The sequence below is a fragment of the Nicotiana sylvestris genome, chromosome 6 (genome assembly GCF_000393655.2).
Source record: "Nicotiana sylvestris chromosome 6, ASM39365v2, whole genome shotgun sequence".
NCBI lineage: Eukaryota > Viridiplantae > Streptophyta > Magnoliopsida > Solanales > Solanaceae > Nicotiana > Nicotiana sylvestris.
Window position 1 is genome coordinate 161,248,055 of NC_091062.1, and position 288,358 is coordinate 161,536,412.

The 288,358-nt window shown below is 39.2% G+C and overlaps 5 protein-coding genes, 1 long non-coding RNA gene and 1 pseudogene across 6 annotated transcripts; 3 read left to right on the forward strand and 4 right to left on the reverse strand.

Moving 5' to 3' along the window:
• The first annotated feature begins 2,806 nt into the window (after positions 1-2,806).
• Positions 2,807-5,106, forward strand: LOC138870066 (uncharacterized). Its single transcript, XR_011400289.1, has 2 exons — positions 2,807-4,391; positions 4,727-5,106. It is a non-coding gene; the product is annotated as an uncharacterized lncRNA (long non-coding RNA).
• A 99,464-nt stretch (positions 5,107-104,570) lies between these two features.
• Positions 104,571-105,659, reverse strand: LOC138871578 (uncharacterized). The gene is made up of 2 exons (XM_070149463.1): positions 105,111-105,659; positions 104,571-104,621 (listed from the first exon to the last, which is right to left on the reverse strand). The coding sequence occupies exons 1-2, from the start codon at positions 105,657-105,659 to the stop codon at positions 104,571-104,573; spliced, it is 600 nt and encodes a 199-aa protein (XP_070005564.1).
• A 38,036-nt stretch (positions 105,660-143,695) lies between these two features.
• LOC138871579 (uncharacterized) lies at positions 143,696-158,586 on the reverse strand. The gene is made up of 3 exons (XM_070149464.1): positions 157,984-158,586; positions 157,165-157,707; positions 143,696-143,776 (listed from the first exon to the last, which is right to left on the reverse strand). Exons 1-3 carry the CDS (start codon positions 158,584-158,586, stop codon positions 143,696-143,698), a joined length of 1,227 nt encoding a protein of 408 aa, XP_070005565.1.
• A 19,712-nt stretch (positions 158,587-178,298) lies between these two features.
• LOC104211085 (phosphatidylserine decarboxylase proenzyme 1, mitochondrial) lies at positions 178,299-198,156 on the forward strand. The gene is made up of 12 exons (XM_070147602.1): positions 178,299-178,609; positions 179,654-179,742; positions 179,887-179,937; positions 180,038-180,103; positions 180,184-180,244; positions 190,081-190,190; positions 190,298-190,551; positions 191,061-191,167; positions 192,190-192,257; positions 193,227-193,304; positions 196,885-197,007; positions 197,659-198,156. The coding sequence occupies exons 1-12, from the start codon at positions 178,435-178,437 to the stop codon at positions 197,818-197,820; spliced, it is 1,344 nt and encodes a 447-aa protein (XP_070003703.1). The 5' UTR covers positions 178,299-178,434; the 3' UTR covers positions 197,821-198,156.
• A 7,237-nt stretch (positions 198,157-205,393) lies between these two features.
• On the forward strand, positions 205,394-209,430 carry LOC104211082 (formyltetrahydrofolate deformylase 1, mitochondrial-like). Its single transcript, XM_009760081.2, has 8 exons — positions 205,394-205,574; positions 205,711-205,823; positions 206,786-206,936; positions 207,037-207,110; positions 207,449-207,608; positions 207,857-207,955; positions 208,055-208,141; positions 209,040-209,430. Exons 1-8 carry the CDS (start codon positions 205,440-205,442, stop codon positions 209,184-209,186), a joined length of 966 nt encoding a protein of 321 aa, XP_009758383.1. The 5' UTR covers positions 205,394-205,439; the 3' UTR covers positions 209,187-209,430.
• Positions 209,431-210,322: 892 nt separating this feature from the next.
• Positions 210,323-211,843, reverse strand: LOC104211081 (probable aquaporin TIP-type RB7-18C). Its single transcript, XM_009760079.2, has 3 exons — positions 211,624-211,843; positions 211,087-211,337; positions 210,323-210,830 (listed from the first exon to the last, which is right to left on the reverse strand). Exons 1-3 carry the CDS (start codon positions 211,748-211,750, stop codon positions 210,456-210,458), a joined length of 753 nt encoding a protein of 250 aa, XP_009758381.1. The 5' UTR covers positions 211,751-211,843; the 3' UTR covers positions 210,323-210,455.
• Positions 211,844-216,964: 5,121 nt separating this feature from the next.
• Positions 216,965-227,207, reverse strand: LOC104211080 (O-fucosyltransferase 29-like; annotated as a pseudogene).
• Positions 227,208-288,358: the final 61,151 nt, after the last annotated feature.

A 288,358-nucleotide genomic window follows, 5' to 3' on the forward strand; every position in this document is an offset into this window, starting at 1 on the left:
ATATGTGGCTAGTGGCTTAGTGGCATAGCGGCAGGGTTGATACGGAGACTTAGGTGAGCTCCATTTATCGAGACGACCCGCAGCCAGCACAGTCCCATTCAGAGTATTTTACTGTGCTTTCATTTCTGTCCAGTTTGTATTTCAGACAGTTACTGTATTTTATTTCATTCCCTAGTAAATGCTCATGTGCTTGTGACACCGGGTTTTGGGATGATTATGAGGTATCTTTTATTAACTTTAACATTCATATTTGATTTGAAACGATTATCTTTTACTGGTAAAATTTAAGGAAAATCATAGTTTTCAAAAATTATTAAAACGAGAATTTAATTAAGTATTTTGGTTGGCTTGTCTGACAGCGGTGTCCGGTGCCATCACGACCCTTAGTGGAATTTGGGTCGTGACACTTTTTGCCCTTAAATAGTTAAATAATTTATTAGAAGACATCGGACAAAATAGTAATATATAAACGTTGCCTAAATAGACGTTGAATTGAACTAAAATCTATATTATATTAAAAGGAGGATAGTGAAACATAAGGTTAAGCTAAGTGGCATGTTGAGAAAATGTCACTTGGCACTTTTAAGACATAAACTAAAAATATTTTAGACAAATCTAATAAAGATTAAGACAAAATTTGTTCAAATTTAATTTACATAATTATTAGATTGTCTTTGACTAGGTATCATTTTAATTTGGTTATAAGATTCTGTACGTTTTGGGTTATTACGTAAGAAAACAATGATTCCGTTTTTGAGTTATCAAAAGAAAATTATCGACCCAAATAATGTTCTCATTAATGCTACATTAAATAATTTAATAAAGCAAGTAAATATTTAATACTCAAAATATTATCTATAAGTTTAAACACTATATAATCTATATTATATTAAAAGGAGGATAGTGAAGTATGAGGTTAAGCCAAGTGGCATGTTGAGAAAATGCCACTTGGCACTTTTAAGACATAAACTAAAAATATTTTAGACAAATCTAATAAAGATTAAGACAAGATTTGATCAAATTTAATTTACATAGTTATTAGATTGTCTTTGACTAGGTATCATTTTAAATTGGTTATAAGATTCTCTACATTTTGGGTTATTACGTAAGGAAACAATGATTCAGTTTTTGAGTTATCAAAAGAAAATTATAGACCCATATAATTTTCTCATTAATGCTACATTAAATAATTTAATAAAGCAAGTAAATATTTAATACTCAAAATATTATCTATAAGTTTAAACACTGTATAATGAATATTAAAAATAAATGAAAATTTTATTTTAATAGAAAAAAAAACTCATATTCATCTATATATAATATATTATAACGGAAATAGCGAACAAATATATGAAGTAAGTAGCAAGCTAATAAAAAATCACATAAATAGTATGACAATATTAACAATGGATAACACAATAACTCTTTTAAATTTTGCCGATATTTATAAAATTAATTGCAAACATAAAAATTTAAAAATAAAATTAAAGCTCAACATTTTCGATTGAAAATAAAGGAGAACGGAAATCTATGCTTGAAATAACTACATATGCAATAAGCTATATGTTTTAGATTTATGTATAATAATAATAATAATAATAATAATAATAATAATAATAATAATAATAATAATAATAATAATAATAATAATAATAATAATAATCTATATATCTTTTGTCTATTTATTTTGTTAAACCAAATCAACTCAAAACTTATCCATGCTTTTGAACTGGAAAAGACAAAAAAAATACCTACGAGCGTATGCACTTTTATTTTTTGTGTATTATTGGGTTAAATCTAGATGAAATAACTATATAAATTTCTATAGTAGGGAAAATAACATAGAAAGAGAGAGGTGGAGATAGTGTGAGAAAATATATAATTTGAGTTCAATAAAATAAAGATAATAAATAAATAATACTTAAATATATTATCAATCCGAGCAATAGAATAGAAAAATAAAAGTAAATAAAAAATTTATTAAAAAAAAACCAAAGTCATCTATAGTATATTATAATGGGAGTAGCGGAGGATATGCACAATGCTTAGTTATAGGTAACTTAATAGCAAATTACAGTATAACAATATTAAGTAATAAACAATGCAAAAACTATAAAAATAAGAAACAAGAAAGAAAAAAAATTTTGTCTAAAAATTTAGAAGGATAAGACTTATTTGAATTTGAGATGAAAAATAAAGTGGTAGTAAGAATTTTGTTATAATAATATAATTTAATGTGCTCAAAGAAGACAAATCACAATGTTGCATGATTAGTATTCTTTAATTTTCACCGTAAAAGATAGGTTATTTTTGTAAGACCCATCTCTAGAGTCCAATGAGTGGGTGGATGTACATATAACACTTGGTTAAATAAAAGTTTTCAGTTTAATCAAATATATATATATATATATATATATATAGTTTAATCAAAAAAAAAATATTGACCGTAAAATATAATACAAGTGTCAAAATCAAGGGGTTGGGTTATTACGGATAGAGCAAAAGAAAACATGTTATCTACTATGAGATTCGAAAAATGGTTTCATGTCATGTTTCTTAATTAATATCAAATAATTATTATAATTTATATATAGAAGGTTTAATTTTAAGGTTATTTGCACATAATCCAAATAACATAAATCATAATTTGACATGGCTTATGTCCGCAAATCGTGCGAATACTAATACTAGTTTAGATTAACATGAAATTATATGGACTTCTAATATCAATCAACTTTGTGTTTCTATACGTAAAAAAATAACTACAAAATTAGCTTCTTTCTCAAAGAGCGCTATGTTCATCATTCCAGAGGCAGAGGGTTAGGAATATTGAGCTTTGGCACTAAATTTCCGCAAAGCAATTGCACTTTATTCGTCAGTCCGCCCAAAATATGCAAAGAGATATCTTGCCATTGGTATATGACAACGAGATCTAATAAGAATGGAGTTGTGATCAAGTGACAGCTGGCATTGTGTTGCCATTGTTAATTATTTTAGCTGTATGCTTAGTCAATTAGTTAGAATAGTCGATTAGACATAACACATGTATATAAGTAGAAGAGAATAGATATTTTATATAAGTTTTCATTTTAACAATATTGGAGATAAGTCTCTTCCAAATTCTCTCTCTCTCAAATACTCACCTACAGTCAGTTAGGGTTAGGGATTTGATCCCAAATCGCTATATGTATCAGAGCATTACGACCACTAGTATGGCTATTTAATTCGATTGAGAGCTGCAAACAATTCATCAATGGCGGAAGTTGATAATGAGCTGCCGGAGAAGTTGAGCCACAACCATCCATTGTTTCCGAACTCAATTGAATATTTTGGAGCTGTACTCATTTCTCTCCAACTGCGAGGATCAAAAAATTACTCCATGTGGAGTCGTGCGATGAGAATTGCCATCCTTGGCCGGAGGATCAAAAAATTACTCCATGTGGAGTCGTGCGATGAGAATTGCCATCCTTGGCCGGAATAAGCTAGGGTTCATCGACGGCACATGCAAAAGAGAGAATTACGGTCAAAACCTCATCGATCTCTAGGAGCGATGCAACGCGATAGTGATATCGTGGATAATTAATTGTGTCTCTCCAGAATTACTCAGTGGAATAGTGTATTCCTCAAGTGCAAGTGCAGTTTGGAGTGACTTAAAGGAGCGATTTGATAAAGTGGATTGTTCAAGAATTTTTCAGATCCACTAGTAAATTGCTACAATTAATCAAGGTACAAGCTCAATTTCAGGTTATTTCTCAAAATTACGACAGCTTTGGGCAGAGTTTGACAGTCTAGCCCCTATTCCGGGATGTGACTGTGCAAAGTCTCATGATTTTGTAGTATTCATGGAACGACTCAAGCTTCTATAATTTCTTATGGGACTTGATGAATCATACGAGCAAGCTCACAATCAAATATTGATGACGGTTCCAGTTCCTACAATAAATAAGGCGTAGTCAATGTTGATGAAAAGAGAAAGGCAGAGGAGTATGTCCAATTCCTCTAGAGTTGTAGATAACATGGAATTGGCATCTCTTACGACCACAAGAGATGGAGGAAACTAAAAGTTTATGAGAAATTTTAATCTTCATTGTGATTATTGCAAAATGAAGGGGCACACCCGAGAAGGTTTCTACAAGTTATTTGGATACCCTGCAGATTTCAAACCTAAGAAGAAATTTGGGAAAACAATGCACACAGTGTGATAGCAGAATACATACACTCACAGGATAGAATAGCTGGTGCACATCAATATTCCATAGGCTTCAGGAGTCCACCAAACTTCTCACCAGAACAATTCAGTCAACTGCTGAAGTTGATAAATAAAGAGAACACACTAGAGAGCTCAGCTAATATGGCCAGCACAAGCTCAACAAATGCAGCAAATGACAGAGGTACATCGACCATGGCATGTAGTATTATTACTACTCTCCTGGCAAATGCTAAAAATAAGAAATGGATAGTAGACACTGGTGCAACTAGTTATATGAGTTCAAATCTAGAACTATTGAGTGAAGCAATGGAATTTGTTGAGAATAGGAAAGTAAATTTGCCTAATGTGGAGGTATCAGATGTTTCACACACTAGGTCATGTGGAATATTTAAAGGAGAAATTATAAAAGAAGTTCTCTATGTGCCAGATTTTAAATATAACTTGCTATCTGTTTCGAAAATCACAAAAGAGCTAAATTGCTTGGTTGCCTTTTATCCTACCTTTTGTTTGTTCCAGGACCTCTTTAATGGGAGGGTGCTGGGGATTGGTAAAAAGGAGGATGGGCTATACCTGCTGTATTCCCAGGTTAATATTGAGGACAAACATCCTGCAATAAGGGGTTTTGCAGTTGGAAAGCATAAGGAAAGCCTCAGAATTTGGCACAAAAGGATGGAGGCATGCATCAGTAGCGGCTATGAAGCAGTTATTCAATTTCTCTCATAATGTTTGTAAAGAAGTCATAGATAGTTGTGAAATCTGTCCTCTTGCTAGACAGACTAGGCTTCCCTTCAGTATTAGTGAAAGCAAAACTGATGATATTTTTGATTTGTTGCATTAAGATGTATGGAGCCCATATAAAATACAAACTTTTGATGGAAATAGATACTTTTTGACCATTGTGGATGATTATTCACGTATGATATGGGTTTATCTGCTGAAGCTAAAAAGTGATGTAATTGTAGTTTTGAGTAACTTTATACAATTGGTCCTAACACAGTTTCATAAAAGTATTAAGGCGGTAAGGACAGACAATGGGACTGAGTTTGTAAATTCTTCATGTCTTTATTTGTTCCAATCTCATGGTATAGTTCACCAAAGAACTTGTGTCTACACACCACAGCAAAATGGTGTGGCAGAAAGAATATACAAATACACTTTAGAGGTGGCCAGAGCTATTAGATTTCAGGGGTTCATACCTCTGAAGTTTTGAGGACATTCTGTACTTGGAGCTGGGTATATGATTAACAGGATGCCTTTTGTTGCAATGCAAGGGAGAACACCACATGAAGTTTTTCACAAATGCAAGCATAAGGTTGATCATATCAGGATCATTTGATGCCTCTATTATGCAAAAATGTTACCAGCAAGGGATAAATTTGAAGTCGGGGCTTTGAAGGAAGTACATATGGGATATTCCTTTGTTACAAAGGGATATATTCTCTACAATTTGAGTGATCACTCATTCTTTATCTCACGGGATGTGGTATTCAGGGAAAATGTATTATACAAGGATTTCCCTTGTTGACTTGGGAAGTGATATTATACAAGTAGTTTCACCAAATGAGGATACAGGTCCTGCACTACCTGATCAAGAAGCAGATCCTATTTCAGGAACAGGCTCAGACTCAACTGAGCTTGACTTGTTAGATGCAGCAGACTCAACTCATCATATTGCATAAACTCTTGATCAGTTTGGAGAAGCAGATGATACTATCTTGGAAGAAGTTATTCTACAACATATGTTGCCCAGCCTGATACTAGTGAGCAATCCCAAGCTAATCCAATTCCATGTAAAAATATTGAAGGTATGAGGAAGTCTACTAGAGAAAAGAGGGATCTTATCTATACGTCTGAGTATATTACTGCAATAGCATCTACTAAGTGTGCCTACCCACTTTCTGACAGCATTTCGTATGCCAACATGTGCTCAATATATCAATATTACTTGAAAGCCTTCTCTTGTGTAGTTGAGCCCAAAACCTACAAAGAGGCTTGCGCTAATCCAAAATAGGTTGTTGCCATGAAGGATGACATAAAGGCAATAGAAGACAATAATACTTGGGGATTAGTTCCCTTGCCATCAGGGAAGACTGCTATCAGATGTAAATGGGCTTATAAAGTGAAGTTCAAAGCAAATGGAGAAGTTGAACGATACAAAGCGAGATTAGTTACAAAAGGGTACAACCAGCAAGAGGGCCTCGACTACCATGAGACATTTTCACCTATAGTAAAAATTGTTACAGTCAGGATTGTTTTGTCTATAGCTGCTGCCTCAAATTGGCATATACACCAGATGGACGTGTATAATGCCTTCATGCAAGCAACGTGCATGACGAAGCATACATGTCTCTTCTAGAAAGCTTTACTAGCCAGGGGAGAATAATGGAAAGGTCTGCAGGCTAGTAAACTCCTTATATGGCCTAAAGCAGGAAAGTTGGCAATGGAACGTGAAATTAACAGAAGTATTGCGGAGGTCAGGCTTCATACAAAGTAATTTGGATCACTCTTTGTTAATCAAGAAATCTGGCAATCATATTATAGTGATCTTGGTGTATGTTGATGCTATGTTGATAGTAGGAAACAATCTCAACTTGATTGAACAAACCAAACAAGATTTGCACATAACTTTTAAGATGAAAGACTTAGGAAATTTAAAATATTTTCTGGGAATAGAGTTCAGCAGATCGGCAAGAGGAATACTGATGAACCAACGAAAGTATTCTCTAGATTTAATCACAGACATAGGACTGACTGGCTCTAAACTAGCATGGACACCTCTTGATAGTAATGTAAAGCTGACAACTGCAGAAGTGAGTGAAGTAGAAGGGTTGACATATGATGAAGTCATGCATGATTAAGGAATTTATTAGAGTTTGATAGGGAGATTATTGTACCTAACACTGACCATGCTAGACATAAGTTTTGTTATAAAGACTTTAAGTCAATTTATGCATCAGCCCAAAAGGTCACATATGAATACAACACTAAGGGTTGTAAGATACATAAAGAGGCAACCTGGGCTTGCAATTCTCATGAGCAACAATAAATCTCGAGATTTAAAAGCATATTGTGATGCAGATTGGGCATCATGCCCCAATATCAGGAAATCAATCACTGGATTTCTAATAAAGCATGGAGATTCTCTTATATCATGAAAGTCTAAGAAGCAAACGACAGTCTCTAGAAGTTCAACAAAAGCAAAATATAGAAGCATGCCATCTACTTTGTTAGAGGTAATATGGATTGTGGGGGTGTTTAAAGAATTGGGTGAGAAACTACACTTACCAGTTGATCTTTTCAGTGACAGTAAGGCAACATTGCAATAACAGCTAATCCGGTGTATTATGAAAGAACAAAGCACATAGAGATTGACTGTCATTTTATAAGAGAGAAGATACAGAGTGGCCTAATCTGAACACATTTTCTGGGTACAAAAGACCAACAAGAAGATATTATGACAAAGGGGTTGGACAGATCACAACATGAATTTTTAGTGTCCAAGCTGGGTGTCCTTGATGTCTTCATACCCACCAGCTTGAGGGGAGTAATAAGAATGGAGTTGTGATCAAGTGATATCTATATCAAGTGGCAGCTGGCATCGTGGTGACATTGTTAATTATTTTAGTTGTATGCATAATCAATTAGTTAGAATAGTTAGTTAGACACAACACATGTATATAAGTAGAAGAGAACATATATTTTGTGTAAGTTTTCATTTTAACAGATATTGGAGACAAGCCTCTTCCCAATTATCTCTCTTTCTTATATACTCACCTACAATTAGTTTGGGTTCGGGATTTGATCCCAAATCGCTGTAAGATCTATTATTTATATTTTGTCGTTCTAGATTTAATCTTCTATGTGACAGTGATAATTGATCTCACTGTAACGACCTGGCCAGTAGTTTTGAGAGTAATAGCCCCGATCACCTATTACTACTTTTCTCGTATCTTTTTCTGCTTATGTGAGTTGCCAAGAGATTTTGGTTGTGGTTTCAGAGTGATTAGGACACTTAGTCCCTAAAATAGAAGGTTAAGTCTTAAGATTTTGATCGTAGATAGAGCTATGTGAAGACGACTCCAGAATGGAGTTTCGTCGATTCTGTTAGCTTCATTGGGTAATTTTGGACTTAAGAGGGTGTCCTAAATGTGAATTGGAGGTCTATAGCTGATTTAGACTTGAAAGGGCAAAAGTCGAATTTTTGGGAAGTTTAGCCGGAAGTGAACTTTTTGATATTGGGGTCGGATACCAATTTCGGAAGTTGGAATAGGTCCGTAATGTCGAATATGACTTGTGTGCAAAGTTTGAGGTCAATCAAACGTGGTTTAATAGGCTTCGACATCGGTTATAGAAGTTTGAAGTTTCAAAGTTCATTAAGTTTGAATTGGAGGGTGATTTATATTTTTATCGTTGTTTGATGTGATTTGAAGGCTCAACTAAGTTTGTATGATATTTTAAAACTTGTTAGTATGTTTGGTTGAGGTCCCAGGGCGGCTCGGATGAGATTCGGATGCTTAACGGATCGAAATTGAACTTGTGTATACTGCTAAAGCTTTTAGGCTTCTGGTGTTTTCGCACCTGCGGTGGGGAGACCGTAGGTGCGGGAGGGGACTCGCAAATGTGACCCTGGTCTAGGAACCTAGTGGTCACAGGTGCGACAAAAGTAGCGCAGAAGCGGAGCCGCTCTTGCGGAGAAGGGATCGCAGGAATGGAAGGAGAGATGAGTGAGGACTTCACAGATGCGGACCACTATCCGCAGGTGCGCACGAGCAGGTGCGGCCACCTCATCGCAGAAGGATACCCAGCCCTCTTAAGTCATTTCCGCACCTGCGATGGAATTTTCGAAGGTGCAGCATCACAGGTGCGATTAAAGACCCGCAGGTGCGAAGAATTGTGGGCAAAAAAAGAGTAGTTTCCAGGGTTTGATCTCATTTTCATTTTGGGACCTTGAGAGCTCGGATTTGGGCGATTATTTGAAGAATTTTAAGATAAAGCTTTTGGGTAGCGATTTTTACCTCCTTTATGGTTATATTCCACTAATCTATAGTTGATTTCTTCAATAATTAAGGAATTGGGTTGAGAAAATAGGGGGAAAAGGTTGGAAAGTTCATCAACCAAGTTTATGAGTTTTGATTGTGTTTTCTATATCGAATTTGAGTAATGTTGGTATGAGTGAACTTGTGAGTGAATGTGTGTTCATATTTTGTGACTTCTACACGATTTCGAGACGTGGGCCCGGGTCGATGTTTTGGGGGCAATTTTCTAATTTCTTGCTTAAGCCTTGATTTCATTAATTAGATTAAGTTTTTATAGTTGTATTTATGGTATGTAATTACTATTGGCTAGATTTGGTTCATTCAGAGTCGGAAAATCATTGAAAAGGCATTGTTACTGATTGATTGAGCTTGTTTCGAGGTAAGTGACTTGCCTAACCTTGCGTGGGGGAACTCCCCTTAGGATTTGATACTGTTGTGATATGTGAGCGCCGTGTACGTGAGGTGACGAGTGCGTATACTGGCTATTTTTTGTAAAATCCAATTTTTACTTTGTAACAACCTGTTTCATCTTAATTGAGTTATACCAGCATGTGTAGTTATCCCGTTTAGCCTAATTTCGCATGTCTACTTGTCTTAAATGCTTATCTGAGCTCTCTGCGGCATGTTTAGTGGATTTATTGTTCTTCCTTGACGTGTACTTAGTCTAAACTGTAGGATTTTCTTGTCGTACTTGTTATTTCTATTGTTTTGAGCTGCGTATTTACTTTGGGCCTACGTGACGGTATCCCGGGAGATCCCCCTGCATATTTACTTTGGGAATACGGGACAGTATCCCGAGAGATCCCCCCTACATATTTACTTTGGGACCACGGGACATTATCCCGGGAGATCCCCCTGTGTATTGTACTGTTATTCTTCTGTGATTTCCTCTTTGTTAAATTTCAGTCTCTTATTATACTGAGATATTTTTATTCTGCCTTATATATATATATACCTGTAGGGCCCTGACCCGACTTCGTCACTACTCGACCGAGGTTAGGCTTGGCACTTACTGAGTACCGTTGTGGTGTACTCATACTATTCTTCTACGCATACTTCGTGTGCAGATCCAGGTACTTCCTACCAGCCCCGCTGTTACTTGGGTACTTGTTGCTACTCCGGAAACTTTAAGGTACATCTACCCGCGTCCGCAGACCTCGGAATCTCCCTCTATCCCTTCTATGTTGTTCCTCATTTACTTCTTCTAGTTACTGATGTATAGAAATAGTTAGACAAATTCTTAGAAGCTTGTGACTTATGATGTTCCGGGTTTTGGAAAAATTCTGTGTAAATTCGAGAGTTGATTATTGTACATGCCGAGCGGCAGTTATATCAGTTATTAAATTATCTGTTGCAGTTAGTTGTTAAATTTATGCTTTCATTTTTATTATTCCGCAAGTGTTAGACTTACCTAATCGTAGAAACTAGGTGTTGTCACGACATCTCACGGAGGGAGGAGTTGGATCGTGACACTTACTCTGTTGGTTGTTATGAAGTTTGCTTATCTTAATTTATACAGTTTGCAGTTTAAAATATAACTTGGATGATATGGTAAATAGACTTTATTACTGCAGGTTCTAATTAGTGTGATGGTTGGTCTGAATATTATAAATGAAGAAACTGATAGAGATTCTGATCATAATTTTCTAACGAGCTATGGGCCTCCATATAAAAGTTGACTATTACAAGGTTTATCAAGGAAAAGCAAGCTCATAATTCACAGTTTCTCCCAATTAATTTATGTCAGAATCCTTGACACATTAGTTTTGAGTGTGATCAATCTTCTTTTATGTTCTATTACCTATCTTCGCCATTGAATTACTGATCCTGCTGTTGCAATATCGATATTGTTACGTAATCGAATTAAGATGCGTTCTAATTAGAATTTATTTAGAGGAGGAGGGAATTTTTTACTAAGAAATAAAAGTCATAATGAAACGTTCATGGTGTGAATATATTAGCTAAACAGTGGCATCTTTAACATCTTCATAAGCTGCATGAAATTATTATTATTTTTCGTAATAAGAGTTAGTCGAGTTTATTGCTATATATCTCTAATATATATTACGTCAGGTTGCCCTTTTATTTTTTCATCTTTCTCTTCTTATTTCTAAAGTTTTATGTGTGAGGCACGTATATAGAGACTAGTACTATATTAAAAGTACGAACACCCTTAGCGAAATATCGTTTGTCTTTTTTACCTTTTTAAAACTGAATTATCGGACAAGATTGTAATTTAATTAATTTTCTAATATTTAGGTATAGTCATTAAATTAATTCCCTACTATTTAGGAATACTTATTTAATTAATTCCTACTCTTTAGAAATAGTCATTTAATTATTTTGCTTACTATTTATAATATTGATTTTTCAATTCCTTTTAGCTCTAGAATTTCAAGTTTCTCTATTTCAACTCAATTCATACTTAGGAGTATTATTTTGTCCTTTTAGGATTTGAAGATTTTTAGTTGAAAACCCTAAATTTTTCCTTTTAGGATTTGGAGGCATTTAGTAGGTTTTTCGTCCACTTTTTCCATTTATATGTAAGAGCTAACTTAGTTTTATGTTAGTTTCGTATCTATATTTATATGTAACTATACTATTGTTAATTTTTCATATTACTTTATGTTGATTCCAACGGGATATAAAGGATTTTTCATAATTGTAATCAAATTATAAATGATGGACTTTGAATTTTGGGTTAGAGCAAAGAAAGAATTACAAGAAAATACACTTGACTTCACACCATATCAAAAATTGCTCATATTTTTATGTTTTATCTGACCTAGCCTATATTGTACATATTTTGAAAGCATTAGCAAATTCAAAATCTGTTTTCTTACAACCATTGTTTTTAAAAGCTATGGAGTTAAATCAATGTTTTCACAACCATTGCGTTCACTCTCTTTTCTTCTCACATCTTCTACATATGCTTCAAGGGGTCGTCCGCCATTACTGCTTCTTCCCTATGTCACTTGGTTGTACTGTAAGAAAATTAAAGATTCAATATTCCACCATTGAAGGCCATTCAAAGCCTTGCTTTCAAAAATAAGATTTTTTTGAGTTTGTTAGTTGTTTGGATTGTGTGTTGTTCCAATTGATTGAAAATATCAAAAGGAGTTCAAAATTTAAATTTGAAGTGATTTGGAGTTAGATTTAAGGAAGATTAGAGTTAAATTTCAGAAAAAATGCAAGGAAGAAGATTGTAAATGGTGAAATTGGAGGGTCCAATTTTTCATCATCGAGGCACCACAGAAGACCATCTCGAAGTATCGAGGCTACAAGGTTATGGTCGAGTCTCCTCCTTCGAGGTTCATCGATATTCGATCTTGGAACAACGTTGACCGCGGCCATGGAAGAAATGGGGAGTTCCCAAAGCACATGGCTAGGACTGATAGAGCCTAGTGGACTACCCTGACCCTTAATCAGAGTGTCATCTAGCTGTCCCATCTCAGCTTCTTTGTCATTTATGTATTTTGTACTATGTTGGGATTCCCCTCTTATATAAAGAGGATCCTTTTCATTTTTTAAGGCTCTGTTTCTCAAACTGCTCCACACGAAATATACAAGAACATTCTCTTTGCTTTCTAACATACTCTCTTGATATTATTGCTTTCATTTATTATCTTCATCATTGTTCATCATTTACTGCTTATCATTGGTCATAAAGAGCCTTCGTTGATTTTATCATACCTGTTAGCCATACTTTGACCCCCCTCGATAACTCCGGAGTCGACCTCGAGGTCCCCCGAATCGACAAGCTCGAGGCCCCGATAACTAGCCTATCGGTTTGATTATCATCCTATGCTTAACTCTTATTTTGTTTCTAAGTCTCATATACATAGCATCAACTGCTTAACAACTAGCATAAAATAGATCACCTATTTTTAGAGTCCCATAATCAAATTTAATTATTATTACCATTTTCACGGTAAACAGTTTGGCGCCCACCGTGGGGCTAAAAATAATAGTGATTATTTTCTTGCTAGTTTTACTACATAACGCAAGTTATCTTTCACGCTTTCTCTTGTCCAAGATCTTTGATTTCAGGTCAAAATGTCTAATTCAGAGAATTGAGGCGAAAACAATAATCTTGAGGACCACGGAGAAAACGGTGTGGATGTTCTAGGTGTTGGAGAGACACCACAGAACCTTGGGAATGCGCCAGAGCCAATCCCCATGGATGTGGTCTCACGTGACGCCCAACGCGTTGACATAAGCTCTCACACTGACAGGAGCGTACGCCAAGGAAGTCCGCAAGAAGCTCAGAAAACCCCGACTAGGGAAGAACGGGAGGTTAGCCTTCATGTTATTTTTGAAATGTTGTAGGCACAACAGCTGGCTATTGCTTAGCTGCAAAGTCACCAGAAAACTCCTAACACGGTAGCACTGGGGGCAGCTCCCCCAGCTGAACAGGTACCAAAGAGATCAAGCAATAACGGGTTGATGACCGATCCCGTCATCGTAAAAATGCTCGAGGACATCACCAAAAGAATCGAATCGGGCGAGAAAATGATAGAGGCCAACTACAAGAAGGTCGAGACCTACAACTCCAGGGTCGACCAAATTCTAGGAGCGCCCCCGGTCCTGAAAGGTGTGGATTCAAAGAAGTTCATACAAAGGCCGTTCCCAGAGGAAGCGGCCTCGAAACCCATTCCAAAGAAGTTCAGAATGCCAGAGCTCCCAAAATACAACGGGACCTCAGACTCAAACGAGCACGTTACCGCTTACACCTATGCAGTAAAGGGAAACGACATAAAGGACGATGAGATTGAGTCCATCTTACTAAAGAAGTTCGGGCAAACACTCCCGAATGGGGCCATGATGTGGTATCACAACCTAGATCCTAACTCCATAGATTCATTAGCCATGCTGGTAGACTCCTTCATAAGGGCACATGCCGGTGCCATCAAAGTAGCAACAAGGAAATCTGATGTATTCAAGATCAAGTAGAGGGAGAGAGAAATGCTACGAGAGTTTGTGTCTCGATTTCAAACGGAACGAATAGAACTACCGCTAGTCTCTGACAATTGGGCAGTGCAGGCCTTCACTCAGGGGCTGAATGAACGAAGCTCAGTGGCTTCGAGGCAGCTGAAATAGAATCTGGTCGAGTATCCCATTATGACCTGGTCGGACATCCACAACCGATACCAGTTGAAGATCAGGGTCGAGGACGACTAGCTAGGAGCCCCCTCGGGCTCAGTATACCCAAGCAGGCTTCTGGCGAAGGAGCCAAAGACAAACAAAGAAAGATATCAGCCATACATCGAAGACAGAAGGAACGCCCCGAGGTGCAACCCACCTCGCAACGATCGAAGGATAGACCGATGATAGAATCCTCGGGGACTCATCTACAGAGCTGTATTTGATAGGAACGTGGGGCCAATAGAGGCACCTCGCTTATCAAAGTACAACTTCAATGTAGATGTATCAGACATCATGTTCGCCATCAGCAAAATCAGATATGCCAGGTGGCCTAGGCCTATGCAATCAGATCCCTCGCGAAGAAATCATAACTTAGTGTGTGAATTTCACAACACACACGGCCACAGGACCGAGGATTGCCACCAACTCCGATATGAGGTAGCCCGACTACTTAACAAAGGTCACCTCCGGAAATTCCTCAGTGACCGAGCCAAAATCAGTTCCGAGAAAGAAAGGCGGCTAAGAAGAATGAAACGAATGAGCCACAACACGTCATCCACATGATCTTGGGAGGCATCGATGCCCCACAAGAGCCCGTGACGAGAAAAACAAAAATATCTATCATCAGGGAAAAGCGAACTCGGGGTTACATACCCGAGGATGCTCTCACATTCAGTGACGAGGACATCGATACCTTGTCTCAGCCTCACAACAATGCACTGGTAATCTCTTTCCTTGTAAATACGTTTCAAATTAAACGTGTACTTGTAGATATAGGTAGCTCGGCCAACATTATCAGGTCGAGGGTGGTAGAGAAGCTCGGACTGCTTGACCAAATCGTGCCCACCACTCGAGTCCTTAATGGATTCAACATGGCAAGTCAAACAACAAAAGGAGAAATCACCCTCCCAGTCAACGTGGTCGGCACAACCCAAAATGCCAAATTCTATGTCATCGATGGAGACATGAGATACAACGCCTTGCTCGGAAGACCGTGGATACACTACATGAGAGCAATACCATCCACCCTCCTTCAAATGATGAAATTCCCGACAAAGGATGGGATAAAAACCGTCTACGGGGAGCAGCACGCAGCAAAGGAGATATTCGCGGTGCATGACGTAGCGCCGGCGCCAATACCTCCACCACCGAAGGAGCCAAAGGATAAGCAAACGATAAAATAGCGATGACAAGCTACATTCTTGGCTACACCCGACTTAGAGAAACGAAAGACCGTACCCAGTCCTCGTAATAAATGATTGAGTCGCACCGAGATCCGAAGCGCCATTTGTACTAAGGTATAACCGTCTCCCTTTTTCAGTTGCATTTTATACTAACCGAAATGCAGGTATCCGGTCGAAACAACCGAAGCTCTTCCCTACCCGAAGTTCTTAGGTTTTCAAAAGCATGCGTTGTACTCTTTTCCTTTGGTCGGGTTTTCATCCCAAAAAGGGTTTTACCGGCAAGGGTTTTTAACGACGCAACATCTATATGCTGCCTAAGGAAGATCCAACAAGTATTCAAGGCTTCTTTTGCAATCAACCTCGAACATTGGGAGGCATCACCCTGGAAGGTCATCCACTCAGAAGAGCCAAGAAATGCCAAATGGGGTCCTAATAGGAAAATGATGTACCGGGCCAAACGGTCGAACGGACCGTTTCCGTATAACCGGGCCCCCGACGGCAAAAACATGTACACTTGTACCAAATAATTGAAGAATATATATCAAAGCATCTCACACTCCAAATGAAGCTCGGAACCTCCGCAAACTCCGTCGAAAATGTCCTGAACACTCAGGGACTGGTGTCAACAATTCAGTACCTGAACGACCTCCGGGTCGTGACTACAAGCTCGCAAACCCTAAATGAGGCAACATGAAAATCACGAAACGTCTCCAAGGCTAAAAGTGCCCCGAATATTCAGGGACTGGCGCCAAAATCTCAAAAAATGCACGACCTCAGTGTCAAAATCTCCGAAATTATAAGCCCTCAATGAGGCAATACAAAGTTTACAAGCAATGGCTTCCGAGCCAAGAAACCCGCGATGACTCAGGGACAGTCTCCAATTGCCATTCATTAAAAACCCCGAGCCCATAAGACCCCCAACGCGCAAACTCGGTCTTGTAAGACCTACATAAGGCATAAACTATATCTGTAAGACCTCAAGCAAGGCATGAACCACACTTGTACCAAGTGACAATATCTATAAGACCTCAAGCAATTCATGGACAATACTTGTACCAAGTATCCAAAACTATAAGACCTCAACGGCATGTAAAACTTGTAAGACCTTACTAAAGGCATAAACTCGATCTCAAAGTTTTGGCTATATATCGAACTTGTAAGACCCCTAAAAAGGCATACCCTCAATATAGATGCCGAAACTACTTCACTCGGGACTCAAAGGCTCCGGCCGAACACAAGTGACTACGGTCACACGGCTGTACCAGCCAAACTAACATGACTCGGGGAAGCTCGACCATCGCTACAAAATCACAGGCCTTCAATTACTTGGAATCTACTTCAAAAAGAACCGGTTAAATAGGCTACCCTCGATATAGGCAAAAGAGATTCGACCATGTCAGCTCCTAAACATCGTCTTCGAGATACTCAGCCTCCGATCCAAACTTCCCGAGGTGCTCGATCATCGCAATATAGCGTACAATCAAAGTTTTTTATCAAGCCGTCGAAGAGTCACGCAAACACTATTTCAAAATCCTTATCGAGGGAAAATTAAAGCCCACATAAATAGTCACATCGACAAAACGCATAAGAGCCATTGTTGCCATCCTAATGAGCCTTAGGGATACACACATGAAAGGTCGCATCGGCCCAAGGCATAAGAGCCATTGTTGCCAGCCCACACAAAAACTTGAGGGTCGAATGAGCTCGAGTCGCAACCCGATTCGAAGACCGAACCCAAAATAGTTAATTAAATATGCTTAAGAGAAAGGCGTAAGAGCCATTGTCGCCAGCCCACACTAAAAAAGGTTGCATCGGCCCAAGGCGTAAGAACCATTGTCGCCAGCCCGCATAAAATGTCATATCGACCAAGCGCATAAGAGCCTACGAGCTAGCCTAATGAGCCCCAGGGCCATATAACGACTCTGAGGATTCCTACCAACTCAAAGACCAGTTCACCTGGCCAAATTCAAGACGGGAAGGGATACAAAAGAAATAAAGCCGCAAAGTTTCCTTTTATACACATATGCATAAAAACAATCTCCATCTACAAACATGCTATGAAAATGCTACAGATGGCAAAATCTATGCCCCCCAGGGGCTACGGCCTGTCGGCCTCATCTTTGCTTCCTTCAACATCAAGCAAAAGTAATCGAGCATCATGATCGTCTGCCCTCGCTCGCACCAACTCTTCCGAGAGGGCGAAATCCTTAGCACAGATCTCCTCGAGGGTCTTTCTTCGAGATTTGTAGCGAGCGTACTCTCCAATCCTCTCTTCACAGTCGAGGATCCTTCTCAGCTCAGCTTGAGCATCAACAACATCCTTTGAATAGATCGCCATCTCCTGGTCAGCCTTAGTTCGGCTCATTGCAGCTTCCGTTCGGGCATCAACGATCTCAGCCCTGACCTTCGAAAGCTCAGACTCGAGCTTCGTAATCATCTCTATCTGAACCAAAGCGTTATCATGATCTAAGCTAAGTTGAACCTCAAAAGTGGTAATTTTAGCCAAAGCATCCTTCCCCTCTAAAGTCTGAGCCTCCGTCCGAGCTTTTAGCTCATAATGCTCAAGCTTGGCCCGACCAACTTCATCTCGAAGGCACTCCAGGGCCTCTGTCTTTTTCTGTAACTGAAATAAATGAAGTGTTAGCCTTAGAAGCTAGAAGGCGAAATGCACGCTCACCCGGGACAAAAAATTACCTGCTCCTTCAAGTGGTTCTCGTGATTCAAGCTCCGTCCCACCTCATACCACATGTGTACCAACTCGACTTCCTTGTCATCGCAAAGGAGACTAAGGGATCTCTCATCATCCAGCGCTTTTTGTAGTCTGGCTTCACAACGAAGCAGACCGAACATAAGCTTGTCGAATGCCTACAAAAGAAAACCCAATAAGGGAAGGCACGAATCTCGAAAGATCTGTACTGAAACTCACCACAAAGTGAAGCCGCTGAGCTTTCTCGAAGGCTGAGCGCACGCCAACCAACCTAGCTTCATCAACTCTAAAAGGGTCGACTCCGGTTAAGGCATGGTCACTCAGTGTATGCGACCCTGGGTTTCTAGTATCTCCCGAAGTACTGTCGACAGAAAAAGAAGGCGACAACAACAGAGAAACCCTCTTTCTGGAACTAGGAACCACGAACGCAGTAGGATCGGGCGATGCTTCCGCTCCAAAGCCCCGGTCCCATTTTGCCTTGCTTTGAGCGACATCGCCCTGTAAAAGCCCCTCGCTTATTGTTGTCGTTCTTTAGCCTAGGAGCTGGCAACCCTTCCCCCTCTCCAGAGGAGCGCGACCTAGCCTCGAAAGGCTCTCTGATGCCTACAACAACATGTTTAATATGCATGAAGGGAAAATGCCTCTCCAAATGAAGGAAAGGAGAGGAAAAAGTAGCACAACACTCACCATGATGTTTTGCTCCCCATCTGCCTCAGGATAGAGCTCGCCACTTGCACTCATCACAGGTCGAGTGGGCTGCCAACCTTCGTACCCAATCCGACAAATCAGGAACATCGGTCGACGCCCACAAAACCATTGAAATAAAAGAAAATAAGGCATGGTTACTAAATCATCTTTTGCCATAGAGAAAACAGAGAAGGCACAAAATGCTCCGCTTACGTGTATAATTCCATTCCTTAGGGAATGGCATGAGATCCACGAGGATAATGTCAGCAGTTTGCACTCGGACGAAGCGGCTCATCCACTCCCGGTCTCCATCTTCCTCATCGTCAACAAAAAAGGGCATAGTCGATCGACATCGCAAGGTTAGCAGACCTCGATGGTGAAAGGGCCAGTACAACCTAACCAGATGACTGAGCGTAAGTTCCAACCCCGACTTCTTCGCAGAAAATTTTGTCATCAACACTATTCGCTAATACAACAGATGGATCTGCGCCAAGGTAACCCGATACTTTAAAAAATCGAGCACAAGCCTATCAAGGGGGCCCAGTGTGAAAGGATATGTGTACACATTAAAAAATCCATCGGCATGATCTGTGATGCCTTCATCCGGGGAAAATGTTTGTAACACTACTTTCTCCCCACCATCCGTAGTCTTTTCTCACTAACTCAAGGTGCTCTTCTCCTATCAAAGAAGTGATCTGCAAGTTATGCTCTCGTTGGTCCTGAATGTCGGAGGCGGAACTCTCCCCTCTCTGCCGAACAGACCCCGATGTAATAGTCATGGCTATGGCAAAATTAGAGAACTAAAGCATGAATCTATGCAAGTGCGTTGGTACTAAAGTAATGAAAGACTTGACGCCGAAAAAGAAGGGTAATTACTTAAAATGGTGGGATCTCCTAAAGAGCAGAAACAACCCTATTTATATATGGGGGAAAATGGCGACGATATGCCTACCTCGAAGTCGATTAGAAACACTGGCCGATATCACCAAATCGCCCCAACAACTTGGCAACCGTATCGTACATTAGGCGGCCCCATGTAATGTTTTGAGAATGGAAATCCCCGTATCATCTCCATTCCCGAGGTGGTACCCGACCTCGAGGACCTCCATCAAAAAAAGGTTAGGCTCCAGGAAGCTAATAACGCCTTTGCCAGTACCGAGGTAGTACCCAACCTTGAGAAACTCCATCAAAAAAAGGTTAGGCTCCAGGAAGCCAATAGCCCCTTTTCCAGTCCCGAGGTGGTACCCGACCTCGAGGACCTCCATCGGAATAAGTTTAGGCTCCAAGAAGCCAATAACACCTTTGCTAGTCCCGTGGCGGTACCCGACCTCGAGGACCCCCATCAAAGAAAAGTTAGTCTCTAAGGAGTTAACGGTATCATTGCCAGTCCCGAGGTGGTACCTGACCTCGAGGACCTCCATCAAAGAAAAGTTAGGCTCTAAGGAGCCAACAGTATCATCAATAGTCCTGAGGTGGTACCCAACCTCGAGGACCTCCATCAAAGAAACGTTAGGCCCTAAGGGGCCACTGGCATCAACATCAGTCCCGAGGTGGTACCCGACCTCGAGGACCTTCATCAAAGGAGAAGTTGGCCCCTAAGGGGCCAACAGAATCATCGTCAGTCCCGAGGTGGTACCAGACCTCGAGGACCTTCATCAAAGGAGAAGTTGGGCTCGAAGGAGCCAACGGTATCATCGCCAATCCCGAGGTGGTACCCGACCTCCGGGACTTTCGTCAAAAAGGAGTTAGGCTCTAAGAAGATAAGCACTTAAACACCACCCGTGTGGGCTTGGCCCTGGGGTATCATCTGAGCTCGGGAAAACACTCTTCCAGGATCTATCTACAACGCCTTAAGGCTATCTACCTAAGTTCAAAGCAAGTTTCCAGGTGGTCCGGATTTGAACGAACCTCCACTCGGAGACTGCCCTTGAAAGTTCAAAGGCAGCCCCTGTCCACGGGCCTCCGAGATAATTTCTCCTCAAAGGCTACCACGGAGCCTAAGTGATAAATCATGGTTTAAAAGCTCGAAGCGTTAAATTCATTCGATTCGAAGTAGGGGGTCCGAAGACCCGAGTTTATCGGCCTGATCCAGGCTCGATCCAAGGAACGACAAAGGAATCTTTGAGAAACCACACTAATCAATCAAAAATCAAGTAAAAACACTCATATCTAGGCTCGATATTGGCACCAACCGGTAGAGTCATACATTCAGAATCTCCATAAACGTAAATAAAAGGGAATACAACAAGTGTTGAAGACAAATTGAGGAAACATCTTCATATTCATAAAAGTTCGATTATAGAAGCCCACAAGGGGTCCTTACATTTGATTACAAAAGCCCACAAAGGGTCCTTACACAGAAACAAAGAAGCAAGAAGGTATACATATAGTAAAAGCCTAAGAGCCTAGCCTACTCTCAAAGGTGCATCCTCGACAGCAACATCTTCGGGCATCATCTCCTCGGGCATACGTTCTCAAAGACAATATCTTCCAAGCACCATCATCTTGGGAGTATTATCTCTATCCCCTAGAATGGCACCTTCAAAAGGGGAGACGACAAAGAGGAAAGTGATGGAGAAGAGCAAAGTGATGCGGGAGAGGCAAAAAAGAAGAAGAAGTGGTTGGGTGAAAAATCTAGCTAGTATGGATTTTGTCAGGCTACTATTGTAAAGCCACTTCTTGGGGCATTGCCCCGGTGCAGGATGTAACAGTTAGTAAATAGTACCACCTCACTCCACGGAAATTAAAGGGAGTGAGTCACTGCACCGGGTAATTGGGGGAGGTGAGCAGCGGTGTATAGTCCGAGCTCCCTCTTGAGTAGTGGTGTAGAGTCCAAATATTTCCATGGGTCAGGGTAAGTCGCCCCCCTGCTTCGTCGTCCTGAGCCAACGATGACAGCAACAATAATAACAACAACAAAACGGCGTAATCTCGTTCGACCAGAGAAAGTCCAGGAGATAGGTCGTGGCATGGCTGATAGAAATGCCGCCATACAATCTTGAGGCCTTGGGACTCAAACATGGTGAACAACAATGGATAAGGACAGTAACAAGAGAAGAACGGATAGATACGGGAGAATACTTGGATAAAAGGATAATCCCCAGGAGGCCCCCACTTATAGAAAGGGGGGCAGCATAACCGACAGCACCATTATCACCCTTGAAAGACGTAACGATAGGCGCATTTAATGCGTCCTTGGGAGCTGAACCGGCAGTGGCGTTATGACTTTGAAAAATGAGAAATCATAACACTTTGGATAATCTTGGAGAAGTGAAACGGCGGGATGTTTCGGTCATCATGGAGGCTTGTATCACCGGTATGATGTCATCGCGGGAAGTCCAAAGTATCGGATGTCAAAATCGTTTCTTTTCTCTCTTCTCTAAGAAACGCGGGGACTATCTGTATACGGTAAAATCGGAGGGTCCAATTTCTCATCATCGAGGCACCTCAGAAGACCATCTCGAAGTCTCGAGGCTACAAGGTTATGGTCGAGTCTCCTCCCTCGAGGTTCATCGATGTTCAATCTAGGGACAACGTTGACCGCGACCATGGAAGAAATAGGGAGTTCCCGAAGCACATGGCTAGGACTGACAGAGCCTAGTGGACTACCCTGACCCTTAATCAGAGTGTCATCTAGCTGTCCCATCTCAGCTTCTTTGTCATTTATGTATTTTGTACTATGTTGGAATTCCCCTCCTATATAAAGGGGATCCTTGTCATTTTGTAAGGCTCTGTTGCTCTAGCTGCTCCACACAAAATATACAAGAACATTCTCTTTGGTTTCTAACATACTCTCTTGATATTATTGCTTTCATTTATTATCTTCATCATTGTTCATCATTTACATCTTATCATTGGCGATAAAGAGCCTTAGTTGAATTTATCATACCTGTTAGCCATACTTCGACCCCCCTCGATAACTCCGGAGTCGGCCTCGAGGCCCCTGAATCGACAAGTTCGAGGCCCCGATAACTAGCCTATCGGTTTGATTATCATCCTATCCTTAACTCTCATTTAGTTTTTAAGTCTCACATACTTAACATCAATTGCTTAACAACTAGCATAAAAATAGATCACATATTTTTAGAGTCCCGTAATCAAATTTAATTATTATTACCATTTTCACGGTAAACAAAAATGAAGTTAGTATTTTGTATAATCTTGTATAATAGTGTATATTAGGGTATAAACACATCTTATACACTATTATACATTTTTATACACCCTTTATACAAGCGTCTGTAGATGAATTTCTTCCACAATTTTCAGTTGTAATTCTTGTTCAAAATTAGTCCAAATCTCCATTAAATGACTTCAAATTTTATATACAACTTCCTTATACTATTTTCTAACAATTCTAGATAATACCCACTTGAAAATTCTCACAAAATCAAATTCGGAATCTAAACCCACATATTTAAACTTGTTAAAAATCTAATTTTCACCATCCAAATGGATTTGGTTTGTTGAACTAATATTTGAGTTACAATTACTGATTCGAAAATTAACTTAAAAGCTTGAGCAATCTTTTTTAAAATTAAATGGTAATTTTGAGAACCTATTGGAGTTAGATATTGAATCTTAGCCTATTATTTTTGGGCTAGTTGGTTGTAAATTGAAATATGGGCTATAAAATTGAAAAGTAGGGATCTTAGTTGTTTTTATGTGAAATTTTCCCTAGAGCAAATATGATGTGCTTTCTCAGGATCTCTGTAATGACCCGGCCGGTCGTTTCATGAGTTACCGCTCTGTTTCCCCTATTTTTGCTTCTTTATATTTTGTTCAATTGTATTTCATCGCATCGTGTTGGTTAGTTTGGGTTCGGAGTGGTTTTTAGAGAAATAAGACACTTAGTCTCTTAAGCTGGCCTTTCAATTAAAAAAATCAACCGGAAATTGGCTTGTGAGTAAACGATCTCGGAATTTGGTCTTTATGATTCAAATATCTTCGGGAGGTGATTTGGGACTTAGGAGCGTGATCGAAATGTGTTTTGGAGGTCCGAAGTAGATTTAGGCTTGAATTGTCGAAACTGGAATTTAGATATTTTCTGGTTGGTAGAGGAGATTTCTATATAGGGGTTTCAATGGAGTTCCGAAAGTTGGAGTAGGTCTGTTGTGTCATTTGTGATGTGTGTGCAAAATTTCATATCATTCGGACAAGGTTTGATAGATTTTTTTGATCGAAAACGGAATTTGGAAGTTTTGGAATTTCTTAGGCTTGAATCCGATGATGATTTAATGTTGTTTTGAGTGTTTTGAAGGTTGGAACAAGTTTGAATGATGCTATAGGATATGTTGACATATTTGGTTGAGGTCTCGAGAGCCTCAGGTGAGTTTCAGGTGGTTAAATGGATCAAATCTTGTGTTGGGAAGTTGCAGATTTTCTGTTGTTGATGTTGCAGAGTTTTGGCCTTCGCGTTCGCGAGAGGGCTATCGTGTTCGCGAAGGGATGAGTAGTGAGGCTGGAAATTTGGCCTTCGCATTTGCGATGTTGGTCCCGCGTTTGCTAAGGGAGAGGCCCAGTATGCATTGCGAACGTGATGTAGGTCCCGCATTTACGTAGAGTAATTGGGGCAGCTGGGGGTCCTGGTTATTTGTGCTTCGCGTTCACGCTTGGTGTGTCGTGTTCACGATGGTCTGAGAAGCTTTGCTTTCGCGTTAAGGAGGTCGCATTTGCGAAGAAGGATGTAACGACCCGGCCAGTTATTTCATGAGTTACCGCTCCATTTTCCCCATTTCTGCTTCTTATTGTCTTGTTCAGCGATATTATGTGTTATCAGGTTGGTTGGCTCGGGTTCGGAAAGGTTTTTGGTTAGGTTTGAGACACTTAGTCTTTTTTTAGTAAGCTTAAGTTGGAAAAGAACCGGATGTTGACTTATATGATAGAGGGCTCAGATGTGAGTTCCTATGGTTTTGATAGCTTCGGGAGGTGATTGGGACTTATAAGCGTGATCGGAATGTGTTTCGGAGGTCCGGAGTAGATTTAGGCTTGAATTAGCAAAATTGGAATTTTGACATTTTTCGGTTGTTAGGTGAGATTTGATATAGGGATCATAATGGAATTCCGGGAGTTGCAGCAGGTCCCTTGTGTCATTTGGGATGTGTGTGCAAAATTTCAGGTCATTCGGACGTGGTTTGATAGACTTTTTGATTGAAAGCGGAATTTGGAAGTTTTTGGAATTCTTAGGCTTGAATCATGTGCAAATTTGGTGTTTTGATGTTGTTTTGAGCATTCTGAAGGTTGGAACAAGTTTGAATGATGTTATGGGATAGGTTGGCATGTTTGGTTGAGATTCCAAGGGCCTCAGGTGAGTTTTGGGTGGTTGAACGGATCATTTTAAGTTGAAAAGATTGTAGAAAAATCTGTTATTAGTGTTGCAGGCTTTTGGCCTTAGCATTCGTGAGTGGGCCCTCGTGTTCGCGAAGGGTTAGGATGAGAGGCATGAGGTTAGGCCTTTATGTTCGCGATGGGGGTTCCGCGTTCGCAAAGGGTTGGGGTCAGTGTACTTCGCGTTCGCGGGGGTGGAGTCGCGTTCGCGATGAGTCGGAAGGCTGAGGCTTCGCGTTCGCGTACAGGGCGTCGCGTTCGCAAAGAAGGAATAAGTGGTCAATGAAGTTTGTGCTTCGCGAACGGGAGGCGTTGACCGCTTTCACGAAGAAGGATTTTGAATAGCTGGGCAGAATGTTTTAAAAGGCCATATCCGCGATTTTTAGTCTAGTTTCACCATTGTTGGGCGATTTCAGAGCTTTTTGAAGAGGATTGAAGAGGGAATCAAGGGGGAACACTTGGAGGTAAGAATTATGGACTTAATACTCAATCCTAATGTGATTTATACCTAATTAATCATGGAATTTGTAGAATTTAAGCCTAAATATTGAAGAAAACTAGGGCTTGTAATTGGAGACCTAAAATTAGGGATTTGAGGGGCCATTTGTGGTTGGATTTTGGTACTTTTGATATGAATGAATTCGGGGAGTGATAAGGAGTTTATTGATGTAATTTTATCGGATTTCGAGACGTGGGCCCGGGGGTTGGGTTTGGCAAATTTCGGGATTTGTGTTGTAATTTGATTATTTTCAAGTGGGCGTTGTTCCTTTAGCATGTTTTGATGATTATATATTGATTTTGGTTAGATTTGGAGCATCCAGAGGCCGATTCGAGAGGCAAGTGCATCGCGGGCTAGAGTTTGGACCGGATAGAGGTAAGTAATGATTGTAAATAATGTTCTAAGGGTATGAAACCCCGAATTTTATATCGTTGTGCTATTGTGAGGTGACGCACACGCTAGATGACGAGCTTAGGGTCGTGCACTGTTGTGGATTGTGACTTAGTCCATCCCGTATGACTGTTTAACTGCGTATTTGATTGAAAACTATTTGCTATCAGCATATTTTGGGCTGAATGTCATATTTGGGCATCATGCCAACTTTTTTGGACCCTTAGGGGATTTTTACTATAATTCCTCACTGTTTTGACTTTATATTTGTACTCAGTCATGCTATATTCTACTATTTTCATAACTCAGCCATGTTTACTTTGTTTTGACATCTTAAATGATATTTTGGGCTGAGAGTCATATTTTACTGTGCCTGAGTGGCTTTTAGAGATTTCTGACTGAGTAGGGCCGAGGGACTGTGTTGTGAGGTTATTGTTGATACCCAATTTTTTCCTAGGTATTTTTGTACCCAAAATACTTCCAAAATAGCATGTATGTGCATATATAAGCACACCCAAGAGTTTTAGTTTTTTAATGATTTTTAAACCGATTTACTACCCATTTTAATACCACAAAATCCAATAGTTATTCTCAAAATTATCATTTTTTGGTGAATAACTTATTTCATTCCCGTATTTACACCAAAATATAATTAAGGTGATTTTTACATATTTTTTACAAATTTATTTGGCATTTTTAAGCTAATTGCATGTAATTGCAATTATAGCCTATTTTACAATTAACAACATTTTATAATTATAAGATCACTTTTAGTATTTTTAAGATTGGCCACACCCACTATCAGATTCAAATGGCCCTCGGTCCAATCTGAGCCATTGATCAAATAAGATTAACGACCCAGATTTAATTCCCTTAATTAAATTCAATTACCCCCCCCCCAAAACCCCTCATATAAAACCCCTCATTTCCACAGACGGTATCTCTCTCTATATTGTCTCTCCCTCTCCATTCTCTCTAAAACCTTATGGTTCTCTCTTCTCCGATGATCTCCACCGTCTTCCCGGCCATCTTCGACCACCTCCCTTCAACCTCAAGGCTCCGATGGACCTCTCATCATCCTGTTCAACACCTCGAAGACCTCCGAGGCTTATGGACCATGGCGATTTGAGACCTAGGGTTCCTGGTTCTTCTATATGCGAGTTCTCCGGTGTGATCTCAAGCGAAATCACACCCTATATGTCACGATCTATGAGGTTACGACAGGTTTTTCCCACTTCTATTAGGTTTCCTTTTTTTTGAAACCCTAAGTCTCTCCTGAATCTCTCAAAAACGGTGTCATTTCATGCTATTCTCATGTTTTCCTCTGTGCTCTGTTTATTCTCGAGTTTATTCTGAAAGATCCTTTGCTTTGAACCATTTGTTTTCACTTTCTTCGAAATTAGGATTTCTGGGATTTCTTTTTATGCATGCTTCGATTGATTTTCTTTATGATTAAAACCTTTTCTTTGTTTATTCTAACCGATTTCTATGCTCTTACTATTTTTTAGTTTGACTCTGCTAAAAACCCTTATTTCTAGAAAATGTTTCTTCATTCGATTATGTGTGTTGGCATGTTTCTTTGCTTCGATTACCTGTGTTAGCCTAATTTCCTTTGTCTTGTCTCTATGTGTTAGCATGTTTCCTCATTTGATTGTGTGTATTAGCCTAATTTTCCTTGCTTTCGTTCTGCCTGCTGGCCTATTTGCTTGATTCTTGATGATGTTTCATAGTCACCATGCTTCGAATATGTCTTGCTGAATCTTAACTTGTTTTCACTATCTCTGAGTGGTTATGTTTGTTCACCCCTTGTTCCTTTCTAGTTAACTTTGCTCGCTACTTTTGTTCATTTACCTCTATTTATATGTTAAAAATGCAGAATCATGACATCACATGATTGATTCTGATTTTCCTTGATTGATAGGTAATTCAAAAACTTTCTTAAAAAAAAAACCTAACATTCTACCCGCCTGTTTGAATTAATTGGTTTTGTTACCTCATTTATTATAGTACTCTATTCTTTTAAGCCTTTCCTTAATTGGAATTTTTCCTGAATTTGGTCTTACTCGACTACGATATGCAATACTGAACCTTGACTCTTTCCTTATTTAATCCTACGCTGATTTTTCCTATTTGCCTTATATGGTGCTGAATCTTTTCGTTTGATTTTGATTCTCTTAATTAATGGGAGTACTTCCTTGATTCTTTGATTAATTGATTCCGAGTTCTTCAATTAACATATTTCCGTGATTTTTACCTTATTTTACCACCTACTTTTGACTATAAATACCCTAAGTCTTTACAAAAAAAAAACACAACAGTCTTCTGACTTACACACACCACTGAATACTTTCAAAATTTGCATTCCCTTTTGCTCTTTTGCTCTAATGTTGTTCTCTGCTCCTTCTTATTATTAGACAGCTAAAAGCCAAGGCTAATATACTACTACTGCTTTGTTTTGCATCCTACTCTTGCTCTTTTACTGGTATGTCTTAACTCAGTTCCCAGCAATCATCCTAATGTGTTTACTTATAGTCTTTATATCTATGCCTATTACCTGCAGAGTTTGACATGTTCATATGCTACTGTTCGCTTTACTTTCCTGCAAATGCTTGATCCCTACTCCCTTGTCCATGAACTAAATTTTGACCCCAAGTAAAGAGTGCGTCAGTATGTTTCATTGCTGATCATGCCCTTTGCCCCCTCTTCCTTTGTTTACTGTTTCTGTTATGAATTCCCTATCATTACCCCATATGTATGCTGAGTTAAAGTTTATGGTCTGGTAGCCTTTAAATGGCTATCCAGGCCTGAACTTGGCTTTCAATAAGTCATAACTCCTCAATTTGAAAATGAAAAATTGGTCAGGGGTGTGCCAGCACTTCAAATTGCTTGGCATGACCACCAGCTTATCATTTCCCCTCCCTTGCACTTGCACTTATTCTTAGACTTTAAGTTCTGCCTCTCTCATATGAGCCTTGCCTTGGGACCTTGAGTTCCCTCTGAAGTTGGACATTTGAGGGCTGGCTTTTCCACACTGCACTTTACTACAATTCTGGAATAATGTTTGGGGTGTAAGCACTGCTTGGAGCTCTTGAAGTTCCTTGGAACTTTGACACGTCCCAAATAAGAGAAGGCTTTGGAAACCTAGATCCTTGGAAGTTGGTTTACTACATATGTCAGACTGGGAGTCTGAATTAGACCCTCTTTGGTTGGAATTCTGATTTCGGATGTATTTTATTTATTTTTTGATTAATTCTGGTCTGTAATAATTTTGTAATAACATTTGGGGTCGGCTAGTAAAAAGGGGGTGGGGAACTATGCATGCAAGGGGTAGACATCATGCCTATAGGGGTTATCATTTCTGAAATTCTTATCCCATCTAGAGATCATGCTTATAGGAATTACTGTCTCTAAAAGTTCTGCATCTTATACAAATCACTGAAACTCTGCATTTTCATATAAATGCCATAGGAACTCTGCATTTTCATACTATGCCTATAGGATTTTCTACACTTTCATATAGATACCATGTCTATAGGATTTTCTGCAATTTTGCATATGCATCTGTCATTAGGTAAACTTGTTATAGGATTTAAACAACTAACCAATTGCATATAGATGACCTGCCTATAAGATTTCTGTATAATAATAATAGTGTTTAAAATCAGTGACACTTAGAAAGCATGCCTATAGGAGCTGTTAACTAACTTGAATCGCCAATTCGTCTAAAATCAGTAGCAATAACGTGTAAGCACCTGCAGAACTTATGTTTTTGTAACTAACAAATCTTTTCTGCAATCAGTTTACTCTCTTTGTTTTTCCTGAAATTGATAGATATCATGCCTATAGGTTCTGTTTAACGCCTAGGCAAGCGTTAGGGTAAAATTTTATAACTGCATCAGTCTTTGATAATTACAACCAGCAGGCAGGCCTAATTCGGACTTCTTATATGAAAATATGTGATAAATCAGCCTGCCTTAACGTTTAAGTTTAATACAGACCAAACCAGTATGTGCAAGACATGCTAAACTCCATGGCTTATCTGATTTAAGGAGGTTTACTTGAGCCTTACTTGCTTATTTGCCCTCCCATTTATTGCATTATGTGTTTTGATCGACGCCTTAGTATTTTTTCCTTTGAAACTCCCTAAAAAGCCCCAACTCCCTCCCCTTTAGGATTAGTAGTCTCAATGCCTCCGAGACTGATAGGATTGTGGGACGGGTACTAGCATGCAATAAGTAACGATACCATTCCGCGCTTTAATACCTTAACGGGGTGGGAAGGGTAGATATGGATATGATGACCAGTGCGCTAATATCACGTGTGACCCCTCTTCTGAGGAGTGATCGCTGGGTATTGCATTGAAGTGATCCATATTTATTATAAACTTAGGACCCCCCTCCCTTTATTTGCTTTCATCTTTTCTTGTAAAATTATTCAAATCTCTTTTTATTTCTGCCCTCTCTATATACTTTCAAAAGTTTTCAACCTAATTGCGATGTTATATGTGAGTCCTTATTTGAGTTTTGATTGTTTACTTGTAAAGTCACAATTGCAACATGGCGGGGAACCACACTAGTGGATCTTGAGGGGTGCCTAACACCTTCCCCTCGAGATAATTTCTAGCCCTTACCCGAACTCTGGTTTTCCAACTCAAACTCTTCTAAAAAAGTGTCCTAATTCACTATAATCATTAGGTGGCGACTCTTCAACTTCTAAACCAATTCTCGAAAGGGAATAGAGTTGTCCTCCTAATGTCGTACACCTGATTTTTGACCCTACGGTTAGAGAGAAAAAGGGGGCGTCAACAGCATGGCGCCTCTGTTGGGGATTTTCTTTAGGCTTTTACCATTGCAAGTTGCTTGTGACTTTACTATCTCATTAATTGCTTTATTTACTGTCTTTTATTCTTTCACTACGAAACTGACTTGGCTCTTCATGTTTTTTCTTTCCTTTAACTGCTTTCCTTTACTGCTTTATTTCAATACTGTTGTAATTACTGCAATTATTGTAATCATTTATCTTATGAATGTGGAAATACATGTCAATTTGTTTCATTCTTGTAAACTACATCTTCAACATCATATTCCACTCGTGCCAAACAAATACTATAGCAACACTTATAATGAGTGGTTGCGCTCTTCCAATATTATCACCCTTTAAATTTGGCGAAGGCGTATTTGCGGTAAAACCAGTCGATCAACGGTGCAGTCGACGGTTCCGTGCCTTTCCCTCTTGAGTTGTCCGCTCAAGGGTACCTGTCTAATACCCCAATAGAAACCTTACTCTGTTTAATTGTGCATGCATCATGGTTAAACCTAGCCGAGTTAGTTATGTTGTCCACATAATGACTCATTAAGATAGCCTTGTCCGAAGTCCACTGGGTTTCCTTGAAACCCAAACGGGCACCTACATGTTCTGTGCATTTATTTGGAGAACTAAATGCTTTTATGCTGATTATTGGTATTAAATAGTCGAGTCCGGTGGGGGGGGGGTGAGGTCTTAACCCTTTTGTTTTGCAGAAAATGAATGACAAAGTTCCTGACTTCGGTATGGTAAACATATCTTCACTCTTGCAGACTTGGTGGAGAAACCTCCCATCGAGCAACCAAATCAACGAATGGAAAGAGAGAGTCACCAAGGCTAGTGAGAAGCTAGAATATCTGGAGTACAACTTGCTGGAATTTGAAGGGAAAGTGAGGAAAAGAGTCATCAACTGTCAAAATGCTGAGGAAGGCGAAGAAGAACGTCTGGCGATAGCATTTTTACTGGAAAATCTACGCGATCTGGAGGACTTGATCAACGAGAACATTCAACCTGAAGAAGGTCCTTCTGGGACCAAGTAGTTAGGAGTCTTTCTTTTCGGTTTTGATGTAATAAGGCCAATGGCCATTAGTGACATTTTTACTTTCCGCTATTTTAGTATCGTTTTGGGATTCGTCTTATTTTTATCAATAAAATGAGGAATTTAGCATTATAAGTTCTCCAAATTAACCTGTCTCTAGGCCTACCTCGGGCACAACGAGGCACCCAAATTAGGACACGATTTATATTCTTGCACAATGTGTTTAAATATTGCAACATTTTCTTCTCATAACCCGCACTAACTTGTTACCTTTTTTTTTGTTTTTCTTTATTTTTATTCCCCTCCCCAAAGGTTAGTTCGTGCATTCTGGCACCATCATCATACAGTACGAGATCCAAGGGCCCTCCTCCTCCTCATCCGAGTCCTATCCGGAACAAGAACAAAGGTAGAATGGGAGATTCAAGGACCAGAAAGGAAATTGAAAGAATTGAGATTCCTCAGGGTACCCCGGTTGATAAGGAAACTGGTGCCCAACTTGAGCAGAAACTGTTGAAGTTCCAAGAAGAACTGGATCAAGTTCGGAACTTGGCAAATTTATCATTCACTCTCACCGCTCCTGATGTCAACTTCTCAAATGCTCAAAATCCCGCACCTCCACAGAACACCCCACAACCACAGATGCAACCCACTCATGCTCAACATTGCAACACATGCCACACTCCACTACCCATTCCTGAACCACTGAACACCACAAACGACCACCCTCACAACACTCCCATCTACGTAGATATCATACCCCACTACACTCAACCAATCTCAAGTGCACCTGAGTCTGATGACAAGGACTCTCTTATCAGAAACTTGGTAGCAGAACTCAAGAAATTGACCAGCCGAGTCCAGGGCATGGAAGGAAACAAAGGCATAGAGGGGCTAAATTATGAGGACCTCTGCATTCAGCCAGATGTTGAACTTCCGGAGGGATACAAACCTCCCAAGTTCGAAATGTTCGATGGCACGGGAGATCCCGGAGTCCATTTGAGGACATATTGTGATAAGCTGGTCGGAGTCGGGAGGAATTAGAAAATCCATATGAAACTCTTCATGAGAAGCCTGAAGGGGGATGTTTTATCCTGGTACATCAGTCAGGACCCCAAGAAATGGACAAGCTGGGTAGGTATGGCATCGGATTTCATGGATAGGTTCCGATTCAATACAGAGAATGCACCGGATGTATTCTACATCCAGAATCTGAAGAAGAAGCCTACCGAGACATTCCACGAGTATGCTACTCGTTGGAGATCAGAGGCTGCTAAGGTCAGGCCGGCCTTAGAAGAGGAACAAATGAATAGATTCTTCGTCCGGTATCAGGACCCACAATATTATGACAGGTTGATGTTGATCGAGGGCCAGAAATTCTCCGATATCATCAAGCTAGGAGAAAGAATTGAGGAAGGCATTAAGAATGGTATGGTTACTAATCTTAAAGCACTGCAGGCCACCAACAAGGCTTTATAGTTTGGTGGCACGTCCAAGAAGAAGGACGTCAATGCCGTGATGGTTGCACAAGGAGGCAAACCACCACTAAAATACCACACTTACCCGTCACCTCCACTTACATATTAGCCTATCCCGAATTACCAAGCACTCGCACCCTCTTACCAAAATCCACCACCCGTTTACCAATCATCTCCACCTCCCACATATCAACCCACTTCGCCTAGATGCTCTCAACCTACACCTGTTTACCAAGCTTATAATGCCCAACCCCCTCACTACCAATCACCTCCCACTCGCCAAAATTTCCCTAGACCTAAACCAAATTTTGACCGTAGACCTCCCAGACAATATACAGCCATCGCTGAGCCAATTGACCAGCTGTATGAGAAACTTAAAGCTGCTGGTTACGTCTCCCCTATCCCTGCCATAACTCTAGAAAATCCTTCCCATTGGGTCAACCCTAATAAGACCTGTGCGTACCACTCCGGCATGAAGGGACATACCATTCATGAGTGCCGCTCGTTGAAGGATAAGATTCAAACTCTGATCGACAATAAGGTTATCGTAGCAAAGGAGCCTACTCCCAATGTCCGCAACAACCCTCTACCTGATAACAAAGGTGGGGACATTCACATGATCGAGATCAAAGATGACTAGGACCCCAAGGGATCGATAAGATTGATTGCTGAGGATGATGAGCCAAAGAAACAGGAAGTCACACTTAACCCGATTGTTGTACAGAACCAGCCCTCCAGGGGCGATGAAGTCAACATGTATACACCTCTCGAATTTGAAGCACCTTCTTTTGCAAAGGTAGCCGGGCCAATTGAGGTTGAGTTTAGGGCTCCAAAGGCACCTGTACTCTTTGAAGTTGCTGTGTTACCACCGAGGGTACCCATTCCTATAGCAATGTCAGACATAACACCGTTCCACTCAAATGCCATACCATGGGCTTACACAGCTGAAGCAAGGAGGAAAGGAAAGACCAAGACGGGAGAAGCAATTGCTGCGCGGGGTATGACCAGAACAAGCATGGTTTACACTGCAGAGCACCTAGCTGAGTCTAGTAAGCAAGCCTCGGGACGGACTACTGAAACTGGTCCCGATGATCTTTGGAGGAAAATACAAGCTAAGGAGTATTCGGTCGTTGAGCAGTTGAACAAAACACCAGCACAGATCTCCATCCTAGCTCTTCTACAGAGCTCTGACGCACACAAAAATGCCTTGATGAAGATATTGAGCGAAGCTTATGTGCCCAGCAACATAACTGGGGGCGAAAAGGCAAATATGGTAGGACAAATACTGGAAAGCCACAAAATCACCTTCCACGAAGATGAACTGCCGCCGGAAGGACTGAGTCACAACATGGACCTACACATCACCGTGCAATGCGAGGATTACTTCGTCACTAGAGTCTTGATCGATGGAGGCTCCAGCCTCAACATCTATCCGTTGGTAACTCTCAGAACATTAGGAAAGAGCCTGCACGAGATCAAAGATAGGGCCATCAATGTCAAAGCTTTTGATGGGTCCCAAAGGTCTACTATCGGAGAGATCAGCCTATGCTTGCAAATGGGGCCAACCTGGTTCGACGTTGACTTTCAAGTGATAGATGTCCCAGCATCCTACAATTTGCTGTTGGGACGACTATGGATCCATGCCGCGGAGCTGTAGCATCAACCCTACATCAGGCAGTGAAGTTCGAATGGAATCACCAAGAGGTGATCATTCATGTCGATGGTAGCAACCCTATATATAGTTTCCAAACCATCCCGATGATTGGAGGCAGAAGGAGAATAGGCGGAGAAACATACCACCACATTGAAAGAGTCAACGTTGTAGACAAAGATAAATGGTGGGATAACAAGATTGAAAGTATCCTGAATTGGTGTGGATACGAACCTGGAAAGGGACTCGGCAAAAACCTCCAGGGAATCGCCAAACCCATCAAGCTGAAAAAACATGGCACTACATTTGGTTTGGGGTATGCGTACACTTAAGAGGAGTTCAATCACTGGTCGTCACCATGGCGCGGTCCCTAATACCCACTTGAGCATCTGATACCTCACCTAGAGCAGACTTTCCAGCCGGTAGATATTATATATGGGTTGGAGGAAGATGAAGCATTGGCAGCCGTGAAGAATTTGTTCCTGGAGGATGATGATATGGACTGCTGTGTTATTTTCGAGGAGGAAGGCCCTTCTATACAAGTTGTGAACCGAGGAGAGCGCCTCAGCAATTGGTCAATCAGAACCACCAGGGCCCGGAAAGCTTCGGGGTAGCAAGGCTAAACAAAAGCACCATGCATCACATTTTACTTTTTACAAGCTGATTTTATTTCCGCATTGTCTTTAATTCTGAAAAGAGCTCTGATACTCAAAACAATTACGAATTTAATCGAAGCATTTCAGTTTATTATATATCTCGCTCTTATTATTTTTCTATCATTCACTTTATTTTATACAGCATTACTATTACTTACCTTGACGATGAACCAACGATTGTGACTTGCAACAAGACGGCGCAACAAACGGATACGGACTCAGAAGAAGATGATATACCAGAGAGGTCGTCAGAGGAGTTGAGAATTTTGAAAATAGGCCTAAGTCTAACTTGGACGAAACTGAGGTTGTTAATCTGGGAGATACAGGGAATGTCAAAGAAACACGCATCAGTATTCACCTGTCACCCTCAGAAAAGAAAGAGTACACAGAGTTCCTGAAGGAATATGAAGACATATTCGCCTGGTCATATGATGATATGACTGGTCTCAGCACCTCCATTGTAGCTCACAAACTGCCAACAGATCCAACATGCCCGCCGATAAAGTAGAAGCTCAGGAAATTCAAACCCGACATGAGTTTGAAAATCAAAGAAGAGGTTACCAAGCAAGTCAAAGCCAAAGTTTTCAGGGTAGTAGAGTATCCGACATGGTTATCCAACATCGTGCCAGTGCCAAAAAAGGATGGGAAAGTTAGAGTTTGTGTTGACTACCAGGATCTCAATTGGGCCAGTCCCAAAGACGACTTCCCCTTGCCTAACATACACATTCTTATCGACAATTGTGCCAAGCATGAGTTACAGTATTTTGTTGATTGTTTCGCTGGGTATCATCAGATATGGATGGATGAGGAAGATGCAGAGAAAACGGCTTTCATCACGCCGTGGGGAATGTACCATTACAAAATAATGCCATTCGGTTTGAAGAACGTTGGTGCCACCTACATGAGAGCCATGACTACCATCTTTCATGACATGATACATAAGGAGATCGAGGAATATGTGGATGACGTCATCATCAAATCCAAGAAAGCCAGTGATCACATGGCAGATCTAAAAAAATTCTTCAACAGACTGAGGAGGTACAATCTGAAACTGAATCCCGCCAAGTGTGTATTTGGGGTTCCTGCTGGAAATTTATTGGGTTTCATCGTGAGTCGTCGAGGAATAGAATTGGATCCATCAAAGGTCAAAGCTATCCAAGAATTGTCGCCGCCAAAGAACAAGAAGGACGTGATGAGTTTCCTGGAAAGACTCAACTATATCAGCCGGTTCATAGCTCAATACACGGTCATTTGTGAACCTATCTTCAAAATGTTGAAGAAGGACGCTGCTACCAAATGGACTGATGATTGTCAGAAAGCTTTTGACAGAATCAAGGTATACCTATCAACGCCGCCGGTCTTGGTTCCGCCTGAGCTAGGAAGACCCCTATTGTTTTACCTTGCGGTATTGGATAAATCATTCGGTTGTGTTCTAGGACAACATGATGAAACATGGAGAAAGGAGCAAGCCATCTACTATCTCAGTAAGAAGTTCACACCGTACGAGGCCCGGTATTCTCTTTTAGAATGCACTTGTTGTGCTCTGACTTGGGTCACGTAGAAGTTAAGACATTACTTCTGTGCTTACACTACTTATCTCATATCCAGAATGGACCCTCTGAAGTATATCTTCCAGAAGCCCATGCCCACTGGCAAGCTCGCCAAGTGGCAGATCCTGCTAAGTGAATTCGACATTGTTTACGTGACCCAGAAAGCAATCAAAGGGCAAGCCTTGGCGGATCATCTCACCGAGAATCCCGTGGACGGAGAATACGAGCCCCTAAAAATGTATTTTCCCGATGAAGAGGTATCTTTCATAGGAGAAGATATTGCACAATCCTATGATAGTTGGAGGTTGTTTTTCGACGGAGCTGCAAATTTCAAAGGAGTTGGCATAGGAGCAGTCTTAGTATCAGAAACCGGCCAGCGCTACCCGGTATCCGCCAAGCTCAGGTTCCCTTGCACCAATAATATGGCCGAATATGAAGCCTGCATCTTGGGGCTCAAAATGGCCATTGACATGAACGTTCAGGAGTTTCTAGTGATCGGGGATTCAGACTTGCTCATACATCAGGTTCGAGGAGAGTGGGAAACCAAGAACTCTAAGATACTTCCCTACTTGCATCATATACAGGAGTTGAGGAAAAGGTTCACAAAGACAGAATTTCAGCACGTCCCTAGAGTCCAAAACGAGTTTGATGATGCATTAGCTACTTTATCGTCCATGATCCAGCATCCAGATACAAATTTCATTGATCCCATCGCAGTAAAGATTCATGATCAGCCAGCTTATTATGCCCACGTTGAGGTAGAAGCGGATGGAAAACCATGGTTCCATGACATCAATGAGTACTTGACAATAGGGGAATATCCAGAACTTGCCAACGCTACTCAGAAGCGCACACTTCATAGGTTATCCAGCAACTTCTTTCATAGCAGAGTAATCCTGTACAGAAGGACTCCCGATTTGGGTTTACTAAGGTGTGTCGAAGCGAAAGAAGCATCCAAGCTATTGGACGAAGTGCATGCAGGGACCTGCGGGCCGCACATGAATGGTTTTGTCTTAGCAAAGAAGATACTCCGAGCAGGGTATTTTTGGATGACTATGGAAACAGACTGTATCCAGTATGTTTGCAAATGCCATCGCTGTCAGATACATGCAGATATGATAAAGGCACCTCCAAACGAGCTTACTGCAACAAGCTCACCATGGCCATTCGCCGCTTGGGGAATGAATGTTATCGGACCTATCGAGCCTACCGCATCAAATGGGCACAGGTTCATCTTAGTGGCAATCGATTATTTTACCAAATGGGTCAAAGCAGCATCATATAAGGCGGTCACTAAGAAGGTTGTGGCGGGTTTTGTCCACGACCGCATTGTTTGTCGGTTCGGGGTTCCGGAATCAATCATCACCGAAAATGGTTCCAATCTCAACAACAACTTGATGAAAGCAATGTGTGAAACTTTCAAGATCAAACACAAGAACTCTACAGCCTACAGGCCTCAGATGAATGGAGCTGTGGAAGCAGCTAACAAGAATATCAAGAAGATACTAAGGAAGATGGTCGAAAGGCACAAACAATGGCATGAGAAGTTATCATTCGCCTTATTGGGATACCTCACTACAGTCCGCACATCAACCGGAGCAACTCCCTACATGCTGGTTTATGGTACAGAGGCGGTCATCCCCGCCGAGGTAGAAATTCCCTCCCTAAGGATCATACAAGAAGTAGAGTTGGATGATGCAGAATGGGTAAAAGGTCGCTACGAGCAGTTAGCCCTTATAGAAGGGAAAAGGATGAATGCAGTTTGCCACGGTCAGTTGTATCAGAACAGAATGTCTAGAGCCTTTAACAAAAGAGTTAAACCAAAGAAGTTTACACCGGGGCAACTGGTGTTGAAGAGAATATTCCCACATCAAGATGAAGCCAAGGGGAAGTTATCTCCCAATTGGCAGGGTCTGTACATGATTCACCGGGTTTTAACTAGAGGAGCCCTTATTCTTGCAGAGATGGATGGAGAAGTCTGGCCGAAGCCAATAAATTCAGATGCAGTGAAACGATATTATGTGTAACCACTTATGATTCCCTTAATGATGTAATTTAAACTACACCTGACCTGATTCCCGTTTAAGAGGGGATACATAGGCAGCCCTATGGGTTCGGTCATAATTTAATAAAAATTCCATTTTCCCCCGCTATTGGAACTGGGCAGAATTTTGAGGAGGACCCTTAAAATTCCGAAGTTAATTTTAGTTCATGCATCGCTAGAAGCGCCAGCCCAGTAAACTGGGGAAGAATTTTGAGGAGGACCCTCAAAATTCCAAAGATGTTTTTAGTCATTCAGCACAGCCGTCAGAAATGTTCGCTCAGCAAACTGGGGCAGAATTTTGAGGAGGACCCTCAAAATTCCAGAGAAAGAGAGGTTGCAATGTCTTGAACCACGTTGCAGTCGTTGGATCATCTAAAGAAAACTATTTTCGATTATATACGTTATATTTACTAAATCATGCATAGCTATTATCTGAATTGTTGTTGTTTAGCGACACTACCCCAATTACACACAATGCCAAGAGCCCGGGGAAGACGAACTAACCTTTCCCATCACAGAACTCACGATTTTCTTTGGATGCAGGCACTTGACTTGCAATATCGTCAGGTATATTTATGTACGCATACTTTCCCAAGAATGCAACTTCTCAGAATCATCACTTGCCCGCAATTGCTATCCGTACACAATCTCCCCAACAGTCATATTGTCGTAATCGGCTATCAGCTAAGAGATCTTACTACTAATCATCCTTTTACATTCTTGCACTGCATAAGGCTACCTTTCTGCCTTTCAAGACTAAGCATTGTCTCCATCTGCATTTATCTGCATTGCATAAGGCTACCTTTCTGTCTTCCGAGGTTAAGCTCTACCTCCATCTGCATTTCCTGCATTGCATAAGGCTACATTTCTGCCTTCCGAGACTAAGCATTGTCTCCATCTGCATTTCCTGCATTGCATAAGGCTACCTTTCTGCCTTCCGAGACTAAGCATTGTCTCCATCTGCATTTCTCTGCATTGCATAAGGCTACCTTTCTGCCTTCCGAGGTTAAGCTCTACCTCCATCTGCATTTCCTGCATTGCATAAGGCTACCTTTCTGCCTTTCGAGACTAAGCTCTGTCTCCATCTGCATTTCCTGCATTGCACAAGGCTACCTTTCTGCCTTTCGAGACTAAGCTCTGTCTCCATCTGCATTTTGCATAAGGCTACTTTTCAGCCTTTCAAGGTTAAGCTCTACCTCCATCATCATCTACATAAGGCTGCCTTTCTGCCTTCCGAGACTAAGTTATGTCTCCATCCTGCATGGCTGAAATATCGCCACTTTATTTTCTTGCATGGCTGAAATATCGCCACTTTATCTTTCTTGCATCGGCTGAAAGATCGCCACCTTATCTTTCTTGCATCGGCTGAAATATCGCCACCTTTTATTTACGTCTTGCATCGGCTAAAAGATCGCCACCTTCTGCATTTTATGGGCTGAAAGATCGCCAAATTGTCCAAGGGCGTCATTGTTCGGAGGCACCATTTTCATAACCCGAGAACGCCATGCCATGGCCTGAGGACCCCATTTTATCTTTTGCATATCATTATTCAAAGGCATCATGGTTTGTAGGCACCATTCTCATATCCCGAGAACATCATCTCATAGCCTGCGAATCCTTTATCATACGCTTCATGGCCCAGGACGTCATGGTTCAAGGACGTCATCCTAACCGTCTGAGGACAGCATTCATGGTCCAATGGGAACTTGCATCACGTTTAAATTTACGCACAATATGCACCCGTATTGCTTACTTGCACATACACCGGCTGGCAAACGGCCGTCTCAGCAGGAGCAATCCCACTCCAGTTCCCGCAGCCTATCAATTTTTCAGAAAACCTTTCTCAATCTAAACATCGCGTTCGTCAGTTTCAAATCTCCATCGGCATATTCCGCCAATGGTTCTGGAACTACATATGGCCTAATTCCTGTAAGACCAGGGATATGTAGACGGCTCAAAAACCAGAGCTCGGTCAAAACTCCTTTCAAATCTCCACTTCCGGTCAAAATTGGCCATCATATCTTTACCCGACAACTCTTTCATCCTCCTCGGGTAAAGAGGGGCAGCTGTTGATACCCAATTTTTCCCTAGGTATTTTTGTACCCGAAATACTTTCAAAATAGCATGTATGTGCATATATAAGCACACCCAAGAGTTTTAGTTTTTTAACAATTTTTAAACCGATTTACTACCCATTTTAATACCACAAAATCCAATAGTTATTCTCAAAATTATCATTTTTTGGTGAATAACTTATTTCATTCCCATATTTACACCAAAATATAATTAAGGTGATTTTTGCATATTTTTTACAAAATTTACTTGGCATTTTTAAGCTAATTGCATGTAATTGCAATTATAGCCTATTTTACAATTAATAACATTTTATAATTATAAGATCACTTTTAGTATTTTTACATTAATATTTATATGTTATTAATTATTTCATTGCCTTTAATTTATTTTTAATCATCTTTTTTCTATCTTATAAAATAATAAAAGGGGAGATTGGCTATTTAACAAATATCCCTTATTATTTCAATTCTAGCCAAATTGGCCACACCCACTATCAGATTCAAATGGCCCAATATCTTGATTAAATTAACCCATCCCAATCCCCAATATAACCCGGTCCAATCTGAGCCATTGATCAAATAAGATCAACGACCCAGATTTAATTCCTTTAATTAAATTCAATTACCCCCTCCCCCCAATAAAACCCCCCATTTCCACAGACGGTCTCTCTCTCTCTATATCGTCTCTCCCTCTCCCTTCTCTCTAGAAAAGTTCTTAGTTTGAAACTTAAAATTTGAAAGGTTTGACCAAGTTTTGACTTGTTAGTATATGATCTCAGATTGGAATTTTTATGATTTTGTAGCTCCATTAGGTGATTTGGGACTTAGGAGCATGATCGGAATGTATTTTGGAGGTCCGCGGAAGGTTTAGGCTTGAATTGGAGAAAATGCAAATTTGGAATTTTCCGGTTAGTAGTGGAAATTTTGATATCGGGGTCGGAATGGAATTCTGGAAATTGGAGTAGGTCCGTTGTGTCATTTTGTTATGTGTTTGCAAAATTTTAGGTCATTCAGATGAGGTTTGATAGAAGTTTTGATCGAAAGCGGAATTTGGAAGTTTTTGGAATTCTTAGGCTTGAATCTGATGTGATTTTGGTGTTTTGATGTTGTTTTGAGCGTTCTGAAGGGTGGAACAAGTTTGAATGAGGTTATGGGATATATTGACATGTTTGGTTGAGGTCCCAAGGGCCTCGGGTGAGTTTTGGGTGGTTAAACGGACCATTTCATGTTGGAGGAAATTGGAGAAAAACTGTTGTTAGTGTTGCAGGTTTTTGACCTTCGCGTTCGCGATGCATGTCCCGTGTTCGCGAAGGGTTAGGGTGTGAGGCTGTGAAGTTGGCCTTCACATTCGCGAAGGTGGTCCCGCGATTAAGAAGGGTTGAGATCAATTGTCATCGCGTTCGCGAGGCTCTTGCCGCGTTCGCATAGAGGGAAGTGAGCGGATGAGGTTCTGGAGGGTTTGTTCTTCGCGTTCGCGGGTGGGGAGCCGCGTACGCGATGAGTTGGGAAGCCAAGTCTTCGCATTCGCATATGGGAAATCGTGATCACGATGAAGAGAAAAATGTCAGCATGAGTTTGTGCTTCGCGAATGCGAGGCGATGACCGCGTTCGCGAAGAAGAGATTTTAAGTGCTGGGCAGAATGTTTTAAAAGGCCATATCCGCGATTTTGGGTCTATGTTTCACCATTATTGGGCGATTTTGGAGCTTTTTGAGGAGGATTGAAGAGGGAATCAAGGGGAAACACTTGGAGGTAAGATTTATGGACTTAATACTCAATACTAATGTGATTTCTACCTAATTAATCATGGAATTTGTGGAATTTAAGCCTAAAAATTGAAAGTGAGGGCTTGGAAATTGGAGACGTAAATCTAGGGATTTGAGGGGGCATTTGTGGTCGAATTTTGATGTATTTGACATGTATGAACTCGTGAGAGTGTAAGGAATTCTATTTTTGTGATTTTTATCGGAATCTGATATGTGGGCCCGGGGTCGGGTTTGGCCAATTTCAGAATTTTTGATGTAAATTGGTTATTTTCGAGTGGGCTTTGTTCCCTTAGCATATTTTGATGGTATGAAACTGATTTTGGTTAGATTTGGAGAAATTGGAGGCCAATTCAAGGGGCAAAGGCATCGCGGGCTAGAGTTTGGACCGGATTGAGGTAGGTAATGATTGTAAATGTTGTCCTGAGGGTATGAAACCTCGAATTTCACATCGTTTGCTACTTTGAGGTGACGCACACGCTAGATGACGAGCGTGGAGACGTGCACCGTTGGGGATTGTGACTTGGTTCGTCCCTTATGACTGTTAAGTCGCGTATTTGATTGAAAAATGTTCGGTATCATTGTGTTTCAAAAGGTATTGCTATGTTTTGGGCGGAATGCCATATTTGGGCCTCGTACCAACTGTTTTGGACCCTTATAGGGCTTTTTAACTACTGTTCCTCACTGTTTAGACTTAATAATTGTACTCAGCCATGCTGTGTTTTATTGATTTCTTAACTCAGTCATATTTACTAAATTTTGATACTATGAATGATATTTTGAGCTGAATGCCCTATTTTACTGATAGTCCAAGTGGCTTGTGAGGTTGATGTCTTAGAGAGGCTGAGGGCCTGATTATGAGGTTGATGACTAAGATAGACCAAGGGTCTGATTGTAAGGTTAATGACTGAGAGAGGCCGATGGCCTGGTTGTGAGAATTATATATTTATGGATCGGGTTGCATGCCGTAGCAATATATATATATATATATATATATATATATATATATATATATATATATATATATGTATATATATATATGGATCAGACTATATATATGGATCGGGCTGCATGCCACAACAATATATAGATTGGGCTGCATGCCACAGCGGTTATGATAAGGTACCTATTGAGCGTGAGTGCTTAGTGTAAGCACTGATTGCTGAGAGTTGAGTCATGAGTGACTAAGTGGCTTGCCTGAGGGGCTATATATATACACATATATGAGTGATGCTTTGTCTTACGGGCCTGTTTATGAAATTATTGTTTTTCACTCCTCCTTAAAGTGAGTTTCTATTGAATATGTTAATTAAACTACTGCTTTCACTCATATTTAGACCGAGCCTCTATTGAAAATGTTGAACAAATGCTTTAAACAACTTTCATTTAAACTAATGTTTTTACGAGGTGTTCGGAATTTAGTCACTGATTTGGCTTTGCTACTTCCTCCGAGATTTTTAAGTTATGAAATGGTTATGAATTTCTGTTTGCCGAGGGGTTGTATACGAACTATGTTTTGCCCGAGGGGCCGACTATGATTTTCATCATTTTCACTATATATATTTCATAAAACCTCTATTGAAGAGGTTAGAAAGATATTTTCTAAAGGAGTTTACTGAAGATAGAAATTTAACTAAACGATTTGAATGGTATCCTGTTTTGGGAACATACTGTAACCACTGTGGTGCTATGATGTGGTTTACGTGATTTCTTACTGCTCAGTCTTTATTTACTTTTATTACTTACTAAGTTGCCGTACTCACATCACTCCCTGCACCTTATGTGCAGATTCAGGTATTTCTAAGCTCGGTGGAAGGTTCATCGGAGTTAGCAAGGTAGTTGCCTGGCGATCACAACCCTGCTTTTCTCCCTCCTTATCATTCCTTAATGTATTCTTGTGATTTTTCCAACCATGTTGGTCTTTATGTTGCTAGATAGTTATAGTAGATGCTCATGACTAGTGACACCCCAATGTTGTTGTATATTTATTCTGCACTGTTCATTTAGACTTACATCATGAGATTATTGATTAATAAAAGGCATAAAATGATTTTTTTGAATAATGGTTGATTCGGGAATTGTGTCGGCTGGCCCAGTTTCATGATAGGCGCCATCATGACCGGGTCAGTTTTTGGGTCATGACAAGTTGGTATTAGAGCCTAGGTTACATAGGTCTCACAAGTCATGAGCAGGTTTAGTAGAGTCTCGCGGATCGGTACGGAGACGTCTGTACTTATCCTTGGGAGGCTGCAGAACCTTTAGGAAAAAATTACATTCTTGAATTCTTGTTGTGTGTCCTTGATTTAGCTTGAAATGTAACTCTTGAAATTCCTTCCATGCGTTCGTATGCGCGCATGAGCGCTCAGTATCAGATGTGCATTGATGGCTTATGATTCCCTGATCAAGGGGCGAGATATGATTTATGTGTATTGATGTTGGGCCAGTTTTGAGGACATGAGGCCGGACCTTGCCGGTAGCTTGAGCCCTGAGCTGTTAATTTTGTGAGCGCGTGTTTCTGGATTTATATGTTCGATAGTGTCCCTATTAAGGGAAGTGGTGACTAGATAGTTACGTGATGGGTGTGATGTGACTGTGAGATCTGTTCGTATGATTTGACTGAGGTGAGAAGGGTCTTCTTGGGGGTAGTAAGAACTGTCTGGTGCTTGATTTTCATTGTGAGTTGATGTATAGCCCGAGTTGTGGGCATGATGAAGGATCTTTTTTCATGTTTTCTAGTTGGTAAATGGAGTAAATTTCATGTCATGATATGAGTTTAGACTTAGGAAGGGTAAGTGACCGGGTAATAGTTATGATTATGGAAGAATATAGAGAGATGCCAGTTTGAGGCTAAGCAAGTGGATTAGCTTCTGCGGAGTGTTCTGAAGTTGCGTGGTCCCTATTATGGTCGTTGTGAGTCCTCTTTTATCAGTGAAATTATATGTGTTGCAGTTTGAGTTTGGATCGCGTAGAAAAATTGTCTTGACCGCTACAAGGGTGAACGCGAGTTTTGCAAATAAATTGAAGTACTAAATGGTATGTGTTGCACGAGCTTATGAAGGACTGAGTTGAATATCACTATGGTATTATGGCAGTAATAGAGTATATGCATTATGAGTTATGGTGTGTTTTGATCTATGGCTTTGAGCCAACTTGGGGGGGGAGTCTGCTATTGATCAGTTGATTGCACAGTTATGTGCTACGATGGTTCCAGTTTGGGGCATACTGGTGAATCAGTTATGGCTTATAGAGGTTGAGATCGAGGATGACCTGAATAAAAGGAAATTTTGGATAGGGGTTATATTATGCTTCATGGGCGAATAAGAATCTATGGAATGACTTGAGTTGTTATTGGTGAAGGATGTAATGTACATGGAGCAGGAATCTATCTGGATGCATTAAGGTGGGGTTACTTTCTGCGGTATTGGGGTGCTAATGGAGCACAGGTCGTCCGGTCCATTTGATCAATCTAAGTGAGGTTTGATCAGAGTGGACGACTCTCGAGAATGGGTCTAATGGGTTCAAGATTTTTATATGTAATAATTGGAGATTTTCAGGTTATATATTTGGCTAGAAACTGAGGTTTGCATTGGAGGTTGTCAAGACTCGTGGTATTTCTATATTATTATGGATTTTACATATCAGTATTAGGAAGGTGAAGGTAATGACTTTAGATTCGTAGAAGGTCTTCTCAGAGCGGGTATCTCGACTGTGGTACTTTTGGGGGTGCTTCAGAGGAATGCAAGGGTTTATGAGTCGTAGGGCGATGTGATTTTTAGCTAAAGTTTGTGGGGCAAGTTTTAGTTAAGGATAGTGGTGTACCAGCAAAGAAACGTATCAATTTGAAGGTAATTCAGAAGGAACTCAAAGAATTAGGACAGCTTGGTAGTAGGTTGGATCGGTAGGGTTACAGATATGATCGGTTCTTGGGTTCTTATGATGCACTGGGTTTCTACAAGTGTTTCGTGGCAATGCTCTTAGGTTTTGATGGCCTGTGTAGCTGGGTTGAGTTAGAAGAATTTATTTCTCGCGGTTTGGTCTTGTGCAAATGGAATTCGGAGCATTCTTGATGATTTCTACCATGGTTGGAGATGTATATTTTCTACTGGCATGAGGAGCATGGGATGTATAATGATTTTCTCCTAGATGGGATCAAATGGAAAAGTTCTTGGGTGGCTAAGTACGTAGTTGCTTGTAGCTCAGAGTGGATTATGAAGTTCTTATATTTATCATAGGATGGTATGGTATATGCGATATGTTGTGTGGGGTTGAGATTTGCATGTGTAAGGTCACGGTTTAGTTTTGAAAGGAAAGTCATAAATTCTTAGGAAGCATGGATAGCTTCAGATGACTAGATAAATGAGATCATTGATTGGTGTGGCTTGATGAGGGTATACATTTCAGAAAGGGCGATGTGTTTGAGTTATGGATGCTTTATTGGTATTGTGACACTATCTTGTTTGATCGACTGCTGATATTCAAGGTTTGCTTAGTGGCATAGAAGAATTTTTAGAAGTACCCCTCGTGGGATGATCGAGTAGTAGGGATGTATTAGATATTTGGGCGGTGGAGTTAGGATCAGATATGGTGATTCGTGTGCTTTATGGATTTGAAGACTGAGAGTTCTCATAAATAGGTTATTTCGCGGTTGTGGACTGTAAAGATGTGGATAAGCTAGTCAGATGATAGTATGTGCTATGATTCAGTCATTGTGAACCTTCAGGGGTTATTTATCTGTTGTGGGTGGCCAGAGTTAATGTGTGGTTCATTGGTAGGCCCAACATGCATGTGTGTTTTGCACCGGGTCGAAATTGTTGACTCCGAACTGTTATTGTTCAGAGATATGCCATTCGATTGTTGTTGAGCTTATCTGTGTTCTGGAGTGATCTATGAGTTACTTTTCTGTGTTACGAGGAGTTGTGATTTGTTGGTTATATCCGCATTTGGTGTGATTCCATTTGAGCTTTATCGTGAAATTTGAGCGAGATGGGTAATTGGGCATTGCATGATTTGTTGCGCATTGGGTATGTTCTCTCGGACTGATATGACATTGCGTCATTTACTTCTCCATGGTTATGGTGATTCACTTTTGGGTGCTAGGCATCAAATTGCGCTTGGTTGATGATTTTTAGCATGGTGATTTGAGGCGTCCCATGCAAACCAGTGTTTGGATAGGGTCTAGCATTGCGGTGAAGTTATGTCGAGGTATGATCTTTCAGTTTAGATTCATGTGTTCTGGTTCTACATCGTGTGATAGGTTCTCAGAATTGTGTTGTGGTGTTACTGGTGAGCCTGCGGTACAACTCTCTCATTTGAGTCATTTTTCATGATTTGAGTACATTTGGATTGTTGCTTATTAGTGTGAAGATTGCACGAGTTGTGGCTTTAGGTGGTATTGATGTGTCATATCACCAGAGTAGTTCTGTTGGATTAGATGAGATTGTTAGGATCTAGAATGAATACAAACGGATTCGATTTCAGCATGTTGGAAGGATAATATTGATGTTCGGCTTAGAAATTTGCTATGGTCCTTGCCAAAGGAGAAGTGGCTTCACGAATGGTTGATCTGAGGAATGGTTATGACTTTCTACGTGTTTCATTTATCATTGGCAGTATACAAAAGTGTTGGAATGGGGATTTATTTGATAAGAGGTTTATTATCAATATTCGGTTGTTCTAAGCAACTGTTGTGATCAGAAGTTATGGCTATGAGAGTTTGAGCTATGTGATATATCATGTAACTGCATCTGAGGCTGCAGGTATGGTTTGTTACATCTTGTCCGGACTTACTCAGAGTACAGATGTGAGGTTCTGATCTTGTGGATGATTTCAGAAGTAGAAATGTGGTTCTAAGGTTTATGGTCTAGGTTGGATTGTGAAATTTCAGTTACATTGTGTTATCGGACCTATATGAGATAGGGTGACATGGGATCACCCCCAGGTATGTCCATGGTAAGGTTACTCAGCGATTGATGGTTTTCGGAACAACTCTGGCCACGCTCGAGGATGATCGTATGTTTAAGTGGGGGAGGATGTAACGACCCGACCGGTCATTTTGAGCTTTTGCACTTCACTCGCCAGTTCTCGGGCATGACTATCCCCGTGTGATGTATTATGACTTATGTAAATCATCAATTTTGGTTTTCAGGGTAATCGGAATGAATTTGGAAAAAAAGTTCTCAGTTTGAAACTTAAAATTTGAAAGGTTTGACCAAGTTTTGACTTGTTAGTATATGATCTCGTATTGGAATTTTTATGATTTGGTTAGCTCCATTAGGTGATTTGGGACTTAGGAGCGTGATCAGAATGTATTTTGGAGGTTCGTGGAAGGTTTAGGCTTGAATTGGCGAAAATGAAAATTTGGCATTTTGCAGTTGGTAGTGAAAATTTTGATATCGGGGTCAAAATGGAATTTCGGAAATTGGAGTAGGTTTCATTGTGTCATTTATGATGTGTATGCAAAATTTTAGATCATTCGGACGAGGTTTGATAGACTTTTTGATCGAAAGCGGAATTTGGAAGTTTTTGGAATTCTTAGGCTTGAATCCGATATGATTTTGGTGTTTTGATGTTTTTGAGCATTTCGAAGGGTGGAATAAGTTTTAATGAGGTTATGGGATATGTTGGCATGTTTGGTTGAGGTCCCAAGGGCCTCGGTTGAGTTTCGGGTGGTTAAACAGACCATTTCATGTTGGAGGAAATTGCAGAAAAACTGTAGTTGGTGTTGCAGGTTTTTGACCTTCGCTTTCTTGATGTATGTCCCGTGTTCGCGAAGGGTTAGGGTGTGAGGCTGTGAAGTTGGCCTTCGCGTTCGATAAATTGGTCCCACGATCACGAAGGGTTGACATCAATGGTCATCGCGTTCGCGAGGCTCTTGTCGCGTTTGCGTAGAGGGAAGTGAGCAGATGGGGTTCTGGAGGGTTTGTTCTTCGCGTTCGCGGGTGGGGAACCGCGTTCACGATGAGTTGGGAAGCCAAGTCTTCACGTTGGCATATGGGAAGTCGCGATCGCGATGAAGGGAAAAATGGTCAGCATGAGTTTGTGCTTCGCGAACGCGAGGCGTTTACTGCGTTCACGAAGAAGAGATTTTAAGTGCTGGGCAGAATGTTTTAAATGGACATATCCGCGATTTTGGGTTTAAGTTTCACCATTGTTGGGCGATTTTGGAGTTTTTTTAGGAGGATTGAAGAGGGAATCAAGGGGAAATACTTGGAGGTAAGATTTATGGACTTAATACTCAATCCTAATGTGATTTCTACCTAATTAATCATGGAATTTGTGGAATTTAAGTCTAAAAATTGGAAGTGAGGGCTTGGAAATTAGAGACCTAAATTTAGGGATTTGAGGGGTCATTTTGGTCGAATTTTGATGTATTTGATATTTATGAACTCGTGAGAGTGTAAGGAATTCTAGTTTTATGATTTTTATCGGTACCCGATATGTGGGCCCGAGGTCGGGTTTGGCCAATTTTGGGATTTTTGATGTAAATTGGTTATTTTCGAGTGGGATTTGTTTCCTTAGCATATTTTGATGGTATGAATCTGATTTTGGTTAGATTTGGAGCAATTGGAGGCCAATTCAAGGAGCAAAGGCATCGCGGGCTAGAGTTTGGACCGGATTGAGGTAAGTAATGATTGTAAATGATGTCCTGAGGGTATGAATCTCTGGATTTCACATCGTTGTGCTATTTTGAGGTGATGCACACGCTAGAAGACGAGCGTGGAGTCGTGTAGCGTTGTGGATTGTGACTAGGTCCGTCTCGTACGACTATTAAGTCGCGTATTTGATTGAAAACTATTCGGTATCATTGTGTTTCGGAAAGTATTGCTATATTTTGGGCGGAATGCCATATTTGGGCCTCGTGCCAACTGTTTTGGACCCTTATGGGGCTTTTTAACTATTGTTCCTCACTGATTTGACTTAATAATTGTACTCAGTCATGCTGTGTTTTATTGATTTTTTAACTTAGCCTTATTTATTAAATTTTGATACTATAAATGATATTTTGAGCTGAACGCCCTATTTTACTGATAGTCTGAGTGGCTTGTAAGGTTGATGGCAGAGAGAGGCCGAAGGCCTAATTGTGATATCGATGACTGAGATAGACCAATGGTCTAATTATGAGGTTAATGACTGAGAGAGGTCGAGGGCCTGGTTGTGAGGATTATATATTTATGGATCGGGTTGCACGTCGCTGTGATATGTTGGATCGGGTTGCACGCCGCAGCGATATAGCGCTTGGGCTATAGGAACCCCTCCAGAGTCTGCACACCCCTAGTGATCGCAATCGACTATATATATTGATCGGCTGCACGCTGCAACGATATATGGATCGGGTTGCACGCCGAAGCGGTTATGATAAGGTACCTATTGAGCATGAGTGCTGAGTGTGAGCGCTGATTGCTGAGAGTTGAGTCATGAGTGACTGAGTGGATTGACCGAGGGGATATATATATATACATATATACGAGGATGCTTTGCCTAAGGGGCCTGTTTATGAACTTACTATTTTTCACTCCTCCTTAAAGTGAGTTTATGTTGAATATGTTGATTAAATTACTGCTTTCACTCATCTTTAGACCGAGCCTCTATTGAATATGTTGAACAAATACTTTAAACAACTTTCATTTAAACTGAAATTTTTACGAGGTGTTCAGAATTTAGTCAATGATTTGGCTTTGTTACTTCCTCCGAGATTTTTAAGTTATGAAATGGTTATGAATTTCTGTTTGTCGAGGGCCTGTATACGAACTATGTTTTGCCCGAGGGGCCGATTATGATTTTCACTATATATATTTCATTAAACCTCTATTGTAAAGGTTAGAAAGATATTTTCCAAAGGATTTTACTGAAGTTGGAAATTTAACAAAATAATTTGAATGGTATCTTGTTTTGGGAACATACTGTAACTATTGTGGTGCTATGACGTGGTTTACATGATTTCTTACTGCTCAATCTTCATTTACTTTTATTACTTACTGAGTTGGCGTACTCACATTACTCCCTGCACTTTGTGTGCAGATTCAGGTATTTCTGAGCTCGGTGGCAGGTTCATCGAAGTTAGCAAGGTAGCTGTCTGGCGATCGCACCCCTACTTTTCTCCCTCCTTTTTCTTCCTTAATGTATTCTTGTGATTTTCCCGGCCATGTTGGTCTTTATGTTGTTAGACAGTTGTAGTAGATACTCATGACTAGTGACACCCTAATGTCGGGCTTGTGTGTTTATTCTACACTTTTCATTTAGACTTACATCATGAGATTATTGATTAATAAATGGTATAAAAATGAATTTTTTGAATAATGGTTGATTCGAGAATTGTGTCGGCTAGCCTAGTTTTACGATATGCGCCATCACGACCGGGTTAGTTTTTGGGTCGTGACAACCCCAATATGGAGAATTCAGCCTTGCAGTAATGTCATCATAATACTTGAGACATATTCAAATAGGAGTCGGGGTAGTTAAAGGTACCGTATGGATGTTACAGGAATAAAAGAGAGTGTCATTGGGAAGACAGTCAAAATATCAGTTTAGAAGCAACCCTACAGGCACGAGGGCATGAAGATAAGCAACTGCGGAAAATTATAAGCAAGGAAGGACATCAAAAGGTCCGTAATAAGCTCACAACTTTACAAGAGTCAAGGTTCTCCCCAAAGTACTACAACGAAAGAGTAGTTGAGGAAATAAGGAAGAAGGTTTAAACCTAAGCATGACGACCTAAAGAGGAAATGGTCATGTAACAACAGTCTCACAACAACATTGTAAGCACTCTAAAGGAAAGTGGCACCTACCGTGGCCAATGAACGGGAAGTAAAATTAAAAAAAATATTCGAGATCATATGAGTTGCACGAAAACTCTGGCATGCGTGGGAACCAAGATAAGCTAAGTATGCACGCAACAAGAGGGCAGAAAGACCATGAAAAGTAATAGTTTATGTTGAAGAAAGCTAAGAAGGAACGAAAACAATTATTCGACCAATGATCCCGAGTTGGTGACGTTATGAACGCACTTAAGAGTTTGGAGTTTTATACCTGCAGCATATACATCCATAGAAGATTCGGGCATACGTTAAAAAGAAAGAATTAAGCCCAGGTCATAGACGAAGGATTGAATTATTAAAGGATTTTATCATAAATATCCCTCAGCGCCTATGAAAGGCTAAAGTAATAACTAATAACAAGAACCACAGATCGGAAAATAGCTTAAGCCTACATAAAGGTTGATCAGAAAGAAGAGGAAACAAAAAAGTTACATCGACTAAGAAAACCAGGAGTGGACCAAGAGAATCATAGACCTCAGGATCACTCTTAAATAGTAGAGGTATAAGAGAGATAGTACAGTAGCCATATTTTATAACGGCTCTATGATGAAGCCAACTGAAGAGTACCGGCCTCATAAAAAGTCAGTATAAAGCTCCCATCGGATTGTGTATGCACTAAAGATGCAAGTATTATAATAGAGCTTTAGGTTGTGTAGGTATATTATACATATGTGGAGGGAAGGTTATGAAAGTGATACAAGACCGTGAGGCAATATTTTAAGGCATGTAAGGAAAAGGTGAACAATATATAAGATACTCAAATACAGAAGGTTATAAATAGTCCATACTGCGGATAAGAGGCTAGAAGCGCGGGGATTCAGTATCCAAGAATGATAGCAGCGTCGTTAGTAGCATACCTTCCAGCCTATGGTTTATAAGTACCAAAAGGTCTAGTTAGAGACGATGTGATATCTCGATGTTCCAGAAAAGCATAAGGAAATCGATCGCAAGCTAAAGTATGATAGAATGACAAGGTTTTAGAAAGGTATGAGTAAGGATGAGAAAAGGGCAAGTGAGAAGGTGACGAAAATAGATAAGTCCTCGGGATTAAGCCCGTGAAAACGAGGGAGATGATGATTTCTCTAAGTTATAGAAAGCTCACTATAGCCTAAATGAACTCAAAGGAGTCTAAGACTAGTAGCATTTAGATGGAATGCTGCCCTGGTAGTAGAATGAGGGTGTGATTGTGGTGGATAAAGGATGATATTTGGGCCTTCGATTGAGTAATGACTTAAAGAGGATTTCATGAATTGTAAAGGACTAAAATACCCATATAAGGTGAGTCACATTGGGATGCTATAAAGTACGGTTATGGAACTATAGTATCACCCCTAGGTGCATCAATCTAATTACTCCAGATGTCCCCGGTGAGACGTGGGCCCTAGCTACAATGTATTACGTAAGAAGTTTCAAGTCTTCAAGTAGTGAATTGTAAATCAACATTGAGGTGAATCAACAATGGACGGATACAAGTTACAAAGTATGTGGCCATCATTCTTAAGATGAACAGTAATGAGGAAGTATTAAAGGACTTAGATTTATACATATTGGATAAGCAACAAGAGTAAGCTAGAATTTGATAGCAGACCTCAACAATGATAAATCGAAGTAAGAGTTATGGTATAGTATGACCTACCTAGATACAGTAAAAATATCACGGGGTTAGATAATCGGTTCTGTGAAACAAGATGTAGCAATTATCGTAATTTCAACAAAATACCTAGAAAAGAACTTTAGTATACCCTACAAATGCCTATATGTTTGCAAAGTGAGGCCTAGAGATTGGCTAGAAGCTAGAGGATAAAGGCGAGAAGAGTTGCATAGGCGCACTTACAAGGTCAAAGTCGTACAGGCTACATGATAGAAGGTAGTAACAGTTACGAGATTGGAAAGATCCCGACCACAAATTGTGGTATGAGAAAGAGGCCTAAAGGGGGGAATGCCCTAGTCTTTGGATTTATTCACAGAACAATTCCTAAATGGCAAGGAGAGTATTAAGGTATTCACAAGAGCTATAAGTTATGAAAATGATAAGAGCATCAGTCAACATTCGAGGACGAATTTTCCAAAAGGGGGAATGATGTTACGCCCCGCAATATTACGTCGATATTACGTCCTGCAGTATTATATTATGATGATGTTACGCCCTGTAATATTAAATTACGACGATGTTGCACACTGTAGTATTGTACATTGAATTTGTCGTAAGGTAATTGACGTCAGTCCAAGGAAAAGATTATTTGGAGATTATAAATGCTACTTCAAACAAGTTATGAGTAAATTTATGAAGGTGAGAGGGGAAGCAAGTTAAGGAAAATAAATTTCCGTCCAAGTTTGGCATGTTGGGATAAAATACGGGTTGAGCGTTAATACCTTATTTTTATGAACTAGTGTCAACAAGGTACCATATGACCATAATAGTATGATATATAAGGGTATATTAAAAATGAGTAGTATTTTAAGTAATTTGGAATAATTCTTAATTACATGGGTAATTGGTTAATTATTGACTAATGGGAAATTAATAAATTATTAATTAATTAAAAAATTGGATAAGTATAAGAAACCTTACCTTTAACGTGGCAACAAGCCAAGTTTTAACCAAATGACCATTAGTCATTTTGGCTAGGTGGCAAGCAATGTAATAATTATAAACTACATCATTCTTAATATATTGAAAACTAAGACTTGTAAAAGTGATGTACAAATACAATTCATTTTCTCACGTCTTGAATAAAAAGACACAATCAGATATGTCTTGTAAGAGTAATGTACAAAAAACGTTAGAATTTTCCTAAAAGCTCTCACCAAAATTCTTAGTAACTGAAAAATTCCAACGAGAATTATTAGCACCTTAGAAACGCAAAATTTTGCAGTACTGAAGGAGTGCGGTGCAATCTTTTCCAAGAATATCATACGGATTTTTTTTTACTCCAGGTATGTTAAGGCTATCCCTTCTTTATTTTTGGCATGATCTATACGATACGAACGAAACGAGCAAATACACAATTTCCATAAATTACTCTATTCATAAAAATACTAGAGATACTTGTGTTCTTGATTCCCCATGTGTCATATTACTCTATCATCTGTTAACGGATTGCAAAAATAGGCAAGTTGGTAAAGTTTATTTCATGATATTAATCAGAGGCATAATTGTCTTATAATGTATCAGGAGATTTTATTAACGTATTTTATATGCATTTCATGCATTTATACATGCACGTTGACCCATGACCAGATGGCGTTATATATATATATATATATATATATATATATATGGGAAATGTTATGGCGTTATATACGCACCACCACCTGATCAGCGGCTATACGTTGATGATTTTGCCCACAGTGGCCGAGATGATACGATGGGATGCCCTCAAAGGCCTGATGATGTTATGAAATATGTACCTACGCGCGACATGATATTCATATGCATATGCATGACACTATAATTATTTCATGAATTAAAGAGCTATCAAGACTTACAGGATGAGTCATTTATTCTATATTTCTTCCATGTCTGTTATGTACTTATTTATGTGCCTTAAATATTCGGTACACCCCTTTTTCCGGGGGACGCTGTGTTTCATGCCCGCAGGTCCCGATAGACAGGTCGAGAGCCCTCTAAGTAGGCTATCAGCTCAGCGGAAGATGTTGGTGCGCTCTATTTGCTTCGGAGTTGCTTGTTTGGTTAGTATGATTTAGACGTGTATTGTTTGATATGGCGGGACTGTATCCCGACCTTTATGAAAATTATGTATTCTTAGAGGCTTATAGACAGATGTCATATACGTAAAAGATTGTATGGCCTTGTCGGCCTATGTTCAGTATACGAGTGATCTTTTTGGTCTTATAGGCCCGTATATCATATGTTAAAGTTTGTATTCCCTCATGCGTTACTCCAGTTCATTTACCTAGGATATTATGACACGAAAGATACGTTATGTTGGTACTCGGTTGAGTAAGATACAGGATGCCCATCGCGGCCCATCGGTTTGGGTCATGAAAACACAAGTGCGCAACATGTCCTCCAATATATGAATAGTGCACTCGGACTGTCTGTCCATGTAAGGGTGAAAAGATGTGCTCAACTCAATCAGAGTACCCAAATCTCGTTGTACGACCCTCCAAAACTTCGATGTAAACTGAGTACCTCTATCTGAAATGATGGAAATTGGGACACCATGCAGGCGAATAATCTCTCGGATATAAATATCAGCTAACCACTCTGAAGAATAGGTAGTATACACAGGAATGAAGTACGCGGACTTGGTCAGCCGATCCCCAATCACCCAAATAGCATCGAACTTCCTCAAAGCCCGTGGGAGTCCAACTACAAAATCCATGGTGATCCGCTCTCACTTCCACTCTAGAATATCTATCTGTTGAAGCAAGTCACCCGGTCTCTGATGCTCATATTCCACCTGCTGACAATTGAGACACCAAGCTACAAACCCCACTATATATTTGTTTATTCTCCTCCACCAATAGTGCTGTCTTAAATCCTGGTACATTTTCGTGCCACCCGGATGGATGGAATACCGCGAGCTATGAGCCTCCTCCAGAATCAACTCCCAAAGCCCATCTACATTGGGCGCACATATCCGACCCTACATCCTCAATACCCCATCATCACCGATAGTCACATCTCTAGCATCATCATGCAAATCCTTGTCCTTGAGGACAAGCAAATGAAGATCATCATACTGGCGTTCTCTGATGCGATCAAACAAGGAAGACCGAGAAACTATACAAGCTAGGATCCGACTGAGCTCCAAAATATCCAACCTCACCAGCCGTTTGGCCAAATCCTGAACATCAACCGCAAGAGGTCTCCGTAACGACCCAAGCCGATGGGCCACGAAGGGCACCTAGTACCTTAATCAACCGAGTACTAACATAACGTATCTTTCATATCATTCTATCATAGGTAAATGAAGCGGAGTAAAGCATGGGAATACAAACTTATACATATGAAGTACGGGCCTATAAGGCCAGCATGATTCTTTATATACTCAAAACATAGGCCGACAAGGCCATCCAAGTAAACGTATACATGACATCTGTCTACAAGCCTCTAGAATACATAATATCATAAAGGTCTGGACAGGGTCCCGACATACCAATAAATATATGTACTAATCATACTAACCAAAGAAGCAACTCCAGAGCAAATAGAGCACACCAAAACCTTCCGCTACATTGATAGCCTACTTGGAGGACTCTCGACCTGTCTATTAGGACCTGCGGGCATGAAACGCAGCATTCCCAGGCAAAAAGGTACGTCAGTACAAATAATGTACCGAGTATGTAAGGAATGAAAATCAGTAACTGGTAGACATGAGAGAAACATGGAGTAAAAGACTCAACATGTATATCTGAATAACTCGGTGAATTATTTAATATTGCAATGTCATGCATATGCGTATAAATGTCAAACCATGTATGGGTATATGCGTTCATAACATTATCAAGCCTTTGAGGGCATCCTAACATATCATCTCGGCCATTGTGGGAAAATCATTAATGTATATCAGCTGATCAGGTGGTGGTACGTATATAACGCCATAACCTTTTCCCATATTCCATATACATATATACGCGTATGTAACGTCGTCTCGTCATGGATAAATGTACATGCATAAATGAATAAAATGCATGAAAATATGTTAAAATCTCAATATTCTTTTAGAATAAACTTTATCAACTGCGTATTATTTTGAGACCCATGAACAGAAGATATAATAATATGTCACATGAGGAATCAAGAACGCAGATACCCCTAGTATTTCTATGAATAGAGTTGTTTATAAAAACTATGTGTTTGCTCGTTTCTTCTATATAACTTGGATCATGCCAAAAAGAAAGAAGGGATAGCTTAACATACCTGGAGTACGAAAAAATCCGTACGATATTCTTGAAAAAGGTTACACCGTACTCCCTTGAAGCCGCAAAATTTTACATTGCTACGGTTCTAACAATTCTCGTTGGAATTGTTTGGTTGCAAGAATTTCGTTGGAAGCTTTTTTTTATTGAGTTTAGCTTCTGTTCTTGACATACTTTAAATTAGGAAGAAATATATATATAATAACCAAACTTGTAGTATAGACTTTACACGTTAAAGTCTAACTTCTGTTCCTGATATTCTTTGAATTAGGAAGAAACATATATGAGAACTACACTTGAAGTATAGACTTTACACGTTAAATTTTATCTTCTGTTCTTGATATTCTTTGAATTAGGAAGAAACATATATGGGAACTAAACTTGAAGTATAGACTTTACGCGTTATTTGTTTGGTTAAAATACTAGTTATTTGTTTAGCTAGTTTTCTTGCTGCCACCTAAGCCAATATAATACTTAGTCATTTGTTTGGTTAGTTTTCTTGCTGCCACATTTTGGTGGGGGAATTTTAGTCTTAATTCATAATTTATTAATTAACTAGGTAATGTTCTGTTACCCGATAATTAATCAATTACTCACATAATTAAGAAATATCTCAAATTACTTAAAATACTACTCATTTTTAATATACTTTATACATCATACTATTACGGTTCGGGGTGTACATAGGTCGGGTTGGTTCGGATTTTACAATTACCAAACCAAACCAATTGTGTCGGGTTATTAAATATAAAAACCAAACCAAATCAATAAAACTCAGGTTTTTCACTCTCGGTTTTTTTCGGTTTTTTTTGGGTTTTCTCGGATTTTCGGGTTTTTTCCCGGTAAAATCTTCGTAGAACAAAACATATAAATTGTGCTCAAAATGTTTCTTTAGTCCTAGTAATATGCAACTATATAAAGTATTTTCCAATAAAATAATACAAAATATGAGATATGTCATGGCATTATCCTAAAATATTCAACAATAAAGATAATAAAATTATGTAATATAAATATTGTTAATTAAAAAGCCATAATAAAAATAAACATAATCTAAAAGTACTAAGTCATGCTAAAATAAGTAGACTAATAAGGGAGTATTAATTACATGATTAAATGCTAAAGAAAAAATAAAAATAGGTTATGCATCTGAATTATTGCAAAACAAAAAATAGATATTAAATACATTCTCGTTCGTAGTATTAAATTGAATGTCTTTTATTAGCATTAGTATTGATTTGATTTTGGTTTGGGCTTTTGTTAGCACTATTTAATTTACTAATGTTAATGGCTATAAAACTTATTGGAACATTCAAAAGTTGTAAGTCCAACCTTGAAATAATACCTCAAAAGATAAAATTATGAAATTTTTTAAGAAATATTTATAAATTACATCACAATAATTATATTTATATATTAAATATATCTAAAATTTCTATATATGTAATGTCGGGTTGGTTTGGTTCGGTTTGACTTTTAAAACCAAACCAAACCAATTATGATCGGGTTTTTTTTCAACACCAAACCATAGTCGGTTTTTTTTTTCTCGGTTTGACTCGGATTATCGGGTTGGTGTGGTTTGTCGGTTTCCTTTGTACACCCCTAATCACGGCCATATGGTATGGTACCTTGTATGGTACTAGTCCATAAATACCGGGTAGTTTAGCTCAGGTCGTATTTTATTCTGAAATGCCAAACTTCGACGAAACTCATTTTTTCGATTTGCTTACCATCTCACCTTCACGAATTTTATTATCCCTTGTTTGAAATAGCGTGATACTTATAATCCCAAAATAAATCCCATTCCTGAACTCACATCGATTAACTTACGATGAAATTTCAGCGTACGAGAATGCGGGACGTAACATTTTATTTTCGATCTTATATCAATTTACTTGTGGCGTACCTCCACGTATGAAAACATAGGGTGTAACATCATCCCCCCCCCCTTTGGAATATTCGTCCTCGAATGTTGACTGATGTACTTATCATTCTCATAACCCATATGCCTTGTGAATACTTTAGTACTCGTCTTGCCATCTAGGCGACTATTCTGTGATTGAATCCCAAAGGTCAGTGCATTCCCCACTTTAAGCCTCTACGGCTTGTAGTCAGAATCCTTCTAATCTCGTAACTGTTGCTACCTTCTATCATGCAGCCTTTACGACTCTAACTTTGTATTTGTGCCTGACTTTTCTCTTCTCTTCCAGGTTTTATCCAATCTCTAGGCTTCACTTTGTGAACATATAAAATTATGTCAAGCTGTCCTTTTGGGCGTCACTAGCTTTACTACATCTAAGTAGGCCATATTATACCAAAATTTTTACTTCGAGTTATCGTTACTGAGGTCTGCTACCGAACTCCAGTTTACTCTCGCTGCTTATCCTATATGCATAAAGCTAAATCCTTTAACACTTCTTCATTACTGTTTATCTTAAGACTTATGGCCCAATCTCATCATGTACTTTGCAACTTTTACCCATCCATTGTTGATTCACCTCAATGTTGATCTACAATCATCCATTGATAACTTGAAATTTCGTACATAATATATTTCCACTAGGGCTTACGTTGCATCATGGAATATTTGAAGTGATTTTTTTGATCCACTTGGGTGATACGCTATTATACTTCCATAACTGTATTTCATTGCATCCCAGTGTGATTTACCTTATGTGGGTATTTTAATCCTGTGCAACTCATGAAATCCCCCTCTTTTTTTGTCTTTTTTCAAATCATTACTCAATCGAAGGCCAAAACGTCATCATTTACTTATCACAATTACACCCTCATTCCATTAACAGGGCAGCATTTCATTTCTTCTAAATGCTATTAGTCATAGACTCCTTTGAGTTTTTTCAGGTTATACTAAACATTCTATAACTTAGATAAACCATTAGCTCTATTGTTTTCATGGACTTAATCCTGAGGACTTATATATTCTCGTCACCTTTTTACTTGCCTTTCCTTATCCTTACTCATCTCTTCTTAAAACTTTGTCGCTCTACCATACTTTAGTTTGCAACCTATACATATCCATTTATACTACTCGCAACCTTCCTCCAACTTGCTTGCACCATAGATTTCCTTATGTTATTCTGGAACTTCAAATGAGACGTCACATCATCTCTAACTCTCCTCTACTCTCTTAACTAAACTTCTCAGTATTTAGAAACCATTGGCTGGAAGACATGCCGCTACCATTCCCGATTATTGAATCCACGTGCTTCTAGCCTTCTATATGAAGTATAGACTATTCACAACCTTCTGCATTTTGAGTATCTCGTACGTTGTTCACCTTTACCTTACTTATTTAAAATCTCGCATCATATCTTCTATCTCTTTCATAACCTCCCTTCCACATAGGTATGATTCATACCACAACTTGAAGCTCTATTATAATACTACAATCCGGTAGGAGCTTCATACTGACTTCTTATGAGGCTGTTACTTTTTTATTTTAAACTGGATTTATTGCAGAGCCATTATAGACTATGGTGTTGTATTATCTATTTTGTACCTCTGATTTTAAGGGAGATCCTGCAATGTTCTCGTTCACGATGTTTCTAGTTTTTTGGGTCCAATAATAAGACTCCTGAATACTTAGTTGATGTAACTCTTTAGTTTCCTCTTCCTTCTGATCAACCTTTATGTAAGCTTAAGTTATCTTCCGATTTGCAGCTCATGGTATTACTTTAGCCTTTCATGGATGCTATGGAATATCCAGGATGCATTGTTCTAACAATTCAATCTTTTGTCTATAACCTGGACTCAATTCTTTATTTTACTTCTATCGGAGTCTTCTACGGCTGTATGATTGTCAACATATGTGCTGCATGGATAATATTCCGAAATCTTAAGTGTGTTCATACCGTAACTAGATCAGGATCATTGATCAAATAATTTCTTTCATTCCATCTCCGCTTTCTTCAAACGCAAGCGATTTCTTTTCCTGGTCTTTTTGCCCCTTGTTGCATGCATACTTAACTTATCTTAGTGCCCACACATATACGAATTCCATACAACTCCTATGATATTGAATATCACTTCTGATTTTACTTCCCGTTCATTAGCCACGGTAGGTGACACTTTTTTTTTGGGGAGTGCATATAACGTTGTGATGAGACTGTTGTCATAAGACCATTTCCTCTTTAGGTCACTGAGATTAGGTTGAAGCCTTATTCCTTACTTCCTCAGCTAGTCTTTCATTGTAGTACTTAGGGAGGATCCTCTGACTCTTGTAAAGCTGTGAGCTTATTACATTGTATACTCGACGGATCTTTTGATATCCTTCCTCGCCTATAATTATCCGTAGTTACTTACCTCCGTGCCCTTGTGCTTGTAGGGTTGCTTCTGAGCTGATATTCTGATTGTCTTCCTAGTAGCATTCTCTTTTATTTTTGTAACACTCATATGGTATATTTAACTACCCCCAACTCCTATTTGAATTTTTGTCAAGCATTACAATGATATTACTGCAAGGCTGAATTCACTATATTGGGTTTCACTATGTTTATCGTGTATGATCTGTTGATTTGTCCGTACCTTCTTATCTAGTCATAACTAGGCTCTTCCTAAATCAACTGCTAACTACTCGTTCATCCATTCTCATACCAATATTCTGCGTTATCTTTCTTGGGGTTATTTCCTTTGCCTTAACTTACGTATCGCACTGGCTCCTTATTTATCAATAACATCTCGAGCATGAACATCGTGTTTGCATAATGCTCTAGAATTGCAGCATAACTATAGGATTTGGATAAGTGCAATCTTATCCTTTTCTCGGTCTTATCGCATTTTTTCTTTATTATTCCATAGTTACTACAACTACTTAATGCCACACTACTACATATTCCCCCCTTTAGGGAAGTGCTAAGATTTAGCGCTATGATGATCTACATATAGATGTTTTACCTCTTCATCATTGGCGTCTTCTCACATTATCGATGGCCCTCACTTGCCTTGTGGTAATCCTTCTGTACCAATGTTAATGAAATTCCTTACTCACGAGGGTGGAACTTAGTGTAATTGGCACACATAGTCCCTTAAGCTTAACTTTGCTCACATTGCTTGCTTTAGGGAAACGTCTTCCTGAATGACCATTTTCCGAATTTCTCAAGAATCTCCTTCTGTTGTCCATTCTATTATTGCCGGAACGAAATCTGAAACTCTCATGATGTTGACTATTATTAATAACTCAGTCCCTAATTCGTGTTTAGTTTATATTGTTCACCAGCCCATACTGATTTCTATTATTCTGGGGTCTAACTTCTCCTTCTGGTAGTTGCATTGGAGTCACAAACTTATTTCTCGAAGTGAGGATATGACTTTATGGCATGTATTCTTTTTTTGCCTCAAGGCATGTCACCTCTCGTCTTTTCCTTTACTTGACTATAGACTATGTAATATTGTCATCTTTTTGACCTACCATTGTCATCCATGTATCACATCTTACTCTTAATGCTTCATTAGCTCTCTTCTTATTTCCTGCTAACATTTCTGTCAATCACTTTATTCTGAAAACTTCAACAAAATATTCTTTTTCTTTTAGCTCTCCTTTGCTCCAGCCATTGGCTCTTCGGGTTGCCTAGCATTATTTTTCTACTAGGGATGGGAGTCATACTAAGATAATATTTATCCTTTCCAGGTTTTCAGTACTTATCTTTGTAGCACTCATATCTAGCTGTACTATTTTAGAGTGCACCATCTAGGTGTTTTACAAAGAGATCCATTACCACGTTTGCACTATCCTTCGGAAATGTGGACTAATTTTACCAATCCATTGGGATACTCTAACCCCAATCGGATCCTAATAACCCGTCCTTCTCTTAAACTATATCTGTTAGCTCTCATAGAGCATAACTGAGATCGGTGTCATCGATTGTACGTACATCTGTCAGTATTGAAGGTAAATCAAAATGCTCATATCTCCCTTCTTGAATGGTAAATAATGATAATAATTATTAACTGGGTACGTTGTACCCTTCTTCACCTAACTTCTTTTACTTGCTAAAACTTGTGTCTACCTTCCGATTTTGTTAATCCTTTTTACCGTAAGAGTGGATAAGTATTCTTGCCTTAAAACTCCTTATCAAGAACCTTACACCTTTTAGTACACGCATGGTCTACTGAAGACCTCACATTTACTTATCATAACCATGATGCAAAATCGAGTTCATCTGACTTCAAGACTTCCACAACTATATCTCTTACCGACCGTCTTTCTGAATGTAGGTATCATCTTATTACGAATAAAATAGTAGTTAGAAATTTGAATTCTTACAACTGAGCTCTACCACACGATCTAGAGTAAGAACAAAAAGTGACAATTCTAAATGCCTTGTAGCCTCCTGCTTATAAGTGTGGTGCACGACACACCCATAAACAAGACTCTACTAGACACGGCTTGTAGACTCCCTAGGACAGAACTACTCTGATACCACTTTTGTCACGACCCAAACTGATGGACAACGATGGGCACCCGATACCTTAATCAACCGAGTACCAACATAACGTATCTTTCATATCATTCTATCATAGGTAAATGAACCGGAGTAAAGCATGAGGGAATATAAACTTATACATATGAAGTACAGGCCTATAAGACTGGCATGATTCTTTATATACTCGAAACATAGGCTGACAAGGCCATACAAGTATACATATACATGACATCTGTCTATAAACCTCTAAGAATACATAATATCATAAATGTTGGGACAGGGTCTCGCCATACCAATAAATACATGTACTAATCATACTGACCAAAGAAGCAACTCCGGAGACAATGGAGCGCACCAACACCTTCCGTTGTGTTGATAGCCTACTTGGAGGACTCTCGACCTGTCTATCAGGACCTGCGAGCATGAAACGCACTGTCCTCGGGCAAAAAGGGATGTCAGTACAAATAATGTACCGAGTATGTAAGGAATGAAAATCAGTAACTAGTAGACATGAGAGAAACATGGAGTAAAAGACTCAACATGTATATCTGAATAAATCTGTGAATCATTTAATATTACAATGTCGTGCATATGCGTATAAATTCATACCATGCATGGGTATATGCGTTCATAACATCATCAAGCCTTTGAGGGCATCTCATCATATCATCTCAGCCACTATGGGCAAATCATCAACATATACCAGCTGATCAGGTGGCGGTGCGTATATAACGCCATAACCTTTTCCCATATCCCATATACATATATATATATATATATATATATATATATATATATATATATATATATATATATATATATATATATATATATATACGTGCATATAACGTCGTCTCGTCATGGGTCAATGTACATGCATAAATTAATAAAATGCATGAAAATATGTTTAAAATCTTAATATTCTTTTCGGATAAACTGTATCAAGTGCGTATTATTTTGAGACCCATGAATAAAAGATATAATAATATGCCACATTGGGAATCAAGAATACAGAGACCCCTAGTATTTCTATGAGTAGAGTCTTTTTATGAAAATTGTGTGTTTGCTTGTTTCTTCTATATAACTTGGATCATGCCAAAAAGAAAGAAGGGATAGCCTTAACATACCTGGAGTACGAAAAAATCCGTACGATATTCTTGGAAAAGGTTGCACAGTACTCCCATTAAACCGCAAAATTTTACGCTGCTACGATTATAACAATTCTCGTTGGAATTGTTTGGTTGCAAGAATTTCATTGGAAGCTTTTTTTTATTAAGTTTAGCTTTTGTTCTTGACATACTTTGAATTAGAAAGAAATATATAATATAATAACCAAACTTGTAGTATAGAGTTTACACGTTAATATCTATCTTATGTTCTTGATATTCTTTGAATTAGGAAGAAACATATATGAGAACTACACTTGAAGTATAGACTTTACACGTTAAAGTCTAGCTTCTGTTCTTGATATTCTTTGAATTGGGAAGAAACATATATGAGAACTAAACTTGAAGTATAGACTTTACACGTTATTTCTTTGGTTAAAATACTAGTTATTTGTTTAGCTAGTTTTCTTGCTGCCACCTAAGCCAATATGATACTTAGTCATTTGTTTGGTTAGTTTTCTTGCTGCCACATTTTGGTGGGGGAATTTTAGTCTTAACTCATGATTTATTAATTAACTAGGTAATGTTTCATTACCCAATAATTAATCAATTACCCGCATAATTAAGAAATATCTCAAATTAATTAAAATACTACTCATTTTTAATATACCTTATACATCATACTATCACGGTCATATGGTATGGTACCTTGTATGGTACTAGTTCATAAATACCAGGTAGTTTAACTCAGGTCGTATTTTATTCCAAAATGCCAAACTTCAACGAAACTCATTTTTTCGATTTGCTTACCCTCTCACCTTCACGAGTTTACTTATGCCTTGTTTGAAATAGCGCGATACTTATAATCCCAAAATAAATCTCATTCCCGAACTCACATCGATTAACTTACGATGAAACTTTAGCGTACGAGAACGCGGGACGTAATATTTTATTTCTGATCTTATATCAATTTATTTATGGCGTACCTCTACGTACAAAAACATGGGGTGTAATAGTCTCTCCCCAACAGGAATAAATGCAAAACTACTCATACTCACTGCCTTCCTACACAAGGCATCGGCCACTATATTGGCCTTCCCCGGATGGTACAAAATAGTAATATCATAGTCCTTTAGCATCTCCAACCATCTCCGCTGCCTCAAATTGAGATCCTTCTGTTTCAACAAATGCTGGAGGCTACAATGATTAGTAAACACCTCACAAGACACACCATAGAGATAATGCCTCCAAATCTTCAACGCGTGAACAATGGCAACCAACTCCAAATCATGAACCTGGTATTTCTTCTCATGGGGCTTCAACTGACGAGAAGCATAAGCAATCACTCTACCCTCCTACATAAACACACACCCGATGCCAATCTGAGAAGCATCAAAATATACCGTATAAGAACCTGAAGCTGATGACAAAACCAACATTAGAGATGTGGTCAAGGCAGTCTTAAGCTTCTGAAAGCTCGCTTCACACTCATCCGACCACTTGAAAGGAGCACCCTTTTGGATCAAATTGGTCAAGGGTGATGCAATAGATGAAAATCCCTGAATGAACCGATAGTAATAACCCATCAACCCAAGAAAGCTAAGAATCTCTATGGCTGAGGACGATTTGGGCGAACTCTGAACTGCCTCTATCTTCTTTAGATCAACCTGAATACCCTCACTGGACACCACATGCCCCAAGAATGCAACTGAATCGAGCCAAAACTCACACTTGGAGAACTTAGCATAAAGCTTCTCCTCCCTCAACCGATGTAATACAACTCTCAAATGCTCAGCGTGCTCCTCCTGGATACGCGAGTACACCAGAATATCATCAATGAAAACAATAATAAATGAGTCGAGATAAGGCCGAAACATGTCGTTCATCAAATGCATAAACGTTGCAGGGGCATTGGTCCACCCAAAAGACATCACAAGGAATTCATAATGACCATATCAGGTCCTGAAAGTTGTCTTAAGAATGTTCGAGTCCCTAATCTTCAACTGGTGATACCCTGACATGAGATCAATCTTGGAGAACACCCTCTCTCCCTGAAGTTGGTCAAATAAAATATCATACGAGGCAAAGGATACTTGTTCTTGATTGTGACTTTGTTCAACTGGCTGTAATCAATGCACATCCTCATCGTGCCATCCTTCTTCTTCACAAATAGAACAGGCACACCCCAAGGTGACACACTAGGCAGATAAACCCCTTATCAAGGAGTTCCTGAAGCTGCTTCTTCAACTCCTTTAACTACGCCGACTCCATACGATACGGTGGAATAGAAATGGGCTGAGTGCCCGACACCAAATCAATACCGAAGTCATATCCCTGTCCGGTACCATGCCCGGTAGGTCTGCAAGAAACACATCCGAAAAATCCCTCACTGCCGAAACTGAATCGATAGTAGGAGTCTCTGCACTGACATCCCTCACAAAGGCCAAATAATAAAGACAACCCTTCCTAACCATTTGTTGGGCCTTCAAAAATGAAATCACCCTACTGGGAACTTAATCCGACAAACCTTGCCACTCAATCTATGGAACCCTAAGCATAGCCAATGTCACCGTATTAGCATGGCATTTCATTATAGCATGACACGGATACAACCAATCTATACCCAATATCACATCAAAATCAACCATACTAAGCAGTAAAAGGTCCACTCGAATCTCCAAACACCCAATAGTCACCACATAAGACCGATATATGCGTTCCATAATAATAATATCGATCACCAGAGTAGATACACGAATGGATGAAATAAGAGACTCGTGGGGTGTATCCAAATATTGAGCAAAATATGATGACACATATGAAAAAGTGGAACTAGGATCAAATAATACAGAGGCATCCCTATGGAAAACTGAAACAATACCTGTGATCACAGCATCTGAAGCAATAGCATCTGGTCTGGCTGGGAGTGCATAGAAATGGGCCTGACCACCACTTGATCGACCTCCCCCTCTAGGGTGACCCCTAGCTGACTGGGCGGGTTGTTAAGTAACCGGTGTTGAAGTCGATGGCTGACTCCTCTGTTGGAGGACCCCCATGACGATGAGAATACTGCCTCTACATATACCCCAACTCTCCACACTCATAACAACCCCTTGGTGCTGGTAACAGGGACTGAAGAGAACCCCTAGCACCGGGATGACTGGTAGAAGAACCTGGCATAGAGGAGCCCTAAAATGATGAAGCATGTGACAAACTCTGGTTGGGAGGGCACTAAGTGATGAATGGCCTTGATGAGAACTGTGAGAACCATGGCCCGATGATGCCCCATGGTGAACTAGGTGAGCTGGCTGAGCATGTCTAAATGGATGGCCTCTGCCGTGCTGGAACTGACCCCCATGAGGAGCAAGAGACTCCAAGAAAGCAAACTAAATCATAGATACGAAAGTTTCCCTACAAAGGGGCTGGCTTCAACAACCCATAAGGGACGGCTTGCCAAGCTACACAAACAATTAATTTGCTTATAGTCGCAAAAGTTTTCCTACAAAGGGGTTGGCTTCAACAACCCATAAGGTACGGCTTAGCTACATAAATAGTTAATTTGCTTATAGTCGTAAAAGTTTTCCTACAAATGGGCTGGCTTCAACAACCCATAAGGGGCGACTTACCAAGCTACAAAACTCATAAAACTTTCGTACTATAACCAACGTTAGCTATTTATAACTCACAAAACATTTGTACTACAATAAGCTTACTTTCTTAGAGTATTCTTACTCTATTTTCATACATGGACCGGCCTTTTCATCCACTCGAAAGAAAGAACAAGAGGGAAATTTAGGAGATATCTAAAAATGGACCGTTCTAGCAAAGCAAAGGTTCCAGCACGGCAAAGGCCAAGCTACACAAACAGTTAATTTTCTTATTGTAGTACGAAAGTTTTGTACTACAATATTGGAGCACCCCCAAAACTACCAGATCCACGAGGCCTCTTGTCCTCCCTCTCTACTCGCTCCTGACGGCGAATCGAATCTATGTCCCGAGCAATGTCAACAACCTCCTCAAAAGAAGCACCAGACACCCTTTCTCTAGTCATAAGAATTCGTAGCTGATATGAGATGCCATCAACGAACCTCCTGATCCTCTCCCTATCTGTGGGAACCAACCAGAAAGCATTACGGGAAAACTCAGAGAACCTCATCTCATACTGGGTCATAGTCATAATATCCTAACGCAACTACTCGAACTTCTTGTGCAGCTTCTCTCTATGAGACTGCGGTACATATTTCTCCAAAAAGAGAGCGGAGAACTGCTGCCAGGTGAGGGCCATTGCACGATAGGCCTATGCCTTTCATAAGCCTCCCTCCAAGTAAAGGTACCTCCAGAGAACTGAAAGGTAGTGAACGAGACCCCACTGGTCTCAAAAATACCCACCGTACGTAGAATCCCCTAACACTTATCTAAGAAACCCTGGGCATCCTCGCCCTCTGTACCACTGAAAGTCGGAGGCTGAAGTCTACCAAACCTCTCCAACCTACGCTACTCATTATCAGGCATGAATGGTACTATATAATCTTGAGCAGGTACAACCGGCTGGGCTGGTGGTGCCTCCGATGTTTGGTGGAGAAGAATGAAGAAAGATATTGTGGGATGTGTAGCTCCGGGTCTCAACTGTCAGCAGGTGAAGTATGAGCATCAGAGACTGGGTGGCTTATTTCAGCATATGGTTATTCCCGAGTGGTGGGAGAGAATCACGATGGACTTTGTGGTTAGACTTCCTCGGACTTTGAAGAAGTTCGATGCTATTTGGGTGATTGTGGATCGGCTGACCAAGTCTGCGCACTTCATTCCTGTGTGTACTACCTATTCTTCAGAGCGGTTGGCAGGGATTTATATCCGGGAGATTGTTCGGTTGAATGGCGTTCCTATTTCCATCATCTCAGATAGAGGTACTCAGTTTACTTCGCAGTTCTGGATAGCCGTGCAGAGAGAGTTGGGTACTCAGGTAGAGTTGAGCACAGCGTTTCATCCTCAAACGGACGGACAGTCCGAGCATACTATTCAAATATTGGAGGACATGTTGCGTGCTTGTGTTATTGACTTTGGAGGTTCATGGGATAAGTTTCTACCACTTGCAGAGTTTTCTTACAACAATAGCTACCAGTCGAGTATTCAGATGGCTCCATATGAGGCTTTGTACGGGAGGCGGTGTAGATCTCCGGTTGGTTGGTTCGAGCCCGGCGAGGCTAAACTATTAGGGACAGATTTGGTTCAGGATGCCTTAGAGAGGATGAAGGTGATTCAGGAGAGGCTTCGTACAGCACAGTCACGTCAGAAGAGTTATGCGGACCGGAAGGTTCGAGATGTGTCCTACATGGTCGGTGAGAAGGTCCTGCTGAAGGTTTCACCCATGAAGGGTGTTATGAGATTTGGGAAGAAAGGCAAGTTGAGTCCTCGATTCATTGGGCCTTTTGAGGTGCTTCGGAAGATTGGGGAGGTGGCTTATGAGCTTGCTTTACCACCCAGCTTGTCGAGTGTGCATTCGGTATTTTATGTTTCTATGCTCCGAAAGTATATTGGGGATCCGTCTCATGTTTTGGACTTCAGCACGGTTCAGTTGGATGACGATTTGACCTTTGATGTAGAGCCAGTAGCTATTTTGGGTCGCCAGGTTCGGAAGTTGAGGTCAAAGGATATAGTTTCAGTGAAGGTGCAGTGGAGAGGTCGGCCCGTGGAGGAGACCACCTGGGATACCGAGCGGGAGATACAGAGAAGATATCCTCATCTTTTTTAGGCTTCAGGTATGTTTCTTGACTCATTCGAGGACGAACGTTTGTTTAAGTTGAGGAGGATGTGACGACCCGGCCAGTCGTCTCATGAGTTACCGCTCCATTTCCCCCATTTCATCTTCTTTATGCTTCGTTATCCGTGTTTTATGGGATCGAGATGATTAGTTCGAGTTCGGAGAGGATTTGGTAAGAAATGAGACACTTAGTCTCTTTTAAGAAGGCTTAAGTTGGAAAAGTCAACTGGATGTTGACTTATGTGTTAGAGGGTTCGGATGTGAGTTCTGATGGTTCGGTTAGCTTCGGGAGGTGATTTGTGACTTAGGAGAGTGATCGGAAGTGGTTTTGGAGGTACAGTGTAGAATTAGGCTTGAATTGGCGAAGTTAGTATTTTGGCGAATTCTGGTTGATAGGTGAGATTTTGATCCGAGGGTCAGAATGGAATTCCGAGAGTTTCTGTAGCTTCGTTATGTCATTTTGGACTTGTCTGCAAAATTTGAGGTCATTCGGACGTGGTTTGGTTGGGTTTTTGATCAAAAATAGAATTTGGAAGTTCTTGAGATTCATAGGCTTGAATTCGAAGTGATTTGATGATTTTGGTGTTAGTCAAGGTGTTTTGATGATTGGAACAAGTTTGAATAATGTTTAGGATGCGTTGGTGCTTTTGGTTGAGGTCTCGGGGGCCTCGGGTGTGTTTCGGGTGAGTTTTGAGCGAGTACGGACACCCCGGAACTTAGAAAAATGGAGGGAGCAGCAGTTTTGGCGCGGATCGCGCTCCTTTTCGCGCTGGCCACGCTGGCATAGTGCTGGCCGCGTCAAAGTGGCCGCGGCCGCGGTCGTGAATACTGTAGGTTGCTGGTCTTACTTCGGAAGCTCATATCATTTGATCCACAAGGAACTTTGAGGTGATTCAAAAATGAACGTTGTTGTCCTTTGTGTCTAGTTTCCAGAAAGGTAAAGATATCGCAATTTGGACATCTGTAGCGAAAGTTATGGCCAAAATACTAAAGTCTGTCCCTACAGAGTAAGACCTGAGCGGCCGCGGTCGTTTTTGCGCGGATCCCGCTGGTTTTGCACGGACCGCGGTCATTTTTGTGCGGTCAGCGGTGTCGGAATCAGAGGGGTACTCTATAAATACGAGGTTTTGGGTTTTATTTGATATTTTGACCTAGAGAGCTCGGATTTTGGCGATTTTTTGAAGGTTTTTCATGAAATTAGTTGGGGTAAGTGATTCTAACTCAGATTTGGTTAGAGTACATGAATCTATCACTGAATTCATCATTTAATTCGTGATTTGAGATGGAATTTGGGAAGAAAATTTTGGAACCTTTCAAAAATGTAAAATGATGATTTGAAGAACCAAATGGTATCAGAATTGGATAATTTTGGTATGGTTAGACTCGTGAGGGTATGAGTATTCTGAAAATATAAATTTTACCCGATTTCGAGACGTGGGCCCGGTGCTCGGGTTTTGCTAATTTCGAGATTTTTGATATTTTCGAATGTTTTCACTTGGGCTTTGTTCCCTTAGCATATTGTGACATATTCGTTCTGATTTTGGATAGATTCGACTCGCATGGAGGCCAATTCAAGGGGCAAAGGCGTCGTGAGCTAGAGAATTATCCAGTTCGAGGTGAGTAATGGTTGTAAATGATGTTCTGAGGGTTTGAAACCCCGGATTGCACATCGTAGTGCTATATTGAGGCAAGATGCGCGCTGGATGATGAGCGTGGGGTTATCACTACTGGGGATTGTGACTTGGTCCATCCTGATTGATGATTTTACCGAATATTTGACTGAAATTCATTTGTTACCATCATGATTTGGGCTGACTGCCATAATTGGGCTTCGTGCCAACTATTTGGACCCTTCGGGGATTTTTATCACTGATTCCTTACTGCTTGACTTATTATTTGAACTCAGTCCTGTTGATATCTACTGTTTTACAAACTCAGCCACTTTTACTCAGATTTGAAACTTAAATGATATTTCTACATCATGTTTTGGGCTGAGAACTACTGTTTTACTAATGCCCAAGGGGCTTATGATGATTTCTGGACTGAGTGAGGCCGAGGGCCATATGTGAGGATATGTTGAGTGATATGAGGCCGAAGGCCTGAGATACTATTTATGTCATGCGGTGGCTTGAGTGATGTGAGGATATGTTGAGTGATAATGCCACGAGGTGTCTTGATATAGGGCTTGGGCCGTAAGGGGCCCCTCTGGAGTCTACACACCCACAGTGAGCGCGGGTACCCATATGATTTGAAACAGTGGTAACAATGACACTGTTTGATGAAAGTTGGTCAGGTAACAATGGCTAACCATTATGCTGAGTGATTGTGAGGTAGCCCGCAGGGCTGATACTGTACTGAGAGTGAGCCCGAGGGGATGATACTATGCTGAGCAATTGATACTGTGCCCGACGGGCGGATTTCTACTTGTTAAATTACCTGTTTTACTTGTTTTAAAAAGGAATATCATTTGATTTCTTCACTAATTTACTGCTTTAAGTGATTTTACTGCTTGATATGGAATTGCTTTGTGCCTTTACGTATTTTCATACTTTCAGCCATTATTTGTAATTATTACTCACTGAGTCGGAGTACTCACATTACTCCCTACACCATGTGTGTAGATTCAGGTATAGTAGAGTCCGCACCTGAGCGCTGATTCCTTTCAGGCTAGGCAGTGATTTGGAGTTACGAGGTAGCTGTTGACGTCTGCAGCCCCTTGACTCTCTTATCCTCTATCATTTATGTTTTCTTCAAACTGTTGTATCGGATTCCGTACTTTGTAGACCTATAGTAGATTCTGTAGTAGCCATGACTTGTGACACCCCAGTTTGGTCTATGTCGGGATGGTTCCTGCTGTTATTATCATTAAATTCCGCAATTTATGAGCATTATATTATATGTTATTACTATTTATGATGATTAACTGTTTAAAGGAGGTGTTCCATTTTGGTCTGGCTGGCCTTGTCTTCACGAGAGGCGCCATCACGACCGGGTTCGGGGATCGCGTCGTGACAAGTTGGTATCAGAGTCTAGGTTACTTAAGTCTCACGAGTCATGAGCAGGTTTAGTAGAGTCTCGCGGATCGGTACGGAGACGTCTGTATTTATCCTCGAGAGGCTGCAGAACCTTTAGAAAAAATTTCATATTCTTGAAACTCTTGTCGTGCGAACTTGTTGGTCCGAGTACTAAACTTTTGATATTCCATTCTCTCACAGATGGTGAGGACGCGAGCTACCGGATGAGGTGGACGACCACCAGTGCCACCCACTGAGGCCACTAGAGGCCGTGGACGCGATCGTGGACGTGGCAGGGGCAGATCTGCGAGGACAGCACCTGTTGATGCATCGGCTGCCCCGGCTCCGGATCAGGCTCCCGCTATGGATGCTCCAACAGTACTAGTTCAGGCACCAGCTATGCCTATCGTGGTTCTGGGTCTTCAGGAGACCTTGGCACAGATCTTATCAGTTTTCACTTGCCTGGCTCAGGCAGTTTCAGCCACTACAGCAGTAGCTACTTCACAGGCCGGGAGAGGCAATCAGACCCCGCTACTCGCACACCTGAGCAGGTAGTGCAAGGACTATAGACACCGGGGGCACCTCCAGCTCAGCCGGTTGCACCAACTCAGGAGTTTATTGTGCCAGTTATGCCGGATGATGAGCAGCGTCGTCTTGAGAGGTTTGGTAGACTCTAGCCTCCGTCATTCAGTGGTGCCGAGGGTGAGGATGCCTAGGGTTTTCTGGATAAATGTCAGCAGATGCTCCGTACAGCAGGGATTCTTGAGACTAGTGGTGTGGCATTTACCACCTTTCAGTTTACTGGGGCTGCCTTCACATGGTGGGAGGCGTATGAGAGGCGTAGGCCGGTTGGAGCAGCGCCCCTTACTTGGCAGCAGTTCTCCACTCTCTTCTTGGAGAAGTATATGCCGCAGTCCCGTAGAGAGGAGCTGCGTAGACAGTTTGAGTGGTTGCAACAGGGGGATATGACTGTGTCACAGTATGAGTCGAGGTTTTCTGAGTTGGCTCATCATACCACTTGGATGGTTCCGACAGATCATGAGAGGATCAGGAGATTTGTTGATGGCCTTAACTATCACTTCCTTATTCTTATGACCTGAGAGAGGGTGTTGGGTGCTACGTTCGAGGAGGTGGTCGATATCGCTCGCGAGATTGAGACGATTCGCCGTCAGGATCGAGAGAAGAGGGAGGCCTTTGAGGGGCCAGTTTCAGCATGGTAGAGGTCATTCTTTCAGGCATGCTTAGCCAGTCTGCCTAGAGTATCGCGGGGAATCTTCGGGTCATGGTCATAATGGATCTCAGCGGGGCCAGTCATCATTCAGTGCCCTTCCAGCCCAGAATTCATCTCGTGCCTCGTCAGCTCAGGGTTCTTCTGTGCTGAGTGTATCAGCTGGTCACTCCGGTGTGAGGGGTTCCCTTCAGTCCCCTTCTCCAGCACCTGGGAGTTGTTATGAGTGTGGAGAGTTTGGACATGTGTGGAGGCAGTGTCCTCGTCGCATGGCTAGTTCATCTCAGCAGAGGGGTCAGCCCTCAACTACTACTCCAGTTACCTCACCACCTGCCTAGCCAGCTAGGGGTGGAGGTCATGCAGCTAGGGGTCGCCCTAGAGGGGGAGGTCGATCAGGGGGCGGTCAAGCCCGTTTCTATGCACTTCCTGGTAGGCCAGATGCTATTGCTTCAGATGTTGTCATTACAGGTATTGTTTCAGTCTGCCACAGAGATGCCTCTGTATTATTTGATCCCAGTTCCACCTTTTCTTATGTGTCATCATACTTTGCTCGTTATTTGGGTACGCCCCGTAAGTTTCTTGCTTTACCTGTTCATGTATCTACCCTAGTGGGCGATACTATTGTGGTAGACTGTGTGTACCGGTCATGTGTGGTGACTATTGGGGGTCTGGAGACCCGAGTGGATCTATTGCTATTGAGCATGGTGGTTTTGATGTCATTTTGGGCATGGATTGGCTATATCCGTGTCGTGCTATTCTAGACTGTCATGTTAAGACAGTTACTTTGGCTATGCCGGGTGTGCCGTGGATCGAGTGGCGTAGTGTGACTGATTATATCCCTAGTAGAGTGATCTCATTCTTGAAGGCCCAGCGTATGGTTGGGAAGGGTTGCCTTTCATATCTAGCATTTGTGAGGGATGTTGGAGCTGAGACTCCTAGTATTGATTTTGTCCCAGTTGTGAGGGATTTTCCCGATATTTTTCCTGCAGACCTGTCGGGCATGCCACCGGACAGGGATATTGATTTTGGTATTGACCTGGTGTCGGGCACCCATCCCATTTCTGTTCCGCCATATCGTATCGCAGCAGTAGAGTTGAAGGAATTGAAAGAACAGCTTCAGGAACTCCTAGATAAGGGGTTCATTCGGCCTAGTATGTCCCCTTGGGATGCACCGGTTTTGTTTGTGAAGAAGAAGGATGGCACGATGAGAATGTGCATTGATTATAGGCAATTGAACAAAGTAACAATTAAGAACAAGTATCATTTACCTCACATTGATGATTTATTTGATCAGCTTCACGGAGTGAGGGTGTTCTCCAAGATTGATCTCCATTCGGGTTATCACCAGTTGAAGATCAGGGATTCAGATATTCTTAAGACTGCTTTCAGGACCAGATATGGTCATTATGAGTTTCTTGTTATGTCCTTCGGGCTAACCAATGCCCCAGCAGCATTCATGCATTTGATGAACAGTGTATTTCGGCCTTATCTGGATTCGTTCGTTATTGTATTCATTGATGATATCCTGGTGTACTCGTGTAGTCAGGAGGAGCACGCGGAGCATTTGAGAGTTGTGTTACAGAGACTGAGGGAGGAGAAGCTTTATGCAAAATTCTCCAAGTGTGAGTTTTAATTCAGTTCAGTGGCTTTCTTGGGGCACGTGGTGTCCAGCGAGGGTATACAGGTTGATCCGAAGAAGATAGAGGCGGTTTAGAGTTGCCCAGACCATCCTCAGCCACAGAGATTCGTAGCTTTCTTGGGTTAGCAGGCTATTATCGCCGGTTTGTTCAGGGATTTTCCTCCATTGCATCGCCCTTGACCAAGTTGACTCAGAAGGGTGCTCCATTCGTATGGTCGGACGAGTGTGATGAGAGCTTTCAGAAGCTCAAGACAGCCTTGACCACAGCTCTAGTGCTGGTTTTTCCATCAATTTCAGGTTCATATACTGTGTATTGTGATGCTTTAAGAGTTGGGATTGGTTGTGTGTTGATGCAGGAGGGTAGAGTTATTTCTTATGCTTCTCGGCAGTTAAAGCCCCATGAGAAGAACTACCCCGTTCATGATTTGGAGTTGGCTGTCATAGTTCATGCATTGAAGATTTGGAGGCATTACTTGGATGGCGTATCTTGTGAGGTGTTCACTAATCATCGCAGTCTTCAGCATTTGTTCAAGCAAAAGGATCTTAATTTGAGGCAGCGGAGATGGTTGGAGTTGCTTAAGGATTATGATATCACTATATTGTACCATCCAGGAAAGACCAATGTGGTGGTCGATGCTTTGAGCCGAAAGGCAGTGAGTATGGGGAGTTTGGCAATAATTCTAGTTGGGGAGAGACCTCTTGCGGTTGATGTTCAGGCCCTGGCCAATCGGTTCGTGAGGCTAGATATTTCGGAGCCTAGTCGGGTGTTGGCTTGTGTGGTTTATTGGTCTTCTTTGTATGATTGCATCAGAGAGCGCCAGTATGATGATCCACATTTGCTTGTCCTGGGGGACAAAGTTCAGCATGATGATGCTAGAGACGTGACCGTCGGTGATGATGGTGTGTTGAGGATGCAGGGCCGGATCTGTGTGCCCAATGTGGATGGGCTTAGAGAGCTGATTCTGGAGGAGGCCCATAGCTCGCGGTGTTCCATTCATCCGGGTGCCGCGAAGATGTATCAGGATTTGAGGCAGCACTATTGGTGGAGAAGAATGAAGAAAGATATTGTGGGATGTGTAGCTCGGTGTCTCAACTGTCAGCAGGTGAAGTATGAGCATCAGAGACCGCGTGGCTTATTTCAGCAGATGGTTATTCCCGAGTGGAAGTGGGAGAGAATCACGATGGACTTTGTGGTTGGACTTCCTCGGACTTTGAAGAAGTTCGATACTATTTGGGTGATTGTGGATCGGCTGACCAAGTCTGCGCACTTCATTCTTGTGTGTACTACCTATTCTTCAGAGCGGTTGGCAGGGATTTATATCCGGGAGATTGTTCGGTTGCATGGCGGTCCTGTTTCCATCATCTCAGATAGAGGTACTCAATTTACTTCGCAGTTCTGGATAGCCGTGCAGAGAGAGTTGGGTACTCAGGTAGAGTTGAGCATAGTATTTCATCCTCAAACGGACGGACAGTCCGAGCGTACTATTCAAATATTGGAGGACATGTTGCATGCTTGTGTTATTGACTTTGGAGGTTCATGGGATAAGTTTCTACCACTTGCAGAGTTTGCTTACAACAACAGCTACCAGTCGTGTATTCAGATGGCTCCATATGAGGCTTTGTACGGGAGGCGGTGTAGATCTCTAGTTGGTTGGTTCGAGCCCGGCGAGGCTAGACTATTGGGGATAGATTTGGTTCAGGATGCCTTAGAGAGGGTGAAGGTGATTCAGGAGAGGCTCCGTACAGCGCAGTCATGCCAGAAGAGTTATGCGGACTGGAAGGTTCGAGATGTGTCCTACATGGTCGGTGAGAAGGTCTTAATGAAGGTTTCGCCCATGAAGGGTGTTATGAGATTTGGGAAGAAAGGCAAGTTGAGTCCTCGGTTCATTGGGCCTTTTGAGGTGCTTCGGAGGATTGGGGAAGTGGCTTATGAGCTTGCTTTACCACCCAGCCTGTCAAGTGTGCATCCGGTATTTCATGTTTCTATGCTCCGGAAGTATATTAGGGATCCGTCTCATGTTTTGGACTTCAGCACGGTTCAGTTGGATGACGATTTGACCTTTGATGTGGAGCCAGTAGCTATTTTGGGTCGCCACGTTCGGAAGTTGAGGTCAAAGGATATAGTTTCAGTGAAGGTGCAGTGGAGAGGTCGGCCCGAGGAGGAGGCCACCTATGAGACCGAGCGGGAGATATAGAGCAGATATCCTCATCTGTTTGAGGCTTCAGGTATGTTTCTTGACTCGTTCGAGGACGAACGTTTGTTTAAGTTGGGGAGGATGTGACGACCCGGCCAGTCGTCTCATGAGTTACCGCTCCATTTCCCCCATTTCATCTTCTTTATGCTTTGTTATCCATGTTTTATGGTATCGAGATGATTAGTTCGAGTTCGGAGAGGATTTGGTAAGAAATGAGATACTTAGTCTCTTTTAAGAAGGCTTAAGTTGGAAAAGTCAATCGGATGTTGACTTATGTCTTAGAGGGTTCGGATGTGAGTTCCGATGGTTCGGTTAGCTTCGGGAGGTGATTTGTGACTTAGGAGAGTGATCGGAAGTGGTTTTGGAGGTACAGTGTAGAATTAGGCTTGAATTGGCGAAGTTAGTATTTTGGCGAATTCTGGTTGATAGGTGAGATTTTGATCCGAGGGTCGGAATGGAATTCCGAGAGTTTCTGTAGCTTTGCCATGTCATTTTGGACTTGTCTGCAAAATTTGAGGTCATTCGGACGTGGTTTGGTTGGGTTTTTGATCAAAAATAAAATTTGGAAGTTCTTGAGATTCATAGGCTTGAATTCGAGGTGATTTGATGATTTTGGTGTTAGTCGAGGTGTTTTGATGATTGGAACGAGGTTGAATAATGTTTAGGATGCGTTGGTGCTTTTGGTTGAGGTCCCGGGGGCCTCGGGTATGTTTCGGGTGAGTTTTGAGCGAGTACGGACACCTAGGAACTTAGAAAAATGGAGGGAGCAGCAGTTTTGGCGCGGACCACGCTCCTTTTCGCGCTGGGCGGGCTGGCCTAGTGCTAGCCGCGTCAAAATGGCCGCGGTCGTGAAGACTGCAGGTTGCTGGTATTACTTCGGAAGCTCATGTCATTTGATCCACAAGTAATTTTGAGGTGATTCAAAAACGAACATTGTATTCCTTCGTGTCTAGTTTCCAGAAAGGTAAAGATATCGCAATTTGGACATCTGTAGCGAAAGTTATGGACAAAATACTAAAGCCTGTCCCTGCAGAGCAAGACCTGCGCGGCCGCGGTTTTTTTTGCGCGGACCCTGCTGGTTTTGCGCGTACCGCAGTCATTTTTGTGCGGTCAGCAGTGTCGGAATCCGAGGGGTACTCTATAAATACGAGAGTTTGGATTTTATTTGATATTTTGACCTAGAGAGCTCGGATTTTGGCGATTTTTCAAAGGTTTTTCAAGAAATTGGTCGGGGTAAGTGATTCTAACTCAGATTTGGTTAGAGTACATGAATCTATCGCTGAATTCATCATTTAATTCATGATTTGAGATGGAATTTGGGAAGAAAATTGTGGAACCTTTCAAAAATGTAAAATGATGATTTGAAGGACCAAATGGTATCGGAATTGGATAATTTTGGTATGGTTAGACTCGTGAGGGTATGAGGATTTTGAAAATGTAATTTTACCCCATTTCGAGATGTGGGTCCGGGGCTCGGGTTTTGCTAATTTCGAGATTTTTGATATTTTTCGAATGTTTTCGCTTGGGCTTTGTTCCCTTAGCGTATTGTGACGTATTCGTTCTGATTTTGGATAGATTCGACGCGCGTGGAGGCCAATTCAAGGGGCAAAGGCGTCGTGAGCTAGAGAATTAGCCAGTTCGAGGTGAGTAATGGTTGTAAATGATGTTCTGAGAGTTTGAAACCCCGGATTGCACATCGTAGTGCTATATTGAGGCAAGATACGCGCTAGATGATGAGCGTGGGGTTTTCACTACTGGGGATTGTGACTTGGTCCATCCTGATTGATGATTTTACCGAATATTTGACTGAAATTCATTTGTTACCATCATGATTTGGGCTGATTGCCATAATTGGGCTGATTGCCAACTATTTGGACCTTTCGGGGATTTTTATCACTGTTTCCTTACTGCTTGACTTATTATTTGAACTCAGTCCTGTTGATATCTACTGTTTTACAAACTCAGCCACTTTTACTCAGATTTGAAACTTAAATGATATTTCTACATCATGTTTTGGGCTGAGAACTACTGTTTTACTAATGCCCAAGGGGCTTATGATGATTTCTGGACTGAGTGAGGCCGAGGGCCATATGTGAGGATATGTTGAGTGATATGAGGCTGAGGGCCTGAGATACTATTTATGCCATGCGGTGGCTTGAGTGATGTGAGGATATGCTGAGTGATGATGCCACGAGGTGGCTTGATATAGCGCTTGGGCCGTAAGGGGCCCCTCCGGAGTCTGCACACCCACAGTGAGCGCGGGTACCCATGTGATTTGAAACAGTGGTAACAATGACACTGTTTGATGAAAGTTGGTCAGGTAACAATGGCTGACCATTATGCTGAGTGATTGTGAGGTAGCCCGCGGGGCTGATACTGTACTGAGAGTGAGCCCGAGTGTCTGATACTATGCTGAGCGATTGATACTGTGCTCGAGGGGCGGATTTCTACTTGTTAAATTACCTGTTTTACTTGTTTTAAAAAGGAATATCATTTGATTTCTTCATTGATTTACTGTTTTAAGTGATTTTACTGCTTGATATGGAATTGCTTTGTGCCTTTACGTATTTTCATACTTTCAGCCATTATTTGTAATTATTACTCACTGAGTCGGAGTACTCACATTACTCCCTACACCATGTGTGCAGATTCAGATATAGTAGAGTCCGCACCTGAGCGCTGATTCCTTCCAGGCTGGGCAGTGATTTGGAGTTACGAGGTAGCTGTTGACGTTCGCAGCCCCTTGACTCTCTTATCCTCTATCATTTATGTTTTCTTCAAACTGTTGTAACGGATTCCGTACTTTGTAGACCTATAGTAGATTCTGTAGTAGCTCATGACTTGTGACACCCCGGTTTGGGCTGTGTCGGGATGGTTCCTGCTGTTATTATCGTTAAATTCCGCAATTTATGAGCATTATATTATATGTTATTACTGTTTATGATGATTAACTGTTTAAATGAGGTGTTCCATTTTGGTCTGGCTGGCCTTGTCTTCACGAGAGGCGCCATCACGACCTGGTTCAGGGATCGGGTCGTGACAAGTTGGTATCAGAGCCTAGGTTACTTAGGTCTCACGAGTCATGAGCAGGTTTAGTAGAGTCTCGCGGATCGGTACGGAGACGTCTGTATTTATCCTCGAGAGGCTGCAGAACCTTTTGGAAAAATTTCATATTCTTGAAACTCTTGTCATGCGAACTTGTTGGTCTGAGTACTAAACTTTTGATATTTCATTCTCTCACAGATAGTGAGGACGCGAGCTACCGGACGAGGTGGACGACCACCAGTGCCACCCACTGAGGACACCAGAGGCCGTGGACGCGGTCGTGGACGTGGCAGGGGCAGAGCAGCGAGGGCAGCACCTGTTGATGCATCGGCTGCCCCGGATCCGGATTAGGCTCCCGCTATGGATGCTCCAGCAGCACCAGTTCAGGCACCAGCTATGCCTATCGTGGTTCTGGGTCTTCAGGAGGCCTTGGCACAGATCTTATCAGTTTGCACTGGCCTGGCTCAAGCAGTTTCAGCCACTACAGCAGTAGCTACTTCACAGGCCGGGGGAGGAAATCAGACCCGGCTGCTCGCACACTTGAGCAGGTAGTGCAAGGACTATAGACACCGGGGGCACCTCCAGCTCATCCGGTTGCACCAGCTCAGGAGTTTATTGTGCCAGTTATGCCGAATGATGAGCAGCGTCATCTTGAGAGGTTTGGTAGACTCCAGCCTCCGTCATTCAGTGGTGCCGAGGGCGAGGATGCCCAGGGTTTTCTTTATAAGTGTCAGCGGATGCTCCGTACAGCAGGGATTCTTGAGACTAGTGGTGCGGCATTTACCACCTTTCAGTTTACTGGGGCTGCCTTCACATGGTGGGAGGCGTATGAGAGGCGTAGGCCAGTTGGAGCAGCACCCCTTACTTGGCAGTAGTTCTCCACTCTCTTCTTGGAGAAGTATGTGTCGCAGTCCCGTAGAGAGGAGCTGTGTAGACAGTTTGAGTGGTTACGATAGGGGGATATGACTGTGTCATAGTATGAGTCGAGGTTTTCTGAGTTGGCTCATCATGCCACTTGGATGGTTCCGACAGATCGTGAGAGGATCAGGAGATTTGTTGATGGCCTTAACTATCACCTTCGTATTCTTATGACCCGATAGAGGGTGTTGGGTGCTACGTTCGAGGAGGTGGTCGATATCGCTCGCGAGATTGAGACGGTTCGCCGTTAGGATCGAGAGGAGAGGGAGGCCAAGAAGCCTCGAGGATCTAGCAGTTATAGTGGTGCTTCTTCGAGGGGCCAGTTTCAGCATGGTAGAGGCCGTTCTTTCAGGCATGCTCAGCCAGTCCGCCCAGAGTATCGCGGGGCATCTTCGGGTCATGGTCATCATGGATCTCAGTGGGTCCAGTCATCACTTAGTGCCCTTCCAGCCCAGAGTTCATCTCGTGCCCCGTCAGCTTAGGGTTCTTCTATGTTTAGTGCATCAGCTAGTCACCCCGGTGTGAGGGGTTCCCTTCAGTCCCCTTCTCCAGCACCTGGGAGTTGTTATGAGTGTGGAAAGTTTGGACATGTGTGGAGGTAGTGTCCTCATCGTATGGTTAGTTTATCTCAGCAGAGGGGTCAGCCCTCGACTACTACTCCTGTTACCTCACCACCCGCCCAGCCAGCTAGGGGTGGAGGTCATGAAGCTAGGGGTCGCCCTAGAGGGTGAGGTCGATCAGGGGGCGGTCAGGCCCGTTTCAATGCACTTCCTGGCAGGCCAGATGCTATTGCTTCAGATGCTGTCATTACAGGTATTGTTTCAGTCTGCCACATAGATGCCTCTGTATTATTTGATCCCGGTTCCACCTTTTCTTATGTGTCATCATACTTTGCTCGTTATTTGGGTACGCCCCATGAGTTTCCTACTGAAGGTTTCGCCCATGAAGGGTGTTATGAGATTTGGGAAGAAAGGCAAGTTGAGTCCTCATTTAATGGGACTTTTGAGGTGCTTCGGAGGATTGGGGAGGTGGATTATGAGCTTGCTTTACCACCCAGCTTGTCGAGTGTGCATCCGGTATTTCATGTTTCTATGCTCCGGAAGTATATTGGGGATCTGTCTCATGTTTTGGACTTCAGCACGGTTCAGTTGGATGACGATTTGACCTTTGATGTGGAGCCAGTAGCTATTTTGGGTCGCCACGTTCGGAAGTTGAGGTCAAAGGATATAGCTTCAGTGAAGGTGCAGTGGAGAGGTCGGCCCGTGAAGGAGGCCACCTGGGAGACTGAGCGGGAGATACAGAGCAGATATCCTCATCTGTTTGAGGCTTCAGGTATGTTTCTTGACTCGTTCGAGGACGAAAGTTTGTTTAAGTTGGGGAGGATGTGACGACCCGGCCAGTCGTCTCATGAGTTACCGCTCCATTTCCCCTATTTCAGCTTCTTTACGCTTCGTTATCCATGTTTTATGGGATCGAGATGATTAGTTCGAGTTCGGAGAGGATTTGGTAAGAAATGAAATACTTAGTCTCTTTTAAGAAGGCTTAAGTTGGAAAAGTCAACCGGATGTTGACTTATGTGTTAGAGGGTTCGGATGTGAGTTCCGATGGTTCGGTTAGCTATGGGAGGTGATTTGTGACTTAGGAGAGTGATCGGAAGTAGTTTTGGAGGTACAGTGTAGAATTAGGCTTAAATTGGTGAAGTTAGTATTTTGGCGAATTCCGGTTGATAGGTGATATTTTGATCCGAGGATCGGAATGGAACTCCGAGAGTTTCTGTAACTTCGTTATGTTATTTTGGACTTGTCTGCAAAATTTGAGGTCATTCGGATGTGGTTTGGTTGGGTTTTTTATCAAAAATGGAATTTGGAAGTTCTTGAGATTCATAGGCTTGAATTCAAGGTGATTTGATGATTTTGATTTTAGTCGAGGTGTTTTGATGATTGGAACGAGGTTGAATAATGTTTAGGATGCGTTGGAGCTTTTGGTTGAGGTCCCGGGGGCCTCGGGTGTATTTCGGGTGAGTTTTGAGCGAGTACGGACACCCCGGAACTTAGAAAAATGGAGGGAGCAGCAGTTTTGGCGCGGACCGCGCTCCTTTTCGCGCTGGGCGCGCTGACCTAGTGCTGGTCGCGTCAAAGTGGTCGCGGTCGCGGTCGTGAAGACGGCACATTGCTGGTCCTACTGCTGAAGCTCAAATCTTTTGATCCACAAGGAATTTTGAGGTGATTCAAAAACGAAAGTTGTAGCCCTTCATGTCTAGTGTCCAGAAGGTAAAGATAGCGCAATTTGGACATTTGTAACGAAAGTTATGGCCAAAATACTAAAGTCTGTCCCTGCAAAGCAAGACCTACGCGGCCGCGGTCGTTTTTGCGCGGACCCCGCTGGTTTTGCGTGGACCGCGGTCATTTTTGTGCGGTCAGCGGTGTCGGAATCCGAGGGGTACTCTATAAATACGAGGTTTTGGGTTTTATTTGATATTTTGACCTAGAGAGCTCGGATTTTGGCGATTTTCGAAGGTTTTTCAAGAAATTGGTCGGGGTAAGTGATTCTAACTCAGATTTGGTTAGAGTACATGAATCTATCACTGAATTCATCATTTAATTCGTGATTTGAGATGGAATTTGGGAAGAAAATTGTGGAACCTTTCAAAAATGTAAAATGATGATTTGAAGGATCAAATGGTATCGGAATTGGATAATTTTGGTATGGTTAGACTCGTGAGGGTATGAGGATTCTGAAAATATAAATTTTACCCGATTCCGAGACGTGGGCCCAGGGCTCGGGTTTTGCTAATTTCGAGATTTTTGATATTTTTCGAATGTTTTCGCTTGGGCTTTGTTCCCTTAGCATATTGTGACATATTCGTTCTGATTTTGGATAGATTCGACGCGCGTGGAGGCCAATTCAAGGGGCAAAGGCGTCGTGAGCTAGAGAATTAGCCAGTTCGAGGTGAGTAATGGTTGTAAATGATGTTATGAGGGTTTGAAACCCCAGATTGCACATCGTAGTGCTATATTGAGGCAAGATACGCGCTAGATGATGAGCGTGGGGTTTTCACTAATGGGGATTGTGACTTGGTCCATCCCGATTGATGATTTTACCGAATATTTGACTGAAATTCATTTGTTACCATCATGATTTGGGTTGATTGCCATAATTGGGCTTCGTGCCAACTATTTGGACCCTTTGGGGATTTTTATCACTGATTCCTTACTGCTTGACTTATTATTTGAACTCACTCCTGTTGATATCTACTGTTTTACAAACTCAGCCACTTTTACTCAGATTTGAAACTTAAATGATATTTCTACATCATGTTTTGGGCTGAGAACTACTATTTTACTAATGCTCAAGGGGCTTATGATGATTTCTGGACTGAGTGAGGCCGAGGGCCATATGTGAGGATATGCTGAGTGATATGAGGCTGAGGGCCTGAGATACTATTTATGTCATGCGGTGGCTTGAGTGATGTGAGGATATGTTGAGTGATGATGCCACGAGGTGGCTTGATATAGCGCTTGGGCCGTAACGGGCCCCTCCGGAGTCTGCACACCCACAGTGAGCGCGGGTACCCATGTGATTTGAAACAGTGGTAACAATGATACTGTTTGATGAAAGTTGGTCAGGTAATAATGGCTGACCATTATGCTGAGTGATTGTGAGGTAGCCTGCGGGGCTTATACTGTACTGAGAGTGAGCCCGAGGGACTGATATTATGCTGAGCGATTAATACTATGCCCGAGGGGCGGATTTTTACTTGTTAATTACCTGTTAAATTACCTGTTTTACTTGTTTTAAAAAGGAATATCATTTGATTTCTTCACTAATTTACTGCTTTAAGTGATTTTACTGCTTGATATGGAATTGCTTTGTGCCTTTACGTGTTTTCATACTTTCAGCCATTATTTGTAATTATTACTCACTGAGTCGGAGTACTCACATTACTCTCTGCACCATGTGTGCAGATTCAGGTATAGCAGAGTCCGCACCTGAGCGCTGATTCCTTCCAGGCTAGACAGTGATTTGGAGTTACGAGGTAGTTGTTGACGTCCGCAACCCCTTGACTCTCTTATCCTCTATCATTTATGTTTTCTTCAAACTGTTGTATCGGATTCCGTACTTTGTAGACCTATAGTAGATTTTGTAGTAGCTCATGACTTGTGACACCCCGGTTTGGGCTATGTCGGGATGGTTCCTGCTGTTATTATCGTTAAATTCCACAATTTATGAGCATTATATTATATGTTATTACTGTTTATGATGATTAACTGTTTAAAGGAGGTGTTCCGTTTTGGTCTGGCTGGCCTTGTCTTCACGAGAGGCGCCATCACGACCGGGTTCGGGGATCGGGTCGTGACATTACCTATTACCGCTTTAAATTATATGTTTTAAATAATTGTGGAATTTATTTGAAACAAGTCATGATGTCATGTACTTATTGTTTTATACACATCGCAAATTACGCCACGTGAAATGCACCCGTGATTTATAACACGTTTATTATTATTATTATTATTTAAAGATAATGGTCAAGGCACACGAGGATGCACTTGATTTTGGGATTAAGTATTACAGTTATGCCACGGAAATTGTACCCATAACTGTGATAATTTATTTAATAAGTGCACCTTAAGCAACTACGAATATTCATAAGTTATTCTTTCTAAAGTTTGAAATTGCTTGTAAGGTCATGAATTATGGAGTAGTTGTGAAATAATGTAGTAAATTAGTTATGGAGAGGTGGGCTAGTAGAATTCGTTTGCCCAAATCAAATATCCTCAAACCCAGCGCTCTCAATGCATATGAGCACAAATCATTTGCTTAAACACATCGTTGCCTTCCTCTCTCATCACTACTTTTAACTTTGACAAGAAAAAATCAACGAAACCTGATTAATAATATCTATTAATTCAATTTAATCAGACAAACAAATTATAGCAGTAAAAAATCCGCCTAGACAAGATTAACATGATTAGAGTAATTAAAGAAATAATAGAACTTAGCAGCTTTGAAAAATTGGCCTGCCAAATACTAATTCAACATCTCTTAAAACAAACCCAAGTAAAACACAACCAAACAATAGAGAAAATATCATGCCCCCTCACCATAAACTTATTCAAAAATAACAGTGAAAAAGAATGGGCCAAAGCTTTCACTAACAACAACCAAGTTATTACCCCAATAATACATTTTCGTATGAACGCAATATTAAGGCAAATATTCACAAAAACAGAGTTGATAAGATGTTAAAACATTCTACAAAAATAGAGCAATAAAGTACTAGTTCGACATTTATCGAAACAGAATGAAAACAAATACTAAAAAATAGTTTAATATCCAAAAGACAAGAAAGAAGTTGACCTTTTGTATTTAATAATTTTTTCCTTGAATTTGATTGCACTTCCAATTTGAACAAAGCAAAGGTTGCTATGGACCGGATCTCAACCTCAACCACTCGACGTCAACTCAAACGATGGAACCCAATCTCTATTGTGTTGCTTTGATAATATAACGACCCGACCGGTCATTTTGAGAATTAACGTTTTGTTCGGTGGCTTAAGGTCTTGAGTAACTTCGCATTATGTGTTATGACTTGTGTGTATGGTCGAATTCGATTTTTGGATGATTCGAGATCAATTTGGAAGAAGGATTTTTACTTTAGAAGCTTAAGTGAAAGAGTTGACCGCAGTTTTGACTTTTATGTAGACGACTCCGGAATGATATTTTGATGATTTGAATAGCTTGGTGGGGTGATTTTGGACTTAGGCGTATGTCCAGATTTGGATTTGGAGATTTGTAGGTTAAGTTGATGTAAATTGGCAAAAATTAGAAAGTTGATTTGGAAGGTTGAGAGATTTGACTGGGAGTTGACTTTATTGATATCGGGTTCAGATTTTTATTCCAGGGGTTGGTATAGCTCTATTTTGTCATTTTGAACTTGCATGCAAAATTTAATGTCATTCCAGGTTGGTTTGATATATTTTGACGAGAGTTGTAGAAGTTGAAAGTTCATTTAGTTCAATTCGAGGTGCGATTGTTTTTTAGGACTCGAGCAGGTCCGCGTTATGTTATTTAACTTGTTGGTATGTTTAGACGGGGTCCCAGGACCTCGGGTGTGTTTCGGATGGGCTACGAGCCATTTCTTCATGCTTTAGAGTTGCTGGTTCTGTCATCTGATTTTTCTTCATCGTGTTTGCGTCAATGGCATCGCGTTCGCGTAGTGTAATTTGGAGGCAGACAGTATTGTTCTTCGCATTCGCGAATAAGAGCTCGCGATCGTGTAGCTTGGAAGACTTTTGCCTTCGCGTTCGCATGCAGTGGTCCGCTATCGCGAAGAGGTAAGGCGGGAAGGCACCAGGCATTGTTCTCCTTGCATTTGCGAGTACACAGACGCGTTCGCATAGAGTCTGAAGACCTTGGTCACCGCGTTCGTGAAGCAAGTTTTGGGCTGCTGAAGGTTTTACTCTTCGCGACCGCAATGTCAGTTCCGCGATATTGATGTATAATTCACTAGGCAGAAATATAAGAATTCTAATTCGAGGATTTGGCCATTTTTACCATAATTTGAATTGTAGATTTCAGATTTGGGCGATTTGTAAGGGTTCGTGGTAGTTTGGGGTAATTAATCTTTTACCTTGAGTTGATTTTATTTTATGATTTTATCTTTATTTTTATAGTTTAATTAGTGAATTGAATGGAAGAAAATGAAAAAAATTGTAAAAATCTTTCAAAAGGATTTGAAGGGCAATTTCATATCGGAATTTGATAATTTTGATAAGGTTGGACTAGTTATCGAATGGGTGTTTCGATTTTGTAAATTTTTGTTAGGATCCGAGGTGCGGGCCCGAGGTTGACTTTTTAGTTTTTATTAAAGATCGAAGCTTTATTATCCGGAGTTGTTTCCTATGAGTTTTATTTATGATTTGAAGTTATTTTGCTAGATTTGAGCCATGTAGAGGTTGTTTCACTCGAGAAGGTCATTTTAGAGTATCAATCTAACTTCTTTGAGGTAAGTATCTTGCCTAACTTTATGTGGGGGAATTATCCCTTAGGATTTGAGTCATTTGTGCTAATTGTATTATGTGAAGGTCGTGTACGAGGTGATGAGTACGTACTCGGGCTTAATTGTGAAAATTTGACCATTTAGGGCTCTTAGGTTCTTATGTTCATTAGATATGAAGTTATTTTGTTATGTTAAAACCTCCAATTACAAAATTCATCCTTACGTGTCTTATTTGAAATTAATTGATTCATGTTCTATCCTTGTTGCCAATTAAACTCTTATGTGCCTTAATTGAAGTTGTTGTCTCTTTTATTTCCATGCTATCTTTTCCGAAATTTGCTTATCCTTAATTGAAGTTATTATTAACTTTTCCGTAATTGTGTATCCTCATTTGAAGTTATTATTATCTTTTCCATAATTGCTATCCTTAATTGAATTTGTTATTATCTATTCCGTAATTTCTCGACCTTAAATGAAGTTTTTATTATCGCTTTTCATTGTTGACTTATCCTTATTCAGAATCATTGATTCATGTTCTCTCTCTTATCGTCGAGTTGTACTTTTGTGGAATCATTGTTACACATGATCTCTCACTAGTTGAGCTATTCTTGTTGAGACCGTTATCCCCTGTTGTGTCTTTCTTTGTGATCTCGTTCTTCCGTTTCCTTGTGTTCTGAAGTTCCCGAGTTGATTTACTTGCCATATTGTCGTGTTATTGTTGTTGTTGCTGTTGTACTCAATGTTTTTGAGCCGAGGGCTATGCGTAGTTTTGGTATTGAAATTGTTTTGATAAAATATTGTGGCATATGGGCACATATTGTGAAAGTAATTATATTGTGTTGTGTTTTTGGTACACGTGATATTGTTGAGTGGATTGTCGGGGTGTTTGCACAAAGGGTCTGCCATGCTATTGTTATTAGTGATATTTGTACATGCGGCGTGACAAGGTGGGCTATATATATGGGTTTGTGCATGTGAAGAGATAAGGTGGGAATATTATTATGTGTGTGCGGCAAGGCAAGGCGGGTATTTACTTTACTATTGCGCACGTGGCGAGACAATGTGGGCTATGTCGAGGAATAATTTTTGATGATTTGTGATGGCCTAGGCGCATTGTTATTATTGATATTTGTGTAGTGGAGTGCCTACTTTGTGTGAGTTTTACCTTGTACGTTTTGTGGTGATCATTTCTTATGTGTCATTCATTGTCTTTTACTTGTTGGCTTGAACTGTGATAGAACACTTGCACAAGCATACATGTAATTAATTACCATATCGATTTAAGAAAATGAATCCTGATTCTATTGGTCATTTACATGTACTCTCGTCTACTTGCCTTCTGTGTTAGAGTTGTTCTATTGGCACGTGAGTTGTCCATGCGGTCATGAGTCATTCTTATTGTGGGCACGTGAGTAGTCCATAGGCATAGTAGATATTGTCACCCTCTTGGCACGTGAGTCGTCCGTGCAGTTATAATTTGTAATGTGGGCAGAAGATGCTATGTGATTAGGGTTCACGAATTGGGATTCGTGATTTCTGATTTTGAGGTTTGGTACCTCGTAGAAATTCTTGGATAAACCTGATGTGAAAGAGGTTGTTCTTATTGATTTGCTACTCGTTTTCCTTTATTTGTTTTCGCCAAATTTAAACTGTGTTCAGCTTACTCTATAGTGTTATTACCTGTTGTGTCTCGTTGCTAATTGTTGCTTTTAGTTCCTATTACAAGCATTGTATTATTATTGTCATCATGCCTAGCTCTATATTGATATTATTCCCTGTTAGTTCCACATTTATACTTGTTCAGGTTGTTTAATCCAGTAGGTGTCTTGACTATCCATCGTTACTACTCCACCGAGGTTAGTCTTGATACTTACTCGTTACTGTTATGTTGTACTCATCCTACGCTTCTGCACATTTTTGTGCAGATCCAGGTACCTCGGATGTTGTTGATTATTAGCTAGTTGATCGAGCATTGCTGTGGAGACTTAAGGTAAACCTGTTATTGCGTTCGCAGGCCTCGGAGTCACCTTCTGAAATTTTACCTCGTACGATTTATCGCTATTTTCAGAATAATTGTACTTAGGGATTTGCTAGCAAACTCAGTAGAGCTTATGACTTGTACTACCGATTTTGGGATTGAAGTTTTGTACAGAGATTTCTATTTCATATTTAGCAATTGTTGGTTGAATTTTGCTATTAATTCAGTAAGTGTTAGACTTGCCTAGTCTTATAGACTAAGTGTCGTCACGGCACCCTACGGAGAAAAATTGGGGTTGTGACGGATAAATTAATTTCACACCCAGCTGGATTTGGATAGAATATAGCCACTTTGTGCAGAAAACTCCGGCAGAATCAACGGACCTCCAAACTCGCCGGAAAATCTGGAAAAACTCGGCGATAAAACAGATTGAAAATGAGCTATTCGTGGTTGCTTTTTATTGGTTATTGGGGTGACGATTTTGGTGATTTAGGGACTATGTTTTTGGGCATTTTTGGGGCTGGTTTGGGTTGAGTTTTAATGGTACTCATTGCTGATTTTTGGGTGAAGAAGATGGAGTATTCATGGCTACCAAAATGGTGTTCAATGAAGGAAAGGAAGTAAAGAAGATGGCGTCGATTCAAGCTTTGTCGAAGTTTTTCCCCTTTTACGTTTGTTTCTCTTTTTTCCTATTTTTGTTCCCTTAGTTTTTCCAGATTTCTCTTCCCCCTTTTGTTATGTGTAGTGTAGCTATTATATAATGTGAGAATTGGGTTTGGGGGGGGGGTGGCGGGGCGGGGGCGGGGGCGGGAGGGATATCTTTTGTTGAGGGAATTTTTCAGGTGCACTCATGCCAAAAGGCATGTGACGTTGGGGATGTCTTTGCTAAAGGTGAATTGGTTAGAGGAGATATGAGAGAATCTTCCATGTGGCCATTTATTATTGGTTCTCTTTTTGTTATTTTTCTTTTCTTGAAAATAAGTAAACAAAATAAAATCTACTCCTAAAAATAACAATGTAAAATTACTACATACTTAAATTATTTATTGAAAGTCTCTAACTTAAAAATTACACTAGACTAAATGAAATTATATTTTTTGGAAATTTTTCTTTCTTTATAAATGAAGATAAAACTTATGCAAAAATGTGACTCTTTATCTTTTTCAATTTTGTTAAGTAAAACTTACAAAAGATAAACAAAAGCTAAAATATATAAATTAAACTTAAAAAATATTCATATACTAAAAGGTGATAAAAATCTAAGATCATGTTTGGACATAAGAATGTTTTCACTTTTTTTAAAAAAAAAATTACTTTTTTTCGAAATTGGTGTTTGGCCATAAAATTTCTAATTTTCACTTGATGAATTTTGGAATTTTTCAAAAATTTGAAAAACATCTAAAAAGTTATTTTTCAAATTCACTCACAAAACTTCGAAAACAACCCAAAATTATATCCATGTCCAAGCACAACTCTAATTTTTCAAACCATTTTCACTTGAAAAAATAATTTCACTTATTTTTTTGGAATTTTACAATTTTTATGTCCAAACGAAATGACACTTGAAGCAATAAGGAAGAAACAATATATTTTAAATAAGTTATCATTAATTATTTTTTATATTTATCCAACAAATCACAACTCTCTATTTTTTTATATAAATTTATTTTTCGTAAATTATGAACTTAAAGTTGTAGGTTAGGGGGTAGTTGTACATATCTCTATGGCGGCCCAGAGTGAGGCTAGTCTATTAGAATTTAGTTTTAGAATGCTTGTAGTTAATATTGAGTTCACACCACTCTTTCGTTTCTCTTAGTGTCGGGCTTTATCTACTGGTTATTGTTCTGCTTTTCATCTATTTTCTGGTTCTTGTGATGCTGTTATTTTTTTATGATTTTTATTGATGGTACTAATATATTATCTTTTTCCGTCGTCTTTTCGTGTTCTTGAGCTGAGGGTTTATGGGAAACAACCTCTCTATCCCCTCGGAATAGGGGCAAGGTCTGCTTACATACTACCTCCCCAGACCCGATGTCACGACCCAAACCGATGGGCAGCGAGGGCACCCGGTACCTTACTCAACCGAGTACCAACGTAACGTATCTTTCTTATTACATCATCATATACACATGACATACGGGCCTAATAGGCCAACATGATCCTTTATAAACTCAAAACATAAGCCGACAAGGCCGTATAATCTTTTATATACACGACATATGTCTACAAGCCTCTAAGAGTATATAAATGTCATAAAAGTCGGGACAGAGTCCTTCCATACCAAACAATACACGTCTAAATCATACTAGCCAAACGAGCAACTCCGAAGCAAATGGAGTGCACCAACATCTTCCGCTGAGCTGATAGCCTACTTGGAGGGCTCTCGACCTGTCTATCGGGACCTGCGGGCATGAAACACAATATCCCCGGGAAAAAGGGACGTCAGTACGAATAATGTACCGAGTATGTAAGGCACATAAATAAATACATAAGAGACATGGAAGAAATATAGAGTACATGACTCAACCTGTAAGTCTGAATAACTTTGTAAATCATAAATTACTTTTAGCGTCATGCATATGCGTATGAATGTCATGTCATGCATAGGTACATATTTCATAACATCATCAGCCTCTGAGGGCATCCCATCATATCATATCAGCCACTGTGGGAAAAATCATCATCATATACCAGGTGATCAGGTAGTGGTGCGTATATAATGCCATAACCTTTCCCATATCCCATATATATATATATATATATATATATATATATACGCGTATATAATGTCGTCTGGTCATGGGTCAATGCACATGAATGTAATGCATGAAAAGTACGTTAATAAAATCTTTCGAAATTTCATAAGACCATTTTGTCTTTGAGCAATATCATAAAGTAAACTTTTTTCAACTTTCACATTTTTCTGAGACCCATGAACAGATGATAAAATATTATGACACATGGAAATTCAAGAACATAGATATCTCTAATACTTCTATGAATAGAGTCATTTATGGAATTTGTGCATTTGCACGTTTCGTTCTTATCGTATGTATCATGCCAAAAGAAAGAAGGGATAGCCTTAACATACCTGGAGTAGGAACAACTCCATATAATTATCCCGTTGGAAACCTTCGTGGATTGAATTTAGAACCCAAAAATTAGATTAAGCTTCTGAATCATTAGAAGCTAATGAACGAAATCAGCTTCTGTTTTTGGCGTTGAAGTGCCTGGACGTTGCAGCTTCTGCTTCTTTGAACAAAGTGAACAAAATTTCCAGCCTCTTACTTTGTTGAATTGATAAACGATCTTCTGTTCTTAAATTTCCCAAACCAAGAATGAAGCCTTCTTTAATGTTATTTTGTTCTCATCTCTTTGACCCATTTTCAATTGTAACAAGACATATATGTTGTCTTGGATGCCAAGGTTGCCACCTAATACATGGGATGACTAAGAGTCACCTTATGCTGCCACATCACTTGGGGTGTAAATTATTAAGTTTTTATCCACTTATTAATTAATCGGGTAATGTCATGTTACCCGGTAATTAATTAATTACCACAAATTACTTAAAATTATATTAATTTTTAAAATACTATATATATACTTTATATATTATACTACTGTGGTCATATGGTACCTTGCATGGTACTAGTTCATAATTATCGGGTATTTTAGCTCATACCGTATTTTACCCCAATATGCCAAACTTGGACGAAAAATTCATTTTCTTTGACTTGCTTCCCCTTTCACCTTTACGAATTTATTCATCACTTGTGAAATAGCATAATCCTTATAATCTTCAAATAATCTTTTACTTGGACTGATGTCAATTACCTTACGAAAAATCCAACGTACAATAGTACAGGGTACAACATCGTCGTAACTTAATACTGTGAAGCGTAACATCACCGTAGTGTAATACTACAGGACATAGTATCGTCGTAATATACTACTGCAGAGGGTAACATCATCGTAATATATTACTGCAGAGCATAACATCGACGTAATACTGTGGGGCGTAACACCCGACTCGTCGGATTTCATTGGGTTGTTGTTGTTGTTGTAAATTATGAACTTAAAATTAGTCATTTTTAGACTTTACGTTGTCATTTAATCAACTTTTTTCTGTAATGTATGAGACTAACATCTTCATTCTCACGTCTCTAAAAAAACAAAAAATACTAAATTATTCAATTTGTTTTATTTGATAATTTTTTAACAATCGTGATAAAAGTATGTCCGTGTTATTTATTTATTTTTAATATGTCACGGCCCAAAATCCACTATATGTCGTGATGGCGCCTAACACCGCCGTCAGGCAAGCCAATGGTGATTCATCAGCTTAATTACTCATTTTATTACTTTGAAATCACAATTTCTATTAATTAAGTAGTACAAAATAGAATTTTCAGGGTGAAATGATAAAAATTCCGTGAACCATCATACTAAACATCCAATAGAAACCTCCAAAAATCGGTATCACAAGTGCATGAGCATCTACTAATGAGTACGATAAAAATACAATATCTGTCTGGAATACAAGTTAGACAGGCTCTCATGTAGACTCTTTATGCTGTGGATCGTAGCATAAAATGCAGCCCACCGCAAAGTCCCCGCAATAGATGCGCCTCTGCGCCCAAGAGACCACCAGAAATGTAAACCTGCACAATAAGTGCAGAAGTGTAGTATGAGTACGTAAATCAATGTGTACCTAGTAAGTATCTAGCCTAACCCCAAAGAAGTAGTGACAAGGGGTCGACATCGATACTTAATAGTAATCTAATGAATCAAATGCCGTATGAAGTAAACAGATGTTAGGCAGAGTAAATAAACGAAATAAACAAGTATAAATACATGGTACAATCCTCATCTCAATAATAAACTCGAGCTTTTAATTAGCAGTTACCTCCTCAACCGGAGTATATATAAAATGGACCTCACCAGATAGGCCGTCATAAGTCAAATCAGGAAAACTCACAGACACACTTGCTTCTTGTCAGATATTACGCACAATTCCATAAGAGTATTTTTATAGAAATGATGAAGCGTACGGCCCGATCCCATCATATTGTGCACTTTTGAGGGCCAAATGGCATGAACCATAGATGCATCTATTATACTGCCGAGGTGAGCGACCTGCTCCCATGAGAGTGTGGTACATAATCATGCCGAGGCAAACGACCCGATCCCATTAGAATAAGAAGCTTTAATAGGTCCTTGACCTCACTCACGAATAAATGTGTGAGTTATGAGTTTTAAAGAAAAACTGTTTGATAAACACGCATAGCGCAAGAGAAATTCATAAGAAGAGTACAATCATTCTGCGGCTAATCACAAAGCTCGTCAAATACCTATAATATCAAGTCTATCACTCTACGCAAGTCTAGTCTCAAGTCGTAACATAAAATAAAGGAATTAAATAGGCAAGGGACAACTTAAACATTGCAGTTATAGCATGGCGGGAACCTAAGTCTACCCGGACATAACATGAATCTAGCTACGTACGAACTCTCATCACCTCGTGCGTACGTAGCCTCCACAACAAGTAGCATATATCAATTATATCACCTAGGGGTATTTTCCCCCTCATAGAGTTAGACATGAGACCTACTGATCAGGTCCAACCCTACACCACTACAGAGTGGTAAGAGCGGTCGATGTAGGTTTTACCCGAGAAGGTCGGGATCGAATCGACATAGAGCTAATACAATGTTTGGAGTTGGATTCCTATCTAATCTAGCAGTGTGTAGTTCTCTTGATTACACTTCCAATTATTCTTGTTTGTTTGTTACTTCTAATTTTATACTAATGATATGCGAAATTAAGCTAAGTAGATATGTTTGTAGGGTTTTCTGAAAGGGTAAAGAGGCACTAGGGAAGTGACTTACTCCTAGGTGAGTATCTAACAGGATCTAGAACTTAGGGCAATAATGTTATAGTTGGGATCATGATATAGCCAATGCAAGAAGCTACTCACTCGACAACTCTCGGTAGTAAGAGTGACCTTGCCCTAATTGGCTTTCTCAGGCCCAATTGGGTGTTCAATTTGTGCAAGCAATGTTGGCTCAAGTCGGGTATTACTATCTCTAGGTTTAACCCTTTAATTGGGGCTATCAATCTCTTGAATACACACCAATTCCTTGTTGGCCTAAAATTCCTAGACTTAGTCTCTCTTTCTCAAGAAGAGCCTAAGTTAAAAAGGCACAAATTAGTGTTTGCAACCACTAATTCAACATGGAAAGCATGAATCAGACCAAATAATAATTACCCATAAACATCTAAGCCCTAAAATAAAAAAACCCATTAAATACCCACACTAGGGTTGAGCCACAACCCTAGCAAATGGGTTTAGCTACTCATAATTGAATAATAAATCATAGATTGAGATGAAGAATAATCCATAAACAGTAATTACAAGATAAGAGACTAAGATTAGTTGCTAAGTAAGCTACAAAATTACTCAAAATAGACAAATACAACGTTTCACGTGCTCAGCTAACGTAAGATGACCTAATAATCTAAAAAGAAAGTATTTATACACAGCTAAATTTTCCTAACAAAAATGCCCCTGACGGAGGTACCGCTGAAAGTAGAAAATGGACCGTTGCAGCGGTGAGGCTACTACAGCCGCATAAAATCCATTGCGGACTGTGGTCTTCAATATTTGGCTCAACTGCAGGTTCTCTGAACTCCTTCTCCGTGGACCGCGGTAAACTGACCGTTGTCGCGGTGGAGGCACTGCTGCCGCATAAAATCACCACGGACCGCAGTAGCTTGAATTCCAAAAATGACAACTCTCTGAATCCTTACCACCGCGGAATGCGATAAGAGGACTGCGATCGCGGTGGGTCTTCTGCGTCCACCGTAGATTTTCCGTTGTAGCACTGCTTTGACTTGGTTTTGAACTTGTGCAGGTTTTACTCTTTTTTGAGTTGGTTATGACATCCTTGTCCCTTTTTGACCAAACACTGCAAACAAATACAACAAGTTAGCTTTTAGGGAATACTTGTACACATTTAGTCCAAAACTCAATCAAAAAGGAGCATAAAACATACTAGAATCCCTAGTTATCAACTCCCCCAAAATTAAGCTTTTGCTTGTCCTCAAGCAAACAAAGTAATTCCCATATCCTTAAGATCAAAGAAAGGAAAATTTCAGACACTGGAGCCTCCCGGGAGGGCAGGTACTCACTTCCCTCAGAATGGGAAGCAGCTCTGATGATTTTTTTGGTTTCCCCCATTGCTTTCCGAACTGCTGGGATCAATTTAATCATGCCTCGTCCTCTACCCTGGGAGGACTCTGCTCTACCCTTTTGTTTGTCACCACCTCCTCTAGATTTAACCATTGTCTGTAAGTATTAGTTGAAACTTGTTAGTGCAAAGACTAGAAGAAGTTGTGCAGGAAAGCAGTTGGCAGTGCAAGACAAAACAGCGGACCACGGAAAATGCACCGTGGCCGCGAAGAGATGGGATTCAGACTACCCACCCTCTGATTCATTAGCACCGCGGACCGCAAAAAATGGAAAAATCAACCGCGACCGCAATCCCTTAAATGTACCTCTCTGAACTTTATCATCATGGACCGCGAAAAAACCATCACGGCCATGGAGAGGCACCGCTGTTAGAGGAAAATGCCACCGCCGACCACGGTTATCAAGACTTAAAATTCTCACAGAAGATAGACGATCGCGGACCGTGGAAAAACAACTGCGGACCGCGAAGGTCAAATTTGGACTCAACACCTAGGGTTTCAAATTTTTCATGCATTTTAGCATTAATCAACACATTATCTATTCACTAGGTAGTTAATAACCATTTCTGACCAATTAAAACCTAATCTAATTAACACTAAGGAACCCTAAGTCAAAATTAGATGAAAAAAAGAAGAAGAAGTAATAACTATCAATTTAAAAGAAAATAAGAACAAAATTAAAGACTACGGGTTGATTGAAATTACCAGATGTGAAATGTGAAACAAATTCAACTCAGTTCTTGTGTTTGTTCACGCTAGGGCGTGAGTGAACAGTAGTTTATATTGGTTGAGAGTGCAAAGGGTGAAAAGTGAAAAGGAGGGCCCTGAGGTTCTATTTATAGACAAGCCTTGGGACCTACTTATTCTTACCTACCGCGAATGAGGTAAATGTACTGCGGACCATGGTTGTCAAACTCAGAAGGGTTGTTGCTTTGAGACCACCGCGGACCGCGAAAAATACTTCGCGACAGCGTAAGCCAACGATGACCGTGAAAAATGCACCGCGGCAACAGTTGAAACGTCAGAGAACCTCTACTTTTGACCTTTTAGCACCGCTGACTGTGAACAATTTCTGCCTCCACGATAAGGCCATCGAGACCGCGAAAAATCGAGCGCGACAATGGTTTAAACATCAAAGAGTGCCAAATTTTTCCAGATTAGTCCTGTACTGCATCAAACATCCCTATACACATGTCACTACCAGTTAGTTCAAAAGCAAATCCTACACTAAGAAGAAAATCAATAAAAACACTTGGGTTGCCTCTCAAGATGTGACTAATTTAACGTCGCGGCACGACGCATGTTACCATTAATCACTTGAGATGGATCATTGCCACCACGTGGATATCATCAAACTTGCCAAGATAGTGCTTGACTATGTGCCCATTAACACTGAAGATCTCACCATTTTTGTTTTTCAAATCAAGAGCACCAAACAGAGTTACAAGCACCACCTTAAAAGGTCCACTCCATTTTGATTTAAGCTTACCCGGAAATAGTCGTAATCGGGAATTGAACAAGAGAACCAAATCACCAACTTTGAACTCCTTGACACGAGCATACTTGTCATGAAAGTACTTCATCTTGTCCTTATACAAGGATGAGTTGAAGTAGGCATGAAATCGGAACTCATCAAGCTCATTAAGCTGCTCCACCTGAAGATTTGCTGCCACATCTCATTCAAGATTTAACTTTCTCAAAGCCCATATGGCTTTGTTTTCTAACTCGACCGGTAGATGGCAAGCTTTCCCAAACACCAACCGGTACAGAGACATACCAATTGAAGTCTTGTAAGCAGTCCTATAAGCCCAAAGAGCATCATCCAATTTTTTTGACCAATCGGTCCTATTTGCATTGACCATTTTTGACAATATACTCTTGATCTCCCGGTTGGAGACTTCAACTTGCCCACTAGCCTGAGGATGGTAAGGGGTGGAAACTTTGTGATTGACACCATACTTTGCAAGCAAAGTGTCAAATGCCTTATTGCAAAAATGAGACCCTCAAGCACTAATGATTGTTCTAGGAGTGCCAAACCGAGTAAAGATACTCTTCTTGAGAAAGGCCACAACACTCCGGGCCTTGTTGTTGGGTAATTCCACGGCCTCAACCCACTTTGAAACATAATCAATGGCCACAAGAATATACGTATTGCCACAAGATCTTACAAATGGACCCATGAAATCAATGCCCCACACATCAAATATGTCAACTTCGAGAATAGTAGTGAGAGGCATCTCATCCTTCTTTCAAATTCCACCCGCTCATCACATTTCTTTACCAGTTCACTTGCATCCTTGTACAATGTGGGCCAATAAAAACTACAACTTAAAACCTTTGAAGTTGTCCTCGCCCCACCACGATGACCACCATAGGAAAGGAATGACAAGCATTCAGAATACTCAATTGCTCCTTCTCCGGAACACATCTCCAGATCACACCATCATTACAGATTTTGAACAAGTATGGCTCATCCCAGTAGTAGTCCAAGCTATCCCGTTTAAGCTTTTTCATTTGGTTAGAAGAGAGCTCATATGGAATAACACCAGTTACAAGGAAATTGGTAATATCCGCAAACCAAGGCATACTATTCACAGACACAGAAAGGAATTTCTCATCAAGAAATGAATCATTAATATCGAGGCCATCACAAGGCCTCCCCTCCTCCTCCAAGAAGGACAAGTGGTCTGCCACTTGGTTTTCACACCCTTTCTGGTCCACAATCTACAAATCAAACTCTTGAAGCAATAAGACCCATCTCATCAACTGAGCTTTGGAATCCTTCTTCGTCATCAAGTAGCGGAGTGTGGCATGGTTGGTATGAACTATCACCTTGGCACCCATGAGATAAGGCCTAAACTTCTCCATTGTGAACACAATAGCCAACAACTCTTTTTCTGTCACCGTGTAATTAACTTGAGTATCATTCATTATTTTGCTTGCATTATACACCGGGTGAAACATCTTATTCTCTCTTTGACCCAAAACCGCTCCTACTGCAACATCGCTTGCATCACACATGAGCTCAAACGTTAAGCTCTAATTGAGTGTGGTAATAATGGGGGTGGTTGTCAATTTTTACTTGAGGAGTTCAAAAGCTTTCGTACATTCTTCATTGAACACGAACTTGGCATCCTTTTCCAATAACTTGCATAAGGGATTCACTACCTTAGAAAAGTCTTTGATGAATCTCCGGTAAAACCCCGCATGCCCAAGGAAACTTCTAACCCCCTTGACTGAGGTAGGAGGAGGAAGCTTTGAGATCACTTCAATTTTAGCCTTGTCCACCTCTATGTCGTGCTTTGAGATCTTATGGCCGAGGACAATGCCCTCCTCGACCATAAAGTGGCATTTTTCCCAGTTAAGCACAAGATTGGTCTCTTCACATCGGGCCAATACCTTGTCAAGATTCTTCAAATATTCATCAAATGAGTCACCCACAACAGTGAAGTCATCCATGAACACCTCCAAAATGTCCTCCACCATGTCAGTAAATATGGCCATCATACACCGATGGAATGTAGCCGGTGCATTACACAACCCAAATGGCATCCTAGAAAAGGCAAAGGTACCATACGGACATGTGAAAGTGGTTTTCTCCTGATCTTCCGGAGCAATCAAAATCTAGTTGTACCATAGTACCCATCCAAGAAACAGTAGAAGGCAGGCTCACCAAGTCTATCTAGCATCTGGTCAAGAATAGACAATGAAAGTGATCCTTGCGGGTCACTTTATTCAGCTTGCGGTAGTCCATGCACACCCTTCATCCGGTGACAGTCCTAGTAGGAATCAACTCATTTTGCGCATTGGTAACCATGGTCATACCACCCTTCTTTGACACACATTGCACCGGCGAAGTCCAAGAACTATCCGAGATGGGGTACACAACCCCTACATCCAACCACTTGATTACCTCCTTTTTCACAACTTCTTGCATATCCTCATTCAACCTCCTTTGATGTTCCACGGAGGGCTTGGAATCTTCCTCGAGAATAATTTTGTGCATGCAAAAGGCGGGGCTTATCCCCCCGATATCAGCTAAAGTTCATTCAATTTCCTTCTTCCATTTTTGGAGAACCACCAATGTGGCATCTACCTGCATGTTATTAAGACAATAGGAAAGAATAACTGGCAAAGTTGAACAAGGGCCTAAGAATTCATACCTGAGATGTGGAGGCAATGGCTTTAACTCCAACACGGGAGGTTCCTCGATTGAGGGCTTTGTTGGTGGAGTCTTCCTATTCTCAAGATCCAAAGAGATCTTCTGAGGCTCATAAGAGTAAGAGCTCATTCCATGTAAAGAATTGACACACTCCACCCGGCCTTCATCCTCATTTACATCAAGTTTCAACAATACCGCTTCTAGAGGGTCCTCTACATTGATCGCTGCACTAGTATCATCAACTATCACTTACGTGACAAGATCCACGAAAGAGCACACTTCAGTACTGTTGGGCTGCTTCATTGACTTGCACACATGAAAGACTACTTTTTCATCACCCACCCGGAAGGTGAGTTCCCCTGCTTCCACATCAACTAAGGTCTTTCCAGTTGCAAGGAAAGGTCTTCCCAATATGATCGGAACCTCATAATCAACCTCACAATCCAAGATCACAAAATCAGGGGGTAAAATGAACTTGTCCACCCGAATAAGAACATCATCTACAATACCAAGCGGCCTCTTCATAGTTCTATCCGCCATTTGCAACCTCATTGAAGTAGCCCTCGGTTGCCCAATACCCAAAGTTTTGAACACGGAGTAAGGCATCAAATTGATACTTGCACCCAAATCGCACAATGCCTTTGCAAAATTTGCGCTCCCAATGGTACGTGAGATGGTGAAAGTGCCGGGATCTTCAAGCTTTGGAGCCATCGAGTGCACAATTGCACTTACTCGGTGAGTCATTTTGATGGTCTCACAGTCCATGGATCTCGTTTTAGTCACCAAGTCTTTCATGAACTTGGCGTAGCCCGGCATTTTCTCAAGAGCTTCCACCAAAGGAACATTGATTGATAAGCTCTTCATCATGTCAATAAATTTTCTAAATTGGTTCTCATTCTTTTTCTTTGCAAGCCTTTGAGGGTAAGGTGGAGGAGGCCTTGGCAAGGGAGCATTAGACTTGGGCACTACCATTTCTTATATGTCTATTACGTGTTCCTTAGACGGGTTCACGTCATCTTGAGTATCCACCTCATCATCATGAACATCAATCCTTACTTCCACATTCACATTATCTTCTCTCACTTGCTCATCAACTAAAGGAACATCATCATCTTGCATTTGAATCTCATCACTCACAATTTCCTTTTTGTTGGAGGTATTCACATCACCACCTCGACCACTTCTAGTAATAACCGCCATTGCATGCCCGGTGTTGTTCCCACCCTTCGGGTTTACTACCGTATCACTAGGTAGAGCCTCATTAGGGAGAGTATTCAAAGACTGTTAAATCTGGCCAAGTTGAACCTCCAAATTCTAGATTGAAGTATTGTGGGATGCCAGCTGGGCATCAGAGTCGGCGTTCTTCTTTATCATTTGTTCAAACATCATCTTGATCCTTCCCATCTCATTGTTTGATGATCTAGGACCTTGGGACGGAAATGGAGGTGGGTTGTTTGGTTGTTGATACATCGGAGTCATTTGAAAGCCTTTCCCCCAATTCCCTTGATTGCCATTATTCCAACCCCCTTGGTTGTTGTTTCCTCCCCAATTGTTGTTGTTGCCACTCCAGTTACCCTGATTGTTCTGGTTGCCCCAATTTTGATTGTTGTTCCCCTAGTTGCTATTGCCTTGTTGGTTTTGATTCCCCCAATTCCTTGGGATCTCTATTGTTGTTGTTGGTTAGGAGCATTGTCCCTTTGTCCTTGGTAATTGTTCACATAGTGCACTTCCTTATTTTGCTCATCATAGCCCTTATCTTGATTGAAACCACCACTACCTTGGTCATATTGATCTGGACTACCTTGACCTTGTTGACCTCTTTGTCGCCTCTTATTGACCAACATGTTGACACCTTCCATAGCATTTACTTGTCTAGGAGCTTGAACCTTTTGCAATTGAGCTTTCGCTAACTGGTTCATTGTAGTAGTTAACTCTGATATTGCCTGGCTATAATCATGGAGCTCTTTGTGCAAGTGGATGATAGTGGGGTCACCCTGTGTCACATTGGCTCAACTTTGCCAAGCGGAGGAAGTATCTGCCATCTCATACAATATCTCACATGCTTGATCATAAGGTGTGTTCATAAAATTTCCCCCTGCTAGTTGGTTCACTACACACTGATTGGTCGTGTTAATGCCATGGTAGAATGTCTGTTGAATCATTGCTTCGGTCATGTCATTGTTCAGATATTATTTCACCATTGTTCGATATCTCTCCCAGATCTCATGAAGTGGTTCATTAGGTTCCTGTTTGAAGGCCAAAATCTCATCTCTCAAAGTCGCCATATGCCCCGGCAAGAAAAACTTTGCTATAAACTTGTCTGCCAACTCATCCCAAGTAGTGATGGAATAGTTGGGAAGCCTTTCAAGCCAGTCCAAAGCTTTCCCTCTAAGTGAAAAAGGGAACAATCTCAACCGAAGTGCATCCTCTAACACATTTGTTTGCTTGCTTCCCCAACAGGTATCCACGAAGCCTTTAAGATATTTGTAAGCATTCTGAAGGGGAGCACCTATGAAATACCCTCGCTACTCCAATAAAGTCAACATCACATTTGTAATTTGGAAATTGCCAGCTCGAATCCGGGGTGGGACAATTGCACTAGCATATCCTTCGTTTGGAAGCACCCGAGGAGTCGCTCTTGGAGGTGGGGGAAGGGTTTGGAACATTATCATTGGCCTGGAGGCCTCTCCTTTGAGCTTGAGGCACAATAGGTACCTCATCATCAATATTATCATCTACCTCCTCCCCCGGAATAGCATTTCCAAGAGGGTCATTGTTATTGTTCGCCATTTTGTACCTGAATTGGCGACACACCCAAATTAGTATCACAGAAGAAAAGAAAAAACAATATACAAAACTATTTAGATAGATAGCCAAAACTATTAGCTCCCCGGCAATGGCACCAAAAAGTGATCGGGTCCAACCCTACACCACTATAGAGTGGCAAGAGTGGTCGATGAGCTTTAACCCGAGAAGGTTGGGATCGAATCTACAAGGATCTAATACAATGTTTGGAGTTGGATTCCTATCTAATCTAGCAGTGTGTAGTTCTCTTGATTACACTTCCAATCATTCTTGTTTGTTTCTTACTTCTAATTTTATACTAATGATGTGCTAAATTAAGCTAAGTAGATATGTTTGTAGGGTTTTCTGAATGGGTAAAGAGGCACTAGGGAAGTGACTTACTCCTAGGTGAGTATCTAACGGGATCTAAAACTTAGGGCAATAATGTTATAGTTGGGATCATGATATAGCCAATGCACGAAGCTACTCACTCTACACCTCTCGGTAGTAAGAGTGACCTTGCCCTAATTGTTTTCTCAAGCCCAATTGGGTGATCAATTTGTGCAAGCAATGTTGGCTCAAGTCGGGTATTACTATCTCTATGTTTAACCCTTTAATTGGGGCTATCAATCTCTTGAATACACCCCAATTCCTTATTGGCCTGAAATTCTTAGACTTAGTCTCACTTTCTCAAGAAGAGCCTAAGTCAAAAAGGCACAAATTGGTCTTTACAACCACTAATTCAACATGGAAAGCATGAATCAGGCCAAATAATAATCACCCATAAATATCTAAGCCCTAAAATAAAATACCCATTAAATACCCACACTAGGGTTGAAGCTCAACCCTAGCTAATGGGTTTAGCTACTATAATTGAAGAAGAAATCATAGATTGAGATGAAGAATAATCCATATATTGTAATTACAAGATAAGAGACAAAGATTAAGTGCTAAGTAAGCTACAAAATTACTCAAAATAGACAAATACAACGTTTCACATGCTCAGCTAACGTAAGATGACCTAAAAATCTGAGAAGAAAGTATTTATACACAGCTAAATGTTTTGGACAAAAATGCCCCTGACGGAGGTACCGCTGACAGCGGAAAATGGACCGATGCAGTGGTGAGGCAACCGCGGACGTATAAAATCCATTGCGGACCGTGGTCTTCAATATTTGGCTCAACTGCAGGTTCTCTGAACTCCTTCTCCGCATACCGCGGTAAACTGACCGCTGTCACGATGGAGGCTCCGCTGCCGCATAAAATCACTGCGGACTGCGGTAGCTTGAATTCCAAAAATGACAACTCACTGAATCCTTGCCACCGTGGACCGCGATAAAAGGACTGCGGTCGCGGTGGGTCTTCTACGTCCGTGATGGATTTTTTGTTGTAGCACTGCTTTGACTTGGTTTTGAACTTGTGCAGGTTTCACTCTTTTTTTGAGCTGGTTAAGAAATCCTTGTCCCCTTTTGACCAAACACTGCAAACAAGCACAACAACTTAGCTTTTGTGGAATACTTGTACACATTTTAGTCCAAAACGCAAGCAAAAAGGAGCATAAAACAGACTAGAATCCCTAGTTATCACTTACCTCGCTCCGAAGTTCCATAACTGACTCCAAAGCCTCTCTAACACCTCAGACTGATGCCCGCCGATCCAAAACCAGTCAAATAATGTGCAAACCAATAAAAATATACTCTAATACCCATAATTAATCAATTTATAATAATTCCCATTCCGCTTGAAAAGTCAATAAGGTCAACCCTCGGGGCCACATGCTCGGATTCCAAAAAATTTCAAAGATAAATATTAACCATAATATTACGAACTCAAATATATAATTTATTCCCAATCCCATTTCTAATTTTGTGGTCAAATTCCAAAAATATCAATTTCGAGGTTTTCTTTAAAATCCTACAATTTCCACCAAATTTCCATTTTCCAACGCATGTATAATTCATGTATTTAACTCACAATGAGAAGAAATCACTTACCCCATAATAGATGATGAAGATGGCACTCCAAAATTGCTCCAAAATCGGCTCCCCATGGAAGAAATGAAGTGAAATGAGACAAAATCCCCGATTTAAAAGAACACTGCCTAGCTCGACCATCGCACCTGCGGCCACTTGACCGCATCTGCGGTCTCGCAGGTGCGTCCACTTGACCACATCTGCAGTCTCGCAGGTGCGGCCAAAATCTCGCACATGCGTATCCCCTCTGCCCAGCACAAATCCGCACATGTGATGCCAAACACGGCCCTGCGGTCTTGCAGATGCAGACACCTTCCGTTTCTGTGACTCCAGCTGCCCAGCTCACATTCCTCTTCTGCGGAGCATTAGTCGCATCTGCGGAAACATCCTTGCATCTGTGGCCATCCCAGCTCAATCCAAATGTTGCTTCTACGACCACAATGCCACACCTGCGGGCTCGCACCTGCGGCCCTTTCCACACAGGTGCGATTGCACCAGATATCAGCTGCCTCAGCATTTCTTCCAAGTCCAAACTACCCGAGGCTCCCAGGACCTCAACCAAATATACCAACACAACCCAAATTACAACACGGACTTAGTCGAATCCTCAAACCACGTCGAACAACATCAAATTTACGAATTGACGATCGGTAACTTTTTTTAAACTTTCAAACATTCAAACTTTGTCGAATGCATCCGAATTCCACTTAAACAATCCTGAATAACACCAAACTTTATGTACAAGTTATAAATCATGATACAACTTCGAACTTCCCGAAATTCAACTCCGACCACGAGTACAAGTCATAATACATGAAGTGAAGCTACTCAAGGCCTCAAACCTTTGAACGATGCGCTAGAGCTCAAAATGACCGATCGGATCGTTACATTCTCCCCCACTTAAACATACATTCGTCCTCAAACATGCTAAGGACTGCTCCGGGGTTATCCAAAATCACTGTTTAACACCTCGTGCATCTACCCGTGCCACCACAACCTAGTTGAGCACATTCACTCGAGCCAGATTGAAGATCCTTCCTACAACTTTAGCTAACCAGCTTTAGAAACATATTCCAACATCCAGAGAGTAGTGGAATTAACCTAGCTCGCGGAATATACTTGCGATGCCAGTGAACATAGATTTCTCAAACTTATCATAATATTCCTTAATCCTTTCCAAAAATAAGAAATCCAAACTGAAAACTTTTAAATCTTGAAATCCCCAATCTCATCTCTACTAAAGGCAATTAATAAGCATAATCAAATAACGATGTCAACAAAGCATGGTGTAAACCTAAGACTACCCGAATATAAGCATAATTAGTAGCTATATACGGACTCTCGTTACCTCGTGCATACGTAGGCCCCACAAATAGAAGCACATATCAATTTAATTTACCTATGGGGTTAATTCCCTCTTACAAAGTTAGAAAATAGACTTACCTCATCTCAAAGCTTACTTTACGATCCACAATTGTGCTTTAAACCCTCAATTTGGTGCCAAATGTCACGACCTAAATTGATGGACCACGATGGGCAACCAGTGCCTTACTCAACCGAGTACCAACATAACATATCTTTCTTATTACATCATCATGGGTAAGTGGTCCATAAGGGCCATATGAGGCAACAAGAATAAAATATGAGGAAACACTCGACATAAAACACTCGTTTCATCTTCACTTGCATTCTTGGACGTAGGTGGATGTGGTTTTGATTGCAAGATTCTTCTAACTTTGATTTGGGAGATTCATTAACGTTGATGGAGTCCATTTGATGAATAAATTCATGCATCCAACTTCCATCATTGAAAAATATATTTATTTACAATAGTTGGTCCAGCAAATCCAAGATTGATTTATTTTGTTCCACTACCTCCTTTAGGCTTGATTAGTTGGCAATTTGTTGTCACACTTACATACCCCACATGTATAGGTGTCCCCTTATAATTATGCAACAAATTTCACTTAAATATTTATCCACAAATCCAATAATTAACCAGTTACCCACATAATTAAGAATTATCTCAATTTACTTAAAATACTTGTTTATCGTGAAAATGGTAATAACAATTAAATTTGATTATGGGACTCTAAAAATATGTGATCTATTTTTATACTGATTGTTAAGCAGTTGATGCTATGTATGTGAGACCTAGAAACGAAATGAGAGTTAAGGATAGTGCGATAATCAAACCGTTAAGCTAATTATCGGGGCCTCGAGCTTGTCGATTCGGTGCCTCGAGGTTGATCCCGAAGCTCAGCAGGGAGCTATCGAGGGGGGTCGAAGTATGGCTAACAGTTATGACAGAATCACTAAAGGCTCTTTATGGCCAATGACAAGCAATAAATGAAGAACAATAATGAATATAATAAATGAAAGCAACAATAAATGGGAGCAATAATATCGAAGAATATGTTAGAGAGCAAAGAAAATGTTCTTGTATATTTCTTGGGGAGCAACATGGGTTTATGAAATAACAAGGATCCCCTTTATATAGGAGGGGAATCCGAACATAGTACAAGACGCATTAATTACAAAGAAAAAAGGGATGGGACAGCTATATGACACCCTGATTCAGGGCTAGGGTACCACTAGGCTCCGTCAGTCCTAGTCATGTACCTTGGGAACTCCCCATCTCTATCATAGTTGTGGTCAACATTGTCCTTAGGTCGAGCGTCAATGAACCTCGAGGGCAGAAACTCGACTATAACCTTGTAGCTTCGAGACTTCGAGATGGTCTTCTAAGGTGCCTCAATGACGAGAAATTAGACCCCCTGATTTCACCGTATAAAGATAGTCCCCACGTTTCTTGGAGAGGAGCGATAAGAAATGATTTTGATATCCGACTCTTCGGACTTCCCGCGATGATGTCATACTGATGACACAAGCCTTCGTGATTACCGAAATGTCCCATGGACTTGTCTTTTTAGTGTTATTCAATGCATTGCCAATTCTCATTTTTCAAAGCGATAGTACTGCCGTCGATCCGGCTTCTAATAATACATTGATTACACCTACCGATCCATCTTCCAAAGGCATTGATGGCGGTGTTGTCCATACTATCACCCCTATAAAGGGGAGCCTTCTGGTACTATCTTTTTATCCAAGTGCCTTTCAACGTCTCTCCATCCCTTTCTTCCCATTATCCTCTTCTATTGCTACCTACCATGTTTGCGGTCCATCGCCTTTTGCCTGGGCTTTCCTTTGTCAAGCGAGATCATATTGTCTCGTTGCTATTCTTGTTGTTGTTATGGTCGTCACTACTGTCGTCGTTGGCTTGAGATGGTGATATAAGGGGGGGTCGAACTCTTCTGACTTAAGAGGACGTTTGGACTCTATCCCGCTGCTCCGGAGAGCGTTCGAACTATATACCGCTGCTCACTCTCCTACCTTGACCTGGTGTGGCACTTCATCCCCTATATTTTCCAAAGGATAAAATGGCACAGCGGTCCGTTAATCTTGCACGGCACGATGTCCCAGAAGGCGAACTTAGAGTGGCCATACAAGTAGGGTCAATGCCCGCCGAATCTTCAACTTTTGGCTTCGGCGGGCTATGTCTCTTTTTTCTGCTTCTTCTGCGTCACTTTACTCTTCTTCATCTTTGCCTTTTCCTCTTCCTCATCTTCGCCCTCGGAGATACCATTCTGGAGGACCGAGATGAACCCCAGAGAGATGGCGGTCGAAGATGTTGCCGCCGAGGATGCATGCCCGAGCAAATGATGCTCGAAGATGTTGCTGCCGAAGAAGAACCTCTAAAAGTAGGCTAAGCTCTAGGTTTTTACTATATATGTACCTTTTTGCTTCTTTGTTTCTGTGTAAGGACCCTTCGTGGGCTGTTGTAATCATACGTTATGACCCTTCGAGGACTTTTGTAATCAAGTGTTTTCTAAATACAAAGAAGTTTCTTCAATTTTGTCTTTGATACTTGCTGTATTTGCCTTTATTTATGTTTATGGAGATTCTGAATGTATGATTATACCAGTTAGTGCCAACATCGAGCCTAGATGTGAGTGCTTTTTCCTAATTTTTGATTGATTAACATGGCTTCTCATGGAACCCTTCATCGTTCCTTGGGTCGAACCTGGATTGGGCCGATAAACTCGGGTCTTCGGGCCACTTACTTTAAGTTGAATGAAAGTAATGCTTCGAGCCTTGAAACTGTGATTTATCACTTAGGCTCTGTGGTAACCTTTGAGGAGAAATTTTCTCGGAGGCCCGTGGGCAGGAACTGCCTTTGAACTTAGTGTAGGTAGCCTTAAGGCGCTTGTAGATAGATCTTGGAAGGGGGTTCGTCCGAACTCAGACGGTACCCTGGGGTCAAGACCATGTGGGTGGAGGTTAAATGCCTATTTCCTTGGAGCCTGACTCTTTGTTGAGGGAGGTCCTCGAGGTCGGGTATCACCTCGGGACTGGTGGAGGTGTTACTGCCCTTTTAGAGCCTAATTCGTTTCTGAGGGAGGTCCTCGAGGTCGGGTACCACCTCGGGACTGGCGATGATGTTGTTGGCCTTCTTAGAGTCTAACTTCCTTTTGATGGAGGTCTTCGAGGTTGGGTACCACCTCGGAACTGGCGATAGTGCTTTTAATTGGCTTTGAGGCAAGCGGATCGTCGCAGTTTTTTCCTCACATATACAAGGATGTTTTTTGCTTTTTTGGAGTTCCCACCATTTTAAGCAGTTGCCCTTCTCTTTCCGCGTCAAACCTTTCATTATTTCAGTACTAACATACTTGCACAGATTCTTGCTTTAGTTCTCCAATTTTTCCATAGCCATGACTGTGCATCGGGGTCTGCCCGGTAGAGAGGGGAGAGTTCTGCCTCCAGAATTCAGGACCAACGAGAGCATAACTTGCAGATCATTTCTGTAATAGGAGAAGAGCACCTTGAGTTAGTGAGAAAAGACTGTGGATGGGGGGAGAAATTAGTGTTACAAATATTCTCCCCGGATGAAGGCATCACAGATCGTGCCGATGGATTTTTGAATGTGGACACGTATCCTTACACATTGGTCCCCCTTGATAGGGTTGTGCTCGATTTTTGTTTAAAGTATCGGGTTACCTTGGCGCAGATCCATCCGTCGTTTTAGTGAACGGTGTTGATGATGAGATTTTTCGCGGATAAGGCGGGGCTCGAATTTACGCTCAGTCATCTTATTAGGCTGTATCGGCCCTTTCACCATCGAGGTCTATTAACCTTGCGATGCCGATCGACCACGCCCTTCGTTGTTGATGATAAGGAAGATGGAGACTGAGAGTGGATGAGTCGCTTCGTCCGAGTGTAGACTTCTGACATTATCCTCGTGGAGCTTATGCCATTTCTTGAGGAATGGAACTATACGTGTAAGCGAAGCATTTCGTGCCTTCTCTGTTTTGTCTATGGCGAAGGCTGATTTAATAATTGTGCCTTCTTTCCTTTTACTACAGTAGTTTCGTGGGTGCCGGGCGATGTTCCTGATTTGTCGGATAGTGTACGGGGGTTAGCGACCCACTCGACCTGTGATGAGCGCAAGTGGCGAGCTTTATCCTGAGGCAGATGGGGATCAAAACATCATTGTGAGTGATGCACTACTTTTTCCTCTCCCTTCCTTCATTTGGAGATCCATTTTCCTGTATGCATATTAAACTTGCTGTTGTAGGCATCAGAGAGCCTTTCGAGGCTAGGCCATGCTCTTCTGGAGAGAAGGGAGGGTTGTAGCTCCCGAGCTAAAGAACAACAACAATACGCGAGAGGTGCTTTTACAGGGCGATGGTGCTCAAAGAAAGGCAAAACGGGACCGAGGCTTGGGGGGCAGAAGCATCGTCCGATCCTGCCGCGCCCGTGGTTCTTGGTTCTGGAAAGAGGGTTTCTACGTTGTTGTCGCCTTCTTTTTCCGTCGATAGTACTTCGGGAGATACTAGAAACCCGGGGTCACATACACCGAGCGACCGTGCCTCGACTGGAGTCGACTCTTTCAGAGTTGAGGGAACTGGATTGGCAGGTGTGCACTCGACCTTCGAGGAAGCCCAGCAGCTTCACTTTATGGTGAGTTTTGGCACAGGTCTTTCGAGCTTCGCGCCCTCCCTTCCTTATTGGGTTTTCTTTTGCAGGCATTTAACAAGCTTAAGTCTGGGTTGCTTTGTTGTGAAGCTAGGCTACGGAAAGCTCTGGATGAGGAGAGATCCCTTAGGCTCCTTTGTGATGAAAAGTAAGTCGAGTTGGTATACTTGCGGCATGAGGCGGGCGAGCTTGAATTATGAGAACAATTTGAAGGAGCAGGTGATTTTCTATCCCGGGTGAGCGTGCATTTCGCTTTCTGGCTTCTGAGGCTAACGCTTTCTTTAGTTCAGTTGCATAAAAAGATAGAGGCCCTGGAGTGCCTTCGGGATGAAGTTGGCCGGGTCAGGCGTGAGCATGATGAGCTAAAATCTCGGGCACAAGCTCAAACTTTAGAGGGGAAGGATGCTCTGGATAAAATTCCTGCTTTTGAGGCTCAACTTAGCTTAGCTCATGATAACGCTTTGGTTCAGACAGAGATGATTACGAAGCTCGAGTTTGAGCTTTCGAAGGTCAGGGCTGAAATCGTTGATGCTCGGGCTGAAGCTGTAATGTGCCAAACTAGGGCTAACCAGGAGATGGCGATCTATTCAAAGGATGATGCCGATGCTCAAGCTGAGCGGAGAAGGATTCTCGACCGCAAAGAGAGGGTTAGAGAATATGCTCATTGCGAGTCTCGAAGAAAGACTCTCGAGGAGATCCTTGCTAGGGGTTTTGTTCTCTAGGAAGAGTTGGCGCGAGCGAGGGCGGACGAGCGTGATGCTCAGTTACTTCTGTCCGACCCAGAAGAAAGCAAAGATGAGGCTGGCAGTGTCACGCCCCAAGCTAGGGGTAAGACCGGCACTCAGTGCCTCAACTATCCTTGTGTATCACTTGTGACTCAGAGACTTTGAAACTATAATGTCATATTTTTGGCCATGGGCCACATTGCAAGATAATGTGCGATGCAAAATATAGAACTGAATAGAGACTAACGCTGACTAACCATCAGCATAAAGCTGGGCCGGCAAGGCCGTCATATTTACTACAACTGACAAGCCAACAAAATATACGTACAGGGCCTACAAGCCCAACATATTGTACTAACTAACAGGACATATCTACAAGCCTCTACTGATAGATGTACTATGATCGGAATAGGGCCCCGACCTACCCCTAACCTACCTACATATATATATAAAACATACACACCACACTACTAGACCCAGCAACTTCGAAAGAAGGGGAGCTTGTCGATAAAGCTGATCTCGGGCAATACCTACTGAGGAGGACTACCCGTCTGTCTGTCTGAACTTGCATGCATGAAATGCAGTGCCCCCAGAAAAGGGATGTCAGTACAAAATAATATACCGAGTATGTAAGGCAATATACTAAAGCTGAAACTGAACTGATAATATAATAACTGGGAACAACTGGGAGTCAAAGAAAATCTAAAGATATCTTCATCTAATAATACAGACTCAATTCTCTCAATATAGTGAGTAAAATAGCTGTCCGGCCCTATAAGTCTCGGTATACATATATATCTGCTCTGTCGTAGTAGGCTTGCTCATAAGCGCTCGACCATACTAGGCTTTGTATCTCGACCAACTGAGCTTGCTCATATGCGCTCGGCCACAGTAGGATCGTCATATAACTTACCATCTGATCAGAGGTTGCCCAATAGGGGCCTGCCCATCGATTATAGCTCGATGGTAATGAAAATACTTTTAATACTGTATATATGTAACTTTTCTACTCTCTTGACTGGAAGAAGGAAATACTCAACTGAATATGAAGTCCCGATAAGGAGAATATTATAACTTACAACACTAGGAAAATATACGCAATTTGCGAGACTAGCAAAATATACGTAAATTCCGGGATGTGAATGTAATGACGAGATCATACCAAATGAAAGAAGAGCTTAGCCTTAACATACCTGAACTTTATATAATGCAGTACCCCTGTTTATAACTGAGCTCAACCTCCTAACTTCCCGTCATTTCATGATCTATCATGATATATGTCTATATTCATACAATTATACAAGAAACCTTGTATAGAAATTTAGGCTACTAAAGATAAGGTGAGTCTAGACTAAAGGAAACAAGAAAAGTATTAAACACAAATCAAAGAGTACAAAATTGTGGGATTTATATCTTTGGATGGTGAAACCTTCGAACAAAAGATTCTGTATGGGGTCATTCAAAAAGGGAAGTACTACCTAAGACTCATCCAAGTTTTGGGAAATGGCCAATTCCTTAAGTAGAGAGAAGATCACAGATATACATGAAACTAAAATGAGCAACTTCTTTCTCTTATAGAAAAATAAATAATCAACTCTGCTAGGTAAATATGATAAAGACTAAGTATTGTAAATAACTTGTTGTGTACCATTTGTTGTGAAATGCCCTTAATACACGTGTTAACTAAACCTTTTGTTGACAGTACACTCTTAAAATTGGAGAAGGGATTGGCTTCCACGTTTTGGGGATTAATCTTATCCCCTATTTTATTAATTAACTAGGTAATGACCCGTTACCCGATAATTAACCAATTACCCACGTAATTAATTATTATCTCAAACTACTTAAAATTTTACTCATTTTTAATATACTTTTTATATCATACTATCACGGTCATATGGTACCTTACATGGTACTAGTTTATATTTATCGGGTATTATTACTTGATCCGTATTTTATCCCAACTTGTCCATTTTTAATGAAACTCGTTTTCTCTAATTCGTACATCATTTATCCTTAATGACACTTATTTATCACTTGTTATAAATAGCGTAAGTATGTCAAGATGATCTCATCCCCGAGTCTACGTCGGTTAACTAAAAACGAAATTGTAACGTACAAAAATGCGAGATGTAACATCCTTCCCCCCTTAGAAATATTCGTCCTCGAATGTTCAACTCTTCATGATCTATATAACTTTGGCAAGGTCGCCTCTGTAACAACACCACCACCAACTCTCCCCGTAGAAGCTTAATAATCCAACGACACACAGGACCATAATTATGAATAACGACGATGGCCTCTCATGACCAACGACAATAACTAACGTAAGAATTTATACATGTACCTTATGATTATGATGTCTCAGTCAGATCCTTTTCTGGAGGAGGAAATAAGTAGGGATATTTAGACTTCATGCTTTCCTCGGCCTCCCAAGTCATCTCTTCTACATTGTTGCTTCTCTAAAGTACTTTTACGGAGGCTACCTCCTTATTCCGCAGCTTGCGGATTTGTCGGTCTAGGATGGAAATCAGAACTTCCTCGTATGATAAGTTCTCTGTAATCTGTACATCATCCGTGGGCACTACTCGGGTAGGATCACCAATGCACTTCCGTAACATAGATACGTGAAAAATCGGATGGACAGACTCAAACTCCGAGGGCAATTCTAACTCATACGCTACTTGGCCTACTCTCCGAATGATCCTATAAGGCCCAATATACCGTGGGCTAAGCTTGCCTCTCTTGCCAAATCTCATTACACATTTCATTAGTGACACCTTTAAGAATACCCAGTCATTAACCCCGTACTCTAAATCTCGTCGTCGTACGTCAGAATATGACTTTTGTCGACTCTGAGTTGTCAGCAATCGCTCCCGGATAAGCTTTACTTTTTCTGTGGCCTGCTGAACCAGGTCTGGCCCATATAACCCAGATTCTCCAACATCGAACCACCCTATGGGAGATCTGCACCTGCACCCATACAAAGCCTCGTACGGAGCCATCTAGATACTGGAGTGGTAACTGTTATTATATGAAAACTCGATAAGAGGTAGATGTTCATCCCAACTTCTCTTAAAATCCAGCACACATGCTCGCAACATATCCTCGAGCGTCTGAATTGTGGGCTTGGCTTGTCCATCTGTTTGTGGATGAAAAGTTGTGCTGAGATTCACCTGAGTTCCTAGACCTTTCTAAAGTGACCTCCAAAAATATGTTGTAAATTGGTCCCCACGATCAGATATAATAGATACGGGTACTCCGTATAGTCGCACTATCTCCTTAATATATAATTTTGCATAATCCTCTGTTGTATAGGTAGATCTGACCGGTAGGAAATGAGCGATTTCGTGAGCCTGTCGACTATCACCCATATAGAATCAAACTTACGATGGGAACGAGGTAAACCTATGATAAAGTCCATGTTAATCGCTTCCCATTTCCATGTCGGGATCTCTATAGTCTGCATTAGCCCTCTAGGCTTCTGGTGCTCTATTTTCACCTGCTGGCAACTAGGGCATTGAGTGACATACTCAGCAATGTTCTTCTTCATATCGTTCCACCAATACACATCTTTAATGTCATGATACATCTTTGTCGACCCAGGGTGAATGGAATACCATGAATAATGTGCTTCTGACATAATTCTGTCTCGTAGCCCTGCTACATCTGGAACACACAAACGACCCTTGTATCTGAGAACCCCATCTCCTTTGAGTTCTAATAACGGCTTCTTCTGTTGTGGGACCCGATATCTCAACTTCACTAACTCTGGATCCTCGTATTGCCTCTCCTTTACTTCAACTATGAGAGATGATTTTGCAGTATTTTGGAGTACAACTCCTCTATTGCCAGAGTCCACTAACCGAACCCCCAAACAAGCCAATTGATGAATCTCTCTTGTTAATTGTCTTTTCTCGGCCTCTACATGTGCTAAGCTACCCATAGATCAGCGACTTAAAGCATCTGCTACAACATTAGCTTTCCTTGGATGGTAGAGAAGGTTAACATCGTAGTCTTTCAATAACTCAAGCCACCGCCTTTGTCACAAATTCAACTCTTTTTGCTTGAAGATATATTGCAGGCTCTTATGATCTGTGAATACATCAACATGCACACCATATAAATAATATCACCATATCTTAAGTGCATGGACAACTGCAACTAACTCGAGGTCACGGGTCGGATAATTCCGCTCATGCTTCCTCAACTGCCTTGAAGCATATGCAATTACTTTCCCATGTTGCACTAGGACACATCCTAACCCGACACCTGAGGCATCACAATACATGGTATTTCCCATCTATCATGATATATGTCTATATTCATACAATTATACAAGAAACCTTGTATAGAAATTTAGGCTACTAAAGATAAGGTGAGTCTAGACTAAAGGAAACAGGAAAAGTATTAAACACAAATCAAAGAGTACAAAATTGCGGGATTTATATCTTTGGATGGTGAAACCTTCGAACAAAAGATTCTGTATGAGGTCATTCAAAAAGGGAAGTACTACCTAAGACTCATCCAAGTTTTGGGAAATGGCCAATTCCTTAAGTGGAGAGAAGATCACAGATATACATGAAACTAAAATGAGCAACTTCTTTCTCTTATGGCAAAATAAATAATCAACTCTACTAGATAAATATGATAAAGACTAAGTATTGTAAATAACTTGTTGTGTAACATTTGTTGTGAAATGCCCTTAATACACGTGTTAACTAAACCTTTTGTTGACAGTACACTCTTAAAATTGGAGAAGGGATTGGCTTCCACGTTTTGGGGATTAATTTTATCCCCTATTTTATTAATTAACTAGGTAATGACCCGTTACCCGATAATTAACCAATTACCCACGTAATTAATTATTATCTCAAACTACTTAAAATTTTACTCATTTTTAATATACTTTTTAGATCATCTATCACGGTCATATGGTACCTTACATGGTACTAGTTTATAATTATCGGGTATTATTACTTGATCCGTATTTTATTCCAACTTGGCCATTTTCAACGAAACTCATTTTCTCTAATTCGTACATCCTTTATCCTTCATGACACTTATTTATTGCTTGTTATAAATAGAATAAGTACGTCAAGATGATCTCATCCTCGCGTCTACGTTAGTTAACTGAAAACAAAATTGTAACGTACGAAAACGCGAGATGTAATAGGTAGGCCGTAGCCCCCAGGGGGCGTAGATTTAGCCATTTGTATATAGCATTTTTTAAAGCACGTTTGCAGATGGAGATTGCATTTTTCCGTATATGTGTATAAAAGAAAATCTTCCGACTATATTTCTTTTGTATCTCTTTTTGTCTCGAATTTGGCCAGGTGAACTGGTCTTTGAGTTGGTAAGAATCCTTGGATTCGTGATATGAACCTGGGGTTCATTAGGCTGGCCCGTAGGCTCTTACGCGCTTGGTCGATGTGACCTTTTATGTGGGCTGGCGACAAATGGCTCTTACGCCTCAGGCCGATGCAACCTTTTACTGTGGACTGGCAAGATGTAGCCTTTTACTGTGGGCTGGCGACAATGGCTCTTACGCCTTTCTCTTAGGCATATTTAGTTAACTATTTTGGGTTCAGTATCTGAATCGGGTTACGACTCGAGCTCATTCGACCCTCAAGTTTTGTATTTGTGCGGGCTGGCGACAATGGCTCTTATGCCTCGGACCGATGCGACATATTATATATGTGTGGCCCTGTGGCTCATTAGGCTGGCAACAATGGCTCTTACGCTTTGGGTCAAAGCGACCATTTATGTGGGCTTTATTTTTCCCTCGATAAGGATTTTTGAAATAGTGTTTGCCTGACTCTTTGACGGCTTAATAAAAAACCTCGATTTTGAGTCGTTATATGGCGATGATCGAGCACCTCAGGACGTTTGTCTCGGAGGCTGAGTATCTCGAAGCAGATGTCTACGAGCTTACATGGTCGAAGCTCTTTTGCCTGTAACGAGGGTAGCCTGTTCAACCGGTTCTTTTTGAAGTAGATTCGAAGTAATTAAATGCCTGTAATTCTGTAGCACCGATTGGGCGTCCCCGAGTCACGTTAGTTTGGCCGGTACAGCCTTGTGACCGGAGTCATTTGTGTTCGGTCGGAGCCTTTGAATCCCGAGTGAAGTTTCGGCATCTATATCGAGGGTATGCCTTTTTAGGGGTCTTACAAGTTCGATATATAGACGAAACCTTGAGATGGGGTTTATGCTTTTAGTAAGGTCCTCAAGTTTTACATGCCTTTGAGGTCTTACAGTTTTGCATGCCTTCGAGGTCTTGCAGTTTTGGATACTTGGTACAAGTATTGTTCATGTCTTGCTTGAGGTCTTACAGATATCGTTATTGCTTTATGTAGGTCTTACGAGACCGAGTCTGCCCGCTTGGGGTTTTATGGCCTCGGGTTTTTTAATGAATGGCGATTGGCAACAGTCGCCGAGTCATCGAGGGGACCTTGTCTCGGAAGCCGTTACTTGTAAATTTTGTATTGCCTCATTGAGGGCTTACAATTTCGGAGATCCCGACCCTGAGGTCGTGCATTTTTTGAGATTTTGACCCCAGTCCCAGAGTATTCGGTGCACTTTCGGCCTTGGAGACGTTTCATGGTTTTCATGTTGCCTCATTGAGGGCTTATGAGCATGGAGTCCCGACCTGGAGGTCATTCAGGTGCTGAATTGTTGACGCCAGTCCCCGAGTGTTTGCGGAGGTGCCGAGCTTCTTTTGGAGTTTGAGATGTTTTGATAAAAGATATTCTTCAATTATTTGGTACAAGTGTACATGTTTTCGCCGTTAGGGGCCAGCTATACAGACACGGTTCGTTGGACTATTTGTCCCGATACATCATTTTCTTATTGGGACCCCATTTGGCGTTTCTTGGCTTTTCCGAGTGGATGGCCTCCCGAGGGGATGCCCCCCAGTGTTTGAGATTTATTGCAAAATAAGCCTTGAACACTTGTTGGATCTTCCTTATGTAGCATATAGATGTTTCCTCATTAAAAACCTTGTCGGTAAAACCCTTCTCGGGATGAAACCCGGCCGAAGGAAAAGAGTATGATACATGCTTTTGAAACCTAAGGCCTTCGGGCTGGGAAGAGCTTTGGTTGTTTCGATCAGATACCTGCATTCTGGTTAGTATAAAATGCAATTGACAAAGGGAGACGGCCATACCTTAGTGCAAGCGACACTTCGGATCTCGGTGTGACTCAATCATTTATTATGAGGACTCGGTACGATCCTTTGTTTTGTAAAGTCGGGTGTGGCCGAGAATGTAACTTGTCATCATTATTTTATCATTTGCTTTTCCTTTGGCTCCTTCGGTGGTGGAGGTATTGGCACCGGCGCTATGTCATGCACTGCGAACATTTCCTTAGCCGCATGTTGCTCCTCGTAGACGGTTTTTATTCCATCCCTTGTTGGGAATTTCATCATTTAATTGATGGTGGATGGTACTGCTCCTCGTAGCCTTCCTATCAAGCCGTTGTATCTTATGTCTCCATCGATGACATGGAATTCGGCATTCTAGGTCGTGCCGGCCATGTTGACTGGGAGGGTGATTTCTCCTTTTGTTGTTTCACTTGCCATGTTGAATCCATTGAGGACTCGAGTGGCGGGCACGATTTGGTCAAGAAATCCAAGTTGCTCTACCACCCTCGACCTGATAATGTTGGCCGAGCTATCTGGATCCACAAGTACACGTTTAGTTTGAAATGTATTTACAAGGAAAGAGATTACCTGTGCATCATTGTGAGGCTGAGACAAGGTCTCGATGTCCTCATCGCTGAATGTGAGAGCATCCTCGGGTATATAACTCCGAGTTTGCTTTTCCCTGACGATAGATATTTTTATTTTTCTCATCACGAGATCCTGTGGGGAATCGATGCCTCCCAAGAACATGTGGATGACATGTTGTGGCTCATTTGTTTTGTTCTTCTTGGCTGCCTCTCTTTCTCGGAACTGATTTTTGGCTTGGTCGCTAAGGAATTCCCGGAGGTGACCTTTGTTAAGTAGTCGAGCTACCTCTTCCCGGAGTTGGTGGCAATCCTCGGTCCTGTGGTAGTGGTTGTTGTGAAACTCGCACACTAAGTTATGATTCCTTTGTGAAGGATCTGATTGTATAGGCCTGGGCCAACTGGCATCTCTGATTTTACTGATGGCGAACACGATGTCCGATACATTGACATTGAAGTTATATTCCGATAAGTGAGGTGCCTCCGTTGGCCCTGTGTTCCTATCGAATCTGTCTCTATTGATGATTCCCCGAGGATTCTGTCCTCAGTCTATCCTTCGATCATTGCAAGGTGGGTTGCGCCTCGGAACGTTCCTTCTATCTTCAGTGTACGGCTGATACCTTTCTTTGTTTGGTTTTGGCTCTTTCGCTAAAAGCCTGCTTGGGTATACTGAGCCCGAGGGGGCTCCTAGCTGGTCGTCTTCGACCCTGAGTATCGGTTGTGGACGTCTAACCAGGTCACAATGGGATACTCGGCCATATTTTGTTTCAACTGCTTCGAAGCCACCGACCTTTGTTCATTCAACCCCTGAGTGAAGGCCTGCACTACCCAGCCATCGAAGACTGACAGTAGTTCCATTCGTTCCATTTGAAATCGAGACACAAACTCTCGTAGCATTTCGCTCTCCCTCTGCTTGATCTTGAATACATCAGATTTCCTTGTTGCTACTCTGATGGCACTGGCATGTGCCTTTATGAAAAAGTCTGTCAGCATGGCAAATGAGTCTATGTAGTTAGGGGCTAAGTTGTGATACCACATCATAGCCCCTTTCGAGAGTGTTTCCCCAAACCTCTTTAGCAAGACGGACTCGATCTCATCATCCTTTATGTCGTTGCCCTTCACTGCACAAGTGTAAGCAGTAACGTGCTCATTGGGGTCTGAGGTCCCATTGTATTTTGGGAGTTCTGGCATCCTGAACGTTTTTGGAATGGGTTTCGGGGTCTCTTCCTCTAAGAACGGACTTTGTATGAACTTCTTCGAATCCACGCCTTTTAGGACCAGGGGCACTCCTTGAATTCGGTTGACCCTGGAGTTGTAAGTCTCGACCTTTTTGTCGTTGGCTTCTATCATTTTCTTGCCGATTCGATCCTTCTAGTGAGGTCCTCGAGCATTTTTACGATGGCGAGATCAGTCATCGACTCGTAATTGCTCGATTTCTCCGGTGCATGTTCGGTCGGGGGAGCTTTCCGTGGTGCACTGTGCTAGGAGTTTTCTGGTGACTTTACAGCTGAGCAATAGCTAGTTGTTATGTCTGAAAAATTTCAAAAATAACATGAACTCTAACCTCTCGTTCTTCCCTAGTTGGGATTTTCTGAGCTTCTTGTTGATCCCCTTGGTGCACACTCCTAGCAGAGTGGGAGCTTATGTCAATGTGTTGGGCGTCGCGTGAGACCGCATCCGTGGGGACTGGCTCTGGTGCATTCCTAGGGTTTTGTGGTGGCACACCAACACCTAGAACAGCCACACCATTTTCCTGAAATCGAAACTTGGACAAGAAAAAGCGTGAAAGATAACTTGCGTTATGTGGTAAAATAATCACTATTATTTTTAGCCCCACGGTGGGCACCAAACTGTTTACCGTGAAAATGGTAATAACAATTAAATTTGATTATGAGACTCTAAAAATACGTGATCTATTTTTATGTTAGTTGTTAAGCAGTTGATGATATGCATGTGAGACCTAGAAATGAAATGAGAGTTAACGATATGGCGATAATCAAACCGTTAAGCTAATTATCGGCACCTCGAGCTTGTCGATTCGGGGCCTCGAGGTCGATCCAGGGGCTCGGCAGGGAGCTATCGAGGGGGGTCTAAGTATGTCTAACAGTTATGACAGAATCACTAAAGGCTCTTTATGGCCAATGATAATCAATATGAAGAACAATAATGAAGATAATAAATGAAAGCAACGATAAATGGGAGCAATAATATCGAAGAATATGTTAGAGAGCAAAGAAAATGTTCTTGTATATTTCTTGGGGAGCAACATGGGTTTATGAAATAACAAGGATCCCCTTTATATAGGAGGGGAATCCGAACATAGTACAAGACGCATTAATTACAAAGAAAAAAGGGATGGGACAGCTATATGACACCCTGATTCAGGGCTAGGGTACCACTAGGCTCCGTCAGTCCTAGTCATGTACCTTGGGAACTCCCCATCTCTATCATAGTTGTGGTCAACATTGTCCTTAGGTCGAGCGTCAACGAACCTCGAGGGCAGAAACTCGACCATAACCTTGTAGCTTCGAGACTTCGAGATGGTCTTTTGAGGTGCCTCGATGACGAGAAATTGGACCCCCTGATTTCACCGTGTACAATACTACTTACTTTTAATACACTTTATACACCTTAAGATCAGGGGCATATGGTACCTTGTATGGTACTAGTTCATAAATAGCAGGTATTTTAGCTCGGGTCGTATTTTATCCCAAAATATTAAACTTTGATGAAATTCATTTTCTTCGATTTGCTTACCCGCTCACCTTCACGAATTTACTCATCACTTGTTTGAAATAGAATAATGCTTATAATCTCAAAATAATCTCATTCCCGAACTTACGTCGATTATCTTACGACGAAACTTTAACATATGAAAATGCGGGATGTAATATCTCTTTTCCAAGCTTCCATCAATTTACTTATGGCGTACTTTCACGTACAAAAACATGGGGTGTAACATCATTCCCCCCCCCCCTTGGAACATTCATCCTCGAATGTTGACTGATGCACTTACCATTCTCATAACCCATAGATCTTGCGAATACTTTAATACTCTCCTTGCCATTTAGGCAACTGTTCTGTGAATAAATCCAAAGGCCAGGGCATTCCCCCCTTTAGGACTCTTTCCCACACTATGGCTTGTGATTGGAATCCTTCCAATCTCGTAACTATTGCTATATTCTATCATGTAGCCTGTATGATACTGACCTTGTAAGTACGCCTATGCTTCCTCCAAATCTTCGCCAATCTCTAGGCCTCACTTTGTAAACATGTATAGAGCTTGATAAAATGTCTTTCTGGGCATCTATAGGTATACTAAAGTTCTTTGCTCGGTACTTTGTTGAACTTACTAATATTGCTATATCTTATTACATAGATCCATTTATCCACCCATCGAGGTGGTTCATACTATACCATGACACTTACTTCGATTTATTGTTACTGAGGTCTACTACCAAGCTTTAGGATACGTTCGTTGCTTATCCCATGTGTATAAATCTATGTCTTTTAATGTTTCCTTCTTATTGTTCATCTTAAGAATGACGGCCTAACCTCACCTCATACTTTGTGACTTTTGTCCATCCATTATTGATTCACCTTAATGTTGATCTATCATCTACCAATGATAACTTGATCTCTTATGTAACACTGTCGCTAAGGCTCTACGTCTCATCGGGGACATTTGGAGTAATTAGTACCTAGGGGCGATACTATACTTTCATAACCCTATTTCATATCATAGTCATCCCAATGTGCTTTGCCTTACGTGGGTATTTTAATTCTGTACAATTCATGAAATCATTACTTAATCGAAGGCCCAAACGTCATCCTTTGTCTATCACAATTACACCCTTATTCTACTACCAGAGCATCATTCCATCTCTTCTAAATGCTATTAGTCTTAGACTCCTTTGAGTTCATTCAGGCTATACTGAGCTTTCTATAATAGAGAAACCATCAGCTCTTTTGTTTTCCTAGGCTTAATCCCGAGGACTTATCCATTTCTCGTCACCTTCTCACTCGCCCTTTCTTATCCTTACTCCTGCCTTCCTAAAACCTTGTCGCTTTGCGATACTTTAGCTTGCGACCTATACATATCTATTTATATTACTTGCATCCTTCCTTCAACTTGCTTGCACCATAGATTTCTTTCTATTATTCTGGAACAACAAACGAGGCATCACATCATCTCAAACTCTTCTTTACTCGTTTAGCTAGACCTCTCGATAGTTAGAAACCATAGGTTGTAAGATATGCCACTAATGACACCGCTATCATTCTTGGATACTGAATCCCAGTGCTTCAAGCCTTCTATATGAAGTATGGACTATTCACCACTTTCTGCATTTGAGTATATCGTACGTTCTTCATCTTTACCTTACTTACCTTAAAATTTTGCATCACATCTTCTATATCTTTCATGATCTCTTACACATAGGTATAATTACATCCACAACTTGAAGCTCTATTGTAATACTTGCACCTCTGGTGTATACACAATTCGGTGAGAGCTTCATATTGACTTCTTATAAGGCTGGTACTTTTCTGACTAGCTTTATTGTAGAGTTGTTATAGAATATGGATATTATACTATTTCTCTTGTACCTCTGATATTAAGAGTGATTCTGCAATGTCCTCAATCACGATTTCTATAATTTTCTGGGTCCAATAATCAAACTCATGATTTACTTTGTTGATGTAACTCTTTAGTTTCCTTTTCCTTCTAATCAGCCTTTATGTAGGCGTAAGCTATCTTCCGATTTGCGGCTCATGGTATTACTTTAGCCTTTCATGGACGCTATGGAATATCATGATACAATCTTTTAACAATTCAATCCCTTGTCTATGGCCTTGACTCAGTTCTTTCTTTTAACTTATATCGGAGTCTTCTATGGCTGTATGATTGGCAACATATATGCTGCATGGATAATAATCTGAAACCTTAAGTGCGTTCAAAATGTAACTAACTCTGGATTATTGATCGAATAATTCCTTTCGTTCCATCTCAACTTTCTTTAAATGTAAGGAATTACTTTTTTCTAATCGTTCTACTACTTATTGCATAAATACTTGGCTTATCTTAGTGCCCACACATATTGGAATTCCCTACAACCCATATGATCTTGAATATCACTTTTTGATTTTTTTTTTCTTCTTCCCGTTCATAGCCACGAGAGGGGCCACTTTCTTATGGAGTACATACAATGTTGTTATAAGACTATTATTACAAGACTATTTCTTCTTCAAGTTACTATGCTTAGGTTGAAGCCTTTTTCCTTATTTCCTCAGCTAGTCTTTCATTGTAGTACTTAGGGAGGACCCTCTGACTCTTGTAAATCTGTGAGCTTATTACATCGTATACTCGACGGAATTTTTTATGTCCTTCTTTGCCTATAATTATTCGCAGTTAGTTACCTCCATTCCCTTGTGCTTGTAGGGTTGCTTCTGAACTGATATTTTGACTGTCTTCCCAGTGGCATTCTCTTTTATTTCCATAATACTCATATGGTACCTTCTAAACTTCCCCAACTCCTATATGAATATATCTCAATGCTAGGCTGAATTCCCCATGTTGGGGTTCCTTATGTTTATCTTGCATTGATCTGTTGATTTGTCTTTATCCTCTTGTCTAGCCATAACTAGGCTCTTCCTGAATCAACTACTAATTACTCGTTGGCTCATTCTCATATAAATATTCCGGGTAATCTTTCTTGGGTTATTCCTTTTATCTTAACTTACCTCTCGCACTGGCTCCTTATTTATCAAAAACATCCCGGGTTGGAACCCTTACTTCCTTTCCTTGACGTCGTGCTCGCATAATGTTCTGGAATCGCAGCATATTCGTAGGATTTGAATAAGTGCAATCTCATCCCTTTCTCATTTTTATCGCATTCTTCCTTTATCATTCCATAGTTACTAGAACCACTTAATTTTGACTTAAGTTCACATGACTATATATTCCCCCCTTTAGGGGAAAACTAAGATTTAGAGCTACGACGATCTACCTATAGATGTTTTACCTCTTCAACTTTGACGTCTTTTCACATCATCGATGACCCTTACTGGCCTTGCAGAAATCCTTTTGTACCAAGGATAACAAAATTGCTTAATCGCGAGGGTGACACTTAGTGTAACTAACACACACAGTCCCTTAAGCTAAATTTTGCTTATATTTCTTGCTTTATGGAAACGTTTTCCTGAATGACCTTTAATGGTTATTCTTCTGTCGTCCATTCTATTATCACTGGATCGCAATCTCTGAATTTCTCATGATGCCGACTATTATCAAATCACTTAGTACCTAATTCATGTTTAATTTATCTTGTTCACCGGTCCTATTGTTTTCTATTATTCTGGGGTCTAACATTTCTGATGTGCTGGAGAATTTCGGCATATTTAATACAAATTGCTTAGATTTTATCTTGTTTTAAATGCAATTATCTTTTATACTTATGTAATTTTAATATTTTTTGCAGCGTATGAGGTTAAGGACCCGAGAGCATGGAAATGAAGTCAAAAAGCTACAAAAGGACAAGAAAAGAGTAAAATGCGATCGCGGATATGAAAATTTGGACCACAAATCCAACATGCGGACCGCATAATGCTCAAAGGAATCGCAAACCCCAATAGTCTGTTGGCCAAAGTCCAGTGCAAGAAATGCGGTCCATTATGCGACCGCATAACAGGTTTGCGGGCCGCATAATGGACTGTAAACTCGTTGTGAAAGATGCTGAAGGTTGAAAATGCGATGAAAAATGCGATCGCATATCGACAATGCGGACCGCAGAACTTGAATGCGGTGAATGCCTGGAAACTAGGGTTTGAAGATGCAATGGCCATGAAGAGAATGCGAACCACATGTCTGTTATGCGACAGATATGCGGTCGCATAATTGACCTGGAAGGGTATTTTTGTCCGACTTTGGTCCCGAGTTTTGTCCCACTATAAATAGATTTATTGGGGTTGTGTGGGGGCATCTTGTCTTGTTTTTGAGATACATTCCAAGTCTTTAATATTCCTCTCTTTTGGAAGATTTTGTGTGAAGAATCTTGCACTTTGTAAGCTTTATGGCATTTAATATTCTCATCTTTTTGTATTTTAGCATGTGTAGCTAACTTTAAATATAAGGTTGTGGACCCTAAATGGGTGTTTAACATTGAATATATGTATAATGGTTGGTTGATATATATTTATTTCTCATTCTTCATTTATTGTTGGTGGTTGCAAACATTAACAAGTGCCATTAAATTCTTTCTTTACTTGGAAAAGTGAGTTAGAATTTGGTAAAAGTAAATATCAAAGACTCAAGGCTTTAAACCTTTTTTAATAGAATCGCTTAGGAATAAGTGGGTTTTATTTGACATATATTGATTGTTCTTAATTGCAACTCTTTTATATTTGGAAAAATCATAAAGAGGAAATACTACCCAACTATTGGAAAATATTGGATAGTCATTTAGGAATCATTTGCATATCTAAAGAGCCTTCCATTAAAAATGTATCATATTAACATCGATAGCATTACATTTCATTGAATGGGACACAACCTTGGTTTCCTTAATCGAATTATTTACATTCTCAACGCTACAGTTAGTTATTTCTTAAAATAACAATGATATCATACTCTTGTTACAATTAACCGAATAGAATTACGACTTAAGTCAAGTAACACACTACTCGAGTAACCTTTTCATGCCTATTCCCTGTGGGATTCGACCCCAACCTTGTTGGGTTATTATATTTGACACTGACTGCCTTACACTACTTAATTAAAGTATAATTTGAGCGTATCAAATTTTGGCGCAGTTGCCGGGGAATACGATTTTGAAATTACTAATTAGTGTGTGCTTTACTTTGCGTCTTATTCTATTCCATCACACTTTGCTTCTTTTGCTTGGTGTTGATAGGAAAACATGGTCAAATATGAAGAAGAAATGGAGGAACAAATGGAAGAAAATCCTTTTGCGGACATAGATGAGTACATCGAGGATACAAATGCTATTGTACCTCCGGTTGTTGGTGCTGCAACTTTCAAGGTGGAACATGGTTTAATCCTTATGCTCCAAGCGGAGGGGTTTTTCAGGAATTCCATGGATGATGATCCGACACAACATCTTAGAAACTTCTTGGGTGTATGTGCGATGCATAAGCAGAACAACGTCTCTGATGATGCCATAAGGTTGAGGGTGTTCAAGTACTCACTAGATGGGGAAGCAAGGAAGTGGCTTCAAAATATGCCACCAAACACCATTCATTCTTGGCCTAAACTTGTCTGAGCATTCTTAGCTAAATGGTTCCCGCAAAGTAAGAAGTCTGAGCTCCGGGATAAAAATTTCTTTTTCAAGCAAGTACCGGGAGAACATCTACATGAGGCATGGGATCGATTCAAGTTATACTTGGTAAGGTCTCCCAATCATGGTTTTCCGGATTCTATTTTGTTGGAGAAATTCCACATGGGTTTGGATCCTATGAACCAATCTATAGTCAAGAATGCAGCTGATGGATCTTTTATGGACAAATCATTCACAAGGGTCACACAAATACTTGACAAAATGGCAAAACATATGCAAGCAAGACACTCGATAGAGTGCAAATGAATTACAAGGTGACTGAGCAAGAACTTCTTGCCATTGTCTATGCCTTTGAGAAATTCCGGGCTTACTTGTTGGGATCCAAGGTGATAGTGTACACAGATCATGCTGCTCTTCGCTATCTTATGGAAAATAAGGATGCAAAGCCTAGGTTGATTCGGTGGGTCATGTTGTTGCAAGAGTTTGACTTCGAAGTCAAAGATAGAAAAGGGACGGAAAATCAAGTGGAGGATCATTTATCAAGGCTTGAAGAGGAAGGGAGACCAAAGGGAGATCTTGAAATCAATGATGCGTTCCTGGATGAGCACATATTGGCATTATCTAGCACTTTTGCTCCTTTGTATGCCGATATTGCTAACTACTTGGTTAGTGACCTTATTCCGGATGGATTGGAATCCTATCAAAAGAAGAAGTTTTTGAGAGATTGTTGGCAATACTATTGGGAAGAACCATCCTTGTTCCATGTTTATGCTGACAACATCATCAGAAGGTGTGTTCCAGAAGAGGAGATTAGGCCAATTCTAAAAGCATGCCACGACTCACTGGTTGGGAGTCACCATGGGGGATATTGAACTGCGGCTAAGGTGCTTGAATGTGGTTATTATTGGCCATCGATTTATCATGATGCCAATCAAATAGTCAAGGCTTGTGACCAATGTCAAAGGCAAGGATCAATCTCCAAGAGGCATGAAATGCCAATGCACTTTGTTATGGATATAGAGATCTTCGATGTGTGGGGAATTGATTTTATGGGTCCCTTTGTAAGCTCATGTGGGATGAAATATATCTTGGTAGTTGTGGACTATGTGTCCAAATGGGTTGAAGCAATTGCATTACCAAACAACAAGGCAAGGAGTGTGACCACATTCTTAAAGAAAAACATATTCAAACGGTTTGGCACTCCTAGAGCCATTCTTAGTGATGGTGGGTTTCATTTCTGTAACAAAGCATTCACGGGGCTACTAGAGAAATATGGCGTCAAGAATAAGGTGGCCACACCTTATCATCCCAATCAAGTGGCCAAGTTGAAGTTTCCAACCGGGAGATAAAGAACATTCTAGCAAAGACTGTCAATGTAAACAGGACTGATTGGTCAAGGAAGCTAGATGACGCATTATGGGCATACCGCACGATGTGCAAAACCCCTATTGGCACTTCTTCTTATCGGTTAGTCTTAGGCAAGGCTTGTCATCTACCCGTAGAACTGGAGCACAAAGCCATGTGGGCTTTAAAGAGGTTGAACTTGGATTGGGCTGAAGCTGCAAATTTGAGGTTAACACAACTCAATGAAATGGAGGAATTCTGTTTCCATGCATATGAAAGTGCAGCTGTGTACAAATAAAGGATGAAGTTTGTCCACAGCAAAAAAGATCTTGAGAAGGGAGTTCAAGTCGGGTGACTTGGTTTTGCTCTTCAACTCAAGGCTCAAATTGTTTTCGGGCAAGCTCAAATCGAAATGGTCCGGTCCGTTTAAGGTGGTCAATGTCTCTCCCTTTGGAGCTGTGGAACTAGAATAGGAGGATGGGCTCTGAACCTTCAAAGTAAATAGCCAGCGAGTCAAGCACTACTTGGCACGCATGGAGAAAAACACTTGGTTGAGCAGTTGGCTCTCAAAGATGGTCAGTGCCTGACCAATGAGTGAACCCAGAGAAACGCCAACTTCGTCGTGCCGCGACATTAAATCAAGCGCTTCATGGGAGGCAACCCATGTGTGGTAACACCCTTTTTGTCCTTTAAATTTTATTTTTTTAGATAGATTAAATTGAGCAATTTAACGTATGTGTAGAGTGCAGGGGATTCAAAAGATCATAACACTGGGTAAAATTGCATGTGAAAGGGAAGAAAAGTCACCATGGGAAGTTTGCTACACATATGCGGTCGCATTATCACTATGCGGACCGCATTGTGGTCGCAAACCCAGACAGTTTGTTTGGCTTAATTTGGTGGTAAGAATGCGGTGAAGAGGTGCATTTTGCGGACCGCATTTCAATTATGCGATCGCATAGTGCACCGCATTTTGTCCTCAAGCAACTCAAGCTGAACCCACTGCATAACACATTGCGAACTTCACAGGTAAGTCCCCTCGCATATTACCAGCAGTCACACAGTTGGAAAACAAAAGAAAAATTCTATTTTTTATCAGAAATAAAACGAAACAAAATGAAAAAAAAAAGGGAAAACGGCTAGTTGAATCAAAGAAAGTAAGACAACACCTGAGAATTCATCTCCCAAGTGTGCTTGTTAATTCACCACTGGTATGTTTTCCTTTCCCGCTTTGTTCCATGTAAATTTTTTGTTTAATTGTATTGTGTTTTCCTAATTTTTGTTTCCTTTAGTTTTGTTCCTTTTTCCTCTTTGTATATGGGTATCTGTTCATAATGTGAGGGGGTTCTGGTTAGGTAGTTATGTTTGGGGTGCTGGGTAGTGAATCTAGGTCCGCCATTGTTGAGGGTTGAGTTCAAAAGTTGAGAATGATAACTTCTGCGGACTGCATAATTGATTTGCGGTCCGCATTGTTGCCGCAAAACAAACCCTAGGTGGCTTGAAGAAGATGACAAAATGCGGTGACTTTACGATCACATAAGTTATATGAGGACCGCAAAGTCACCACATACTGAGATAGTTTCTTTGCTTTTGTAGCATGCATTGTGGCCATTCCGCGATCGCAGATCCATATTTGCGGTGGACTTTGCGATCGCATAGTGTGATTATGTTTTTCCAAGCATTTAAGTATGCGAACCGCATAATGGATATGCGATCACATAACCCATCGCATACCTAGATCATTTCAACAGGTAGAGAGTTTGTGACAGGTTTGCGGTCCGCGTAGTGGTTATGCGACTGCATAACCTATCGCATGCTTGCAATTTTTTGTACTTTTTCTGTTATTGCCGACTGTGTTTCTCATATTTCATTTCTGTGCAGATATGGCTCCCAAGAAACATGTATCTTCTGCCAAGAAAAGGGCCTCCACCAGTCGTCAAGCACAACAAGCAAAACGTTCATGACCGGACCCTACTGCTACACTTCCCTCCCAGTCTGATAAGGAGGAGACCTTGCCCTCAATTGACCTACAAGCTGAGGCAAGAAGGAAAAGCGGAGATGACTTCCAACTCAGGTTTGGGGTCGAAGGGTCTAGGGAGCTGATTGAGAAGGGCTCACAAAATGTAAAATTTTGGCCAAAAAGCAACTAAGTCTGAATGGGCTACAGGAGCAGTACCCCCACATATTGGAGAACATCAAAGCTAGAAAATGGGAGTGCTTTACTGAGCTGCCTGATGACTACAATGAAACACTTGTCTATGAGTTTTATGCCTCTTATGGAGCCTCTAGGACTGCTCACCACAAGCGCAATAGAGTTTTCTGTGATACTGTCTTGGTTCGGGGTAAGCAAGTGTTCTGCAGTAGTGATACCATCAATGAGTTCTACTTCCCTGACTGGAGAGCATAGTTGGATAATGAGCATAGTTGGATAGCGTCAGTAATAGCCAAGGGGGCCCCTGCTTGGATTAACCCTTTGCAAAAAATATTCAAGGAAGATCTCACACGAGAGGGCAGATTCTGGCTTAGCTTTGTCACCTCTCGATTGATACCATCTAGAAATGAGACTGACATAAGCATTGAGAAAGCTCTTCTCATTTCATGCATTATGACGGGAATCAAAATTGATGTGGGTGATTTTATCTTCCGAGAGATAGGGATCCGGGAAAAATAGACCGTCATATCACTTCCATTCCCATGCTTGATCATAGCCCTCTATAAGGCTGTGAAAGTCCCTACCATGCCACACACTGACAAGACGGGGAAAGCGCTGAAGGATATTGATATCACGCACATTAATGATGCAGCAGATGTTGCTCCCCCAGAGGTTCAGACTCAGATTCCTGCTGATATAGAGCCCTCAAATTCCCAGACTCCTGTGTCTCCTCAGGTTATTATTGCATCCACTTCTCCCCGCCCTCATCAAGCAGGCATTGACTCCTATCCAGTCCTTAGTGATGGCCATCCAATAGCAACAGACATCTTATGGGATCGCGTGAAGCAGCTTGAGGTGTGAGTGGAAAAGATAGAGCGGGGTGAGGTTGGTGACTTGCCAAAGCTCCGTGATGATGTCGCCACAATGAAAACTGAGCTCCACAAAATGCAAACTCTGGAGTTCGATCTATCCTCATTTATGCCCAAGGAAGGTGAGCAGGGAGCAGACACAGCAGTGGTTGGATTGGATCTTGACTTCTACACATTGATGACAGACCCTGCACCTTAGCCTGCCGAGGCTTCCCAGCCTCCAGCTCCCCTCTTCATGTATTGACATTCCTTCTGAGGAGGATTCCAGCCACTCTGCAGAGTCTGTAGGTGGGGAGGTAAAAGAGGAAGATACTGATGAGGAGTCATGGTCCGAGGAGGATGAGGGCCCTTAGGAGAAGGGTAAGTAGATTGATGTCCCGATAGTTGAGGATGAAGAACAGGCCACAATTCAAAAGGCGATAGCATATTCGCTAGCAGACATGGTCTCCCCAGCAGATCCATCGACCACTCAACCATCCACGGGCGAGGCTAGCAGATCACAGGCCCCAGCTCAAGTGTCAGGCCATCCAGAGATCCCTCCTCCATCAGTGGAGGTCAATCCTCAAGCCGAGATCTCATCGGTCCCAACTTCAGTATCAGAGGGTGACCCCACAATCATGCAGCCGGCTTTCGACTCCCATAGTGCTTAGTGCACCTCAGGGAGCTCCTAAACTCTGTTTTATATTCTTATGCATTTGGGACAATGCATGCTTTTCAGTTGGGGTGGTATAGCCTTGTACAAACTTTTTGGGAATTAAACTGTTGTACATGTTTTTTGTGTTATATATACAAGAATCTGTTTGTGTTGTGAATCTATTTATACTTGTGTTGTTCTGTTTATACTTATGTTGTGTTGTATGTACATAGTTTATCTTTGTATATATAAAAAACAACCAAAACAAGTCGATAGTTGTATGTTGCAATGAATCCCCCTTGGTTTTTCTTCGTCGGGTTCTTTTCCAAGGGTGTAATAGTAGAACCAGGGCAGTAAACTAAAACATTTTGACTGGTTTGGTATAATTGTCTAGTTTCAAGCATGCATGCCTGTAGATAACCTATCCCTTCCATTAATATAAAAAAAATGAATGATATCAACTGTGTGAACTTGAGGCTCGCTTTTTGACTCTATGCTTACCTAGAGTTATACATGTAAATATGATGGAAGCTTCGAGTTGCCAAGTGTTGACTCGAGGGCTAAAACTATGTCGAGCCAAACAATTCATGTGCCATGTGTGTGAGTCTTCGTATAAATCATTCTGGTGTTTACTTCTACCAACTAGAACTTGCCCGGTTGGTCTTTCGATGTTAATGATAATTACATTTGATTGGAGAAATGACCTTAGGTATTCTTTGTGATTTTGGAAAACCAGTTAGCCTTTCAATCTACCCATTGCACAGATATTATCACTAGTTACCCATTTGAGCCGTAAACCTTTTCTTTGGCCACCTCGCTACAAACCTTTCCCCTTTTGTAAAATAATTTCCTATTTTGAACATGTCCCTCCTTGAACATTGAGAATGAGGCTAAAAGCCTAAGTTGGGGGTGTGGTGTCAAGCCGGAAATTGGCAAGGTTATACTGTGAGTATGGGAAAGTATACCTTGAGATAGGAAACTATTCAAGCTCCTAAAGCAAAGTAAAAAAAAGAGATGTATGTATATATATAAATATGGAGTCTTGAAGAAAATTAGAGAGGTGTTGAATGTAGTTCAATGTGGGAAATTAGGAGCTAAGGAGGGCTATGTGGTTTGAAAAGAAGCAAAGAGCAACAAGAAAGAAAATTGTGAGTAGTGTTCAAGGAGGCTTAGTCACTCATACCCAAATGCTTATCCAACCCTTCCCTAAACCTACATTACAAGCTTAAAAAGTCCTTATGGGATCTCCAACCGAACGTTCTTTGAGAGTGAGTGTATTTGTGAATTCGTCCATTTTTGTTGTCATTGTAAATATTGTGAGTTTGGGACTTTCTTTCTAGTGAGGGTATATGAATTGTGTGGTTGGACAGAAGTTGAGTTTTTTAAGTCAAATGCAAGTGCACTCAGCTGAGGGTAACATTTTGTCAAATTGGTCAAGGCTCAAAGTTTCACAAGTTGATTAGTTTCTTTGTAAATAATGATGGTTCAGGAAGGGTAAATAAACGAAAGTGCATGCTTATAGTACTGACAACCAACACCGTCCACGGTCACTATTGTTTCATATCGTTTAGATGGAGTCTAGAATAGAATAGTTTCGTTGTAGTTGCTTGAGGACAAGCAAGAGTTTAAGTTGGGGGTGTTGATGTGCCGGAGAATTTCGGCACATTTAATATAAATTGCTTAGATTTTAGTTTGTTTTAAATGCAATTATATTTTATACTTATGTAATTTTAATGGTTTTTGCAGTGTATGAGGTTTAAGGACCTGAGAGCATGGAAATGAAATAAAAAGGCCACAAAAGGACAAGAAAAGAGCAAAATGCAATCACGGATATGAAAATGCGGACCGCAAATCCAACATGCAGACCACATAATGCCCAAAGGAATCGCAAACCCCAACAGTCTGTTGGCCAAAGTCCAGTGTAAGAAATGCGGTCCATTATGCGACATTCAAAGCTAATATGAAAATCTCACATTAGCATAACTCAAAACTGGTACTGTTCTCAATTCTCATAACTTCTTAGCTGAAAATGGGTTATCTTACTCTTTTATGACTAAGGGAGGCATCTTCAAAGCTTTGTTTTCCTACCCTAATCAGTTAAGGCAGATAGCTTTAACTGATATCCACTATACTTTGAGGTAACATAATATGTAACAACAACACCGTTCGACCTCCAGTAAACTCAATCGTCAACTATTTTAGGATAGCCTTGACAGAGATGATAGTCACTCGCAAACAATGTTTCTGCGTTTTCTGCATTTCTGCACATTAATTTTGAATTTTTGCAAAGCATTCTACATTTTCGCATAGCGTTCCGGCAATTTCTACGTTTTTGCACAGTGTTTCGACATTTTCTGCTTACTGCACAGTATTTCTTCATTTTTGTACTGTGTTTCTATAGTTTCTACATTTTTGCACAGCGGTTCTGCTTTTTTCACAGTGTTTTTGCATTTCTGCATAACATTTCTGCATTTTCTGCATTTCTGTACAACGTTTCAGCATTTCTGCACAATATTTCTGCATTTTCTGCATTTCTGCATGTTACTTTAGGATTTCTGCACAGTGTTCTGCATTTTTGGGTGGCATTCCGGCAATTTCTGCACAGCGTTTCAGCATTTTCTGCACAGTATTTCTGCATTTTTTCTGCATATTTTCACAGTATAATGATTCTGCATTTCTGCACGATGTTTCAGCGTTTCTGCATAATATTTCTGCAATTTATGCATTTTTGCATACTGTTTCTGCATACTGCTTCTGCATTTTCTACATTTCTGCACATTACTTTAGGATTTATGCACAGTGTTCTACATTTTTGTGTGGCGTTCCGGCAATATCTGTGTTTCTGCACAATGTTTCAGCATTTTCAGCATAGTTTTTCTGTATTTCTATGTTGTGTTTCTACAGTTTCTGCATTTTTGCGCAGCGGTTCTGCACAAGAAGAAATTGGCGAGGATGAGTGTGTTAGAGACGAAGCTATGGACGTTGATTCTGCTACAGGTGGTATGTCTTAAACTTAGTAATTTTGTGTGCGTATTGTATTCTTTTCCTTATGTCTTGGTTTTTACATTAGGGACATTAGATAAGAAGAAAGTTCGAGGTCAAACAAAATGTAAGATGATTCATGCAAGAAATTTTGAGGAAAGACAGGAAGTGACATTTAATAAAGGACAAGTTGTTGGACCAACCAGCAAAAGAGTGTCTGAGTTAAACAACTTTATAGGAACAATTGCCAGGAATCCCAGATTTATCACCTTGTTGTTCACTAGCTAGCATGTTGTCACTGATGACATTAAACAACGAATGTGAGAATATGTCAATGTAAGAACGATCAATTTTCAATTGTGTATCTTATTATATTTCTTACTAAACGAAGATAACATATATGTTATTTTTCATAGACCAAGTTCATCATTCCAGCAGAAGGAAAGAAGTGGGTGATGGATGTTCTTCGCGATGCTTGGAGGCGACACATGAGAAATATTAAGAAGAATCATTTTGATGGGTATCATACTATTGAAGATATGTTAAAACAACATCCCGTTGAGATACCAGAAGTTCAATTCCTCCAATTGATTGAGTATTGGAGGGATTCAGATGTTCAAGTGAGATTAAACTATGTGTTTCTACTCTTGAACATATTGTTGCATTATTATTTTTTTTCATTTTTGATTTATTAATTGGTAAACTTCTTTTGATATTAGGCCATATGCAAATTAAATTCTGAAAATAGACAAAAACAAAAGTGGAGGCATCGGATGGGACCTATTAATTTTGCAAGAGTACGCGTGGCATTGGTAATATTTATTCGATACTTTGTGAAAAATATGGCTTTCATTTCTTTACATACTTTTTTTGAATACATTTATGTTTGTTATTTATTTCTCTGATATAATTTGTAGCGTGCAAGTAAAGAGAACAACGAGAAGCCATCTAAGTCTGAAATGTTTATTGCAACTCGTACAAAACAAGGGAAGCAAGTTCATGAAGATGCTCAAATTGCAATAGTAAGTCATGTTGCAACTAATATATTATCTGGGACTTAGATTCTTTATATGGTTCTCACAAATTTTTTTTGACAGTCTGAGCTTCAAAACCGTCAAAACTCTGGGGAAACATCGGATTGAAACATTTAGGGCAGTGTTTGGAAAGGAGCAGCCTGGTCGAATACGATGCTATGGTAGATCAGTGACAACAAATTTTCTAAAAAAAGATGAGGAAATCAATAAGCTTCAACAAAAGCATAACAATGAAGTCTCTACTTTGAAAGCAGAAATACAAGAAATGAGAGAAGAAATGCAAGAATTGAGGCAATTGTGTCATTGCTTTAATCTATTGGTGCAAAATAATCCTAAATTTTTTAGTTCAAATATACAAGGGTTTGTTGGATCTAACCAACCTTCTCCAGTTGATGCAAGCAGCGCACAGGCTATAAGGGAAAAATATCTCCCACATTCTTCTGGATCAACCCATGGTTCAATTCTTGAAAAGGTATTTAGACTCCAACTTGTCTTGCAAACTATTATAATAGATATTAAGTTCATTAAATTGATCAATTCTTTAATTAATCTCAAAAGTCTTATAGATCATTCATTGGTTATGGAAAGATGTGGGGTCTATATATATGTTAAAAAGGGGATTGTTTTTCGATGCCGACGAACTCAACTTTTGGAGTTGCTGTTTTATGTGAAAAAAGTTGGTTGTTTTCCCTATTTGTTATGGAGTTTTTCGGTTGGTTTTTGGGGTGTTAAAAGGTCGTTTTTGGGCTGATTTTTCACTGGTATATTGGGGTCGTTCGGGGGCTGATTTAGAGCTGAAGTTTAGAGGTGTTTCGCTAGAGTTTGTGGCCAGTTTTCATGGATGTTTAGGCTGTATTTTAGTCGACTTTTTTGCTGGAGTTGAGCAGCAATTTTGGTGGTTGTTTGGAGTTGTATTGGCAATTTTTTTATGCTGTGTTTTTTGTTGGTGAGAACACAGTTTTGAGAAATATCGTTTGTTCTATATTATAATAGTAAAATCTTTCAAAATAAAGAGGAATTGAAAAACGAACTTTTTGGTGGGGATTTGGAATCATAGTGACTTACACCAAGCTTCTATTTCTTGTTAAGATTAACATGCTTTGATTCCTTTTGGATGAAAGAAAGAGATATATGCAACGTTCATGGCCACAAAGCTACTCAGAATAAACTTGATTCCATTTGTTTTATTCAAGCCTCCACTCGTGTACACATAATGATCGAAGTTACAAGAAACTGGTAAGGATAAACATTGACTTGTTCATTCGTTCTGTTTCATTCTTAAATTACTTCTTGCATCAGTACTTGTGGGGTTAGTGTTTAGGTGAGTGAAATGGGACTACTATATCTTGTTTATTGTACTCATTATTCAATTTTTATTTATATGTGACTGAAAAATATGCAAAACATGGTGCTACTATATGTTATCATAGTCTTTGTTCTTCTTGACGAACAATCAAAGTTTAGTTTCTATCTAATTATAAATTTCTTTTTATGTGTAGGAGAAAGTGGGTGATGCAATTGGAAATGATGGCGGAAAGTCAATTTGATCTTAATGTGAATGCGAAGAACTTTTGGATAATTGAGATGTCTAATATTCATGATACTATATGAATATACTCACTTTTTAAAAGTTTATTGTTAATGGGTATTTTGACATATTATTTTATTAGTATGTGTATTCATTTGAATTATTATTTTTGGTATTTATCTAATTTAGTTCTTTATATCATCAAGATATATGATAATAATGCATGTGCTTGAAATAGTTGTAATTACATAATATATGTAAAATGTAAATTTTTTAAAATTAGAAAATAAATTATATAGCCTAGCCAAAATTGCCACGCTTTAAAAGTGTGGCCATATGTCTGTACGTCTACCATGTATATAAGCAAAAATCATACGTTCTAAGTGTTCTTTTAAAAGCCACGATTAACAAGTGTGGCCTAAAAGGTAACAAAGGCTACACTTTTTGTGTGTAGCTGTAGGGTATAAAAGTGTTGCCATATGGGGTGTAACAAGCGTTGTCTTTGTTGACTAATAGGCCACACTTTTAAGTGTGGCTTGTAAGGCAACATTTGAGAAGCGTGCCCTTAGGTCAAAGGATACGCTTCTTTTGGCCACCCCCAGAAAAGCGTCGCCTAAAGTCGAAAAGCGTTGCCTTTGACCAATGGCCACACTTTTTGCTAGTTTAGGCCACACTTTTTTGGGGTAGTCAAAGGCCTAAAATATTGTAGTGTCTCATTAACTAAGTAGTACAAAATAGAATTTTCAGGGTGAAATGATAAAAATTATGTGAACCATCACACTAAACATCCAATAGAAACCCCCAAAACCCAGTGCTACAAGTGCATAAGCATCTATTAATGAGTACGATAAAAAGACAATATCTGTCGGGAATACAAGTTAGGCAGAAAAATATAAATAACTCTAATGGAGACTTTGTATGTTGCAGATCATGGCATAGAATTCAGCTCACCACAAAGTCCCTGCAATAGCTGCGCATCCGCGCCCAAGAAACCACCAGAAATGTAAACCTGCACAATAAGTGCAGAAGTGTAGTATGAGTATGTAAATTAACACGTACCCAGTAAGTATCTAGCTTAACCCCAAAGATGTCACGACCCAAAATCCAGTAAGGGTCGTGATGGCGCCCAACACCATTGTCAGGCAAGCCAACGCGGAAGTATTAGTAAATTCTTATTTTTACTTACCTAATTTTATTACATCATTTCTTAATTTGCAATTAAAACATGTGATGATAAGCAATATTTAATAATAATTATATAACTCAAAAGAACTGTCTACTAATATGTGTGCCAAGACCTGGTGTCACAAGTAGTGGGCAACTAGTAGAATGTACAAAAGAATAATACTATCCTACTGTCCGGGATAGAATAGACAGCAAAAGTAAAGAAAGACCCCATCAAGCTGCTGAATGGAGCAGTAAGGGAGCAGCTCACCATGGAAATCTCGGTCTATGAATCAGGGGCACGCACCAATCTGATAGCCAGATATACCTGCCTCAGATCCTATACAATTAAGTATAGAAGTATAGTATGAGTACATAAACAATATGTACCCCGTAAGTATCCCGTCTAATCTCGAAGAAGTAGAGATGAGAGGTCGACTTGATACTTACTAAGGCCAATAATACAATGTAGAGCTACACTAAACATAGAAGTCACAAATAATCAACAGTTTATAGCAAGAGGCAATATGTCATGTTCTTAATAATTTTACAATTAGTCATTTACATTTCAAATATTTAGCCGGTCAAGTCATGGATAAGATTTCACATAGATATCATGCGCACACTATGCTGAGATCGACGGCCCGATCCAACAGAAAATAAAATGTGCACTGCCAGAGGGTCGAATGGCGCGAACCATAGATGCATTTATTTATACCGAGGCAATCGGCCCGATCCACAAATATCAAATAATATCAAGGAAACACACGAAGGCGCATTTATATTCAAATAAATTCATACAAGGGTTCAACAAGTATATATGCTCACTTATATCCCTTTCCAAGCCTCTAGCATATTATAAGTGATCACATTAGCAAGAAAATATAGAGATGTTCACAAATATAGCATGATGTGGGTCCTAGGCTACCTGGAATATTAACATCATAGTAGCTACGCACGGACTCTCGTCACCTCATGCGTACGTAGCCCCCGCATTTAGTAGCAAATTACTCAATTATTACACCTATGGGGACAATTCCCTCTTACAAGGTTAGAAAGGAGACTTACCTCGCTCCAAAGTGTACTTTCAATACCAAGAACGAGTCCAAGCCCTCAATCTGGAGCCGAAAGATCCCAAACTAGTTAAATAAGATAGGACCTAGTCAATATCGACTCACAAGATCGTATTCTATCTATTTAAGCAATTTTCCAACCCTTAACACAAGTTTCCTAAAATTCGACCTCGGGCCCACATGCCCGGATTCCGAAATTTTTCAAAGGAAGTTGTTCTCTATAACCTAAGGATCAATAATATACGGTTTCTAATTTATTCCATAACAAATTTTGTGGTTAAATCTAACATTTATTAAACCCAAGGTTTTTGCTCTAACCCCATGATTTCACCTTAATACTAGTGTTTAATCTACCTAAGACATAAATATTAAACTAGAAATACGTAGAACACGCTTACCTCAAGATTCTAGGTGAAGGTCTTCTCTCAAAGCTCTAAAATTGCCCAATGGAGGAGTGAAATATGGCAAAAATGGACTTACAACCCGTAATAAATGATCTCACTGCCTCAGCGATTTCCACATTTGCGGTCCTGCATCTGCGAAATGGGCAAAAAGGGTTGGGACCGCTTTTGCGGTCCTGGGTCCACTTCTGCTGAGCCGTTTCTACGAGTCCAGGGCCGCTTCTGCGATTTGGCCTTGCCTTCCCTGGGCCGCATCTGTGATAGATGAACCCCATCTGCGGTTTTGCACCTGCGGTCCACCAATCGCAGGTGCGATTATGACAGAAGCAGCAGCTTCAGCACTTCTCAAAAATTTCCACTTCACTCGAGCCTCATCCGATTGACGCTCAGGGCTTCCAGGCCCCGCTCGAACATACCGACAAGTCTGAAATCATGAAATGGACCTTCTCGAACCTTCGGAACACCTAAAACAATGCTAAATCTAAGAATCACTCCCTAACACCAAAGGAATCAAACTTATAAACTTCAAGATCTTAGTTTTCCTCCAACGGGCCTAAACACCCTTAAACTACTCGGATTGACACTAAATTTTACGGGCAAGTGTTAATGTCACGCCCTGAACTTGGGGGGTGAAACTGACACCCAATGCCTCATCTATCCTTGTGTGCCAACTTGCAACTAAGGGGTCTGAACATATGATGTCATACTTTGGCCATGGGCCACATTGTAAGACGACTGCGAATGCTGACTAAATGTCAATATAAAACTGGGCCGACAAGGCCGTCATAATTATTACAGCTGACAAACCAACCAAATATACATACAAGGCTTGGAAGCCCAACATACTACACTAACTGACAGGATATGTCTACAAGTCTCTACTGATGGACATATTGTGATCGGGACAACTCCCTGACCTATTCATAACATATATACATATGTACATAAGATATACATAAAGCTCTAGACCCGGCAACTCCGAAAGGCATGGAGCTTATCGATCAAGCTGAACTCGGAAACACTTGATGCGGAAGTCTACCCATCTGTCTGTCTAAACCTGCACGCATGAAATGCAGCGCCCCCAAAAAAGGGACGTCAGTACAAAATAATGTACTGAGTATGTAAGGCAGTATACTGAAAGCTGAAACTGAACTGATAATATAATAACTGCAAGTAGCTGGAAGTCAAAGATAATCTAAAGATAAGCTTATCTGCTGATACTGACTCAACTCTCTCAATATAGTAAGTAAAATAGTTGTCCAGCCCTATAAGACTCGATATACATATATATATCTGCTTTGCCGTAGTAGGCTCACTCATAACCGCTCGGCCATACTAGGCTCTGTATCTCGATCAACTAGGCTCGCTTATAAGCGTTCGGCCACAGTAGGATCGTCATATAACTTACCATCTGATAAGAGGTTGCCCAATAGGGGCCTGCCCATCAATTATAGCTCAATGGTAATGAAAATACTTTTAATACTGTATATATGTAACTTTTCTACTCTCTTGACTGGAAGAAGGAAATACTCAATTGAATATGAAATCCTGATAAGGAGAATATTATAACTTTCAACACTAGGAAAATATACGCAATTTGCGAGACTAGCAAAATATATGTAAATTCCGGGATATGAATGTAATGACGAGATCATGCCACATGAAAGAAGAGCTTAGCCTTAACATACCTGAACTGATTCTCTTGAGAAAGATATCGAAGAAAATACCAAGTGAGATAAATCGTGACATTGTTTGCACAATAAACAGTAGATGGCCCCAACCTATCTGCCAACTTCCTTGATTTCCCAAATTATACCACGACTTAATCCTTCTTGATATTGCTATGCTAAGTGATTGTGTAAACAAATCATTAAACAATTACATAAAAATGACATTTTTCTTTCCTTTCATCTATTCTTATAAAAAAACAAATTTCATGTCATATTGTATTACTATTTCTTTCTTAACCCACTGAGTCGCTTGTTTCCTTGAACTATGTCCCTTATTTCTCTTTGTATCGGAGTTTCTTTGGAAGCTACATCTAATAACACAGAGTACTTTATTTAGACATGCAATTGAAGATTTTTCAACACTTAAATACTCATGTAATTGTTTGACACTCTAATAATTCATGAATGGATTTTATTATTGCAATACAAGTCATTTTTCCATGGAATCTCCACCTTCAATCACTTGTACGTGCTCTCTCTCTCTATGGTGTAGTCTTTGTAAAAAGAAATTCAGTCTTTTTTTTTGGGGGGGGGGGGGAACAAGTAACCTTTTTTTGTGGATAGGTGCGCAGATTAGGAGACAAATGGTTTCTTAAGTACTACGTGTTTCCCTTTGTTATCAAACAGATATCAACATTTCTACCACATTATGGGGTGGTTGGTTCTTATCCAACAATGTATTAATTAATTAGGTAATATCCCGCTACCTAGTAATTAACCAATTACCCGTATAATTAAGAATTGACTCAAATTACTTAAAATTCTACTTATTTTTTTTAGACAATTTATACACCCTACTATCATAGTCATGTGGTACCTTGTATGGTACTAGTCCGTAAATATCGGTTATTAACGCTCGACCCATATTTTATCCCAATATGCCAAAGTTGGATGAAAAATTCATTTTATTTGGCTTGCTTCCCCTCTCATCTTCACGAATTTACTCATCACTTGTGAAATAGCATAATCTTTATGATCTCCAAATAATCTTTTACTAGGACTGATGTCAATTACCTTATGACAAGTTCAATGTACAATACTTTAGGGTGCAACATCATCGTAACTTAATACCGCGAAGAGTAGCTTCACCGCAATATATTACTGTAGAGCATAACATCGACGTAATACTGTGGGGTGTAACACTATTCCCCCCTTTGGAACATTCGTCCTCGAATGTTGACTGATGCACTTATCATTTTCATAACTTAGGCCTTACTTTGTATATACAAGGCTTAATAGGATGCCTCTTTGGGCCTCTATAGGTGTGCTGAAGTCCTTTGATCGATACTTTGTTGAATTCACGAATATTGTTATATCTCATCGTATAGGTTCGTTTAGCCATCCGTATGAATTTACTGCCATAACTCTTACTTTAATTTATTGTTGCTAAGGTCTGCTACCAAATCCTAGCTTACTCTCGTTGCTTATTCCAGCTTGGGCGACCTATACATATCCATTTATAAACATCTTTCAACTTGCTTGCACCATAGATTCCCTTATGTTATTCTGCAATGTCAAGAGAGACGTCACATCGTCTCCAACTTTTCTCTACTCTCTTAACTAGACCTCTCAGTACTTAGAAACCATTGGCAGGAAGATATGTTGTCGACGATGCCGCTATCATTCTCGGTTATAGGATCCCCGTGCTTATAGCCTTCTATTTGAAGTATGGATTATTCACGATCTTCTGCCTTTGAGTATCTCGTACGTTGTTCACCTTCACCTCACTTACCTTAAAATCTCGCATCGTATATTCTATCTCTTTCGTGACCTCCCTTCCACCTATATGTAATTCACGTCCATAACTTGAATCTCTATTATAATACTCGCACCTCTAGTACATACACAATCTGGTGGGAGCTTCGTACTGACTTCTTATGAGGCCGGTACTTCTTCTAACTGGCTTCCTTGTAGATCCATTATATATTATGGTTGTTGTATTATTTCTCTTGAACATTTGATATTAAGAGTGATTCTGTCATGTTCTTAAGCACAACTTCTATAATTTTTCTAGGTCCAATAATCAGACTCCTAATTTACCTGGGTGATGTAATTCTTTAGTTTCCTCTTCCTTCTAATCATCATTTACGTAAGCTTAAGCTATCTTCCGATCTGTGGCTCATGGTATCAGTTATTACCTTAGCCTTTCATGGGCGTTATGGAATATCCATGGTACAATCTTCTAACAATTCAATCATTTATCTATGCCCTGGGTTCAATTCTTACTTTTAACTTATATCGGAGTCTTCTATGGTTGTATGATTATCAACAAATATGCTATCTGTATAATGCTCCAAATTCTTGAGTGTATCCATAACGTACTAACTCTGGATCATTAATCGAATAATCCCCTTTGTTCCATCTCAGCTTTCTTTAAACGTGTGCAATTACTTTTCCTGGTCTTTCTGCCCCTTGTTGCATCCATACTTAGCTTATCTTAGTGCCCACACTTGCCAGAGTTTTCATACAACTCATATGATCTCGAATATTACTTTTAATTTTACTTCTCGTTCATTAGCTACGGTAGGTTCCACTTTCCTTTGAAGTGCTTCCAATGTTGTTGTGAGACTGTTGTTACACGACCATTTCCTCTTTAGGTCGTTGTGCTTTGGTTGAAGCCTTCTTCCTTATTTCCTCAAATAGTCTTCCATTGTGGTACTTAGGGAGGACTCTTGACTCTTGTAAAGATGTGAGCTTATTACATTGTATACTTGACGGACCTTCTGATGTCCTTCCTTGCCTATTCTTATCCGTAATTACTTACCTTCATGCCCTTGTGCTTATGGGGTTGCTTCTGGACTGATATTTTGACTGTTTTCCTAGTGGCACTCTCTTTTATTTCCGTAACAATCATACAGTACCTTTTTAACTTCCCCAACTCCTATATGAATATATCTCAAGTATTATAATGATATTCTCGAGGCTGAATTCTCCATGTTGGGTTCTACTATGTTTATCTTACACAAGCTGATGACTCGTCTGTAACTTTCTGTTTAGCCATAACTGGGATCTTTCTGACCAATTACTAACTACTCGTTGGCCCATTCTCATATCAATATTCCTCGTAATCTTTCTTGGGTTATTTCCTTTGTCTTAACTTACGTCTCGCACTGGCTCCTTATTTGTTAATAACAGCTCAGGCAGGAACCTTTACTTCCTCTCCTTGACGTCCTGCTTGCACAATATTCTTGAATCGTAGCGTATCTGTAAGATTTGGATAAGTGACATCTTATTCCTCTTTCATTTATCACATTCTTCCTTTACCATTCCATAGTCACTAGAACTACTTAATTTTGACTTAATGCCACATCACTCCATATTCCCCCCTTTAGGGGTGTACTAAAAACTGAAGCCACGAGGATCTACCTATAGATGTTTTACCTCTTCATCTTTGGCGTCGTTTCTCAACATCAATGATCCTTACTCGCCTTGCAGCAATCCATCTGTACCAATGATGACAAATTTCCTTACTCTCGAGGGTGACACTTAGCGTAACTGGCACATACAGTCTCTTAAGCTTAACTTTGCTCACATTGCTTGCTTTAAGGAAACGTCTCCCTGAATGACCATTCTCTGAATTCATCATGAATTTTCTTTTGTGGTCCATTCTATTACCGTTGGAACAAAATCTGAAATTCCCATGATACTGATTACTTTCCAATCATTCAGTCCCTAATTCATATTTAGTTTATCTTGTTTACTAGCCCATACTGATTTCTATTACTTTGGGGATTAACTCTCCCTTCTGGTAGTTGCGTTGGAGTCACAAACTTATTTCTCGAAATGAGGATACAACCTTATGGCCTATACTCTTTTGTTGTCTTAAGGCCCATCACCTTTCGTCTCTTTCTTCATTTGACTATAGGTTCTGTAACACTCTACCATTTTCATCCATGTTTCACACCTTATTCATAATGCTTCCTTAACTCTCTTCTCATTACTCTGCTAATATTTCTGCATATCCCTTTTCTTGTGAAGACTTCAATACGACATTCTTTCGCTTTTAGCTTTCCTTTGCTTCATCCAGTGGCTTTTCAAGTTGCTTAACGTTCTTGCTTTACTAGGGACGTGAGCCACACTAAGTTAATATTTATCCCTTCAAGGCTTATAGTGCATGTTTTTATAGTACTTATATCTGGCTGCACTATTTTAGAGTGCACCATCTAGGTGTCTCATAAAGAGATCTATTAGCACGTTTGCCATATCCTTCGAAAATGTCAACTAACACAAACAATTCATCCATCATATCTTCTTATACTATTTTCTATTAACCCCCATAGGGCATATCTGGAATGGGTGCAGCCAATTGTATATACCTCTATTACATTTGAATATAACTCAAAAAGCTTATGTTCATCTGCCTCAATTATAACCGTTGTTAACCTTCATTAACTGCGTACCTCGTACCCTTTTTCACCTTGTTCCTTTTACTTGCTGAAACTTGTGCTTATCTTCTTAATATCTCATTGTCATTCACCATAAAGTTGGATAGGCATTCTTGCCTTAAGGCTTCTTATCAGGAAGCTTACACCTTTAAGTACACCCACGATCTGCTAAAGACCTCATATTTACTAATCGTAGGCATCATACAAAAATCCAATTCCTTTTACTCAGCTCTTCCACAACTATCTCTCTTTCCAACCTTCTTTCCGGATGTAGGAATCATCTTATTATGAATAAAATAGAATTTTGAAACTTGAATTCTTAAAAGTGAGCTCTACCACACGATCTAGAGTAAGAAGAAAGAGTGGCAATCCTAAATGCCCTGTAGCCTCCTGGTTATAAGTGTGGTGCACGACACACCCATAAACAAGACTCTACTAGACACGGCTTGTAGACTCTCTAGGACAGAACTGTTCTAATACCACTTTGTCACGCCCCGAACTTGGGGGTGAAACCGACACCCAGTGCCTCACCTATCCTTGTGTACCAACTTGCAACTAAGGGGCTCTGAACATATGATGTCATACTTTGGCCATGGGCCACATTGTAAGACGACTGTGAATGCTAACTAAATGTCAATATAAAACTGGGCCAAGAAGGCCGTCATAATTATTACAGCTGACAAACCAACCAAATATACATACATGGCCTCAAAGCCCAACATACTACACTAACTGACAGGATATGTCTACAAGCCTCTACTGATGGACATACTGTGATTGGGACAACTCCCTGACCTATTCATAACATATATACATATATACACAAGATATACATAAAGCTCTAGACCCGGCAACTCCGAAAGGCATGGAGCTTACCGATCAAGATGAACTCGAAAAACACTTGATGAGGAAGTCTACCTGTCTGTCTGTCTGAACCTGCACGCATGAAATGCAGTGCCCCTAGAAAAGGGACGTCAGTACGAAATAATGTACTGAGTATGTAAAGCAATATACTGAAAGCTGAAACTGAACTGATAATATAATAACTGCAAGTAGCTGGAAGTCAAAGATAATCTGAAGATAAGCTTACCTGCTGATACTGACTCAACTCTCTCAATATAGTAAGTAAAATAGTTGTCTGGCCCTATAAGGCTCGGTATACATATATATATATGCTCTGTCGTAGTAGGCTCGCTCATAAGCGCTCGACCATACTAGGCTCAGTATCTCGACCAACTTGGCTCGCTTATAAGTGCTCGGCCACAGTAGGATCGTCATACAACTTACCATCTGATCAAAGGTTGCCCAATAGGGGCCTGCCCATTGATTATAGCTCGATGGTAATGAAAATACTTTTAATACTATATATATGTAACTTCTCTGCTCTCTTGACTGGAAGAAGGAAATACTCAATTGAATATGAAATCCCGATAAGGAGAATATTATAACTTACAATACTAGAAAAATATACGCAATTTGCGAGACTAGCAAAATATATGTAAATTCCGGGATATGAATGTAATGACGAGATCATGCTAAATAAAAGAAGAGCTTAACCTTAACATACCTGACCTGATTCTCTTGAGAAAGATATCGAAGAAAATACCAAGTGAGACAAATCGTGACACTGTTTGCATAATAAACAGTAGATGGCCCCAACCTATTTGCCAACTTCCTTGTTTTCCCAAATTATACCACAACTTAACCCTTCTTGATATTGATATGCTAAGTGATCGTGTAAACAAATCGTTAAACAATCACATAAAAATGACACTTTTCTTTCCTTTCATCTATTCTTATAAAATAATACAAATTTCATGTCATGCTGTATTACTATTTCTTTCTTAACCCACTGAGTCGCTTGTTTCCTTGAACTATGCCCCTTATTTCTCTTTGTATCGGAGTTTCTTTGGAAGCTACATCTAATAATACAGAGTACTTCATTTAGACATGCAATTGAAGATTTTTCAACACTTAAATACTCATGTAATTGTTTGACACTCTAATAACTCACGAATGGATTTTATTATTGCAATACAAGTCATTTTTCCATGGAATCTCCACCTTAAATCACTTGTACCCGCTCTCTCTCTATGGTGTAGTCTTTGTAACAAGAACTTCAATCTTTTTTTTGGGGGGGGGGGGACAAGTAACCTTTTTTGTGGATAGGTGCGCGGATTAGGCGACAAATGGTTTCTTAAGTACTACGTGTTTTCCTTTGTTATCAAACAGATATCAACATTTCTGCCACGTTATGGGGTGGTTGGTTCCTATCCAACAATGTATTAATTAATTAATTAATTAATTAGGTAATATTCCGCTACTTGGTAATTAACCAATGACCCATATAATTAAGAATTGACTCAAATTACTTAAAATTCTACTTATTTTTTTTGATACAATTTATACACCCTACTATCAGTCATGCGGTACCTTGTATGGTACTAGTCCGTAAGTATCGGTTATTAACGCTCGACCCATATTTTATCCCAATATGCCAAAGTTGGATGAAAAATTCATTTTATTTGGCTTGCTTCCCCTCTCATCTTCACGAATTTACTCATCACTTGTGAAATAGCATAATCCTTATGATCTCCAAATAATCTTTTACTCGGACTGATGTCAATTACCTTATGACAAATTCAACGTACAATACTTTAGGGTGCAACATCGTCGTAACTTAATACCGCGAAGCGTAGCTTCACCACGATATATTATTGTAGAGCATAATATCGACATAATACTGCGGGGCGTAATAGTTAAATGATTATCGGACATATACCGGGCTTCGGAACCAACACACGAGCCTGATACCCATGAAATCAATCATTAATTGGTTTCTTTAAATCCTTAAAACTTCAGATTAATAATTTCTAATAAAAATTCATTACTTAGGCTAAGGACCTCAGAATTCGATTCCGGGCATACGCCTAGGTCCCATATTTTCCTACAGACTCTCCGGGACCATCCAATTACGAATCCTGGTCTGTTTGCTTAAAATGTTGACCCAAGTCAACTTAGCCTTTTTAAGAAAACCCAAGGAACCAAATGGGCATATTTTCACTCCAATCTCTTCCAAATCCCGAACCAACCTTCCCCGCAAGTCGTAAATTAGCTAAAGCAAGTGCGGGAAGTCTTATTTAAGGGAAGGGATTCAAAAGGCAAAACAACCAATCGGGTCATTACAATCTCCACCTCTTAAACAAACGTCTGTCCTCCAACGGACATAGAAAAGTACCTGAGTTGTTGAATAAATGGGGATATCTACTCCGCATGTCCTCCTCGGACTCCCAAGTCACCTTCTCAACTGATTGGCCCCTCAACTGGACCCTCACCGCAGAAATCCTCTTGGATCTCAAATGGCGATCCTGCCTATCTATAATGGCAACTGGCTCCTCTTTATAACCCAAACTCTCATCCAGCTGAATAGTACTGAAGTCTAACACATGGGACAAGTCAGAATGATACTTCCGAAGCATCGATACATGAAAAACCGGATGAACTCCCGATAAGCTGGGGGTAAGGCAAGCCCATAGGCAACCTCCCTAACTCGTCTCAACACTTCAAAGGGGCCAATAAACCTTTGGCTCAACTTGCCCTTCTTCCCAAACCTCATGATGCCTTTCATTGGCGAGACTTTCAAGAGAATCTTCTCGCCAACCGTGAATGATACATCACGCGCCTTCTGATCCGCGTAACTCTTCTGTCTGGACTGAGCTGTGCGAAGCCTCTCCTAAATCAACTTTACCTTATTCAAGGCATCCTGTACCAAATCTGTACCGTATAACTTTGCCTCACCAGGCTCAAACCACTCGATAAAAGAACGACATCGTCGACCATATAACGCCTCGAATGGAGCCATCTCTATGCCAGACTGATAGTTGTTGTTATATGCAAACTCAACCAAGGGCAAGAACTAATCGCACTACCCTCCAAAGTTAATCGCACATGCTTTGAGCATGTCCTCCAAAATCTGCATTGTCCGCTCCGACTGCCCCTCGGTCTAAGGATGGAATGTTGTGCTGAGCTCTACACGGGTCCCCAATTCACTCTGAACAGCCCTCCAGAAATGGGAAGTGAACTAAGGGCCTCTGTCTGATATGATGGAAACAGGCACACCGTGCAACCAGACTATCTCCCGAATGTAAATCTGAGCATACCTCTCTGTTGTATAAGTAGTTGCCACTGGAATAAAGTGGGCCGACTTGGTCAACCTGTCGACAATGACTCGTACTGAATCAAACTTCCACAAAGTTCGCGACAACCCAACTACAAAATTCATGGTGATGCGCTCCCACTTCCATTCTGGTATAGGCATCCGCTGAAGTAGGCCACCCGGCCTCTAGTGTTCATACTTGACCTGCCGACAATTCAAACACTTAGCCACATATTCTACTATGTCTTTATTCATCCTCCGCTACCAATAATGCTACCTCAAGTTACGATACATCTTCGTAGCTCCCGGATGAATGGAATACCACGAACTATATGGCTCCTCTAGACCCTGGAATCACAAAACACCATCCTCGCCAATAGAAACCTCCTTGGCACCTCCCTAAAGTACAGTCTCTCTAAGAACCGCCAAATGTGGATCATCGAACTACCGGGCCTTAATCTGCCCCAATAATGAAGACTGAGCAACCACACACGCAAGAACTCGGCTGGGCTCTGAAATATCCAACCTCACAAGTCTGTTAGCCAAGGACTAAATGTCCAAAGCTAGTGGCCTCTCCTCCGCTGGAATGAATGCCAAGCTACCCATACTCTCTGCATTCCTGCTTAAGGCATCCGCGACCACATTAGCCTTGCCCGGATGATAAAGAATGGTGATATCATAATCCTTCAATAACTCAAGCCACCTACGCTACCTCAAATTAAGATTCCTCTATTTGAATAAATGTTGTAAGCTGCGATGATCTGTATAAACCTCACATGACACCCCACACAGATAATGCCTCCATATCTTAAGAGCATGAACGATCGCGACCAACTCTAGATCGTGCACAGGATAATTCTTCTCATGAACCTTCAGCTGGCGTGAATCATAGGCAATAACTCGCCCCTCCTGCATCAATACACATCCCAATCCAATGCGCGAAGCGTCGCAATATACCATATACATCCTTGAACCGGAAGGCAACACAAGAACTGGTGATGTAGTCACGGTTGTCTTGAGCTTCTGAAAGCTCGCCTCACAATCATCAGACTAATGGAAAGGAGTTCCCTTTTGTGTCAATCTAGTCAGAGGTGATGCAATAGATGAAAAACCCTACATGAATCGTCTGTAATAGCCTGCTAACCCCAGGAAACTCCTAATCTCGGTCACTGAAGTAGGACGCGGCCAACTCTGAACTGCCTCAATCTTCTTGGGGTCCACCTTAATACCCTCTCCTGACACAATATGCCCCAAAAATGCCACTGACTCTAGCCAGAACTCACACTTGGAGAACTTAGCATATAGCTTCTGCTCTCGCAAGGTCTGAAGCACTACCCTTAAATGTTGGTCGTGCTCCCCCAGGCTACGGTAGTATATCAAGATGTCGTCAATGAAGACGACGACAAATGAATCAATGTAAGGCCTGAATACCCTGTTCATCAAGTCCATGAATGCGGCTGGGGCATTAGTCAAGCCAAAGGACATCACTAGGAACTCATAATGGCCATATCTAGTCTGGAATGCAGTCTTTGGAACATCCGAGTCCCGAATCTTCAGCTGATGATACCCTGACCTCAAGTCAACCTTGGAGAAAACCCTAGCACCCTGCAACTGGTTGAACAAATCATCGATATGGGGCAACGGATACTTGTTCTTGATAGTGACTTTGTTCAACTGGCGGTAATGAATGCATATCCGCGTAGCCACATCCTTCTTCTTCACAAATAACACAGGTGCACCCCAAGGTGATACACTAGGCCTAACAAACCCCTTTGCTAACAACTCTTCATGTTGCTCCTTCAACTCCTTCAGAGCCATACGGTATGGTAGGATGGATACAGGCTGGGTGTCTAGAGCCAAATCAATGCAGAAATCAATATCACGATCCGGTGGCATGCTAGGAAGATCAGAAGGAAACACATCGGCGAACTCTCGAACCACCGGAACTGAATTAATCGTCGGCGACTTTGCGGTGGTGTTCCAAACATAAGCTAGATAAGCCAAACATCCCTTCTCGACCATATGTCGAGCCTTCAGGAAAGAAATAACCCTACTAGATGTATCAACTGTGGAACCCTTCTACTCCAACCTCGGGAACACTGGCATCACTAATGAAACAATCTTGGCATGGCAATCTAGGATGGCGTGATATGGGGACAACCAATCCATGCTCAAGATGATCTTAAAGTCGATCATATCAAGCAATAGGAGATCCGCACTAGTCTCAAAACCACAGAATGTGACCACACAGGACTGGTAGATCTGATCCACAACCACAGAATCACCCACAAGAGTGGACACATGAACAGGAGTGCCCAAAGGCTCAGGAGAAATAACCAGGAAACAAGCAAACAAAGATGATACATAAGAATAAGTAGACCCTGGGTCAAATAATACCAAAGCATCTCTACCGCCGATGGAGATAATACCTGTGATGACGGCATCTGAGGCCAATGCAACTGGCCTGGTCGGAAAGGCGTAGAATCTGGCTGGAGTGACGGCTGGCTGGCCTCCACTTGACTGTGCAATAGCTGGTTGACCTCTCCCCGCATGGCCTCTACCTCTAGGACGGCCCCTACCAGTTTGCCCTCCACCTCTAAGTGGCGGGGCAGCCGGTGCTGAAATCATAGGCTGCTGACCCTGCTGTACTTCCTTGCCCCGAAGCCTGGGGCAGTACCTCCTTATATGGCCAAGATCTCTGCACTCGAAACAACCCCGCGGTGCGGCGGCCTGCTGTCTTGATGGCTGACCCTGATGGCCTGTAGACCCACTGGAAGAAGCCTGAATAGCCGGTGGATGGTATGAACTCTCCGGCATAGTATTGAAATAAGAATCAGAAAAGCCCTGGGGACCTGAATAACCCCCGTAGGAACCCTGAATAGCTGGCGGGCGATACGAGCTCTCTGGCATGGCACTGAAATAAGGACGCGCTGGAGCACCTCGTGTAGGCGACAATGCTGAACATAGAGGCCTACTGGGCTGACCTCTACCCTAGCCGGGGCACCTCTGAACTCTCCGGAGAATCGATCCCTCTTATCCTGCTGCATCTGCTCTCTACCCCTCTAGCGATATCCCTCAATCCTGCGAGCAATATCTATCACTAGTTGATACTCTATACCCATCTCCACCTCTCGGGCCATGCCAGATAGAATACCGGGGTGCAACCCTGCAACAAATCTCTGCACTCTCTCTGCATCTGCGGGAAGTATCATGAGTGCATGGCGAGACTACTCAGAAAACCTCACCTCATAATCTGTCACAGACATCTGACCCTGCTCAAGACGCTCAAACTGATACCGTAGCTCTTCCCTCTTAGAGGGTGGAATGTACCTATCCAAGAACAACTATGCGAACTGACCCCAAGTGAGGGGAGGAGAACATGCTGGCCTACCAAGAACATAGGACTGTCACCACCTACGGGCCCTGCCCTCAAGCTGAAAAGTAGTGAAGTCACCATGCAACTCCAATATCCTCATGTTGTGCAGTCTATCCCTGCACCTATCTATGAAGTCCTGGGCATCCTCATGACGCTCGCCCCCGAAGACCGAAGGGTGAAGCCTAGTCCACCTATCCAACAACTTCTGCAGATCGCCATCCACAGTTGGTCTAGGCTGGGGTGCCACGGCAGCAACTGGCGGAGCCCCATCTGCGGGTAATGCACCCGGAGTCTGATACACTGCAACTGCATGACCATAAGCCTGAGTAGTAGGGGTCTGTGCTCTCCCTCCTACCTGTGATGTAGCTGGATCTGTTCAAAATAAACCATCCTGAGTCATAGAATCCATGAACCGCAGTATACGGCCCATGACCTCCTAGAATCTCGGTGTTGTCATGAAGTCCGTTAGGGTGAGCTCAACTGCGGGCACCTCGCCCTGCTCCTCGATGATAGATATCCCGTAGGATCTGCTAGTGGTACTACTGGAATAACTCTGGGATGCCCTCGTCCCCTACCTCGGGCCGGTGCCCTCCCCTGGCCTCTGCCTTGGCCTCTAGCAACGGGGGGAGCAGCTCCGCCCGGGTCTAGAACATCAGTCGTGCGTGTCCTCTCCATCTGTGAGAGAATAGAAGAGGGAAATTTAGCATAAAAATCACTGCACGATAGGAAATGAATAAAGAGTAGTTTTCCTAACACCCTATAGCCTCTCGAAGATAAATGCAGACGTCTTCGTACCGATCCACAAAACTCTATTAGGTTTGCCCATGACTTGTGAGACCTACGTGAACCTAGTGCTCTGATACCATGTTGTCATGACCCAAAATGCACTAAGGGTCGTGATAGCGCCCAACACCGTTGCCAGGCAAGCCAACGCGGAAGTATTAGTAAATTCTTATTTTTACTTACCCAATTCGGTTACATCATTTCTTAATTTGCAATTAAAACATGTGATGATAAGCAATATTTAATAATAATTATACAACCCAAAAGAACTGTCTACTAATGTGTGTGCCAAGACCTAGTGTCACAAGTAGTGGGCAACTAGTAGAATGTACAAAAGAATAATACTATCCTACTGTCCGGGATAGAATAGACAGCAAAAGTAAAGAAAGACCCCATCAAGCTGTTGAACGGCGCAGGAAAGGAGCAGCTCACCATGGAAGTCTCGGTCTATGAATCAGGGGCGCGCACCAGTCTGATATCCAGATATACCTACCTCAGATCCTATACAATTAAGTACAAAAGTGTAGTTTGAGTATATAAACAATATGTACCCCGTAAGTATCCCGTCTAATCTCGAAGAAGTAGAGACGGGAGGTCGACTTGATACTTACTAAGGTCAACAATACAATGTAGAGTTACACCAAGCATGAAAGTCACAAATAATCAACAGTTTATAGCAAGAGGCAATATGTCATGTTCTTAACAATTTTACAATTAGCCATTTACATTTCAAATATTTAGTCGGTCAAGTCATGGATAAGATTTCACATAGATATCATGCGCACACTATGCCAAGGTCGACGGCCCGATCCAATAGAAAAAAAATTGTGCACTGCCAGAGGGTCGAATGGCGCGAACCATAGATGCATCTATTTATACCGAGGCGATCGGCCCGATCCACAAATATCAAATAATATCAAGGAAACACATGAAGGTGCATTTATATTCAAATAAATTCATACAAGGGTTCAACAAGTATAAATGCTCACTTATATCCCTTTCCAAGCCTCTAGCATATCCTAAGTGATCACATTAGCAAGAAAATATAGAGATGTTCACAAATATAGCATGATGTGGGTGCTAGCCTACCCGGACAATTAACATCCTAGTAGTTACGCACGGACTCTCGTCACCTCGTGCATACGTAGCCCCCGCATTTAGTAGCAAATTACTCAATTATTACACCTATGGGGACAATTCCCTCTTACAAGGTTAGAAAGGAGACTTACCTCGCTCCAAAGTGCACTTCCAATACCAAGAACGAGTCCAAGCCCTCAATCTGGAGCCGAACGATCCCAAACTAGTTAAATGAGGTAGGAACTAGTCAATATAGACTCACAAGATCGTATTCTAGCTATTTAAGCAATTTTTCAACCCTTAACACAAGTTTTCTAAAATCCAACCTCGGGCCCACATGCCCGGATTCCGAAATATTTTGAAGGAAGTTGTTTTCTATAACCTAAGGATCAATAATATACGATTTCTAATTTATTCCATAACAAATTTCATGGTTAAATCTAACTTTTATTAAAACCCTAGGTTTTTGCTCTAACCCCGTGATTTCACCTTAATACTAGTGTTTAATCTACCTAAGACATAAATATTAAACTAGAAATAGGTAGAACACGCTTACCTCAAGATGCTAGGTGAAGGTCTTCTCTTAAAGCTCTAAAATCACCCAATGGAGGAGTGAAATAAGGCAAAAATGGACTTAGAACCCGTAATAAATGATCTCACTACCTCAGCGATTTCCGCATCTGCGGTCCCGCATCTGCGAGAAAAGGACTGCATCTGCGAAATGGGCAAAAAGTGGTGGGACCGCTTCTACGGTACTGGGGCCGCTTTTGCGGGTCGAGGGTCGCTTCTGCGGTTTGGCCTGGCCTTCCTTGGGCCGCGTCTGCGATAGATGGACCGCATCTACGGTCTCGCACTTACGGTCCACCAACCGCAAGTGCGGTTATGACAGAAGCAGCAGCTTCAACACTTCTCAAAAATTTCCACTTCACTCCAGCCTCGTCCGATTGACGCTCGGGGCTCCTGGGCCCCGCCCAAATATAAAGACAAGTTTGAAATCACGAAACGGACCTACTCAAACCTTCGGAACACCCGAAACAACGCTAAATCTAAGAATCACTCCCTAAAACCAAAGGAATCAAACTTATGAACTTCAAGTTCTTAGTTTTCCTTCAACGGGCCCAAACACCCTTAAACTACTCGGATTGACACCAAATTTTGCGGGCAAGTCTTAAATGATATATCGAACTTGTACCGGGCTTCGGAACCAACACACGAGCCCGATACCCATAAAATCAATCACTAATTAGTTTCTTTAAATCCTTAAAACTTCATATTAACAATTTCTAATAAAAATTCATTACTCGGGCTAAGGACCTCAGAATTCGATTCTAGGCATACGCCCAAGTCCCCTATTTTCCTACGGACCCTCTAGGACCATCAAATTACGAATCTGGGTCCGTTTGCTCAAAATGTTGACCCAAGTCAACTTAGCCTTTTTAAGAAAACCCTAAGGAACCAAATGGGCATATTTTCACTCCAAACTCTTCCAAATCCCGAACCAACCGTCTCCGCAAGTCGTAAATTTGCTAAAGCAAGCACGGGAAGTCTTATTTAAGGAACGGGATTCAAAAAGGCAAAATGACCAGTCGGGTCGTTACAATTCTCCACCTCTTAAACAAATGTTTGTCCTCCAACGGACATAGAAAAGTACATGAGCTGCTGAAGAAATGGGGATATCTGCTCTGCATGTCCTCCTCGGACTCCCAGGTCGCCTCCTCAACTGATTGGAACCTCAACTGGACCCTCACCGCAGAAATTCTCTTGGACCTCAACTGGCGATCCTGCCTATCTATAATGGCAACTGGCTCCTCCTCATAACCCAAACTCTCATCCAGCTAAATAGTACTGAAGTCTAACACATGGGACAAGTCGGCATGACACTGAAGCATTGATACATGAAAAATCGGATGAACTCCCGATAAGTTGGGAGGTAAGGCAAGCTCATAGGCAACCTCCCCAACTCGTCTCAATACCTCAAAGGGGCATAAACCTTTGGCTCAACTTGCCCTTCTTCTCGAACCTCATGATGCCTTTCATTGGTGAGACTTTCAAGAGAACCTTCTCGCCAACCGTGAATGATACATCATGCGCCTTCTGATCCGTGTAACTCTTCTGTCTAGACTGAGCTGTGCGAAGCCTCTCCTGAATCAACTTTACCTTATCCAAGGCATCCTATACCAAATCTGTACCGTATAACTTAACCTTACCAGGCTCAAACCACCCAATAGGAGAATGACACCGTCGACTATATAACGCTTCGAATGGAGCCATCTCTATGCTGGACTAATAGTTGTTATTGTATGCAAACTCCGCCAAGGGCAAAAACTGATCCCACTGCTCTCCAAAGTCAATCACACATGCTCTGAGCATGTCCTCCAAAATCTGCATTGTCCGCTCCGACAGCCCGTCGGTCTGAGGATGGAATGATGCGTTGAGCTTTACACGGGTCCCAACTCACTTTGAACAACTCTCTAAAAATGGGAAGTAAACTAAAGGCCTCTATCTGATATGATGGAAACAGGCATACCGTGCAACTGGACTATCTACCGAATGTAAATCTGAGCATACCTCTCTACTGTATAAGTAGTTGCCACTGGAATAAAGTGGGCTGACTTGGTCAACCTATCGACAATGACCCATACTAAATCAAACTTCCGCAAAGTCTGCGGCAACCCAACTACGAAATCAATGATGATGCGCTCCCACTTCCATTCTGGTATAGGCATCTGCTGAAGTAGGCCACCCGGCCTCTAGTGTTCATACTTGACCTGCTGACAATTCAAACACTTAGCCAGATGTTCTACTATGTCTTTCTTCATCCTCCGCCACCAATAATGTTGCCTCAAGTCGCGATACATCTTCGTAGCTTCCAGGTGAATGGAATATCGCGAACTATGTGCCTCCTCTAGAATCCTCTCCCTCAGACCATCAACATTAGGGAAACATAAACGACCCTGGAGTCGCAAAACACCATCCTCGCCAATAGAAACCTCCTTGGCACCTCCCTAAAGTACCGTCTCTCTAAGAACCGCCAAATGTGGATCATCAAACTGTTAGGCCTTGATCTGCCCCAATAATGAAGATTGAGCAACCACACACGCAAGAACTCGGCTGGGCTCTGAAATATTCAACCTCACAAGTCTGTTAGCCAAGGACTGAATATCCAAAGCTAGTGGCCTCTCCTCCGCTGGAATGAATGCCAAGCTACCCATACTCTCTACCTTCCTGCTTAAGGCATCCGCGACCACATTAGCCTTGCCCGGATGATAAAGAATGGTGATATCGTAATCTTTCAGTAACTCAAGCCACCTGCGCTGCCTTAAATTAAGATCCCTCTGTTTGAACAAATGTTGTAAGCTGCGATGATCCGTATAAACCTCACCTGACACCCCACATAGATAATGACTCCATATCTTAAGAGCATGAACAATTGCGGCCAACTCTAGATCGTGCATAGGATAATTCTTCTCATGAACCTTCAGCTGGCGCGAAGCATAGGCAATAACTCGCCCCTCCTGCATTAATACACATCCCAATCCAAAGAGCGAAGCATCGCAATATACAGTATACATCCCTGAACCGGAAGGCAATACAAGAACTGGTGTTGTAGTAAAAGGCTGTCTTGAGCTTCTGAAGCTCGCCTCACAATCATCGGACCAATGGAAAGGAGCACCCTTTTGGGTCAATCTAGTCAGAGGTGATGCAATAGATAAAAAGCCCTGCACGAATCATCTGTAATAGTCTGCTAACCCAGGAAACTCCTAATCTCGGTCACCGAAGTAGGACGTGGCCAACTCTAAACTGCCTCAATCTTCTTGGGGTCCACCTTAATACCCTCTCTTGACACAATATGCCCCAAGAATGCCACTGACTCTAGCCAGAACTCGCACTTGGAGAACTTAGCATATAGCTTCTACTCTCGCAAGGTCTGAAGCACTACCCTCAAATGCTGCTCGTGCTCCCCCAGGCTACGGTAGTATATCAAGATGTCGGTAGTGAAGACGACGACAAATGAATCAATGTAAGTCCTGAATACCCTATTCATCAAGTTCATGAATGCGGCTGGGGTATTGGTCAAGCCAAAGGATATCACCAGGAACTCATAATGGCCATATCTAGTCCGAAATGCAGTCTTCGGAACATCCGAGTCCTGAATCTTCAGTTGATGATACCCTGACCTCAAGTCAACCTTGGAGAACACCCTAGCACCCTGCAACTGGTCGAACAAATCATTGATATGGAGCAACGGATACTTGTTCTTGATGGTGACTTTGTTCAACTGGCGTTAATCAATGTATATCTGCATAGTCCCATCCTTCTTCTTCACAAATAATACGGGTGCACCCCAAGGTAATACACTAGGTCTAACAAACCCCTTTGCTAACAACTCCCCAAGTTGCTCCTTCAACTCCTTCGGAGCCATACGGTACGGTGGGATAGATACAGGCTGGGTGCCTAGAGCCAAATCAATGCAGAAATCAATATCACAATCTGGTGGCATACTAGGAAGATCAGAAGGAAACACATCGGCGAACTCTCGAACCACCAGAACTGAATCAATCGTTGGGGACTCTGCGGTGGTGTCCCGAACATAAGCTAGATAAGCCAAACACCCCTTCTCGACCATATGTCGAGCCTTCAGGAAAGAAATAACCCTACTAGATGTATCAACTACGGAACCCTTCCACTCCAACCTCGGGAACCCTGGCATCACTAATGAAATAGTCTTGGCATGGCAATCTAGGACGGTATAATATGGGGACAACCAATCCATGCCCAGGATGATCTCAAATTCGATCATATCAAGCAAGAGGAGATTTGCACTAGTCTCAAAACCACATAATGTGACCACACATGACCGGTAGATCCAATCTACAACCACAAAATCATCCACAAAAGTGGACACATGAACATGAGTGCCCAAAGTCTCAGGAGAAATAACCATGAAACGAGCAAACAGAGATGATACATAAGAATAAGTATACCCTGGGTCAAATAATACCGAAGCATCTCTACTGCCGATGGAGATAATACCTATGATGATGGCATCTGAGGCCAATGCATCTGGCCTGGCCGAAAGGGCGTAGAATCTGGCTGGAGCGCCAGCTGGCTAGCCTCCATCTGACTGTGCAATAGCTGGTTGACCTCTCCCTACATAGCCTCCACCTCTAGGACGACCCCTACCAGTCTGCCCTCCACCTCTAGGTGGCGGGGCAGCCGGTGCTGAAATCATAAGTTGCTGACCCTGCTGTACTGCCTTGCCCCGAAGCCTAGGGAAGTACCTCCTCATATGGCCAAGATCTCCGCACTCGAAACAACCCCACGATGCGGTGGCCTGCTATCTTGATGGCTGACCCTGATGTCCTGTAGACCCACTGGAAGAAGCCTGAATAATCGGTGGATGGTATGAACTCTCCGGCATAACACTGAAATAACAATCAGAAGACCCTGAGGACCTGAATACCCCCAGGAGGAACCCTGAATAGCTGGCGGGCGATACGAGCTCTCTAGCATGGCGCTGAAATAAGGACGCGCTGGAGCACCTCGTGTAGGCGGTGGTGCTGAATATGGGGGCCTGTTGGGTTGATCCCTCCCAAACTAACCTCTACCCTTAGCCAGGGCACCTCTGAACTCTCTGGAGAATCGAGCCCTCTTATCCTACTGTATCTGTTATCTACCCTTCTGGCGATATCCCTCAATCCTGCGAGCAATCTCTACCACTAGCTGATACTCTGTACCCATCTCCACATCTCGGTCCATGGCAGATCGAATACCGGGATGTAACCCTACAACAAATGTCTGCACTCTCTCTGAATTTGTGGGAAGTATCATGAGTGCATGGCGAGACAACTCAGAAAACCTCGCCTCATAATCGATCACAGACATCTGACCCTGCTCAAGATGCTCAAACTAATACCGTAGCTCTTCCCTCTCATAGGGTAGAATATACCTATCCAAGAACAACTATGTGAACTGACCCCAAGTGAGGGGAGGAGAACCTGCTGGCCTGCCAAGAACATAGGACTGCCACCACCTACGGGCCCTGCCCTCAAGCTGAAAAGTAGTGAAGTCAACTCCATGCGACTCCAATATCCTCATATTGTGCAGTTTGTCCCTGCACCTATCTATGAAGTCCTGGGAATCCTTATGACACTCGCCCCCGAAGACCGGAGGGTGAAGCCTAGTTCACCTATCCAATAACCGGCGGAGCCCCATCTGCGGGTAATGCACCCGGAGTCTGATACACTGCAGTTGTATGACCAGGAGCCTGAGCAGTAGGGGTCTGTGCTCCCCCTCCTACTTGTGATGTAGCTGGATCTGCTGGAAATAAACCAGCCTGAGTCATAGAATCCATGAACCGCAGTATACGGCCCATGACCTCCTAAAATCCCGGTGCTGTCATGAAGTCTGTCGGGGTGGGCTCAGCTATAGGCACCTCGCCCTGCTCCTCGATGATAGGATCTCCCGCGGGATCTGCTAGTGGTACTACTGGGATAACTCTAGGATGCCCTCGTCCCCTACCTCAGGCTGGTGCCCTCCCCGGCCTCGGCCTCTAGCAATGGGAGGAGCAGCTCCGCCCGAGTTTGGAACATCAGTCGTGCGTGTCCTCACCATCTGTGAGAGAATAGAAGAGGGAGATTTAGCATAACAACCACTGCACGATAGGAAATGAATAAAGAGTAGTTTTCCTAACACCCTATAGCCTCTCAAAGATAAATACAGACGTCTCAGTACCGATCCCAAAGACTCTATTAGGTTTGCCCATGACTTGTGAGACCTACGTGAACCTAGTGCTCTGATACCATGTTGTCACGACCCAAAATCCACTAAGGGTCGTGATGGCGCCCAATACCGTTGTTAGTCAAGCCAACGCGGAAGTATTAGTAAATTTTTATTTTTACCTACGCAATTCGGTTACATCATTTCTTAATTTACAATTAAAACAGGTGATGATAAGCAATATTTAATAATAATTATACAACCCAAAAGAACTGTCTACTAATGTGTGTGCCAAGACTTAGTATCACAAGTAGTGGGCAACTAGTAGAATGTACAAAAGAATAATACTATCCTACTGTCCGGGATAGAATAGACAGAAAAAGTAAAGAAAGACCTCATCAAGCTGCTGAACGGCGCTGGAAGGGAGTAGCTCACCGTGGAAGTCTCGGTCTATACATCAGGGGCGCGCACCAGTCTGATAGCCAGATATACCTGCCTCAAATCCTATATAATTAAGTACAGAGTGTAGTATGAGTACATAAACAATATGTACCTCGTAAGTATCCCGTCTAATCTCGAAGAAGTAGAGACTAGAGGTCGACTTGATACTTACTAAGGTCAACAATACAATGTAGAGTTACACTAAGCATGGAAGTAACAAATAATCAATAGTTTATAGCAAGAGGCAATATGTCATGTTCTTAACAATTTTACAATTAGCCATTTACATTTCAAATATTTAGCCGGTCAAGTCATGGATAAGATTTCACATAGTTATCATGTGCACACTATGCCAAGGTCGACAGCCCGATCCAATAGAAAATAAACTGTGCACTGCCAGAGGGTCGAATGGCGCGAACCATAGATGCATCTATTTATACTGAGGTGATCGGCCCGATCCACAAATATCAAATAATATCAAGGAAACACACGAAGGCGTATTTATATTCAAATAAATTCATACAGGGGTTCAACAAGTATATATGCTCACTTATATCCCTTTCCAAGCCTCTAGCATATCCTAAGTGATCACATTAGCAAGAAAATATAGAGATTTCACAAATATAGCATGATGTGGGTCCTAGGCTACCCGGACAATTAACATCATAGTAGTTACGCACGGACTCTCGTCACCTTGTGCGTACGTAGCCCCCGCATTTAGTAGCAAATTACTCAATTATTATATCTTTGGGGACAATTCCCTCTTACAAGGTTAGAAAGGAGACTTACCTCGCTCCAAAGTGCACTTCCAATACCAAGAACGGGTCCAAGCCCTCAATCCAGAGCCGAACGATCCCAAACTAGTTAAATGAGGTAGGAACTAGTCAATATAGACTCACAAGATCGTATTCTAGCTATTTAAGCAATTTTTCAACCCTTAACACAAGTTTTCTAAAATCCAACCTCGGGCCCACATGCCCGGATTCCGAAATATTTCGAAAGAAGTTGATTTCTATAACCTAAGGATCAATAATATACGATTTCTAATTTATTCCATAACAAATTTCATGGTTAAATCTAACTTTTATTAAAACCCTAGGTTTTTGCTCTAACCCCGTAATTTCACCTTAATACTAGTGTTTAATCTACCTAAGACATAAATATTAAACTAGAAATAGGTAGAACACGCTTACCTCAAGATGCTAGGTGAAGGTCTTCTCTTAAAGCTCTAAAATCGCCCAATGGAGGAGTGAAATATGGCAAAAATGGACTTAGAACCCGTAATAAATGATCTCATTGCCTCAGCGATTTCCGCATCTGCGGTCCCGCATCTGCAAGAAAAGGACCGCATCTGCGAGAAAAGGACCGCATCTGCGAAATGGGCAAAAAGGGCTAGGATTGCTTCTGCGGTCTTGGGGCCGCTTCTGCAGGTCGAGGGCCGCTTCTGCGGTTTGGCCTGGCCTTCCCTGGACCGCATCTGCGATAGATGGACTGCATCTGTGGTTCACCAATCGCAGGTGCGGTTATGACAGAAGCAGCAGCTTCAACACTTTTCAAAAAATTTTCACTTCACTCGAGCCTCGTCCGATTGACGCTCGGTGCTCCCGGGCCTCGTCTGAACATATCGACAAGTCTGAAATCACGAAACGGAACTACTCGAACCTTCAGAACACCCAAAACAACGCTAAATCTAAGAATCACTCCCTAAAACCAAAGGAATCAAACTTATGAACTTCAAGTTCTTAGTTTTCCTCCAACGGGCCCAAACGCCCTTAAACTACTCGGATTGACACCAAATTTTGCATGTAGGTCTTAAATGATATATTGGACCTGTATCGGGCTTAGAAACCAACACACGAGCCCGATACATACGAAATCAATCATTAATTAGTTTCTTTAAATCCTTAAAATTTCAGATTAACAATTTCTTATAAAAAATCATTCCTCTGGCTAAGGACCTCAGAATTCGATTTCGGGCATACGCCCAGGTCCCATATTTTCCTACGGACCCTCCAGGATTGTGAAATTATGAATCCGGTTCCGTTTGCTTAAAATGTTGACCCAAGTCAACTTAGCCTTTTTAAGAAAACCCTAAGGAACCAAATGGGCATATTTTCACTCCAAACTCTTCCAAATCCCGAACCAACCGTCCCCGCAAGTCGTAAATTAGCTAAAGCAAGCGCAGGAAGTCTTATTTAAAGGAACGGGGTTCAAAAAGACAAAACAACCAGTCGGGTCATTACAAAAGAAGTAGCGATGAGGGGTCAACATCGACACTTACTAGTGGTCCAATGAATCAAATATCGTATAAAGTAAACAGATGTGAGGCAGAGTAAATAAATAAAATAAATAAGTATAAATACGTGGTACGATCCTCCTCTCAATAATAAACTCGATCTCTCAATTAGTAGTTACCTCCTCAACCGAAGTATATAAAATGGACCTCACCAGATAGGCCGTCATAAGTCAAATCAGGAAAACTCACAGATAGACTGGCTTCTTGTCAGATATTATGCACGATTCCATAAGAGTATTTTTATAGAAACGTCGAGGCATACGACCCGATCCCATCATACTGTATGCACTACCGAGGGTCGAACGGCACGAACCATAGATGCATTTATTATACTGCAAGGTGAACGACCCACTCCCATGAGAGTGTGGTACATAATCTTGCCGAGGCGAATGGCCCAATCCCATTAGAATAAGAAGCTTTAATGGGTCCTTGACCCCACTCATGAATAAACGTGTGAGTTATGAGTTTTAAGGAAAAACTTTTCGATAAACACACATAGCGTGGGAGAAATTCGTAAGAGGAGCACAATTATTCCGCTGCTAATCACGAAGCTCGTCAAATCCCTACAATGCAAGTCTATCACTCTATGCAAGTCTAATTCAAATTGTAACGTACAATAAAGGAATTAAATAGGCAAGAGACAACTCAAACAATACCGTTATAGCATGGCAGGAACCTAAGTCTACCCGGATATAACATGAATCTAGCTACGTATGGACTCTCGTCACCTCGTGCGTACGTAGCCCCCCCCAACAAGTAGTATATATCAATTATATCACCTAGTAGTTTCCTTCCACATGGTTAGACATGAGACTTACCTCGCTCCGAAGTTTCATAACCGGCTCCAAAGCCTCTCTAACACCTCAGACTGATGCTCGCCAATCTAAAACTAGTCAAACAATGTGCAAACCAATAAAAATTTACTCTAATACCCATAATTAATCAACTTAAATAATTTCCACTCCGCTCACAAAGTCAATAAGGTCAACCCTTAGGCCCACGTGCCTTGATTTCCAAAATTTTCGAAGATAAGCATTACCCATAATATTACAAACTCAAATATATAATTTATTCCCAATCCCATATCCAATTTCGTGGTCAAATTCCAAAAATATCGATTTCCATATTTTCTTCAAAATCCTACAATTTCCACCAAATTTTCATATTCCAACCCATGAATAATTCATGTATTTAACTCACAATGAGATGAAATCACTTACCCCATAATAGATGATGAAGATGGCACTCCAAAATTGCTCCAAAGTGGGCTCCTCATGGAAGAAATGAAGTAAAATGAGCCTAAACCCCCGATTTTAAAAGAACACTGCCCAGTTCGACCATCACACTTTCGGCCACTTGACCGCATATGCGATCTCGCAGTTGCGGCCAAAACCTTGCATCTGCGCATCCCCTCTACCCAGCACAACTCCGCACCTGCAATGCCAAACACGGCCTTGCGTTCTCGCACATGCGGAGACCTTTCGCTTCTGTGACTCCAGCTGCCCAGCTCGCATTCCGCTTCTGCGGAGCATTCTTTGCATTTGCAGGCTCGCAGATGTGAAAACATCCTCGCATCTGCGGGCATCCCAGCTTAGTCCAAGTGTCGCTTCTGCGACCACAACGCCGCACCTGCGGCCCTTTCCATGCAGGTGCGATTGCACCAGATATCAGCTGCCCAACACTTCTTCCAAGTCCAAACATGATCCATTGATCACTCAGAATCTACCCGAGGCCCCCAGGACCTCAACCAAATATACCAACACATCCCAAATCATGACACAGACTTAGTCGAAGCCTCAAACCACGTCAAACAACATCAAATTTACGAATTGACGATTGGTACCTTTCTTTAAACTTTCAAACATTCAAACTTCGCCGAATGCGTCCAAATTACACTTAAACATTCCAGAATGATACCAAACTTTACGTACAAGTCATAAATCACGATACGAACCTATTTCAAGGCTCAAAACCCCAAACGGATTTCGATAACATCAAAATCCACTTCCAACCAAACTTATGAAATTCTTAAACCTTCAAAAATGCCAAACTTCCATCATAAGCGCCGAAATGCGTCCGGACCATCCGATACTCAATCCAAACATACGCCCAAGTCAAAAATCACCATACGAACCTATTGGAACCTTCAAATTCCGATTCCGATGTCGTTTACTCAAAAGTCACACCATAATCAATTCTTCTAACTTAAAGCTTCCGAATTTAGAATTTTCCATTCGAATCAACTCTGAACTTCCCGAAATTCAAATCTGACCACACGTACAAGTCATAATACATGAAGTAAAACTATTCAAGGCCTCGAACCGTTGAACGACGTGCTAGAACTCAAAACGACCGGTCGGGTCGTCACATAATATTAGGTAATAAAAATAATAACAATTTGGCCTTTATAAACAATATTCGTATAATTTTTTAAAATTGTATATTTTTTGATAAGGGTACATGCACAAAGTGCGTACCTAAAATTAGATTATTATGAAAGTAGGATGTCTAAAGCAAAATGTTGATAGACCAAAATGCATACACATATAAAGTTTGAATAATCTTTTTACCTTTTAGCCAAATACTCATTTTATAATATTTATGTACAAAAATATACTACTAGATACAAACCATCACTAAACTTTTCTAACTTATAATGAAAAGCAAAATGTTGATAGACCAACAATCGTGATAGAAGAATTTTTGTGATTTTTTTGTTTTTAATATTTCGTAATAGAGACAACAAAAAATTGGTCTTCAATTTTTTTTGAATGAGTAAATATCGTTCGCCTTTTTTATTCTTTAAAAATAATTTTTACATTAGTCAATAGTCATTTAATTATATTTCTAATATTTAGGAATATTAAATCAAGTAAAGTTTGTGTGTTAAATCTTTTCTTATTTAAATTATTTAGAAAGTTTTACTATTTAAATATTTTGTATAAATTCTTGACTTATTTAATTGTGCAACATGAGTAATTTTATAAACAAAAAAAGTATTCTAAAATCGTGTCGCTTTCAGTCTTGTCATGTTAAAGAATATATATCAATCAAATAACAAATAAGACATTGTTTAGTGTCAAAAGGAAGTTTTCTTTCTGTAGATGCTTGAGCACTTTAACATGGTCTTGATCCATGATCTTGAGATTTACAGCTTGTTTGGATGGTTGTTACACGTCGTTTCATATTGTATCGTATCATATCGTATTGTATTGTATCATTTGATGAATATAATGTTTGGATATATCGTATCGTTTGCTATTATTTCATGATATCACGCACCAGCAATAAAGAATTAACTAGCAATATTATAAAGAAAAATTATGATACGGGGTAAATTTATTATATAAAAAGGTAGGGTAAATAATAAAATAAAATTATTTAATAATAATAAAGGGTGAGATAAGAGAAAAAGACAAGATAACGATGCAACCACACCAAATCGGTCGTTACATAAAATGACACATTTCGTCGTTATGTAATGACGAACTTAACGATACGATACAATAAAATTTAATTAACAACCAAAACAAACATCGTATTTAAAGTAACAACACGATAAAATACAATATGTAACAACCATCCAAATTTGTAATATTCTAAATTGCAGCAAATTTAAACTACTCTGAAATTCATAAATTGTTTCCTATAATAATAATATTTTAAGATTAATACACTCAAAGCTTATCATATTAACTTAGACTCTAAATAAATAAAATACTCAACGATTAAATAATGAATATAATACAATGTTTAAAAATTTATTATAAATATAATTTTACTTAAAATGAAAGATATCATAATTACGTTATATAGTTCAAATAAGGCAAAAATTTATATTAGGTAAATTTTTGATTGATTTTAAATTTCTAAAACTTAGAAGTTCTACATGGTTCAGACTAGGAAATTATTTAATAAAAAATTTAATTAAATTCAAGTTCTTAATATTAAAAAAATAAGTGACTGATAATTTCATAGTGAAATTTATTTCTAAAAAGAAAAAACTTGATCAATATTTCGCGCATGGAATTAGTGCTTTTATAATAGTATATATAGATTATAGATTTATAACTGGTTATATACAGAGTTAAAACCAAATTTTTTATATAATTTAATTATCTTAGTAAATAAAAACTAAAAATAAAGAAAGTTTTGTGAAACATTATGTTTGATTATTTATATATAATAACATGTCCATAACTCTTTAATCAAATGCTTCTTCTAGAAAGTTTGTGTGCCAAAATGTAAATAAATATTCTAATAAATTCTATAATTAGAATAAATTATTTTAATATCTACAATTATTATACCGTTTATCTCAACATCAAATTTTAAAAATAATTCCGATACCAAATAATTATACGTAAAATATACATAGTTCAATACTATTTATATAATATTTTAAAGTTTTTATACTTATTGAGATGACCCTAAGACTAGTCTATATTATTATAAAAATATGAATACGATGTCGGTTTACAAAAATAACCTTAGAATATTAAGCATAATAACTCATAAAAAAAAAATATAATCGGAATTCTAGATATTAGTCTTATAATCCTATTAGTTTTAGGACATAATACTACACATTATAAATTCTATATGATTACCTTTAAGAATCCTCTTAGTATAATTACGTTCGGGCATAGACATATAATACGACATGTTGTACTTACATCTCAACATCTTTTATGTTTTGTTTAATAATTTAAGTACAAAAAAATCTAAAAGGAGCGTGTATATAGTAAGCTTCAAACAATTCTGGGACTTACATGTCGTTTATAAAAAAAGGAACTTCCGAATAGTATTTTAAAAAATTTATTTTAGCGACAAAACGACTAAAATGTCAAGTTTAAAGTGGTAATATATTCATACTTCACTTCAAAGTCCTTAATAATAAGTTATTTCTAATTTAATTAGTGATAGGCTACAACCTTTTGCCATTGTTCAAAATTGTACGCACCAAAAAAAATTGAGGCCATTAGCAAACGGTTTCATTCTAGAATTTTAATTGCAATTGATTTTAAAGTCCTAATATGGTAAAGTTTTAACTTTGACAATTTTATCCAACATAGGATTATTCATTGGAAAATATATATAGATAGATATAGATAGATAAATTATTTTCGGGGTAGAGACATATTTTTAGTTATGTAATCCTATTACTTTTAGGATATACTTCTTAATCCTATTACTAATTTAATTTGAAAATGTATATATTACTAATTTAATTTGAGAATATATTATATTGTACAAATTCATTTAGAAAAAGAAGAGCATGTATTATTATAAAAGCAATAATACAATATTAATAGACCAAAATAACCATAAAATATTAAATGAAAGAACTCATAGGAAAAGGACATAACTGCAATAACCTATTTTTTGAACTACAATATCTTCTACGCTAATTTTTAATATTTAAGATTTTAAAATTAATCAAATTCTATTTATTAAATTCTTATTATAAATATGCAGGAAGGTTTAATAAAATCAATTTCATAAAAATCCTCCGTATTGGCAATACAAAATATTAAATGGACTGCATAAAGAGTTAAAATTGAGAAAAAATACCCCCACAATAATATATTTTTATATTATATTTAAACTATATTCCTATTCAAATAGTAATATTTTTTTATCAATTTTTCGCGTAATATCAAAAAATATCCAATTATTAAACAACAACTAAGATAATATTTAAGAATATAAATATGTGAGAAAGAGGGGAAAAAATAGTTGGTAAGTGTCAATACCACTAATGATTCTACAAACATAAAGATCTAAACGCGAAATGTCAGATCACTCTTTTAGCCAATTGAAAATAAAATTTATGGTGGATAAAATTATAATTAAGATTAAATATTCAAAATCAGAGGTGTACTAATATTAAGATCTGAATCAACATAGAATAAAATATTTTTATATTAAAACCAAATAATTAGATCTTTTAATTAATTATTTAGCAAGAGAACCCGATTCAATTATTTTTTAAATTCATGAGTAAAATTCTTCTTTGAGTTTAAATTTTTTTTAGGGTACATAAATTTATTCCATAAAAAGAGCATTACAACATAAATTTAAGAGGTTAGTATATTATTAAGAATCAAAATATTATACAAGTGTATGAGGAAACATAATCAAAACTAAATCTTAAACAAGTACAAGTTTTTAAGACTATATTATAAAGAGTCGACTCTGGTATAACATGATTATTCTTTGTACATGCTTCTGGCGGAATCGAAATAATATTTCTATGTCATGCATTACTTGCAAATATCATATCAAAAGACATGACACTTTTAACAATAATAGCAAGTGATGTACCAATAACGATTTTATTGCGAGGCCACCCACTTTAGATTTGATATACATCTTCAAACAATTTAAATAACCATCACAATTTTATAAGAAAAACAAAATTGATAATATGGGGTGAAGCGCTTATGGCTAAGTGTCAAACGATCGAAATAATTTCCCGGAGTTCTAGAGATATATTGGATATTAATGAACCGTTTGGTGGAAAACTAGTGGTTCGTGAGGTGATTTGTGTCAATTACTACAAGTAGTTCCAAAATCGACAAAAGCATAGACTGTAAAAGTTAACTTGCCAAAGTTAATACTTTTGGTCTTAAATGAAAAAGATTCAACTTACAAAAAATATAAAGTAAGAACATATCAAGATTCAGTGTCTTTTTGCTTCATGTCGAAAATGAAGAAGAACATCCAATAAAAGATGATTTGGTTCTTCCTGAACACTTGGTTATCAACTCCAATGATAATAGTAGTGCATTTAATAAGATAAATATTTTTATCATTAGATTAAAACGCAAATTGCGCAAATTGCATAATAAAATTAAAAAGATATCTTAACTAGTAGAAGTGATATGTTGATCAACTAAATAAAAGGAGGATTGCAACATTTTATAGTAAAAACAAAATATTTTTCAATTTTTGACTCAGCATAAATGATACCAATAATTACTACTAAGAAGAATATACTTTAATACCAAATGGTCTTCTACCATACATGTTTATTGTCAAGGTTAATATTTTTTTACGTATGTTAGTGTCACCGTATATATATAATAGACTAAGTTAAAATTGATCTTTTATTATATAAGTTGATTTTGAAGAAAAATATGTCCGTCATGCAACTGAAAACTTAAATACGCCGAATAACTTATGTAATAACACACAAATGGTATATAGAAGTTTTCACAATAACGTCTGCAAAAATTATGATACTGGTCAATGTGCTTCTAAGTATAATTTTATCCCGAATTCAACTTTCGTCTTCCGAAACTAAGGAATATCCTTTTAAATTTATGTCAAAATAATTTCTAGTATGTTTATGTTTTGCAAATATATATAATAAATATACAAGGACAAACATCCTAAATATTGAACTATATTTGTCGCAATGTATTCTCTTGCACGAACAACAATATGTTACACTTTCAAGAGGGAAATCAAGAGTTCTGGTTTAGGTAAAGCAACCAAAGCATTAGGAGGAAACATACACAAAAAAAAATATTATTCACAAAGAAGCGTTCGTTAAGATACTATCACATTAAATACTTTTAAACTATAATAATAATTATCTAACACGACAAAATTGCTCATTTGTTTAAGTTTTGATGTTGTCCTATTATTTTAAATTCATGTATTATGCTAATGTAATAATATTTTTCTGCATTTAGATGATTTTCGTATTATTATACATAAAATTACTCTCATTAATTAAATTTTATTCTTATATATAAATAAATATTTAAATCATCACAAATCATTATTAACGTACAACGCAGATTCATAGATACTAATATAATTAAAAGTATAAACTACTTATAGAAAAGAAAAGAAACACATTCGTTTTTATATTTATCTAGCCTAATGATTGATTCTCTTAAAATGAATCAAATTGGATTTTCCAAATATTTACCCTCTTATGGGCAGTCACCTATTCCCTTGGCTAAAACAACCCTAACAAGAAATTCCTGTGACCAAATCAAGACGCAGTCAGAAAAACCCACTTCGAAGATTTAACACACTGATAAAGAAGATGAAATTTAGGGCTCCTCAGAGAATTCCTTGCTTCGGTTATAATGGACGCCTCAATCATCTACATGCACAGCGTTACTATTTTACGAGTACCTTTTTTCGTAAGGTACAAGCCACCGAAGCTCGAGCTTCGCTCAATAGTGGCGGCAGCAGTAGTAGTAACAGCAGCTCTCAGGGTACAACTCTATTTTACTTCGCTGCTTGAAAAACAATCTGTGAATGAGTTGCATTTTATATGAAATGATGCCATCACGAGCGTTGAGAACTTTAATGTATTGTGAAAGTTCAAATTACTTTTGTAATTCTAATTCTATTGATGAACTTTCTGATTTATCTCTGGAAGTTGGTAAAATTGTATCAATTGAATAGTCGAGATGCACACAAGCTTGCTTAGACACTCTGTCAACAAAAAAGGAAGTAAAATAAAATAATTTACAATTCAGATTCTAGGTTTATTGTTCTGGACAATGTGCTAGATAAATTTAAAATGAGATGGTTGAAATGGAGGAGTACTGTGAGAGTCTATGTCATGCCAGGGTACCCACCCAGAGTGAAAGGTAAAATATTGTCAGGTAATGGAGCTTCTGTTACTTTAAAATGTTGTTTGTCAACTCATAGAGTGATGCTTTATAATTTGAGTACACTTCTTGGTCAAATAAACGTTCAGAGGCTGCAAATCAGATTCTGTTGGAAGGTACAGAATCCTAAAATAGTCAAGGGACTATTCTATTTGATGCAGGAAAATTATTACCAATATGAAGTGTTGGGTTAAAGAAACTCTGTGGATTGGAATAAAGTTAGTATACAATATTATCTTGTGCCTTATTCATATAGGCACACAAATTAACACATTAACAAAATAGAGCACAATGACTTATGTGGCAAATTCCAAACTAAATCTAGTGAAAGTGGAGTTGATAGCTGGAGTGAGCTGCGCATACTGGAGGTCTCCTCTTGTTTTTTTTTTCTTTTTTAGATTTTGAATTGACGCTGGTCTTATGTAAGGCTCGTGTCTGATGGTTTTTTTTCATGGTAATCTTTTACCTGCCCAGAATAGCTATTGTGACCTGCTGAAAATTCAATCTGGTTCTTGGTTCCTTAACTTTAAAACTATATATAATGCTCCATCAGATTTTAACTTAATAGTGGTTAATCCAGTTACTTGTTCACCTGTCCCAATATCGGCACAACAGCTGAGATCTGAGGCTACTGGTATGCAGGTAGCAATCTCTTATTGCCTGGTGCAACAGTCGCAACTATAGTTATGCTTGGTCTTCTACATGCCCGACGTCTTTATGATGATCAAAAGGTATTGTTCTAACTCATAAACCTAATGCCGTTTGTGAACTATTGCCTGTTGGGTTTCTCTTTTGGTTTGTGCAAAATCAGATGACATCAAGTTAAGATATTATGTTTTCTCCCATGGAGCATCCTAACCCTCTTTGAGTCGCAGGTTGAAGAGGCAAGAGAAAAAGGAACTTTAGAATTCCGGCCTGATGCAAAGGTAAGAACGCATTTCTATTTCCTATGCAATTAATCTTTCAGCTTGCCACATTATTCTATGCAGTTTTTCATGCTGAACTTATTTGCCTTCTCAATTGTAGGCTACTTTCATGAGATTGCTTCCACTACGCTCCATTTCTAGATTCTGGGGTACCTTGACCAGTGTGGTAAGTCTCTAGCAATTTCAAATAGCAGAAGATTCGTCAAAAGTTCTGGATCAATCTGACTCCATGCAATGCTCAACCAGGAACTTCCGATGTGGCTGCGCCCATATGCATATAAAGGATGGGCTCGGGCATTTCATTCAAGTAAGCAGCCTTTCTAGTTTCTACTTCGTGATGCTCTGACCATTCTTCTTACAATCTTTTTTTTATTTTTTTGATAAGTAAAGATTTTATTATAACTGGTACCAAGATGGTACATAGAAAAAAAGTACACACTACAAGAAAGTATGAAATTTGCCACAAAATTTTTTGTTGCCATATATTGAATATTGTTGCAAAAAGTACTTTTGGCAACAACAGAAAAGTTGTTGCATGTCGTTGCAATAAATGCTGATGGGAAAAGTTTTTGCAACAACAAAAGATGTTGCAAAAAGTTGCCGTAACGCAACAAAGAAAGTTGTTGCAATAAATTATTTTTTGGTCACACAATTGTGGCTTATGAAAATATTTAGCAACAACAATTATTGTTGCGATAAAATATTATTTTTTCGCAACAATATTACTTGTGGCAAAAAAATTGGCGGGAGGGTGGTTAATATTCTGTTATAAAGGCTTTTAGCAACAAGTATTGTTGTGGCCATAAAATCACTTTTTGCCAACAATATTACATTTTTTGTTGTACAACTAACAACAACAAATATGTAGTTGCTACATAAACAATTCACATTTTAAATCTTTTAAAACATCACAAATGTATATATAAAAATTAATATATGATATATATTTGGAAAAGTCAATACACCTGAAGCACAATGTGTTTACATACTTTCAAAACCTACCACTAAAACATATGTTTTTACTTGAAAAAAGAACAAGAACATCTCCAGTGTCATAATTTCTAATCAAATAACAACTCCATAAGTAAATTTTCTTCCGGTAGCTTGTACATCCATGAACCATATTGCCATCTATATTGGTTTACTCATGCTCATCCTACAAAAGAATATAAATTATAGTTATATCTTTTATAAATAAAAACTATAAAGTACACAAGTATGGATCGAAAGAGAGAATAAGACAGAGAAATGAGCAAGAATGAGTGAATCCATTGTCTGGCCGATGGTTATTTAAGAGAATCTTGTTAGGTTAACCACATAGTAGTAGTAGTTGATTCATTTTTACAAGCCTATAACCGATTTAGAAGAGAGGAAAATGTTCTTCAAGCCCACATTGTAATCCGGTATTTACTCTTAAATAAACAAATTTTGACTGAGGATGCTATCCTTTATAGCAACCTTTCTTGACAGATATTACACAATTGTGCTCACCAGTAGAGAAACTATTAGTACCCATAGATGCTCCTTGACTTCATGGCCATGGGTGGGAGTGGGAATGCTATCTTCAGACATATGTTCAGTTTCTAGTAATATACTTCGTCATTAGTTAAGCTTGTCTGCATGTTTTGACTACCCATAAGCTAGTAGACTAGTTAACAGTGGTGGTATTAGACCTTCTTGATGTACACTACTTTGCTAGAATCAGAAAACTGAGAAGCTTCATCGTGAGACCAAAATATAGAAGAAGAGCGCTAACTATGTACTATAGATTTTGCATATCGCCACAAAATCACATTAGATCTGGCTTCTTTATTTTCTTTTACTTTTTTCTCCAAAGTATAAGATATTCTCTGTATATAACTTTAGTCTAGAATCTTTTAAAAGCCCAAGATCAAACAACTTTTCATTTTGATATGATATGACTGAGAACCAAAAGAATTGCAACAGAAAACTATAAAGCCTAAGAACAAGCACATCACCTTTCAAAGGTCCAAGATCAAGCAACTTTTCTTTCTGAATTGAGAAGAATGCAAATATGACAGCGAACAATATCAACCAAGGAATTTACTTTTACAAGAGTTAGACAGAGTTTTCTTACCGTGATGTCATCCATAAGTCTTGAACAACTTGTACCATCCGAACCACTTAAATTAGAAAAAATATTGAAAATTGCAGCAGGAACTCCATTCTGTTAAACATAATAAAACTACATAACTTAATTTGTTGTACAAATCAATGGAAAGGAATGATATAGGAACGAGGAAGAAACAAAGATAGTGCGACAAGAGTAATTTATGGATTCGACTACTTTAATATCTTTGGTTCCATAATCAAAGAGTTTTCTTTTCTCTGTCTCTTTGTTTAATTCTGTTTAAGCAGAGGATGTAGAATCATTCACTATTCAATCATAGGGCATAGAATCATTCGTTGTAACAGTATCACAACACAAGACAATGAAAATGTCAGCCCAGATGAGATCTATTTTACAATTTTATACCATATTTGAGAGAAGCAATGACCCTATAGTTCCAAGGACAAAAACATCAACTGACATTTCGATTGTATCAGCATTGCATAACAACTGCTGCCAGCAGTTATCAAGCTAGACTGAATTCCCAGAATTTTCAAGAGATAAACAAGTAAATAGTACGTAAATAGGCCATGATGCCCATAAATATCATATTGTTAACAGTTCACAGTAACCACTATCACAACCACATGAAAGAAAACCAACAAAATAACACCAAAACCATCTATAGTCATGTATACCAGTTAACTTTTTTTTTGAACCAGACATCATTCAAGATTTCCGCTGTAGAGTGTGGAAATATAGCTTTTTGTACACTTGGTAATGTTTACCTATAAGAAATAAAATGCTGGTCTTATTTACTTTTTTGCAGAAGAGAATAAGAGATTCAGTTAATGAATTAAGATGTGCTACAAGGTATATTTTTGTACACTTAATAATATTGCAAGATGCAGAAACATTAGCAGTACCACCACCATCACCAATTCAAGCCGTAGAGTGAACAGAATACCACAAAAGAGGAAAATGATGCTACCACTTTTACTGTTGTGTAGTTTGAACGAAATATTTTAGGACCAAAAGCAAGTAATTGAAATACCTCATTACTTAGTATATGTGATGCTAGTGCCATCATGCTCTCTTTTAATAGTTTTTGGTCACGCATTAAGGCTTCTCGATTTTTCCGCTCTTCCTCAAGCTTAATCTTTACTTCCTTTAGCTGGCATTCTACACTCTCGTTTACGACGCTCTTCTTCTGCCTCTTTTTGTTGTGCTTGTAGTTTCTCTTGAATTTCTTTCATGGATCTCCTACTTGTTGAATTAACTCCCGAACCTTGGCCACGACAATAACTTGACGTTTCTCCAACAACTTTCACAAATGCAGCATTAATAACTGGGTCCAAATCAGTATCTTCTTCAATTTCTTGAATTTGTTCAGCAATATATTCTTTCACCTTATCCTACAAAAAATTTATATAGGCTTTAACGTTCAATATTTATTTCTACGGACTCACATTCTAGGAATAAGGATAATAGTCTCGCACGTACATGTAACTCAGCAGATGCATCATTAACCCAATGTCCATTCTTCATGTGAGTCAATTCCTAAAGTTTCTGCAAGTTTGCCTCAAGCACAATTCTTGTATCTCTCTACCAAAATAAATCAAATTATGTTATAAAATTAAAAATAACCAAAATTCGTCAAAATAAAGATATATGTTACATGTTCAAAATAGTTTAGAGGAATACGAATCCAACCTTTCAATGTAATACATCCATCGAAATTGAACGGGACCACCCAACTTTGCCTCCATTGCCAAATGAATTGCCAAATGAACCATAACATCAAAGAACGTTGGCAAAAACACACGTTCTAATTTACAAATTGTCACCCGTATACTTTTATCTAGTTGATCTAACTTCTCCACATACAACTCTTTAGCGCACAAATCGCTAAAGAATAATGACAGTTCAACTAATGGATCACATGCATCCTTTGGCAAAATCCCTTTGATGATAAGTGGAAAAATGCGTTGAAAAAAAACATGGTGGTCATGACTTTTAAGTTCGAAAATTCTTGCTTCCTTAACATTGACACAACGACTAATGTTAGAAGCATAAGCATCGGGAAACTTGACTTCTTTAATGAGCTGACAAAATTGAATCTTCTCAGTTTTAGACATTGTATAGCTTGCTGGAGGAAGTATGTACTTATTACCACTTTTTATTGGATGAAGGTTTTTTTTTATTTTCATCTCTTGTAAGTCCAACCGAGATTTTAATGTGTCCTTTGTTTTTCCTTCAATATCTAATAACGTTCCTATCACACTTTCACTGATATTTTTTTCTATATGCATTACATCCAAATTATGTCTCAACAATAAAGTCCTCCAATATGGGAGTTCAAAGAATATACTTCTTTTCTTCCAATTGTCATATCTTATTGTATCTCGTTTTCTTTTTCTTGTGATGCCGTCAACTAACATTTGTGAGGATGTATTAAGTTGTGCAAGCACATCATCTCCACTCAAAGCTTGTGGTGCAAGTCTTTCTTCCTTTGTGTTATCAAAAGAACTTTTATTTCGACGATAGAGATGATTTATTTCCAAGAACCTACGATGACCCATATAGCATTGCTTGCGACCGTATTTCAAGTAAATAGAACAAGTATGCATATGACAAACCGGACAAGCTAATTTACCTCTAGTGCTCCAACCGGACAAAATACCATAAGCTGGAAAGTCATTAATTGTCCACAATAAAGAAGCACGTAAGAAAAAATTTTGTTTCATAAAAGCATCATAAGTCTCAATTCCACTCTCCCATAAGGTTTTCAAATCATCTACCAAAGGTTGGAGATACACATCAATATCCATACCAGGGCCTTTTGGTCCAGGAATAAGCAAAGACAACAAAAGATTTGATTGTTTCATGCATAGCCATGGGGGAGATTATATGGGATCAACACTATCGGCCACATACTATAAGCATTACTCATTGAACCAAAAGGATTAAAGCCATCTGAAGCAAGCCCAAGCCTTACATTACGCGGATCTGAAGCAAAACTTGGATATTTTTCATCAAAATTTTTCCACGCCAAGGAGTCAGCTGGATGTCGTAAAACTCCATCATCGACTTTCTTATTTTTATGCCATCTCATATCTTCAGCGGTACGTTTTGTCATAAACAATTGTTGTAATCTTGGTATGATAGGAAAATATCTAAGAATCTTTCTAGAAATTCCTTTATTTCTCTTATTCGAATTTTCTGAAGCAACCTCTTCATCAGTATGTTCTCCTTTTCTTACCATCCATCTTTTCTCACCACATTTAGGGCATTGCTCAAGATCCGCATATTCCTTTCTATATAAAATGCAATTATTAACACATGCATCTATCTTCACATAATCTAAACCCAAACCTTTAATTATCTTTTGAACTTCATGGATAGAATTCGGGAGCATATTTCCTTTGGGTAAAACATCACTCAATAGTTTCAATAAAGAGTCAAATGAGGTATTACTCCAGCCATGTCGACACTTCATTTGAAAAAGACGCATTACAAACGAGAGTTTGGAGAACTTTTCACAATCAGGATATAACTTTTGCTCTGCATCTTTTAATAATCTATAGAAAATTTTAGCTTCTGTATTAGGCTCTTCAGAACTAGACTCACTGTTCTTATCAAACTCATGACTATGAGTGGGAATACCACGATACAAGTCATGCAACATTTCAAAAGTGGAAGCATCATCATTTCCTATATCTGAATCTGTACCAACATTTGTTCCATCATCTGAAGATGAATCCGACTCACCATGATAAATCCACCTATCATATGTTGAATCTATTCCCCGTCTAAGTAAATCTGTCTTTACTTCTTCTCGCGTTTTCCAAAGAACATTGTTACACCTAATACACGGACATTGGATTCTTACACCAACATTAGGATTAGAAAATGCGAAGTTTAAAAATTGTTCTACACCATTCAAGTATTGAGGTATCGCCCTATTCTTAATGAATATCCAGCTCTTATCCATCATGTACTTGCCTACAATAAAATATAAAAGTAAAACTATATGATTGTCTTTCTCTCTATTTTTTATTATCTGTTGTATCGGAAAAAAATAGATTAGAGAATTACTTAGAAACATAAGGCTTTGAGTTGAACTAAAAAGCCAAATAATTAGAATTAGTGGACAAAATTAGGCAAACAAAAGTTCCACTTTGAGCTATGCATATTAGGCAAACAAAATTTTTACTTTGAGACTCTTGTTTATTGTGGGAATCACGGAAGTATTAATGTCTAGACAGAGTATGTGCCCTTCTTAAAAAATCGCATAGGAGCACCAATGTGATTCGATTCAGCTATGGTTGGACAATTTTTCTCTTTCACACTTTCTCAGGAATTAACAGAGTGCAAGGGAATGAAATACTTATTTTCTAAAAAATTTCTTTTCTCAAAAAATAGAATAATATAAATACTTAGTAAAACAATGCATTTTTCCAAAGTTGAAAGCATCTACAATTGCAAATCACTCATACTACAACCAGTGTAACTAGAAATACTCCACGCTTTTGATGAGTAATCCAGAATTTACTTTACGTCGGATTCAATAATAGCAATATACAACAACAACAACAATAACAAACCTAGTGTATTCCCACAAGTCGGGTTTGGGAGGGTAGTGTGTATGCAGACCTTACCCCTACCTTCAATAGGTAGAGAGGTTGTTTCCGATAGACCCTCGTCTAAGGATAGAATGAGAAATAATATATTAAATATTCTAAAGTCCAAATAAAGAAATCTACAATTTTTTATTAAAACTTCACAAGATGTTAGTACTAAATGAAGGACACTTTAAATGGATACATATATAGTGGCTTCAATATTCCACCTTACTGTTTTGATGAAATTTTTGAAATTAACTTTCAGAGTATTTTGGGTAGAAAAGAAAGGGTAGAACCATTCGTGGAATACATATATCTATTGAAGATTAGTAATCACCTGCCAAATTATTGAACGATTGTGATATCCAGCAACCATGACATAATCAACATAGATGAATAGCAATAGACATGAATAAAATATTCAAGAACAAAAAATTAGACAGGGGACATAAAGAAAACTTATGAACCAGACCAACACCAGAAATAACATCAAGTAATTGATAAACTTCTCACAAAATTAGTATTAAAACTTGAAGTGTAAATCTATTGACCTTCAATATAATCTATTAACTTCGAGAAAATATTGTTTCACATTCATATGAAAGGCAACATAAAAGATCCATAATTCATATGAAAGGCAACAGAAAAGATCCATAATGCTACACGTAACAACAGAAAAGATCCATTCATGTAAAGAACAAGAAATTGGACAATGCTAAAAGAAAAACTTTATGAAAAGTTTCTTTTTGAAAACGGTATTTTCATTATTCGGTGAACCAACAATCGATAAAGCAATTTGAATAGGGTTCTCACCGATTCTTTTCCGATCAGCAGTAATACGACGCAGCAAGGAGGATGAAGCAGAGAAGGAGCTCGTTCAAGAATAGCAGATAAAAAAAATCCTAGCCAGATTGGTTACTAGAGAGTGCGCTAAAAATTTGAGAAAAGTTATTAAAAGGGGAAAAGTTTGCCGCGTTTAATTTTGGCGGAAAACTAGAAAGTTTTAGGCCACAACCCACAACCCACGAACCTTCTTGATAAAATATTATGTATTGCCAACAAAAAGATTTTGTTGTTGCAAATTCTGTTTATATTTTAAGTTTATATATTATCTTAAAAGTTCTATTTTTTGCAACAACTAAAATCAGTTGTTGCCATTTATTAAATTCGGCAACAATACCATAATTGTTGCTAGAATATTTTTAAAATTTAAATTTTATTATCTGAATCATAGAATATGGCAACAAAATTAATACGGTTGCCAACAATAAAAATTTGTAGCAAAAAAGTTTATTCTATAGCAACAAATTTGTGGAATTGTTGCCATTTATCCATTTTTGCCAACAATATTTCAGTTGTTGCTAAAACATTGTTGTAAATTCCATATTTTCTTGTAGTGACAGGACCAGACTACAACTCTTACTTAATTCATACTACATATTTTCTCCTAACAAGTGCAAAAATCCAAATACTGGTCCATCTCATCTAAAGAACTGCTATAACACCAGAAATACAAGTTTTTAATACATTTGTTTTTGACTCTGGCAATCTGCAGCCATTTCGCTCCAGCCATAATGTCCACGTTATGCAGTTGGGAATATTTTTTCATATTAGCTTTAAGCTCCTTTTTACTCTTTGGGATTGCCACATTTCCAGCAAGCTACTAATCTTCTGAGTATGCCCATTACGTTCAAGAAAAATTCCCAGCATTATCTTGAAAATTTGCAATGCCAGAAGAGATGCTCAACTGTTTCCTCCTCTGAGTTGCAAAAATAACATCTACTGCACAGAGAAAACCCTCTCCTCTGTAACTTATGCTGGGTTTGGCAGGCATCCCTAGCTGCTAGCCAACCAAAAAAAGCTGCTTTCATAGGTGCTTTAGTTCTCCAAATCATCTTCCAAGGCCAGTTTAGAGTTCCCTGACTAGTTTGTTGTTGCAACATTTTGTAACAATTATTCACTGTGAATATATTATCCCTGCTGCCGATCCAAATTAGCCTATCTGTTTTGTGCTGATCTATTGAACATGAATTCAGAAGTTGATGCAGTTCACAGAAACTATCCACTTCCCAGTCGTTCAGATTTCTTCTGAACATTCCATCCTAATTCTGCTTTAAAACCTGCAACATAGGCCTCTTTATTTAACACACAGTTAAATAGATCTGGAAATCTGCTTTTGAAGCTCTCATTACCACACCAAATATCCAGCCAAAATTTTATCCTACCACCATTTTCCAACTCCAAACTGGTATGCTGTAAAAATTCGTCCCACCAGCCACCAATCATTTTCCAAATCCCGCCACAACTTCTCAGTTGAGAAGGAATTTGTTTCCACCCAATCTTTGCACCATAAATGGCATCTATTATTTTCTGCCAAACTCCCTCACCCTCTCTACTATATCTCCATACCCATTTAAATAGTAAGCTTTTATTGTGCAATTTCAGATTCCTCACTCCTAGTCCACCTCTCTTTTTATCTTCAATAACCATTTGCCATTTAACCAGATGTGACTTCTACTTGTCTGAGCTTCCATCCCACAAAAAGTTCCTTCTTATAGAATCTAATTTCTTTTCTACTTATTTAGGCATACTGAATAAGGACATGGTGTATGTGGGTATCCCATCCAAGACACTATTTATTAGAGTCAGCCTGCCCCCAAAAGATAAGTATTGCTTCTTCCATGGAGTAAGTTTATTGCTGCACCTTTCAATGGCACCTTGCCAAATGTTTTTATCCTTTCTCTTTGCCCCTAAAGGTAACCCCAAATTGACAGTAGGGAAATTTTCTACTTTACAGCCCATAATCTCATCATCATTTATACTAAAAATGCTACTTTTAGCCAAATTGACTTTTAATCCACTGACTGCCTCAAAACATAGTAGCACCCTTCTAAAATACAGGATTTGTACTCTCTCTCCTTCACAAAACAGGAGAGAGTCATCATCATAGAGGATATGAGTAAGTATCATCCCTTCCTGATCATTCTTGCCTATTCTGAGACCTCTAATCCATCCCAGAGCTTCTGCTTAACTCAGCGAACTACTAAAGATTTCCATTACCAAGACAAATAAATGGGGTGAAAGGGGATCTTCTTGCCTGATACCTCTGTGAGAACTGAAAAAGCCTTGTGGATTTCCATTAATTAAAACGGAAAATTTCACCAATGAAATGCAAAATCTTATCCACTTCGACCATTTTTCACCAAAATTCATCAGTTTGAACAATTTCAATAAGCAATCTCAATTGACATGATCATAAGCCTTCTCTAAATCAAGCTTACAAGCTACTCCTTTTTTCTTTCTCCTCAACTGATTATCCAAACTTTCATAGCTTCTTCTTACAATCTCGATGCTTTAGATTTTCATTGTTATTCTATGACACATTGAGAATGTCAAGATAAGCTTTTGATGATGGCAGTATTTAGAGAACTCCATTTTTGAATCCAGACTTGGAAGAAGTAGCTTTGCCTTTGGAAGAATATGCATCTTTAGGGGAGTTCTTTGTCAGAAGATTGAAAGAGGGTACCAGGCCTATTGATTGCAATCCATGTTGTCTGGTAACTGGTAACCAGCTTCCTAGTTATCTCTTGGTTCTCTTGGTGTTTCTAAATATTGCAGATTATCAAATATTCTGACCTTTTTGAGTTGGTTTATATGGCTGTAGGTTAGTCCAGTTGATGGTACTGTTCTCCAATTTGGGGAGTTGAAAAAAGCTGGGGCTATGATTGAGCAAGTCAAAGGATTCTCTTATTCTGCTTCTTCACTTCTTGGTGCCAGCTCCCTTCTTCCCATGGCTGTGGTTGATGACAATAAAAATGAAGATGGTGGGCAAGAGGGTTCTACGGATGATGCAAATCAAAAGTCTTGGTGGAGAGTTTCATTGGCTTCTCCCAAAGTCCGAGATCCTGCACCAGCATGGTAATCACATGAATGTTAAACTGTGTGCTGTGAGGATATCTATAATATACTACAACATGTTAACACCTTAGGTATATTATGAAAATGTCTGTTACCCTCAATTAATCATCTCTTTGATGCATAGTGGTTGTTGGCAGAATAGGCCAACTAGGCTATTTTGAATATAAAAAATTGCCAAGGCACTTTTTGATCTTCTCTAGGAACCTTCTTCCATCTCCTTATTTTCCACCACCAAAAAAAGCTCTATGTCCAGTTCTTTAAAACTGTATATTTTAATTCTTAAACCATTCTGGACGACATACGTATTTTTATGGGAATGAGCATCTATACTCCTAGACAAATTATATCTAGTTAGCAGGTGCCTAACATGTAGTACTCGATCACCAGGTGAACCTTTTATCTTTTTATTTCCTTATGTTTTCCACTTTTTGTTAGCGCTTGGTAATAATTTCTTGGTGATAAAGGAGAGAATGCTACTTAATTTGAAACTGAAAGTTGACTTATTGCAGTCCATTGAAAGGTCTCTTTTACTGTGTGATTTACTTGAGACCTGGAGATTATCATCGCATACACTCACCAGTTGATTGGAATGTTCTTGGTCGTCGACATTTCTCTGGTAAGTCTTCACGTTTGCATCCATTGGTTAAAAAGAGTTCATCCACAATATTAAGCTTGCAGTTTGCGTCGTTTTCTATTTGTCCTATCTTTCTGATCACTTCACCTCGCGCCCTTTACCCCACCCTGCCCAAAAAAGTCATGTTTCAATGATATAGAAAGGATACACCGGTCTTGCAGAAAGGATCTTTTGGGTACCATAATTCATTGATACTGAACAACCTAGGAAAAGTTGTCAGCCTATATAGACAACTACTTATACCAAGAAAGCCAGGTATCAAATCCCTGTAGTTTGAGCCCTTTTTTCCCCCAGTTCCTGTACATGGAATGATTACCAGTGAGTAAACTAGTCTGGGGAAAGATGAGCCCTACCCACTATCCTTTCCCCCAAAAAAGGGGTCTAGAAAACTGTGGCTGATTTGTTCTTTTACCTTGTCAGCCACACTCTCGTTTAGTCGATATTGATAGTCCGGTATATCTATATTTGTGTCTTCAACACATGAGGGTTGGTTACTGGTATTCTCTGTTTTCATGCATATTCTAACCGTATTTGATATGATAATGAAACGAATTATGTGACTGAAACTAACATAGAGGACATTAGTATAATGACCATCATGTTTGTATACAATCAGATACTTGTACCCCATAGGAAAATGTATTAACATATCAATTTGCAAAACTTAAGGCCACTCAGCGTGGTTGAGTCACCTGTTAAGGAATTATGGGACTTGTTAGGGAGATTGTCCAATTGGCTAAATTCTATTTTTAGATTCATTCAAGAGACCTCTTAAGGACTCGGAGCCTTGGAGCAACAATAAAGTTGTTTCCTTCTGACCTATAGGTCACGGGTTCGAGCCATAGAAGTAGCCATTAATGCTTGCATTAGGTAGGTTCTTTACATCACACCTCTTGGGGTTCGGTCCTTCCCCGGACCCTGTGTGACGCGGGATGCCTTGTGCACCGGACTGACCTTTTGTTTTTCTACCGGTGGTTAATTTATTCCATTCATTTGTTTGATAGGTCGTCTCTTTCCCATGAATGAACGAGCTACCAGGACAATAAGAAATCTTTACGTGGAGAATGAAAGGGTAAAATCTGATTAACTATGCTGTAGATGCATTCAATTCCCTGTTTTTTTCTTGATCTTTTTGAGATGGTGACTTCTCCGAAAGAGGTTATAAAGTAGTTATTGCTGTTGTTATTTGCACCAGAAGCAAGTTATGCATAAATTTTTAGTCTCATGGAATGTTATGATTGAACCTGCCATGTATGTCCCTCTTTATGGAGAACTTGGTGAGCCAGTTGAAATTTTACATCTGTTAAGTTTGAAGGTTGGTTTTGTCCCTATTGTATTATCTTGAGCATATAGGGTCCTTTAAGTTTTCTAGAACTAAGCACTCTTAGTTCAATGGGCGGAACATCCAAATGGGGCCACTAAAACTAACAGAAATCATGTGTTTTTCATGTGACTAGAGTAAAAAGCAATTCCCATATTTTTTTCCTCCGAGTCACCAAAAAAAAAAAAGCCCAGACAAGAGGATCACCACAAAATCGAAGGAAAAAGTCTGCCAGCAACTAAAATAACCGTGGTTGGGATAGAATGAAATTGGGAAAAAAGACCCAATTGCGTTTTGTTTTCAAAACAAATGACATTTTCCATTGCTTTTAAATAATTCATTTGGGAATACAGTAAGACCAAAGGAGTCCATTGCATCAAGATTGATTGGGCCTGCTACTTATTCTAAAATAAAGGAATATATGTGCTCAAGGTATAATAAGGACGATAGTAGTCCCACGTGTGACCTAGTGGTCTATGAAGTAGCTGCAAACCTTGGAATTCAAGGTTCAAATCCCGTAGAGAAGTCCTCCTAATAGAAAGTTTTTACTTGTTTGTTCCTTTCAAATGTCAATGTTATTGTTTTCAGTTACATATTCCTAGTTCCTCGCATATCCTCTGATTTCTTTTTTCTTCTGATTATTCTTGCTCATTCTCTCTGTGACCAATGTCTAACAAAATGATGTGTATTCTCCCTTTTGTGATTTCTGCCTATTATCAGATTGTGCTCGAAGGTAAATGGCAAGAAGGTTTTATGGCAATGGCAGCCATAGGTGCAACAAATATTGGCTCCATTGAGGTAAGCTATGATGCTTGTCCCTTGGCGGAACACTTAATTATGTATGTTTGAAGTGTGTCAGTTATCTGTTTGTATACAAGTATTCATTTTTTTCTCTGTAAATATATTTTTAGGACTCCCCACTGGAGCTTTTTCATTATCAAGTTACTCAATCTTATTAAGTTAAACTGAGCAAGGGGGGTTTTAATCAAAAACTAAACTTCCTTTTTCCGCGTGTGTGTGTGTGTTAATATTTCATTTATTACTTGTGCAGAAACTTATCATCAGTCTTTTAGGCTTTTGCACTGTAGGTACATCTGGATGGGTGCCTTAGTGATGATATTGCATTATGAATCATGAGATTTGAGATTTATTCCTCCACACTAATAATGACCTGAAGAATTTCTATAAGCAAGCTGTGACATTCGAGTGCATTGTCATGGCTATGATTTTTTCAACAAGGATCATGGCTATGAAATTCTACAATATAAACTAGCTAGGACAAAAATTTCCGGAGCTTAATATAATATATAAATAGAAAGAGAAACTGGAGTTGGATGACCAAGACAACAGAGAGGCATCAGCTTTTGATTGTCATACAGTGTCATCGACTTTACCATTAGAAACCCCGGTAGTAACCAGGCTAGTGAAGCATAACTGACACCGTTGCATATAATTAACTATTGCTGTCAATACGGGCTAGCCCGGCCCAGCTTAGCCCAGCCCACACGGGCTTTGGCATTTTACGGACTGGGATGGGCCGGCCCATCATTTTTAAAATTATTGTTCATATTTTTTAATTTTTTAGTTTTAACCTAAAATGCAATATATGTATATATACACCGATACACGTGTACCCATACCAATGAATATATAGTTTTAAAAAGCATAGATATTATCAAATAATGTTTGTGAGTTATAAATAAAAAAAGGTGCAAGTATTGAAAATAATGAATATTAATCTCATTTAGCTATCTCTAAAAACTTGATAATTGACAGTATAAAGTCCAACATGACTAATATTAATTTAATTTTTTGCAACAAATAACTTAACTTAAAAACATATAAGGAGTTGTCATTTTTTGGAATAAATGTAAACTGATAATATTTATAACAACTAAAATATTAGTTTTAAATACTAAACTTTTCATACCCAAACCATCATAGCTGGAATTGAAATTATCCAAAACTTTATAACATAATAAATGAAACTTAAATATTTTTGTTAAGACTAAACTAAAAACATAAAAAGTATTTTCAAACAAAAAATTCAAAATATCAAAAATAAGAAAGAAAGAATGAGGAGAACTAATTTCAAATAATGAACAAAATATTCTATGTCAAACAACAACAGATTTAAAACTAAGAGAAAGTCAAAGGATTACTATTTCTATGGTGCCTATAGGTTTGTGGGTTCAAACGATAGATAGATAGGATAGTACTCTTTAACATTGTTACTTGCTAATGATCTCCTCCACAATATAATTTATGCAAACCGCTTTATTCCTGCAAATTCCAAATGTGCAACCATAAAAAGATTACGTGTTAAGTTTAAATTTAATCTCTTACTCATCAAAATAAAACATGTTGTCGCCCCAAATTTAACAAAGAAATCATCCATAAAACAACAAAAAGAAGCAAAAATAAAAAAAGTTGGGTCTTAAATATAGTAAATTTCTAACTCATATTTTCTAACTTATCAACACAGAATTGTATAGCAATTTGCTTTCTGGATCTTGCACTTGATTATCTTCATGTGTTTTTCCACACGCTTCGATGTTTCATAAATATGAGAAAATAGGCGACAAAGAATTGTCATTTGAATCGCTTTTTGAAGAGTTCCTCCTTGATTGTTGTTCCTTCTCAAGGACGAACAAAATTTATTGTTGAATCCTAATATTATTAGATGTCCAACGAAGGAACAAATAATTATTGAATAACTTGAATGCGAAGCTTTTCTAATTTTCTTACCAAAAAATATAAAAAAAATTCCGTGATTTTAGGTGACTTTAAAACCCTAAATATTATGGAAATAATAATATGACTATTTTGTCTGGTGTGAAATATATATTTTAAAGGGTAAAAGAGACGAACGACATTTCGCTAAGGGCCTTCGTGCTTTTAATATAGTGTGTGTGTCTCTCTCTCTCTATATATATACTACATGGTTGTTGTAGGTTAGCATTGTATACATATTTGATTTGTCCAAATTATTCCTGCTATTGCTTTTAAGTTCCTTGATATGTCATAGGTAATTATGTCGTTTTACCAAAACAAAATTAAAAAAAGTTGCAGACAACTCCTTGTCATCATCTAGAAGTCCCTAGTAGCGCACTGCAACTTCAGCTATCTCTTGGAAGAGAAGAGTGACTGAATAAGAAAAACCAAAGACATTTATTTTTCTGGATCTCTCAAAAATTCGTCGAAAAAGAAAAAAACTGTAGCAATTATTCAAGATGGTAGATGCCTAGATGGAGAAGCATTCTTTCTGGGTTATCTTCATATTTTTTATGCATTTTAGAAAAAAGTTACGCTGTGGAGTATCAACCTTGCAACAGAGCAATCAATTAAAGATGCTCATTCTAACAAAACGAAATTCAATTTGAAGTCTAGAACTGATCAACCTTGAAGCCTTAGTTCTGTGATTAATAGTCAAATCTGATCTTCATATTTCAAACGTTTTGCGATATCAAAATTTGAGGAGTATGAAAAATTGGGGGAATTTAGGTGAAATTCATGGAAGATTTAAATTACGCTTACAAAAATGATGTTGAAAGTAGAAGACGAAGCTCAGATTTTTCTTCTACTTCATCTTTGCAAATATCCATGACTCCATTTCCACGATATGTTCTTCGTATGGATAGATTGAGAAGAGAAGGGAGGTGAAGGGATTACGGGAAAGAATTCTGGAAAGTTGGGGTTTATTTTTGGGAAATGTAGAGATGAAATTTGGAATTCTGTAAAATGACAAGGATGTCCTTAAGTTTGATGTAGTGGCGGTAAATAACGAGGGATAATTCGGGCAAATCAAATATGTATACAATGATAACCTACTACAACTATGTAGTAGGTTATATATATATATATATATATATATATATATATATATATATATATATATAACCGTACTTGTTGGATAGAAAGCTTTTGCAAAACTTAATAACTTCTGGCATTGTTCCTATAGATTACTATAAAACACAAAAAAGGAGGACAAAATTTCATTCATTAAAAGTCAATATTCAAAACAAACTACTCAAAAATATTTTCAAGGTGCTCATGGCATATGGGCCACGGGCGTACTTGGGCCAGGTTTAAAAGCCTCGTTTTTGAATTGGCTCCAAAAATCTTAGCCCAACACCATTAAATTATGGACAGGGTTGGGCCGGCCCAACGGGTCAAACCCATATCGACGGCTCTATAATTAATCAACCAAGAGATAATAAGGAGTGTGGACAACTCATATAAGAAATCTCAATTACTAGCTCATTGAAGACGGACCCCCTGATAGTGTGGATGAAGTACGCGATGATACCCATTTGCAGATCCCTCTGTGGCCTTCACCTGGTTCTATTTGACTCAAAACTGTTTTCTGATGTTTCAGCTTTTCATTGAACCAACTCTGCGAACAAATAGGCCATGGAAGAAGATGCTACATCCAGAACCTCCTGAAGAACAGGTATACGAACCCAAAGGCACTGGTGTTTTCCTGAAGAAAGGAGATGAGGTACGATCCTGAAATTTGATGATAGTTTGGAAGAGAAAAATGCATGCTAAACTTTAGTTATTGTGGCATCTTTTGAGCATGCAAAATATCATATGATAAATTATATTACTTGGCCAGTTGATGTGGGTGTACAAGAAATAAATCCTATTTTGCAATGAACTGCAAAATTTATTCGTTCTTTTTTTACCTATGGTTTGTACTTTTCCTTAATACACCTGGTATTGGCGTATTGCATGGATTTGCAGTTTGGGTTTTAGGCTTGTAATGCAGATATTACCAAACTAGACTAATGGTCTCCTCTCCTTTTCTTTCCCCCTTTTTAATAAAGTTCCGTATTTTATATATATATTACAAACTAGAAGAAACAGTTCATTCTAAGTAGTGCTATTGTGGCTCTAGCCAAGAAATTGCTTTTGAAGCGCTCATCATAGTTTGCAATATGTTTATATGTTCATGGATATTCGGGAATACCAGAATAGTTTTGCTATTCTGCGTGTAATAATGTCAACATCTTATGGACAAAATAATAGTATGTAAATGTTGTGCAATTACTTTCTCCCTTTTTTGATTCGGTGAGCTTTGAAAAACAATAGACCAATTGAGTAATTCTCTATTTAATACATGCTCAACTTTGACCGTTGAACTATGCAGCTAGCAGCCTTCAACATGGGTTCAACAGTGGTTCTGGTCTTCCAAGCTCCGATATCAGAACCTTCTGCAGATAAAAGCATGTCAGCAGAATTCAGGTTTTGTATTAAAAAGGGAGACCGAGTTCGCATGGGAGAGGCCCTGGGCAGGTGGCATGATCCCTAGTTACAATGTCTCAATTATAAAATTACGGGTGGTAAATTTGTATTATAGAAAAGCCTTCTAGGGAAATGCTTTCGCACACCCCTTCCCCCCCCCCCCCAAGTCCAAGAAAATCATATTACAAAATTTTGTTTTAGGTAGAGTACAGATCTGAAAAGGTCTTCGTTACAATATTAAGAGGTTACTCCATTTTAAGGGTCGTATCAGTGGGAGCTCAGGTTATCTTTTGCTCGGAAGCTATTAGTAAATTTAATGTCTTTTGGGATGATGACACTGAGATACGCTTGCGGAAACACAGATTTCCCCCATCTTTTGGGGGGAGTGAAGTTTAATGTTTTTCATGAAGTGTGGAAAAATGTTTCCTTAAAAGACATGTTTTCTGGAGAAGCGGTTTCTTTTCCAGAGGAGAGTTATTCTCACAAAATACTTGTAAATCTTCAAAAAACTACGGGTGTGTTTGCCTGTTTGGTATGAAGAAAAATATCTTCCGGAAAATGTTTTCCAATTTTTCCTTGTTTTGTTGGCTTAAATGTTCTAGAAAATATTTTTCTTTGTGAACTTATTTTTCTCCAATTGAAGAAATATTTTCCCTATCAAGAAGAAACAAATTTTCACTCACCAACTAAATATGACATTTTCCTCCCTACTAAACACTCTTTAGTAGCATTGAAATCTTTTTTGTACCAAAAGTCTTTTCAGAGTACTATTTCAGAAGAAGTTCCCAATACTTGTCCAAAGTTTTTGTAATGAAGGGAGCATAATCGTGACAAGCAAAGGAAAACTGCATTCTTTAGAGGGGATATTTGTTTTAAGAACAAAAAATATATCATTTTCTTTTGTTCCAAGTCCTTGCGTATTTTTTTTTTTTTTTTTTGTAATATTCGTTCCTTCGTATATTTCGAGCTTCAATCACTTTATGGTTCTTTGTAGGGGTGTACATAGATCGGGTGGGTTTGGATATTGCAATTACCAAACCAAATTAATTGTCTCAGGTTATTAAATCTAAAGACCAATAAAACTCAGGGTTTTCAATCTCAAATTTTCTCGAATTTTCGGGTTATTCGGATTTTTTGAGATTTTTTGGTAAAATCTTCGTAGCACAAAACATATAACTTGTGCTCAAAATATTTCTTTAATCCTAATAAGATACAACTATATAAGGTATTTTCCAAGAAAATAATACAAAATATAAGATGTGTCATGGCATTATCCTAAAATATTCAACAATAATGATAATAAAATTATGTAATATAAATATTCCTAGAGCTGTCAAAACGGGTTAGCCCAACCCAAGCCTCATGGACTTTTAAATTTAGTGGGCTAGGGTGGGCCGACCCTCCATCTATATGGGCCTTAGAATGGCCAGCCCAACCCAGGTCTAAGAGGGTCGGGGGCTAGGGCGGGCCGACCCTTCAATATTTTTAGAAAGAAAATATTTCTCCAAATTTTTAGATATTTTTTCGTGACATAATCTCTTAATCATATGAATGACTTCTGTTTATTTAGAGTGTATAAGAATCTTGATATTTGACAAAGAATCTCGTAATTGAAATATAAATTCTCTAAATCTCTAGCTCTTTTTTTTTTTAACATTACATAAATATTTTTTTAGTACTTTTCTTTCACTTTCCTTAGGTTCAGGAATTGCTTCAATAAGTTTATACGTTAAGGTTTTTTAATTTAGGTTTAACACTATTTGTTGATTTCATCATTATAGTCCATAAAAATTTTAAAATTCATGAAATTTACTAGTGTTGTCAATTTTCTTTGGGTATTAAAACTTGACCTTTTTCTATGCTGAAGAGCAATTTAATAATTAATAATATATTAGAGTAACCAAACTGATCATTGGCCAGCTAAAGTAATATTTCTTTTGAATTTTTTTTATTGGTCACTTAAAACTTTCCTAGTTTATTGTTAATTAAGCAAAAGAAAAACTAATCTTGTCATACTACATGCATATCAAAAATATAAATTCTAGTTGATATAGAAGGGTAAATGAGCAATCTAAGGTTGGAAATGGGGATTATAGTTAATATCTTTTTAGTTTTTACTTTTTTAAATATTTAAATTTGAATTTAATTAATTTTTGACCCACGGGCCGGCCCAGGCCCAGCCTCAAGGGCCAGTGGGCTGACTTGGGCCGGGCTTATAAGCCTCAGTTTTAAATGGGCTAAAAAAATCCCAACCCAGCCCTACCCAAGTAGCGGGCTGGCCTCACAGACCAAGCCCATTTTGACTGCTTTAAATATTGCTAATCAAAAGGCCATAATAAAAATAAACATAATCTAAAAGTACTAAATCATGCTAAAATAAGTGGACTAATAAGGGAGTATTAACTACATGACTAAATGCTAAAGAAAAAATAAAAATAGGTTATGCATTTTTATCTAAATTATTGCAAAACAAAAAAAATATTCAATACATTACCGTTCATAGTATTACATTGAATGTCTTTTGTTAGCATTAGTATTGATTTGATTTTGGTTTGCTTTTGTTAACATTATTTAAGTTATTAATATTAATGGCCATAAAACTTATTGGAATATTCAAAAATTCTAAGTCAAACCTTGAAATAATACCTTAAACGATAAAATTATGAAAAACATTAAGAAATATTTATAAATTACATCACAATAAGTATATTTATATATTAAATATATCTAAAATTTCTATATATGTAATATCGGGTTGGTTTGGTTTCGGTTTGACTTTCTTTAATTAAAATCAAATCAAATCAATTATGGTCGGGTTTTTTTTCTACACCAAACCAAATCAAATCAAATCATAATCGATTTTTTTTAGGTTTGACTCGAATTATCGAATTGGTGCGATTTGTCGGTTTCCCTTGTATACCCCCTAGTTCTTTGTATTCTGGCTTTGCTGTAAATAGTAGCTAACCTTCTTCCTAACAGAACTTGTTGATGCTTGGGAAAATTTTATAGAATCGAGTAAATTACATATTGTCACCGCATCGAGCTGCTTTTAAATTCATATTACAGCCATATAGGCTTGATTCATTTTGCAAAATTTCCAGGATATTGACAACGTTAACTTAATAATATCTTGCAATATTAAAGCTATCATGATTAGGGGTATACATAGACCAAATTGGTTCGATTTTTATCAAGACGAAGTCAAACCAACTATATCGATTTGGATTGGTTCGATTTTGTCGGGTTTTCGACATTTTCGGGTTTTTTTGTTTGTTATATGAATATTATTTTAATTTTACTTCGTCAAATTTTTGATAAGTAAATATATGTGTTAATAAAAATTAATTCTTTTTTTTTACAAACATATGATCTATGAGTACAATATTCTTAGTAAAAAAATGTTTTAAAGATTTTGTGTTTAATATTAAATTTTTAAAGCTTTATCTGTTGATATTATTTATTCGGAAGTATTAATCTGATGTGTCATTTTGCTAAATGTGTATTTTATTTATTAAATTAACGAGTATGGCATAACTGATAAATCAATGGGCTTTGATTTTTTAATTTTCATTAAACTTATTTCATTAAGCATGATTAAGAACGTGGACTTGAGAATTGTTCACGGTAATGTTAATGACAAATTTAATATTACTACTTATATATCTTGAAAATTAATATTAAGAAAAAAAAAATTAAATGTACGAATATATTATAAAAATAATAAATAAAATAATTAAATTATTTTAATTATAAGTAAAATACCTGGATAAAATTATATTATATAGCATATAATATAAAAGGTATTATATAAATGGTAGAATTTATAATGTCAAAGGCATAATACACTTTTCAGGTGAAAGGTTTGTAAAATCAGAAAAAGTGACTTTTGGATAATGAACACAAAGTTGAATGACTTTTACGTAACAAAAGAAAGGAAGGTGACTTTTGGGTTATGAACACAACGTTGAATGGCCACTCATGAAATTTACTCTTTTAAATTTATCCTTTCTACAAGGAGATATGTCAAAATTTTCCATCACAAAGTTCATATTTGTCACACTTCAAATTCAAATGAAGCAGTCAAGAATAGTTGGTGCCGTAGGGGTGTGCATAATATCGATCGAACCGAAAAAATCGGTTAAACTGAAAATTTTAAATTTTCGGTTTATTAGGTTGGTTTGTAGTTTATAGTTTTAAAAAGTTTGATGCTCCGTTCGGTGAACGGTTTTAACGGTTCGATTTTCGGTTAAATCGAAAAACCGAAGTTTTCTACCAATCTCTCTCTCTCTCTCTCTCTCTATATATATATATATATATATATATATATATATATATATAAAAGAGAGCCAAAGAATGCTGACATGACACCTCTCTTTAGCCTAGAAATTTATTTATCTTTTTTCTTATTTTGCTGCCTTTTTTTGCTTCTTGGGTTTTGAAACAACCACTAGAAAGAGAATAAAAAAAGAAGAAAAAATGCCGATTCAAATCTCAAATATCAACGGTGCATTAAAAGACACAATTAAGAAGGATCACACAACCTTTATTTTGGGGAAGTTTAACAATTAGTCAAAACCCAAGCGTCACCTTCATTAATACTCTCAATTACACTCCCTCGTCTTTCTCTCAAGTATTTTTCTCATTAATTTTTCTCTCCCCGAATTACTTTTCTTGCGGATCTGTCGAACTTGAAGTGAGTTTATTTTTCGTTATAGGTACTGCGTCTTTCTCTCCCCGAATGACTTTTCTTGCTGATCTGTCAAACTTGATATGAGTTTGTTTTTTGTTATAGGTACTGCATTTATTTGTTGTTGCATTAGAGTTAGAATTGAGATAAATGTTGATTTCTTCAATTGTGAGTTTTCATGAACCTTTTAAATTCCAACTTTACATCTTCTCTTTCCTCTGCCAAATAGATGTATTATTTTTGCAATATTAGACTTGCTGTGCTTTCTCAGGATAACAAGTTTCTATAATATTTTTACAATAGTGGACTTGCTATGCCTTTTCATGATAACATATTTCTCTGAATATAAAAATTATGAGCTTTTATGATCCTTTTCAATTCTAACTTTATCTTACAGTGTTGGAATTGCTTTGTATTTTCAGGAATAACGTGTTTCTCTATATATACTCAATTGCTAAATTTGAATAAGATACATTCAGATCGAAAGAGAAAAAAGCTCTCTTTTGAGGTTAAGGACCGAGATGATGACAATCAATCTCCTTTAATATATGTTGCTAATTAATACTTCTATTTTATATGGAAAGTTTATATTGTTGGAGTTTAAATACGAATACTTTTATTACCTTTATACTGTATCATTGTTTTTTCTTTTAATTTATATATTAGATTTACCTTCATAATTACACCTTTTTATCTTCTACTCTTTATAATACCCTTAACGCTTCCATACTTTAATCTCAATAACTCCCAAATATTGAAGTTTTCTACTGTTTAATCAGTTTTGGAATATAAAGATAGAGGGTTGAGTTGTTCTGATATAGTTAAAAGGAACTAAACAATTGGGGGAGTTTTTCGGGAGGGCCAAAACTTTTTTTTTTACAGATTTTTTTTAAATTTTTATTGATATTGTAGTGTATTATTGTTAATGTGAAATTAGTTATATGTAGCGTATATAATTAATTAGAAAAATATTTATATTTGTGATTTAATCTACCTTTAAAATTAATTTTTGTATGCATATATGAAAGTTATTCTTCTACAAAAAAAAATCAATGAAGTATTTAAAAAAAATTATAATGACCGGCTAAGCGCGGATAATATCACTAGTAGAATAGATAATTGACTGTGCTTCTAACTGCATATGTGTATGTGTGACATGTGCCACATCCAAGCCGTAGTGTTTTTACAAGAAATCAAGGAGAATAACAATATTATCATGAATTTGACACAGAGATGCACAACAATTCAAATGTTAAACAAGTCGGTAAAAGTTTGGTGGGAATCATCAGCTTGCCAAATGCCAACTAAGATCACTGAATATCAGTGGCGGATGTACATGGACACTTATGGGTGTTTGAGCACCCATTACTTTTAACCAGATTTAGTAAATTTACATAGGTAAATATAAAAATAGTTAGATAATATAGAGTGAGCATCCACAGCTAATTTTTTTTTTTCGAATTTTTTATCGGCGAGCACCCATCACTTTAAAATTCTGGATCCGTCACTGCTGAATATTTGTATCCTATTTGAAATTAATGTCAGAATTGAAATAAGAATTACCTCATTTTCACATTCCTCCTACCAATAAATTGACACCAATGATTAATCTTTAAATTGGAATAGACGTATATGCCAACAATCAACCATTTGAGTATCTTTAGATGAAAAACCTAACAACATTCATTACTCTAATTAGAGTTAGACAATAAATTCCTTACTTTAAACAAGATGAAAAATCAAACAAAATTAACTTAATTGTATGATTATCAATGAACAAAGATGTGTAAATAATTAATTATGATGATACCTGATTGTAGCAGAGAAAGAGGGATCAAAAGACTTCATATCCACATCGAACTTTAGAAGGAAATCTTATCTTAATTTTAAATAATAGATCGTTTGTAGCCGATCTCGTCCCAAGTCGCAACTTTTTTTTCCCGTGTATTTGATGGTATTTTTTTATATTTCTTTTGTCTTTTTCTGTCAATAAGATATATATTTTATTGTTTCGTACCATTTTTACCATGGCTTGAAACCAAAAAATCGAACCGAACATGAATAAACCAAATTGAACCGAAGTTATTATGGTTCGGTTTTGGTTATTAAAATCACAAATCGAAAATCGAATAAACCGAATCGAACTTTTACAAAATCGAACCGAACCGGCCGCGCCCACCCCTAGTTGGCGGAGACCAGAAATGCTTACTTTTGACAAACTTAAAGGACCAAAACTATTTAGGAGTATATTTAAGGGATTATTTTAAACCAACCCAAAAATACAAGGGACCATGTTCGTCATTTTCTCTCGATTTTTGACTTCTAAAGAAAAAAAAAAGTACATTTACATATTTTACAAAAAAGAAAAGGAAAATGTTACCCTTGTTGTAAAACCTATAGTTAATGTGGATGTCCACTACTCCCATTATTTTTACCCATGATGTAAATAACCTCCCATTACCCATTACTATTATGATTGTAACTCTCACACCTCCATAACCTCTCCCCATGAACCCATGATCTCAATTGTAAATGTCATGTTTAAGACAATCATTTTCTAACCCTTATATGTAATAATAGTATAAATAGAGGCATAAAATGTGAGATGGAATACACTCGAACACTTGATGAAATAAGAAAGTTATTTCTTCTTCTCGTATTCTACTTATCTTCTTGTTTTATATTGTTACTTTGAGCTACCTTTTTTAATAAACCTCGTCGTTCATTCAAGAGAGGTACATGATAATTTAAATAAATAATTCTTTATTCTTATACTAAAATTGCTGAATATAATTTTTCTCAAGAATTTAAAAAGACGAAAGAGAGGCGATAAAAATGTAAGCAAACGTGTCCAAAAGGGTGGTTGTGGTTATGGTGGACTTGTTGTGCCCCACAATTTGGACAGATGTCTGAAACAGATAAGAGTATGATTTGACTGATAAACTTGGATATGAAATGCTGGAAAGAGAAAAATTAGAACTGAAGGTGAGAGCGAGGACATGAACCTCCTCTGGAGATTGGTATCCCCAAACTTTGGTCCGCAATTTGCGAAAAGGTCACTCAAATCTGTAAAATTCCCATTTGGGTCCTCCTCAAATTCTCTGGTACATGGCATTCACGTCTTTCATTGCCCAGTAAGTAAGTGTTCGTTCATATGTGTATGCACAGTGCACTACCAGCATACATAAACAAGATTAACTTATTTGTCTTATATAATAGGACCACTGATTCGGAGATTGAGACGAGAATTGAATTCGTTTTTGTGAATAGGATGAAGTAGGAATCGTAGCAAAGCTATCAGATTGCATAGCATCAAGGGGTGGAAATATTCTTAATGCAGATGTTTTTGTTCCAGAAGACAAGAATGTCTTTTACTCAAGAAGGTATTTTCTCTTAAAAATTTGATAGTGTATAGCACAGCTGGATTTTGTTTTAGGAAAATAAAGTTATCCATCCCCATCCTTTATTCATCCTAACTGGATTCTGATATAGGAAAATTGAAGAGTTCATAAGATTTGTCAGTTGCATAGTGTCATGCTTGGACATTCTCGTACATTTTTTACTTAATTCTTCTTCTATAAGAATTTTATTTTTGCAATTATGGTTGATTACAATGAGCTTTATTAAGTATGCTTACAAAGAACAACGAGGAAAAAATATTGAATATTCTGCAGTGACTTCTTCTTCTGATTGTTCTATCAATAAGAGGAAATCGGTATAGCACTGCTGTATTACTGGTGAATCAACATTTGGTTAGGTCGTAGTAACATGAGCAGTAACAGAGGTACCTATAGCGGATAAGGATGTTAAAGGACCATTCTGTCGACGCGTTATATAATCTTGCAGCTACCAGCTTCTGTTGGTAGAGAGTGATTTTGAGAATCAATTTACTTAGCATGCTTGGAAACTGGAGAGAGCCAAACATTTCAAAGACAATATTATATTTATCTGGGTGGTCAAATGAGTACTAACTTTGAGCAATCCCATCTGAGTTACATCTATGTTTTTACTTTTGAGTACCAGTATAAAATCAGCTTACTTTTGGCCAAACTTCTATAATCAGCTTATTTTGATAGTGCTTTTCGAAAAAAAGTACTTCACCACAAAAAGAAAAAAACACTTCTTGCCAAAAATAAGCTTGGCCAAACATGCTATTAGCATGAATAAAGAATTTATCTTTTTTTACAATTTCGACTATGATTCTTTTAGTCTTTTTTGGATGGTTTTGCTCAAAATTTAACCACAATAGGCATATCCTTTTCGGATGGTTGGTGCTCTTTTATTTTTGTTTTCCTTTTCCAGGTAAATCATAAGAAGAATACAAACTAAATTGTTTCAATTACAGTGAGTTTGCTTTTGACCCTGCTAAATGGCCCCGAGGGCAAATGGATGAGGACTTTTTTAAGCTATCAAAGATGTTCAATGCAATGAAGTCTGTTGTTCGGGTTCCTGAAATAGATCCCAAATATAAGATCGCAGTTCTTGCTTCAAAGCAGGTTCTGATCCCAAAACTGGTCAACAGCTTGATTTCCGTGTTATGCTGAAAACCTTTCTTACTAGTATTTTAATGCAAAAACTGTCATCATCTTGGTGCAGGATCACTGTCTTGTAGATTTGTTGCACAGGTGGCAGAATGGTAGGCTTCCTGTTGATATAACTTCTGTAATAAGGTTAAGCATATGCAATTTCTTCATTATACTATTTATTTGCTATTCAAAGATTCAATTATAATGTAAGATACTTACAAAATACTCCCTCCGTTTCAATTTATGTGAACCTATTTCCTTTTTGGTCCGTGCCAAAAAGAATGACCCCTTTCCTTATTTGGAAACAATTTACTTTTATGCAATGATTTATAGCCACACAAAATATATGTGCCTCATTTTACACCACAAGTTCAAAAGTCTTCTCTCTTTTCTTAAACTCCGTGCCCAGTCAAATGGGTTCACATAAATTGAAACGGAGGGAGTATTAGTTATCATATAAAATGTATTTCTTTGTTTAACAGCAACCACGATCGAGGTCAAGATGCTCATGTGATTCGGTTACTTGAAAGGCATGGAATTCCATACTATTATTTGCCAACAACTATGGGGACGAAAAGAGAAGTAGAGATCTTGAAATTAGTTCACGATACTGATTTTTTGGTACTTGCTAGATACATGCAGGTAATCAAAATTCTGGGACATTGAATTCTTACTTGTGCTTTCTCTTGAGTATATCAAAAGATGTTCTGAGGGCGACAGAGGCGTTCTTTTTTACATGACTTGTTTTTTTGTTACTTATATTAGATGGTTAAATTAAATGATTTAAACTGGTTGTTACAATTTGCATGATTCATCATAAAACTCCTACTAAATCTTTCAATTCCCACCTTAAGTTGCTTTTGTAATTAAAGGTTGCACTTGTTATACAGGTATTCTCTGCAGAGTTCATAGAAAGTTATGGGAAGGATATCATTAATATTCACCATGGCCTTTTGCCATCATTCAAGGGAGGGAGTCCATCTAAGCAGGTTCAGTTTCCAGACTCCTTTTATTTGAATGATCATTTTCCACTCCTCTGTGACGGTTTACAAACTTGAGGCTTTTTATCTGTTTGATCTTTTGAATAGGCTTTTGAGGCTGGTGTTAAGTTGATCGGTGCAACAAGTCACTATGTTAGTGAAGGACTCGATGCAGGTCCCATCATCGAGCAAATGGTTAGTATTCTTATGTCTAACCATGCAATGTATTTAATATTTGTAAGGTTTTTTATGTGCATTGGAACTCCAAAAATTAGTTTTAGGATTCAACCTGCATGTTCAATCTTTAACAGCTTATCATTCTATGGTTGCAGTCCTACCTAGCTTTTCTCTTTCTTTGGATTCTGTTTTGTAAAGTTGAAAGCATGCCTTCAATCATATTTTATGTAGCATTACTTCGTAAACTTATTAACTCACTTTTTCTTTTTACCTTTTTTGGAAAACGAATTATCTGTAAAACAAAGATAAGCTCTCATAAATGAGCAGCAACTTAAACGTTTTAATTTTTGGTTGAAAGTCTTATGGAGCAATAAGTTACAATTTGGTTGTGTGGTATTAGAGAAAATACATTAATCTTAATACGAAAACATGGTCATCCAAACACATTCGTTTTTCAAAAAATTCTTGTTCAAAAATATTTTCACAAAGCTGTCCAAATGCCACATGTGTGTGCGCGCGGGGGGTGCGTGCATGCATGTGTGTGTGTGTTCATTGGCCTAATGCTGCTTCATGTTCTTGATTGTTTCAATGCATTTCGTTTACTTGCATCCTCTTGAGTCTTGGCCTTGGGTTTGATATTTTGACTTTAAATCCACGAACTTTTCTGTAGAATATACAAAGGTAGACCGAGAGATTGGTTCTTTTGAAGGAATAGCAAGGAATTAGTAAGAGGATAATGCATTGTTAAGTTCATAATATTCAAATCTATATACTAGTGTTGCCTTACCATCTTAGCAAATCGGCCCCTAAGAGATCCATGTATCATGTGAGAAACTAATCGATAATCATCTGCTAAAGGTTGACCATCATTTTATGAATTCAGCTTCCGGCTTTTACAGAACCTTTCTTCTTTCAGGTTGAAAGAGTTTCCCATAGAGATAATTTGCGGAGCTTTATTCAGAAGTCTGAGGATCTTGAGAAACAGTGTTTAGCAAAAGCAATTAAATCCTACTGCGAGTTGCGCGTTTTACCATATGAAAAAGACAAAACTGTTGTATTTTGAGTATAACCCAAGTGGGAATTTGGGAATGGGGACACCATAAATCTTTGTACATTTAGTCTGTTATACAGGGAAATATGGATATTAGTGTTGTGACTTTAGTATATTGTACACACACTATCTAGAAAAGAAAAGAGTTGACTGGTTTATACCAATACTACATGAGCAAAGAACTGTTCAAGAAAAAGAGAGAAAATGACAGGTTTCCTCCAATTCATCTTATCATTAAACTTGCTTCAAAGCTTTCAATGGGTGTAGAATTTTCTAAACTATGTGTTGCTTGAAAAGTCAGTGGGTTGAAATTTTCTTTCCAGTTTGTTTCCTTATCGTCCTTTGTCTCCTCTTCTTTCTTTCTTCTTCTTCTTCTTCCCTTTTCTCCCTTTTCGCCTTTTCTTGAGCCAAGGGTCTATCAGAAACAACCTCTCTACCTCGCCAGGTACGGGTAAGGTCTGCGTACACACTACCTTTCCCAAACCCCACTTGTGAAACTATACTAGGTATGTTGTTGTTGTTGTTTCTTTCTTATGTTGCCACTATTATTTTAGAGTTATTTAGCTTTGTCTAAATTAATGTACACATGCATACGCAGGGGCGGATCCACAGTGTAAATCGAGGTTCATGTGAATCCGTGGTCCTCTAAAAATATCAAATATATTATTTACATAATTTGCGAAAAATGACTTATTATTACTTGATTGCACCCATGGTCAAAAGAGACAAAGTGGTTAAGTGATTTTGGCCCCTTATTCCTTGCTAACTCAAGGTCATGGGATCAAATCCCTTCAAAATTTCTGCTTTAATTTTTATTCTTACGCCTTTCTTTTCCTTTTTTTTTTCTTTTTTTATTTACAGCAACACGTCCTTTTATTTTAGTTTTCCTGAAGTGTTCCTGTTCTATTCCTTCTTTCTTTGAGTCAACGCATCCCCTTTCCTTAATGATACTATTATGGATCATTTTCAAAGCATGAAAGCTAAACACATGATATATTTTTGTGATAATAAAATTAACTATTTTTTATTTGTAAGTTGTTATGGCAACAAAATTTTATATTATCAAACTAAATATAAAATCAATGGTGACCCCATGTTCTTGAAATCCTGAATCTGCGTGTGTGCATAGGCGTTAGATACCCTTAGTCTTCAAAAGAAACCAAAACATGATATTTCATTGGAAACAAACTTGTTGCATAGCATAATATACAAAGCTTAAATTAAAAATCAACATTGCATTTGAAAACACACAAAGAAACATTGAAGAACTGTTCTCTTCTTTTAAGCATAGTCTTCTGAGGTAGGAAGTGGGGTGTGGCATCCAATAAAGACATCTCCATAAATAAACCCAGCCAATCCTCCACCAATGAGTGGGCCGGCCCAATAGATCCAGTTCTGGGAAAAGTCTCCTGCAACCACAGCTGGCCCAAATGATCGAGCTGGGTTCATTGACCCGCCACTGAATGGACCAGCTGCCAAAATGTTGGCCCCGACAATGAACCCAATTGCAATGGGGGCAATGGTTCCAAGGGAACCCTTTTTGGGGTCTGCTGCTGTTGCATAAACAGTGTACACCAGTGCAAAGGTTATGATTATCTCCATCACCACTCCTTGGAAACCATTGAGCCCAGCAGCAACTCCATGGGTTGGAACAGCCTGCCAAAAACAAACATATGAGGCCCAACTCCAATCACAAATAGACGGTCCGATTCATTATTTATTTTTGTTGCAGAGATATACGTAAAATATATACTGATTATACACTGTTATACATGAATTATACATATAAGGGGTTGTATTGATGGATATATTACCGCTTAGGTTGATTTTAGGTAAAGCTGTTTTATTTATTAAAGTTGTAAATTTTTTTAAAAGACATATAATATGAATTGAAAATGATAGTAGTACATACCAATCCATTAGTAACGTATTTGAGGAGGAGGCAAGCAACTGTAGAGCCAAGTAATTGGGCAATCCAGTAGAAGAATCCAGTCAAGATGGTGATGTTTCCACCAACAGCCAATCCCAAAGTGACAGCTGGATTCAAATGACCACCTGAAATATTGGCTGCTATGGAAACCCCAACAAACAATGCAAATGCATGAGCCACAGCTACTGCTACTAGACCAGCTGGGTCTAGAGCTGCATCTGCTGTCAATTTATCTGCAAAATCACCCCACAAAGCAAAATAAAGGTTAATTACCGAGTCTTGACGTAACTGTAAAAGTTATGTTGTTTTTCGGGCATGGATTGAGAAAACGGCCTCTAGTAAAATGTATGGTAAAATTGTGTATGATAGAGCTAGTTTGGTCTTTCTCTAGACTCTGTGGCCTGTGCATAACGAATCAACGGAACCTTAGTGCACCTCGATGCTATTTTTACTATATAATGCTAAAGCCAATAAAAATAATTCATGTCAAAAAAGTTTAATTAGAGAAGTGTTACTTACTGTAAGCTATAGCAGATCCAACACCAGCAAATACAAAGAGAAGAGTAGCAATAAACTCAGCTACATAGGCCTTCAATGACCCAACACTAAAAGAGTCACCAATGCTACCAAAGGCAATCTTCACCATTTTTAGTTCTCACTAGAAAAATAAAATGCCCCTAAAGAAGCTCAATTTAAGTTCTTAAAAGGGTTTTGCTTAAAATGTGATGCTTCTCCAAGTTTCATATAACCTGTCTTTATATATCCATAGGGTCTTACCAAAAATAACACATTTTACAACTTTAACAATAAATGAGGAAAAAAATAACACATTTGTGTTAGGTTTTGCCGACCATGGGACCTTATTTGAGTGGACTAGGACAAATGATTGGCGCCGTCCCACCGCCCTTTGGCTTTTTATGATTTATATTTCACATTAATGGTTAGTTTAATGGAAACGACTAATTAAGTTATATTACATTGTAACGGACATTCAAGAAATGAGTTTAAAACTTTGTTTAGATAAGCTTAACTAATATGCAAGATTTAAAAAGTGATAATTTTTTAAGATGAAAAAAAGAGAAGGAAAAGAAAAGGTAAGCTCCACTAGAGTTATAATAGTAGATGTCTGATGTCAAGAACAATTTCCTTCTTGTTTAGAATAACTATAATGACGTTCCAACACATAGAGGAATCATTATAATGTTGATGCTGATGATAATGATAATTAAGATTATATATAATGCGGTTGTGTTTGGTATGGTGTAAAATATTTAACAAATTGTGCTCTTTCGCTAATTTTTTTTATAATTATATGATATCCGGTATAATCCAACTAATTCAAATTCATATTGTGTATTCCACATTAAAGAGCGAAGCATTCTCTACTAAAAGTTTTTTTATTTTCAAATTTTGAGCTTGAAACCTTTGATTAAGATCTTCTCCACATCCCTTGGTTTTACAAATTATTTTCTACTTTTTGATTGTTTTAAATTGTTGTGAATATTTCCTAAAGGAAAATTGATTGGAAGAAAATGACTAAGCTTCATGGTACCAATATTTTTAACCTACATGGGAACATTATATTCAACTCTGTCTACTCAAAGTTATTACCGAAGTATCTAGATGCTACATTCTCACATCCGCTAATAGTACAAGTCACATATCTTAATATCCGAATATATGTAAAAAAAAAAATGATATAGAAAATATTACTACCTACAAGCTGACAAAATTTTTCAAATAAATATATCGCATCAAACGCATTCTAAAAGTATGCCACAAATTCAAAAGGGAAAAAGGTCAAATTTGTCCCTTTACTTTGGTAAATTGTTCACGTTTATCCTCGTTTTACTTTGAGTCCAAATATGTCTTTACCGTTAACAAAGTAGATAAAATCAACCCCACCCTAACAGATCTCCATTGTAACAGGCCTCTCACTTAAACTACCAACTGGACAAGGTCAACCCAAATTCTAAGGAAAAATTGCACGGGGCGCCCTATTTGGTCGCCCCCATTTAACCTATACCCATTTTTTTTTAAAACTTTTAACTTGTACCCACTTTTTAAATAACTTCAGCCCCCTTTCTCCTCCTCCTTCTCCTCCTCCTCCTCCTCCTCCTCCTCCTTCTTCTTCCTCTTCTGCTGCTGCTGCTGCTGCTGTTGATGCTGCTATGGAACTTCAGTTATAAAAGTTTGTATAGACATATCTAGTTCAATGATAAGATGAAAATTTTCTTACACTATTGTATTCCAGTCAAGAAATACGAATGGATTTGCAAGTGGTCATTGTTTGGCACCATGTCCTTTTTCACCCTTAACTTTAGGCTGAATTGAAAGCAATTCACCAGAAATTTAGCATCTTGTCCATGACAAGGAAACACCAAGTTACTTGTATAGTTGTATGCAATAAGAAATAAAATGTCCACTGCTTATATAGTGCTGAAGTTTTTACAAATGAACCAAATAACTTCAGCTCTAGAGCTGAAGTTCGACAGTTACAAAACAAAAACTTCAGCTCTAGAGCTGAAGTTTGTCAGTTACAAAAATAAAAACTTCAGCTCGCTAGTTACAAAAACAAAAACTTCAGCTCACTAGTTACAAAAACAAAAACTTCAGCTTTAGAGCTGAAGTTCGCCAGTTACAAAACAAAAACTCGCTAATTAAAAAAACAAAAACTTCAGCTACTATGCTTAAGTTCAACAATTACAAACAAAAACTTCAGCACACTTGGTTCAACACACTTGCTACTTCAGGCCTGTCTACTAGAATGCTGAAGTTTTGCGTGATTGCCTTTGCTACTTCAGCCCCGTATGCTGAAGTTATGCAAAAAATCGGGTACACTTGCAATTTATTTTGCAAAGCGGGCACAAATTAAAACGTGACACAAAAAGCGGGTATAGATGCAAATATCTCAAATTCTAATGACCCGTACCCATTTCCTTGACCCAACTATCACAAATGAATAGGTAGAATCTGAAATTAAGGGGACTAAAAGGAACAAATAAATTGGTAAAATCTGGAAGTAAGATGACTAAAAGGATGGATTTTATTTTTGGTAAAATTGGCTAACGAAATGGATGATTTAGTTAAATCAATTTTTTTTAGAAACCGCTGAGGAACGAATAGGTCGTCGAATCAGTGCAGTCGAAGAAATCGCAAGACTCACCGCCTGATGATTGCTCACTCCCCTTCGATCTTCCACGGCTGAGCCACCGACGTCGCCGCCATCGACCGATAATCTTGAAAAGGCTCATGCCCAAGAGATCCTCATCTGCTTGGATGTTGATTTTTCAAGTCAATTTTTGTACCAAAATCGTGAAAAGACTTAATCTTGAACTGGAATTTTCTTATTTTCTCTAATCCGTTTTACAGATTGGGAGTATTCAAAGTTAATTACGAGTAAAAATCTAAAACCCCATGAGTAAAATAAACCCAAAAGATCCCCATTTGCTTGGAAGTTGACTCTTCAAGACTTCCTTTGTACGAAAATCTTGAAATGATCCAATCTTGAAGTGAGGCTTTGTTTTCTTAGTCTTTTGAGATCAATTTTTACTGATTTGGAAGAGTATGGGTGAAGAATCCAAACTTCAAATTCATAGTAAAGAGGAAGTTCAAGAAAGTGAGTAAAATAATGGATCAGTTGTATGGTGTGTGCTCCAATCAGCTGGTTTAAAAGCTTGTTGTGGAGTTGCATTGGATTTTGTGTTTGTTGTTGTGATTGTATATGTTGTGTTCGGTGTTGTAATTGTATATGGTGTGATTCATATTGGGATTTTGAGGGATTCAGCAGAGATCAAGTTGATCTCAGAGTTTGATATCTAGAATTTTAAGTTGGATAGTTGGATCAAAGAAATGGGCATGGGTCATTAGAATTTGGGTTGATCATTGTCCATCAGTTTAAGTCAGGGGTTCCATTGCCACGGTAGAGATCTATTAGGGTTGAGAGTGATTTTATCTACTTTATTAATAATGGGACATATTTGGATGCAAAGTAGAACGGAGATAAACGTAAACAATTTACTAAAGTATAGGAACAAATTTTACCTTTTTCCCAATTCAAAACTATGTGTGGTTTTTGTGCTAGTGTTTGGGGAGAGGGAAAAAAAAAGAGTTGCAAATTTTTATTTGTAAAATTTTGCAAGAACAAAAAGTTACTTTACATTTTTGCAAGAAATTATCGCAAATTGAACTCCCCAATGATGTTTTATATTACATATTAATGGTTTATGGAGACGACTAATTAAGGTATACTATTACATTGTAATGGACATTCGAGAAATGAATTTTAAACGTTGTTTAGATAAGCTTAACTAACACAGCATTTTAAAAGTGATAATCTATTAGAGGAACAAAAAGAAAAAGAGTAGAAGAAAAGGTAAACTCCAATAAAGTAGATGTCTGATGTCATGAGCAAAAAAGAAACTATTTCCTCTTTAAAATAACTAAAATGACGTTCCAAGACGCAAGAGAATTATTATAATGTTTATGCTGATGATAATGATAATTAATTGAATTACAATAAGGGGTATGCTTGGAATTTTCAACGAATAGTTACTCTTTTTAATAAGTCATTCTCTACTATTTGATCATCTTAAACAGTTGAAAATGATCCAAAAAACAAAATAGACACCAATTGGGAGAAAACAACATACTACTGAAAAAAACTCTCAAAACGTACCACCCTCACGTTTTATCCGCACTGTCGGCTAAAACTATAAGTCGCATATTCTAATTTTCAACTAAGTATCAAAAAAATTAACATAAAATCAATACAGGATAGTTTTTAAAACTAAGACTTGATATTGATAGAACTATTACGTTATACCAATTTCTCATTGTAACCAGGTGTTTACACCAATACAATAATAACATGACATGTGTCTTCTGCATGTATACTCTTTTATCGCCTAAATGTGGTTAATTAATATGCACTTTCACCTTATTTATCATTTAACTATAGTAAAGTACATTGGTGTGGTGTAAACAAATGGGTGCAAGTAACTTATTCACACCAAACCACTAGATACATGATATATGTTTGCATATACATTTCTTTAACCTAATCATGGGTCAACACAATATCACCCTATTAAATTACTTAACCATAATAAGTTAATATGATTTAGTATAAACATCCGGTATCTATCTACAACGCTATCATCAGATGGTAGGATGCCTAGCGTGATATTTCGTGCGTACATTTATTCAAGAGATAGAAATTGGGAAGAGAAGTTTCCACTTCCTGGCTGTAAAGTTAAGCAGAACATGTCCAAATGAACTAGTCCTTACAGAATGAAGAAATGTTCTACCCCAAATAGGTTAGGTTATAAATGACTTCTTTATCTAGTTGAATAAAAATTGCAGGAATAATTTCGAAATTATCAAAAGTTTGCATTTTACAGGTTCACACCAGTAGCCTGGATATATGATTTACTTAAGCTAGGGAGTTGGAATGTCAGATTATTTTGATGCATGTTAGAACACATACAATAATAATATACATTTCACAGACTGATGCAAGTGGCCAGCGCCCAATATACTCACCACTATGACATTGTTTCCCATATAAAAATCACAGAAATACTCTATTTTATACAAGCGATAGCTTTTGATACTCGTTCAGTGTTGGCTTCCTTGTATTCCTTCTAGCACAATGAGTCATTGACTAAATAGCATTAACGTATAGGTGCATGTTTACACCTGAGCAGATTCATTTAACAATGGAGTCAAGAAGGAATAGGCACGAGTGTACCAATTAATTAGCTAATCTTGGTAGGGTGTGTTACATGTTGATATCCCTTTGAATAAGATGAAATTGATTTCAATATCAAATGAGAAGTAAACAACAGAATACAACGTAAACAGAGGTAACTGCACAGAATAGGATGCATATAAATGGAGATCAAAGTTCTTTTTCTTCTTTGTTCTATACATATCTTACAAAAATATATATTAACAGTTGTAGCACATCAGCATCAGCTTTCTGAAAAAATAGCAGTGAACCGAAAAACAAATTTAGACAATTGACTCAAGTGCTGCTGTGGCTTCAGCCCCTCAAGTCCTGCCAAAAGAAGGCAGTCGCAACTAATTCTAGGGGACAATGTCAATTCTATAACACTTCCCCGAGTAACTCATAGTCGGATTAACTCAGCCTCTTCTAATACAAAGATTCTCTAGGCTTCTGACTTGACTCCATTTCGAGCAAGGTCTGAAATTGCAGGGAGTATACTCTCTCTCTCTCTCTCTACCCTCCTCCCAACATAAATACTAGGCTTTGTCTATGGCACAGTTCGAATCCATGATGTGCATTTAATCAATACATCACGTGCTGCATCCTTACCATTGAACCAATGCCACGGGTCCTCTTTAAATACAATAACATCTCCTGTCAAACTTCCTCTACTGAAATTTCTCTGAGCTCTTCTCCTCAAGGTCCTTGCTATTGTTTATGTACCTATATTGTGACTCCGGCAGAGTTGGATTCCTTCCTGAAATATGATCGTTGTATCTGTTTATGACATTTGAATGATTGAATGGTGTCTTACAGATACACGAGGATGGAAATTCATGAAACTCTCCACGCCCTGGTCTCATTTCCTCAGGTTCTCCCATGAATCCTCTTTGGCATGATTTGACCTTTCCGGAGAATGTCTCCCAGTCCATCTTATTTTGAGCCATGAACAAAGTGCTGAGTCTTTTGGCATTTGGTCTGATGGTCCTCTTGTGCCCCATGTACCTCCTTTGGCATGATGAAGAAAGAAAACATTAGAATGGTGAAACAAGAAGATAGGAACATGAATAGAAATTATTTGTAATGAAGTTTCAATGTACAAAATTTCTGAGTTGCAACTATCTATCTAAACGATGTTGAAATTGAACACTTACTTCCAGTATTAACCTACTTCCAAAGAAATAAGCTAGAGTTTAAATCACAACTAATCTGAAAGTTCTAGAATCAGCAAACTTAATCTCCACATTAGTTACTAAGTTTAAAAGTCATAGAACTCTCAGACAAAGTTTAGGCTACCAAATTTAAATTCCTGATTTTTTTTCAATTGACACGATAAATAGAAACAATTCCGTTTTGGTTTACGACATAAACTCTTGAAGCAAATAACTAATTATTAACTGATTCAGCATGATTTTTTCCAACATGATTTCGTTCTATCATTTTGTGACATAGTGGCCACTAAATTTGCTCAATTTTCTTAACCGTGGACCGATAGCACAATGTGCTTTAATCTTGATTCCCTTTTCCGTTTTGCTTAGATTAGACAAACTTAGTTCAACGAAGTAGACACATGTACCATGCTAAGCACAAAAAACAGGTGTCCTCTGAACAAAGTGTTTAATTAGATATGTAAGTGTGCAGAAAAGGAAAAGCAGAAAAGAAGAGCCTCACCTACTACCAGCAAGGATCTTAGCCATGTTCCCATTATTGTTAGTGACAAAGACATCACTTTCATCACATACAATGTAGTCAATTGCTGCAAGACGAGAAGAATAAGGAAGAAAAGGTTTCAGCTCATCACCAGCAACCATCTCTTTGGTATAAAAGTTTGGAAACAGCTCTTTTAGAGTCTGGAGAGTTTTTTCTCCACCATATATTTCACCAGATGCAACATAAAGGTATGTGTCATTTTTGAAGCCAAGCGCCCGCAGCATAAGCCCAACTTCGTGGGGTGTTAAGGGACATCTTCCTCGAGTTCGCTCTTCATCAGGGCTCAGGCCCTGAAGCCACAAGTTGAATAGAACTGTGTTATCAAAAAGTATGGAAAACCTTAATTTTGCGATAAGGTACACAGATCATACGAGGTCCAGTTGAATAAGGAAAAAACGAGGAAAGGAGGGTTTTTACTTTTTTGGGTTTGGAGAGAGGGGGTGGGGTTGGGTGGGTACCAGTCTGCACTGCACTCTTTTTAGAAAAAAATAAGATGACTTATGTTAAGCATATAAGACTAAGACCCACATTTAGTGGTGTTTGGACATTTCTTCTACAAATGCAAAAACAAAGATATGGTTGTAAAGTAATCATTCATTACTCCTGTAAAAACCATATTTCATCTTTCCAAGTTATTCCAGAAAAAGAAAGCATTTCAAATCTCAGTGTCCTCGAACCGTGCAATACTCAAATAGAATAATGAAGAGCTATGAGCCAGAAGACAGTTGTAAGTTCTATGACATGGCAATAGCTTGATAAACTCGAAGATCCCAGATTGACACAATAATAAACAAATAGGAATAGGCCACCCTTCCCCAATCTAGGGGAAACATAAAGATCTGGACTTTACATTTCTGAGAAGACTCTTTCTCCATAGGACCAACTTGTTAGTGATTTGACACTTTCAATTTCTTAATCAATAAAAAAAAATCCTTAATCTGATAAAGCAGAAGTAAAATTGCCTAAATTGCCAAGTAGTAAAGAACAAAGTCATAATTATTTAAGGAAAGAAATCCTACAGGTAAAGTGGCCCATCATTTTCTTATCTCACCCAATTCATATCTTTCCTTATCACCCCCGCCATAGTAGCACCCAGAAAATGCTAGCATATCAGGTTCAAACCTGAAATATATATATGTATCAGAGCAACACACGTTAAGTGCCAATGGAAAGCAAAAATGTGAAAGGAACTCTCTTGGATAACAGACATATATAACAACACACATTATTATTATTATTATTATTATTAAAATTATATTTATCTTTTTTACTTGCACTTTTATTTATTTCGATAATGATGATGATATGAGTTGAGCTAAATGAAAGAAATGAGGATTCATATTGCTGACCACAACTTGTTTGGGACTGAAGCGTAGTTGTTGTTATAGTGAAGGCATAACAGGTACAACTCGTAATCTAAACACACATCTAACACTTAGCTGACACAGATATTCAAGTACTATCAAGTCAGAAGGTCAAAACACCGTTTTGTCCTTTCAGCAAAAGAAAACATGGATCTTGCAGTTCATTTTATGTTTTTTTAAGTCTTTGTTACCAAACAACTAATTAGGATTTCTCTTAATCCCTTAATTGTCTATGATCCTTCCCCAGAGCATACAAACTTGATCTCAAGTCGATATGCAATTCTTAAGAATTATGAATATAAATGAAAGAATGCTTACGTGGTTTGAGCAAACAAATCTCCATATCATATTCGGCAGGAAACTATACAGCATTCAGAATTTCTCTTCTTCTTTTGGTAATGGAATAAGATTATTCAGAATATTACCCCACCAGATTAGGAAGGCAATCAGATTTTTCTCTAAGCTTCAAATGTAAAAGAATGGGGTTTTCCATTCATTCACTTAGGTATAAGGAGGTTTAGCCAATGCACCCCCTCCTTCCTATAATCACTTTTTTGGTTTCCGCTGCCACCTTAGGATGGATATGGAACTTTTAAAAACAAGACAGGATTTTGAAGGAAAAAAGAAAAAGAGAAAGGTTTACAGAATTCTCATGACAGACAGCTCCATCAGGAATTAGGAAGGTTTCCTTTTTAGGAAAATTGTATACTATATGACAAGACCCTCTTACTTGTAATCATGGGAAATATTTCGAATCCCTATGATTGTGTAATTAGAAGGAGGAATTGCTTTTCTTTCTTTTTTAGGATACTTGTAACTACTATTTAAACCACCACGCTGGAGGAATAATCAAGAAAGTCATTCCCACATTCTCCTCTTCATTCTTAACATAGTAACAAAGCAAGGCCCATCAGTATTCCTGGTTTATCCAATATTGGATACCCATGTTATACTGTTCTCACACCAAATGTCCAGTCATGGTCGTGCAGGAGAGTGTTACGTGTGTTACATTGATTAAGGTAATGGATGAATTGCAAACCTATTGACACTTCTGTGGGCTGAAACTCTAAGCTTCTTCTCACACAAGGGAGCCTTTGAAGGACCCCCTTTATCATCGAAGATTGGTTGACAAACATAATTATCTTACCGACCAGACATCTCATTGGCTGATAATGTTACTAATTCTCCAAACTCCTTGTGAATGTCACTGAAATACAGTAAATTCGCCTTCTAAGGTATACCAAATGTTCACCTGAATAGGGTCTGTTGTATGAGGATATGGAACATGCATATATCATTGGGTACTCTGATGCAGACCGGGCTGGATCTCCTTCAAAGAGATGATTTACTTCGGGGTATTGCGAAATCTAATAATATCTTTTTTAATTGGTATTCTGCGTCTGCACTTTATCTAACTACTACACCTTGCTTTTTTGCCTTTTGCTTTTCCAAGATAGATTTTCTTTTTGCTTTTCCGAGATATTATTTCTTGTTAGGTGTGCTTTTACAAAAAATCTAATATCTTGGGAAAGCAAAAAGCAAGATATAGTAGCTAGATCAAGTGCAGAGGCAGAAGACCGATCAACGACTTTGGCAACATGTGAGCTTATATGGCTAAAGCAACTTTTTGAAGAGTGAAGGTGTGGAGGAGATGCACCAAAGCAATAGCTCTGTGACAATCATGTTGCATACAAATTGTTTCAAACCCAGTATTTCATGATAGACCAAAGCATATAGAAGTATTCATTTCATTCAACAAAAGTTGAGTCAAAGAGCGTTGTGAGAGATTTTGTCAGCTCGAGTGATTTGTTACCAAGCAGACATTCTTACGAAGTCACTTCATGGCTCCAGAACTGAGTATATTTGCAACAAGTTAGGAGAATACAATATGCATACTCTAGCTTGCAGGGAGTGTTAAGAAATACAAATGTTTCCTTATTAGGAAAATTGCTAATACAGCAAGATCACATTCCTTGTAAATACAAGAAAAGTTTTGCATCCCTGCGATTGTGTATTTAGGAATAGAAATTAATTTCTTTCACTTTTAAGGATTACTTGTAAACACTATTTAAACCCCAACATGCTTTACGGAATAATTGAGAAATTCATTCCCAAATTCTTTCTTTACAAAACGCAAAATTCTCAAAGTTCCAGCATTAATTTTCAGTTCCACAATACTTTGCTTTGTAATATTGCTATGCAAAATTAAACAGATAGTAGCCTAAGGTTTGATTTCGAACACAGTAAGTCAAACAAACCTCAAATGAACTGCAATGAAACGTCTTGCCATCTTTCGCATACGCACTACAAGTTTCTGACCAAGATTCCTTATGGGCTTAGTGAATTTTAAGGCATGATAATTCACACGGCAACACAATTTTTGCAGCTCTTCATCAAGGTCATTAGCAAGCCGATAATCAAATTTTGTCAACTGAAGAACCTGCATACAATTTGGAGATCAAACATTAATAAAACATGAGCAGAAGCATCCACTTTCTACTATCAATTTTTGACTTGTATGCTCGATGAGCATAAATTCGTAAAATGTGTGTTCTTTCATCAACTGCTAAATTCCGCGTCTTGAAGTTGTTACTATAGACTGAAGGATAAGTGAAACAACGAAAGCTGCAGTGAGTTTTAAATAACATTTAAGAAATTGTGTGATGTCAATATGGTTCCTAGATGACCAGGTAGACCAATTGATACGGAATCATATCGAAAATACAGATATTGCAAAAATACGCGGGATCAAAAAGATAGAAGATTAGGGTTTAAAATAGGGAAAGATAAGAATCTAACTATGAACAAGTTAAACCCCTTGAATTTCCTATGATGAACACCAATCAATGACGAGCACGAATAAGAAACACGGATTAAGCAAAGTAAAGAATGAAATTCAAAGCCCCCTAGTAAAATATATTAACTAGAACAACGAATTAATATTCAAATACATAAGATAATCCAAGAGTATGAACATGAACTCATACAAGATTAACCTATGGGTGTTTAACTGGTGGGTCGGGCCGGGCCGGGTTGGGAAAAAAGGTGACCGGCCGGTTTCCAATCCAGGCCGGTTACGGGTTATTCAAAATCGGGTTTAACAGGTCCGGGTCCATCCAGGTAAAAAATGAACCGGAAGGGTTACAGATCCAAGTGGCCGGGCCGGGTTAGTGTTATTTTTTTTTGTATTTTGTATAACTATCGTAATTTATATTAATATAAAGTAAAAATATAAAACAAAAAAACAATCTTATAAAAATGGTATTTGACTAAAAGGATGCAAAGACTTTAAAATCTTTATATTTGAAATTTTGGATATTTCATTAAGCATTTAAGATAATAGAATACAATGAAGATGGAAAAAAATTGTTGTTATAATTTGCAAGTTCTTTTTTTATTCAAACTTACAAATTAACATTTACATTTAACCGCAACTAAATTAACGAAAAAAGAGTAAAACTAAATTTTCATTGCATAATAATACTTCAAATTAATCTAACAAACTAAAACATTAAGCATAAATACATCTAATAATTTTAAAATAACACAAATTGTCTCAAATCAACTTAAATACGAATTTCTGGAGGACACTCAAGACAACTCTTCATATGCCTCCTTAAACAGCCTGTGCCCACACACTTTAGACGAAGATTTAAAACTAGACCACAGTTCTTGCACTTTACGTTATGAACTTCTTCATTTTCTTCAGCCACCTCAAAGTGTTCCTAAACATATGAACACACTCTAGAAGTACGGGGCATGATTTAACTTGAATTGAGAATTTGAGTTTGAGAAATGAGAGATGAGTGAAAAAATGAAGAAGAGGGGGGTGTATTTATAGTTTTTTAAAGGGCTAAATTAGTAATTACTAAAAGTGTTATTTTTTTAAAAACATTGCCCAAAAAAGGACTACTCTTACAATCAACCCGTTGGGCAACGGTCATATGACATTAAAAAAAAATCAGATTTTTAGCCGTTAAACTGGTCCGGACCGGACCGGTTAACCGTTCAACAGTAATTTTTGTTGATCGGGTTTGACCGGTCTGGTTAACCGGATCTTTTTTGGTGAACGGACCAACTCCCCTAACCCGCCTAACCCAGCCCACCCGGCCCCCTAACTACCGGTCCGGGTTTCAACCAGTCTGGGCCAGTCCGGAAACAGGTCAACCCGGCCCGTTTGACAGGCTTAGATTAACCTAACATAGATAATCTAAGAAGTAAATAAAGAGAAAATAAAGATATCCTAAACCTCTCAAGGTTGTCTTTGTTTATCAATCTATCACAAGCTTTTTCCTCAAGATAAGTAAGGAACTATTTATACTAGAGTGTTAGTTACGCTAAATGACCAAAATACCCTTAAGCTAGTGAGGAAGCTATGTAGAGCCAAATTACAAAGCTAGCCCAAAATAGCCTAAATTGTTAATATAGCTATACTTGATCTTGACCCCTTTAAAGCACTCCAATGCTATGATGTTGACTTGAAAATCATCCTCGTCAAGCGCCCTAATCCGGCGTGTATCACCAATTGATAAGTATGATACACATTTATACAATGGATATGAGACTGAATCTATGAATGGGGAAAGTCGATTGATTGTTAAACATGTTCTCTAAGTTAGGTAAAGCAGATATTACATTCATTTTAATGGTCCCGGTAAATTTAACCACTCAATTTTGACTATTCCACTACCTCATTAACCAGGGGAACTAAAATATCTTCCATTTAAGCATGCCATTATCAAGACAGGCCTATATAAACATGACAAAATGTTATGATCATGTAAATTTATGACCTCAACATAATCCATCTGAAAGAGCTTTTAGAACAAGAGAAGTGCTCCAACCATACCATGATATAACTATGCCTAGAGAAAGGGTAGAAACAACAGTAGACTCCAGAACAATGGCTTCAATACATGGTTTATCTGTGCCACATTACATCTCTGAGATCGAGAATAGCTACGTCATATATGGGCTCCGTTAGATTCTAGAAACATAAAGATGTGTGCATCCTGAAACAGACCATAGTTTAGGATTTCTACAACTTGACTGCCTAAACAGCTCCCAGAAGAGTGACCACATTCCCTAAAGTTCACTTATAGTTTTTTTGGGAAATATGAGGTTACGGTTAGAAAACAGAAGCTAGTATAGGTGAGTAAGTGATTGAACAGATATGATAAAACACTGTATTAATTGTTCTGCTTTTTGTTTACTTACACGTCTCCTTAAAAGTACAGGCAATACTTGGTCTGAGTAATATTCAGGTTCTGATTTTCTTGGAACGCGCATGGTATATGGAGGTTTTTGCATTAACTTCATGACCTTCACTGGAACTCTTTTAACAATACTGACATCCTTTGCAAGGTATGAGATGAACCATTTAACATCAAAGATGTTGACAAAATCACTGCAGGTTAAAAGGATATCTTAGTAAAAAAAAAGAGTCAAACTGCTTCTGCTATTATGATCCACTATGAACTTATGCAATAGCCACACTCCCAAAAGTAACTTTAAAATGCCCACCAACCTACCATCCTTCCAAAATGAATGATGGTCCAACTCAGGTACAACTAAAGTGGCATTAAGAGTCCGTGCAACAACCACAGCATCAGTTATCTGGTAAGCACGAGATAGGTTCCAAAGGTTAGATTACTGAGATACAGAAATGAAATTAGCAAAAGCAAACTGTTTGAGAGAACTTATTAATACAAAGAAAACTGCTTGAGAGATGCCAAAGATTAGTGAATAAACTATATCAAGACAAGAACATTATACTTACTCCAGTCCTTTGTTGGTTGAGTCCTCCGCTAGTTGCAATAAGTAGATATCCATTTGAAGATCGCACACTCACAGCAGCTACATTTCATTTCGGAAACATTAGAGTCCAAGTTATTCTTACCAAAATTGAAGAGAGATACAGAAGCATATAAATGAACTTCAAACCTAAATAGACAGGAGAAAGACTTTAGGCGATTAAAACAATAACTAAGTGCAAGTGCTCGTCAAGTATATAAAATAAGCATGTTTTAACTCCAATTGTGTCAAATAACAAAAAAGCAGCAAAATCCAATGCAATGACCTGAACAATAATTTACTCACTTCTACACATCAACTACGATGCTAGATATGTCAATAAGGCTACTCTTTCTTTAAGATGATTGATGGGAAAGTGAAGATAAGAATAAGATTATTTTAAAAAATTACACTAGATCAGGCAACTTAGCAAATTTGCTTTTCATTGACTTTGTTTTCACCTTCTTGTTGGAAAGAAAATCAAATCAAGCAACAGATAGCAGGTGCAAGTAGCGTATATAGGGAAAAAATGAGAAAAGGCGTGGGAACTAAAAACCATCTAACTTAAAAGTAGGACGCTGGCCAGCCAACTCTCTTCACATATTTCCCATACCCAAATAGTAAAAAACAAAGACTATATATTTCTAGCGTGGAAGAACCAATTTGCTCTCCGACCTCTTGCTCCAAACATAGCACTCTACTTTTTTATAATTGTCTGGAGAATATATTATAACATTTTAGTTGAAATCATAATATAAGATGTAAATACCGATTTCCATAACTTGTTTAAGATGCCAAAAGTGTCCAGTGGAAAACCTCAAGCCTCACTTTCAGATTTTGACCAACCAAATAATGTTACCTAAAAACAATATGAGATCCGAGTAATAACATCATAAACAGTTAGGACACTGAGTATCTGACGAAAAGGGGTTACTTACAAGCAAAACGAGGGCCTCTCTCACTGCATCCAAAGTAAGATGTGGAATACCTTGACTTCCAAATATCGATTGGTGCACCTCCATCCTAAAATGTAGTATCAAATAACAGAAATGTGATGCTTCAAAACACCTGGATAGGCAAGCGAAAACTAATCTTTAACCTTCATAGCAGCTAGCTAGTGTTGCAGCCATAAGTTTCTGTTTTCCTATAAATTTAGTGCCAGATAGCAAAGGAACAGTGAAATTTATTATTGTCCCAACAGATAAAAAATCATTCGATCACTCACCAGCAAACTTATAACATGAGATTCTGAACTCTCCCTTTGTATTCTATCCAACCCAAAAGCAAAAAAGAGTTGAAACAAAAATCAAAATTTTGGGTACATTCTAAATTTGTCGAAACAAAAACATTTTGAGAAAAATATAAATACAATGAAAATGAAGCTAATTGACCATTTCTGTTTATGGGTACATTTAAGATTACCTGATTGTAGAACCAAGAAGGTTTGAGGAGTGAGTGAGAGTACCATTCAAGATTGGATGCCACGTGGCCAGTGAAGAGTGAAATCAAGCCTAAGGCAAACAACATGAACCCACAAAATTTGGTACATGAGATCAGTCGCCGCGAACAACAGCTAAACAAGAAATGCTGCTGCTTCTGGGGATTATTAGCCAATACCCACCCACAACTATACATCAAAAATTTCATATCTACATCTACTTGATTTTGATCTTCTGCTAATCTTTTTTTATTATATTACGACTATACTACAAACCACAATAGGAATGACAATGAATCAATCCCTCATATAATAAGAAGTTGCCACAAGCAGTGCCAGACTGGAGCTTTCTCAAATGTAGAGCTTTCTCATATACAGATGACACTAGTTATATGAGTAGCCTTTTTTGTTAGAGGGTTTGTTTAGAAAGCCGCTGGCTAATGTAAGTACTAGGTATTAATTACATAATATAATAATAACATAATATAGTAATTATGACCATCTGTTTATTTGGAATCATAAATATAACGCGGTGTCAAAATCCAAAAAAAAAAAAGTTTGACATATGTTTTCCAACATAATAAAAATAAGTTCCATCAACATATGATTAGGAAACAAAATAAGAATCTAGCCTCGTTCAACAACGAAATTCTACGTTATTAACATCACTCATCGTATTTCAAGTTTATTAATGACTTATTATTTCTAATACTATGAGGTGTAGTTTTAAAAAACTAAAATAATAACACAGTTATGCTAAACGAAGAAAATAAAACAAATAAAAAATAAAATATACGAGCAATTACATGGATTCACAAGAAATAAAGGTAAAAAATAAAATATAAGTAATGTACAAAGAAAATTATATTTTAAAATTAAAAAAGAAATTAAAAAGTAATATAAAATAAAAAATTTAAAATAATGGAAATAAAAATTTATAAAGAAAAAATTAAAATAAAAACAAAAAGAAAAATAATTAAAAAGTAACCTTGTAATTACACAATGTAATTACCACAAATTCTCACCTGTCCTTAAAAATCAGAGTGTGTAATTACACCTCATCAATTACACTTAAATTCATGCTGACCAAATAATTATTTGACCAGACAAATATGGCTATTTAAACATGCTCTTAATTAACTTTTGGGGAAACGGAGATGCAGGAAGGAATCGCAGGGAAGGAGGTTGAAAACGGAGAGAAAACGGATTCTGGATGATGACGAGGAGTTGTCTGCAACTTTTTTATTTTTATTTTGTTTTGGTAAAAAGACATAATTATCTATGACATATCAAGGAACTTAAAAGTAATAGCACGGATAATTTGCGCAAATTAAATATGTATACAATGCTAACCTACTGCAACCATGCAACCATGCAACCATGTAGTAGGTTAGCAAAATCCATATATATATAACACATCCCCTTCAGGGTGCTAAAGAAAAATCTACAAATCAAATTGAACCAAAAAATGGATTCAAACTAACTTAAAAATTAATTTTATTTGATATTAAGAGGGTGTTTGGATTGGCTTTTAAATTGGTCAAATTAGCTTTCAATCTCTTTTTAGCTTTTTTTGGTGTTTGGCAAAGTCAAAAAGTGTTTAAAATAAGTTAAAAACTGCTTAAAACAAGCCAAAAGAATAAGTTGGGCAACCCCAACTTATTACTTTTTGGCTTAAAAACTATTTCTGTTGAAAAACCACTTGTTTTAAGCCAATTCAAACGGACTCTAACAAAGAATAAATTAACTAAATCGATATTTAAATATAATAATTTAATAAACAATAAATTTTATATAATTTTCTCTTTAAAATTAGATTTGACATGATCTTGATCCATACTTGGGACGTAATTTTTATTACCATAATTATTGTAGAGCATCCAATTTCATTTATTTAAACGTTAGATTCTAACTGTATGTTTTCTCTCTTATAATGTGTTATTAAAATATTTCAATTTCCACATGGATATTACATACAGGTTCTCCCTTTTCCATTCATGTTCTTATCTACACCTATCTATGCTAGCAATGATTTAGCTAATAGACAATTGTTATGGCAGAATATCATGCATGTATACGACCATTATAAGGGCCCTTTGTTATTGAGTGGGGATTTTAATGAGATATTACATGCAAATGACAAGTTTGGTAGTTTACCTATAAATAATTCTAGAGCAAATAAATTATTAGAATGTTTAAATTATTCACAACTTACAAATTTAGGTTATAAAGGTAGTCGATATACCTGGACAAATGGTAGGCATAACTGCTTTAATATACTTGAACGCATTAATCGTTTAACGGCTAATTATGATTGGATTAAACAATATCCTAATGCTCTAGTTACACATCTACCTCGTGCGCATTCAGATCACTGTCCTCTAAAATTAGAGCTCCAATACTGTCCTTTACCTCGACAGAAAGTTTTTAGGTTTGAAACAATTTGGACTACACATCCTATCTTTCCATCTGTAGTCCAACAAGCATGGCTTGATCATGTTTCCTGGCATTGATAACTTTACTACTATTGTTACAGAGTGAAATAAATATACTTTTGGTAATCTATTTCATCAAAAAAAGAAATTAATGGCACGGTTGACTGGTATTCAATCTTCAATTCATTACCCCACTAGCTCTTTCCTGCAAAATTTAGAAACTACTTTAACTGTGAAATTTAATAAAATCCTTAAACTTGAGGAGGATTTTGGAAATTAAAGTCACGCATTTACTGGTTAAATGACGGTGATGCAAATACAAAATTTTTCCACCTCAGTACTTTAAATCATAGAAGGAATAACCGTATCATTCACTTCAAGATCTAGGGGAAAATTGGATTACAGATCCTTATCTTGTTCGAGATTATATTACTTCCTATTATCAACATCTTTTTACTACTCAAAAGATCAGTTCTATTCCTAATAATCATTTACAGCCTTGCAATATCTTAACAATGACTGATCAAGAAGCTTTAACTAAACCATTGCAAAATTATGAAATTACTAATGCTATTAACTCTTTCAAACCACAAAAGGCCCCAGGGCAAGATGATCTTCATCCCTTATTTTATCAACAATACTGGCACATCATTGGTGACTCTGTCAAACACTTTTGTCACAAAGTTTTTTCTGAACATAAGATTGATCCTTCTATCAACACCACCTTTATTTGTTTAATTCCTAAACTTAAAACAGCATCCACAATAGCTCAATGCCGGCCTATTAGTCTTTGCAACACAATCTATAAAATTATTACTAAAATAATTGTCAACCGGCTTAAACCTATTTTGGATAAAATTATAAACCCAGCACAATCCAGTTTCCAGAAAAACAAACGAGCAGCAGATAATGCTATAATTGTACAAGAATTGATTACACACTTTCGAAAAATGAAAGGTAGTAATCCCAACATGCTCTTGAAGCCAACCTTGAAAAAGCCTTCGACAAATTAGAATGGTCGTTTATATATCATACTTTGATAACCCTTAATTTCCCATTTTCTTTTATATAACTTATTATGTCTTGCATAACCACTAGTACAACTTCTATTTTAATAAATGGTAACCCTACTGACTACTTTACACCAACAAGGGAATTCGACAAGGGGATCCTTTATCCCCTTACTTATTTATTTTATGCTTGGAAATATTTTCTAGGCAAATCCATGCATCAGTGGATTATAAGGTATGGCTTCCAATATCATTGGGCAGTAAAGGACCTCAGTTATCACACTTATTCTTTGCCGATGATATCATACTCACTTCTAAAATAACTGATCACTCATGCCAAGCCATAGTTAATACTATTGATCATTTTACTTACCATTCGGGACAAACTATAAATTTTGATAAATCTAAAGTATTCTTCTCTACTAGCTGTTCTCCACAATTAAAGCAAGCTGTTAACAAATGTTTCAAGATGAATGAAGGGAAGAATTTTGGCAAATACTTGGGCTTTCCCATTTTTAATAAGAAACCCTCAAAGCAAGATTATCAATTTCTTCTAGATAATTTTAAGAACAAATTAGCAGGATGGAAAACTCGCTTCTTATTGAAAGCAGGCAGGAATACCCTAATTCGTTCTGCTTTAAACCAGCTTCCAAATCATATTATGCAATACATAAAACTCCCTACTTATATTATCTCTTATCTCAACCGTTATCAGCGGAACTTCCTCTGGGGAACAACTTTGGACAAGAGAAAAATTCATCTCGTAAAATGGGCAACCATTACACAACCCCTCGCACAAGGAGGGCTAGGAATACAAAACCTATCTACCAAAAATCAGGCATTACATGCAAGCCTTGCCTGGAGGTTATTTAATAACCCTACTCAACTCTGGGCACAGGTTTTACTTCATAATTATATACGCCCTTCACACTTGATTAAAAAATAAGTCTCTCGAACTTGGTCTAACATAATACATGGCTGGTCATTTTGTGCTTTAGGTTATAAATGGAACCTGGCAACTGGACATCATGTTAATTTCTGGAAAGATCCTTGGATTAAAAATAATACTTTCCTTCGAAATTGCGTCTCTGGTCCCTTGCCTCAATTTGAGATTAACAAAACTGTTTCAAAATATTATTACGATCATCAATGACATCTTAATAAATTACCTTTTTGCTCACCTCCCCATTTACAGAATGACATCACTAATATATACATGTCATTTGCCCCTATAACTTATGATCAACTATTTTGGGCTCTAACACATGATGGCATATTTTCAGTAATCCATGTACAATGCCATCCATAATAATGAGACTCATATAACTACTATTTCCCCTATTGACTTTAAATGGATTTGGCAGTTGCATGTTCCCCCAAAAATTTCTTTCCTTTTATGGTTACTATGTCATGATCGCCTTCCCACCAATGACTATCTTATGCGCTTAGGTATTCTAAACTCTTCTACTTGTTCACAGTGCCATATGGCTCCTGAAACTTCACAACATATTTTCTTAGAATGTCATGTAGCTGTACAACCGTGGGCTCAGTTTAAGATGCCACCTAGTAATACACACTCACCAGTAACTACTATTCGTTGGTTAGATTTTTTTATAATCAACAGTCAACTTACCAATACCATACTCTTCCTAATACCACTCTTATACCATTTTCCCTTTGGGAGCTTTGGCTTATCCGGAATAAAAATACCATAGAGCATAAGAACACACTTTTGGATACAGTTGTTCTTCTCAATAAGACAACATATTTTTTTTACCTCACAAATCCCATTAAGAATAACTGTGCCAAAATACCTCTTTACATCAAATGGCACTCTCCAAATAATTTCTCTTACAAGCTTAACATTGACGGCTCATGCTCTCTTCAACATAATACCTATGGTATTGGTGGTATATTTCATAATCAACTAGGACACTGGATTATCAGATTTGTAGGGAAGGCAATACCCGGGCCACCTATCCAGACATAACTGCTTGCTTTGCTCATGGTCTTAAAATTTGCTGTGCAAAAGAAACTCATACCTCTCACTATTGAGACAGATGCACAAGCCTTACTAGGTATGTTTCATCACAATACAATAAAATACAATATACTAACATACTTAATGATTGCAGGTTACTACTCAGACAACTGGATAGCCCCCTCTACTCAACATCTACAGGGACCAAAATAGTGTGGCTGACTGCTTGGCCAACTATGGAGCTCAACATGCAACGAAAAGCTATCTACTTTTTGAAAATTAACCACCTTTTGCTACAACCTACCATGAACAAGATCAAGCAGGGATGCTTAGAAGAAGAATGGTTAAACGTTAGTCTGTTATGTGTAATACTAGCTCTATGTCTACTTCTGTACTTAGTAACTCTAGTAACGTCCTTAGTAACTCTAGCAGTGCTGATTCCTATGCAGGGACAGTAGTACTTTCTACTCCTACTGTAAATATGATGTCTCTCAGGCATCTTGTAAACGCATCTCTTATACGAGCTTAGCTATAATATAAGTATCTTTTTTTCACCAAAAAAAATATTTCAATTTTTGTTCTTTCAATTTTATAAGCGAAGTCATGATTTGTTAAACTCATATATTGTTTCAAGTTTTAAGATATTACTTGATCAATGATTTTGAGAAGAAAAAAAAACATTTATTATTATGTTGCGTTTTTTAACAATAAAATTTTATGAGTCATTACTTTTTAATTATTAAAATTTTGTTAAGCTTGCTAGTGTTCATGGAGCCAATCGTGCAGCAACAAGATCAAATTTGACACCCCAAATTGGAACTAACGAAGGCAAATAGGAGGGGGTTTGTTATGAAAGTGATACATTTTGTTACCGAGTCGAATTATATATCTTGTTAAATAATTCTTAGGGATATATATTATATTATATTACATTTCATAGACAGTGCCACAAAAGTAAATAAATACAATAATATTCTGCACTGAGTTAAATGATCTGTTTTTTTTTCTGCCTTCCCCCTCCTTCTACTATTTTCTTTTCATATTGTTTACCTTTAAAAACGGATAACAATTAAATTTATATGTGGTTTTAAGGATATCTGGATTAATTCAATACAAGTGATTAATGACGTTAGATTAAGCAAATGAAAGACGTAATGAATGACCAAACCAATGATAAGAGTGATCCCGAGCTCGGTTGATGGCTCAACGAGGAACCTACCTTCGGTTCCAAGCTTGCACTTATTAAGAACTTACGAACAAAAATAAGAACTTTGAATAACTTTTAGAAACAGAGAGAATAGAAGTAAATTGTCTTGGTATGCATGTTACAATATGTCTTATGAATGATAAGCTTCCCAAGTTATATAGTAGGGAAGTTTTACCCTAAGTACAATCCTAAGAAAGGTAAAAATCTTCTGTTATGTTAATCTTCTGTAAATTGTCTTCTGTTGACCCAAAATGCGAAGCGTCGGTTGTTTCCCTATAAAATCTTACTCACTTTGTTTTTTTCTACTTTTTGACTAAATTACTACATCGATCTTTCCAGCCATCATCAAACCTGCTTCAAACCTTCACATTTTCATCCTTGTTCTTCAATTTCCATAGTAATTTCCAGTTTTTGGCCCAGATTTTCTTTAAATCTTCATACTCTGTTCTTCATCTTCAAAACTCGTTTCTCCAAAACCACGCATTCTTTCCTCAAATTTTCAAACACTCCCCCAGATGACAATGTCCAAAACATCAAAAATTGTTCCCCAACAAGTTGCCTCTTTGTCTTCTCAACCGGCCGCTGGTACTGAAGCAGTTTCCCCTGAAGTGGTCGCCCTCGAATGGCTTCTCCCGATATGGTTGATAAAGAATCGGCCCTCGAGCCTCCCTTGAAAGCGTTCATTCCTGGGGGATGTTCAATTGCAGACAACTTTAAAGTCGAGAAGCATTCACGCAAACAGGACCGGGCCGAAGGAGTCTTGAGGTACATAAGTTTCGTGACTGAAGATGTTCTTCCCATAGTTCGTAAAGACAGCAATTGGGAGGCAAGGACGTCGTATTCCCCGGCCCGAGGACGCCATTACCACCTACGTGGAGGGGTACTTAAGTGTTTACACTTATCCCTTCACACTGGACCTGGTGGACCCGATCTTTCTGGACTTTTGCAAGAGGTACGAGGTGTGCCTCGGGAAAATCCATCCATCATTATGGAGGATCGTGATCCTCTTCCGCTACTTCGTGAATAAGATCGAGTCTCGTCAGTTCACGATCGACCAACTGCTCTAATTATACAGTCCCCAAATGTTTTAAGGGGGCCGATCAAGCTTACTCGCCGGGCCAGAAAGTCCCCTTTTTCAAGTATCGACTAAGACCGAGACCGGGGATGGTAGGGATGCCTCATCCGAGTGAAAACTGAGGATTTGATACCCCATGAATACATGCCATTCCTTGAGAAGTGAAATGTGTCTCGTAAGTGCAATCTCTCTATAAACATCAAAATTCTTTTTCTTCAATTACTATCTTCTCATTCATGCTTGTGGTTGTGCAGTTGTCTCCCAGGTTCCAAATGCAGTTCCCTGGTTAAAGGAATGGATCAAAGGCATTTGTACTCATGTCATACTTTGATCGCATATGTTACGGACTCTCGAAGGGCTGATGGGAGGCCCGTTCTCATGGTAAGGCCTCTTTCCGAGTAGCCAATACTATATTTTTATCTTTTATTATACTAACTCCTTTTCCCTTTTTTTATTGCAGGTTTGCCTAAGACCACCGAACTTAGGCCTTCGGAAGGGGATGAAGATGTACCCCCATCCGTTGATCCCTCCGTTGCTGCCACAGAGGGAAAAAAGAAGAGGAAGAAAAAACCCTCGAGCTCTCTGGGTTCCGAGGTGAAGAAACCAAAGAAAATGGTGCTCCACAAGCCCAGGAAGGGCTTCAATTCCCGGGTGCCGGACTCTGACTCTCTCCTCCGGCTTAGGGATGAACCGGAGGATGAATCTATTTTTGTTACCCATGGGAAGACCTATCCCGGGGACTTGGATGCATCCGAGGGGGAGAATCGTGAGATCGACCCCCCTCCAATTTAAAAGACCGACGTGGATACTCGGGGTAAAATTCCCCATGATGCCGGCTCTGCTCCAAAGGAAGCACCTGGTGTAATTGAGATCTCGGGGACGCCCTCCTACACTGCCCTCCTACACAGGGTCCATGCTCGAGGAGGCCCAAGCGAAAAAGAAGAAGTCCAATGAGGGGGTCCATGGTGCAGATGATCCCCTTTACTCCTTTTTCGATGGTGTGGACTCGTCTGCTTTGGAAGACTTCTCCGAGTTGGGCAACCTAGAAGTTCCGAAGAAGGACACATCCTCGGAAGCTAGCAGACCGAGCTCGAGCCCGAAATTAATCAATTAGTTCCCTGCTCCGATGGTGGACCCCGGTTGCAAGAGATCGATTATACTGACCATCCTGGAGGATGTCAGGGTTTTGTCGGCTCATGTGAGGGTAGTTAGCTACTTCCGATGCCTGGTGACCGAGGAGGATCGGGCAAAAATGAATGAGGTAAACGTGCCATGCATTTTCAATGAGGCGCAACAGGTGCTTAACCGGGTAAGGCCTTTTTTCCATCGATCTATTGTTATATGTGTTTGATTTTTCTCACGTTTTTTGCCCTTTTGGAAGCCTCGACACTTCACCACGAGAGTTTTCTTCGGTACCGGGTTGGCGGCAATTAACTCAAGCTTGAGATCAAGGAGCTTGCCCAAAAAGGGACATGTACGAGCTTCTTAATGACCAACAAGAGGGGGTTGCCAAGAACCTCTAGGCTGAGCTGGATGCAGCTCAGAAAGAAGCATCGGACTTAAGGCAGGAGCACGCTGACTTGGTGGAAAAGGTAAAGGTTTTTGAAGTTAGAAATGAGGGTTTGGTTGTAGAGGCTAACAACAATACTTCGCATGTCCAGCAGAAGATCGACCAGATCGACCAACTCCGAAAGGAGATGGATGAGATCCAAGTAATGACCGATGGGTGGAAAAACAAGATAGACCTGCTGGCCTTAGAGAAGGAGACCACCCAATCCAAGCTGTCTTTAATAGAAGTTCAGCTTCGGGTGGCGAAGGAGAAGGCTGATACACGGGCTCAACAAACTGAGGATCTCCAAACTCAACTGGGCTCGGCCATCACTGAACGGGATGCCCTTGGTAAGGAGCTCGAAATAATGAGGTCCAGGTTGGAGATAACCTCGGCCGATGCTGACGAGATGGTGGCCCAATACAAGGCCAATGTTGAAGCAGCCGAGGCCCGCCTGAAGATCACTGCTGAGTACGTGAGGAGGCTATCCCGAAGGGAGACCCTCGAAGAAATTCATGCCCGAGGCTTTGACCTATATACCGAGATCGAGGAGGCATAAAGACTTGAGGTCAAGGCCAAGAAGCTAACTGAACCCCCAGGTGAAGAGGGCTCCGAAGGCACTGAAGAATCCGAAGGCCCTGACAGTTTTGGTGACCAGTCGGGCTCTGGTGAAGATTAGACATAGATGCCTTAGGATTTTTTTTTTTGTTTTTGTATCCTGTACATATTTTTTGTTGAGGCTGTTTTTGTTGGGCCTTTGTAAACATATTCTGGAATATATAAAATTGTTCCCTTTTGGCAATTTTCAAGTTTATATCTTAGCATATTTTTATAATTGCAAATATTTCTAATGCATTAGCATAGAATCGAATGTTGTAATAAGTCATTTTTCAGAGGTTTGAACAAAACCTGTCCTCGATGCAATTTTGCTTGAAACTTGTGAAAACTCGGAGTGATTGGAAATTTCCCCAAGATGCTTACTTAAATGTTTTTAGACTATGACTTTGTCGAGGGTAACCTTTGAACATGTTTAGAATTTTGTTGAAGTCATTATGTTTTGGTTACGGCCTTCAGACGTCTCCGAACCGTTTTTAGGGTGGCCATAGCCTTTTAGGTTTAGGCATTGCCTAATAGGTTTTGTGCCTCGGGGTTTCGATAACCCGAGCCGCCCAAACTTATTTCGTACGACAATGCCCGAGTAGGGGTAGTCCTTTGTGCTCGGATAGGGGTGGCCCTTGGGCTCGATAGTCCCCGAGAAGGAATAACCCTTAGGCTCGATACTTTTAAGGAGCAAAAATGTGTAATAGCAAGGTAGAAATGTCTTTTCATTTATGTGTGTAACATACAAGATTGAAAGCATGTAAAAGGTTGTATTATAGGTAAGGTGGACTACACAGGAACAGTTCACTTTGACCGTTTGGACGTTACAATAAATCCTAACCACCGAGCATAAACTGTTCGCGTACAAAGTTTCCTTTCTTCCTTTCTAAGAAACTTGACCCAAGGGTGATGATCCCTTGTATTCGAGGTCTATCTTGAGAGGGCTCAAATACTGTTGATAAGACCATTAACTCTGATTAGAAACCGGTATTCAATTTTAAGTTAGTACAATTTACTGTTGCCTCGTTAAAAACCTTGCTGGAAAACCAATTTGGGACAAAACCGGTTCAAGAAAAAAAGAGTGCAACGCGTGCTTTTATACCTAATAGTCACATTCTCCTTTGGTGGTTGCCTGCAAGTGTTAGTTCAATTCGTAATATTAAAAAAAAAAGGTGAACGAGGTCGTACCTTAGCAGTAGTGTAAATGCCTATATTTTGACCATATTTTTGTCTTATGATTTTGTGTTTTAGATTAACTATCTTATGTCTAATAATAGAATTGTGAAGAATTGGGGCAATAAGTTTTTGTTTCATCAGTTGGTCCAAAATCATGCAAAATCAGCGGCCCAGCTCGGCCAACCCAGTCCAAATGGTTGTCCAAGACTTGGCTCAAAATGATGTAGTTTTATGATTAAGTGAGCCAAGATCAAATCCTTGCCCTTCATATTTTCCTCATCCAACAACCATAATTTGATCTCTCTTCTAGGTATTTAAGACCTAGAGAGGCCAAAAATTTGCCCCATTTTCCTAATATTTCTTTCCTTCTTCCTCTCTTTTCCCTCTCATTCAGACCAGCTGCCGCTCCACCCACTTCCACCTTGCTCCGCTACCTGAAATCGCCCACCGGCGGCGTCCATCGTCCAAACCACCTCAAAATAGCACCATACAATCCACTCAACCCCCTCTTTCCAAATTTCCAACCCAAATCTCTCAAAACCCGCTCAAATTCCACGATTTTTAGATGTAAGAAACCCTAGCCGCCGCCTCTTTTCACAAAATCAAAGAACTCCGGGCACTACCACCCCACAACATATACATGAATGGATATATCTCCATGATACTGTCATGACCCGAAATCCACAAGTCGTGATGGCACCTAACCTGACCCGTTAGGTCAGCCAATTAATAGTTAACACAATTCTAATAAAATAAATATGATCAACAAATGGTATGACTGGATACCATACAAAATCCCAAGGACTGGTAGTACAAGACATGAGCTACTAAGAGTAGATTATTGCAAAAAATGGATATGAAATAAATTCAACTTTTGTTTGAAATGTACTTAAAAAGAATTCAACTCTAGAACTACCCGGGGACAAGAGGTAGCCACATCCAGAAGGCACGGACATCTTCAGAGTCAGCTCCTGACATCCCCCACAACTTTGCTCCAAAATCTGCACGCAAGGTGCAGAAGTGTAGTATGAGTACAACCAACCCCATGTACTTAGTAAGTATCTTATCTAACCGCAGTGAAGTAGTGACAAGACTTTTTAGTTAAAAGATACTCTCTGATATAACCTGTATAGAAGACTAGCAAAAAAACAATACTAAAAAATAATAGAATAGAGTACAAGGAAACAATTATGCGAAGCAGTAAATGATTTCTGGAAGAACCACGATTAATATTCCTCAATATCACGACCAATCCTTTCCTTAGAGCGATAACCAGCAAATTATAGTAATAAATCCATAACTTTCGTAGTGTGAGAAATATACTCCAGACATTAAATCCAATGGCATGGCAACACCCTTCGTGCATTTATCTCATTCTCACCAAATATACGTGTAACAGTACCAACCAGGTGAAGGAAATGCCGACAATAGTAATGACAAGGTAGGAAACATAGGAATGATGACATCAATTAGGAAAGAAGAATATAATTTCACCTAACTAGCATGGTGGAAGGCATAGATGTCGATATAACAAATAGGGGGAGAGGGGAGGCATGATCTTTATAAGCTAACAAGTATAGGCATGAATGACTAACATGGTAGAAAGCTTATACTAAAGTGTAAACTATATACGACATGGATATAAATATAACAGTAGAAAGTAGAAATGATATTTGCAAGTTAAACAAGTAGAAGGCATGGGCAACACAATAACAATTGAGATAGAGAACAAAGACAGGACAATAATGACAAGTCACATAGGAAACCTAGGTACGACAATAACAGCCCAAGGTAAAGGCATGAACGTATACACAAGGAAAACTATCACAACATAATGCATGTCTCTAGTCCTCGCCTACACGGAAACACCCTTCGTGCCATGAACTCATGATAATATAAATAAAATGGCATGACATCACCCTTCGTGTTTTTACTCTCAAATGAAATGGCACGGTATTACCCTTCGTGCTTTAAACTCAAATGAAATGTCATGGCCCTACACTTTTCTTCACATGATGACATATATGAAATGGCAAGGCATCACCCTTCGTGCTTTACACTCTCTCTCACATGATAATATAAACGCAATGGCACGGCATCACCCTTCGTGCTTTACACTCTTCCTCCCCAAGCATATGTATATTAATGATAAACAAGGTAGGAAGCATAAATAACATCAAGGAGAGTTGTTAAACGAATATTCCAAATGAACTCCAATCACCACTATCAAGCGAACAATAGATCAATAAACCCTCAAGACCCTGATTGTTCAAGTATTTCAACAAATCTCAAGGATGATCTACAACTCGAGTATAGAACCTAATATCTTAAGAATAACGGTCGTAGCAATGAATTAGTGATTAAGCATAATGAAGAGCAAATTAGACAAATCAGTGTTTTCTCAAAGTTTCGTCAAATTTTAATCAAATCATAATAAAATAAATCTTGATTTCTAACATTTAATTATGTATTCTTAGTAATCTAGAAGTCAAGTAAGACATGGAACAAGAAGGTCACGTAGTTCTAAAAAACCCCCAATTTCTCTTTTAGCCCTTGATCAAATGCCAAAAACAAATATAGATTCATTATATAAAATCAAAAATGATTAGAGAACACTTACCCCAATCCACATGGTAAAAATTGCTTCAAGAATCGCCTCAATCCGAGCTCCATAGCTCCAAATATGTGAAAATGGCCGAGACCCACGAAATAGAGTACTTTATATTCACCGGATAGAAATAACCTATGCGATCGCGGGGCATCCTTCGCGATCGCAAAGAACAAATGTTACCGCCATCAAATTACCCTATGCATTTGCGATACTGGCCACGCGAACGTGATAACCAAAGGTGCTAAGGCTATGCGAACGTGGACTGACTTGTACGAATGCGATGAAGAATTCTCCAGCTCCAGCTCCAGCTCCAGCTCCTACTCAACCCTACGCGTTCGCGTTACCCCTTGCGCGAATCGAACAACAACCAATCCAACCTTTCGCGATCGAGTACCATCTGTCGCGTCCGCAATGAACAAATCCACCAGTAGACCAAATTACTAAACCTTTGCGATTGTGAAGAACACTAGGGGGTATCAGATGAAGCAAAAACCAGCAATGTATGATAACTCCAAAATGGTCCGAAATCAATCCGAAACACATTTGAGCACCTCGGGACCCCATTCGAACATACAACAAGTCCCATAACGTAACGCGGACCTGCTCGAGGCCTCAAATCAAATATAACAACATCAAAACAGTGAATTGCACCTCAAATCAAAATCAATGAACTTTGAACTTTCAACTTCCGAAACTCGCGTCGAAACATATCAAATCAACCCGGAATGAACTTAACCTTTGCACACAAGCCCCAAATGACATATCGAAGCTATTCAAATCCCAGGAACCACAATTCAAATCCGATATCCTCAAAGTCAACTTCCGGTCAAACTTATAAATTTTCCAAACCTTCAAATTTCCAACTTTCGCCAATTGGTGTCGAATCCTTCTAAGAATATCCAAATGCAAATCCAGGCATACGCCTGAGTCCAAAATCACCATCCGGACCTAACAGAACTATCAAAATTCCAATCCGAGGTCAAATGCTAATAAGTCAAACTTTTTCAACTCTTCCAACTTAAAGCTTCAATTCATGAAGTTCATTCTTCCAAATCGATTCCGAATAACCTGAAAACCAAAATCGACGATTTACACAAGTCATAATACATCATGCAGAGATACTCGTTCCTCAAACTACTGAGCGAAGTGAAAATTCTCAAAATGATCGATCAATTTACCTAGCGAAGTGCAAATGCTCAAAACGACCGGTCGGGTCGTTACATTCTCCCCCACTTAAACATACATTCATCCTCGAACGTGCCAAGACTCGTTCCAAGGCCATTAAATTGTAGTGTAACCTTACCATGAACATACCCAGGGGTGATCCCACATCACCCCACTCCACATAAGCCTGCCAACACAACATGACTGGAGATCCTTACTTCAACCTTAGTCCTTAAACTTTAAAACCCAATCTCCAACATCCAGAATTCATTACAAGACCCGAATCTCACATATACGCAGTGTATAAGTCTGAACAACTGATGCCAAGCCATAACCATGACCCAATATGTAACCATGTGATATACACATCACCCAAATACTCACATCAATCACTGCTAACCACCATAGCTGCCTAAAAGCAAATTTGGTACCGGTAGTAACCTCATATCGATTAGAACCTCGTTCAAAACCTCCATACACTACCGATGATGAAAGAAACACGTAGAATATCTTAACCACTCATCTGATCAATCAACCAAGAAGCTTATTCGTTCGACCAGGGCCATTGCCCAAATCCTCAGTAGAAATATAGTATCATTCTTCCAAACATTCCTTATCCCAATATGATAGTGCAAATCTCGGGTCTAAAAACCTCATCTCAGCCAGTACAAGTAGCCCAACCGACAAGTCTCAACAAAAATCATATAGAGCCCCATACAACACGGTTCCGTACACTCAACAAGTAATAATTTAGACATGATAGATAATAGTAAGAAAGTTAAATAAGAAGGCTACTAAGCAAGTTAAGCAGGCATGGTAATTTAACATTTTCCTACGAACTATTTTCAACAAGGTGAAAGCAAAATACAAGAATAATCATAAGGAGTTACATTTTATCACAATACCGTTCGGCGCACAGCCTGATCCCATTATATGAGTCCACATAGGATACCCATCTAGCCATAATACTCGGGCTCACTGATCATATGTGCGTCAAGATCAAACACGATTGAGTGCACCAATATAACTATGGGAAGATGATTAGGCACAAAATACTAAGAAAGACAAGAACAACTATGGTGCAATAAGCAAGCCAACATCTTCAGGGCCATCTTGCCTATAACGCCATAAGGCCCATACAAAATTACAATATGCGTGCGGAAAATCATGTAACTCTCATAACCCATCATAGCATAAGAGAGAAACACATAACATAGACCAAGGCGCGAACAACATCTTTTCTGCTCGATGATATACATATGGTAATAGCTGCACAAGAGCAAGCAAATCCAATCCGATATAGAATACACATTCTCATTAGGCTCACAATTAATCCCCAAACCAAATTCGATCATTCCCAAATAGTTAAATAACCTCCCAAAAGTCCATAACCTTTCCATAACACATACCATTAATCACCCAATCCTCAACATTTCTTCACAATTGGAAATCAAGAAATAGTCTGCCAACGAGAACATCCAGTCTCCGAACCTCATATATACCAGAATTTTCATATTCAATCTCAACACCGCCACTCAAATGGCTGATACGTCACTCATACTTCATCATCTTATAGAAAAATACCCACAAGTCAAAACACAATGCACCTGTCAACAGGCGAACCCTCCTCCGGCGAAAACAAATAGTGCCAGTGTAATCTTATACACCCAAAATCGTCCATGTCATCAAAAACTTATATCCTTCCCTCCAAAACTAAACCGCAACCTTGTACATTCAACCTTTCAACCCCACATGGCGCATCGCCTCTAACATACTAACTCGTGACACTACAAAAATTCCGTATCAACTCTGAACCATGAGCAAATTGAACACCTCATCAACTGTGAACCTTTCATTTAACTCTAAGAGAACATCACCACGCACAATGTAGCTTCTATACTTGTAGCAAACATCCACTCCGGCCGTGGACATAACCATAATGAATTCTTTGGAACTCATTAACACATAATTAAGTCATCAGAACCGATTACCTCTAACTCAACCGAGTCACACATGCTGCCAACCCGAAAATATCCCAATCCAATATGCTCGCTCTAAAGGAACCTTCTGCAAATCCGAAGCCATTTCTTGCATCTCTCCAATATTTCCATGTAGATTCATTCTTGACATAGAACTACCGCAGATCCGATCACCATTCTTTATCGATCGCAACCCTGCCCGTACACAAATTCACAAATCCTTAAATGTTATATAAGACTTGGAACTCGCAAGAACCTTCTCGATACCCACTCACCTTACTCTAATATTCAATACACAACTAATGCACATCGAGCAACCCACGTTTCACCAACACATGGCTATTCGAAGAAACAACCAAGCAATCCCTCGGCCCATAAACTGATACAACGCATGATCCTACAATACAATCGTCATTAGCAGACTCCACCACTTAGGCCGAAGCCATAGAACACCTCATCTGCAATCCAAACTCCAAAGTACCATATCTTTATAACATGCCCCGATCTCGCATGGCTATTTAGCTGAGTACTTCAAAAACTCATGTAATACTAGTTATAGAACGCTCCGAAGACTCTGCCAAGCGATTTCCCATCCTTGCAATAGTCAAACAAATTCCCTAAATGCTCTAAAATGATAATATATGCATTCCACTGAATGGAAACCTCTTACGAAACACACGATCCAAACTCATCACGTAGGAGATGGCCCACCGGCTGTACACAAATCGACACCTTACCATGAATCCACCTTAATCACAACAATTAGGCCACCAACTAGTTTTCCCAAGTTTGTGCTCACCAACCAGATATAAGAACCCGCCTCGTACCATAAATGAACAACTGGAATATTTAACACTGCATCTGCTCCTGAGACTAGACAACACATCACGATGAAAATCAAGCATCCATAGCCCTTCGTAATCCATCCGCAGCTTTATAGATCGTCGACGCATAATGAATACTGAGTATGCCACTTCATATATGAACGAATAGGAAGAATCAAATTCGCATGTTTCCAGCTGAAACAAGGTCGCACGATATGGAAAGAAGAAAGGAAAATTTTCCTAAATGCCCTGTAGCCTCCCGAAGATTGGTATGGATATCATCAAACCGATCCGCAAGACTCTACTAGACACTTTTTCATTACTTGTAGGACCTACGAACTTGGTGCTTTGACACCAACATGTCACGACCCGAAATCCATAGGTCATGATGGCACCTAACCCAGCAAGTTAGGTTAACCAATTAACAGATAACATAAGTCTAATAAAAAAATATGATCAACCAATGATATGATTGGATTTCATACAAAATCCCAAGGATGGATAGTACAAGACATGAGCTACTAAGACTAGATTATTGCAAAAATAGATATGAAATATATTCAACTTCTATATAAAACATACTTAAACAGAATTTAACTCTAGAACTACCCAGGAACAAGGGGTAGCCACATCCGGAAGGCACGAACATCTTCAGAGTCAACTCCCGACATCATCCGCAGCTTCGCTCCAAAATCTGTGCGCAAGGTGCAGAAGTGTAGTATGGGTACAACCGACCCATGTACTTAATAAGTATCTTGTCTAACCTCGATAAAGTAGTGATGAAGATCTTTAGTTAAAATATACTCATTTATATAACCTGTACAGAAGACTAGCAAAAGAACAATACTAGTATATAACAGAATAGAGTACAAGAAAATAATTATGTGAAGTAGTAAATAATTTTTGGAAGAACCACGATTAATATTCCTCAATATCATGGCCAATCCTTTCCTTAGAGCGATAACCAACAAATCATAGTAATAAATCCATAGCTTTCATAATGTGAGAAATATAATCCAGATATCAAATCTAATGGCACAACAACTCCCTTCGTGCATTGATCTCATTCTCACCAAATATACGTGTAACAGTACCAACCAGGTGAAGGAAATGCCGACAATAGTAATGACAAGGTAGGAAAATAGGAATGATGACATCAATTAGGAAAGAAGAATATAATTTCACCTAACTAGCATGGTGAAAGGCATAGATGTAGATATAACAAATAGGGGGAGAGGGGAGGCATGATCTTTATAATCTAACAAGTAGAGGCATGAATGGCTAACATGGTAGAAAGACTATACTAAAGTGAAACAAACTATATACGACATGGATGTAAATATAACAACAGGAAGTAGGCATGATATTTGCAAGTTAAACAAGTAGAAGGCATGGGCAACACAACAGTAATTGAGATAGAGAACAAAGGCAGGACAATAATGACAAGTCACATAAGAAACATAGTTACGACAATAACAAATCAAGGTAAAGGCATGAACGTATACACAAGGAAAATGTATCACAATATAATGCATGTCCCTCGTCCTCGCCTGCACGGGAACACCCTTCGTGCAATGAACTCGTGATAATATAAAAGCATGATAATATAAATGAAATAGCACAATATCACTCTTCATGCTTTTACTCTCAAATGAAATGACATGACATCACCCTTCGTGCTTTACACTCAAATGTAATGGCACGGCATCATCCTTCGTGCTTTACACTTTACTTCACATGATAAAATATATGAAATGACATGGCATTACCCTTCGTGCTTTATACTTTTCTTCACATGATAAAATATATGAAATGGCACGACATCACTCTTCGTGCTTTACACTCTCCCTCACGTGATAATATAAATGCAGTGGCACGACATCACCCTTCGTTCTTTACACTCTTCCTCCCCAAGCATATGTATATTAATGATAAACAAGGTAGGAAGCATAAATAACATCAAGGAGAGTTGTTAAACGAATATTCCAAATGAACTCCAATCACCACTATCAAGCGAACAATAGATCAATAAACCCTCAAGACCCTGATTGTTCAAGTATTTCAACAAATCTCAAGGATGATCTACAACTCGAGTGTAGAACCTAATATCTCAATAATAATAGCCGTAGTAATGAATTAGTGATTAAGCATAATGAAGACTGAATTTGACACATCAGTGTTTTCTCAAAATTTTGTCAAATTTTAATCAAGTTATAATAAACTAAATCTTGGTTTCTAACATTTAATTCCGTATTCTTAGTAATCTAGAAGTCAAGTAAGACATGAAGCAAGAAGGTCACATAGTTCTACAAGGCATAATTTATAGTATAATCTACCCCCAAGCATGATTAACCATGGCACATGCATATGCTCGTCACCTCATATATGTATCACCCCTGCATGTAGAAAATAATATCAATTAGTAGAAAAAATTCCCTCAACAAAGTTAGGCAAGACGCTTACTTCAAACGAGCCAAATCGATACCCTAAAAGCGCCATCCTGCTCAAATCATCCTCCGAACGGCTCGAAACTAGCCCAAAGCAACACAAAGGCATCAAATAATACCTAAGGAAATAATTCTAAATAATAAAGGTCGAATCTTTGATCAAAATCTCAAAGTCAACTAAAAAGTCAAACCCAGGCCCACACCTCGGAACCCAAGCTCATAAAATCCAACAACTAATTCAATTACGAGTCCAACCATACTAATTTCACTCCAATCTTGCTCCAAATCGATGTTCAAAACTCAAAAATTCATTAGGAATGTTTAGACAAAACCCCCCAATTTCTCTTTTGAAACCCTCGATCAAATGTCAAAATAAAGATAGATTCATGATATAAAATTAAAAATGAGTAGAGAACACTTACCCCAATCCACATGGTGAAAATTACTTCAAGAATCGCCTCAATCCGAGCTCCATAGCTCCAAATATATAAAAATGGTTGAAACCCCCAAAATAGAGTACTTTATATTCACTGGACATAAATACCCTACGCGATCACGGGACATCCTTCGCGATCACAATAAACAAATGCTACTTCCATAAAATTACTCTACGCATTCGTGATACTAGCCATGCGAACGCGATAACCACAGGTGCTAAGGCTCCACGAACATGGACTGACTTGCGCGAACGCGATGAAGAATTCTCTAGTTCCAGCTCCTGCTCAACCCTACGCGTTCGCGATACCCCATGCGTGAACGTGAACAGAAACCAATCCAACCTTTCCGCGATCGCGTACCATCTGCCACGTCCGTGATGAACAAATCCATCAGTAGATCAAATTACTCTTCTCGATCGCGGTTGAACCTTCGTGATTGCGAAGAACACTGGCGGCATCAGATGACAACAAAAACCAGCAATGTATGAAACTCCAAAATGGTACGAAATTAATTCGAAACACATCCGAGCCCCTCGGGACCCCATCCGAACATACCAACAAGTCCCATAACGTAATGCGGACCTACTCTAGGCCTCAAATCACATATAGCAACATCGGAACGATGAATCACACCTCAAATCAAAATCAATAAACTTGGAACTTTCAATTTACAAAACTCGCGCCGAAACATATCAAATCAACCCAAAACGAACTCAAATTTTGCACACACGTCCCAATTGATATATCGAAGCTATTCAAATCCTCGAAACCACAATCCAAATCTGATATCCTCAAAGTCAACTTCCGGTCAAACTTCTAAAATTTTCAAACCTTCAAATTTCCAACTTTTTCCAATTGGTGCCGAATCCTTCTAGGAATATCCAAATGCAAATTCGAGCATACGCCCAAGTCCAAAGTCACCATCCAGACCTAACAGAACCATCAAAACTCCAATCCGATATCAAATACTAAAAAGTCAAACTTGATCAATTCTTCCAACTTAAAGCTTCAATTCATAAAGTTCATTCTTCCAAATCGATTCAGAATAACCTGAAAATTAAAACGAACGATTCACACAAGTAATAATATATCATATGAAGATACTCGTGCCCTCAAACTACCGAGAAAAATGAAAATTCTCAAACAACCGGTCGGGTCGTTACAGATACCTACCATTTCCCTTTGGCTTTCACCCGAAACTCCGGCGATAAATTTTTCGGCAACTCGTCGGTCGCGAAAAACACCACCAAACACACTGCTTCTCCGTCTTTGCTTCTTTCAACCTAAGAACCCTATTTTCCTTCTAGCATAATGCTAGAATCCCTTTGTTTTAGCATTTGCTAGAATGAAATGAGTGTTTCAAGGTCAAACAAATGTTGCTCGTGTTCTATGGCACCTCTTTATTGCTCGAGTTAATGGTGAATCCCCTCGTGTGGTAAAACCTCAAATCCCTTTTACCCATGTCTTTGAGTTTGTATTTTATTTTGGGTTCGATTTGTAGTTGTTGTAGTTTAAATTCTGTTTAGTGATCATTTTTGTTTAATGTTCAATCTAATTTTTGACTTCGTCGTCATTTAACTTAATCGTTTCTGTTAGTTTTGCCCTACTATTAACATGTATTGTGCTTCGATTTGAAATTAGTATTAGGTTCAAGTTTGTAACTTTTTAGTTTTTAATTGTCGTGTTTAATTAGTCGCCCTAATTAACTAAAGTTTAATATCTTGGCAAAATCACTTGTCAATTAGTTACTCGTTTGTTTAAGCTAATTGATATAATTAGTTGTTTGTTAAGTTGCTGAAATTTAATAGTTCTAGTTCTGTTTTTCATTTTGTTTGTGGTTCAAATGCAATTATCTATTTGGTGATTTTAAACATGCTGGAAAATACAACTACTTTGCTTTTGTGTCAGATTTTTGGTGAAAAGTGGACTGTTTTGGCACACAAAAGTTAGTCTTTTGGACAGATTTTTGGCAGACCAGCAGGTTCTGCTCACATGACTTGGGACCATTTTACATAGGTTTTCTTGGATAGGTATATCCTACCCTCCCATAGGGAAGAGTTGTGGTGTCAGTTTGAGCAGCTCCAGTAGGGTCATATGTTAGTGACCGATTATGAGCGAGATTCTCTAAGTTGTCTCGCCATGTGCTTATGATACTTCCTACTAACATAGAGAGAGTGCAGAGGTTTGTTGTGGGGTTGCACTCTAGTATGGTCGGATAGGTTGATATTGGGGCTTCTTATCAGCTAGTAGTGGAGATTGATTGGAGAATTGAGGGATACCGTTAGAGGGGTAGAGAGAAGATGCAACAGGACAAGAGGTCCCCTTTTTCTAGAGAGTTTAGAGGTGCCCCACCTGGGGAAAGAGGTCAGCTTGGGAGGGGTCAGCTTAGCAGGCTAGCCTATACAGCACCACCACCTCCTCAGGGTACCCCAGCGTGACCCTATTTTAGTGCCATGACGGAGAGGTTATACCGCCCACCAGCTATCCAGGGTTCTTCCAGTGGGTATTCAGGCCATCAAGGTCAGACTTCGGGGAACAAGTCTATGGTACTAAGGTTGTTATGAGTGCGGGTATATAGGTCACATGAAGAGATTCTATCCCAGACTTTGAGGCAAGGCAGTGCTGCGGTGTCATCAGCCCATGATTACAGCACCAGTCGTCTGACCGCCTAGAGGCGGAGGGCAGGCAAGTAGGGGCTATCCTAGAGGTGGAGGCCAGGCATGGGGAGGTCAGCTAGATATTGTTCAGTCAGGTGGAGGCTAGCTAGCCGGTGCTCCAGCCAGGTTCTATTCCTTTCCGGCCAGATTCGATATAGTGGCCTCAAATTCCATGATCACAGGTATTATTTTTGTCTGTGGCAGGGATGCTTCGGTATTATTTGATCCAGAGTCTACCTATTCACATGTGTCATCTCTATTTGCTCATTTCTTGGATATTCCTCGTGAGTCCTTGGGCACTCTTATTTATGTGTCCACTCCTATAGGTGATTCTGTCATTGTGGATCAGATCTATCGATCCTGTGTGGTTATATTCTGTGGTTACGAGACTAGAGTGGATCTTAGATATGACCGACTTTGAGGTAATCCTGGGCATGGACTTGCTATCCCCATATCACTCCATCCTTGATTGCTATGCAAAGACTGTTACCTTAGTAATGCCAGAGTTGCCTAGATTGGAGTGGAAGGGTTCATCTGTCAGTACATCCAGTCGGGTTATCTCTTTTTTGAAGGCTCGACATATGGTCGAGAAGGGTTGTTTGGCTTATCTAGCTTATGTTTGGGATACTACCGCAAAGACTCTGGTGATTGATTTAGTGCCAGTAGTCTGGGAGTTCGCTGATGTGTTTCCTTCTGACCTTCCAAGCATGCCCCTAGATCGTAATATTGACTTCTGTATAGATTTGGCTCCAGGTACCCAGTCTATATCTATCCCACCATACCGTATGGCTCCGAAAGAGTTGAAGGAGTCAAAGGAGCAGCTTGAGGAGTTTCTAGTAAAGGGGTTCGTCACACTAAGTGTATCGCCTTGGAGTTCACCAGTGTTATTTGTGAAGAAGAAAGATGGGACTATGCGAATGTGTATTGATTACCGCTAGTTGAACAAAGTTACCATTAAGAACAAGTAGCCGTTGCCGCGTATTGATGATTTGTTTGACCAGTTGCAGGGTGCTATGGTGTTATCTAAGATGGACTTGAGATTAGTGTACCATCAGTTAAAGATTCGGGACTAGGATTTTTCGAAGACTGCCTTCCGTACTAGATATGGCCATTATGAGTTTCTAGTGATGTCCTTCGGCTTGACTAACGCCCCAGCGACGTTTATTAATTTGATGAACATGGCGTTCAAGCTTTATATTGATTTGTTTTCATTGTCTTTATTGATGACATTTTGATCTACTCACGTAGCATGGAGGAGCACAAGCAACATTTGAGAGTGGTGCTTCTAACCATGCGAGAACAGAAGCTATATGCTAAGTTCACCAAGTGTGAGTTTTGGCTAGATTCTGTGAATTTCTTGGGGCATGTTCTATCAGGCGAGGGTATTAAGGTGGATCCCAAGAAGATCGAGGCAGTTTAGAGTTGGCCTTGTCCTACTTTGGCGACTGAGATAAAGGAGTTTCTTGGGGTTAACAGGTTATTATTGCCGGTTTGTGGAGGGCTTCTCATCCATTGCAGCATCTTTGACTAGATTGACCCAGAAGGGTGCTCCGTTCCGTTGGTCTGATGATTGTGAGGTGAGCTTTCAGAAGCTCAAGACAGCTTTGACAACAACCCCTGTTCTAGTGTTGCTTTCCGGTTCGGGGATGTGTACAGTATATTGCGATGCTTCGCGTGTTGGCTTGGATTGTATACTGATGCAAGAGGGGTGAGTTATTGCATATGCTACACGTCAGCTGAAGATCAATGAGAAGAATTACCCTGTGCACGATCTAGAGTTAGCCGCGATTGTTCATGCTCTTAAGATCTGGAGGCATTATCTTTATGGGGTGTCCTGTGAGGTTTACACTGATCATCACAGATTGCAACATCTGTTTAAAAAAGGGATCTCAATTTGAGGCAGTGTAGATGGCTTGAGTTACTGAAGGATTATGATATCACCATTCTTTACCATCTAGGCAAGGCGAATGTAGTGGTAGTTACTTTGAGCAGAAAGGCACAGAGTATGGGTAGCTTGGCATTCATTTCAGCAGAAGAGAGGCCACTAGCTCTAGACATTCAGTCCTTGGCTAACAGACTTGTGAGGTTGGACATTTCAGAGCCCAGCGAGTTTTTACATGCGTCATTGCCCAGTCTTCCCTATTGGAGCAGATTAAGGCTCGATAGTTTGATGATCCGCATTTGATGCTTCTAAGAGAAACGGTACTATAGGGTGGTGCAAGGAGGTTTCTATCGGTGAGGATGGTGTACTGTGACTCCATGGCCGTCTATAGTTCCTAATGTCGATGGCTTGAGGGAGAGGATTCTAGAGAAGGCATACATTTCTTGGTATTCCATTCATCCAGGTGCTACGAAGATGTATCGTGACCTGAGACATCATTATTGGTGGCGGCGGATAAAGAAAGACATAGTTCAGTATGTAGCTAGGTGCCTAAATTGCCAGCAGGTTAAGTATGAGCACTAGAGGCAGGTGACCTACTTTAGTAGATGACTATACCGGAGTGGAAATGGGAGCGTATTACTATGGACTTCGTAGTTGGGTTGTTGTGGACCTTGTGGAAGTTAGAAGCAGTTTAGGTCATTGTTGATAGGTAGACCAAGTGTGCACACTTTATTCCAGTTGTGACTACGTATACTTCAGAAAGGTTGGCCCAGATTTATATTCAGAAGATAGTTCGGTTGCATGGTGTGCCTATTTCTATCATATCAGATAGAGGCCCTCAGTTTACTTCACATTTCTAGAGACCATACAAAGTGAGTTGGGGACCCGTGTAGAGCTCATCACCGCATTTCATCCACAAACCGACAGGTAGTCAGAGCGGACGGTTCAGATCCCGGAGGACATGCTCAAAACATGTGTGATTGACTTTGGAGGGCAGTGGGATAATTCTTACCTTTGGTCGAGTTTACTTACAATAATAGTTATCAGTCTAACATTGAGATGGATCCATTTGAGGCTTTATATGGTCGGCGATGTCGTTCTCCCATCGGGTGGTTTGAGCCTGACGAGGCTAAGTTATATGGTACTGATTTGGTGAAGGATGCCTTGTAAAAGGTAAAGTTGATTCAGGAGCGACTTCGTATAGCAAAGTCCAGACAGAAGAGCTATGGGGATCAGGAGGCGTGTGATTTATCATTTATGGTGGGCGAGAAGGTCCTCTTGAAAGTCTCGTCGATGAAGGGGATCATGAGATTCAGGAAGAAGGGCCAGTTGAACCCCAAGGTTTATAGGCCAATTTGAGGTGTTGAGACGACTTGGGGAGGTTGCTTATGAGCTTACTTTACCTCCCAGCCTATCAGGAGTTCATCTGGTTTTCCACGTGTCTATGCTCCGGAGGTATCACACCAACTTTCCACATGTGCTAGACTTCAGCACTATTTCAGTTAGATGAGAGCCTGGGTTATGAGGAGGAGCAAGTTGCCATTGTTGCTAGACAGGTTCGCCAGTTGAGATCCAAGAGGATTTCCGCGAAAAGGTTCAGTGGAGGGGCCAACTAGTCAAAGAGGCGACCTGGGAGTCCGAGGAGGACATACCGTGCAGATATCCACACTCATTCAGAACTCCAGGTATGATTATAAACCCGTTCAAGGACGAATGTTTGTTTAAGAGGTGGAGAATGTAACGACCCGACCAGTCATTTTGCCTTCTAAAACTCTGTTCCCCTAAATAAGACTTCTCGTACGTGCATTTACTATTTTATGACTTGAGGGGATGGTTAGTTCAGGATTTGGGAGGGTCTGGGTTGAAACCGAAATGCTTGGTTCCTTAAGGTTGGCTAAAAAGGCTAAGTTTGAATTCGGTCAACATTTTGAGCAAACGACCTTGGAATCAGGATTTGACGGTTCTAACAGGTTCTTATGATGATTTTGGACTTGGGCATATGTTTGGATCGAATTTTGGATTACCCGGGAGAATTTTGGCGCCTAATGGTGAAAATTGGTTCTCTGAAGGTTTTTGAAGTTCTTTAAATTTGGTTTGGAGTAGGTTTTGGCGATATCAAGTCCAAATGGAATTCCGAGATCGGGAATAGTTCCGTAATGTCATTTAAGACTTGCACACAAAAATTGGGGTCATTCCGAGTAGTCTAAGTACTATGATTTGACGCGTTCGGAGTGATTTAGGAACTTGAAGTTCATATTTTTATTCAATTTGTTTTTGGAGTGTGATTCTTGGTTTTGTTATTATTTTATGCGTTTCGAGAGTTCGAGCAGGTCCGTTTTATGTTTACAGACTTGATGGTGTAATTGAACGGGGTCCTGAGAGGCTTAGGTGTGTTTTGGACCACCCGGAGCAAAGTTTGAAAAACCAGAAAGTTCCAGTTCTGGTTTCCTTCTACGCGAATGCGGAAGAACACTCGCGATGGCATAGAAGGATTTGGGGGACTAGGGCTGGGGCATTTTTTCCCTTTGCGTTCGCGTAGGCAGGACCGCATTCACGGAGGCCTTGGCCCTTTGGCCTTCGCGTTCGTGCTTGAAAGGCTGCGTTCGCATAATAGCCTGGGCCTGGGCCACCCACTGTTTCCCTTCACGTTCGCGTGCCTGGCCCCGCGTTCCCATAGAGATTTTTTCTTGGGTCCCTACTAATGGCCATCGCGATCGCGAGAGCTTGGTCGCGATCGCGTATAAGGACCCCTGGGCAGAATCGTCTTTTAAAAACGGGACTTAGGCTATTTTGGCTCATTTTCTTCCATTGTTGGGCAATTCTTGGAGCTCTTAGATAGGGGATTTCACTTAGCACTTTGAGATAAGTAATTTCTACACAATATGAGTTAAATACATAGTTTATGGGTAGTTTATAACATGTAAATTAGTGAAAACCATGGGTTTAGGTAAAAATCTAGGTTTTTGATAAAAATGAGATTTAACCACGCAATTTGTTATGAAATTTAGTAAAAATCATATACTCCATTTGAGTTCATGAGGCTATGGCTAACAACTTTCTTTGAAAATATCCGGAATCCGGGCACGTGAACTTGGGGGTGAATTTTAGGGATTCTTCAAATTGGCTTGGGAAATCACTTTGATAGTTAGGATATGAACTTTTAAATATATATTAGTTATTTATATAATATTTGACTAGTTTCGAGTCATTTGACATCAAATTGAGGGTCTGGGCTCAATCTTGGATCGGAAAGTAGGCTTTGAGGCGATGTAAGTCTCTTTTCTAACCTTGTAAGAGGAAATTTACCCCATAGGTGAACTTAATTAATATGTGCTTCTATTTGTGGGGGCTACATATGTACGAGGTGACGAGAGTCCGTATGTAGCTACTATTCATGCTTATGTTCGGGTAGCTTAGGTTTACACCATACTTTGTTGACACCGTTATTGATTATGTTTATTTATTGTATCGAATATGGCTAAGGTTGAGGATTTTAAGATTTTAAAAGTTTCAAATTGAATTTCTTTATTTTGGAAAGAATTGTGGGATACTATGGTAACTTGAGAAATTTATATTCAACCGCGTCGCAGGTATTTTTCCACGAGCAGGGTAACCTTTCCACTACTCTCGTGGGAGCAGGCCGTTCGCCTCGATGGGTTAATATATGCATCTATGGTTCGTATCGTTCGACCCTCGGCAGTGCACACAGTTATGCATATGTATATTTGGATCGTGTCGTACGTCCTCGGCATAATTTGTGCATGGTACTAGTATTTGGAATCCCCTTTATATTTGATATTTATTTATTGGCTTGAGAAATTACATGTTTAAATGAGGAAAATGATTCGGTTCTTACTCGTGGTGAAAGGATTGTTTATTTTTTCTTACTTTGAATTCTATTGTCATTTATATCTATCATGTTTAATTAGAATTTCATATTATTATATTGTTGGCCTAGTCGAAGTCGACCCCTCGTCACTGCTTCTTTGAGGTTAGACTAGATACTTACTGGGTACATGCTATTTATGTATCACACTACACTTCTGCACTTAAATGTGCAGGATATGAGGCAGGTGCATCTGGATACCAGTCTGGTACGCACACTTGATTTCCACTTCGAGACTTTCCGGTCAGCTGCCTTCCGAGTCATTCTGCAGCAGCTGGAGTCTTTCTTTTGTTATATTTTTCTGTCTATTTCACTTCAGATAGTAGACTAGTATTCTTTTATATATTCTACTAGAATGCTCATACACTTTGTGACACCAGGTCTTGTCACATATTAGTAAACTTATGATTTTAGGTTTTATTTCTATGATTATGATTACACTCAGTTTCTTTCGTCTTATTATTTAAAATCTATCATTTCTTAAAACTTTTAAATTAAGGTAAGTTTAATTACTTGAAAACCTATTAAAAGAGAAGTCATGTGGTTAGTTCACTGTCAGTTTGCCTAGGGCGGCGTTGGGCGCCATCAAGGCCTATATTAGAATTGGGTCGTGACACTTGGTAACTTATTTCGTCATAATTTCTATTATCTGAATTTTTTCGAGGTTGTAATCGAGATATTGTTTGTTTGTCTTGTCGTCAAACCTCTCTATCCTTTAATCAAGGAAATGCAACTTTTTTCTTTATGTCATTTTAATCCATTGTGTTTAGTTCTTCTTACATATATGGTTCTTTTCCTGCTAATTTAAGTGACATGACATGCATACATAGTTTTTGGCTAGATTTTAGAAAGCCTGCCCAATCTTGAATTGAATCGAGGAAAAACACTTTGAAGATAAGGAAAAGGCTTAAACACTTTGGTGATAAGCCTGTGTCAAGTGCACGAGGAACCAAAATAGTTATATCCGTAGAGGTTAAAGATCTTCATCTCAATCTATCCTAAAAATCCAACTTAAGGATATTTGAATAGGTTGAAGTTTTGTTGGACTAATCAATGAAAAACATTTGCCACAGCGTGCCATAATCTAATCATATAAGGGAATATGACCCAAATCTCTAGAGAAGGTACATTCCATGGAATTTTAAATGGATTAGCAGGTACTGAAGTGCATCATTCCACATCAATATAAAGACCAAGAAAAGGCGGCTCCAAATTGTCAAAGGTCATTTGTTGCGAACATGATATTGACTACTTTACACTTGACAAGCAGTTATGTCCATCGATGCCAAACCTGAGAAGAAATAGTATTTTTGGCATTCTTCAGGCTATGAGGCCCTTTTTCTGCTACCCAAACACTTTATATCCTTCATCACCCTATTTGAGCTTGTTTTATTTTTCTTTGACCCCCCTGTTTTGGAATCAAGTATAGAGTATATATATATATATATATATATAGAGAGAGAGAGAGAGAGAGAGAGAGAGTGAGAAGATCCATGCCACCAGAAAATAAAGGCTGGGGCAATTTGTTTTTTAAAAAAAAAGATAAGAAAAAGAAAAGAGAAAAGAAAGAAAGAAAAATGATGGACAAAAAAACGAAAGCTTTCGTTTTAGTTCGAACTATATTTGCCTTGATTCCTTTAGAGGATACATAGGCAGCTCTACATTAGAGTTCAATCTAACCAAAAGGAAAAAAATTCCCAGTATCTGAAACTGGAGCAGAAGTTTTTTATGTTTTTTATGAAGAGTTGCCAAGAGTTGTAAGTTACAACCCCGTCATCTTGAATATATTTTGAGCCTTCATACAACCCTTTCTTTCTGACCCTATCCAAAAGCCTTCCAATTAAAACCTTCCAATTAGTCTTAAGGAATGCCAAGAGAAGCACACAATAAGCAATAGTTGTCACACGATATAGAACAATGTCTAGTTGCTCGCACAAAAAGGCGAAAAAAAGAAGAAGATAATGATTGAAAATGAGAGAGTCTTATTGGTGAAAACCCTCATGGGCATTGGAACGCGATAGTAAGTAGAGATAAATAAATAAGAGAGGTCGGTTGGTGAAAACCTTTCGGTGCACTGCTGGTCGAAGTTGATCTATGATTTGATGCAAATGATTCGCACAAAGAGGCCAACTTCAAAGACGAAAAGGAACAACAAGAAGAAAGGGTAGATTGGTTGGATAGATTCGGCCCCTCAGTCCAAAATGCATTCTCATGATCATTAAAGTTGGCTACCACATTCGAAAGATCCCATTCTTTCTTTCATTCCCCTTAAAGCGACATTTTTAGTTAAATACTATTCCTTCTCACTTTTACATCGCGTCATTTTTTCCATTTGCATTATTATTTTGAGTCAGTCTTTGTTAAAACAAACAAGAAAAAATTTCAAAATCTGTTACCAGCTTTCTAACTATACAAAGCAAGTTCTATTCTAGCACATCAAAGAGGACATACCCAGGAGCAACATGCACAATAAGTTATTGAAGCTAAACAAGATCTGAGGGTTCATGCAGACGGAAGTTCTAAAGAGAAGTTTGTTTGTCTATTTGTTTAGAAGCCAACCAAGAAAAGGACACAAAATTAGTCACCATTTCCCAAATATGCAAAACAAAGGATGTGGAGCATACACAACAGGGACGAAGATACAAATCTATATGTGATCTTCTTTTGATAAACATGCTTGAAAAGACTAACAATGCATTTCAAAGAAATCAGAAAGAGTCACCTGAGCAAAACTTGCTTCAGGGGTAAAAGATGATATTTTTTTACACTCAAAAACTAGTACTGGTACGAGACAACCAAGTTTAATCCCGAGAGAAAAATTCGCCCAAAACAAATCTTTGCTTTTTAGACAAGGGTCAGAGACACCATGAACATCCATGTATGAAATAGTTAGGGACGACATTAGAAAGCCAAAGTTTCCAGAACATGGTGCAGAGCCTCTAAGCCGCTTGGTACCAAACTGAGAAATCAGTTCTCTAACAACGAGGTGGTCGTGGATTCAAACTACTCGGGGCATTCAAGGCCACAAACCGACCACCACTGTTAAACTCACAAATCTCTCTTTGTTTGAAGAAGGAAACAAAGTAGTGCAGAAATGAAGTTCTCAAAGGACGAATGTCACCAAAGGTAAGTTCTTCAAAGTCTCTGCTTTTTCTTTCTAGGCATGCTCATAATCATATCATCAGCCACTACATTTTCCAATATAAGGTACACCAGTCCTTAGTTGAGGTTCCATTTTGACACATGGCACACCACTCCCTAGTTGCATGTTTAGTATAGGGTACACCAATTCCTAGCTGTACTTTCCAACATAAGGTATACAAATCCTTAGTTAGGTTTCATTTTAATACAAGGTATCCTATTCCCTGGATACCGTCTCTTAGTGATACAGGGTGCCAACCCCTAGTTATATTCTATCTCAGTAATATAGGGTGCCAACCCCTAGTTACATTCCTTCTTACTGATACAGGGAGCCAACCCCTGGTTACATTCTTTCTCAGCGATACAGGGCGCCAACCCCTGGTTACATTCCCTCCAAGTCCTTCAAGCTCACTTGTAGGAGATGCACTATCTATGTTTGAGTCATTCTAATAGGAGATGCACTTCCTAATCTGAACCATTAGTCCTAGGAGATGCACTTCCTAGTCAAGTCCCTCAACCTCATTCGTAGGAGACGCACTTCTTAGTTTGAGTCATTCCAATAGGAGACGCACTTCCTAATCTAAACCATTAATCCTAGGAGACGCACGTCCTAGTCTAATTCCTTCAGTCTCACTCGTGGGAGACACACTTCCTAATGTGAGTCATTCTATTAGGATACGGACTTCCTAATCTAAACCAAGAATCCTAGGAGACGCACTTCCTAGTCCGTCTTTCAACCTTATTCATAGGAGATGCATTTCCTAGTTTGAGTCATCCTGATAGGAGACGCACTTCTTAGTTTGAGTTATTCCAAAAGGAGACGCACTTCTTAATCTGAACCATCAATCCTAGGATACACACTTCCTAGCTCATGCCTTTCAACCTCATTCGTAGGGGACACACTTTATAGTTTGAGCCATTCCAATAAGAGACACACTTCCTAATCTAAACCACCAATCTTAGGAGACGCACTTCCTAGTTTAAGTCTTTCAATCTCATTCGTAGGAAATGCACTTCCTAGTTTGAGTTATTCCAATAGAAGACACACTTTCTAATTAAAACCATCAATCCTAGGAGAAGCACCTCCTAGTACAAGTCCTTCAACCTCACTCGTAGGAGATGAACTTCCTAGCTTTGTATCATCCTAGTTCATTCCAATAGGAGACACACTTCCTAACCTCACTCAGTAACCCTAGGAGATGCAATTCCTATTTCGAGTCTTTCAATCTCATAATAATTCCAATGCTACCCATGGGAGATGCACCTCCTAATCTATGTTTTATCAGTTCCACTCCTAAGAGAAGCACATTCGATTTGTAGTCTTCAATATCATTTTTGCATTTTTCAAATAAAATAAGCTGATCTGCAGCTTTACCCAATAACTCAAAAAAATTTCTCAGTGCCAAATTGGGGCAGAAATTTTTGTTTGTTTTGTTCGTATTTGATGGCTTTGCAGGCCCAGCCATAGAGCATAGGTTGTGATGATTAAAGCTTGAAGTTTCAGTTATCATCGGAAGAAAGAAGTCTTTCGATCACAGGATAGTTGGAGTTAACTTTGACAATGTGTCAACAACCTAGCTTCTCAAGATTCATCTTCACAATTTCGGATCAGGAAAGCATACAAGCAACCGAGATTGAGTCATAATCTTTTCTTCAAAGAGCGTCAAGATCCAATCTAAGTCAATACAAGCGAGCAGGTCAAGAATCAAGATTTGACTCTAGAAGGCACATAAATAAGAATTTTGTAACTTCTAGTTTGCAGACATATGTAGCTCTCTACTCTTTTCCTTTTGATGTAAGAAACAAGTAGCAATAACAACGACAACAACAACAACAACAACGGTCTTAACTCAGTATTCGTTAGTCCCAGCTACCAAAATTTTCCTAGAACTATACTGACCTGATGCCTTTATAGCCAAACATATGTAGGAAACCTCGGAAGCAAGGTTCGGTCAACTTTTTCAAAGAAATGCTTTCATTAGAGTGATATCTAGGAAAAGTTAGTCATGGTATTCACCATCTTTGCACGAAAACTCTTCAAGTTTTCGAGTAAAGAGGGGCAGCTGTAAATGCCTATATTTTGACCACATTTTTGTCTTATGATTTTGTGTTTAAATTAATTATCTTATGTGTAGTAATAGAATTGTGAAGAATTGGGGCAATTAGTTTTTGTTTCATCAGTTGGACCAAAATCTTGCAAAACCAACGGTCCAATTCGGCCAACCCAGTCAAAAAATGGCTGGCCAAGACTTGGTTCAAAACGACGTAGTTTCAAGATGAAACTATGTTGTTTCATTAAGTGAGCCAAGATCAAATCTCAGCCCTTTATCTTTCCCTCATCCAACGGATATAATTTGATCTCTCTTCTAGGTATTTAAGACCTAGAGTGGCCAAAAAGTTACCCCATTTTCCATTTATTTCTTTCCTTCTTCCTTTCCTTTCCCTCTCCCTCAGACTAGTACCGCTCCACCCACTGCCGCCTTACTCCGCGCCGAAAATCGCCCACCAACAGCGGTCATCGTCCAAACCACCCAAAAATTTTACCATACAATCCCCTCAACCTTCTCTTCCCAAATATCCAACCCAAATCCCTCAAAACCCGCTCAAATTCCACGATTTTTAGATCTAAGAAAACCTAGTTGCCGTCTATTTTCCTAAAATCAAAGAACTCTAGTCACTACCACCCCATAAAATATACATGAATGGATAGAGCTCCACGATATCTAACATTTCTCCTTGGGTTTCACCCGAAACTTCAGTGATATATTTTTCGGCAACTCCCCGGTTGCGACAACCACCACCAAACACACTGCTTCTCCGTCTTTGCTTCTTTCGACCCAAGAAACCTCTTTTCCTTTCGGCATAATGCTGGAATCCCTTTATTTTAGCATTTTCCGGAATGAAATGAGTGTTTCAAGGTCGGACAACTATTGCTCGAGTTCCCGGGCACCTCTTTATTGCTCGAGTTAGCGATGAATCCCCTCGTGTGGTAAAACCTCGAATCCCTTTTACCCATATCTCTGATTTTGCGTTTTCTTTTTTGTTTAGTTTGTAGTTGTTGTAGTTTAAATTCTGTTTAATGATCGTTTTAGTTTAATGTTCAATCTAATTTTTAATTTTGTCATTATTTAACTTAATCAATTTTATTAGTTTTGCCCCATTGTTAACATGTATCGTGCTTCGATTTGAAATTTGTTTTAGGTTCACGTTTGTAACTTTTTAGTTTCTAATTGTCATGTTTAATTCGTCGCACTAATTAACTAAAGCTTAGTATCTTGGTAAAATTATTTGTCAATTAGTTGCTCATTTGTTTAAGCTATTTGTTCTACGAAGTTGTTTGTTAAGTTTCTGAAATTTAGTAGTTCTAGTTTTGTTTTTCAGTTTGTTTGTGGTTTAAATGCAATTATTTATTTGGTGATTTTGTTTAAAATCAGTAGGGTGGTACTGATTTGGTGTAAAGCTGAAAGTTAGAATGTGTTAATCATGAAATAAGTACATGTTTGTTTTTTACTGTTTTAAGCATGTTGAAAAATACAACTACTTTGCTTTTGTGTCAGATTTTTAGTAAAAAGTGGACTGTTTTGGCACACAAAAGTTAGTCCTTTTGGACAAATTTTTGGTGAACTAAAATCTATCCAAAAGGATTTTTTTTTCTACTTAAAAGACACATCTTCTACACACTCTAGACACTGAATATACACATCTCTACTCACTAAAAAAAGGGAGAACTTTGAGAGAAAATTTCAATTGAAGCTTCCTTTAGTAAGCTAAAATTATAAGCTTTAGGAGTGAGTCTTAAAATGCATAATCTTTCGGAAAAGTAGAAGAGTCTTAAAGTTTGTTTGTGAGTTCCTTCTCTTGAAAAATCACTGGTTTTGCTAAGATTTCTGGGTTGCTTTGGCACTGCCGATTTTGTTGTTGTTCCTACTATTATTTCTCTTGTCTTTGTTGCTGAATTTTTATCGCTGCACTGCTGTATTTTATTATTCTGCAATCCAAGTAACTTTCAAATTCTTGTATTGGAGATTCTTGATGAAATAAGAAGGATTTGACCCTGGTTTGGCTTATGAAACATAATTGCATTTCAAGATAAATGTTATTTTAGTTGTTATCATCATGTAAATCTTTTGGAAGTTTGTTAAATCATCAGTTCTTCTTTACATCGTGGTCGAAACTGCATTCTACTCAGTCTATATCAAATAGGGTAGCGTAGATGCTCATTCACAATTTACTTTTTGTGATTAAAGTTCATTCAGCAGTTCGTGTTCCATATTTGAGTTTAGGTTACTTGACCCTCTATTTTGACTTCCTTCATGAGTTTTCATTAAAATATTTATACATATTCACGCTAATATCTTTGGTTTGGTTCAGTTATACTTTATACAACTGATACGTTAGCATTCGTATTTGTTAAGATTGGTAACCAAGTTTTCAGCTATTAAGGTATAAAAGAAAGTTACATGTTAGGGATATAAGTGTTAGGTACCAAAATGAAGGGAATTGGACTCCAAAAATATTAACCGCCTCTTTTTATTGGTCAACATTAGGCCATGAGTAACTTTAATAATCACATACGTGTCTTTTCTTTGCCTTACTGTTTTATTCCCAAAGAAATCGCTAGGAAGCTTTTAGGTCCATTATCTATACTCGATAAACGCTATACCTTAGGTTGTCCCAAAATCTTTAACACTAAGTTAGTCGAATATCCTTCTCTTAAATTTAAGTAATAATTTAATAACTTAGTCAGTAATAAATTATTTTTAAACGCTAGGCGATTAGTAGGCTGTAACACCCCGTAAATTCGGCTTAGGTATGAATGAGTTAAAGGAGTAGTAAGGTTATACTTTGAACATGTGAAGTCCCATCGGGATGATTATGGGTGAAAATAGTTGTTTCAAAATCAAGATGGAAAGTAAGGAACATAAGATTTGACAAAATCGACTAAGTTTGCAGAATGTTTGTCTTCTAGCAGGTTTTAGTGAAAATGTATAAGGAATTTAGGCAAACTCAAAACACGAAAGTTGTAGCCTTTGAAATAGCTTTCCAACGATATATTATAGAGCTTTAACGGATCTCTGTGCAAAAAGTTATGCGCGTTTTACAAAATAGTATGCGATATGCGCGCCCCTAACGCGACCGTGCTTCTTTTGAGGCTATGTTACTGCGCGGTCAGTAGCGCGGCCAGGTCTTCAGGTGCGCGGGCGCACTCGTGGGGGGTCGTTTTAAAGCCATATTTCGTCCCCCACAGCCCCAAAACATAAAAACTTGCTCTAGAAAGGGGAACTCTCAAAACCTAACTCCTTAAGGGTCCTTCCACCACCCAAGATAAGTTCTAATGGTGATTCTAAGTTAATTTCAATTTTCCAACATCTTATTAACATGGATAAACCCTCCATATCATTAGATATTCGATTGTGACATCATTGTTGAGAGAAGGAAGCCTAGAACTTGAATTCAAAGGGTTTGAACTTCTAAAAGGTAATGTCTTCACCCTCTAATTGATTCTAGCATTGGTTTAATGATTATATACCCTAGTTCATGAGATATGAGTTGATGGGTTTGATAGAAAAGCATGAACGATTATAGGGCTGGGGTGTTGATTGTTGATTATTGCTTAAGGGTGTTATTTACCTTATGGGTGATAAAAAATGATGTTTATTATAATAATTTGAGACTTTAGAATTTATCTAGGATCAAGAGAATGACTTGTTTGGTGTGGAAACACAATCAATAAGGACTATGAAGCTTTTTGCCACTAAGTGTTTGAGAAAATACCTAAATAACCAAAACATGAGAATTATTGCTAATATGGAATCCCTTTGACTTGTATTGATATAGATTAAAGTTGAAAGAGTTGGCGAATATTGTATTACTCTCAAGAGTAGGAAGTTAAGGTATGTGAGGCTAACTCTCTATGTTTAGGAATGTTAATGATTCTCCCTGCACTACGTTTCTTTTACGACGTATCGATTGCCTCAGAAATATAGTTAAGCCTAGTTCCTTGAATAGTTGTAGAACTTCTATTTTCTAGCTTCATAACTCGTTCATGACTTTCATTCTGAATGTTGTGAGCTCAGTGCGTATTCAATATAGACCGGGTTTGATGCCCCCGAGTCTTAGTATAGATTACTCAGTATGCCATAAACAGTTGAAGTTTCAGTGTTCATAATCAGTTCAAGAATACATGTCTCAGTCTAGTCCTATTCAGTATTCCAGTATTATGTAACTCAGTGTGATCCAGTATTCCAGTATCATGTAACTCAGTGTGATTCAGTATTTCACTATCATATATTGCAGTATGATTCTTAGTTCCTGATTTTAAATCCCTGAATGTTGAACACTTGTATTTGGGCCTGAGGCCGCAGTTTATGCTTTATTCATCTTTGGGCCTGAGGCCGTAGTTTATGCTTTATGCATCTTTGGGCCTGAGGCCGCAGTTTATGCTTTATGCATTTTGGACCTGAGGTCGCAGTTATGTATACGTATACTTGGGCCCAAGGCCGCAACTACACACACACACACACACACACACACACACACACACACACACACACACACACACACACACACACACACACACACACACACACATATATATATATATATATATATATATATATATATATATATATATATATATATATATATATATATATATATATATATATATATATACAGATAAACAGGTTGTTCATCATTCAAAAGAGGGAGTATTCATATCCTTACCTCCTTTCAGTTCAATTATTATTTACCGTTTCAGTTATCAGTTATCAGTTATCATTTCAGTTTCAATCGTTATTATTTCAGTTATCAATTATAAATTCTCAGTTATCAGCTTAGTTTCAGTTTCAGCATTTATAATTCTTTCTTTCAGTTGCTTTACATACCAGTACAATTCAAATGTACTGACGTCCCTTTTTACCGGGGCATACATCTTACAATGCAGTTAATGATTTACAGGTTGATGATTTAGAGCGCTAGGATTCTCATACCAGTTACTTAGTGATCCTCATTTCTTCCGGGGCATTATCATTACTTTATAGTCTTTCAATATTTACAGATAGTCAGTATTTTCAGTACTTCATTAGAGGCTTCATAGACTAGAGTAACAACTAGACAGAGTCTCATGCTTTTCATGTTAAGCTATGTTGGCTGCAAATATGTTTCAGAATTGTATTAGTATTTCTGCACGTTGATTTAATTATAACATCCAGACTTTCAGTATGTCAGCATGTGTTAGTTTATCTTCCGCATTCAGTATGTTATGATATCACATGTTGATTCAGCCAGCCAGTTGGTTCACTTGATCACATGTGTAGTCAGGTACCCAGTGCCGTGTTATGTCCAGGCCCAGGTTCGGGGCGTGACAAAGCTTGGTATTAGAGCACTATGTTCAAATGTCTTAGGGAGTCTATGAAGCTGAAACATGTAGAGTTTCCTTTATATGTGTGTGTCGGCCACTCATATAAACGGTTAACTACCAAGACATCCAGGATTGTCTCCCTTCATTCTCCTCTAGATCGTGCCATAAAGCTTAGAGCAATAGTTAAACTTCTCTTCCTATTCAAAACGTATTGGATGCCCAAGCGATGCGTGGAAGAAAAACCCAAGGTTCTAGAGAGAATGATTCCCATTGGGGTATAATTATGGAGTATAAGCTGGTAACAAATGAGACATGAGATGATGTTAAAAGTGGGATGCAATGGGCAGTAGTACAGATTAGAGCATAACCTCATCAGAAAGTACAAAAGCAGTTATCATGTCTTATGGTTATCAATTTACCTCGATTACCAGTTATACAGTCTTTCAGTTAGCAAGTTTATGGTTATTCAGTACGCCAATATTCAATTATATGTTTACCAGATCTCCAAATTTTCAGTGTATCTTAAATTCTGGTGACTTGTTAGTATACAGTGATGCATATGAGTTCTCAAAGAAAATGTAAGTAACAGTGGTTATAGCAAAATCTTCGCATATTTTAGGTCTGTATTAAGACCAAGACTCACCGGATGGTGCAGTAAGTGATTTATCATATGATGGTATACTCTGAAAAATAAGTTTGTGTATGGCAATCGTATGTGTTTTACCTCCTAGAACAACTTCATTTAATTCCTGGAAATGGAGCCACAAGTTGGATGATGATAGTTCAAATGCCAGACCCTAATATTGGTCACTATATTTTTGGACAGAAAAGAGCCTAAGGGTAAAATACCTAGAAGTCAGGAACGATTGTTATTATCAGGGATGTATTTTTCGTACGACTCATGTATATGACTAAGAATACATGATGTACGAAATGAGAACCAAGAGCAACCGATATTGAATTTCAAGGAAAGATTTTGAGTTGTTTAGATTTATTCAAGTCAGAACTAGAAATTACCATATTAGTGAATTTGTATATGAAGTGGCTATTATTGTGAGATAAAAGATATGACAGTTCCCCTTCACATGATGTGACTATGTGTTTAGGCTGGAGGTTTATAGTCTGTAGTGATATTGAAGTGTATAGGATGTTTTAAGTTAGATATTCCAATTTTGTTTAAGACAGATGAAATTTTCCTAAATGTGATCCATATGCATAGTTCAAAAAGAATGATAGTGTACGATAAAAGAATATGGTCAGATAATGAGGGAAGTTAGGATAAACCTTATGATTCACTTTAGTTATTCAAAGCATAGCAAGAAAACATGATGCTAGCAGGTGGTTAGTAAAAGAATAGTAAATAAGTTTTGAGTAAATACAGTGAATTAGCAATTTCAGCAGAGCTAGTAGAGGTAAGATTTGATTCACTTAGCTAGGTTAACTCTAGTGAGTGGATGACAGTTTGAAATATTGAACATGTGTTAGAACCCAAAGAGTTTAAGTTAAACCCTAAGTACAACGATAGTGGAAAACAAATCAGCTAGGCGTAAAAGAGCCAACTATAGAAGAATAGCCTTTAAGAATTATCGAAAAGGGGTCTTCCCAAGATTGAAAGTGAGAGCAGAGTTAAATTATTAAGATTGTGTATAATAGTTGTGAATACATTAGCTTTTCGTTATGTAAATAATTTAGTTTTTCCTAGTAAGAAAGATTTCTTAGAGGTAAGTTGGGAGATGAGTCGTCATTAACGTAAAGTGCAAAGAGTTGTAGAAGATAAAAAAAGTTGTTAGAATCCCAACAAAAAAAAGGAAGGATCCGCAAGTACAAGATCTTTGGTCTAAGGGGTGATGTGAAATTTTTTAGTAAGTCTAGTTATTGATTTGAAACCCAAATAGCTAGCATGGGATATGAAAAAGGAAATCAGTTCGGTAATGAGGGAAAGTTGTATAATTACCACAAGGAATATGTCTAGCATGTGTAAGAAACACAAAGTGATTAGAATGATCACCGAGCTTAGTTATTGATGATAAAGTGATCACAAAAAGGCTGTAAAACCATGCCTATTTATGTGTTATGAGGGTAGTGCCATTGCACGAGACTCTAGTGTTCGGAGTACTAGTCAAAGACTTAGCTCACAACAATTCTATAAGTGTTTTCAGGAAGTGCTTAAAAAGATAATCAAGTGTGGGAAGTATAACTCATGATTGAGGTAGATAAGAGAACTCTAGTGAAAGAAGTTCACCACCCAAGATAGGAGTTCGACTTCGTATTTCGAAAATGACAGAGTTGTTGTCTAGAACATGACTTGTTCCTCCTTAGCAGCCGAAGTAAAGGAGAAATAGTTTGATGACCTTTACGTGTTTCAGTTGAAGAGGAGATTCACAAGTATAAAATGATGGCTTTTGAATAAGGGGGAGATGATGGTACTTTGAGGTACCAAGATAGATGGTGTGTTCCAGTCATAGATGGACTTAAAAAGGAAAGATCATGTTAGAAGCCTATAATTCCTGGTATTCTTTCCATCTAGGTTCCCCAAATATGCATCATGACCGAGGAGATTGATTGGTTGAACGACATGAAAAGGAACGTTGCAGACTTGCAGCCTATTGTCTGAATTGTCAGCAAGTGAAAGTGAGCAGCATAAAGCCTAGTGTTTTATCATATAATACACATACTTTTGAGTGGAGATGGAAAATATGGAAATTTATAATGGGATTATCCTGCTCATTTTAAAAGCATGACTTGATTGGATGATCATAAATCGACTTATCAAGTTAGCACGCTTCTTGCCAGTAAAAACTACAGATTCAGTAGAAGATTATACCAAGTTGTACATTCAGGAAATCGCTGACGTATGGGACTCCGTTGTCTGTCATTTCGGATTGTGATGCTCAGTTTAAAATGAACTTTTAGAAGTTCTTTCAGAAATGATTAGGCACACATTTTTCATCCTCAGAAAGATGGCCAGGCAGAGCGCATTGTTCAAACAGTTGAAGATATGTCCTTGATGTTAAAAGCAATTGGGATGATCACATATCTCTCATTGACCTTGCTAATAATAACACCTACCACTCTAGTATCAAGATAGCACTGTGAGAGACTCTGTATGGGCGAGGGTGTAGATTGCCAATTGGTTGGTTCAAAGTTGGAGAAGTGGAGTTGTTAGGACCCAATTTGGTCTATCAGACTATAGAGAAATTTAAGTTGATTCAAGAGTGTTTGAAGAAAACCCAGAGCCGCCAAAAGTCCTATTCGAGCGTGCAACACAGAGACCTAGAGCTTCAAGTTGATGATTGGGTGTTTCTGAAAGTTTCGCTTATGAAAGGCTTTATGAGATTTGGGAAGAAGGGGAAGCATAGTCCCTGCTATATTGGGCCATATATATTCTTGCGAAGGATCGGTCAATTAGCTTATGAGTTGGAGTTGCCATCATAATTAGTGGTGGTGCATCCAGTATTTCACGTGTCATGTTATAACATTCAAGTTTCTAGTACTCAGATACCCATGTCAGTTCAGTACTCATATACTCATGTCAGTTCAGTACTTAGATACTCATGTCAGTTCAGTACTCAGATACTCATGTCAGTTCAGTACTCAGATACTCATGTCAGTTCAGTACTCAGATACTCATGTCAGCTCAATACTCAGCTACTCATGTTAGTCGAATACTTAGACATTCATGCTAGCTTAGCACTCAGACTACTCAAATATTCGTGCCAGTTCAATATTCATATATCCATGTTAGTTCAATATTCACGTATCCATGTCAGACCAATATTCAGTCAATGAAGTAGTCATTCAGTTTAGTATTGCAACAGTTCAGTAATCATGTATTCATTCAGTTTAGTATACAAGTGTTAATGAAAGTTCATGTTTCCACCAAACTCGTTTAAGGTCCGGAGTTAGTAGAAGTTACAGTCATGACAATCATTCGAGGACGAATGATCCCAAGGGGGAGATAATGTAACACCCCATAAATTCGGCTTAGGTATGAATGAGTTAAAGGAGTAGTAAGGTTATATTTTGAACATGTGAAGTCCCATTGGGATGATTATGGGTGAAAATAGTTGTTTCAAAATCAAGATGGAAAGTAAGGAGCATAAGATTTGACAAAATCGACTAAGTTTGCAGAAGGTTTGTCTTCTAGCAAGTTTTAGTCAAAATGTGTAAGGAATTTAGGTAAGACTCAAAACACAAAAATTGTAAGCCTTTGAAAAAGCTTTGAACCGATACATTATGGAGCTTGAACGCATCTCTGTGCAAAAGGTTATGTGTGTTTTGCAGAACAGTATGCGATATGCGCGCCCTGTAGCGCGCCCCTAGCGCGGCCGCACTTCTTTTGAGGTAGTGTTCCTATTGTTTTGCACGGTCAGTAGCGCGGCCAGGTCTTCAGGTGCGTGGGTGCACTTTTGGGGGGTCGTTTTAAAGCCATATTTCGTCCCCCACAGCCCCAAAACATAAAAACTTGCTCTAGAAAGGGGAACTCTCAAAAACCTAACTCCTTAAGGGTCCTTCCACCACCCAAGGTAAGTTCTAATGGTGATTCTAAGTTAATTTTAATTTTCCAACATCTTATTAACATGGTTAAACCCTCCATATTATTAGATATTCGATTGGGACATCATTGTTGAGAGAAGGAAGCCTAGAACTCGAATTCAAAGTGTTTGAACTTCAAAAAGGTAATGTCTACGCCCTCTAATTGATTCTAGCATTGGTTTAATGATTATAAACCCTAGTTCATGAGATATGAGTTGATGGGTTTGATATAAAAGCATGAACGATTATAGGGTTAGGGTGTTGATTGTTGATTATTGGTTAAGGGTGTTATTTACCTTATGGGTGATAATGAATGATGTTTATTATAACAACTTGAGACTTTAAAATTTATCTAGGATCAAGAGAATGGCTTGTTGGGTGTAGAAACACCATAAATAAGGACTATGAAGCTTTTTTCCACCAAGTGTTTGAGAAAATTCCTAAGTAACCAAAACATGAGAATTATTGCTAATATGGAATCCCTTTGACTTGTATTGATATAGATTAAAGTTGAAAGGGTTGGCGAATATTGTATTACTCTCAAGAGTAGGAAGTTAAGGTATGTGAGGCTAACTCTCTATGTTTAGGAATGTTAATGATTCTCCCTGCACTACGTTTCTTTTACGACGTATCGATTGCCTCAGAAATATAGTTAAGCCTAGTTCCTTGGATAGTTGTAGAACTTCTATTTTCTAGCTTCATAACTCGTTCATGACTTTCATTCTGAATGTTGTGAGCAGTGCGTATTCAATATAGACTTGGGTTTGATGCCCCCGAGTCTTAGTATAAATTACTCAGTATGCCATAAACAGTTGAAGTTTCAGTGTTCATAATCAGTTTAAGAATACATATCTCAGTCTAGTCCTATTTAGTATTCCAGTATTATGTAACTCAGTGTGATCCAGTATTCCAGTATCATGTAACTCAGTGTGATTCAGTATTTCACTATCATATATTGCAGTATGATTCTTAGTTCCTGATTTTAAATCCCTGAATGTTGAACACTTGTATTTGGGCCTGAGGCTGCAGTTTATGCTCTATGCATCTTTGGGCCTGAGACCGCAGTTTATGCTTTATGCATTTTGGACCTGAGGTCGCAGTTATGTATATGTATACTTGGGCCCGAGGCCGCAGTTTGCACACACACACACACACACACACACACACACACACACACACATATATATATATATATATATATATTGGGTTTGAGGCCGCAGTTTAATATTCAGATAAACAAGTTGTCATCATTCAGAAGAGGGAGTATTCATATCCTTACCTCCTTTTAGTTCAATTATTAGTTACCATTTCAGTTATCAGTTATCATTTCAGTTTCAATAGTTATTATTTCAGTTATCAATTATAAATTCTCAGTTATCAGCTTAGTTTCAGTTTCAGCATTTAGAATTCTTTCTTTCAGTTGCTTTACATACCAGTACAATTCAAATGTACTGATGTCCCTTTTGCCCAGGGCCTGCATCTCACAATGCAGGTAATGATTTACAGGTTGATGATTCAGAGCGCTAGGATTCTCATACCAATTACTTGGTGATCCCCAGTTCTTCCGGGGCATTATCATTACTTTATAGTCTTTCAATATTTAAAGATAGTCAGTATTTTCAGTACTTCATTAGAGGCTTCATAGACTAGAGTAACAACTAGACAGAGTCTCAAGCTTTTCATGTTAAGCTATATTGGCTGTAAATATATTTCAGAATTGTATTAGTATTTCTGCACGTTGATTTAATTATAACATTCAGACTTTCAGTATATTAGCATGTGTTAGTTTGTCTTCCGCATTCAGTATGTTATGATATCACATGTTGATTCAGCCAGCCAGTTGGTTCACTCGGTCACATTTGTAGTCAGGTACCCAGTGTCGTGTTATGTCCAGGCCCAGGTTCGGGGTGTGACATAGGCGCGCTTTAACTTCTTTATTCACGGACTCACTTGCGTAGCGTGATGTTTAATACTTAATAAGTTAATTCAATAATCTCAATTGCTTAATTAATTTCTAATTTAATTAATATTTTGCTATAATCGCGGATTCACTTGCGTAGCGTGATAATGACATTTAATAATTTCCTAAACTATTTTCCTCAAGCACAAATGTAGTAGTTTCTCAAAAGTACTGTAAATAATTGATTGTCATGATTTTGCATTCGCTTGCGAGGCACGATTATGATAAGTTAATTAATTTTTTTTATCACGCATTCGCTTGGGCAGCGTGGTCATGACAACGTAATATTCTCCAAGTCATTCTTTAGTAATTCTAATAATCAAGCAATAAAAGTGGACATAGGAAAAACATGAAAATCATATAAATCACAGTTTGTCCAAAGTTAATTCAAGCCAAGTTAAGTCAATAAAGGTAGTGTGCTAGAACCATAATGTAAGCACGTGATTTTCCCCTATATGAATTATTCCCATAAATTCAAAAGAAATAAATTTTTCCCATTGTTTGCAATTTCATGGATTTTTGTAGCATTTTTTTGATTAATTGCTTGCATTTGTCTATGCACGTTTATTTTATTCATGAAAATATAAAAAATACATTGCATTTGAATTTAGGATTCAATTTGCATTTTTCAATTAATTAGTAGTTTAGTTGTGTTACAAAATAGAAAAATCACAAAGATAACTCATTTTTGCATTTTTAACTTTTAATTTTGAAATTTTAGTTTTTTGGTAATTTAGGATTTAGTTAATTTTTGAAAATACTGTGTTAAGTAATTAGCTTAATTTGGTAATTTAATTTAGCTCAAGAGTTGATTTAGGATTTAAATTAATTAAAAAAGAAAAAGCAAAGGAAAATTGAATTTGGAAAAGGACAAGAAAAGAAGTAAGGGCTGTTTTGGGCCAAATTGTAACGGTCCAAGTAAATTCCCCCTCCCAAAACCCGCTAGAGTCCAACCCAAAACTTGTACAAACCCGGTCTCCCTACCATTTAATCAAATGACCCCGTTCCTGACCCAAACGACCCCGTTTTGAAGCCCTTTGATCTGGGCCGTTGTTTTTGATTAATCAGACGGCTGGGAACTAGGATCTTCTTGGTATATATATGTCCGAACGCCATGACCCCCCCATATCGTCTCTTTCAGGGACTGATCCCCAACGAACCCTAACTGAGCCGCCTCAAAATTTCACTGCCTTCCCCAGCGGCGCCACCGTGAACCGCCACCAAACTTACAGCAAATGCCTTCCTCCATCTCCACATCCCAAATCCGCAACCCTCTTCCCTCAAATCGAACCCCAACTGTTCAAATCTCAAATCGAAGTCTCAAACCCTAGCCGCCGCCCTAGAATTCCCATCCCCCTACATGGAGGCGCCGAGCCCTTTCCCCACCAAATCAACACCAAGTGACCACCAGTCCCTCCCCATCTCAAATCCCATGTTGGTTTCTTTCGAATATCCCCGAAAGCCCCCAAATCTTGGAATCAAGTTTAGCCCTAAGGTTCCGGTTTTATACAACTGAAATCCTTGGTGAAGTTTTGGTTCATTTTGAGGCTATTCATGTATTTTTGATGAGAAAATACATATTTAATCTCAAATTGAGATGAGATTGGAGAAATTCGAAGGCTGTTCCATTTCTTCTTCTGTTCAAATCATGTTAGGTATTTTTCTTCTTTATCTTTTGTTCAGTATTCTTTCTGTTCTATTCCTCCATTCCTTCTTTTAGTTTGTTGTATTGTTTGACCCTTTTGTGTTCGTTCAGAGAGTCATTTATTCATGCCTTGTTAATTTAGGCTTCTTGCTTAGTTAATTAGTTCGCCTAGCAATTGGGTTAGTACCCTTTCGTCAGTTAGCACTAATATAGGTCAGGTTTTAGTTTTGAGGTTTATGACAATACTTGTATTGTTTTTCTTTTCTCTTTCAGAAGCTTATAGAATTAGGGATTTGATTTGGGGCCTCAGTTCATTACTGATCCATTTGGCAATTGAGCCCATTCAATTTGACTTGTATTTTTTGGTCGAACTTGGCCCATTTGGTTTGTGTTTGAAGTAATTCTCAGAACTGGGAGGGTAGTCTAGGTATTTTGGGGAGGGAATCTTTTATGTAACTAACTAGAAGCTTCCAGGAAAAGGGGGAAGGGGGTAACTCAGTAATTGGTTTTAATTGAGGGTGTTAAATGAACAAAAGAAAATTTGGAAAAGGGCCTGAGGGGTAAGAATCAGATTCAGAAAGTTGCCCTACCTGCCTTGCATATAAAGGCAGGCTTTCTTGCCTTTGAAGGCAGAGATTTAAGAACTGAAAAATTCCAAAAAATTTCAGACGGCCAAATATTGAGAATTACTGTTTCATTGAGTTTAAACTTGAACTTTGAGGTCTCTTTGAATTTCTGGAGCAAATCTTCTGAAATAAAATGGATTGATCTTGTGGTTTGGGAAAAGTTTTGTGGTCAAGCTGTGTTGAGAAGCACTGTTTCATTGGTTTAAGTTAGTTTCCTTGCTCGATTAATTGAACCTGTTGAATCACTACTCCTGCTATTTTTATACTGTGGCTGGTTTCCTCTTGGACCTCAAATGTTGTTTGTGATTCTGTTTCTGTTGTATTCAGATACCTGCTCTTGAAACTCTATTGTTTGTGAAGTTTTCCTTGAAGAATGAAATGAGAAGCAGAAGTTTAAAGCACAACATTAATGTTTTGTTGATTCAGTCATGTTAATTTTGATTTTCTTACCTAATGAGTTATATTGTCTAATTGAGTTTTAGTTAGTATAGATAAGTTTCAGTACTGTATCTAATTTGGAATTGTCATGAAAACATGGAAAAACAACTTGTTGGTTAGTAGTTTAGGCTATGTATTTCATCAGTTAAATCCTGGACTGCACTAGGCATTCTCTGTCATGTAATTCATTTAATTTGTTGGCAAATGTTTGTGGTGTTTGGATGTTGCAATGTTCATGTAAGGGAACAGTTGAATGCTCCTTTTAAGATGGTTTGGTTTGATGCAGGGGGTAAAATCATGCATTGATTTACTGTTGAAGGGCATGTGAATGTGTTAAACTTTAGAAATGGAGTGGAAATTGGGGTGCTCATTTAGTCGACTTAAGGGTAAATATCAGATAAGGCATCATGATTAGCTAGTTAATGTCTCAGTGGTTGTCAATTAATATTGTTTCAATGATTAGCATGTGAACGTATTTAAACAAAGAATTGGTTGAATTAGTTGTCAGTTTAATGCCGATCAGTGTTTCAATAGATAATAATTTTCAATTTAATTTTGTGGTTAATCAGTGTCGATTCTGCAGGATAGATTGAGGTTTTTGTGTTGGGTAAGACTCGATATTGAGTCTTGAATTCCAGTTTTGATCTTGCAAGTCTTAGGTTCATGGAGCCTTAGATATGGGCCATTTTCGAGATAAGATGGTGCTTTGATGCATTGGGCTTATCCGCCAAGCCCAATAGCTCATATTAATTGTTGTTGGACAATTTCTGCGTAACAGAGTTGATTCAAAATGTGCTAGAATAAATTTCGAGGCTCAAGTTGGCTAATTTGTTTTAACCAGTAGAAAATCAGAAACAAGGATGTAATTCAATCTCATGTTTCCATACAGTGTTCTATTGAATTGGTAATGGAAATATTTGGTTACGGAGATTGGGCCTACGGGTGGCCCAATTTGCCTAAAAGGCATCTAGTTTGGACGTTCGTGTCTTCGCTAATCAAGGGGGCTCACTTTGGGCCCGAATCTGGACTCCTCATGTGTTTAATTGATTAGGTCCATCAATTAGTGGAGGCGAGCCATGCTAGATAATAATAGTCCATGACCCTCATTTTTAATTAGTTCTTTCAAATCCTTAGAAATCGAGGCGTGCCATTTAGTTGAACTTCCATGGCCCTCGCAAACTTGAAAGTGCGTAGTTGCTTTAGGTATGCTATTTTAATAATATTACATTCCTAAATTCGGGTGCGCATTTATGTGACCCAAAACCAAATCTCAACAATGTTAGATAAAATGTGTCGAGAGTTGCGGGTGCATTTATGTGTTCGCGGTTCAAAACGCGTTTTATATGACGTTGAGTTTTTCTCTTAATTAAATAAATGCAGTTATAAAACTAAAATTTGCACATAGGTTCATAATTGTTTAAATCAGATAATTAAGCCGAATATAACAGTTGAGCGACCGTGCTAGAACCACGGAACTCGAGAATGCCTAACACCTTCTCCCGGGTTAACAAAATTCCTTACCCGGATTTCTAGTTCGCGGACTGTAATACAGAATCAACCTTTTCCTCGATTCGGATTTAAACCGGTGACTTGGGACACCGTAAATATCCCAAGTGGCGACTCTGAATCTTTTAATAATAAATCCCGTCTCGATTGTCCTTTAATTGGAAAAACTCCTTAATACCCTTCCGGGTGCTGGTAAAAAGGAGGTGTGACAGCTCTGGCGACTCTGCTGGGGAAAGAACCCAGAACCTCTAGTTCAGGGTTCAGAATTCGAGCTTAGATGAATTGTTATATTTGACTTTATCTATTATCTGATTTTATTACATGTTTGGGCCTAATGTGCTAAATGTTGCTTTTACCGCTTTGATATTATCTAAACTGTACATAAACTACTACGAAACCCTTCTATTCTCATCTTCGGGGATGTGCTCGCTGGTCGAGACTCCCTATTCTGTTAGTGTCATACCTTGAAATAAGAAAGAGGCTCGGACAAGTTACTACGCCAGATGGCCTTTTGGTTCCCGGTACGTAGCCCCCTCCTCGGCTCGAGTTGTCCGCTCGGGTACACAGTCTAGAACATATACCCAGGTTTTGAACCTAGAATAACTCAGCCCCATGCCGGATCCCTAGTAGGAATGTTTTTTTGCATCATGTGCATTTTGGCTTTGGAGACTCAACACAGGGGTTGGGTCTGTCAAGGACAGGTGTACTCGAAATATAAAGACCATTATGATGCATTTTATTTGCTATTTGTGCATTCATTTGCTTCGGATTTGCATGTTGACCGACTTATAAGGAAAAATTAGAAGGGTTAATGAGATGGTTGAGAGGGACAAGTGTCTGCTTTGAAAACCCAATGTCCCAAACATACCGAAACTCTACCGAAATTTTGAAAAAAAAGAGAGAATTTTGTAGTTTTCAAAGAAAAGAAAAAAGAGGGAAAATCTTTATGTTTTAGAAAGGAAAAATAGTTGGTTTTATTTTGACAAATTTTGCCCGAACTACGCAAGTTTGATTCCCACCGGATGTGGTATAAGTAGGCAACCCCCATCGGGTCCAACTTCCTTTTTGCAAAATATCCCAAAAGAACAAATATTTTACTTTTATTTGCAAATAATTAGGGTGACGCCATTCTTGTCAGAAATAGCCGAATGTCCCTAAAAGGGCGCCGAAAGGTTGTTTTTGTAAGAACAACCACCTGTGGTCATTTTTTTCAAGGTTTTCACCGGTTAGCCAACACAACCTTAAAATCTTCGACTCTGAGGTGCTGAAAGGCCGTATTTGCAAAACCGGATTTTATTTTTAAATGAAAAAGTGTCAATTTGTTTTTGAGTCAATTGAATCGTGATTTTTTCTTAACCACCCTAATAAATGTGCAGAATGAGCACAAGTCGGAATTTTCCAATAACAGTCGTGAACAAGATCCCTTTGGAGTTGCATATGTGGTGGGATGATTTGGGTAAATCGGGACAAGACACGGTCAATCAATACTTGGGAGGCCTCACTGGGTTGTTGAAGATTAATCCTAGGAGGGACATCATAAAGGCGTTGGTTACATTTTGGGACCCGACCCACAACGTATTTCATTTCTCAGATTTTGAACTTACCCCAACATTGGAAGAAATAGCCGGATATATTGGGAATCCCAAAGTTCCCTTGAGACACCAGTACCTGATTGCTCCAAGGGCCGTAGCCGTCCACAGGTTCTTAGACTTTTTGAAAATAAGCAGGGGAGTCCACAACCTAGACTTGGCAACTGGTTTTTGTACTTTGAAGTTTATATACAACAGATATGATCATGTAGGAGGGTTCAACAAGCCGGAAAATAAAATCTGCAGCAAAGGAAACCGCCTAAAGTGAGAAGAACACATGTGTTTCGCATTTATGGTGGTCTTCTTGGGACTTTTGGTGTTTCCTAGAAAAGATGGGAATATTCACATACGAATAGCCGGAGTTGTCAGTACTTTGCTTACTCAGGTCATCAGCACCCTCGCACCCATGATAGTAGCTGAAATCTTCCGCGCTCTCACAGCCTGCAAAGTCGGAGGAGACTTTTTTTAGGGGTGTAACGTGTTGTTGCAGATGTGGATGATCGAACACTTATGCCATCGTCCTCAATTTTTGAGCTATAGGTCGACAGAGAAGACATGCGTAGAAGAATTTTACACAAGGGTTAATGGGATCAGCCTGCCAGAAGGGGTTACAGAGTGGGAAGCGCAACTCCATTCCATCAATGCAAACCAAATAGAGTGGACATTTGGATGGCTGTCTGTGGATGAGGTCATATACATGCCAGTCACCGGGCCTCATTTCCTCTTGATGGGACTCAGGAGTGTCCAGCCTTATGCTCCATATCGGGTTTTGAGGCAGCTGGGGAGATGCCAGATAGTTCTGAGAGATGAAGATCTTAGTGCCCAAGTAGTCGAGATTGGACCTAACAGTTAATTTCATGAAGCAGGAGTCCGCCAAATCTGAAGCGAATGTCAATACGTAACAGCCAATACCTGTGTGTGTGATCAATCCAAAGGTGAGGTTTCACCAGGGTACCTTGCTTGGTATAGGAGAGAAATTGAGTTTGGGAGGCCGGTTAAAAGACCCCATCTTCAGGAATTCGTCGAGGCATCACAGGAACAATGGGACTGGTTGGCCAAAGAAAGCGAGTATAGGGCTACCATAAGCAAATTGGAAAAACAAGTCAGGGACCTTCAGTTTGAAAATAGCTTGCAAACCGCGGTGGGCGAAGGAGAAAAGAAAAAGCTAGCCATAGAAAATGAGGCCCTTCGAGCCCAGATTCAGAAAATGAAAATAGTGACAGAAAACCCAGCCCGGAGTGCCAAAGATGAGAAACTCATAGCTAACTTGAGGCAGAAAGTGAGTGATTATAGTTTTGATTTGAGCAAAGCAGAAAGTGAACTAGCCAAGGCTCAAAAACAGTTGGCTAAAAATGCAGATGAACAAGCACGCCTGGTTAAGAAGTTGAAAGAAAAGTACGATGATGAGGTCGCAGGATTAAAGAAAAGGGTTATCACCACGGAAAACAAAATGATCAAACAGGGTAAAGACTTCAAAGTTGAAAGAGAGCATTGTTATACAGCATTGGCACAATTAGAAATAAATTTGCAACAACTTCAGGAGCAGAATCAAGCGACCGAGCAAACTTTGGGGGCCAGGGCCTAGCAGATTGGGCGTTTGTTACAAGAAAAAAGTGTCATAAGAGAGAGAATCAGAAACATCGCCGATTACATCATTACTAAGTGCCAAATCTGTGAGGATATAACTCGCACTACCTTCTTCGCGACAATAATGGCATTCGTTAAGCAAATAATGAGTGACTTGGACCGACTTCAAAGGGATCTTACATATAGGCCCGCGGCGAGACCGAATGATGTCCCGCAGGCACCAGGAGCATTTATGTATTCATGATTTTTCATTTAAGTTTGTATTTCCTTTTTCATTGGAGTCTATATTTTCTTTCTACTGGAGTCTGTCATTTGTTGTCAAGTCTGCATTCTCTTCTGTCGGAGTATGATAGTTTATTTTTGGAGTCTGTATTTCATCTCTTTATCAGCGTCTGTTAGTTTCTCTCGGAGTCTGTTAGTGTTGAGTCTTTGTAATTAAAGCGTTTGCTTTTTATGAAATTGAAAATCCGAAAAATTGTTTTATTATTTAATTTCATGCTTATCTCCCAGAACTACGCTCGGTTTGATTCATGCGGGATCATGATACGTAGGCAATCTCCATAGGATTCGACCATAACCAAAAGAGAAAAAGGAAGAAGAAAGGAAAAAAAGAGAGGGAAAAAAGTAGAAAAAAGAAGAAGGAAAGAAAAAGAGAGAAAATAAGTGAAAGAAGCAGTGGCAAAACAAGAGAGAAATGAGAGGATAAAAACAAAACAAAAGGCCAGAATGGAAAAGGGAAGGAAGAAGTTGCAAAAGGAAAAGCCGGGATGACGCAAGCAGCCGATCAAATGCATAATAGAAACAGTTAACTGCTTAGGTGCATTCATTCCCCAAATGTGCGGTTACTAATTTGTTAAAGCCCTAACCACTAACAAGGTTGTTGTTGATGTATTGAGTCCAGGCAGGTGGTTAGTTGATTGGCATTCTGGCAACTCACTCATACAACACCCGATCAAAAGGCAGGCTGAATATGGCCAACCAAGAATCGGAGACAAGTATTGTTGACCCGTCAAAAGAGGTGGAAGAACTGGATGTTAATGCAATGAATAAGGAGATGTATAAGTTAAAGCAACAGATGGCTGAAATGTACCAAGTCTGGGCAAAAGGGCATCCACCACCGGTTTATCCCGCCAACCCTGCTTATATCCCACCATCGGCCCAACCTCAGGAGCCTCCCACTGTGAACTCATCTCCAGCCTTTCCCCTCTAACAACAATGCTATGGCGCCACTTCTCATACTTCTCAAGCTCCACCACCCAAACAGGTCCCATACCCCCCCCAACCAATTACACCCATTTTTGTGGCACCTCCACATGCTACATTACATCGATATTCCAGTGAACCTCTATTCCAAACTCACGATAACCAGTACTATCCCCCTGAACCCACCTTCAAATTTCCAAAACCATAGTCTTACACCCCTCATCTTGATCTCCTGACAGAGACCGAGAAGCCACCCAAAAATCCCGAGCATGAAGAGATGATCAGAAAGGTCAAAAGCTTAGAACAATCATTCAGAGATATAAGGGGGTTGGGAGGTCAAGTAAGTATGGCCTATAAAGATTTGTGTCTGTTCCCAGATGTTCAGTTACCAGCAGGGTTCAAAATGCCCAAGTTTGATCTGTACGACGGGCATGGTGACCCAGTAGCACACTTAAGAGGATTTTGTAACAAGATGAGAGGAGCAGGTGGAAGAGATGAATTGCTGATGGCATATTTCAACCAAAGTTTGAGTGGATCGGCATTAGAATGGTATACTAGACAAGATCACAACAGGTGGCACACATGGGACGATTTGGCCCAAGCCTTTGCCTGCCATTTTCAGTACAATCTCGAAATTATCCCAGATCGTCTGTCATTAACAAAGATTGAGAAGAAGCCCGGTCAGAGTTTTAGGGAATATGGATTCCGTTGGAGAGAGCAAGCAGCGAGGGTTGACCCTCCGATGAAAGAAAGTGAGATGGTTGATTATTTCTTGCAGGCTTTGGAACCCACTTATTTTGGTCACTTGGTGTTAGCAGTGGGCAAGTCCTTTAATGAAGTTGTAAAAATAGGAGGCATGGTTGAGGAGGGACTCAAGTCCAATAAGATCATGAGTTATTCAGCAATCAAAGCAACCACCCAAGCCATTCAAAACGGTATTGGACGTGTACTCGGGAAGAAGAAGAAAGAGGATATTGCTACAATTGAGTCGGGAGCTTGGGTTGGATCCAGGAACCTTCTACGTTACTACAACCCGCCTCGACCCTACCACCAAACTTACCCCCACACTCTATATAGTCCACCACAACACTACTACCCACCGCCCGATCCCCATTTTTCCGTCCATCATGCACAAACCTATACCCAACCTCCCGCTCATGCACAATGGCATGCGCCGGCTCCACAAAGTCCATACTTAGCTCCACAAAATGCCCATCCACCCCCGAAAGCCTACAGAAATCCCCTTGGAACAGGTTTTCGGCCAAATCAAGCCTTTAAGAATGAGAGGTTGCAGAAGCAGAAGACTTTCACTCTATTGGGAGAATCATATGCTAGTCTATTCCACCGACTGAGACAGTTGGGTATGTTGAACCCGATCGAGGCTAAACTACCGAATCCCCCTCCTAGAAATCTTGACCGCTCGGCGAGTTGTGAGTATTGTTCAGGGACCCCGGGTCACGACACAGAGAAATGCTAGAAATTGAAAACAACTATTCAAGAGCTTATTGATACTAATCGGATTGAGGTCCAAGCCCCGGAGGCACCCAACATCAACCAGAACCCATTGCCGGCCCATCATGAGACTAATATGATTGAGATAGTGCATAAGGGAGGGAGCCTAAGAAGCCTTCGCAAACCGTCATGATGATTCGAGCTAGTAAAGCCAAGCCGTTTGAAAAGTCAACAAGTGAGAAGTCTGTGATCAAGTTGAACGGGGCAAATAATGAACCATCTGTGGAGGTCAAGAAGGGGGCCTCAAGTGACGTTGCAGGAAAACATGAAAGAGCAAAAGTGGTTATGCCAGGAGTGATGAACAAGCCCGTGGTAATTGTGAAGGGCGCCCGCACAGATCCTGTCATTATCAAACCGGTAACACAATTACCCATAGTCAATAGCAAGGCATTTCCATGGAATTATGAACGAGTGACAATGACTTACAAGGGGAAAGAGGTTAAAGAAGAAGTGTGTGAGACCCATGGTTTGACTCGATCGGGGATATGCTTTTCCCCCTAAGAGTTGAGAAAAGCTAAAACCTCAAAAGATAACCCAGTGTTCATGAAGAAAGCGATGACCGAGGAAGAAGCAGAAGAATTTCTGAGAAAGATGAAAGTATAGGACTATTCCATTATGGAGCAGTTAAGGAAGACACCGCCTTAGATCTCGCTCTTATCATTATTGATCCATTCAGACGAGCACCGTCGGGCTTTGATGAAGATCTTGAACGAAGCCCACGTTCCTGACAAAATCTCAGTAAACCACTTGGAAAAGATAGCTAACAAGATATTTGAGGTAAACAGAGTCACTTTTTCTGATGCTTAGTTGCCCATGGAGGGTATTGAGCACAATAGAGCCCTCTATCTGACGGTGAAATGTGAAGATTCTGTGGTTACTTGGGTACTGGTTGACAACGGTTCCAGTGCAAATATTTGCCCTCTTTCCACTTTGAACAAGTTGAAGGTGTATGATGAAAGAATTCACAAGAATAGTATCTGCATTCGGGGATTCGACGGTGGAAGGAAAGATTCAGTCGGGGACATAGTGCTCGAGCTTACAATAGGGCTAGTTGAATTTACTATGGAATTCCAGGTGCTCGATGTGATTGTTTCTTACAACCTGTTGTTAGGACAACCCTGGATTCATACTACCAAAGCGGTCCCGTTTACTCTACATCAAATGGTTAAGTTTGAATGGGATAGACAGGAATTTTTTATGCATGGCAAAGATAATTTGTGTGTTCCCAGTGATGCCATTATTCCGTTCATAGAGTTTGAAGACGACAAGGGGCCATGGGTTTATCAGGTTTTTGACACGGTATCGGTAGAAAAAATTCCTGAAGGGAAGTGCGTGCCAACTCCAAGGGTAGCTGCTGCATCAGTCATGGTAGCCGTTGAAATGTTGAAAAATGGTTTTGTGTCGGGCAAGGGTTTGGGTGCATCTCTGCAAGGTATCGTACAGCCAGTTTCTCTTCCTAAGAACTTGGATACGTTTGGTTTGGGGTTCAAGCCCACAGTCGCAGACGTGAGAAAAGCCAAAAAAATGAAACAGAGAGCATGGGCCCTTCCAAAGCCAGTCCCTCGTCTTTCTCGATCATTTGTCAGGCCTAGTACCAGAAAGCGCCCAGTGACGTCGGTTCCCATTTCGGTGGTTGATGTGGATGGAGATTTGATGGAAAGGTTCGAGAGGATATTCGCCAATGTGAACATGTTGGAAGCTAGAGAGGGTTCTAGCAAGGTGGATGTGCAATTTGTTGGGCCAAGTGCAAAGATTAACAATTGGGAAGCTACTCTTCTCCCCACCAGGAGGGAGTTTTGGTAGTTTGCTTTGATTTTCTTTCAATTTATCTGGATTATTCTAGGGTTGTAATTCAGATTCTATGTTCCATCCATTTGGATGTATAAACCCTATTATCTTTAATTTCAATGAAATGCAATTTCTCTTTTCCTCTCTTCTTGATAGTTTTATTTTTTGTTTTCCTTTCTTCCTTGTACAGTTCTTTTTATGCTGGCTTCAATGATATGACATGCATGTGGAATCTCCGGCCCAGTCTTAAAAGCCAATCTAATTCTGAAATAGTAATTCAAGAAATACAGTGTGATGTTGAATCGAAATATGATGAGGATGAAGCCTTTGAAGAGATTAGTAAATAATTAGGCCATTTTGAAGAAAAACCCAAGCCTAACCCGAGTGATATAGAAGCAATCAATTTAAGGGACCAAGATAATGTCCGGGAAACTAAAATAAGTGTCCATCTTGAACCACAACTCAGAGAGGAGATAATTAAAACATTGTTCGAGTATAAAGATGTTTTTGCATGGTCCTGTGACGACATGCCAGGTCTAAGCACCAGCTTGGTGGTTCACAAATTACCCACTGATCCGGCATTCCCCCTATCAAGCAGAAGCTGAGGAAATTTAAAACTGATATGGTGTGAAAATTAAGGAAGAGGTCACCAAACAGTTTGAGGCCAAGGTCATTTGGGTCACTCGGTATCCCACTTGGTTAGCCAATATAGTGTCTGTGTCGAAGAAGGATGGCAAGACCAGGGTGTGTGTTGATTATCAAGACCTCAACAAGGCGAGTCCCAAGGATAACTTTCCACTGTCGAACATCCATATATTGATCAATAATAGTGTCAAACATGAGATTAGTTCTTTTGTGGATTGTTATGCGGGATATCACCAGATCTTAATGGATGAAGAAGACACAGAAAAGACAACATTCATCACGCCCTGGGGAACGTACTGTTATCGGGTCATGCCATTTGGTTTGAAAAATGCGGGGGCAACCTACATGAGGGAAATGACAACCATATTCCACGACATGATACACAGGGAGATCGAGGTTTATGTGGATGATGTGATTGTAAAGTCTAGAAAGCAGTCTGACCATGTCAGAGATCTGAAAAAGTTCTTCCAAAGGCTTCGCAGGTACAATCTCAAGCTCAATCCTGCAAAATGCGCGTTCGGTGTTCCGTCTGGAAAGTTGTTGGGATTCATAGTCAGCCGCCGAGTTATTGAATTAGACCCGTCAAAGATCAAAGCTATCCAGGAATTGCCACCCCCAAAGAACAAGACTGAGGTGATGAGCCTGTTGGGGAGATTGAATTATATCAGCAGTTTTATTGCTCAGCTCACGACAACTTGTGATCCCGTCTTCAAATTGTTAAAGAAAGATGCTGCAGTCAAGTGGAAAGATGAATGTCAGGAAGCATTTGATAAGATAAAGGGGTACTTGTCAAACCCACCTGTGTTGGTCCTGCCAGAACTAGGGAGACCTTTGATTCTGTATTTGACAGTCTTGGACAATTCATTTGGATATGTGTTGGGACAACATGACATCACTGGCAGGAAGGAGCAGGCCATATATTATCTCAACAAGAAGTTCACATCTTAAGAGGTTAAGTACACTCAACTTAAGAGGACATGTTGTGCCCTAACTTGGGTAGCCCAGAAGTTGAAACATTATTTGTCATCTTATACTACTTACCTCATCTCTCGCTTGGATCCATTGAAGTATATCTTCCAGAAGCCTATGCCCACGGGAAGGCTTGCAAAGTGGTAGATCTTGCTCACAGAATTTGACATTATCTATGTGACCAGGACCGCAATGAAAGCACAAGCATTGGCCGACCATTTGGTTGAGAATCCTGTGGATGAAGAATACGAACCTTTGAAGACTTACTTCCCTGATGGAGAGGTAATGCACATTGATGAGTTGGAACAGATTGAAAGGCCAAGATGGAAGCTTTTCTTTGATGGTGCTGCTAACATGAAAGGCATTGGAATAGGAGCGGTACTTGTTTCTGAAACAGGGAATCATTACCCGGTTACAGTACAACTTTGGTTCTACTGTACTAACAACATGGCGGAATATGAGGCATGAATTTTGGGTTTGAGGATGGTTGTGGACATGGGTATCCATGAAGTCTTGGTCTTGGGTGACTCGGACCTTCTGGTACACCAGATTCAGGGAGAATGGAAAACACAGGATTTAAAACTCATACCGTACCGGCAATACTTGCATGATCTCTGCCAACGGTTTCAATCAATAGAGTTCAGGCATATTCCGAGGATCCACAATGAGGTTGCCGATGCTTTGGATACTCTGGCATCAATGTTACATCATCCAGATAAGGCTTATGTAGACCCGTTGCATATTCAGGTTCGCGATCAGCATGCTTATTGTAACATGGTGGAAGAAGAACTCGATGGCGAACCGTGATTTCACGATATCAAGGAATACATCCGAAGGGGAGTATATTCGGTACAAGCCACAGGTGGTCAAAAGAGAATAATTCGCCACTTGGCAAGTGGATTTTTCTTCAGTGGAGGAGTTCTGTACAAAAGAACTCCAGATCTCGGGTTATTAAGATGTGTAGATGCCAGACAGGCTGCGGCCATCATGACCGAAGTACATTCTGGAGTCTGTGGACCGCACATGAATGGGTACGTGTTGGCAAAGAAGATTCTCCGAGCAGGTTATTATTGGCTCACTATGGAGCGAGATTGTATTAGTTTCGTGCGTAAATGTCACTAGTGCCAAGTGCATGGAGATTTGATTCATTCTCCACCATCTGAATTACATACAATGTCTATACCATGGCCTTTTGTTGCCTGGGGAATGGATGCCATTGGACCAATCGATCCAGCAGCATCCAACGGGCACAGGTTTATTCTGGTGGCCATCGATTATTTCACTAAGTGGGTATAGGCTAAAACATTCAAGTCTGTAACCAAGAAGGCGGTGGTTGATTTTGTGCATTCAAATATCATTTGCCGGTTTGGGATACCGAAGGTGATCATTACAGACAATGAGGCTAATCTCAATAGTCATCTGATGAAAGAGATATGTCAGCAGTTCAAGATTACACATCGCAATTCTACCCCATACCGTCCTAAGGCAAACGGAGCAGTTGAGGCGGCCAACAAGAACATAAATAAAATACTTCGGAAAATGGTGGAAGGTTCTAGGCAGTGGCATGAAAAGCTGTCGTTTGCATTGCTGGGTTACCGCACTACTGTCCATACTTCAGCAGGGGCGACTCCTTATTTGTTGGTGTATGGCACTGAATCAGTAATACCCGCAGAAGTGGAAATTCCATCCCTCCGAATTGTCGCGGAGGCTGAGATCGATGATGAGGAGTGGGTCAAAACCCGTTTGGAACAATTGAGTTTGATCGATGAGAAGAGACTGGCAGCAGTGTA

Coding starts and splice junctions, on each gene's coding strand:
- LOC138871578 (XM_070149463.1), bottom strand. CDS start 105,659: ATGGTAGTGCCCAAGTCTAATGCTCCCTTGCCAAGGCCTCCTCCACCT. Junction 104,622..105,110: donor ATTGTGAGGTTGATTATGAG/GTTCCGATCATA, acceptor AATAACATGCAG/GTAGATGCCACATTGGTGGT.
- LOC138871579 (XM_070149464.1), bottom strand. CDS start 158,586: ATGCCAGAGAGCTCGTATCGCCCGCCAGCTATTCAGGGTTCCTACGGG. Junction 157,708..157,983: donor CTGAGCCTTTGGGCACTCCT/GTTCATGTGTCC, acceptor TCTTTCCTGAAG/GCTCGACATATGGTCGAGAA. Junction 143,777..157,164: donor ATGGCCATTATGAGTTCCTA/GTGATGTCCTTT, acceptor CTTATTGTGCAG/GTTTACATTTCTGGTGGTTT.
- LOC104211085 (XM_070147602.1), top strand. CDS start 178,435: ATGAAATTTAGGGCTCCTCAGAGAATTCCTTGCTTCGGTTATAATGGA. Junction 180,245..190,080: donor GGCTCGGGCATTTCATTCAA/GTAAGCAGCCTT, acceptor TTTTGAATCCAG/ACTTGGAAGAAGTAGCTTTG. Junction 197,008..197,658: donor TCCTGAAGAAAGGAGATGAG/GTACGATCCTGA, acceptor TGAACTATGCAG/CTAGCAGCCTTCAACATGGG.
- LOC104211082 (XM_009760081.2), top strand. CDS start 205,440: ATGAACCTCCTCTGGAGATTGGTATCCCCAAACTTTGGTCCGCAATTT. Junction 206,937..207,036: donor CAGTTCTTGCTTCAAAGCAG/GTTCTGATCCCA, acceptor ATCTTGGTGCAG/GATCACTGTCTTGTAGATTT. Junction 207,956..208,054: donor GAGGGAGTCCATCTAAGCAG/GTTCAGTTTCCA, acceptor TCTTTTGAATAG/GCTTTTGAGGCTGGTGTTAA.
- LOC104211081 (XM_009760079.2), bottom strand. CDS start 211,750: ATGGTGAAGATTGCCTTTGGTAGCATTGGTGACTCTTTTAGTGTTGGG. Junction 211,338..211,623: donor TGGATCTGCTATAGCTTACA/GTAAGTAACACT, acceptor GTGATTTTGCAG/ATAAATTGACAGCAGATGCA. Junction 210,831..211,086: donor AATACGTTACTAATGGATTG/GTATGTACTACT, acceptor TGTTTTTGGCAG/GCTGTTCCAACCCATGGAGT.